Raw genomic sequence first — 288358 nt, forward strand, 5'->3', positions numbered from 1 at the left:
TTTTAGAGAAAGTGGAAGGGAGGAAAGAGAGAGAAAGAAACATCAGTTTGTTGTTCCACGTATTTATGCATTCATTGGTTGATTCTTACATGTATTCTGACTGGAGATCAAACCTGCAACCTTGGCGTATCAGGACCATTTGTTAGAGCAGGGCTCTGTATTTTTTATTTTTATTTTTTACTTTTATTTTTATTTTTTGCAAATTTATATCTAGTTTGTGTGGTCCCTATTGATTTAGTCTTTTGTGTAGACCAGTTAGCTTCTCTGCCATTGTTACAGATCAGACCAGTAAACCATCTTTCAAATTCTACCATCTTGCAAATGTAAATGTTGGTTACAAGAGCAAGGTGGTATCAAGATCAGCACAAATTAATCACAACCACTGTGAAGCATCTGCTTTATTGATGGTATTTCAGCAGCGTCACTTTTCCACATACATCAGGAACTATGACTGTATGATAAAGTCGCTCTTGTTGCTGGGGGAATTGAGTGCAAGAGTTAATAGATTGGATTAAAAGACAAGACTAATTCCTAGTCCTAGTCTTGACATTGAACTTGGAAATATCTGATGGACTCTATATTTGCCCACATAAAAACCACTACTAAAAATTTAGCTGTGAGAAAAAGAGGACAGAGGGGAATTATAGTATTATAACTATCATTTCAAAATTTTAGCCAACAGATCTTTTTGAGTAACTGTTTAAAAGTTTAGAGATTTTTAAAACCTTAATTTTACCTTTGTCTTGATTTAAGATCTCTACTCTTCCAAGATATCTGTCATTCAGACCTCCAGCACTTTGATGACTCCTTTACTCTGATATTGCTAGTTTATATTACAGTTCAAGGTAGGAGACTGAATCACCCCCTCTACCACCACCACCCATGGGTTCCATGGGTAACTTGAAGAAGCCCCACAGGAGACTGTTGGTGAATCAATCCATCCTCCACTTTGGGAACCATTGCTCTGGTACAGGATATTAAATATACATACTTAATGGATTGCATTTATTTATCTATTGCTTTAAAATATTCTTACATAAGTGACACGAAGTGTGAGAAAAAAACTTTATTGTTACAAAAGCTGAAAACTTACTGTGTTTTCAAAAATGATTTGTTTGCTAGAGAGGGTTTATAATTTGAGACTAGAATGATATTCTGGAAAGAGTATGGGCTTTGGATATGATCATCCTAGGGTCAAATCTTCTTTCTACCATTTCTTAACTGTGAACTTGATCAAAGTTATTTGGTCTCTCCGAATCTCAGTCTTCTTCATTATAAAATGGGGAATGTAATATAAATTACTGATGATAATGTATTTGGAGTACTCAAAAATGGTGACCATTATTGCTTTACAGTTTTGCTGATTTTATAGCAGTCATATTTTCATGAAGCTACCTTTATTTTTTCTCTGATATATACCAATAGTTGTCACATTTCATATTTAAAAATGAAGTTGCTGAGACCACTGTTCCTTCCATCTGTTTGAGCTAGGTATCATTTTTGTGTTCTCAGAACTTAACAAATGTGAAACAATTTACTCTGTAGTGCCACTTGGTAAATCATTTTTTCACTTCCCGGGCATTTTTCAGTCTTAGGGATGAGAGATCTTGACAATAGTCATTAAAGATATGATGGCACTTTCACAAGAACAAGGACATGTGCCTTATGTCTTTGCTGAGCTCTGGTCTAGGTGAACTACTTCTAACATTTTTCTAGATCTACACTAAGATTTCACTAGAAGTTGCTACCTGCCTAGATCGGATCTGATTATGCAAATACATCATTCTGAACTTTCGAAGACCACCTCGGTTATACTATCAGCTTAATGGGAGGATGTGATGTTGTATAGTTAAAAGACCATGGGAATGAAGTCAGCCCATTGGGGTTTGCTGCCTGGTGACAAGTGGCTGAGTCACTTGAAACTGTAAACCTCAGATCATGATAATCTAGCGGAGACATTAAAATGTCTGTTTAGTTTACTCAAATTAAACCAAACGAGAGAGAGAGAGAGAGAGAGAGAGAGAGAGAGAGAGAGAGAGAGAGAGAATTAATGAATGAATGACCATTTAAATGTTAAGTTGCCCTGAGTTCTATTCAATGGCCATGAGACACAGGGAAATGAAATAAGGGTGGTATGAAGTTAGATTTTTCACAGTTAATCTCAGTTCTTTTATGCCTTTTACAGTGTGAACATCTTGCTATAGAAAATGGGATGAGCCCTGGGCATTGTGGCTCAGTTGGTTGGAGCATCATCTCTTGCACCAAGAGGTTGTGGCTTCAATTCCTGGTCAGGGCACATACCTAGGTTGCAGGTTTGATCCTGGTTGAAGCATGTTTGGGAGGCAGCCAGAATTTGAAATTAGGCAATCTCGTTTCCACTCCTGTGCTCTTAACCACTCCCTTATACTGCCTCTTGTTAGGCTTGTAAGTAGTTAATTCATAACCCTTTTCTTTCCCATCTAAATTTGGAATTCTTTAAATCAGTTTTAAAAAAGAAAGAAAGAAAAAGAAAATGGTATGGGATCTCAGTGTTTAAACATTTCACCCTCATTTTTTGTACAACATGGTGCCTAAGTGCAAGCCAACAATTGTATTGAGAGCTCAAGCAAAGAGGCCTCGACCTGTTCCAACAATGGAGAAGAAACTGGCTATTGGATTAAGGAAGAGATCATATGTGTATTGTAAGGGCTAATTTAAGGGATTTTGTGACTAACGTTTATTGTTTGAGTTTTTTACCTGATTTCAGAGAAGAAGGGAGAGGGAGAGAGAGATTGAAGCATCCATGATGAGAATCATTGATCGACCGCCTCCTGCACGCCCCTACTAGGGATTGAGCCTATAACCCAGTCATGTGCCCTTGACTGGAATTGAACCCAGGACCCTTCATTCCCCAGGCCAACGCTCTATCCAATGAGCCAAACCAGCCAGGGCTTATATGTTACTTTAGAATCTATCGGCTGCACGAAATGCAATTTCCATTGTAATTTCTGCCTTACCAAGGTTGTTCTTGGAATGAAATAATATATGTTAAAGTGCTTTGCAAAAATTCATGGTGTTATAAAATGTAAAATGTTTCTGTCTTGTGGACAAACAAATTTAAATTGTTTCTTTCTGAGTTTTCACACCAAAAGTGAATTGTAGCTGAAAACAGAACAACAATCACATCAGTAATAATGATAGGAGCTAAGAAGATTAATTGACCACTTACCACGGGTCAGGAAAGGTGTTTAGTTCTTTAAGTGGATTATCTCTATCAGATTCTGCTTTGGGAGATGTTCTTCCTCTTAGATTTCTACCCTCCAGGCCCTCCTAGGGATATGCCAGTTTCAAATATTATATACACTTTCTGAGAAGCCTTTGCATTATTTGTGTGTGTTTATCTGTGTGTTTGTGTGTACTCATCATTTTTTCTTCTTATACAGCTGAATTTAATAGCTAAGAAGTGCTAGGTGAGAAAATACTTATTTCCTACCCAACATGTTTCCATGGGGAGAAATTTTCATTAGAGGACATGTGAGCCTTTCTCTCCTACTCCTTCCTCCCCCAAGAGAGGGAGGATGGTATATCTGGTTGGTGAGTTTATAGAGGAAACAGGGAGGGCATTTGTGCATCAGCCACTCCTGCAAGTCTTGGACCTGCCTACTTGCAGAGCGGATGCATTGATTTTCAGCCGCTGACATGCCATGGCCTTAGAATGTGCTCTGTGCTGTGGTTGACGTCGGCAACTGCTTTTTGCTGCCTGTGATTGGTAGGTAAGTCTCATTAATTCAGCAACTATTAGCAAGTCCACTTGGTTGTACATTATTTATTATAGCTTTCATTAGAAATAGAGCTAATATGTCTTATCTCTCCTTCTCAATTGGTTCTAAATTTAGAAGGGAAAGAAAAGGCTTATGAATTAAACTACTTACAAGCCTAACAAGAGGCAATAAGGTAAGGGAGTGGTTAAGAGCCCAGGAGTGGAAATGAGATAGCCTAATTTCAAGTTCTGGCTCCGTCCCTTATCAGCTTGTTACCTTGTTCAAGTTACTTAAACTCTTTGTTTTAGTTACCTAATCTGTAAAATGGGGACAATAATAGTACCTACCCTCGTAGAGCTGGTGAGAGGATTAAATTAGTTAATAAATGTAAAGTGTCTATAGTAGTTTTGGGTATAGAATAAGCATTCAGCAAATGTTAGCTTTTTGTATTATTGTATTAATACTAACCATTCAAGGATACAGTCTAAATATTTGCAAATAATTTGCAAATTCAGCTCCCAATTTCCCTCCTTAAAAATGTTGATTCACTGATTATGAGCACGGAGGCTTTCTACTTTGCTCTGAACTGAGTAATTCAGTCTTTTTTCTCCCTTTTACTCTACTTGCTATAATCTGCAGGAATGAGACTCACAGTGACATTCCTTGGGGATACTTTAAAGCTTCTTCCAGGAGGATTTTAGGCCAATCCACTGGGATCATTCTTATTTAAGAGTTCCATAGTACTTTGCCTATCCTATACAATTTAACAATTAAATGTGTGCTGTCATATGTAATGGGTGCTGAGTAGGGCAGATTAAAAAAAAAAAAAAGCAAAATCATAGAATCACCGCCACTGCACTTGCTAGCCATGAGCCCGGCTTCTGGCTGAGCAGCGCTCCTTCTGTGGGAGTGCACTGACCACCAGGGGGCAGCTCCTGTGCTAAACATCTGCCCCCTGGTGGTCAGTGCGCATCATAGCGACCGGTCGTTCCAGTCATTCTGGTCATTCTGCCATTCTGGTAGCTTAGGCTTTTATATATATAGATACCTGCTTTATCACATAATTGGTCCAGCTATCCATCCTTTGCTCTATCCATCAGTTTATTTTACTTCTCTGATGCATTTCAAAGTCTAGTGTTGAAATAATCTTTGGAAATGCCAACCTTTGATTTTTTTTTCCTTGGAATTTCCTGCAACTCCTTGATTTCCTCTCGGAGAAGTAGAAACAGTGCATGGTGAGCAGGGTCTGGAGCCTGAACACCTGGGCTTGAAACCCAGCCCTCCCACTTACTGGCTATGTGACCTGTGTAATCTTGCTGTTACTTAGTGTCCTCATTTCTAACAAGAGGATAATAATAGTACCCACCTCGTGAAGTTGTTGTGGAAATACATGTAAAGTGGTTAAAACAGTGCTTGGCCAGCAAACACCTGTACTTGTAAAGTATTAACTTGTGTTAGGCAGTTGATACCTATTAACTCATTTAATTCTCACCAAAACACCATGAGGTACCATTATTATAAAATACTAGAGGCCTGGTGCATGGATTCATGCACTGGTGAGGTCCCTCAGCCTCGCCTGTGGGGATCAGGCCAAAACCGGCTCTCTGACATCCCCCGAGGGGTCCTGGATTGCGAGAGGGCTCAGGCCAGGCTGAGGGACCCCACAGGTGCACAATTGGGGCCAGGGAGAGACTGCAGGAGGGCTCCAGGGCGTGTCCGGCCTGTCTCACCCAGTCCCAATCAGCTGGACCCCAGCAGCAAGCTAACCTACAAGTCAGAACATCTGTTCCCTGGTGGTCAGTGAATGTCATAGCGACTGGTCAAATGGTTGAATGGTCGGACACTTAGCATATTAGGCTTTTATTATATAAGATAATGAATATTAGCTATTATATTTGGTATAGCAGAAATCATAGAGAAATAAAGTCTCTGCTTAGTTTTTGAGTTTTTTAAAAGAGACATTATGAAGTTCATGGCAAAAAGATTACTTTAGGAAGGGAAGCTTTTTGAAAGAAACACTGGGCTCTTTGTCTATCAAAAAGCCTAAGTGTTGGGGGAAAAGTTGATGTCATTTACCAGTTGGTTTTGGAACAAAAGATAAAGAGTCTCACCTGCCCAAATTATGTAAAATCTCCTAGGTTCTGATAGGGGAAATGAAAAGTAACCAGGGAGAAGATGATGAGGGTATCCGGGGCCTGCCCTTAGCCAGGCTGATTCCCAGAGTTGGGATAAATGTCCCTCTGGATAGTTTTGGGGATTTGAAAGCAGAGGAGAATTGTGCTTTCTGTGAAATTTTTTGCGTTCTTCAATGCCATCTTTCTCTCTTTTTTTGTTTTGTTAATTCCACCCCTCTCTCCCATTCAACCCAGGATTTGTCATCCCACTGCCTCAAGAAAGAGAGATCATAAGAAACAAAATAAGTTGCATTGTTGGCTTTTGAGCCCCAAAACCAAAGACATGGCAAAACAGAACAAAACAAAGATCACGTTTAGATGAGTACAGTTGTTTCTGGTTCCAGAGAAGATACAAATATTCTGGACTGGGAGAAAGGGACAGTCCCGGGTAAACCGGGACAGTTGCTCAACCTTCTTGGGGTTCTTCTGTTCCTAGTTATGCTTGATGTTTACAAGAGACATTATTATTAGGGTATACTGAGGACTCTGATTCAGTATTCTACTAATAAAGGCAAGGTTTGGCAATATTTCAGTGTTCTGATTATAGATGACATAGTAGATAGCTGGAACTCCCCACATTTTTTAGGAGGGATGCTTTATTTGTGCATTACTGACTTGAATTAGCTGTAAATTTTCAATTGCTTCTATTTCTGTTTTCTTGTTTAATTTAAAATCATTGTTCTAAGCACTTTACACGAATAAGCTATATAAAAGTAATTCAGACATATTATTTCCTAATTGTTTTTGTATAACCATTGTAACTACAGAACCAGCTCAAAACGGCCCTCTCCTGTGTGACAAAGGGCTGAGTTGTTTTGCAGGGACAGCAGACCAGGACCACGAGCCCTGCAGCCAAAGCATGCGCAGAGGAGAGAGGTTCGGCCTTTGGCTGCCCAGGAATCAAAATCACACCCCTCTACCCGCCTCTGCAATGGAACCAAAGAACCAGGGCATAACTGGGACAGCACACTTTCAGAAGCCCAGGGGTCTGTTGTCCAGGAAGTTTCAGTGTTGACACGCCTTTCCCATAAGTGGCCAAGTTCCCCCAATTAAAACGTGCCCCACTAGCACTTCTGCACACCTGTTTCCCCAGCCCCTTAAAAACTCTTAACCTAGCCCAGTGAGCAAGATAGATTTGGGCCACCATTAGGTCTCCCATCTTCTCCATTGGTGCCTTCACATTTGGAATTTTGGCTGTTCAAAGTCTCAGGCACACGAACTTGAGTTTTGGTAACACTGTTTATTTACCACAGGAAATTGAAAATCACTGTAATAAGTATAAGCAGTAAGGAGTTGTAGTGAAGAGCACAGGCTCAGAAGCCAGACTATTTGGGTTTGAATCCTAGCCTTGCCCCTTACTAGCTGTGTGATATTGGACCTGTTCCACTTTTTCATCTGCAAAATGGGAATTGAAGAAGTACTCACCTAATAAAGTGGTGTTGAGGATGAAATTAGTTAATGCATGTGAAGTGCTCATAAAAGTTCCTGGCATATAGAAGACATTCAAGAATTGAAAATGAACAACATAAACTGATGAACAAAAATAGATCCAGAGACAGAGAAGCATCGATCAGACCATCAAACCTCAGAAGGAAGGTAGGGGAGGGTGGGGGTAAGGGGGAAAGACCAACCAAAGGACTTGTATGCATACATATAAGCCTAACCAATGGACACAGACAACAGGGGGGGGGGTGTGGGTGAGGGCATGAGTGGGGGGGATGGGGGGTAATGGGGGTAAGGACGCAAATGTAACACCTTAATCAATAAAGAAATTAAAAAAAAAAAAGAATTGTTAGGTGGCTCTGGCTTGGTAGCTCAGTTGGTTAGGGTGTCATCCCGATATGCTAAGTTTTCGGGTTTGATCCCCGATCAGGGCACATACAAGAAGTAATCAATGAATGCATAAATAAGTGGAACAACAAATCAACGTTTCACTCTCTTCTCTCTCTCTTGTCTTTCTCTCCCTTACTCTCTTGTTCTAAAAAATCAATAAATGAATAAAAAAACATTAGGTGATTTGCAAGCTTTTGCCTTTCTAACTTAAGAGTTTATCCATAGTTCATTTTTTTTTTTCCAGAATTAAGATTTCACTAAGGGTTGGGAAGGCAGATGAAAATGTTTTCTGAGATAACACATTATTTCCCCACCCTAACTTTTTCCCCCTACCCTATTTTTATTATTTTAGTTTTTTTGTTTTTCTCCCCCTACCCTAATTTTTAATAAGGTTGTGTTATGGACTGAATTGTGTCTCCCTAAAATTCTTTGGTTAAAGTCCTATCTCCGTCCCCTAAACTGACTACTTGGAGACAGGGTCTTTAGGAGATTAGTGAGGTCATAGGGTAGGGCACTAATCCAATAGGACCAGTGACCTTATAAGAAGAGATTGACAGTGATTCAACAGAAATTCATAACCCCCGCCTTATGCATGGAGAAAAGGTCATCTGAGGACACAGAAGGTGGCCATCTACCAGCCAGGAAGAAACTTCTCACCAGGAACAGACCCTGCTGGACCTTGATCTGGGACTTCTGGCCTCCAGTACTGTGAGGAAATACATTTCTGTTGTTTAAGCTACCCAGCCTGTGGTATCTCTATTATAAAAGCCCCGTGGTCGTGACGCTGTAACAACCAAATGCCATAAGGCACCTGCTGGACGTCATATGATTTCTTCATGGGAACAAGTAAGTGTTGCTCTGTTCAATTCTCATCTTCCAACGAAGGTCAATTTAAGTGCTCCTGAGAAGGAAAGGTTAGGGCAGGAAACTATTCTTATCTTCAACCACAACTGTCTTCAAGGTGGGCGGGGCTGCATGCGTGGCCAGGCATGGGTAGGTGGGCGGGGACTTGACGCTGGGTCCCAGGGCATGCAGAGTCTGGGTCTCTCGCGATTTCACACGGTGGGCCTCTAGTTTTGTTATAACAACCTGAGCAGACTAAGACAGATTATTAATTAATGAGTACCAAAAACTGAGGAAAGCTCTTAGAGTTGCGTTCATTTGCCAAAGAATGGGCAGGCACAGTCACCCAAGTTTTCTTATCCCATCACTCCCTACACAAAGGTACCTGATGACTAAACAGAGTGGTGAAGTAGAAAAAAGACCTGACTTCTTGGCCCAGCCCTGCTCCTCATTAACTGAGTGACTTGGGGCAAGTCTTTATACCTCTCCATGCCTCAGTTTTCTCCTCAGTATAAAATGAGGTGTAGGAGATTAATATATTTATTCTGTACTAGGGGCTCAGTGCACAAAATTTGTGCACTGGGGAGGGGTTCCCTCAGCCCAGCCTGCCCCCTCTCACATACTGGGAGCCCTCAGGGGATGTCTTACTGATGGCTTAGGCCCGCTCCCCATCACTCCGCTGCTGTAGCCACTGCCAGTCACCGCAGCCGCCAAGGTATTTTCATCAACATGGATTCCAGTCCCTTCACCATGAAAAAATGACAACTTTCTTTAGACATTTTCAAGATGTGTTTTTCATAGGATATGACATTTCTTTCTTTATTTTTCTTTTTATCCTCACCTGAGGATATGTTTCCATTGATTTTTTTCCCCTTCTCTCCGATCCCATGCTCGGCCCCTTCCTAAGCCTAAAGCCTCCACCCAATGGCCAGCTGGGAATGACCTGGGTGCAGAGGAGGTTCCTGGGACACAGGTGTGTATGCAAATTAACTGCCATCTTTGTTGGGTTAATTCAAATACTCACTCTGATTGGCTGTGTGTGTAGCAGAGGTACGATCAATTTACATGTTTCTCTATTATTAGGTAAGATAATTGAGTTACTTGTTGAATCAATGACAAGGCTGGGATGAAGGAGAAGCAGCAATATAGAGCAGAGACCAAGAGCTTAAAAGACAAAGTAGTTGGAATCAGAAGCAACTGCCATGGAAATAAGCCCCTAGGTCTTTTCAGAGACGTTGGGAAGGGCGTTGGATTTTCCACAGGAGGTGGAGTGGGAGTTTGAGTCAATTTCACTAAGTTTTAAGAAGCAGGGAGATCTTGGCTGACACCTGAATTATGAAGAGATTTTTTTTAAAAAAGTCTTTATTGTGAAAAATATTGCATATGCCCCTCTCTTTCCCCCATTGACCCTTTCTAGCCCACCCCCTCCACCCCAGGCCTTCACAATATGCATACAAGTTCTTTGGTTGATCACTTCCCACCTACGCACCCTCCCTCGCCTTCCCTCTAAATTTCTGCAGTCTGGTCTATGCGAATGAACAGGCTTTGACTACTGCTCTCTAAATTAGCTTCCAGCTCTTGGTTTCTAGAATTTAATGACTACAGGGGGTGAGGAAAGGAGCAGGATGGGCAGATCAGAATGCATTTATGCTAAACCCAAAATTAAATATATAATTGATCTCCAAATTCCCCTTAATTTCTGCAAGCTACAGGAGTTTGTCTTCTTTCACATACATATTTCTCTACCTGCCCTTGATATTCATTTTAACATAATTGGAGTATCTTGTCTGGGTCCTCAGCATTCCCTGCAATAGCCCTGGCCCTGTAGGACACTAGAGGCAATGCTGTCCCCTTTCACTTTATCTGTCATCCACATTTGCAAGGTATGCATTAGGTTATAACTAGACCTCTCAGATAAACCTTGAGTTCCAGCTCTGACACTTACTACAATGTGCCTTTGAACAAGTTGCTTAAGCAGTCTATGCTACTAGCCATTTTATTTTCTAATTTATTAGGTTAAATAAAATAAATACCTAATATGGCTGTTGAGAGGATTAAATGAGATAGTACTTGTAAACTCCCTCCAAATTTTAAGTAGCTTAGAACAAGAAACATGTCATCTTTTTTAAAAATATATATATTTTATTGATTTTTTTTCCAGAGAGGAAGGGAGAGGGATAGAGTTAGAAACATCGATGAGCTGCCTCCTGCATACTCCATACTGGTGATGTGCCCACAACCAAGGTACATGCCCTTGACAAGAATCGAACCTGGGACCCTTCAGTCCGCAGGCCGATGCTCTATCCACTGAACCAAACCAGTTAGGGCACATGTCATCTTTTTTGCTCTCATGCCTAGCAAGTCCTATGTGCTCAGTGACTGGGTTTTTTTTTTTTTTTTTTAATGAATAAAAATCGCTTAGCCTGGTGTCTGGAACATAGTAAGTGCTCAAGAAAAGGACACATGCATCACCTTCTCTAGTGGTCTCAGTTGTTTTTGCCTGCCCAGTGCCTATTTGTTCATTTTCTAGTAGCAAAACCTCAGGTTTCCTTTGTGAAAGTTCTAGTAGCAAAACCTCAGGTTTCCTTTGTGAAAGTTCTAGTAGCAAAACCTCAGGTTTCCTTTGTGAAAGTTCCCCTCCCTCATTCTCAGTTCCCATATCTGTGTTCCACAAATTGGTATGTGGCCCAGGCTTGGCCCAATTTAGGCCAATGAGAGTCAGGCCAGGTCTTTTTCTGGACCTAATGTGAGAGATACTCTCTTTCCATCTAGGTTGCCAAGTTGGTAAAAGGTAAGCATGAAGCTACCGGTGGCTTTCTTGTTCCACGTGGGAAGAATCTGCCCAGAAATAAAGCCACGAGAAAGAAAAGCAGACCTGAGGGATGGAGGGAAACTGATTCCTGATGCTGTCCCTTAGCATCTGGGTCCAGCCCAAAGTGAGTCCTACAGATAGGAAAAGGACAATATGATTGGAAGGGTCAGGCTCTCAAGGACACACCAAGGCAGTCTAGCTAACCAGAATCTTGGTAAGCAGAAGTAAGTGAGGAAAGACTTCTGGACAGGCAGGAAGAGACAGCTAAGTAGAGATGGAAATGATGAATACAAATTAGCCAGGTGAATGTGGGTGGCATAAGGGTTGGTACGTGTGAGAGAGGGTAGAAAGGAAAAAGAATGTAGGAAGGAAAAATAATGGCTCAAAGGCAAAACAATATGGTGCTTTCAGGGAATACAATACGAACAAAGCATGCAAAGCACTTTTCCAAACACAGTCTCAATCCAACATGCTAAATCATGCCCAGTGAAAGCAATGGACCAGCTAGAATGAAGACATTTCATTATCTACAGGTAGGCAGGCAACCCAGGGCTGGTACTGTGAATCTATGATGTCATTTATAATCTCGGTTTTTCCCATCCTTCTGTTTCACCATTATCAGCTTTGGGTCATTATGCATATTATTTTTGGTAGAAAAAATAAAGCACCCTCTCCCCCGCAAAGAGGTCCACATCCAAATATTCAGAACCTACGATTATATTATTTCACATAGCAAAAGGGGTTTTGTAGACATGATTTAGTTGAGGACTTGAGATGGAGAGATGACCCTGATTTATCCAGGTGACCCTGATTTATAACGTAGTCACAGAGTCCTTACATGAGGGAGGCAGGAGAGTCAGAGTCAGGGAAGGAAATGCATTGACACAGCAGAGGTCAGAGAAACAGAGAGATGTGAAGATGTTATGCTGCTGGTTTTGAAGATGGAGGAAGGGGCCATGAGCCAAGGAATGCAGGCAGCCTTTCAACGCTGGAAAAGTTCTGACCTCTAGAACTGTGATATAATAAATTTGTTTCATAAATCACTAAGTTTGTGGTGGTAGTGTGGCAATAGAAAACTAATACATTATCTATGGTTTCCAGATGGCTGTCAGAGTTCCAGGTCTCACTTTCATATCAAATGCAGGAAGAGGGGTAAGGGTTAAAAGGGCAGATCATGCTGCATCTATCCTTTGTGTCAGGAAAGCAAACTTCCCCAGGTGACCTACCAGCTGCTTTCCCCCCACATGTCATTGACCAAAGCATGATGCAATGACCACTTCTAGCTGCAAGAGAGGGTAGGAAACATATCACGTTCCAGTCTCATGTGTTTGTAGATGGGTTAACTCATAATTAATGAAGGCATTCGAGGGTTGTGCTGAAGTGTAAACGCTGGGGGTATTTGACTGAAGATGTCTTACATGTGGGAGAAAGGACCAGGGGAAAGTCTGCCTGCTGGGGGTCACTTGCCCTCAGCAGCCTGGGGTGGAGTGTTTGCGTACCTCAGAAACTGGGCTTCTCATAATTGGGGGCTGAGGGTTTTTTTGGAAAAAGTGAGATTGAATATCCTTTTCTAAAAAGAGCACTGGAGAACCTGGCCCGTGTGGCTCAGTTGGTTGAGCATTGTCCTGTGCACTGAAAGGTTCCCCGTTTGATTCCCAGTCAGGGCACATACCTGGGTTGTAGGTTTGATCCCCTGTTGGGGCACTTATGGAAGGCAACCGATCGTTGTTTCTCTCACATGGATGTTTCTCTCTCTCTCCACTGGCCGGCCCCCTTCCACTCCCTCTTAAAAAAAATAAATCAATGTAGAAATATCCTAGGGTGAGGATTACCAAAAAGTAAAAATATGATTCTATATTTTTAGAAAAAAAGTAAACCGTGCATGGATCTGGATTAGATGGTCTACCAAACAATTACAATCTAAGTTCTGGCATGCCAAATGAGCAAAACCATATAAGTAGTGCTACTAACAGAATTCTCCTTTAACAGACTTACTTCTTTTTGGGGTTGCTAACATAGCACAATAGATTATAAACTACAATGAAACAGAGATGCAGAAAAATAATTTCTGAATTTATATGAGTATAAATTTATCTCATGTTCATTTACTGACATTTTCTTTTGTGTTAAAAAAATCACCTACATAAAAAGGTAAACAGGCAGAAATTCCTTCAAAAACAGCCACAAATGCTAAAGTTGGTCTAAATTGCAATGAGAACAAATGACAAAATATCTATTCTGTTTACTAAAACATAAGCCTATAAACAACTCCTTTCAGAGCCTCGAAACCCTGAGAACAAGATAAATTGATGTGAGGATGGAGTTTTAACCAGCTATTGTTGCCCTTTTTGGTTTAAATAAGACTTGTAATCTCACTTTATGAGTGCCTATGTTATTTTTCAGCATCTGGTCACCTTGTGATATGCAGGTGCTAATGGAACACAGGGAGTATGTCATTGAATAAATACGTCTTGAGGACAACAGATATTTTTGGGACTTTTATTGAGTTACGTTTTACTAGTCCTAAAATATTTAGAGTTATGTACTTAAAAGATACAGAGCATAGGTATTACATCCACAGAAAGTATTTTAGTCAGTGAATGTTCAATGTAGCAGGTAGAGATGAACTTAGCACGTCTTGTAGACTGAACTGGGAACAGACTCTTCAGCCATAAAATGCACTTAACAGTCTATTTAATAGTGGTGAGGTCCTTGAAAATGCAATATCCATGCTAATATCGCCTTTTTCTAAATCACAGATGAAAAATAGGCCAGTTAGGTAGACCCTTCTCTTTCAATTTAAAGTGTGACATTTAATCTATTTAAACAACTACCAAAACTTTATTAATTACAGTTAAGAGAGGCACGCTGAGAAAGTAGAGAACTCTATTAAGAACACGAGGCATTTTTCAGAATTTGATGTGGATGTCCATTAGATCTCAGAACTCAAGAAAATCTCTACTTGGGGGTTGCCATTAAATTAGTAACACCAAAGAAGGACCAGGAAAAAAAACACAAAAACACAACTCACAATGTAATTCAATCTCACGCTGTGAAATGGCTTAAAGGACCTGAGTATTTTACAAAAGGCAAGAGGTAAAAATTAGAACAGGCAGCCCCCAGAGAAAGCGTTCCCTGATGCCTGTAGGGAGAATTCATTTGGGAAGAGAAGTCCTAGTATATACAGACAGAAAGCTTCCAGCAGAGAGCAAACCAAGCAATCCCACGAGGGCTTAATGTAACTAGATACCAGCTCTGGTGCATTTCACTTAAGCTACAACGTTCCATAGAATTCTTTGGAGAGGAAAATGCAGGGCACCTGATAAATTGTCCTTGCATTTCTCCAGGGCCTATTTTGGAGAATGACTGTTCACACTTTTCTTTCCCAGCGCCTTTCATTTCTGTGAATGGGATTTAGCCCTCTCTGGCCCCACCCTCCCAATCAGCCCAAAGGTATACCTAGGGTAAAACTATAGTTCCAATCTTTCCCAAGAACAGTTACAAAGAACAAGCCCTCCAGTCTTTGAAAAGTAAGCACAATGATACTCCACTATAGCTTTGGGGAGGGGTCTCGGAAAAAAAAATTGGTTGTTGTTTTTCTTCTTATTGTACATTCCCGGGTTGACGATGCGGGTGCCAGTCACTTAAGGGAGAAGATGCCTTCCTCTTCCTCACCCACTTTTCCAGGTCCTGAAAGGAGTCCCGGAGGAGAAAGCGCCCCTAGAGGTCATTCCTCCTGCTTCACTGACTACCGTGGATGCAACAGTTCAGTTCGGTTCAGTTCAGCTCTTATTCCAGAAAACTAACTCCATCAATTTAGAAAATAACTTTTTTTAAAAAAATATTTTATTGATTTTTTACAGAGAGGAAGAGAGAGGGATAGAGAGTTAGAAACATCGATGAGAGAGAAACATCGATCAGCTGCCTCCTGCACACCCCCTACTGGGGATGTGCCCGCAACCAAGGTACATGCCCTTGACCGGAATCGAACCTGGGACCCTTCAGTCCACAGGCCTACACTCTATCCACTGAGCCAAACCGGTTTCGGCTAGAAAATAACTTTTTATGGATGGGAGTTTTTTTTCCAAACCTGTCTTCACTGCATATCCAGGGAGGATTATTTTTCTTCACACCATCAAAGCACTGAGGTTCTTTCCTTCATTTTATGAGAATCATTCAGGTGATATGTAGTAGCTCCTATTATTGGGCACATGTGGTATCTCATTTAGATTTTTAAATCTATGTTCCTAGAGGAAGAATATTACTATTGACAATATCTGCCATCCCCTTTCTCATTAAAACCAATCCCCCAAACTCACTGTAAAAAAATGGTGATAAAACGTATTTTTTATTTTGTGTTCCACCCCCTCAGTACTCTTTTTTAGTTGGCAGTCTTTAAAAAAAAAAAAATTGGTGCGCAAAAGCAAAAAACAAGTAGGAAAAAAAGGCTTTGTCTCTTAGCCTGTTTCTTTGGTATGAACTTTCATTCTTTACTATAAATAAAAATTTATTTAAGAGTCTGACTTTAAATCTTGATGTATTTATTGTAAAATTTACAGCTTGGAACCTCCTACCATTTTCATTGATATGATTTTAAAATGGAGTTCTTATCATTTTCCTTGGGGAGACTTTTTGGTTTGAATAGTTCGTACTGGCAGGTTGCCTCCTTTATAGTTAGCCCAAATTTTCATTTTCAAAGACCGTTTTAGACAAGTACTATGATAGCTCTAGCCAATGGATCTGTGTGCCACATAATAGAGTGTGACAATCCACTCAGTTGTGAAAGATACTGGAGCTAAAGTAATAAAGTAGCATTTGTATTATCACATTTACAAATCTACTTAAACACTGACCCAGTAGTGTTACTCATTTATTGGAAATTATAGATGTTTGTAATTCTCCAAAATATGTTGGGCTAAGTTATATATCACACATTTAAATTTAAATTCAAAATTCTGAGCTGAGAGACATGTAGATTTGTTATACTCCTTGGAGATTTGGGGACCATGAACCAATGAATACATTACATTGGCACATTAAAGAACTCTTTTTTATCAGTAAAGATATAAACACCATCCTATATATACACTTCAATATATTTTTATTGATTTCAGAGAAGAAGGGAGATGGAGAGAGAGAGATAGAAACATCAATGATGAGAGAGAATCATTGATCAGCTGCCTCCTGCACATCCCCTACAGGGGATTGAGACCTCAACCTGGGCATGTGCCCTGACCGGGAATCAAACCATGGTGCTCAACCACTGAACCACACTGGCCAGGCCATCCTATGTTTTAATAACTTTTAAAAACAAGAGTTTTAAAATCGTATGATTTTATAAAACTTAGATTTCCATACCAAATTATATCTGTGGACTTTTATAGACATACTAGAGGCCCAGTGCACTGATTCGTGCACCGGCAGGGTCCCTCAGCCCAGCCTGCATCCTCTCATAATCCAGGACCCCTCGGGGGATGTCAGACTGCCTGAGGGATGTAGCAGTTCGGGAAGCGGCAAGCAGCCAGGGAGGAGCCTGAGCCGGGGCTGGGCGCCACTCCCACTCATCCTGGCCCCGCTGTGCCTGCAGCTGCCTGTTGTAGCACTGCTGTGGAGGCGGGAGAGGCTTGTGCCACCGCAGCTGTGCTCGCCAGCTGTGAACCTGGCTTCTGGCTGAGCGGCGTTCCCGCTGTGGGAGTGCACTGACCACCAGGGGGCAGCTCCTACATTGAGCATCTGCCCCCTGGTGGTCAATGTTCATCATAGCAACCGGTCGACCAGTCGTTAGGTCAGTCGGTCATTCAGTTGCTTAGGCTTATATATATATAGACTAGAGGCCTGGTGCATGAAATTCTGCACTGAGCGGGGGGGCGGGGGGGCCCTCAGCCTGGCCTGCACCCTCTCACAGTCTGGGACCCCTCGAGGGATGTCCACCTGCCAGCTTAGGCCCACTCCCTGTGGGTATTGGGCCTAAGCCAGAAGTTGGACATCTCTCTTGCAGTCCTGGACCCCTCATTCCTTACTGCCCACCTGCTCCTTACCACTCAGCTCGCTGCTCCTTCCTTAGCACTGCCGTGGAGACAGGAGAGGCTCCCGTCACTGCCGCTGTGCTTCCAGCCATGAGCCTGGCTTCTGGCTGAGCAGTGCTCCCCCTGTGGGAGCGCACTGACCACCAGGGGGCAGCTCCTACTTGAGCGTCTGCCCCCTGGTGGTCAGTGCGCATCATAGCGACCGGTCGTTCTGGTCGTTCCACCGTAATGGTCACTTAGGCTTTTATTATATAGATTTCCTGTCTTATTTGCATCTAGAAATAAAGATATAAAAATATGAATGTATGTTCTTAGAATTGTTTCCTAGATTCTGTTACAATAACACTGAACTATGTGGCAGGAACATGTATTATTTCTTTTATGGTCCATATCAACAAAACGATTTTTATATGTATATCATATACATATATATGTTTTAAAAATCTGTATTTGTAGAAAAATAATTCCAAGTGGCACCTGAAACTAACAGTAAAAATAACAATGATTTATATTCTCCTGGACTATATATAATATTGGTCTATAAACTCCTTAAGGGCAGGCTGTTTATTCAATAAATATTTGTTAAATAAATGAGTATACCCATAAGTAATTTGTAACTTGATTAGCTTCCTTTAATAAAGAAATTTAAATCCCTCTATTCACAACAGATAACAATGCAGTTTCGATAACAACGCAGTTGATTTCACTTTGGTCCCATTTAAATATGAGGTTACCTGCTGAAGTCCCAAAAGCAATTTGTCTCATCTATAAGGCTATTTGGTGCTTTGAAATAAGGGGGACTGCATGTGTGTGCTCATACCAGCATGTATTTGTGTTTGTGTGTGTCTGTAAAAGAGAGGGAGAGGAAAGGAAAGGGAAAGAGGAAGGGTGAGGATTGGGAAGGGTAGCTGCTCCGTAGAGAGAAACTTCCCTATATCAACTATATTTGGCTACACAGTGGAATAATTTATATAACAAAGGCAGAATAACCACTTGATTATTTTTCTTTATTTACCAGATTTCAAAATAATGAGTGATTTTTACTCCATCGGTGACCTTTTCTTTTTTTAATGTATCATTGTGAGCTCACAAAGAATTCAAGAAACAATTCAACAGGCAATTCACATTTGATGTGTTTCAATCCATTGTAGTTATTATGCTTACTGATGCTCAATGTGTCCCATCTATGGCCAGCAGAAATCTCTTTGAGTTGGCTCCTGAGTCCCCCTTTTTTTTCCCTGCTTTTTTTTTTTTTAATGTCTTTCTTTTTGAGCCTTTTTTAAAAAAATCTTCACCTGGGGATATTTTTCGCATTGATTTTTAGAGAAAGTGGAAGGGAAGGAGGAGGGGGAGAAAGAGAGAGAGAGAGAGTGGAGGGAGAGAGAGACAGAGAGAGCGAGAGAGAGAGTAAGAGAGAGAGAGAGGGAGAGAGAGATGTGAGAGAGACACATCAAATGGTTGTCTCCCCCACATGCCCTGACCAGGGTTGGGGATCAAACCTGCAACCTAGGTACATGCCCTTTACCGGGAATCAAACTTGGAACCATTTGGAGCTCGGGCTGATGCTCTAACCACTGAGCAACCGGCCAGGGCGCTCCTGGGCCTTCTTTCTTGACATTGACCCTAGTAGTCTTTAGGTTTCCTTGATATCTGGTATAACAAAATGTTACAGATTTATTTTCACATATTTCTTTTCCAAACCTGTAATTAGCTATTTCTACCAGGATGCCTGGTTTCTTTTAATAGGAATAGTATTTCAAGACCACAGTCTGTGTACGAAGGATGCTCATTGTTATTAAGTTGGTCTTTGCTTTTAGTTCTTTCAGTAAAAAGAACTAGGAAATATGTTTTCTTTCTTCTTTTTTTTTTAATATATTTTATTGATTTTTTACAGAGAGGAAGGGAGAGAGATAGAGTTAGAAACATCGATCAGCTGCCTCTTGCACACCCCCTACTGGGGATGTGCCCAGCAACCAAGGTACATGCCCTTGACCGGAATCAAACCTGGGACCTTTCAGTCCGCAGGCTGACGCTCTATCCACTGAGCCAAACCGGTTTTGGCTATGTTTTCTTTCTATTCCTTCCTTTTCTCCCTTCCTTCCTTCTACTCTCCCTCTCTCCCTCCATCCTTTCCTCTCTTCCTTTTCCTTTTCCCCTTCCCCCCTACCTCTTTCTTTCCCTCCCTCCACTTTTGTCCTCCCCACTTCTTTCCTTTCAATAATTCAATAAAATAAATCATAAGTTCATACTGACACTTAATTTATTTCTATCTTACACCTTTAACTCATTTTTTTCCATAGCAAGAATCTTGGTATCAAAAAACCAGGGATGATAAAATTTGAATGTCACATAAATCTTCATTTTCTTTATCCCACTTTACACATACAGTAGTTTTAGAACAGTACTAATCCTAATATAACAACATGATTCTAACAATTATTTTTTTCATTTTTTAACAAATCTTTTTTTTAAAACTTAAAACATTTTTTTAAATTTACTGATTGAACTATGTGGCAGGAACATATATTGAGCCTTTTTTTTTTTTAAATCTTCACCTGAGGATATTTTTCACCTCTCTCTCTCTCTCTCTCTCTCTCTCTCTTTCCCCCTCCACTCTCTCTCTCTTTCTCCCCCTCCTCCTTCCCTTCCACTTTTTTTTTTTTTGAGACAGAAACATCCATTTGTTGTTCTACTTATTTATTTATGTATTCATTGGTTAATTCTTGTATTTGCTCTGACTGGGGATCAAACCCACAACTTTGGCGTATGGGGATGATGCTCTAAGCCAGTCGGCAAACTCATTAATCAACAGAGCCAAATATCAACAGTACAACGATTGAAATTTCTTTTGAGAGCCAAATTTTTTAAACTTAAACTTCTTCTAACGCCACTTCTTCAAAATAGACTCGCCCAGGCCGTGGTATTTTATGGAAGAGCCACACTCAAGGGGCCAAAGAGCCGCATGTGGCTCGTGAGCCGCAGTTTGCCGACCACTGCTCTAAGCAATGGAGCTACTTGGCCAGGCTGACATCATTTTTTCCTATTTGGGATCTACCATCAAATTACTATTTTAAAGTCACTTAGAACAGTTATTCTTTGTGCATTGAGTCACCAACTGTATATACACTTAAGTTCTTTTGTTTCATTTTATTACTGATTTTTACAGATTTATTTTTCCATTTAATTTTTGTTTTATAATTAACTTAATTTTCAAAATTCACAGTCATACTAAGGACTGTTATGTCAGTGTTTTGTGCAATTTCTGCACTTCTGAGTTTTACATAGACATAAAAAATGAATGAAAGTAACTGTTGGGGCGGAGGGAAGTTAGACTGGTGGGGTAGACTGGACCTGGGTTCAGCAACCTGGATATTTGAGTTCTGGCTAGGAAAGAATTCAGAGCCAAGACTCATACTATAAGAGAAAATTTATTTAGAAAATCACAGAGGTAGAAGAAGTAATTCATAGAAGAAGAAAACAAGTTATAGAGGTAAAGGAAGGACCTTTGGAGCTTAGAAGTGAGGAAGGTGAAGGTGACAGGAGAGCAGGGAGAGCGTGAAGGGAAGGGGGAGAGGGAGGGAGAGGTGTGCTTCTGGGAAGGAGAGCAGGCTGGGTTCTCAATCCTAAGGGTTTTAAGGGTGGAGATTTTAGGGGAGGTTCCAGGGGAAGATCTCAATAGAATATTCAGTAGTTTTCCCAGTGTGTCCTTTCAGGGTCTGGGTCTCCACTGATTCATTATTCCACACAGCTGTGGTGTGTCACATCTGTTTTTGCTGCTTTTCTGGGCCTGGAGCTGAAATACAACTGAGGCCTACACATTATCTCTAAGTGAGGAAAGGCCACCCTGGGGATGAGGTCCCACCCTACAATTGTCTGTTGCTAGGCACCCTGGTGACCTGTAGCTGTCCTAGCATCCTTGCTCTGCTCATGTCTGTCTCACTGCCTACCACATAACTGAAATCTGTGTCTAATCATAGTTCTGACATTTATTTGCTGTATCTCTTAGGGCAGTGGTCTGCAAACCGCAGCTGGAGAACCACATGCGGCTCTTTGGCCCCTTGAGTGCGGCTCTTCCACAAAATTCCACGTGCGGGCGCTCACGTACAGTGCGATTGAAACTTCGTGGCCCATGCGCAGAAGTCGGTTTTCAGCCTGGGTGAGTCTATTTTGAAGACGTGGCGTTAGAACACTCAAGGGGCCAAAGAGCCACAGGTGGCTCGAGAGCCGCGGTTTGCTGACCACTGTCTTAGGGAAATTACACAAAGTTTCAAAGCAGCGTTTCCAACAGTGTTTCATGGACCAGTCTGTAGAACGGGAAGTGGGAGGTAAGCTTGGGATGTGGGGATAGGATTCCACGGTTTAATAAGCCTGAACATTCTATACAGTTGACTTTTAAACAACTTTGGAGGTAGGGGCACCTAACCCCCAACAGTTAAAAATCTGCACATAACTTCTGACTCCTCCAAAACTTAGTTATCCCTTGCTATACACAGGGAATTGGTTCCGGGACTCCCAACCCTGAAGGCTGGCAAAATCCCCATTTCCTTTGTCTATAGTCCCGTTCCCATCCTCTTGGCTTATGTAAGCCCAGGCTTTCCTTCAAAGCTCAGCCGACTCCTCCAGTGAGAGCATTTCCTGATAGTTTTTAGTTTACAGTGAACCGTCTTTTCTGAACTCCTATAGTGCTTAATGCATATACAATAACCTGCTAAATTTAGCATGTGCTCGCTTCTTGTTGCTTTCTATCCTTTTATGAAAATGTCTTCCCAGTAACAATTAAATATTTTGAGGGCAGGGACTTCGTCATTTTTATCCATATTTTCAGTGCTGATGGACTTTTAAATATAGAATACAATTTTAGATCAGGAAGTTTACCCAGCCCCACCCACTCATTTCACAGATGAAGAAACGAAGCTCCAGAAAGTTGTTCGGACCTGCATAGCACAGAGCCATAGCCAAAATTTTGCTGATACGTATGGATTCCACATTAGAGGGGTGGGCTCATACAGAATGGCCAGATTCAGAAGGGAGGAATGAGAGCATTCTCTGAACAGAGGAGGGAATGGAGTTGTTTTTGGCAGTTCAGGAAAAGGTGATCCAAGCTGCTTGATGGGGAACGTGTAGCGGCTACTGGGAGGCAGGGCTGTTCTTCGGCATAACGCACAAGCTCTCGAAAGTGGTTGGACGTTGAATAACGTTTCTTAGATGAAGTGCCTTCCTAGCCTTCACACATTCTTCTTGGCAGGCAGGTAGCTTGAAGAACGTGAGGCCGGGTGGCTTTTTGATTTCTTGAGGACACAGGCCCAGAGGAAGACCTACTGGCCGGAGATGAGAACCAGCCAAGGGCTCTCCACCCTGCGAAGCGAGCCAGGACGCGCCCCTGGCAGGAATGTGTGGGCTAAGCAGCAGCTCGGGCCTTGGCCAGGATCCCGGGAAAGAAGAGCAAGGGGCTTTCCACCTGCCCCCTGCGGAATCCGGGACCGGAGGCCTCTCGGGTTCCTGCCGCGCGTGCCACGACTCCTAACCCCGCCCCGCCCCTCGCGCTGGACGGGCTCGCTCCCGCGCCGGGCGCACGGGCGGGGCGAGCCGGCGGAGGCGGAAGCCGGAGGGGCACCCCGCCGCGGGGGCGAGCGCGCAGGCGCCTTCTTGGAACCCGCTGCAGGCGCGAATCTCAACGTGTGGTGGTGGGCGGCGGGGTAAGGCCGGGATCCTGGGGTTCCGCACCGTCCGGCTGGGTGGGGAGGGGCTGGGCACTCGCGCCGCGCCCCTGCACGGAGCTGCGCGCAGCTGGCGACCCGGCTCCCAGGTCCTGTTCACTGAGACGGGGGCTTCCAGGCCTCGCAGCCCAGCCTGCAGGCTCGCTTGGGCGTGGGGCGGGTGGGTGTGGACGCGGTGACAGTGGTGGGACCCCTTGGCTAGAGCGGCGTGGCCCCCCGTTCCTGTGGCCCTGAGAGTCTGGCCCGCTGGAGAAAGGCGCGGGGGACGTCCGGAGGGGTCCCTTTTGCGAGACGCGCTCACCTGCGATCGCGGCGCTCCCTGGGTGTATGTGCACCTTGGGGGAAGGACCTTTCAGACTGAAAGGAACAAATTCCTCCTTGGGAAGTGGACGGCCCGCTTTTCCTAAGTCGAGACGCGCTCTTAGTGCAAAGCAGGACGGAAAACTCAGCCGCCAGCGTGGCAGCTTCCTGGCCCAGGGGATGGTTTAGAAAGTTGCTGTATTTTGGGTTACAGATGGAAAAAGTAATAAAGGACCCTTTTTATTCTTCAAAGAGAAGAGTCTCACATAACATCTTTAACCATTCAGGGCTCAGGAAAACGAGGGACCTCCCCATTTTACACGTGAAGATCGCCATTCAGCAAATATAGGACGGCCCTAGCCGGTTTGGCTCAGTGGACAGAGCGTGGACTGAAGGGTCCCGGGTTCGGTTCCGGTCAGGGGCACATGGCCCGTTGCAGGCTCAATCCCCAGTAGGGGGCGTGCAGGAGGCAGCTGATCAATGATTCTCATCATTGATGTTTCTCTCCATTTCCCTTCCTTTCTGAAATCAACAAAAATATATTTAAAAAATATAGGACCTCCTCCTATGGGATGAGATTACATTCATTGTTGAATCCATCCTAGGTTAAGTTGAAAATATTGTAAGTTGAAAATACATTTAATAACCTAAACTACCCAACATCATAGCCTAGCCTATCTTAAACTTGCTCAAACACTTACGTTAGCCTAAAGTTGGGCAATTATCTGGGGTTTCATCTCAAGAGTCATTGTCTTCCCCTTCTCACCAGAAGCAAGAGACAAATAGGCAGTCTTGTAGACATGGTGGGATGTGAAACAAAATCCAGAAGACGCTGGCATTACCATACACGTGGGTTGTTTACCCTTGTGATGGTGGCTGATGGAGCTGCAGGCAGGCTGGCTGCCGCCGCCCAGTGTTAGAATTGTAGAGCATTATCACTAGCCCAGGAGAAGACCGAAATTCAAAATTCTAAATAGGTTTCTACTGACTTCGGATTGGTTTGTCACTGTGGTAAAGCTGAACTTCCTCTGTGGAACCACGGTGAATCAGGGTCTGTCTGTACTTAGGAGTCCCTGTTTTCTGTCAACATTTTTCTAAGTACACGGAACAAAGCAACTGAGACAAGAGGATCCTTGCTTGCATGCAGCTTATTTCTAGTCGACAAAAAAAAAAAAAAAGTAAATTTCCTTTTATACCCTTTTATTATATAACACGTACAAGATAGCACTGTACACAAAACGTAAGTTGTAACTTGTTGACTTATAAAGGAAACATCTTTTATGCACACTACTCAAATCAAGAAACAGAACATTCCTAGCATCTGCTCAGAAGAGCTCCCTGGAGACCTCTTCTAATTACACCCCCTCCATTCTCCCCAGTGGTAATCACTTTCCTGATTTCTACCACCATACATTCCTTTCTCCTATTTAAGAGGCTTTCATAAGTGAAACCAAATATGTTCTATGGTGTCTAGCTTTTCTTACAATTATGTTTGTGAGATTGTTCCTTGTTAGAAAATATAATTTCTGGTGGTGAAAAGAATTAGGAAGGAAACTAAAGAAGGTTAGGCTACAAAACTGTAAGAGCTGGAAACCTTGGTAGAGTGGTCAGGGATGGTCTTTTGAGAGGATGACTTGAGGTGCAGCCTCAAGGACAAAAGATTGGCCAGTGGGTTGTGTTAAGAACATCCCTGCAGAGGGGATAGAAATGGAAAGGAACTGAGGTGTGAAGGAACCTCCCAGGTTCTAGGAAGAGAGGGAAATACTTGTGGGAAAGTTGAAGGAGATGACATTGGAGAGGCTGGCAGCGGTATTATCTTAGAGGGTCTTATGGCCGGGGTATTTGAATTTTATTCTAAGTGTAATAGATGTTAGGAAGAGATGTTTTTGATATCCTTCAGTTTCTAACATGATCCACTTGTGGAGGATGGGAAGGCCTATCCATTTTACTCAAAGAAACTCTATCAATGTGATAATACTGGGCAACTAGTGGGAATTAGGAAAAACATTGAGATTTGAGAGACCAAATCCTTTTTTTGTATTGTCAGGATTTATATTAATTTAGACACATATTATGTCTCCAAAATCAGATTGAGAAGGCACTTTATAAATTAGTCATCTATTCTACACTCTAAAAATATTCTTGTCAAGTAGTTGCTCAGCTTCTGTTTAAAACTGTTAAAGAGGAGTTCCTTAAGAAAAAGCTCATTTCACGTTTGGACAGCTCTATTTGTTAGAAAAGATGTCCTAATAATTAATCCAAGTACCTGTTAACATTGGTTATCAGTTCTGGGTCCCTACAGAGCTGATAATTATCATCTGTTATCTGTTGCCTCCCTTTCAATTCTCATGCAGTTGGTTTTTGTTGTTTGTTTTTTTCACGTTTAAGGGCAGGACTTTTGCATTTATTTGAATGTATCTCTGTCATGATTCCTGGAGTTAGATTTGGTCCTTCATAGATGTTGTCCATGTCTCTTTGGATATGATTGTTTAGTGTATCAGGTAGCTATCTCTTCCATCATTGTGTGATTAACAAGCTTGATCAGCATGATATTAGTTAAGCATTATGTTTTTTAAGTTCATTATGAATATTAAGTGTTATTGGTAGTTCATTTTTGCTACTTAAGGTTCCTGGGGAAGTATTTAAATATGATTATCTGGCCCCTGGGTCCGGGTGAGGCTGGGTCCCGTGTCCAGGTGAGGCCGCGCCCCTGGGTCCGGAAGAGGCCACGCGCCCCTGGGTCCGGGTGAGGCTGGATCCCGGAACTGGGTGAGGCCTCGCACACCTGGGTCCGGGTGAGGCCACGCGCCCCTGGGTCCGGGTGAGGCCATGTGCCCCGGGGCCCGGTTGATGCCGGGTCCCAGGTCCCGGTGAGGCCGCGCGCCCCTGAGTCCGGGTGAAGCCACGCCCCTGGGTCCGGGCGAGACCAAACCAGAGGGAGTCAGACCTGCATTACCACCATTTGTCCACCATCCAGAGCTGAAAAGTCAGTGCTGACATGTACGCATAAGGAACTGGTGGACATTGAAATTGGGTCTCAAAAGAACTGTTGGTCCAGAAAGAAACTCACTACAGACTGATTCATTTGCCTGTCAGCATAACTATTATTGCTCATCTCACATTCGGTTCTTATAAGTATATTTCTAGTAACACATGATCTCACTCATCTAGGGGAAATGATGAACAACATAGACTGATGAACAAGAACAGACCCAGAAACAAGGAGGCATCGATCGGACTGTCGGGCCTCAGAGGGAGGATAGGGGAGGGTGGGGGGAGGGGGGAGAGATCAACCAAAGGACTTGTGTGCATGCATACGAGCCTAACCAATGGTTAAGGACAACAGGGGGGTGGGGTGGGGGATGGGAATGGGGGGATGAGGACAAATATGTGACACCTTAATCAATAAAGAAATAAAAAAAATAAATAAATAAATAAAAATATATGATTATCTGGAACTGTGGATAATTGATTTAACTTGGTCATATTATTGATTTAAATTTCCAAGCAGAATATTAATTAAGCTTTATTTTTAAAACTAGAAATCTGCACTTATAAAATCAATTTTAAACATATTGTCTAAGCAAAAAGTAGAGTGTTGGATTGCAGTTTTGAAATATATAGTGGAGAATGTTGATAAAAGGGGCTTTTTGAGTTAGACTAAAAGAATTTGAATAGTTTATAATGGCCTATAACCTTGCAAACCCAGAATCAACATCAAAAAGTGATTTAATCTGTCCTCTTACTTTGCCTCTGTAATGAAAGTTCTAGTGAACAGTAAAATGATCAAAGATGGATACAGTAGGAGGGAAGGAAGAGGGGATTTATATAACCCAAATTTGAATAATATAGTTACATAACCTTACTAAATGCTTGCTGTCATTCTTGGTGTGATTGCAATGTTAGACTTCATTAGCTCTAGGGTTGTATCTTGCTATTTTTTTAAAACAATTCTCTCATTGACTTTAGAGAGAAAGGGAGAGGGAGAGATAGAAACATCAATGATGAGAAAATCATCGATTGGCTGCCTACTGCAGGCCTCCCACTGGGGATCAAGCCCGCAATCCCCGCATGTGCCCTTGACCAGAATCAAACCTGGGACCCTTCAGTCCAAAGGCTGACTCTCTACTCACTGAGCCAAATCAGCTAGGGTGTATCTTGCTATTTTTATTTGAAGTAAGAAAATAATTGTTCAGTAGGTGGAATGTGCCAACTTTTCTCTAAAAATTTCAGTTGATTTATTTAATTGTATTTGAAAAATATTTAAAGTATATCCTCTGGTTGAATTGGCCCGCAATTTTTGTTTTTGTTTTACGATCCTAATTTATGGATTGGAAATATTCCTTTTACTAAAAATGGAATAGACAGTGTTGACTGGAGATATTCAGAATCGGGGGAGAAAGCTTTGGGAATGATCAGGGAAGGTTGAACTTAAACTGAATTTTGTAGAATGGCCAGGATTTCTAGGAATTTGTTCCAAATTTTTTTCAGAGAAGTGGGATGGGTTTTGAGAATCAGTTTGAACATAGGTGAAAATGTCTTAATGATGTAGGTGCATTGGTTTGCAATTTTCAAAGCTTTCTAATTTTAAAACCCCCATGGGAAAAGGTGAAAAAAAATTAAATATGTAAGTGGTTAATTGCATTTTAGTGTTTTTGTTTTTGTTTTTAAGAATTGGGGTATTCTTACTGATTCTTGCAAAGGTTCATAAGTGGATGTAGTTAGTGCAAGTACATTTTGGAAGAAAAGAAGTAAAAAGTCAAACTACAGAAATTACATTAATGGAAGACTTTTTCACACTAAATAGAAAGATAAAATTCCTCTTTCTCGCTGTGCCAAAGATAAGTCACCCCTTTGTTTACCCCTGTAGGTAAGCATGCTCTAGATAGAACTGAATGTTCTACTGTCAACGTGTCTCTTTTGTTTTTCTTCACTCAGAAATATTTGCTTGTAAGGGCAGATCCTTACTTTATCTTTAGATGTATTAAGTCCCATTTAACAGGGAGAGCTACCTTTTGAGGTGTATTTCCTAATTAGAGGGCTAAGGAATAAGGAACTTAAAACTACCCCCTCTCCTTCATGCTCCCACCCCCACCACCCAATTCTTCATGTTCCTATGTGGTGTAATGAGTTCATTATTACAGGTACTATGCTCAGCTAAATCTTGGTGTCCTTTTTTCCTCCCCTGCAGGCTACTTCTTCATAGACATAAAAAAATAAAAATAAAAAAATAAATATTTGTTTGGAAACGAAGCATCACCTAAAATCCTCTCCAAAGAATCGATAACATTCTCTGATCAAGAAAAGAAGCGCCTGACAGCGTGTTGAAAGTATGCTGGCCTGGTCCCGTTTTTTTCCTCCCTACCTTTTAAGAAACATGGAGAAATGGTACTTGATGACAACTGTGGTCTTAATAGGACTAACAGTACGGTGGACAGTATCCCTTAATTCTTATTCAGGTAACACATTTTTACTGTTTAAAAAATTGATAAATATTCCTTTGAAGAGTTTTCATGTGTTTATTTGATTTTTGGTGATAATTTATAGTTTTCTGAATGGGGTAGAGAAGAATTTCAGGTTTTATTGGTGTGGTCAAGAAAATACATTTAATCATGTAATTCTGATAAAAAGAATTTGTGTAAGAGCTGAATAGAGGCATGGACTTGGTGACCTGAGAAAACAAAACTGTATTCTAACTGGGAAGAGGACAAAATGAGAAACTTGGATGTACTAGACTTTGAAGAGAGAAATGAGCTGTTACTTCAAGGGGGCTTTTATCAATGGAGGTTTTCATTGTTTGTTCATTTGTTTTATTTAGGGTAGAGAAGGCATGTTATTAGATTGAAAGGAAGAGATGAGTGGAGAAGATTGGGAGTGATGTGAGAGAAAGGGAGGGGGAGTTGATGGAGTGTGGACCAGGAGATTGGAGATGGGGTTAAATTTAACCCTGTGAGTATTTATTTAGCACTTCTCATGTTCCAGGCACTTTGCTAAGTTCTAGAAATACAGGATGAATATCCAGTACTTAGAGGGCCCACATTTTTCTAGGTAAGCGGTCACAACACAACGTGATAATTATAACGTAGAAGTCTGTGTGAGGTACAAAGGTAACAGAAGGAAATGATCAGGATGCATTAGAGAAGACTTTTTAGAGATGATGTCTGAGTTCAGATTTGAAGAATGCGTTGGATTTGGGTACATTTTAGTCATGTAAATAAAGATGGATTTGAGAGGTGGGATTTGTGTGGGGGCCCAAGAACGCGTAAATCCATCTTCAGCTGGTCACAGAGTTAGGCTCCAAACTTCATACTCCAGTGCAGCTTTCTAGTGAACTAGTCTGGGCCAATTGCAGGACTCCTTTTTTCTTGGCTAGAACCAAAAAAGGCAGGTCCTTTTTGTCCTGTTTCTCTCTAAGCTCACACCTAACCTTAGATGTAGAGCAAAGCAACTGCAAGGGATGAACTAGAAAATATTTATGCCAATTCCCAGGGCAAATCTGATCTAGGTCATCCATTCTAAGCCTTTCTGATATTGAGGCAATTTCCAAGGGGGAGGGGTCCAGTGACCACATCTTTCACATTTGGTAGCATTAAATTTTTGAATTTCTGCTAGGCTGCAGTGTATGAAATGATATTTATTGTAGTTTTAATTTGAATTTCCTTCATTGTTAAATTCATTTATTTAATTTGAATTTAATTCATTTCCGAAAAATTGAGTATGTCTTTGTGTTTATTAGCCTTTTGTATTTTCTTTTCTGTGATATTTGCCATGTCATCTGTACATTTCTATTAGATTTTATTCTTGTATATTCTGTATTTTTGTTGGTTTTTTTTAATGTGTTTTTATATTCTGGAAGCTAACCTTTGTACAAGTTGCAAAAATCTTCTAGTTTATGGCTTATGTTTTCACACTTTAAGATGTCTTTTGATGAACAGAAGTTTTTAATTTTTTTTAGGTTTGCAATGATATTTCTGTTTATTTACTTTTAAATGTTCCAATTACAGTTGACTTTCAATATTATATTAGTTTCAGGTGGACAGCATAGTGGTTAGACATTTATATAACTTACAAAGTGATATTCCTGATAAGTCTAGTACCCACCTGACATCATACATAGTTGTTACAATATTATTGACTATATTACCTTTGCTGTACAGGAGTTTTTGATTTAAGGTAATGAAATTTATCAGTCTTTTTCCTTTATGATTTGTGCTTTTTTTAAAAAAAAATATTTTTTTATTGATTTCAGAGAGGAAGGGAGAATTAGAGAGAGACTGAACGATCTGTGCTTTGCTTTTTTTTTTTTTTTTGTATCTTTAAGAAATCCTTCCCTACTCCTAGGAAGATCACAAAGATATTTTCCTAAAATTTTCTTCTAAAAGTTTTAAGATTTGCCTGGCCGGTGTGGCTCAGTGGTTGGGTGTCAGCCTATGAACCAGGAGGTCACGGTTCCATTCCAGGTCACGTCACATGCCCGGGTTGTGAGCTTGATCCCCAGTGTGGGGCATGCAGGAGGCAGCCAATCAATGATTCTCTCTCACCATTGATGCTTCTCTCTCCCTCTCCCTTCCTCTCTGAAATCAATAAAAATATATTAAAAAACAAACAAACCATTTATTTTTCTTATTTAAGTTATCTCCTTAGAATTGAGTTTTGTGTATAATGTTTAAAAAATTTTTTCATATGTATAATCAGTTGTTCCAACTCATGCATTGAATAGCCTATCCTTTCCCACTAATCTGCATTACCAGCTCTATATTAGTTTTTCATATACGCATGGGGTCTGTTTCTCCATTTTGGTCCATTGGTTGTTTCAATACTGCAGTGTCTTCTTATTGTAATTTTACATTAAGTCTTGATATCCTGTCCTCCCACCTGGTAGTTCTGTTTTAGGAGGGTCTTAACTGTTCTGGGCTTTGCTCCTTCTTATTATAATAGGCAGAATTTCTAAAAATGCGCCCCTTCTCCTAAGATATCCTGCCCTAATCCCCAGAACCTGTGGACATGATGAGTTCTCACTTGGGAGTGATTATGTTTTTTACATGACATAGTAGCCTTTATGATAGGGAGACTGCATTGGATTATCTAGCCATGCACAATGTAATCACACAAGCCCTTAAAAGCCGAGAACTTTCTCCAGCTAGTGGCAGAAAGGAACTCTAGAGAGACTGAAAGCATAAGGACTAGACACTTGCTGGTTTGACAGTGGAGAGAGTAGCCCCGAGCTGGCAGCCAGCAAGGGAACTTCATACCCGTAAGTGAAAGGAATTGAAATGATGCTGAGAGCCTGAATGAGCTTGGAAGTGGATTCTTTCCCCGCCCTTCAGATAAGAGTCCAGACTGTTTAATGCATTATTTTGGTCTTGTGAGACCCTGAGCAGAGAACTGAGTTAAGTCCACACAGACATCTGACCTACAGAACTGTGAGATTATAAAATAATATTGTTTTAAGTTTGTATTAATGGTTGTACAGCAATAGAAAGCTAATATACACATATATATCTTTTTAAAAAATATATATCAGATTGTCAAATCCAGTGAAAAACCCTGTTGGGATTTTGACTGGAATTGCATTCTTCAATACTTTTGATTAACGTAGGGGGGATTTGGCAATCATTAGCATAGTGGGGCTTCTAATTCATTAAGATGGTATGTTTCTCCATTTATTTAAGTCTTCTTTAGTGCTTTTCAATAATAAAATTTTATATATTTTTATGCAAGAGTCTTATACATCCTGGCCCTGGCCGAATAGCTCAGTTTGTTGGAGCCTCGTCCCTGCATGGCAAGGTTATAGGTTCACTCTCCGGTCAGGGCACATGTAAGAAGCAACGAGTGAATGCATAAATAAGTGAAACCACAAATCAATGTATCTTCCTGTCTTTCCCCTCACCCTTTTCCTCTTTCTCTAAAAATCAAATAAATAGATAAATAAATTAATGTCTTACACACCCTTTCTTAGATGTGTTCCTAGGTATCATATATATTTTTTTCCTCGCCATTGCAGATACTATCTTTTTTTTTTTTTAATATATATTTCTTTATTGATTTCAGAGAGGAAGAGAGGAGAGAGATAGAAACATCAATGATGAGAGAATCATTGATCGGCTGCCTCCTGCATACCCCCTACTGGGGATCCAGCCTGCAACTCAGGCATGTGCCCTTGGCCAGAATCAAACCTGGGACCCTTCAGTCCGCAGATTGACGCTCTATCCACTGAGCCAAGCTGGCTAGGGCTAGATACTATCTTTTTAAAAGTTGTTTTTCTAAATGCTTGTTGCTGGAGTGTAAAATGTGGTTGACTTCTTATGTTTGGCAGCTTTCTAAACTCTTATAATTCTAATAATTTATCTGAAAGATCTTTTGGATTTTTCTATGTAAAAAAACTCAAATGATCTGGAACTAATGACAGTTTTATTTCTTACTTTCTACTACTTATATTTTTAATATCTTATTTTTTTATTGCTAAGACCTTATTACAGTATTGAATTGAGTAGTGACTCAGGCATCTTTATCTTGTTCCAAATTTTAATGGGTGCTTTCAATTCATGATTGAGTATGTTTTTGTTTTCTCTAGCATTGAACCAACCTTGCATTCCTAGAATAACCCTATTTGCACATTAGCACCTATATTCGCTATCTGAAAGAAATCTGAAGATTTTTGCTTTTACCAAAAAAGGTGTTTACCATACTAATGTTTGCTTTTACCAAAAAAGGTGTTTACCAAAAAAGGTGTTTACCATACTAAAGGTGTTTACCAAAAAAGGTCTTTTATAAAAGGGAAGTGGGGTAACATGAACTTTTGGAAAGTGGGGGATAGATACTCTCCACTTTAAGCCATTTCAGCTTATGAAAGTTTTCATAGGAATGCTCTACCTTTGGATAGTGGGGGAAATTAATATAACCTTATTTTTTTAAAAAAGGTATATTGCTAGATTTTAGCATCTATACTCTTAAATTGTTCCCACAAGAAAGTCAATAGAACAAGATTACTTTTGGATTACTATATAAGAAAAGTAGTGTTCTTACACATTAGAGTATTTGTAGGTGGTGATTCTCCCCTTTATTATAAAGAATACTAGAGGCCCGGTGCAGGAATTCGTGCATGGGTGTGGTCCCTCTGGGTGCCCTGCAGGGATTGGGCCGAAACCCGCAGTCCAACGCAGCCTGCAGCTCCTACCTGCCGTTCCTGCTCATCCTGGCCCCACTGTGCCTGCCGCGGGCTTGCGCCCAATCAGTCCCATTTAGCATTCACATGTGAAGAACTTCTATATCATGGGAGGCTGGGAGAATTAATGAATAAGTATGACATCTGTGATACTACTAAGATTCCCCCCCTCCTCTATTAAATACAATGCTTTTGGGGGGGGGTTATAATTTGTTTTTAACATGCTTATTTTAGTTTGCTTATTGTTTATCTTGTTTTCAGACTATAATTAGGAAACACAGGAATGGGGAAGCTTAGTATTAGTTTATACTTCTTTTTTGGAAATGTATGTATTGGGTAGGGAAACTCTTATATATATTGTAATTCAAGTTTTTAAAAAATGTATACCCCTTACATATTTACAATATACCCTTTATAAGTGCTGCTTATATAGTTTTTTTTAATTAATATATTTTATTGATTTTTTTACAGAGAGGAAGGGAGAGGGATAGAGAGTTAGAAACATCGATGAGAGAGAAACATCGATCAGCTGTCTCCTGCACATCCCCCACTGGGGATATGCCCGCAACCAAGGTACATGCCCTTGGCCGGAATCGAACCTGGGACCCTTGAGTCTACAGGCCGACACTCTATCCACTGAGCCAAACCGGTTAGGGCATGCTTATATAGTTTTTATAGACCTAAGCATATTGAATAAATATTGCTTGTTGCTTTTATTTATTTTATTTTATTTTTGCTTGTTGCTTTTGAACAAGTCTTGGGGAGGAGACAAATTCTGATTTTAGTATTGTTTGTAGAGTTTCACAGTTCCTCTATTCTTTGATCTAAAGTGTTACCAATGTCTTTAGAACAAATAGCAGCACTCGAACCAATTTTAATAATCTCTTTTTTCCAAAGCTCCATTGGCTGCTTAGAAAGAGAAAGTGAAAAAGAATCATTTTGTTTGCAAAGTGTTAATTATTGTTAAAGTATGTCTGTGCTCTGTTTAGTTGGTTAGTTTTTCTCAGCTTACCTCTTGCTACTTGTAATGTTTCTTTTTACTCACCAGGAACATATAAAGGGGGATTTTATTCTGGAAAATTTTAGCCAAATTTTCTTCTCTTGGAATGTTTAAAATTGCAATGTAAAGGCAAGTAGTATGTATTGTTTTCAAAGAAACTACTTGTGTGTTTTTTAATTTTAAAATTATTTTGAACGATTCAGCAGTTTATAAAATGAATATTTAAGTGGTGCTTAAGCCCATTTTCCTGAGAATGAGACAGAATTGAAGCTTTGTAATATACATTAGTGTGTTTTCTTTATGTAATTCTGAACCTCATGTAAATGAATTTGTAGAATTAATCACAGTGGAAGGAATCCTTTTTGCCCTTCCCAAGTGAAGCTCCCATAGGTACAGTTGCGTTGTCCTCCTGGGTTGCTTTAAGGGCACTTTAGCAGTTTTAAAAACTTAAGTACTAATTTCATAGCCAGTGTCAGCTGAATTTATTGAAGTAGGTCAGACTCTGGATAGAAACTTGTTTCTCAACCCTAAAGAGAGTCATTATCCATTCTTCTATTTGTTAGAGAATGGTAATAAATTCTTCCACAGTCTAGAGCAATTTCAGAAAATCTAGAAAGCCGGATTTTTTCAGGTATAAGAAATTACTTAAGATTCTCTCTGACTTTTACTATCCCAGTGGACCAAAAATAAACAAATAAAAACAAAACAAACAAAAAAATCAACTCTATTCCCTTATAGACAATGGTTGTATTTCTGAAAAATAGGAGAACACACTCACTTCTATAAAATACACATGCAAAAAATTAATTCAATGGGGAATTATTTTACCTTTTAAACAAATTGTATGTTATTCTCCCCCTCAGTTGATTAAGGCAGTTTTTAATGAAAGTATGTACTATCTGCCTACCAATATATTTCCTTTGAACTCTAGAAAATCATACAAATTAAAATTCATATTTGGGTAGCAATTAGGAAATAGTATAGTCATATGATACTGAAAATATAAGTATTGTGAGAAGTCAGTAATTAATGATCAATATGTTTTTAATTTATAAGGGAATATTTCATGGAGTATTTGGAATTTAAGATGATTTTTGAAGGTTGGATATAAATTGATGTATGAGTAGGGGGTAGGCAGCATGAACAGAGGCTTAGAATTTCAGTGTCAGACAGTAACTTAAAGATGTTTTGGGGCAAGAACCAATATATGGGCAAAGTAGCCATGGCATAATTAATTAGTCTGCCATCACAAATTGCTTAATGTTGCACATCGAGTAAGTGGAAAAATCAAGAACTCATATCTTACTTTTTAAAAATTAATCCTCACTGAGGATATTTTTCCATTGATTTTTAGAGAGAGTGGAAGGGAGGGAGAGAAACATTGATGTGATGGGTTGCCTTCCACTTGGGCCCCATCTGCAACTGAGGTTACATGCCCTTGATCGGAATCGAACCCAGGACCTTTTAGTCTGCAGGCCAATGCTCTATCCACTGAGCCAAACCAGTTAGGGCAGAAACTCAGATTTTTTGAGAATATAAAAATGGTCAAGACACAATACTTTCTGAGAGACAGAGGCGTGTGTGTGTGTGTGTTTGTGTGCGCGTGTGTGTGTACGTGTACATACATGTGTATATGTACTATGGGTCCTTGTGACAGTCACTCAGAGCATATGCTTTGGAGATGTTAATCTGCTTTTCCCATGATTATCTCATAGTGGAATCTCTCCTTGGGTAGAGATACTAGCATTTAAAGAGTATTGGTATAATATAGCCATTAGATGCAGAAAAATCTACTTAATGTAGTGTTTCAAAGCTGGACAAAATCTGGGTTGGATTTCAGTGAGCAATAATATATCATTCTCCAACAAGGCACACCTTCCCTAGGGATTAATGACTATATTTGATTTTCACTTGCTGATTAAAAACCTGTGACTAGACTATATCTCTTTGGGCCTTGTCACAATTTTATGGTCAACTGCTAGTTAAATAGAGGGTGTTTATTTACTAAGTGGAACTGTATGTCATTTTATTTTTATTTTTTTATTGATATCAGAGAGGAAGGGAGAGGGAGAGAGAGATAGAAACATCAATGATGAGAATCATTGATCGGCTGCCTCCTGCACGCCCCACACTAGGGATCGAGCCTGCAACCCGGGCATATCCAACCATGACCTCCTGGTTCATAGGTCGATGCTAAACCACTGAGCCATGCTGGCTGGGCTCTTTATGTCATTTTACATGATTTAAGGTTAATAACCTACTTAGCAGAGTAGGAGCTAAGAGCCTGGATTATGGAGACAGTCTTCCTGGGTTCAGATCCAGACTCTGCTACTGATTACCTGGGTGACCATTACCACTGTTTCATTACCGCTGTTTTTCCAGCTGTAAAGTGGGGATGATAACAATAATTAGTTCACTGTTGTATTTGGCATGTAGCAGGCACTATCAATTGTTAGTTATTAAAGATCCACTATCACTCTATTTGCAATTTTGAAATTAAAAAACAAGCTATAAAGCACCACTTTCTATATAACTCATTTGACAGCAAAGCTTGACCTAATGTCTTTGTAATCTATGTCTGTTCTTGGTTCTATACTTACCCTTAAGTTTTTTATATTTAGTTTATAAAAACCCTCTTTCAAATACAGATATTTATTATTATTATTATTATTATTATTTAATGATACTTTTTGGACAGTATGATGATAGTCTCATGAAATAAAAATAAACTTGGATATATTATAATTAGTATTATTAGCTAATTAATAACTAATTAACATTAATAGCTAATGTTAACAATATTTATTGAATGTTTACTGTGTGCTTGTACTCTGCGGTGCATTTTCTGTCTGTTGTCTTCTTTATTCCAATGGCCCTCTAGGTAGGTTGTGTTGATCCTGTATGCTGAGGCTCAGGGAGGTTAAGTAATTTGCCTGCGGTCACACAGTCACTCAGTGTGCTAGCAGTGCTAGGATTCAGACCTCATCTGGCTGACTCTTTTGGTAACTTGTGTTCTTTTCCGCCACCTACACTGCCTCTATAATTTAGAAAATTTTCATAAGGAAATAAAAATCTCCGATGCACTAAAGTATATTGTTGTTTTGCTCTTTTTACTTTTCATCTTAGGTGCTGGAAAACCCCCTATGTTTGGTGATTATGAAGCTCAGAGACACTGGCAAGAAATCACTTTCAATTTACCGATCAAACAATGGTATGGGCAATTTTAACTTGATTACATTATTTATCATAGTCAATTAAAATAGATTCTTTGAAGATATTTAAAAGGAAAATCATGCTACTATTTTATTTTTAATTTGCATCCTCATCTTCCTGTATACTGATGTCATATATATTACCTTGCTTACTGTAGGCCCATTTTGAAATCTTTCCAGTCCAACCAGTTAGAGTATATCTGTTCATCATTTTTACTGTTAATCATATATACTATTAGTATATATCTTTGTATGCTTATAGTACCTCTTTTATCTATCTCCAGTGGATCTCAAGGTTTAAAATGAAAAATAGCTTTTGACTTCTAAGAAGCTGAAAACCAAATCAAACTGTGGTTGTCAAAATGTGACTCTTAAATTCTAGATGGTTTTTCATTGCTCTGTCCATCTAATAGTTTTTTTAAATAAATAAATATATTGATTGATTGATTTCAGAGAGGAAGGGAGAGGAAGAGAGAGATTCAGTGATAAGAGAGAATCGTTGATTGGCTGCCACCTGCACACCCCCTTCTGAGGATCGAGCCCAAAATCTGGGCATGTGTTTTGACCAGGAATCGTACTGTGACCACCTGGTTCATAGGTTGATGTTCAACCACTGAGCCACATTAGCCGGGCCATCCAATAGTTTTGAGGCTAATAATCAATTAGAACTATTTTGCACTCACTTTGTGTCAGGTAGTGACTTAACAGCTTTACATGTTTAACTCAGTCCTTTGACAACTTTATGCGGTAGATATAATAAAACTTTATGTTAATATGCCCTGTAGTGACATGAATTTGGAAATAACACAATTGTGTTATTGTGCCTGTCTTCAGTTAACCCTGTTTAGAGAAGTAGGGCCTCTGGTCCTCACTGTTGGCTGGCCTAGTGTCCCAGATTTAAGCGGTCAACAGGGGCTCCCACCCTCGTGGAAATTCTTGGATTCACTGCCTTTCAGCTTCAGGTCCCAGCCCAGATATAGGATCCAGAATTATTCACGGGGATGTTGCTGCTGGAGTGGACAACCACCCCCAGACAGTACCACACTGTAGTACTCTACCCGGATCTCTTGGCTGTCGAGCACACTTCGATCATTTTATTATCCCAGGTCACTCCTTTCAAACCTACATTTTATGTGACTGACATTAAGAGAATGAACATTAACAGGCTTGGGATCATGATGAATGCTAACTTAAATTTTTTTAAATCCCAAAGTAAGAGATTGTGATGCTGAGAAATTGTCACCCATTTGAAACAGGCTTATGAATGATGGTTATTTGTGAGTTATATAGTTTGGTCTCCATAATTGTAAATTCTTATGATTGAGAAAATAAGTTGGATAGAAGAAGCTGCCTCATTATAAAGGATATAAAGGATATAACAGAAACCTGTTTTATGTAAATTTCATCTTCATTTCTTGAGTCATAGTAATTGTATAGTTTCTTCCCATTCTGGCCAATTGAAGGATCCTATTGATTTATGAATGTTAGATCTAGTTTTCTTCCTTAATTTATAGAATCTTGCAAAACATAGGCTCTGGTTACATCTTGATTTGTTTTCAAAATTTTCTATCTGTTTCATGAAGTATTTCTCTTCCCATAAACCACATCTGTATGTGTTCTTTGATATTCATTGATTACTTTTTAAGATTGTGATTTTATATTGTTTCTTTAATTTGTTAGACTCTAAGAAGCAACTTGTCTTTTTTTATTACATATTTTCTTTTATACAAGTGTTAGTTATCGATTAAGTCTACTAATAGGGAGTGATACTAAGTTTTGGTTTGTCTAGGACAGTCTTGGTTTGCATCTATTGTTCTTGCTTAATTATGAATAGCTTACTCTTTCACTTTCAAGAGTGTGTTGGTTTAGACAATAAATTACTTAGTCACGCTACTCAATAACAACTTTTAATTGTAAGTTCACAAAAATTTTTAGAAGGGCAAAAGACAAGAAAGTTTAGATAAAAGTGTTTTAACTTGTCTGACATATCTTTTCATTTTAGTTAAATTAAATGAGATAAGATGTTAAATATAATCTATGTTCTGAATATTGATTAATTGAATGATGCTTTTTCTTTTTCTTTTTTTTTTTTAGGTATTTTAACAGCAGTGATAACAATTTACTGTATTGGGGATTGGATTATCCACCTCTTACAGCTTATCATAGTCTTTTATGTGCATATGTGTAAGTTTTTCTTCCTTAATGTAACTAAATATTTATGTCCTTAGCAGATTTAGTAGAAACAGTAGAATCTAGCTTTGTTGAATAGAGGAGAGATTGTAGCTACTGTTGTGTTATGTTTGTAAAGAAAGCACTATACCTTTCTTTATAGTCGGGTTGTAAGAAAGTTAACTATCAGTTTGAACATTTCTATAATTCCTTTGGAGGACAGGCTAGAAAGAAAGGCAAAAATTAGCTTTGTTTTGAAGTGGAGTTGTTACCAATTATGCATGGACAACTGAGAAATAGGTCTAATATGGTGAGTTGTGCATGGGAAGGCTTTTTTTCTGGAATGGCCTGAAGTACATAAAAAATATGGGTCCAAATGGTATTCTGACTAATCTGTTAAGTTAGAAACTAGAACTACTGTAGCGTTTCACTTGTGATTTAAGATCAGGATTGGAATGCCTTCTTTTATAAGAAGGTTTGTTGAAGATTAGGAACTTCTGTTTAGTGGAGACCCAGTTCTATTCTGTAGTGCTATTCCATTTCACTCTTGAAGTGTGTCAGCAGAAATTTGAGGAATTTCACAGTATCTTCCAAATTCATCTTATTTGTTTTACTATTTCCCATTTTGTAAAAATTAGTGTCCTGGATTAAAAACGAGTTCCAAAACTACATGATAATCAGTTATATTTTGCAGTGTTCAGGGTAATGTAATATAATTGAAACTTAATTTATCTTTAACAATTATGTTTAGTTTTATGCAATGATTTGTGATTAATAGCTGTTTATTAGAGCTGATTGTTATGATAACTGAAAAGATTATAAATTATAAAACACTAGAGGCCCGGTGCACGAAATTCATGCACTCGGTGTGGGGCGGGGGGAGTCCCCCAGCCCAGCCTGCGCCCTCTCACAGTCCAGGAGCCCTCGGAGGATGTCCAATTGACGGGGAAGCCATCAGTCAGACATCCTTAGCACTGTCGTGGAGGCTGGAGAGGCTCCCGCCACCACTGCTGCACTCGCCAGCCATGAGCCTGGCTTCTGGCTGAGCAGCGATCCCCCTGTGGGAGCGCACTGACCACCGGGGGGCAGCTCCTGCGTTGAGCATCTGCCCCTTGGTGGTAAGTGCACATTATAGTGACCAGTCATTCCGCCATTCAGTCAATTTGCATATTAGCCTTTTATTATATAGGGTGATCCTCTGGTCAATACTAGCATATTGTTCTTTATAAAATACTAGAGGCCCGGTGCACGAAATTCGTGTGGGCGGGGGGAAGGGAGGAGTCCCTCAGCCTGGCCTGCACCCTCTCGCAATCCAGGACTGCTGGCTCCTTACCGCTCGCCTGCCTGCCTGCCTGATTGCCCCTAACCACTCTGCCTGCCTGCCTCATCGCCCCTAACCACTTGCCTCCCTGCCTCATCACCCCAACCACTTGCCTGCCTGCCTGATTGCCCCTAACCGCCTCTGCCTGCCTGCCTGATCGCCCCTAACCACGCGCCTGCCTGCCTGATTGCCCCTAACTGCCTCTGCCTGCCTGCCTGATCGCCCCTAACCACTCGCCTGCCTGCCTGATTGCCTCTAACCACTCTCCTGCCTGCCTGACCACCCCTAACCACCTCTGCCTTGGCCCCTGCTGCCATGGCTTTGTCTGGAATGACGTCCGGAATGATGTCCAGAAGGTCATTCGGCTATCCTGTCTAATTAGCATGTTACACTTTTATTATTATAGATGTGCTTAATAAGTGAAATGTCACACTTCACATTGTTTTTACACTGGAAGAATTGCCAAGGTAGGGTTCTTACCCATGTTACAAGGTTTCATTGGGAGATGAGCAAGGCAGACTCTGTTTTTTAGCTTAAGTCCATTTCACATGATTAAATAAAAAAACTCATGCATCAGCCTTGACTTAATCACTTTATAAGAGCAGTGGTCACTTCTCAAAATAGATTCATATGTCCTCAGATGTCCTTATTGTTAAAAACGATGGGGAATGAAGTATATATGCTTTGATTTGCAGGGCAAAGGTTATAAATCCAGACTGGATTGCTCTCCATACCTCACGTGGATATGAGAGTCAGGCACACAAGCTCTTCATGCGTGCAACAGGTAAAAGAACAATAGTTATTGAGTGTGAAATTTGACTTTCAAACATTTTTTGAAATGCTCAAAGTTTCTGTTATTATTCCTACTTTTAAAATTGTACAACTATACATATGCATATATATGTAGATTTCAAAATATATTTATAAACTAAAAGAGAAAAGAGTAGAAAGGAATAATTCTGGGAGCTTTACATTGATTATCCCACTTAATAATTTGAATACCCAATGAGGTGAATATTATTATCATACTTATTTTAAGGTGAAGAAACTTGAAGTCTGATAACTATAAATTGAAGTTTTAGTTGTTTGGGTTGTTGTGTTAATATCCTAATTCCAAATCCCTTTAGCCTTTTTCTTAAAGTAAACTTTATAGTCATATCTCATTCATTGTGTTGCTGTCCATTGTTGCTAAATTAATCCACTCGATAAATGTTTGTTGAGCATTTATTGTGTGATGTTCTAAAAGCTTTACACAACTTATACTTTAACTAGAGGCCCAGTACATAAAATTCGTGCATGCGGGGGGGGGGGGAAGGGTCCCTCAGCCCGGCCTGCGCCCTCTCGCAGTCCAGGAGCCCTCGGGGGATGTCCAACTGACAGCTTAGGCCCGCTCCCCAGACATCCTTAGCGATGCTGCGGAGGCAGGAGACGCTCCTGCCACCGCTGCTGCGCTCGCCAACCATGAGCCCAGCTTCTTGCTGAGCGGCGCTCCCCTAGTGGGAGCTCACTGACTACCAGGGGGCAGCTCCTGCGTTGAGGGGGATAGGGCCAAAACTGGCTCTCTGACATCCCCCGAGGGGTCCTGGATGGTGAGAGGGCGCAGGCCAGGCCGAGGAACCCCACCCGTGCACGATCAAGGCTGGGGAGGAACATGGGAGGTTGGTCAGCTGCAGAGGGACTGTGGGAGGGCTTCAGGGCGTGTCCGGCCCATCTTTCTCAGTTCTGATCGGCCGGACCCCAGCAGCAAGCTAACCTACTGGTCGGAGTGTCTGCCCCTGGTGGTCAGTGCACGTCATAGCAAGCGGTTGAGCGGCCTTAGCATATCATTAGCATATTATGCTTTGATTGGTTGAATGGGCAAATAAACGACCAGACCCTTAGCATATTAGGCTTTTATTATATAGGATGCTAGCCTGGACCTTTTCCTCAATCAGTCTAAATTTAGTAGAGTTCTCTTTACTGTTCATCCAGGCATGGAATCTCAGGCCCAAGAGATAGCTGTCTTGCCTGTCTTTTCCTTTCCCACACCATTCCCCTTTCTCCACAATGCTTTAGTCCGCTCTGAACTACATACTCACCACATGACTGTTTAGTGTCTGAACCAATACCTATGTCTGCAGGGAACTCACTCTCTTTAGAGACTATTTTGTTTTCAGAGAGCCCCAGTCATTAAAAATGCCCTTCTTCTATTGAACTTCCACTAGGTATTTTAGGTTCCATTTCCTTGGGCTACATCAAGCATGTCAAACTCACGGCCCACGGGCCACATGCCTTGTTTATTTAGCCTGTGTTAGCTTTTAAGTTTGACATGCTTGGGCGACATAGAACAAGACTGGTGCTTTATATACTTAATACCCTAAAGACATTTGAAGTCACCTTTTCCCTGAGGAGGTGCAACAGCCTCAGATCCTTTAGTTATTTCTTAGAATGACCCGTTTGCTGAATGTGATTACAGGCTTGAGGCCTCTGGTTGTGCTCCTTGGAATATGTTTCAGTCTGTCAGTGTCATCTTAAATGTGGCATCTGGAGCAGAAAATAGATTACACACATCTAACACTGACAGTTTTCTGTCATTTACCTTATTCTAGACACTGTATTTAGTGTAGTGCAAGAAAAAAAATAGGCTTTTCGGGTAGCTGTGTTGTATTGTTGAAGAACTTAATGTACACTCTTTGTTTTTCTTTGTTCTAAAAGGATTGGATATTCAGAATTATGAGTTGCTTTTATGTTAAAAACTTTTTTTAGTTTCCTTCTCACCTGGGGCTCTCAAGTTCTTTATATGCATGAATTAGTAAAGGTTTATGTATTTTTCTTTTTAATTAATCCTCACCTGAGGATATTTTTCCTTTGATTTTTAGAGAGAGTAGAAGGGAAAGGAAGAGACAGAGAGAAATATCAAAGTGACAGAGACACATCGATTGGTTGCCTCCTGCATGCACCCCGACCAGGGCCGGGGAACCTGCAACCAACGTACGTGACCTTGACTGGAATCGAACTGGGGACCCTTCAGTCTGCAGGCCGATGCTCTATCCACTGAGCCAAAGTTAATGCATTTTTAAATAATATTCTAAAAAGATTCTCCTATGCATTGATTGCCACATTTGAGGTATTCTTCACAAGAGAAAATTTGGAGTATACAGATAGTTTTAAAAAAAAAAAGTGGTCTTTCCTTGCTTTGAGTATTCTTAATTTAAAAAATATATATTTTTATTGATTTCAGAGAGGAAGGGAGAGGGAGAGGGAGAGAGAGATAGAAACATCAGTGATAAGAGGGAGACATTGATTGGCTGCCTCCTGCATGCCCCCTACTGGGGATCAAGCCCGAAACCCAGGCATGTGCCCTTGAGGGGAATTAAACCCGGGACCCTTCAGTCTGCAAGCTGACGCTCTATCCACTGAGCCAAACTGGTTAGGGCATTGAGTATTCTTAATTTTTAAGTTCAAGTCAGAGCAAAGAGAGAATTAATTTGGACACACCTAATTGATTCAATGTGTGAATTTTTTAGAGAAAATTAAGAGTGTATACCGTATCAATTGAAATTTGGCAGAGGCCCTGGTCAGTGTGGCTCAGTTGATTGGAGTGTTGTCTCATACACCAAAAGGTCTTGGTTCGATTCCTGGTCAGGGCACATACCTAAGTTGTGGGTTCAGTCCCAGTTGGGGTGTAGGAGGGGTAGCCCATTGATGTTTCTTCTCAGGTGAGGAATTAAAAAAAAAAATTGGCAGAGGTAAAGGGAATGGAAAGGGCTCACATGTAAAGGACTTGTCCAGAGTGGGTAGGATCTTTGGGTTAATAGAATTCACACTCAAGGTTGGAGGGAGGGAGACGATAAATATATCATTGTAGCTCCTGATGGTCTCACAATGAAAATAATTTGCTTGTGTGTGTTTTTTTAGTGTTAGTTGCTGATTTGCTGATTTACATACCTGCAGTGGTTTTGTACTGTTGCTGTTTAAAAGAAATGTCAACTAAGAAACAGGTAAGTTTTAAAGCAGCCTGACATTTCATCTCTGAAATATTTTATTAGCTTGACTACTGAGTATGAAGCTTAAGGAAGCCATGCTTTGGGGAATAGATACTAATAGGGAATAGTATATATCTGCCAATTAATTTTCACTTAGAAAACCTCAGCTTACCTTAATTATTTTAAAGCCCAACTGTAGTAATAAGATGCATTGAATTTTAGAAGTTACGTACTACTGAGTCATGCAGCATGTTGAATTTATTGCTTAGCTGGTAAATCTGAATTTATATCATTTACCTTATTCTGGACACTGTATTTAGTGTAGTGCAAGGAAAAAAATAGGCTTTTTGATGGCTGTGTTGTACTATTGAAGAACTTAATGTACAGTTTTTTCTTTGTTCTAAGAGGATTGGATATTCAGAATTATGAGTTGCTTTTATGTTAAAAACTTGTGAGGATGACTAAACTGAAAGGCATTTTGAAAAGTTTCTATGTAGTCTCACAATCACAGTCAACAAATACTCTTTTTGGTGATTTTATATAGATTAATCATTAGATTAACTCCTCAGACCTGTGTATCTAACGTGCTTTCTCTGACTAACACCTTTTAGTGATTTCCTTTTTACTGAGGCATCCTATCCATGAAGTATCACCTCCATGAAAACTGTAGTGTTTAAAGAGTTGTTTTATAAAAATGCAATTTTTTGATAACTGGAAGGTAAGAGGGGGAACATTTGCTACTGTGTTACGTGAAGCTACACTTTTACCCTGTTTGATGCAAGTAACAGATTACTCTCTTAATTCACAATATCTGTCTTTACAGGTTGCTAATGCATTATGCATATTGCTGTATCCCGGCCTTATTCTTATTGACTACGGACATTTTCAGTATCCTTTACTAATTTAGAAATGAAGTCAGATGCATGCATATTAGGAAATCTAGGCTCAATGTGTATAATGTTATCATTCAGTAATATCTTATTTGCTAGGGTATTTACTTATATAAACTACCAGAGGCCCAGTGCACAAACATGCACTGGTGCGGTCCGGCCAGCCCGCCCTGATGGGGCCAGGCTGGTGGGAGGGAGGGGACGCGGGAGGTTGGCCAGACGGCCCCACCCTCAATCGGGGGGGAGGGGGACCAATTGGGGGCTGGGCTGGCCAGGGGGGAGGGGCCGTGGGAGGTTGGGAATGGCTGATCAAGGCCCCGATCGGGCTGGTTGGCCGCCGCAGTGCGTGTCATAGCAACCGGTCATTCTGGTCATTCCTGTTGTTCCGTCGTTCTGGTCGTTTGGCTTTTATATATATAGGTGTTCACAATGATATACAAGAATCTCTTCACAAAGCTTTTACTTCAAAGGTAAAATAAAGATTTGTTAAAAGTAGAATTGCTTTTTCACACCCGTTTGGCTTGATAACTGATTAGCTCTTCTGAAGAGTTGGACAAAGAGTGCCAAGTGTGGTTATATTCTCTTAACATACCTTCTATCTTTTATAAATGTTACCTGACACTAACAAAGGAAAACAGTCTTATAGTTTTTTTGAGTTTTAAAACAAGATGTTTCTCTAATCGTGGTAGCCAGAAGCTTCAGAAAACTGAAACTGAATAATTAAAATTTGCTATGTGTATTTTATGTGTAATTTTGATACCTAAAATAAGGAACATTCAAATAAACCAATTTTAGAGAAAAGTTGATAAAATCTGTACATGGCTCTCCAGTTTGTCTTCTAATGTATTAGATGTTGCTAACTGTCCCAAAGGAAAACAAAAAGACACAATTCACAGCAACATGAGTGCTTAACTAATAGTTTTTCCTTCTGATGCCAATCTGTTTTAGTTGTAATAAAATTAATTTTCTTCTGTCAAAGGACTTGCAAAATATATTCATATCTGTAGTTGTTTTGATCATATTTTTAATCTGATCAGGGCTATCGGTTACAAAATTCTATATAATAAAAGTCTAATATGCTAAGTGTCCGTCCGGTTGGCTGTTCAACCAATCAAAGCGTAATATGCTAATGATATGCTAAGGCCGCTCAACCGCTCGCTATGATGTGCACTGACCACCAGGGACCAGATGCTCCAACTGGTAGGTTAGCTTGCTGCTGGGGTCCAGCCGATTGGAACTGAGCGAGATGGGCTGGACATGCCCTGGAGCCCTCCCTCGCTGGCCAACCTCTCGCGTCCCTCCTCAGCCCCCACTGTGCACCAGTGGGGTCCCTCGGCCTGGCCTGCACTCTCTCGCAATCTGGGACACCTCGGGGGATGTTGGAGAGCCGGTTTTGGCCTAATCCTGCAGGCCAGGTTGAGGGACCCCACTGGTGCATGAATTCGTGCACCGGGCCTCTAGAACTGATATAAAGAAAAGAAAAGCAAGTTGTTTACAAGATTTTAAAAGCTATATTTACTTAGAAATAACACCAATACAGAAAAGTGCACTTACTATAAACGTGCAGTTTAGTGAATTGGCAAACTCTAATCTGTGTTAAGAAATTGCACACTGCCAGTATCCAAAACTACACTTTTATGCCTCCCAAGTACTTCTTCCTCCTCCTTTCCCAGAGGTAGCTAAGTGCTAATACTGCTATCCCCTCCCCCGTTTTGAACTTCATATATGAGAGACAACATACTAGGTATTTCTTTGTGTTTGGTGTTTTGGGTTCAACATTTTGTTTGTGAGAGTTATTCTTGTAGTTGTATGTAGCTGTAATTTGTTGAATTAAATTGCTTTATAATATTCCATTGCAAGAATACACATAATCCTATTATTGATAAACATTTGGATTGCCTCCAGGGTTTGGCTGTTATGAATTTGCTGCTATGATTACTCTTGTAAATGTCTCTGTACACATGTAAATATATTTTTTATGAGTGGAATTACTAAGTTACAGGATGTGCACATGCTTAATTTTAGATATTCCCAACTGTTTTTTAAGCATGGTATACCAATTAATACTTCCATTAGCACTGTGTCAAAGTTTTAGGCACTTATCTTCACCAATTGTCATTCCTTTTTATTTTCACAATAGAGGCCTGGTGCATGAAATTCATGCACTGGGGGGGCGGGTGGGGGAATTTCCCTCAGCCCAGCCTGCACCCTCTCCAGTCTGGGACCCCTCAGGGGCAGTCAGACATCCCTCTCACAATCCAGGACTGCTGACTCCCAACCACTCGCCTGCCTGATTGCCCCTAACCGCTTCTGCCTGCCAGCCTGATCACCCCCTAACCACTCCCCTGCTGGTCTGGTCATCCCTAACTGCCCTCCCCTGCAGGCCTGGTCCCCACCAACTGCCCTCACCTGCCGGCCTGGTCACCCCCAACTGTTCTCCCCTGCTGGCCTGTTCGCCCCCAACTGCCCCCCTTGCTGGTCATCTTGTGGCAGCCATCTTGTGACCACATGGGGGTGGCCATCTTGTGACCACGTGGGCGTGGCTATCTTGTGTGAGGGTGTGATGGTCAATTTGCATATCATCTCTTTATTATATAGGATTCTGGCAAATTTGTAGTGGTATCTTTGTGATTTGAATCAAACTTGAAGCTTTTGGGATTATGTCAGTTTATAGTGACACATTTTTAACCACTATATACTTTACATTCCTGATTTGTAAAATGGGCATAAGAATAACCCTTACTTTGTAAACTTTTCGAGAATGAAGTGAATTAACATTTGTAAAGCATTTAAAGCAGTACTTGGGAAATATTAAGTATTGTATAAGATTTGTTGCTATTATTATCTGACATTATGCTGCTGCTGTTATTACTATTTTTTACTTTTGGGGTTCTGAAATTTTACAGTGATTGTTTAGGCATATGTATATTGACAATTGTTTTGGACACTCTATGAGTCATTCATTTTGAAGACTCATGTTCTTCAGTTCTGGGAAATTATCTTATATTATTTCTTTGATAATTTTCTCACTTCATTCTTGAGCTGTGTAGATGTTAGGTCTTTCATCTCCATCTTGAGCATCTCTTTGTCTTTATGGTTTGGAAGATTATCTCTAACACTTTTATTACGTTTCCTTTGTTTTGTTAAGCATATCTTAAATTTCAGTTCACTCCTTTATTTTTTTCTTACTATTTTCTTAATTATTTCCATTCTTCCAGGGTCAGTTTTTCCCCTTTTCATTTTGGTCTTAGGTTTTTCTTCAATGTCTATTTCATCCAAGAGTATTCTTATTTAAGGGTAAGACAGAAGAAAAAGCTACATGTGAGCTCTTTACCAGTATTTATTTGATCCACTATAGGTTAAGTAGGCAGGGAGCTGGCCAGTACACTGTAGGATCCTTAAATTTCAGAGTGTGGAGGGCTTTGTACTATAGTGTTAATTTCTCCACTAGCTGTCCCAGATGGTTTGTTCCATTTCTCTGGAGAAATATTCCTTCCTGTGGTGGTAAATGGTTTGGCTGCCAGATAATCTTTGCACAGGAGTGAGGTGGGATTTGATTTCTCCATCTAGGGATTTTCAGTTAATCCTCTTGTTTTCTTTTCAAAACATTGCTCAAGCCCTCTAACCTACTTGGTGTTTCCAGAGTTCTCCAGGGGCTTGCAGGGTAGACTGGCTCCTTGCTTGCCTAAGCTTCCTCTGGGCTGTGGCTTCTTTCATCCTATTTTATTTGTTACCACTTTTCTGTCCTCTTTCTGTCTTCTAGAAATGTGTTGAAATCTTGATCTACTGTAACCCAACTTCCTGTTTTCTTTATGGCTGTGAGTTTATACTTTAAAAAATTCTCTATCTTAAGGGGGTTTAGGGAAGGAGAGGAGGTAAACATGAGTGCCTAGCTCACCATTTTGGACTGAAAATTTAATTGTGATGTTGTTTTAATATAACTGCTATTTGTTTATAATTAAGCACTTATATTTATACTGATGCATATTTTTAGAGAAGTATAGTGATATCAGTAAATTTTATGTTTTTTAACTTTTGAAGCATCATTTTATAATAATTGAAATAGTCTTGCAGAAACAAAGCTATGTGTTAACTATTTAGAGTTCTTTTAAAGTTAAACAAATCAGTTGCTGTGTTTAACACTAGATTTTATATATTTGAGGCCATTATTTATAATTTCAAATGTTTATATACATTCAATACCTTCAATTTCTATTTAAAATACCTTTCATATCTCTTATTTTTAAATTGTGTAAGAAATACACTGCATGAAATGCAAGATCTACCTCTTTTAATTACTGAGATAATTTCCTTGACACAGGGACAGATATAATTCTGTGAGTCTTGGCTTTGCTCTGTGGGGTATTCTTGGAGTATCTTGTCACTGGGACCTGCTAGGATCACTGGCATTTTGTTTAGCTATAAATTATAAACAGATGGAACTTTACCACTCCTTGCCATTTTTTTGTTTTCTACTTGGCAAGTGTTTTAAAAAAGGCCTCAGAGGAAAAGGGTGAGTGGCTTCTAAAAACCAAAATTTTACAAAGGACTCCCGAGAATGCATGTGGCCTACTTACCTGGAGGAAGGTGGTCTTTCACCTGGCCTTTTGGTGATTTCTTACTAATGTGTTGACTATGGGGAGAGTAGGAAGAGAGATTGTCATGTTCTGTATTTACTTTAAATATTCCTAACTAGAAAAATGTTTTGATCAATGTACATTTCCTGCAGGTGATGTGAGTTGGTTTGTTAGAGCATTGCTGTAGGATTTCATCCATTTAAGAGCATGTTAGATTACATACTTATTAGAAATATAATCCTAATTTGACATTTGTCTTCATGGCTACATAGGAATGGCATCTAAGTTAAATGTTAATTAGGATGGTGATAGTTTTTTTTGTTAGAGAAGTGCAGATCTTTTTTTTTTTTTTTTTTTTAAAAAAAGATTTTATTGATTTCAGAGAGAGGAAGGGAGAGAAACATCAATGAGAGAGAAACATCAGTTGGCTTCCTCCTGTACTCCCCGTCCTGGGGATTGAACCTGAAACCCAGGCATGTGCCCTGACTGGGAATGGAACCTGCAACCTCTTGGTGAATGGGACAACGCTCAATCAACTGAGCCACACCTGCAGGGCGGAGACGTGCACATCGCAATGGTTTTGAATTTCTTAACCCTGATTTGAGTAGACTCCCATCTTAAACCTATGTCAGTGGCATAGATTTACCATTACTGTACATTTGCATTTATTACATTTTGCGTGGTTCAGATTTTCTCAGAAGTATTCACTTCTTGGCTCACGGGTTGCCTTTGCTTTTGTTCCAGGTTCGTGCTGTTCATTAAGCTGGCATGTACTGTTGTGGCTTCCTTCGTTCTCTGCTGGTTGCCATTTGTTACAGAAAAGGAGCAAACCCTGCAGGTTCTAAGGAGGCTCTTTCCAGTCGACCGTGGATTATTTGAGGCATGTGTACACTCTCCTCTCACTCCTTTCTGCTACCTTCCCTGTGGCCGCTGGATTTCCTGTAGAAGACCCTCAGGGAATAATAACTTCAGCTGCTCTCTTCTTGCCATCATCCCTTGCCAGTTATTTAATTCAGTGTAAACCCCTAGCTCAGCTGGCATTTTCTAGTACATTACATGCATAGCTAATATTTATGCCATCATGCGATCCATAATCCAATTACACATATTTCTAATGAAAGGGATCCAGAATGAAGACAGCATGAGAAGTTGCAACTACAGAGTCAAGAGCTCTGTAATTTTTTTGGTTTATTTTCTCTTTTTAATCTTAGGAAATTACCTATTAAATAATCATGTTTGCTTCAGAAAGATCTCATAATTCCTTGTGATATATATAAATACAACCTTCACCCACAGTAATTTTTAATGAGGATCTTCCATTTCATTTAATGCTAGCTTAATCACTCTTGTTAAACTTTAATTACATGGGTAATTTGATGATTTAGATTTAGTAATTAAACCATTTCTCTGAAACAAAAGGCCCTTTTAATAAAGTTAGACAGAGACAACATATTTATAGATAATTTGTTTTTGAATAAACATTTCTTTTAAAAAGAATTAGAAAAGCATATATATATATATATATGTATATATATATATATATTTATAAATTTCTAATATAGAGATTGGATCTGTAAGGAGATGGACCCAGCATTTTGAGACTAAGAGAATTTGGTTTTGTGAAGGAACAAGAATATGTGACTTGTATGCTGATGGAGATGCTGCTGCTGATACTAATAATTATGAACAGTCACTATTATTATCACCACTTATTAGGTGCCAGATACCTCACATGATTTTATTTGATCCCTACAATAGTTCTGAGGTATCTGTTATACCCACTTGACAGATCAGAAAACTGAGGTCATGTAGCTAGTTTGCAGCAGAGCTGTGATTTACACTTTGAAAACTATCTTCTTTATATTTTTCTAACCTGAACACTTCCTAGTACATAAAGAGAAGTTTGAGCCCTGGCTAGTGTGTTCAGTGGTTAGAGCATTGGCCCGCACATCGAAGGGTTGTGGGTTTGATTCCTGGTCAAGGGCTCATACCTGGGTTGCAAGTTTGATACCCAGCCCTGGTTGGGGCGCATGCGGGAGGCAACCAATCGATGTACATCAATTTCTCTCTCCCTCTTTCCATCCCTCCCTCCCTCCCTTCTACTCTCTGAAAAAGCAATGGGGAAAAAATATCTTGGGGTAGTATTAAAAAAAAAAAAAAAAAGAAAAGTTTGATTCTCCTTGTAAGCTGCCTGGTTATTTGCCTTGCCTTCTATTGAAGAGATGGCATTTAGCATGGTAAATATAAAAATGGATATTAATATGTTTGGTGGTGTTGCAGGTCACCTCCATTCCCTTGTTGCTCTCAGAATCTGAAGAGCATTTTTTTATTTATTTTTGATCTTACGGAGGGAAGTAGGGTGGTACAGCTGTCAGTGGTAGTTACTTTCTTGATGTTTTGCCTACACAGCTGTGAGTCAAGCAGCTGTGTAGAGGATGGGTTTCACGAACAGAGAGCTGTAGTTACCAATTTAATTTTGAAAGTGATCCTAGCACAACTGCTAATGCCTTTAAACTTCTTGATTTATTAGCAATTAACTCTTGTCATTGCTAGTAGCTCGGAAGTTATATTAGATAATTTCAGATGTGTGATAAAATGGATCACATAATATGTATTCTACACACTAGGAAAACAAAAAAATTCTAGAAACATTTCCAAAGATGAATAACTTCATTATTTAGGGATAGTGTGCTGTTCTTAGAAAAATATGAAGTATTTCTTGGGAATGTCTAGATTAGGGTTGGGTAGTGATGTAGATAAAGTTCCATTGCAAAAAAGTGAAAAATGCTTATCTGTGTGTGTACATACGCATTACTTAGAATGTTTAACCAACTTATAAAATTGTGAACAAAAGCTTTACGTCTCACAAGTTTATTTAGAAGTTATGGACTGTACTTTGTGGAGTTTGGTATTTCTTTCACTTATATCAGAATGTAAAACTAACAAATCTCTTTAAAGGATAAAGTAGCCAATATTTGGTGTAGCCTAAGTGTCTTTCTGAAGATCAAGAATATTTTGCCACATCACACCCAGGTAAAGATCAGGTAAGAGTCACAAAGTTTGTATATGGTGTTTTGTATGCTTTCCTCTAAAGTATTATGGTAATATTTCATTTATTTGGCATCATTAGGGAATGAGCTGGTCTTTGTTAGTGAATTTTCTACGTAACACTAATCTATCTCTATACAACAAAACTCTTTTATTTGTTATATTTTATGTGAAAATCTTCCTGGATTATTACCTACTTCTCTCCTCCTTAATCGGTGAGTATGCTCACCATGATTGAACATATGTCGAAGAGTTGTGATTTTCAGTGATGAATCAGTCAGGGTTCAACTAGAGAAGAATGAGGAGGGGATCAGTGTGTGTGTGTGTGTGAATTTGCTATGAGGAATTGGCTTATACAACTGTGGGAGCTGGCTAAGCAAACTGGAAGTCTGCAGGCATTCAGGGAGGAATATTTAAAGGGAAGGAAGAGCGACTCAGACCCAACTGCTGTTGAGAATCTCTGAGTTTAGGGAAGGCCTAAGCCCTTTTACTAGTAAAGAGCTTCTAACTGATTGAGTCAGGCGCACTCAAGACTATCTTCCTATAGATTAACCTTAAATCAGCTGATTAGGGACTTTGATTAGTTCTGCAAAATCTCTTTCCAGCAGCTCCAAGACTAGTGTTTGAATAACTGGGCGAAGGCGTGTGTGTGCTGCCTCCCTCTCCCATCCAGTCCTTTCACGAATATCCCTTATAGCCCATGTAACGAGGGATGGTAGTTCTTCCAAGCCAAGCTGACACACCACAAAGCCACCAAAAGTGGGCAAACCAGTTACTGTATGCGTTATGATCCCTGCGTCAGGGCTTTCGGGGCTGTGTGCCGTGGTACCACATGGCTCCAGATGGCTCTGCTTATGGAGTTCTCCCCCTGCCCATCAGCCATCACTAGAAGCTCTAGCAGCTTCTAACTTGTCTTTTTTTATTTTATTTATCATGTGCTTGGAAGTCAGATAATCAACTTTTGTGAATTGAGGGCCTGAGAGAGTCTCTTACGAGTACATTTTATCAATGTTTCTGTTACAAATAGAGCATTGTCTCTTTATACCTGGTTATGTTTTCTTATTTTGAGTATTTGATAATTGATATTTAGCTACCTTTCTCTCTATCCTACAAATGATTCTAAATAGTAAAATAACATAAACAGCACTTATTACTATAATGTTTTGTTTTGTATTATATAATCATGTATATAGTAGAGAGCACACATATTTCAAGGTATGAATTTTATTTAAATTTCATTTAGTCTTAAATTTAAAAAGTAAAAATAAACTTTAATTTGAAATCAATTTAAGTTGATAGGTAATGTGATCCTTGTATTTAAAAAAGTATTTGTTTTAGCTATAGACCTTTACAAAGATAACAAGTATTTTATTTTTATTCATTTTTTTAGTTTTTGTTTTACATTTTTGAGCCTGCTTCCTGCATGTGTAAAATTAATACTTCAGCCCTCTCCCAGAGGATTCAGATATACTCTGGTAAGTTTCCCATTACTTTATATACTTAATTCTTGCTGAAACTGATCTTTTAAAAATAGAGATAATCATTTGCTCTGAACAGGAGGCTTTATTGGGTTGGAACATTCATTTATTTGATGAACATTTATTGAGTGTCTGACATACTTAGGTAATCTGTTTGGCACTAGGTTGAGCAATCAGAAACTTTCAGTTTAATTCAACAGTTATTTAAGTTCTGCTTTGTATTAGTCAATGAGGGAATCCAAACAAGAAAACGGTGGTGATAGACATATGCTTAAATAATTATGTGATACAGCAGATGGTATTAAGTTCTATTTGGTACAGATTAGGTGCTATGACTGTGCGGGAACAGGAGCTATTACTTGGGGGCAGATGTTAGACAGCCTCTCAGAGCAAGTGGGATTGGAGACGAAGTTTGAAAGCTGGGCAGGATTTGGGATAGGAGGTTATATAGCAGAAGAGAATTCAAGACAGGAGGAAGAGCTTGACGGTATAGAGGTGAGAAACGATAGGGAATGCTCTGGGAACAGCTATTGAACATTGAAATGTGTGTGTGTGTGTGTGTGTGTGTGTGTGTGTGTGTGTGTGTGTGTGTAGAGGATATAGTGAGAGAGCAGAATCAAAAAGGATCAAATTGTATAAGAGCTTGAATGTCAGGTTGAATAAGTTGGAGTTGGATTTGTGTGCAAGTGGAGCCAGAAAACGATTCCTAAGCAGGGGAGGGGACAGATATCTGTTGTAGAAAGATGACTTGTGTCAGTTTGAAGGTGCATTGGTTCTATTTCCTACAGTTTAGGGTTTCTCTGAGTGGGTTTACAAATCCCTCCAGGTTGTATTTCTGTGGCACTTTTACAATTTTGTTCCTGTGTTCATGGGCCTATAAAATGACATTTAAAAAATATCTTTTAATATGTCCAGAAAATTTGGTTTATGAAAACAGTAAGTCAGTAGACTTTAGAAGGGCACAACATTTTAGGAATTAGGGTTTCGATTCCGGGACTGCCACGCACTTACATTGCATTCTAAAAAACAAGCCATAACATAGCATACTGCTGAAATACTTCAAAAGTGCCTATCAGTACCACAATGTAAGAAAGATAGTTTCACGTTCTTCTTCTCTTTTGATTACCTTTTTATTGACGTTTTCTGTTGTTTGATTCTGTGAATGAACTCTGAGCACACTGAGTCATCTACGGTTAATATTCTATAGGACTTTTAGAATAGAGGGATAATGCTCCAATGTCTTCAATAGGCCTAACTTGAAATATTTGCAAGCTTATATCAGATTAGGCTATTTCTCTGGGAAATAGCATGCTAAATAAAGGTATATTTCAAAGATAATGGAATGCAATTTCAGAGTTTGAGTAACTGTGGCAGCGCTAGAGATGATTACTTTCAGGGATTATAAGCCAGAAAAAACATTTTCTCTCTCTGAGTTTCCTAATTTTATTCTGTTTTAATACAAGCCACTGTGTTTAAAAAACAAGAGAAAAAGACATATTAATGACTTTGGTTATTTTATTTTTGTTGGTAAAGTTTTGAATTCTTATTGAATACTTCTAAGAGCTTTAAAAATATTTCCCATTTTAATTTCTTTAAAGTGTTTTCCTTTGCATGAAGATTGAATTATTCTCAAGTCAATTCTCCATATAAGTCTGTAATTGAGGTAATTGATGGTATGAATACTAATATATTTGTAGCAGCAAAATGACTTATATTTAATTCATTCAAGTAGTACTTATTGAGTGCTCGCTAATGTGTCCAGTCCTTTTTAAGGAACTGGCATGTGAGGGAATGACAGCGAACATCCCCGCTCTCTTAATTCTGGCAGAAGAGCTACAATAAACAAAATAAATCAGTTACCAAGAAAATATCTGGGAGTCGTGAAGACTATGAAGAAAATAGTGTTATGCGAAAAGACTGCGGATGGGCTTGGTTAGGGGGCACTACTTCAGATTGAATATGGGAAGGCTGTTCTCGAGAAGTGACATTGAACCTAGAACTGAGTGGTCGACCAGAAAGAGCCAATCACAAGAAGATCTGGGCTCTGATTTGATAAAAGCAACTGTTTCCTTATGGCAGGAACACGTTGGCACAATTGAGGCTTAAAGGTACAGGTCTGAAGTGCTAGTGTGAAGTGCGGGAGGAAGACTGCAGTAGACTGGAAGAGGAAGGCAGGACCCAGATGACGCAGAAGGGAGGCAATTGAAGGAATCCTATATAATAAAAGGCTAATTTGGTCGTTCCCAAATGGTGGGAACGACCCGTTGCATGATGCGCACTGACCACCAGGGGGCAGATGCTCAATGCAGGAGCTGCCCCCTGGTAGTCAGTGCGCTCTCACAGGGGGAGCGCCACTCAGCCAGAAGCTGGGCTTGTGGTTGGTGAGTGCGGTGGCGGGAGCCTCTGCCGCCTCCACAGCAGTCGGACATCCCCCAAGGGCTCCTGGACTGCAAGAGGGCGCAGGCCGGGCTGAGGGATTTCGTGCACTGGGCCTCTAGTTTAAATATAAGGAGGTTTATGTGAACAGGCATGGTGGCTGACTGGAGAATGGATTGGAAGGAGGCAAGAGTGTTACCAATTAGGAGGTATTGCAGTAGTCCAGGAAGTCCAGGAGGAAGATGGGGGTGGCTCAGACCACTCTTCTATCACCGTCAGCAGAGGGAAGGAGAGAAGTGGGTGGGTATTACACTTAGGAGGTGGTGTACAAAGGATTTGCTGATGGATTGGATGTGTAGCATGTGCAAGGTAGTGACCACATTTTTTTACTTGAACAACTACATTTGGATGTATACTGATGTCTGATATTCAGAATATAAACTTCTGAAAATGGGTCTATGTAATTTTTTATTTAAAACCCCAAATAGCAAATGATTACTTTATAAAACATTTATTGTTATTGAAAAGCACATTTTATTTTAAAATTAAATTGATTGTGGTGCCATTGGTTAATAACATTCTATAATTTTCAGGTGTACGTTATAATTCAACATTTGTGTACACTAACTATAGTGTGCTCACCACGCAAAATCTAGTTTCCTTCTGTTACCATGTATCTGACTCCCTTTACCCAGTTCCCCCTCCTCCCACCCCCTTTCCCACTGGTAACCACCATTCTGTTGTCTGTATCTATGTTTTTGTTTTGTTAGTTCATTTTGTCTTATATTCCACATATGAATGAAGTCATATGTATATATGAATGAAATTATTATGAAACACTTAATATATTTTATTGAAATGCATGTTTTAGAAACACTGAACTAGATTTGTTTTGCCAATTTTAGATTTTGACCTTCTTTTCCTTCATGCTTTTTAATTTAAGTTGTCAGAGATTGCAAGGGGGGATTAAGGCATGATTGTTGTATCTGAAGGGCTTAGTAGTTTTGTTTATTAATAACTGAGTCTCAATGAACTTAATATATGGTTAAGTATAATGTTGTAATAAGTTTTCTCAAAAATATGTTGATTATATATTTTAATGAAATATTATGCATATTAGTGCTATGTACATATTTTCCTTCTAGATAAAAGCCACATTAAACTTTAAGGTTTTACTTGAAATGATTTTTATCCAGATTCATAATTAAATTGCAATTATATTTTGTAAGCTGTTATACTTCATTTTCCTTCTTTTTTTTCTTAAAGGTTACCTGTGCACTATCATTCTTTTTATTTTCTTTCCAAGTACATGAAAAGTCCATTCTCTTAGTATCATTGTAAGTAAAAATGTTTCAAGTGTTTAATTAATTATTATTCTATATAATAAAAGCGTAATATGCAAATCAACCGAACAGCCGGTCACTATGACGTGCACTGACTACCAGGGGGCAGATGCTCAATGCAGGAGCTGCCCCCTGGTGGTCAGTGCACTCCCACATGGGGAGCGCCACTCAGCCAGAAGCCGGGCTCACTGCTGGCAAGCACAGAGGTAGTGGCAGGAGCTTTTGCTGCCTCGGCTGCAGGTGGACGATAAGGAGTGAGGGGTCCTGGACTGTGAGAAGGACTCACTCCCCCAGTGCATGAATCTTGTGCACCGGGCCTCTAGTGCAATTATAATATATAAATCAGTGTATTGCATGTAATTACATAAGTGTAAAATACAACTATGCAAATGTTATATAGTTGCATAAAGTTATTTCATAAAATCATACCTTTTTCAGAATGATGATCTTTTACGGTTTTATTTCTTTATATTTTAAACTGAAAATATATCATAGAATTATTACCGACAGACTTATTTCTTTCTATATATATTCTATATGCTAATAAAAAATGTCTTCCAAAAATTGGAGTCTCTTTGTCATCTTTGCCTTTTTCATTTTCATATCTATTCAAAGCCTGTTCTCTCCTTTCACCTCTTTAGGGGCTTTCTTATGTTGCCTCATTTCTATTTCTTTTGTCAAAACCTTTGATTAGACCCTATTGGCAATCTCTAACCAGACTACTTTGTTTTAGGAGCATTATTTTTTTTCCCTGATCTTCAAAGAAATTGGGTGACAATTAGGAGTTTATTATCCCAATATTAAAATAGTATTTGCCTAGAACACATTGGAATATTTGAATCCCAACCCACAAGCACTCTACCCCTCACCCTGTTCGCTAGGTTCCTGTGGAAGATATGTACGGAGTGATCAATGGCAAATGGGAAGTGGAGCTTTGCACTAAAACCTCAGTGCATAGCTTTATAGTAAGCTGGGCTGGCCTATGTGGAAAGCTTCTTTGCTTTGAACAAAACAGTCTCAAATCAGCTTGATTTCATCTTCCAAAGTCTAAACCTGAGTTACCACTATTATATGAGGCTAGTCTCACCCTACACACACATCTCAAGTGCCAAGAACTATGGAGAGGTATTTACTTTCAAATGTATATTTTCCCTAGAATTTCTACCCCATAGAAAGACAGTTCATTCAGTGACCTGTAATCTGACCATTCAGATTAGCTCTTGGGCCCCGAATACTAGATAATACTTGTAAGAGTTTTTTCAATTACTTAACAATACCAGATATTATTTCAATTACACATAAGAAAAAAAGTTAAATTAACCATTTATTCAATGACATACAGTGAGTCGGTGGCAGAGGTGAGACTGGGACTCTGGTTTTCTGATCAGCCCCCCCTTTTTTTTCAGTATGTTTTCATTGATTTCAGAGAGAGGACGGGGGAGGGGGAGAGAGAGAGAAACACTAATGATGAGAGAGAATCATTGATTAGCTGCCTCCTGCACACCCCCTACTGGGGATTGGGGCACAACCTGGCATGTGCCCTGACTGGGAATCAAACCATGAAATCCTGGTTCATAGGTTGATGCTCAACCACTGAGCCATGCCGGCCAGGTCCCTTCTTGAGCATTATTGCCACAGTTCAATCCAGAGGTAATGGGTCTAGAGGTTGGTGGTAAGGAGGTCACAGAATTTGCACTTATGACCCTAAACCACTCTTTGTTAAAGTCAGTGGCTCCATTTCTTGGCATTACACTTCCTGTTCCTATACTATTGCTCTTTTCATGTAGCCTCTTCCTATTGATCCCCCCACTCTCTTTTCTTTTATTCTACAGTCATACACTTGTTTCCCTTTATAGTTCTACTCTGCCTCTGTTGTCCTCTCTTCAGTGGCAGATGATCCTATTACAACTAGTTTTAAGCCGAGTAACATGTAAAAAGGAAGATCATAAGAAAGAAGTATGAAAACCACTATTCTGGGAATTCATATTTACCAAATATGATGAAATATATATGAAGCAGCTCTCTTTCTCTGTTTAGATTGGTTTTTCTGATTCTTTTTTTAAAACTACTTTTGTATGATAAATATCCCACCAGTGGACTGAGTTCTGGAAGCACTTTTCCAGTTATTATGAGGAGTTGACACCTTCTCTGTATTTTGACTAATTTAATTTGGGTTGATGGTTATAAAAAAGTATCAGTAGTCCATATGAAGACCTTGATGGCTGTTTTAAGTTTTTGGTTTTTTAGCTACCCTGAAAATAAGACAAAAAAATGTCTTTATATTTTTTACAAGTAAGAGTTGAAATTATATTCTATAAGATTAAATTATTTTTTTCTTTATCATTTTAGACCTGTCTGCTTAGTTTTAAGTGAAATTCCTTTTATGTCTACTTGGTTTTTACTTGTGTCGACATTTAGGTGAGTCAAACCAATTTCCATATAATATTTTCAGTATAGTTCTTATAAACTCACTTAAAATGTTTTTACAAAGTGATTATGGTTTTTATTTTCCCTTATAGTATGCTACCTCTTTTACTGAAGGATGACCTTCTAATGCCCACAATTGTGACAGTGATGGCATTTTTTATAGCTTGTGCAACGTCCTTTTCAATATTTGAAAAGACTTCAGAAGAAGAACTACAGTTGAAATCCTTTTCCATTTCTGTTAGGAAATATCTTCCATGTTTTACATTTCTTCCCAGAGTTATCCAACATTTGGTAAGTTGTTTTTTAAGGAATGGTTCTTAGCTTATGCCGGTACCACACTGTCTCATTTACTATAGCTTCGTAGTTTTAAAATTGAACACATGGGTCCTCCAACTTTGTTCTTCTTTTTCAAGATTGTTTTAGCTTTCTATGTCCCTATTCTATTTTCATATTATTCTTAGAATCAGTTCATTAATTTCTCTAAAAGCCCAGCTGAGATTTTGAGAGGGATTGCTTTGAATCTATATATTAATTTATGGAGCATTACCATCTTAAGATTTTTGCCATCCAAACCCATGGACATAGGGTGTGCTTCCATTTATTTAGATATTCTTTAATTTCCTTCAACAATGTTCTATAGTTTTCAGTGTACAAGTTTTACACATCTTTTGTTAAATTTATTTCTAAATACTTTATTCTTCATGATGCCTTGTCAATAGAATTTTCTTAATTTCATTTTCATAATGTTCATTGTTACTGTATACAAATACAATTTACTTTTTTTATAATGAACTTGTATTCTGTGCTATAAATTTTTAGTGGATTTCTTATGATTTTCTATATACAAGATCATGCCATCTGCAAATCGTGATAGTTTTACCTCTTCTTTTCCAATCTGGATGTCTTTTAATTTCCTTGCTTATAAAGTACCCTAACTAGAATTTCTGGTACAGTGTTCAATACAGTGGCAAGAGTAGACATCTCTTCTTCCTGATTTTAAGGGGAAAGCATTTAGTCTTCCTACATTAATTATGATGTTAGCTGTGGTTTTTTTTTTTTAAATAAATGGCCTTTATTTGGTTAGGAAGTTCTTGGAAGTTCTTCTATTCCTAGTTGAATGTTTTTATCATGAAAAGGTATTGATTTTGTCATCTGCTTTTCGTTTATCTAATGATATGGTCATGTGATTTCCCCCCTTTATTCTATTAATGTGATACTTTACATTAATTTTTGTATATTGAACTAGCCTTGCATTCTTGGGATAAGTCCCACTAAATCATGATGTATAACCCTTTTAAAAAAATTATTGAATTTTTAAATTTTTTTTTTTTTTGAGAAAGGGAGAGAGAGAAGAAGAGAGAGATAAAGGTTAAGAGAAACATGGATGTGAGAGAGAAACATAGATTGGTTCCCTCTTGCATGCAGGTTTGATCCCGGACTGGGGATCAAACTTGCAAACTGGGTGTGTCCTGACCAGGAATCAAACCCACCGCCTTTTGGTGTATGGGACGATGCTCCAACTTAGCCACACTGGTGAGGGCGATGTACAATCCTATTTATATGCCACTGGTTTGGGTTTACCAGTATTTTATAGAAGACTTTTGCTCCTATATTCATAAGGGATATTGATCTGTAGTTTTCTTTTCCTGCGATGTCTTTTTCTGGTTTTGCTTTTATTTTTATGTACAGTAAGCAGTGATGTCCTTTTTTCACTCCAGATTTGGGGAATTTGTACCTTTTTTAAATATAAATATATTTTTATTGATTTTAGAGAGAAGGGAGAGGGGGAGAGAGAAACATCAATGATGAGAGAGAATCATTGAATAGCTGCCTCCTGCACGTCCCCTACTGGAGATGTAGCCCACAACCCGGGTAAGTGTCCTGACAGGGAATCGAACTGTGACCTCCTGATTCATAGGTTGATGCTCTACCACTGAGCCACGTGGGCTGGACTATTTCAGTATTTTTAAATATACTAACTTTTATGTTAATTTCTGCTTAATTTTTGAAGGGCACTTTTGCTAGAAAAATTGTCTTTTTCTTTTAGCAACTTGAATGTCATCCATCCCAGTGCCTTGTGGCCTCCATGTTTTCTGATGAGAAGTCAACCATTAATCTTATTGAAGATAGCTTTTACCTGTATTTTAGTTTTAGATGCTTATTAGATATCCAAGTGGAGATAGTAAGGAGCACTTGGATATAGGCATCTGGAGTTTAGGGGAGAAGTCTGGGCTGGAGACAGTAATCTGAGTCTTGGCATATAAATAATAAAGTTATGTCACTGAATGAGGTCACCAAAGGTGTGAGTATAGATTAAAAAGACTAAGTACTGAGCCCTGGGATAGTACAATTCTTAGAAATAGGGGACATGAGAAGGAACTAGCAAAGTTGCTGAGAAGGATTAACTAGTTGGAAGAAATTAGGGGAGTGTGGTGTCATGGAAGCCAAGTGTTTCAAGGATATGGGAGTGTTGTGCTATTTCAGATGCTGCTGGGAGATCAAATAAGGCAACAAGAACAACATTGGATTTCGTACAGTGGAGGTTATCGTGGATCTTTGACCAGGGCAGTTTCATTGGAGTGACTGGGGTGAAAGCCTAACTGGTGTGGGTTCACTAATGAATGGAAGACTTGGATGCAGCAAGTTCTTTTGGGAAACGTTTCTGTAAATAGGAGCAGACAATGGGGTTAATAGATGGAGTTGGTTTAAAAAAGGGAGGAACTTTAGCATGTCTTTTAATACTGATTCAAGTTCATATTATCATGACATTTTAGTCAGTCCCATATTTCTTAAGCTTATTTATTTTTATTTTGAAAGCACGTTTATTAAACCTGGGAACAATGAAACAAAGGAGAAGCAACAGGAGAGAGCCTAGGCGGGGCTGTTGTCAGCTCACTGGAGTCAGAGAAAAGGGGCCTTGGGAGAAGGTTCAGGGGATTAGCCCAGGATGAGGGGCCATTGCCCATTGCTCCCCTGGTTGCAAGTCTTGTGGGGTCTCTTAATGTTTAGGAGATGCACGCCTGTGGGGGAAGAAGAGGGGAAGGGAAAGGCACTGTGTGCTCATGTGCTTTTAAGTTCAACTTGATGATTTCAATTCAGAAATTTTCACTCCCCGCACGACTGACTCAGGGATTTTCCCTTTGGAGGATACTTGCACCCTGTTTGTAAGTCTTTTTGGCTCCCATCCTTCCCACTCTTCCATCTGGAATGATCATTGCATTACTCTCTATTCAGGTCTTACCAATCCCATCATAATATAGCCATTAAAGCATCTCTTAGGGTTCTGTTTACATCCCACCTCCTTCATGGAAGTCAATGACTACGGTTTCTTACTGCTTGCTTTCTACATTCCCTTAAGCAGCTTCTGTGTATTTATGTACTATGCTAGGGATAAAAGAAATAAGATTTGGCTCGTCCTTGTCTTAAAGGAGTTCATAGTCTAGAGCTAAACTGTCCAGCACAGTAGCCACTAGACACATGTGGAAATTTAAACTTAGCAAAATTAAATACAATAAAGAATTTAGCTCCTCACCTGCAGCAGGCACACTTCAAATGCTCAGCAGTCACATGTGGTTAGCCCCTACTTGTTCGAAGTACGCAGACATAGCACATTTCCATCATTGCAGAAGTTCTGTTCAGTGCTCCGGTCTCAAGAAAACTGACTGCTACATAATTACAATGAATGCAGTAATTATTTTTACTCTTCATTTTTGCATTTATTAAAATGTGACCATGTGATTTTATTTAACTAGTTCATGCATTTCCCCTAATTAAATGGAAAACTCTTTGAGACCAGAGGGCATTTTCTTGCATGTGTTCCACCATGCTTACTACAGCACTAGCTCATTGAAAGTGTAGTGAACATGAAATACAATTTTCCATTTGCCATGGATAACTTTTTCCATGAATGGGTTCTTAGATTAGCTTAGAATTTTATATCCTATAAGGACTTAGGGTCGTGGAGCATGCTGTGAATTTAACCCGGATGGGCAATTATGTCCCAGGTAACTTTCTTCAGTGCCTGGGTGGTATGAAATATGACAGGGGTTCTTAGACTTTCCCTATGCATTGGAATCACTTGAAGAACTTTAAAAATAACCTCAGCTGATCCTAACTTGCAATCTAGGTTGAGATCCACCATAAAGAGATTGTACCCCCCAACCCTGCCCTTCAATTCTACTGATTTACAGCTGCAAATTAGTGTTACATTAAAATTTCTTTTACATTACTTAATTATACGTCTTTCTCCTTACAGTTTCTTATGTCAGTAATCACTATGGTCCTTCTGACATTGATGACTGTAACGCTGGATCCTCCTCAGAAATTCCCGGACTTATTTTCTGTTTTGGTGTGTTTTGTATCCTGCTTGAAATTCCTGTTCTTCTTGGTTTACTTTAACATTATAATCATGTGGGATTCCAAAAGTAGAAGAAATCAGAAGAAAACCGACTAGCTCTATCGCCAAATGTGAAAATGTTAACAGTGCTAAAAAGTTTTGTGAAGTTTTTGTTATGTATAAATAAAAGGATCATTCTGAGTATTATGGAATTATAGGAAACAGTGAAAAGTCATTTTTCTCTACACAAATGAAAGTACTTGGGGACCAAAGCCCAATGGAGGCTTTTATTTTCTATTCACTGGCCAAGACATACTGGAATTTTTTAAAAGATATATTTTATTGATTTTTTACAGAGAGGAAGGAAGAGGGATAGAGAGCTAGAAACATCAATGAGAGAGAAACATCGACCAGCTGCCTCCTGCACACCCCCTACCAGGGATGTGCCCGCAACCAATGTACATGCCCTTGACCGGAATCGAACCCAGGACCTTTCAGTCCGCAGACCGACGCTCTATCCACTGAGCCAAACCGGTTTCAGCTGGAATCTTGTTAATATTCTGTTATTTAAGTGGGAAAACAAAAAATGCCCTTCATCCCAGTATTTATTTAGAAAATGTACTCTATAATTTGTCTTGAAAAAAATCTACAAATACAGCAAGTTTAATGGAGGAATTTAGCGCTCCCCGCCCTCCCTTTTTAAAAGGAAATTCCTAATTTTGTTATTTAAATGTAATTTTCTTGCCCTGGCCGGGTAGCTCAGTTGGTTAGTGTCATCCCAGTATACCAAGGTTGTGGGTTCGATTCCCAATCAGGGCACATATAAGAATCAACTTGTGAATGCATAAATAAGTGGAACAACAAGTTGATGTTTCTCTTTTCCCCTTCACCTCTTTTTAAAATAAATAAATATTAAAAAAAGTTTTCTTTACATTTTAGAATGCAAGTAATGTGTATTTCATTCTTCACATGTGCAAATTTGAATTTTTTTTAACAAGGCAGGAAGAGTAAACTGTTATTTATTTCCAAGAATGTTCATTTACTTGAATGTAATTAAACAATGAATTTTCCTGAATTTAAGTCTAAGTGGTTTGAGTGAAGTCTTTTTATTTCTCATGAGCACTAGGTTCTAAGCTTTGAGGATCACTTTAAGTTAAATGCTCTAATGCAGAATTTTATCCTTCTGTTATTTTTTAACACTAGAGGCCTGGTGCATGAATTCGTGCATGGGTGGGGTCCCCAGGGAGGGCTGGGACACGATCAGCCCTCCAGGTGGGTGGTGGGATGCCTTTGCCGACCCGAGATCCGGATCCGTCCTGCTGACATTCGCACCAGTTGTTGGGAGCCACCTGGCAGCCGCTTTTATATCCTTTCTTCCTTGCGGAGCATCTAGGGAGGGGAAGCAGCCGCTGTGCCCAAGGCTGACTTCCAGGAGGCTGGCGCTGTCAGGATTGTGCTGGCGGCTTTGGTATGTTCATGCCTGGCCCATTCTCCAGAGATTGGACCAGCAGGACTACTGAGAGAGTGAGTGGCTGCCACTGGGCTGGTGGGCCCCAGGGATGGGTTGGTCGGCTGAGCGGCACTCCCACTCTGGGAGTGCACTGACCACCAGGGGGCAGCTCCTGCATTGAGTGTCTGCCCCCTGGTGGTCAGTGTGTGTCATAGCAACCGGTCGACTGGTCATTCAGGCTTTTATATATATATAGATGGTTCAAGGTTACCAGTGCCATGAGCATTGGCTTCTATCATGCTTCATGTTAACTTGGCCTTGTTATTACTGTATCACTTTATATTAGCAGAAGCCCATATTTACTCTAATATTCAATTGGTAAAAATAATGTATTATATCCATGTTGGAGTTTCTCATGTAAAGATGTGTCTTCTTTATCTGTGATAAAAATAAAACAATCACTATCCCATTAAAAAATATATACATACTTTAATCCTCACCCAAGGATATTTTTCCATTTCCATTGCTTTTCATAGTGAAAGGCGGGGGGGCGGGGGGGAGAGAGAGGGAGAGGGAGAGAGTTGAATTGGGTGCCTCTCACACGAGCCCTGACAGGTGCTGGGGATTGAAGCTGCAACCCAGGTACATGCTCTTGACTGGGAATTGAACGAATCCACAACCCTTTGGTCCATGGGCCAACACTTTAACCACTTAGCAACACTGGCCAGGGCCCCCCAACATACATTTTTAATGAATATATCTATTACTTAAGACAGAATGAAAGCAAATTAGCTAAGTGGTGGTGTATTTTAAAACAATGCAAGCATAAAGAAAATCTGGTTTTTGACATGGACAACCACAGGCTGTTGCAAGAAGGTATGTGTCTCTCAGTCTGATAAAGGGAGTGGGTTTAGACAAAGCGAAAATCAAGAAGTATTTCTTTCTCAAAGTAAATGTGCATAAAGACTCAAAGGGCAGGTCCGCAGAGGAAAGCAGCCTTGAATCGCTGCCGAATCAGCAGGAACATCGCTGTCCATGGGCACCATCTGTAATCAGTGTGCCCAAATGTCAGCATCTTGGCTGGCTGGTGTAGTCTTACTTTTTTATTTTTTGTAATAGTGTACTTGTGTTAGCACAGGATGTTGATTTAAGTCAATGATGAGGGAATTCTAACTTCTGAATAACTGGAACAGAGAAATGTTATTTGAAAATAAAAGTAGTATATAAACAGTAAAATAGAATGTGCCCATATTCAAGGTTATCTTGGAGGTAAATTCTGTAAATAAAATATTTTCCAGAGGATTTAATCTAATGTTACTGAATTACATTGTAGCTTTCATGGAGATTTATAACAATTACCTTAAGTCAGATGTCTCATATCTGTTAGAAACCAGTTGAAGAAGAGTCAACTTTGTACTTGGAGAGATTTAAGTTCCAAAATATCAAAAATGTCCAGTGATGAATTAAGATCACAGAAATAGGCAATTCTGTCAGCTACACCCAGGAATATAGTAATGCTTTAATACAAAACATTTAGGTTTTATAAAAATATTAAAGATTTCTCACTTTCTTCACTAATATACCTGTCAAAAATAAACCCTTCTAAGTTATTTTCAACTTCATTTTAGAAGGAAGGGCTGTTTCTGAGAAATGCAGTTTTCTCTGTTGCTTCTTAAAATGAAGAGAATAGGGTGTATGTTCATGTATCAGATATGAGGCACACGAAGTCATTTTCCCTTGAGCCCATAGGGAGGGGAGAAAAATCCCCGATGTAGCATTCTGTCCAAATGATAAACCACAACCAAGTGAGTGAAACATTCACAAAAGTCAAGGCAGCCCAAGGAGCCTCTCTGTTCAATAGAAACAGAGTAAGAGATGGATAGGATGCAACTAAATAATGGTTGGAGTAACAATGGTTTCAAATCTCAATTGGTCTTTTTTCTGTTATGTTCACTGGAAAATCAGGGCCAAGTGTATCCACCCCCCACCCCCATATAAACATTAGTTTTGTGTGTGGATCTTTCTGCTTTGTCCTTCATGTGGCCTCCAAGGGTGATAAAGCGAGAGTCATCTGATCTACAATGAAGAGAACTGAGAAATGATTCTTAGCAGACCCAGCTGTTCTGAAAGGCAAAAGCTTAGTATATCAAGAGGTCAGATATACAGTAACTGATTTAATAGCATTAAGCACATACCTACATAACTTGGATTACATATGAAACCAATCTATTTCTTAACTCTTTCCTTACTAAAGTAGGTTTCTTTATATTGTTTTGGCTTACATTCTAAGGTTTTCAATGCTAGAACGCAAAGGAATGATCCTTTTTGGTATATTTTAGGTAATGTTCTATAAGGGCCGTGTCACAAAGTGTTCTTAATATTTAGCAGACTGATTATCTCAAAAATCTTATTTAAATAGTACCAAGACATTAGAGAAGGCAATTAGGCTTAACTGGACTACTGTTTAGTATTTGTCATTTAAATTAATAGTTTTTTTTTTTTAATTATTTTCATTTTAAGAGTTGAATTTTAAATTTCTCTAAATGGTAATTATTTTCAACCTTAATTTGTTAAATTTTAAGATGTTCAAATAGTATTTTTATTTTTATGATACACCGAATTAAATGACATAATATCCTATACAAATTTTGTTAAGATTTAGGTCAGGCCAAAACCGGTTTGGCTCAGTGGATAGAGTGTCGGCCTGCGGACTGAAAGGTCCCAGGTTCGATTCCGGTTGGGGGCATGTACCTTAGTTGCAGGCACATCCCCAGTAGGGGGTGTGCAGGAGGCAGCTGGTCAGTGATTCTCTCTCATCGATGTTTCTAACTCTCTATCCCTCTCTCTTCCTCTCTGTAAAAAATCAATAAAATATATTAAAAAAAAGAAAAGATTTAGGTCAAGTTACCAAGGAGTAACATTTATCCCCTGTAGGGAAATCATGTTATCAAGTTATAACATAGTCTGTGATTCCTCTTCCCCTTTATTTTGTGACACAAACATGATGATATAAAACAACACCATAGAGAAACAGAATTAATGCTTCAAAATAATTTGGAGGGGATCACATATTGCCCCATAAGAAAATTCTCTTCTTTAAATTCAGTAATTTGTATAGTTCAGTTTAAAAACAACTTCATATTTAAATGTCTATTAAAAATATATCTGGTATTTTATAAAAAGTGTGAAAATTTTGAAAATATTTTTTTCTCTACAACAGAAATAACTATAGAGTATAATAAAAATTCACCCCTGAGATAAAAGCTACATAATAAACTTCTGGATAAATTTTTAAAGTTTTAAAAAGAATCTAATTAATACACATCTGGGTCTTTAAATGGAACAACTGGTACCTAATTCTACTCACCATTAGATTTAATGAGTTTTAAAATATACAGCTCTACCAAAGGTGCCATTTTCATAAATGCTTTATTAAATCTATCCACAAATGCTAAAAGTATACAGAAGCATACATGATATAGAATAAAAGTCAAGATACTTGCCTACATGTTGGCTTATTCATTAAACAGTCAAGAAGAAATGTATTATTTACATTGAGATTATCTACTGGTGTGTGTAGAAAGTTTAAATTAGCTGCAAGAAATTTTATCTAGACACGCACCTGCCTAGTGCTGTGATCTGGTATTTACTGGGCAGATTAATTACAAACATTTCTTCTGTTCCTTTAAATATGATCAGGCAGATGCAGAAGTTGGTGTTCAGAGTGAATACACTTCTTCTGAATGCCTACAGGATATAAAAGATGATTATTATTAAATCATCAAGAATTAGTTTCCAAATTAACATGCATCGCGTACATGAGATAAGAAATGATTTAAACACCCATTTATCATATGATTTCATACCTAGTTTAGATACTGGTAATCTCTCATTTGCTTATTTTTGAGCCTTCTAAGCAAAATTCACCTTCAGGAATAATTGTCAATATGACTACTCTGACAATATAGCACTCCTCACTTTATGTGAATATGGATTTTGACATACTTCGGAGAGTGTTCTAAAACTCCAACAGGACCTATCGAAAACATCAACATTTACATGCCTTTTGTCTATGAGCCTTAAGGGCCTTGCAGCAGGTGTTTCCTCCAACAGCTGCCCCCACCCCCAAAAGACAGTATTTACTGACATTCCTATTCACAGTGTGTCCCTCTGGGGACTCCTAGTGGTGGAAGAAGTTTTTGTCTGTTTGGCCTTAGGACCCTTGTGTGAAGGGAAGCTTTTAAAGAAAGCGGTCATTGGCAACTGATGGCATATATTCCCATAGGGCATGTGGACCATTCACTCCTGAAATACCCTGCCTTGATTACATTAGTAGTTATGAAGAAGTAACGCATGATAGGCTGCTATTCTTGAGAGTCTATATATATATTCTTCTTATCCTATAAAAATATCGGTTGCCAATCAACTTTCACCAACTCTGGTTTGAGTGTGGTCTGAACTCCTATAGAAAACTGAAGCACTCTAGCATTCCCTTAATATCCTTATATGTTATTGATACACAGTTATCAGAACTAATGGTAACACTTTAGAAGAAAGGAAGACCAATTTATTAGTTACTATGGGGGAGGCACTACTTATTTTGTACCATACCACAGGTACATGTTATCAGTCCCATTTTATAATTAAGGTTTAGCGGAAGCAAGTATCTTATTTAAGGCCACACAGCTAAGTAGGTAACAGAGCTGGTGCTGGACATTTAATCCAAACCCTGTTCTCTATGGCAATGCCAGTGCCTTTAAAGACGTTTCATCAGCTGATCATGGCTACTAAGAAAATTGTGTTGAGAAAGATTCTGAGGCCAAATTCAGGATCCAGCAAAAATACATACTTTGATCAATGTGAGGTTTGTTGTAGCACAAGAGGTATGGAGTAGCACTATGTTATCTCTACACTGCCATACTGGTTCTAGAAAGGAATATCTCAGAATACAAATAAAAAGCAACCCAGATACAGTGATGCAGTTTATGAGCAGCATTTTGACAGGATTCATTGTTCATACAGTTATTCTTTCTAAAACATTTTGGATTGCTCCTTCACCGGTCCACTTCTGCCTAATGAATAAAGTCTGAACTCAGTATCCCGGCGGTCACAACTGTCAATGATGGGGCTGGACTCTACCATTCAATTATTCTGCTTTTCTGCCTTTTTGTTCACATTTTCTCTGCCTAGTATGTTTACACAGCCTGTTAAAATTAGTCATTTTTCAAATGCCAAATTCCTAGTAAAGTGCAAAGTTTCCATTACTAGGGTCTGGCTGGCCCTCTGTCAGCCATAATGTAGAGTGGAATAACTAGAATAGACTTTAAAATCATGAACCCTTAGAAGCAACCTCATTAAACCACCCTGAGGTGATCTGTCTGTTGTGTATTCCTATACCACTGCTTATTCTTCTTCATTTGGTACTTGGAGAAGAATGTTTATACTTCTCAGTCTGAAGAGGAAGGAACTTCTGTCAGCTCTTTTGCTCTCTATACCCCATGGAAGTGACACATTTAAATGGTCCAAGTCCAGAACAGTGGCCCACATGTTACTACTAATAGGACATGCTTCTCCTCTATACAACACTCTCCCACTATTTTGTTTTCCTTTTACTGTCTAGTCTCAAGTCCAATGGGTCTTGGTGTCCTAATTTCATGTTGTAGAGACCAGCCCATTCTACCTCCTTTACTGTTGCAGAGGCACATGGACATGGAGTCTATTTCAAAGATCCAGCTTTCTTGTCAGGTTCAGGAGAGCACACAGAGTTCCAGATTTAGACTCAGTGTGGAAGAAAGGAGGTCCCACTTTTGCCTTAGGCACAATCCATATTAGTGACCCCAAGCTTCTACCAGAGAGCCTCCTATATTGGAGATTATCAATTCCTCCACTAATTAAGTTGATACTTTGATCCTCTTTGGACTCAATCCTTTTGTGAATTTGCTATTGCCCAGAACCCTAAAAAGACAAAGGGTCAGAACTTGTAGTACTATCATAGCTTGCCTTATATTATTATTTCATGTATATAACATAAATCTAATATTCTTAGCTTGATTACCAGGTTTCACAAGGTTGACATTATGCATAGTGCTATTTATACTAAGCCTCATACTGTTGTTAATGAAGTTATTTACCCACATTATTTCTAGATAAAGCATCCCAGTGTCCCCTATAATATTATCTCACTAGAGGCCTGGTGCATGAATCGTGCACCAGTGGGGTCCCTCGGCCTGGCTTGCGGGATTGGGCTGAAACCGGCTCTCCAACATCCCCTGAGGGGTACCAGATTGCCAGAGGGCAGCAGACCAGGCCGAGGGACCCCAGTGGTGCATGATCAGGGCCGGGAAGGGATACGGGAGGTTGGCCAGCCTGGGAGGGACTGTGGGAGGGCTCCAGGGCATGTCCAGCCCATCTCACTCAGTCCTGATCAGCCGGACCCCAGCAGCAAGCTAACCTACCGGTTGGAGTGTCTACCCCATGGTGGTCAGTACACATCATAGTGAGTGGTTGAGTGGCCTTAGCATATCATGCTTTGATTGGTTGAACGGACGGCCAGACACTTAGCATATCAGGCTTTTATTATATAGGATTATTTTATAAGACTTCATTTTTTAAAAATCCTCACCCGAGGATATTTTCCCATTTATTATTAGAGAGAGTGGAAGAGAGAGGGAAAGGCAGAGAGAAATATCGATGTGAGAGAAACACATTAATTGGTTGCCTCCTGCACTTGCCCCTACCCCAACCAGGGCCCAGGCCGGGGAGGAGCCTGCAACCGAGGTATGTGCCCTTGACTGGAATGGGACCTGGGACTCTTCAGTCCGCAGGCCAATGCTCTATCACTGAGCCAAACCGGTTAGGGCAAGGCTTCACTTTTTACAGGCTCTGGGAGTGAATATGTATGGGGTGGTTCCCCTGACTGAGGGCAGAAGCTGATGTGCAGACAGAGAAGTTGGCCATAGTGGCACCATGGGTATGATCACTGATAGAGGTTTCCAGGGCACAGGACAAAATCAGATAGTTTAATACCTTCCCTTAGTCATGCCAGTTGGGCAGCTATGACAAATGCACAAAAGAGCAATGAGAACACAGAAGAGAGGAATCTGAGGAAGCCTCCTGTAAGCTGAGTTATAAGCAGGTTTTGAAAGCTGGGCAAAGTTTTGCCTTAGCCGGTTTGGCTCAGTGGATAGAGCTTAGGCCTGTGGACTGAAGGGTCCCAGGTTCTGGTCAGGGCACATACCCAGGTTGCGGGCTTGATACCCAGTGGGGGTGTGTGCAGGAGGCAGACGATCAATGATTCTCTCTCATCATTGATGTTTCTATCTCTTCCAACTTCTCCCTTCCTCTCTGAAATTAATAAAAATATATTTTTAAAAAGCCACTCCTTTAAAAAAAAAAAAAGATGGGCAAAATTTTGACAATGCTGGGGGGAAAGGTATGCCAAATAGAGGAGACAAGAACAATGGTAAAGAAATGAGGAATTTGTCTGGAGAATGGCAAATAATCTGGAGTGACTACGGCACAATGACAAATTGGAAAGGCACGTTGTGGTCCAATCAGGGAGCTTTTAAATTTAGATTTTACATGAATATGGTAGAGTAATATCTTCTAAAGCATAATTTGTCCAGTAGTAGGACAGGCTATATAGGAAAGGGACCAAAGGGCAGAGAGGCAGGTTACAATGAGGATGATGATAATCTGGATGAGAAGTAATGAAGAAATAAACTAGTGTAGTGGGCATGGAAAAGAGAAGTAAACATTTTTGGAAGTGATATGACATGGCAGCAGTTTGGATGTAGGAACAAAAAGAGAGACAGAATTTTGAGGTTTTGAGCCTTAACATTAGATGAACACAAACACTAGGAAGGTAGAAGAAAGAACAGTTGAGGGGGTGATGAAATCAGCATATTTCGGGGACAATGTATAGCAGCTGAGATGTGGGTTTATATCAGGAGAAGGATCACAAATAGATTTGGAAATAATATACACTAAGGTAAGAACTATAGTCAAGGAATGGAGGAGATCATGAAGAAAGTACCCAAAGAGAAAAGAAAACACAGTCAAAGAACCCAGGGAAATACCTCAAAGGTAAGTCAAGTTTCATTTCACTGTTACTTCTCTTTGTTGCTTCCCACAGAAAGGGAAGTTGACTGGTAGGTCAACCTTAATTCTTTCAAGTTTTTTGACAGTACTACTCAAATTAAAGACTCAGAAGAACACCCCTAACATGTAATGATCTTTGCTAGATTCAATGACCACAAAGCTATTCTCAGTTCCTCTAAAGGTCACTAACGAGACTGTCACACACTAAATGTGTTTGTTCACTTGTCCAATGTGTAACTGTGAATATGTATTTATGATTACCATCTAATAGTTCTCTGTTGGATTTCCATAGATCAGAAATTTTATAAAAGATTTAACCCTATAATAACTACAAGTATGCATGTGTACACATATGATATCTTACTCTTTAATAGGATCTAAAATCTTTAACCAGTAGTGAAACCCGACATTCACAGATTACTGCAGTATAGTGGGCAAGAGTACAGACTGGCACCAAACTACACAGGTTGGTATCCTGCCTCTCTCTTAGGTAATTCTGGAACAAGGTACTTAACTTCTTTGTTTCTCAGTTTCCTTACCTATAAAGACAATAACTATATCTACTTCACATAAGTTATTGTGAAGGTTAAATAGGATATCTATGAAGAGCTTATACCAGTACCTGGTATACTGAAAGTACTCAATAAATGTTAGCTGTTATTATAAGCTAATAGAGGCCCAATGCATGAAGATTTGTGCAAGAATAGGCTTTCCTTCCCCGCCTTCACTCTGCCTGGAGCCGCCTTTCCGCCTTCCCACGCTGCCAGAGACCTGGAGCTGCTGGGGTGGTGCAGAATGCCTGCGTCGTCACCATGGCCCACCCCACCCCCGACTGCTCAGTGCCTGTGTATGCAAATTAACCCACCATCTTTGTTGGATTAATTTGCATACTCACTCCTGATTGGCTGGTAGGCGTCACGAAGGTATGGTCAATTTGCATCTTTCTCTTTTATTAGTGTAGATTATTTGTTGTGTACAACAGAACAAACAATTTAATGAATGAAAGTGACATTTACTATATAAGGTGCTTTGCAGATATTTTAAGAAGAGCTAGTTTGTCAGGAAGCTGATACTAATTATTTGAGATACCATTTCCAAAGAAACGTATTTTCAGAATAGAATTATTTCATTTTGCATTGTTTCTAAGAGATAGCAGTCAACATCTGGTTAGCTTCTAGGAAAATTAATACTGATGCCACTAAGTTTGGGATAATGGTAGTTCTTAATGTGAACCTTCAGTTACAGGTATAGTAAACACTAATATCACATCATGACTCATATTGCTTCTAGCTAGCTAAGTTATAATAAGCTATTTGTAAATATGACATATTTTACTTGTATTGCTGAATCCACAGGAACTGTTTTGAAGAAAAGGAACAACTAATTAATATGTAATTAATCAATTTAGCACATTTGCAAATTTATAGACTTGTTATATCTTGTTCAGTCAGATGTGCCCTATAACTCACCTGTCAGTATCTATTTAGATATTTCTACTAAAGGTGCTCAATTAAGGGTCCTCTTTATATTTACTTAGATATCCTCACTCTGAATTAAAGTTAGCCTGGTCAGATCAACAGTGTTTTTTAAAATCAGTCTCTAACTCACAGATTTTGTCAAATTTCCCTCCTACTGTTTATCAGAACAGATTAAATATAATCAACTAAAGCTCCAAAGCACATGGCCCTATTTTCTTTGTAGACAGACAGTACCAAATTTCATGTCAATAAAATGTTTCCATCTGAACAAAGTGAAATTTAACAAGGCTATACTTAATTAGAAAGGTGAAGCATTACCTCAATTTAAAATGGCCTTCAGGAATTCATAGCTGTCAAGATGACGTAACTCTGTATGAAAGAAAAAAGATTTATTTTTTTCAGAAAATAATTCAATGCAAGTTGTCACAGTATATGATGCAGAATAAATGGGGAATCAAAATGAAATGAAAATAAAGAACCCAAACATAAAGTTTTATTTTACATTATAATTAGCAGCGTTGGGGCTATAAATTCCCATTTCAACTGATTTGCCTGACTCTGTTGTTTCAGAATGTATATTTAAAAATTTAGGATGAAAACTGCCAAGGGGTTTATTATTATAATGTATGGTTATGGTTTATTACAATTGTCTTTTGTGCTAGCTTCTATGATTCTTCTCTTGTTCATTAGTGTATAGAAGAGTGCCTGGCTCATAGTAGGTATTCAATAAATGTTGAGTGAATGAGGCATTAAGGAGACAGCAATTTGTAAGTATTTGAAAATATTTTGGTAATTCCTTTAAAAAATTCTTAGAGTGCCCATTTGTTTTTATTCATTCACTGAACATGCACTGTGGACCTTCTATCTGGCTCTATAGTAGGCCATGGGACTACAATATAGAGATGGCTGTTATTTGTTTGCTGAGGAGGAGCCCAGAAAGAGCCCTGTAACCACACAATCACAATACACAACACTGTAACATGATACATTTATAAACATTCAGACAAGTGTTGTAGAAGCCTAAAAGATGAAGCAATTTAGCTAGGAGAGTCTCACAGAGAATGTGGCACCTAAAACTGGCCTTAAAGAATGAGCAGAAGTTTACTAGATGGAGAAGAAAGAAAGAGCAACCCAGGTAGAGAGAGAAGCAGTAGAGAGGCCTGGAGTCCCAATTTGTGAATAGCATGAATTAAAATGACTACTTTCCTCCTATGTGAGGTCTGAGCTGAAGGAAAAAAATCACCTAACACTTACTTATTACATAAGTTCTACTTTAAACTATATAATTAGCTATATAACACTATAAATATCTATTATTACATATGTATTTAAAATATATAAACCACTTAGAGAATTTAACTAACTTTTTTTTGAGGAGCTTTTCTGACTACTCTAAGTTAAAATGGGGAAAAAAAAGTTCACCTGTCAGGTGACATAAAAGCAATTTCTAATAAATGTGCCAGAATAATTTTTCTCCATCTCAAGAACAGTTAGTCTTCAGTCTGTTCATTACTGTCTTTTTATAGTATTTTTATTTAATAAAACCTATTAAGACTACCATACAAATCTCTTTACTTATGCTTTTATCTTTTAGCTGATCAATTTTTATATTGCTGACATCCCTTCTTCACCATTTGCTCATTTAAAAATTCATAGTATGTGAGATATGTCTCTGGAGAAAATGTCTATAAAATTTGTTACAGCTGGCAAATGTGTATGAGTCAGTGATAGCACATGACTAAATGCTTCACAGAAAATAAAATTTGTTTCTGTAGTAAGCAGAACTGTTTAAATGTTATTTATTTTTATGTTTCAAAGAAAATATATTGTGAAGTGCTGCATTGATTTAATACGCAACAATGTCTGTGTACACGCTGTAGAAAGAAAATTTATGAAACCTTTGCACAACTCCTTTAATTGAATTTTCCAAATCTCTCACCACACACAAATAATCAATATCTTCTGCAGAGAAAACCAGTCAGAATTATTACAGTCTTTCGTTTCAATTTTGTTGTCATCAGCACATACAGAGCACCTGGATATTTGTAATGTCTGGTAGCAGGTTATTTATACCTCTTAAACACATAATTGCTATTAAATGAATTCAAGTCTATGGTTTTTTTTTTTGTTGTTTGTTTGTTTTTTTTTTTACTGATTACTTACTTAAAAGATAAAAATTATCATACTTCTAGTATAATAAAAATAAATTTAAATTATGGGGGAAAATTCCTTAAAAGGCTGTAAAAAGTAATAAAGCAGTTTTTCCTTAAATCCTAGACAAATATCAAGTAAGCAGTTGAAACGTATCCCCCAAACAGTGCTAAATACTGTAGAAAAGGGATTATCATTATTATGAGGAAAGGTATAACCCAGGTACAGCTTACATGACAGCTGAACCCTTACAAAGAGCTGAGGACTACAGTTGTACATTAATGGATATTTGTGTGACCAAAACTAGTATCTCCATTTTTTAAAAATCTTCTGATAAACTTAGAATGTTAAAGCACAAAGGGAATTTTTGTTGTTTCTCCTAAAACTCTTAATGTCTAAACATTAAACTTCAGTGCTTTTAAAACTGAAGTATTTGTTCAAAAAAGAATATTCTTTCATTGTTAAGCTATAACAGAAAAAAAATACCCTTTTAGGAGTAAAATTATTTAGCTGATATAATGAATACTTTTTCAAGACTGAGTGGGAAAAAGAACAACATATTTTTAAGTTGAAAAATACTTCAGTGGGTGGTTAGAATGAAAAGGCAATATCAAACTATTTTATAGTCTTAGAACAGAAAAAGTTTAAAATTTGTCCTGTAGAAAAAGTTTAAAATTTGTCCTGTAATTTCTGCTTTAAAATGAGAAAACTTTAAAATCCTATAACTAAGATGAATTTTACAATGTAAGAGACAGTAAGTTAGCTAAAGACAACAGAAACATTATAGTCTGTGCTTTTCTTTTTAAGGCTAGCAATAGAAATGCTGAAATATTTTGTATTACAAACAGCTGAAACAAGCAACTTTTTTGAACAATATAAAGTTCAGATGGTTAACATTTCATTTAAAATATGCATACTACAACCTACACAATTATTCTCAAAAATGATAAAATATGTTTTGGATTGAAGTTAAGTGTCTAGATTTCATATCTTGGCAACAGCTCTATAATTTGCTTACATTCTTTTCAAAAACATTTTGTTTACTGGAAGTAGTAGACACAGACAAACAATGATAGCATTTTCTAATATCTCCAGAAAAAATGAAAATACTAAGTACTATATATAATGCCGTCTATTGACTTAGAGATATTTGTATCAAGTTGTTTTAAGTTGAGGTTGATTATGTAAAGTAAATAAATTTCATGCCTTACCATGTGATGATAATGTGACATTCCGTCTCTATCAACCCATTGAGTGGTCATGTTTTAAATGTTCAGCATAACAAATTAAAAATAATTATGAAAATTCACATCCAAATGAAATAGAAAAAGAACCTTTCATTTCATTATTTTTCTAATAGTCATAAAGCCAATATTATTAAGGAAAGTGAAGTTAGGCTTACTTCCTAAGTAACTTAAAAGAGAAAGAAGCCTTCCTTTGTTTAAGAAATTTGTAGTTAGCAAACTATAAAAAAGAGAGAGTGCATTATACACTCAATCAAGGCATCCCCTGATTTGAAAACTATAAAAATCTCAGTGTACTCTTTTCAATTTTTTTGAATAAGTTATATAAAGTTTTAAGAATCGGTGTCAGATGTCTATTTATTTAAAACATTAGAGTGTTATTTTTACAAGTATACTCCTGTGCCTATAATAAAGACTGCAACTGATGCTAAACAAGCTAGCAATGAAATTTAAAGCATATACAACTAAGGGACCAATTTGAAGAGTTCACTACAGCATTAGTCTTGGAATTCTCCTGGTATTGTCTACTTTAACTATTCTAGGAAAACTTTATAAGAATCTGAAGGACATTCCTCTTCTTTTTTTAAAATATATTTTTATTGATTTCAGAGAGGACTGTAGAGGGAGAGAGAGATAGAAACATCAAGGATGAAAGAAAATCATTGATCGGCTACCTCCTGCACATCCCCTAATGGGGATTGAGCCCACAACCCAGGCATGTTCCCTGACCAGAATAGAACCGTAACCTCCTGGTTCATGGGTCGACGCTCAACCACTTAGCAACACTGGCCAGGCTGAAGGACATTCTTTTGATAATGAAACAAGTATTTGTTTATTCTCATTTCATAATTACCTAATAAAAGAAACCTAACACATATTACAGGGCTGGTTTTTATAATATATATCTCCTAACTATATACTTTTCAAGATTATGAAGATATCCAAAACATTTTTAAATTTAGACAATTCTGGGTGCCAGCATACTAAAAGAAAAAAGTAGAAATTTCTATAAGCTGTTCAAGGCCAGGACCCCAAATAAGAAACATAAAGCAAACTAGTTTGAGATGTTGGACAAAACTAACAAAGTCCTCTTAAAATGAATGTATGAATAGAAGGAGTTTAAAGTTATTAACTTAGCAAAAAATTTACATATATATGTGCATGTGTTGCTGCACATCAACTTTAACCAAAAAAATAAAACAAAACAAAATATGCCACCAAAATAAAAATCCTATATAATAAAAGCCTAATATGCAAATTGTCCCCTTGGGTGGTCAGTATATACTGGATAACTGAAAGGCGAGAATTGTTTAACACATGGAAATAACTTTAATGTCTTAATAAATGTTTAGGGAAGGAAACAATTCTTTTGGAAAATTTTCTCCATTAATTATCAGCAGTGACAATTCACTTATTGTTCTATAATTTTCCCTACCTCATTTTCCAAAACTGTTGGCAAAAGCCAACTATGTAAAGCCTAATTTTAAATTAGTTCTAGGAAATCACAGATTTAAAAGAAAATCACACAATTGGCACAGAATATATAGAGTCAAGATTTCCTCTAATTGGGAAATAATAAATGTTCTAATTTCCTATTATAATTCTCTAAAACTTGTCAAGTTTAGAGAGAATGAAACCACTAAAACCCTGATATCAAGTTCTCCAGACAGGAGAAACGAAGTCTCAAGCCTTTTAAGAAAAGGGCTACCATCACGTTCCTAAATGCTTGGGATCACAATGAAGTTAGCTGCTCAACTGAATAGCTCAGGAAGCCAGCCCAGCTCCCTTCCCACAGGGGTTCTGGAGGAGGCTTGCCATGGCTGCTGGCCTGCTATGACTTAACTGGAACTGACCAGCAGGGAATCCTAGTGCTTTCCATTGCAAAGTCATCACCAGCTGTTAAAGATCCTAAAACACAGTCTTAACAGAATAGATTGGCTGAACCAGTTTCAGTTATGCTTCATGTCTGAATCTGAAAGCTGGGATGACTGGATGATTTGATTTGTTTTAGGAAGAGGCAATATGGAATAATGAAAAGATCATACTTTTTGAGATCAGACTGGTCTCTAGTTGGAATCCCCTGTCTGACACTTAAGTAGCAGTGTTTGGGCAAGTTACTTAACATTTTCTGTGACCTTGTTCCTTACATGTAATGGCAATAATAAGAGCTATCTTACAGAGCTGCTGTGAGGATAATAATTATAGTAATTATTGGACCTCAACAGTCATCACTGGTACTGAAAAATGATAGACTAAAACATGGCCTACCTATGCATTTCAAGGCCTACCTCTAGTTTGTAGAGATTGCTAAATGGCATTCATGTCAGTAATATTAAAATGATGCCTCTTAAAGTTGGTTAAAAGATTTTAATATTTAACAGCCCGTGATTATTTTGCTTACTGAGGTGTGGATGTGCATGTGTTATGGGAACTTAAAACCTGCTAATTTAATTACCCATACTGTTAAATGCTCAGAGGCATAAGAGTTAACAGTAGATTCAACATCAGTAACGATCTGCAAGTTTTCAGAACATTGGTTACAAAGTAACTTTATGCTTTGTGTCTCCTTCTAATTCACCATTAAAACCTGCTATATATTAATGCACTGTTGCCCCATTTGTCTGGATTCTCAAAAAAGAACTTTTAATAAAACTACAAATCTTAAACTGAAACTTATATTTCAAAAGATATTTTAAAAGTTCAGTCATCAGTGAAGTTGAGCTCATCAGAACTGGTCTTCTGCTAAATGCAATACAAAATTTTTCAAAAAAGATTCCTGGTCTTTTAAGAGTACCCTAAAAAACTCATAATGATTGGTTTTAAATGGTAAAATGAGATGAAAGGATTCTTTTTACATAATAAGTTAAAATACAACTTTTTACCTTTATTAGAAAGTTCTGAATTCTTCTTTTCAAACAGTTTTTGTTTTATTACTTTTGTCACTAGAAGAAAAAAAATATGTTAAGAATTAACATGGAACGTGAATAATTTCTCATGTTGGAATAAACAACTTCATGAAAAAAAAATTCAAAGTAATACATATGCATAGGCAGCAAGTACAAAATGCAATACCTTATCATACTATATTTAAAGAATGAGCACTACATAAAAAAAGCCCAATTACAGTTTTGAAGGTACATTCTTTCCCTTTACATTAAAGAGGAATCCCTGAAATAACATATCCTGGGGTAAAAGATATGTGGCTTTTTAATTCTTTAAATACTATTTCTATCACATGTCCAGTAGTGATATATATAAAGAAGTCTATCAATGAGTGGCTAAAAAAGCTGTGGTACATTTATACCATGGAATACTATGCATCAGTAAAAAAGAAGAATCTCTTACCCTTTGAGACAGCATGGAAGGACCTTAAGTGAAATAAGCCAGTCAGAGAAAGACAAGTATCATATGATCTCACTTATATGTGAAATCTAATTAACAAAATAAACTGATGAACAGAGTGGATCCAGAGATATGGAAGCATGGACCAGAGTGTGGAATCTCAGAGGGAAGGCAGAAGAAGATGGATGGGTGGGAGGTGATCAACCAAAGAACTTGCATGTATATATGCATCATCCATGGACACAGACAATAGGGTGGTGAAAGCCTGGGGCGGGGGCAGGCTAGAGGAGAGACACCATTGTAAATTCATAATCTTCTTACTTAGTTCTTTCGTTTTCTTCATTTCTCTTTTTAAGAAACATGGTCCATAAGAAATACCAATGAGATTTTGAAGCTTTCTATTGTCCTCCAAAGCCTAAAAGAAAGTCATTTTAAATGAGTTAAGTAAGTTCTCTTCAAATATAGCATTACTGGCAACTCTAATGAAAATATTATTTTCTTCATCTGAAAAACTTAAACTCTATGGTAGGAAATTTTCTGATAGGTCAACTATTGTGAGTCTTAAAATGCTTGCATAAAAATAATTTATTAATTAAAAAGACTAAACATAATCTATAAATTTACTTTTAAATATGAAAAAGATAGGTATTACTAAAATATTATAGTTTATTAATGTTCATAAAAGAAAAGAAATTGCCATGAAAAGTAAATTAAACATATCCTCTACAAACTCTTTCCTGAATGGGATTCTCCAATCTGAGGCTTTTCTCCTATTCTCTATTTTCAAATGGGATAGTAGAATTATGAAATATTATATGCCATATGTGCCAATATATTGGACAATCTGGACTAAATGGAAAAATTCCTAGAAACATACACTTCCAAAACTGAAACAGGAGGAATCAGAGAATCTAAATAGACAGGTTACAACTAGTAAAACTGAAGCAGTAATCACCAATCTGCATTCCCATCAAAAGTAAAAAAAAAAACAAAAAACACTACAAAGAAAGAAAATTATAGGCCAATATGCCTGATGAACATAGATGCTAAAATCCTCTACAAAACATTAGTAAACAGGGATCCAGCAATACATTAAAAAGAGCATACACCATAATCAAATGGGATTTATTTCTGGGATGCAAGGTTGGTTCAATATCTGCATATCAATAAATGTGATACATCACATAAACAAAATGAAGGATAAAAATCACATGATCATGTCATATCAGAATTAAAAAAAGCATTTGATAAAACCTAGCATCCATTTATGATAAAAACTCTCAGCAAAGTGGGAACAGAGGGAACATACCTCATCATAATAAAGGCAACATATGACAAACCCATAGCCAACATCATATTCAATGGGCAAAAACTAAAAGCATTTCCCTTAAAAAGGGGAACAAGACAGGGATGTCCTCTTTCATCACTCTATTCAACATAGTACTGGAAATCCTAGCCACAGCAGTCAGACAAGAAGAAATAAAAGAAGAAAGAAGTAAAACGGTCATTATTCACAGATGACATAATACTGTATGTGGGGAACCCTAAAGATTCCACCAAAAAACTACTGAAATGAGAAATGAATTCAGTGAAGTAACAGAATATAAAATAAATATCCAGAAATCAATTGCATTTCTATACACCAATAATGAACTATCAGAAAGGGAAACTAAGAAAACAATCCCATTTACAATTGCATAAAAAAATATATAATATGCCAAAAAAGTGCAAACCTGTGTAATACTTAAACTTTGCATTATTTCCATGATTTCCTCTGATGATTTCTCAACTTTAGATAGCAACACTATTAATCTATGAGTAAAGAAAAATATTGTATTTAGCAAGAAGATCAAGCATTTAAACAAAAGTCATTTCCAGAACTTTCTTTTTTAAAAAAGTATTTTACATTCAGTTTTCTATGCATTTTCTTTACATTTTTTCAAAGTGGTTAGAGATGTAAATGCTCCTCCTCCATTCTTTCATTCATTTACAAGACAATATATATTATCAACCATCCTGTCTTTTAGAGTTTTGCTTTTTCCAATTCCCATTGAGCAGGAGAAAAGATTGTAGACCTAAGAAATGTCCAAACTTGTAGAGAATTTTTATTAAGTGTTTATCTGAGCCACACTGGCAACATGTTGGGAAGCCTGATCTCAAATGCTCCCGGAGAATGACAGTTTTGTTGTTTCTTTTACACATTTGGAATTAAGGAGGGAATGTGAAAAAGATTACACGAAGGTGGGAGAAAAGTATAGGATAGTTAACAAGATTATGTGCTCCCTTTTGGGTGGGTAAACCTTCAAGGGGTCTGGAAAAGAGGACTGTTCGATAGTTCAAAGGTGTGTTAACCTAGATACACAAAAATAGTAGACAGGGCTGGATTAAAAATCTTTCACTAGAGAAGTTACACTCCTGGGGCATGATAACCCACTATGACCTGCCCAGTTAGGAATTGATGACCAGATCAACCTGTAAGGTTACTTTCAGTCAGATTTATTACAGGGCCCCTTTTTTGTCTACAAGATGTAGTTGGTTTACTCCATTCTCCACTATACCAGTTTGAGAACACTAATAGACCATCATCTCCTTATTTACCTAGATCTAAGCCTATGAATCAGTGTTACACAGTGATTTTTTTTTAAATAAAAAAGTTTTATGGCTTTAATATATTCCAATGTGAAAAAGATACAAAGGCACTCTCAAAGAAACAAAGAAAACTTCACTTGTAATCCTACCTCCCGAACATATCTCTAGTTAGCATTTTAACATTCTGGAAAAATTCCTTAGTTGCTGTTTTTTTTTAAAAAAAAAACATTTCTATAACTTTATATCATACTTCCTTTCTTTATATAACATTACATATATATAATTTTGGGCACATCATCCATGGCTATAATTTTGAAGGCTATAATTTGGGGTCATGTACACGTTTTTTTTTAATTGAAATATATTTGACACATGTAAATTTAAAGTATACAACATGTTAATTTGATAGATTTATATGTTTTAACTAGAGGCCCGGTGCACAGATTCGTGCACTGGTGGGGGTCCCTTGGCCTGGCCTGCGGGGATCGGCCAAAACCGGCAGTCCTACATCCCCTGAGGGATGTAGTAGTGCCAAAGCGGCAGGCAGCCAGGGAGGAGCCCGAGCCCGGGCCTGGCACCACACTGCACCGCTCCTGCTCATCCCGGCCCTGCTGTGCCTACCGCTGCCAATGCTCGGTAGGCTTGCTGCCGCTCCGCTGCAGTCTCCGCGCCCGTCCTAGGGCAATACCGGTGACCCATGACCAAGAAGCAGCTCGGGCTCACGCCCAGTCAGTCCCAATGCCGGTCATGGTCTGGATGGGGGAGGGGCGCACAGGGGGAGTCTCCACGGGAGAAGCTCGCACCGCCACAGCTATGCTTGCCAGCCATGAGCCCGGTGTCTGGCACCTGTTGGTCAGCTGAGCAGTGCTCCCACTGTGGGAGTGCAATGACCACCAGGGGGCAACTTCTGCATTGAGCGTCTGCCCCCTGGTGGTCAGTGCATGTCATAGCTACCGGACGACCGGTCGCTTAGGCTTTTATATATATATAGATAAGATTGCCATTGTAGTGATAATTAGCACCTTTATCATCCAATATAATAAAAGCCTAATATGCTAAGTGTCCAGTCGTCCAGTGGGCTGTTCAACCAATCAAAGTGTAATATGCTAATGATATGCTAAGGCTGCTCAACTGCTCACTATGACATGCACTGACCACCAGGGGGCAGACAGTTGACCAGTCGCTATGACGTGCACTGACCACCAGGGGGCAGACAGTTAACCAGTTGCTATGACATGCACTGACCACCAGACACCACTGCTGCTGGGGTCTGGCCGATCAGGACTGAGGAGATGGGCCGGACATGCTCTGGAGCCCTCCTGCAGTCCCTCCCTGGCTGGCCAACCTCCCACATCCCACCCCAGCCCCAATCGTGCACTGGTGGGGTCCCTTGGCCTGGCCTGTACCCTCTCACAATCTAGGACCCCTCAGGGGATGTCGGAGAGCCGGTTTCTGCCCGATTCCACAGGCCAGGCTGATGGACACCACTGGTGCACGAATTTGTGCACTGGGCCTCTAGTGTTACATAATTATCATCTCTTCTTAGTGGTTGAAATAATTAAGCTCTAGACTTAGCAAGTTTGAAGATTATAATAACAAATATTGTAGCCTATATTCACTATGCATTTAGGACTTATTTGTTACTTGTCTCAAGTTTCGGACCCTTAGACAACATCTGCTCTATCCCCCATGCTCCATCCCCTGGCAACCAATATTTTATTCTGTCCTTTTGAGTGATTTCTTTTTTAAGATTCTACATATAAGTAATATCATATAGTATTTGTCTTTCTCCACTTGATTTATGCCACATAGCATAATGTCTTTGATCTCTACCCATATAGTTTAATATGAATTTGAGGACAGGCTTTTCCATTTTTGGAAAAAATGATGGAATTTTGATGATTATAATAAATCTGTAGATCATATTGGGTGTAGGTAGTAACATCTTTAAAAATATATATATATTGATTTCAGAGAGGAAGGGGGAGGAAGAGGGAGAGGAGAGGGAGAGGGAGAAGGAGAGGGAGAGGGAGAGAGGGAGAGGAGAGGGAGAGAGAAACATCAATGATTAGAATCATTGATCAGCTGGCTCCTGCATGCTCCCTACTGGGGATCAAGCCTGCAACCTGGGCATGTGCCCTGACCAGGAATTGAACCATGACCTGTTGGTTCATAGTTCGACACTCAACCACCGAGCCACACTGGCCAGGCATAACATCTTAACAATATTAAATGTTCCTACTCATGAACACAAAATGTCTTTCCATTTGTTTAGATCTTCGGTAATTTCTCTCAGCAATGCTTTGTAATTTCAAGTGTATAAGTCTTTCATCTCTTTAGCTACATTTATTCTTAAGTATTTTATTCTTTTAGGTGCTATGTAAATGGAATTGCTTCTTTAATTTCCTTTTCAAACTGTTCTGCATGTATACTGAAATACAACTGATTTTTGTGTGTTGATCTTATATCCTGTAATTTTGCTGAGTTTATTATATCTAGTAGCTTCTTGTGAATTCTTTGGGATGACCTATATATAGGATCACGTCCTTTGCAAATAGAGTTTTATTTCTACCTTTCCAATTGCTACTTGAAAGCTCACTGATATAGGAGCTATTCTCCTTTTTTTTTTTAGCTTTAATATTTGAAATTTATTTCAGTTTCTGTGCAATGATACAAAATTACATCAAGTGGCATTCATAAAAGCTCAGTAAAACATTAGGTACTAAAAAATCCTTATTAGACCAAATAAGCTTTAAAAAAATTAGAGTTAAGTTACAAAAGCCAAAAATATAAAAAAATTCAAAAACAGTGGCAATCTACTAATTGGGTAAACAAAAAAGAAGGGAAACAATGTCAATAATCAATCATTTATTTAACACGGTAGATTTCTGAATTAAAGGAATATCTATCAGAGTGTGAGGAGGCTGGTTGTGTTGGAAGCTTGAAACTACTCAGCTCAGACACGACCCTTTAACAGAGGAGTTTCTAACTTGGGATATTTAGGAAATTCACATGTGGCTTGTGGAACTAGCTGAGTTGAAATTCAGTCTTGGCACTGGATATACTAGTACAGTTAAATTAAACCTGAAAATCTCTTCCCAGGATCCTCACTTAAGCAAGGCCATGCCAAACACAACCTTCCCTGCAAGAGTTGTCAGCAAATAGCTGTGCATAGGAGTGATTCTAAAAAAAATGTGAGCTGTAAGTAAATTGGTAGGTTCAGAAATAGAAAAAACAAACTAACTATAAAAAGTTAGATTAAGTGGAGCTGTTTCAGGGGGAAAGGAGCAGATAATTCTGGCTTGCTTACATGGTATCACTCTTGTCCAAAAACATTTCCTCCTTCATTGCCTCCTTTCACTTCTAAGTTTGTTATACTTCATACAATTGTATTAGTCATTTGGTTTAGCAGTTATCTACTTTCAAATACATTATATATGATTCAGAAAGTCTTAAATGCCATCTGCTTTCACTGTATGTCCTTTTGTACAAATTGAGATTAAAAAAAATATATGTGGTTTTTTAAAAATTGATTTCTAGACAGAGAAGAAGGGAGAGGGAGAGAGCGATAGAAACATTAATGAGAGAGAAATATCAACATTGAACGGCTGCCTCCTGCATGCCCCCCAACTGGGCATCAAGCCTATAACCCAGGCATGTGCCCTGACTAACCAGGAATCAAACCAGTGACCTCTTGGTGCATGGGTCAGCGCTCAACCACTGGGCCACACTGGCTGGGCCTGAGGTTGTTTTTTTTACTCTGTACGTATATTGTTTATATTTAAATATAGTAAGTTAAAAACTGCTTTTCTCATAATATAGTTGAGACAGATTTCACTGAGGAAATGGGAACTTTGATTAGGGGAAGGAAGGAGTAGTAATTTACAACAAAAATGTTTTGGGATAGGGCACATGGAAATATTTGGAGTTGGGGGGAACATGGCTAGGGAAAGAAGCTAGGAAAAGCAAATGAAGGGGTAGTGATAAATGCAGGAGATGCCAAACGAGGGGGCTTCTTTGAGAACTTCTTCCCTGCATCACTATTGTACTCTAAATGGCACTCACTTCCTATCTTTTAAAGCAGCTTAGCTACATTATGTAAAAAAATTGACTTGTGGCCCTGACCTGGGGGTATAACTACAAATTACCACACTATTTATATGAAAAATTCATTCTGAGTTCCACTAAATGATTTAAAAACATTTTGAAACATTACCCTCAACCCATTTCTAAGATGAGGAAGGTATCCTATATAATAAAGAGCTAATATGCTAATTAGACTGGACGGTGGAATGACCTTCCGGAAAGACCAGTGGGCGGGGGGTGGGGCCACGAGGCAGCTGGGGCTGCGAAGGCCTATCCTTGAACGAATTTCATGCATCAGGCCTCTAGTATTAACCCTTTGCACTCGCTTGCTTTTTTCTCGAGCTGCTACCGATGCTAACCGTGTTGAGTCACACTCGACATCCGAGTGCAAAAGGTTAACATAAGACCATAATCTCATAATGGGTAGAAACTTCATTTTTCTCATGTCTATCCATCCATCATATTGTGTGGCACCACAGAAGATACAGCTAAAAGGGTAAATGAGCTGGACATATGAACTACTTTGAAAATTTAATCCTGTTCTTAATTCAATTTTTCTAGCCTCAGTGAACAAATATTCTTTCCCGAATACATAGGCAGTAGCTTTCTGCAGATAATGACTTCATCCAAGGCACCATTGGCAGTCCAATATGAATATGGTTGGTTGCTGGCATGTTGCTTTCTAGGTTCCTCTAGATCCCTTACTCTGTTGGTTTCACTGTATTCTTAGCTCTTGAACCAGCTATTTGTTAGGCATTATGTTCCCAGACAACATAAATCTGTAAGTCTGATTTATGTAAATTTGAAAAATCAAAGTAGTTCATACGTTCAGCTCATTTACCCTTTTAGCTGTTCCTCAGTTTTACCTTAAGCTGGTCTCTTATATAGAGGCTGGGAAAACTGGGCTCAATGAGTATTAAAATTAAGGTATCATATATCACCATCATATGAACACTGTAAAAGACATCACAAATAAAGTATTTTACTTCTTTAAGAAAGAATACTTCCAACTCAGGTATGACTATCAATTTCTGCAAAGAAATAAATTTCTCTTAAATTATCACTCACAAAAATATGATCCTTTTCTTTCAAGACATGTGTATATTATTTCAAAAATAACAAACTTACTCATCATCTTTTGTCGTAGGTTTATTTCTCTGGGTTAAACTGAGATGATTCAAATTTTTTCTCTTTCCTATACATGTACAATAAAAAGAAGAATGTAAGGGGAAAATTGTCAAATTTTAAATAAAATTTTGATCACCAAATTTTAAATAAAATGGTAGACAAATGAAAGTAGGAAAAGAAAAAGTATCCTGAAATTTGCTATGATAAAAAATAAATCACTATTATGGATAACTTCCCAATAACTATTTTATGTTTTTCATTTCTTATTCTTCTATTTTTTTATTCATGATGACATTATATAGAGAAAAACAATTGTTTGAAAAAATTTCCATTGGGGCTTAGTATAGTGAAGAGAAAACTAGAAAAACTAAGTTATCCTTCACATGTGTGCAAAATTGTGTTTGATTTCATAACTCTAGTAGAACATGATGTTTACACTTATTAGAGGTCAAGTAAATGATTGTTTAATGAGCTAACCATTTAGTTGTTTGTTCTATAGTACTTTATAGTACAATATACACTACATACTTTAAAAATATTTGATGTATAACAAGTATTTGAGGATACATTAGCATAAATATTCTCAGTGTCTTACATATGTGGCCTTTGATAAATGTTTATTGAATGAATAAACAAGCAAATTAATGAACAATCTAAACTCTTTACTACTAAGGACAAATAGAAAAGTAAAATCATTTTTCTAAATGATCACACGCCCCACACATACACTACTACATATTTTTATGTAGTTCCATTTGTTCAACAATTGGCACAGGAACTATTATTTACTCATGTTCTCATTATTTTTATAAAAAATTGTTTGATACAATGTATGGTGAAAAACTATCTGACTCACCAACAGAAATATAATGTGAGTCACTTAATGTAATTTAAAATCTACTAAAATTTTTTAAAAAGGAAAAATAGGTGAAATAAATGTTAATATTCCACTTAACCCAATATACCCAAAATATAATTTTAACAACATAGAATATAAAAGGATTACAGATAATTATAATTAATATTCTTTTCTCACACTAAATCTTTGCTATGTGGTGTGTACTTTACACTTATGCACATCTCAATTCAGATGAGCTACATTCTAAATGCTCTATATCTACATGTACTGAACAGTATAGCTGTAGGCGAACACTGTTGGAGGATCCAATACTTCCCAATGAAATCAAATATACAGCTAAAGTAAAGGCAATTTCTTTAAATTTTCAAGTGTAATTTATTAACATATAATGAAATATATTGTCTGGAACAGACTTTCCAATACTGGTTTATATTTTTTCTTCATTTAATTTTTATTTCATTAATCTTACTTGCTCCTATTACTAGTGGGAAAACATAATTAAAATATATTTTCTATGCTCTGGTATTTATAATTTTAGTGAGTGAGGTCATTCAGAAACTGATTAATAATAATTTCCACATTTGTTACTTTGAATGTATGCCTTCTCTCAAAAAAGTTATATCATAAATAAGTTGTCATTTCAAAATAGACTTTAATGCCAAAAAATAAAACTTATGATTTAGAAATTTTGCTAAAGTACTAATTACCTACCTTGTTTAACTTTTCATTATCTGACTTGTCTATATCCTTAAATTCCAAACAGAATAAATTAATATGGTTAAGAGTTTATTTAATTAAGTTTAGAAGGGTAAAAAGGTAACAATAATTTTGGAGAACTTTGAGGAAATAAGTCTATTAAAATCTGTCTCTCTAAAGAAAAAATTAAGCCGGAAATGTATATTTTGTAGAAAACCACAAGTGAAAATCCATGATACATATTAAACTTTATTTAGAAAATTAATATTAACTAATTTCCTGAATTTTGTACTGTGCTGTCAACATTCAATAAAGCTCCCCAATTAAATATTAAAATTATTCTGTTCTTGCCCTGGCCGGGTAGCTCAGTCGGTTAGAGCTTTGTCCCTATATACCGAGGTTGCGGGTTCAATCCCTGATCAGGACACATATAAGAATCAGCTAATGAATGCATAAATAAGTGGAACAACAAATTGATGTTTATGTCTCTCCCTCCTCCCCCTCCTTTCCTACCTCTTTCTAAAATCAATAAATACAAATTTTAAAAAAGTCCTGGCTACTGTGACTCAGTTGGTTGAGCATCATCCCATGCACCAAATGGTCACTGGTTGGATTCCTGGTCAGGGCACATGTCCAGGTTTCAGGCTCCATCCCCAGTAAGGGTTGTGGCAGGAGGCAGCCAATGGATGTTTCTTTCTCTCATCTATGTTTCGATGTTTTTCTCTCTCTCGCCTTCCCTCTCTCACTCCCTTTCCTTTCCTCTTTCTAAAAATAAAAATAAACAACACACACACACACACAAAACCCCTCAATAAAAACATATTTAAAAAAAAAATAAAATAAAATTATTCTGTCCTTTTAACTTGTAATTAATTTTCACATTTTAGCACCAGTCAGTAATGTTATGTGAGAAATAGTAAAAGAATATATTATTTAATTTTTCACCAGTTGTTCAATACCTTTCTAAACATTTTTATTATTGTATAATGTAATCAACAGCATTAATCTTAATCTTGTCATAGAAGGGCTTATGTTTATGATATATATTTCCAATTGTTAAATAGGAGGAGTATTAATGTCACAAAGAATAACACCTGGATCAGTTATCCAAGACTTGAGTAGACTCTAATATATCATTAAGAGTCTTCTAGTTACTTAATAATTACTTTCCTTTATTTCATTCCATTCTGTTAGCAATGAACATATGCTAAAGGGCTGTGGATTCTATATGGTCTTTTTCTTGCTAGGTAATAAACAGTTGTGTACTTGATTCCCTTTAAATGTAACTTTGCAAAAACACTGGTAATAAACATGCCTTCACTAAATCTGGACTACATTCAAAATTGTATTTGGACTTTCCAGTAAGGCTCCAGGGATCCTTTTCACTAACTAATGATGATAGCTTTCAACAGATCATAACATTTAGAAGTACAACCAATGATGATGATGATAATGGCTAATATATAGTATTTTTAGGAGTAGGCACTGTTTTAAATGTTACATATGTTAAGTAACCAATCTGTACAACTCTAAGGCAGTCACTCTTATTCTCATTTTACAGATGAGGAAATAGAGGCACAGAATGGTTGCATAATTTATCCAAGTCCCTAAAGCCAGTACATGGCAGTCAGGATCTAAACCCGGCCACCTGGCTACAAAGGCTATGCTCCAAACCATGATGCTATGCTCATTTACTAATAGATTAAAGTTCAAACAAGTTTAGGCTAGTATCTTGATGCTACTAGATACACATAGGTTATAGCTGACACACAACTCAAGCATCATTTGATTCCAAATCAAAAGTTATGACTTGAGAAAAACCTGATTGACCCAGAAAGATTCAAATTATTTGTGTAAGGTGTCACATACTAGTTAGCAACTTTTTTCTAAGACAGTTTGCCAGATCAAATTGGAGTTTGCAGGCTATAAGGCAAATGGAATCCTGTTATTATTTTAATTAACCAAATTAATATTAGTAAACAAGTGTGGATAGTGAACATCCTTTTAGAGAATCAATTCATGAAAAAGTAACAATGTTAATGGCACTTTTTAAGTTCAAAATACCTTTACTGAGTCCCATAGAAGAAAATATAGTATTTTAAAAATATTACCTATATTATTGAATAGAAAGCTATCAATGAAAATATTGGAACTGCTTTTTATATGCTAAAACATTAATATTTGAGAAGCAGCAACAGAACAATAAGTTTTAAAATCTTTCATCCATATTAGATTGTGGGCCACATTAAGAAGCATTTGGCTCACATATCTCAAATTGTTTATCATATAGTTAAACTATTAGTTTATCAGCTCTTTTAAAATACAGATCATGTGTTCCTTGTTCCACTTAAAAAAAATCAGACTTGCCAGAGCCTACCATTTGATCAGTCTTTTCAAAGACCCTTCTTTTAATTTTGTTGCTTTTCTTTATTATTGCCTGTTTTCTATTTAATAATCTCTGTTCATATCTTCCATTATTTCCTTTCATCTACTTTTTCAGGTTTGTTCTATTGTTCTCTATCTTTCTGAGTTGAATGATTAGCTCCTTATTTTCAATTATTCTTCCTTTTTAAATATATGTATTGTAAGTATAAATTTTCCACTAAAAACTGTTTTGACATAATGCAATATTTAGGTATAAAATTTTCCTCTAAGTGCTGATATGTCTTCATTATCATTCAATGTCTAAATATTTTATACTTTCCATTATGATTTTTCTGATCAATGAATTATTTAGGAGTTTCTTGGTTTCCAAACACGTGTGCTAAAACTTTTAGAGGGTGGCCTTTTTTATTATCGATTCCTAATGGCATGAAATTTTGATCAGAGAATGTGATCTGTGTAACAGCAATTTTTAGTATGATGAGACTTCTTTGTGACTCCAAACTAGTTATGTTTTTGTAAAAGTTCTGTGTGCTTTATTTTTTTGTTAATCCTCAGCCAAGGATATTTTTCCCATTGATTTTTAGAGAGAGTAGAAGTGGGGGAGGGAGGGGAGGCAGGAAGAAAGAGGCAGAGAGAGAGAGAGAGAGAGAGAGAGAGAGAGAGAGAGAGAGAGAGAGAGAGGAAAGAAACATCAATGTGAGAGAGACACATCAATTGGTTGCCTCTTGCATGCACTAGACCAGGGCTGGGGATTGAACCTGCAACCCAGGTACGTGCCCTTGACAGGGAATTGAACCTGAGACCCTCTGATGTGAAGGTGACATCTAACCAAGGAGCCACACTGGCCAGGGCTATATGCTTTATTATATGTGGGTATAACCTTTGTTTGATCATTAGATCAAGATTGCTAGTTGGGTTCAAACTTTTTATCCATTCCATTAGTTTTTAAGAGAGGAAAAAAATCTCCTACTATGGTTAGGGATTTGTAAATTTCTTCTTGTAAGGCTGTCCTTTTGTCTTATTTGAGTTTTTGTTTTACGTGCAGAGATTCAGGATTTTCTGGTATTGAATCTTTCTTTCTCAAATTATGTAAAGATTCCTATTATCTTCAATAATACCTTTTTGCTTTAAAGTCTGTTTTAGTCTATATTAATGTTCTTATACCAACTATTAGCTTCTTTTAAAAGCTAATGTTTGCTTTGTTTTCTTTTTCTGCTCCATATACATTTAATTGTCCTATGTCTTAAAATCTAAATATTAATAATATTAATAAAAACAGCTAAAATATGTATTGAAGCTTACTGTATGCCAGGCACTAATATAAATTATTTTGTGTATTAAATAATTTAATTCTCACAATAATCTTGACAATTTTCCCACTTTATAAGGAAGCAAACAAAAACACAATTAAAAAGTTAATTTACAGATTTTCCACCTGCTCCCTGAAAATTACAAGGACCTTAAATCACTAACTCCTTTCTGCTCCCTCATCTATCTTCTATGCTATTATGGAATATTATTTGTTTTTAACCCTCCACACATCAAATTGTTTGTCTTTTGCTTTATAGTCAGCACATTTGTATTCATATTTTAGTCATTAAGTTTACAATTAAGATTTACCAATTTGTTTGCTAATTAATTTTTCACCAGTATGCTTTGCATTCCATTCCTTTACCTGAGGTTTGGTTTGCTTCTTTAGGAAGTACATTCTTCAGTAATCCTATCAAGGGAGTATCTGTTAATGGTAAATTCTTAGACTTTATCTGAATACTAGAGGCCCGGTGCACGAAATTCATGCACGGGGGTGTGTTGTCCCTCAGCCCAGCCTGCACCCCCTCCAATCTGGGAACGCTCGAGGGATGTCCGACTGCCCGTTTAGGCCCGATCCCAGTAGAATGGGGCCTAAACGGGCAGTCGGACATCCCTCTCACAATCCAGGACTGCTAGCTCCCAACTGCTCACCTGCCTGCCTTCCTGATTGCCCCTAACCACTTCTGCCTGCCAGCCTGATAACCCCCTAACCACTCCCCTGCCAGCCTGATTGATGACTAACTGCTCCCCTGCCAGCCTGTTTGCCCCTAACTGCCCTCCCCTACAGGCCTGGTCACCTCTAACTGCCCTCCTCTGCAGGCCTGGTCACCCCTAACTGCCCTCCCCTGCAGGCCTAGTCCCCCCCAACTACTCTCCCCTGCAGGCCTGGGTCACCCCCAACTGCCCTTCCCTGCAGGCCTGGTCGCCCCCAACATCCCTCCTCTGCTGGCCTGGTCACCCGTAACTGCCCTCCCCTGTAGGCTTGATCGCCCCCAACTGCTCTCCCTTGCAGGCCTGGTCCCTCCCAACTGCTGTTCCCTGCTGGCCTGATTGCCCACAACTGCCCTCCCTTGCAGGCTTGGTCCCTCCCAACTGCCCTCCTCTGCTGGCCATCTTGTGGAGGCCATCTTGTGTCCACACGGGGGCAGCCATCTTTGACCACATGGGGGCAGCAATCTTGTGTGTTGGAGTGATGGTCAATTTGCATATTAATCTTTTATTAGATAGGTTAGAGGCCTGGTGCATGGGTGGTGGCTGGCTGGTTTGCCCTGAAGGGTGTCCCGGATCTGGGTGGGGGTTCCCTTGGGGCGTGGGGCGGCCTGGGCGAGGGGCCTGTGGTGGTTTGCAAGCCGTCCACGCTCCTCAGCGACCCAAGTGGAGGCCCTGGGATCTGGGATTTATTTATCTTCTATAATTGAAACTTTGTAGCCTTGAGTGGAGGCCTAGGCCAGCCAGGATGTGCAGAAAGCTTGGCTTCCTCCATTACCGGGAAAACCCAAGCCTCTTGCTCTCTCCATGGCTGCAGCCATCTTGGTTGGGTTAATTTGCATATTTGCTCCTGATTGGCTGGTGGGCGTGGCTTGTGGGTATAGCTGAGGTATGGTCCATTTGCATAGTACTCTTTTATTAGATAGGATACCTTTATTTCATCTTCACTTCCTGAATAAAAAAATCAGCTGTTATTTCAGGCTGGTATTATTATTCCATTTCCTGCCGTAATGGTAAATTGATGATGATGAGAAGTCTACTATCTGTCTGTCATTCCCTTGTAGGTAATTTGTCTTTTCTCTGGTTGCTTTTAAAATTTTCTCTTTGTCTTTAATGCTCTAGAGTTCAACAGGATATGATTAAGTATGGATTTGTTTTAGTTCATCCTGCTCAGACTAAGCATACTACCCTAATCTGAAAATTTCTATTTTTCCTTAATTATGAAAAACTGATGGACACAGACAATAGTGTGGTGAAGGCCTGGTTAAAGAGCGGGAGTAGAAGGGAGGAGGGTCAAGGGCCAAATAAAAGGGACATCTGAATATTCTCAACAATAAAGATAAATAAAAAACTGAGAATTCCATAGAGCCTTTGTTTTATATGAGTTAGATCTATCAATCTTTACCATATAATGAATTAAAATAGAGAACATTAAAAAAAAATGTATAGTCCTTACATCTTACAATACCGGTTCTGCCCCATTCTCTTACTTCCTCCTTCTGGAACTCCTATTTGACACAGGTTGGAGCTTCTTCCTCTATCATATTCCTTCATTGTTTGATCATATTCTCTTTATATCTCTGTGATGTTACACTGTCACAGTATGGGTGATTTCTATAGATCTATTATGTAATTTACAAGTACTCACTTTAACTATACAAATTTATTGTTTATCCTGCTACCTTAATTATCTAAAAATAAGTCTGATGCATTCTTGGGAGTAAAGGAGAGAAAAATGTACCATTCTTCCTCTACTGTGAAAAGCAAAGCAGTTTGGAGAAATTTGCTAAGGGGGAGGAGAGGGCAGCAATATAATGACACTCACACACATATATAATACATATGTATATGTATATGTATATGTATATATGTAATGATAAATAAATGAATATGTATGTGTGTTTATGTCTTAAATGTATGAGGTGGAATCGGTCACCCCATTTTTGGCCCATGCAGAATAAGTAGAGGGATGACTTAGAATCAGATTTTCTTCTTTTCATAACTACAAATGGATTTACATTTAATATTAAGTCATCTGTTCACATACAACATAGTTCAGATGTATATAGAATGTACATATCAATACCTGGACCAAGGGTATTCCAGAATAAGAGAACTGTAAGTACAATGACCTTGTGGAAAGTGGCTCAGCATGATTAACGAATAGCAAGAAAGAATGGCTAAAGTAGTGTAAACTTAGGAAGGTTAGTAGAAAATGAGGCAGGTGATATGCTCAGGTATTAGATGATGTATGGCCTTAAAAGTCATAATAAGGTTTTGAATTATATCCCAAGTATGATAGGAAGTAAGTAGTGCCTCAAATGTCCTTGAAAATGTTAGATAAAAGTGTGTATTAAAATTGTACCTTATGTTTTGTATAATATTTTAAAAGTGAGGATTGTTGAAGTTATGACTTCATTTAGAACTTAATTTATTTCATAAGAGTCAGGCTTTCTTATTTCTAAAATATGTATAAGATGACATAATCTGATATAAGAGCCTAGACAGAATACTCCTCCTTTGAGACTTCTGTATGTGAGATACATATAACGAAGAGTATATAAAACACAGTTTTAATGAATAATTATAGAGTGAACCAGTATAACCACAATATAGACTAAGAAATAGAATATTACCAGCTCCCCAGGAAACCTTGCTATATGACTTTTAAAAAAAGAGCTTACTTAGTACTATAATCTGTGATAATTATCCACTTAAATGTCAACTGGAATCATGTGACCAGTCTTTTTATAGGCAAAAGGAATGTTCCCTTAAGTCCATATTTAATTTCAATATGGAAATTAAATACAGATCCACTTAAAATCTATTCACATTTCAGTATAGAGAAGCGCCATCTCTAAGGCACTAATTTTTATTTTTAAACCTGAGTTATATCAAGTGTATAAAAAACAACTACAGAACTTGAAGAAAATGTATACATCTTCATATATTTTTGTGAAAGCAAATCTAACAGTGATAGCTTTAAGATAAAAAGCATTTGATTAAAGTAAAATAAATGTCACTTAAAAGTTTAAGATCTCATTATGTGTTTCATTACAACAAATTAGGTAAAATGAGAAGACTTCTTTGTTTCTGTGTAGCTTCTAGTATATGCTTAGCACTCAATAAATGTGAAACAATAAAATATGAATTAGGCTAATCACAGCATATCTTAAATATATTTTATTAAATTTGAGCCTACTTAAAATTTTATATTATAGAAACTTGACATGCCACTGATTCATAACCTTTTCTAGTATTAAAAATTAAACCTATGAAATCTAGATTTCTATATCTTTTAAGTAAACATTTAGCAGTAAACTACCAGAGAAGAAAAAATATGTATGGTAAAATTTAAACTAACAATACTTTAAAATAAAAAATTTAATATTAAATTAGGTTATTCTCTTATGGAAAATTCTACAAACCTTTTGCAAATTCATTCAAAATAGTAAAAAAAAAGAGAAGGGAATTAAATATAATAAATAAAGGCAGCTATATAAAGAAACACAAAATGTGAATAAAACTAAATGGACAACATGTATAAAAATAACATTTAGAAGTATCATTCTTAAACTGTATAGTGCAGCGGTACCTGAATTATGTGCCCTTTAATTTATGCACATGATGGATAGCTTGTTAAGAGGCATATCTGTAACCATTATAATTGATAGTAGCTGAAGGCAGTCAGGCCATAATTTCTATTTAATGGATGGAATAGAAATGGAACAAAGTCTGCAGCAGCATTTTAAAATAAGTGCCTAGAAAGTTTACATTTATGTCCAAAGTAATACCTATATTCTAGCCTTTTCTATGTTGAATTCTTTAAGAAGAGAAAAATCAGCTGCAGTAATATCCATGTATTATTAAATCAAAATTTTGATTTAACCAATAACCTAAAAAATATTACAATAAGTGGGAAAGAATGTTTAACTAACCATTTGTAGGTCCATTTTTGTGCTCTTGTTCTTTAGAGCTTATGGGCGAAGCATATGGGCTCAATCGACAAGTTCCAGTTGATGGAGAATAATTTGTCGCACTTCTCTTCCTTGTGATTCTTGAAGGCTCCAATGACTGGAAATAAACATTAATTTGGGACAAAAATACTTGTTTAGTTATAGATCTTTGAAAATATCTTTGAAAATATCTTTGAAAACTCAGAAAATTTAACCCATACTCTTTTTCTTGTTCTTTCTTTTGGATTTTAGGTATACTCAATTATTACCTTCAAAGTGCACACTATTTTTCAAGTTATGTAGCTATTTTAGGTCTCCACACTAACTAGGGCATCTCGATTTGATATTTATAAAATTTTAACATTAAAGGTTTATTACCTTCTAGATACTATTTCCAAACAAGATAAAGCTAGAGGTAGCTGACTCTCCCAATTATATCCTGACTTTTGCTATCAGTTGAACCAGAAGTAATAATGGGGCCAAGCCAGGGAAACTCTCAGATTTTATAATAAATCCCACAAGGAAATCTTAGGAAGGATCAGTAATGTCCTAAACCTTCACAGTTGCTCTGTCACAGTGTCTTGTCTTATTCATAACCAAAATAATGTTCAAACAATTGAGTATGGTATTTAAGGTCTTTGAGAATTTGGCCTATCTTACACAAATCCTCTCTGCAGCTCCCTCCTCTGTGTTCTCATACTTCCTATTGGAGCTAGCAAATTTTTAAGTTTCTGTCTGCCCCACTAAAATTTGAGTTCCTGAAAACAAATATCACTTCTTCAACTTTGTACCCTAGGGCTCAAAACTTTGTGATGAATAAATGACTTAAAAGGAACAGTCCAACAATATGCAGATGGTGTATCATAGAATTGTACACTGAAACCTATATAATTTTATTAACCAATGTCACCCCAATAAATTCAATAGAAAAAAAAAAAGAAGAATAACAATTTGGCCAAGCCACTCTATACATTCATTCTTTTTTTTTTTTTTAATATTTTTATTTATTTCAGAGTTCTTCTCTGAAAGGGGAGAGGGGGAGAGAGAGAGATAGAAACATCCATGAAGAGAATCATTGATCAGCTGCCTCCTGCATGTCCCCTACTGGGGATCGAGCCCACAACCCGGGCATGTGCCCTTGACTGGAATCAAACCTGGGACTCCTCAGTCCGCAGGCCGATGCTCTATCCACTGAGCCAAACCAGCTAGGGCTACACATTCATTCTTTAGTTCATTCATCCAATATTAAATGGCACCTGTAGTCTCAGTATCTAGGTTATGTACATCTGGGCTTAGCCCTCTCATTCTTATCTTCCCTGGAACTTAGTCTTTGGTTTAGGTCCCTATTCATGATCCACTTCTTCCAAACACCTCTTATCACACTATTAATTGCTTGCTCTTCTGAATTCCCTTTGAACTTGTTTTCTATAATGCTTACTAATCACCCAGCACTTGCTAACTAATGTATACAAAGAAATAGAATAAAATGTTCTGGCCTCAGATAGTAAGGTTTTATGTGTGCTAAAGAAATTAAGCGGAGAGAGAAAATCAAAGTGGGCTGCAGTAACCTCATGGAACAATTCTTGGTGAGAGTAAAGGGTGAGGCTTGGATAAATGAAAATAAAATTATGAAAGACCTGAAGTCTAGATGTAAAACAGACATAATAGGGTAGATTTGGGGGATAAAGGAAAGGTCTGAGGTGTTGCCAACATTGTAGAATTGAACTTAGCTTGATAGCTGTCTTGAAAGTTATATAACTCTCCATTGTCAACTATTCTTTATTTTTAAGACACCATGGCAGAAATAGTGGCTGTGTCACATTTTTTCAATAATCTTGGTATTAGTTCCCAAATCTGTAGCATCAACTTTATTTTACAGTTAAGATTTTAAATGATAAATACTTTCTATTGAGGGAACAAAAACATTCCATTCTTTATTTTATGTACCCATAGTAGCCACAAATGTAACCAATATCTTTTTAAAAAATCCAACTATAATATCAAGTTATAACTCTAACACAATCTTTTTTGTAGGGTGAAAGGGTTTTAAGTCTCTTTATCAGGTGGTTATTACCTCTCCATCTTGAGTTTTCACCTGTTTATATGTATTCAGTCATAAACTATGACATTTATCCAATCCTACCCTACTTTTCCAAGAATTTATTGTCCAGAACTATTTCACTGTGTATGTACAAGAAATGAAAGTCACTACCCTAATGTACATTTATGTCAATCTGTTTTCCTATTTTCACCAAAAAATTATTTTTTCCAATTGCCAAATATCTAAACATTGTAACTGTAGATCATACCTTTCTCCTTGAAAACAATTTTCTAGCTTTCATAAAATAAGTCTTTGTGTGTGCACATGTGTGTGTATTTTTTTTCTTCCCTCACCTTAAAAATACTGAGGTGTCTCTTTTGCTTTTCTTTTTAGTCATCTGTGTTGGTTAAAAGGAAAAATATGTCTACAATTATTAAATACAGAGTAATACATACTATCCCACTAAATATTTTTCAGTAAATAAATAATTTTTATAAATCTGCCTACTGATATACATAAAGGCACAATTTTATTTCTATAAGTCTCCCCCCTCTGAAAGTTGTATCAAGATCCTCTAACTTTTAAACCTTAAAGATGCTTAAAAGTGACCCTAGAATTGATCTGAGACTTTCCATTCTGCCACCCCCCAAATGTTGAAGGACATGGCCTATTGATTAGTATCCCACAACAGGAAGAGTTAAGAATACTGGCATTTGTAAGCGGTTTCTAGTGGCTTTTCCATACAAACTACTTGTCTTGGCTCATGCTGCAAACTTTCCTAAAATCTCTCAAACAAGCAGCATCTGGCCTTGGGGAGCCTTGTACCTCTTGCTAAGAGGCCCTAGGCCCAGCCAGCACTAGGTGGCCAGCCTTGGTTCATGGCTTGGCTCTCCTGGCCACTTCCAAGTCCAGCACAACTAGCAGCTCTCTGCAGATCTCTTTGTAGCTCATGCCAGGTGGCCCCAGGCATGGCACACTCAGTGACTGACCTTGGCCTGCACCTCCCAGGAGTCCCCAGAGCCAGAGCACTCAGTGGACAGCTTCAGACCATGCCAAATAACCACCCAACTACCTCCACAAGCAACATACTCAAGGGGTGGACTCAGTGAGCACTGAGATCTTGCTCCTTGGCATGTGTCATCGGTTTGGCTCAAATAAACTCTTATAAAAATTCTCCACAGGTTTGGCATCAACATTTACTTGGTAACTGGCAGTAATCGAAGAAGCCCAACCAGGACCATCCCATGGACCTGAATATGGTGCTAGGTACAAACAAAGTCCCATTGTGCCCCACTGGCTCCTTGCTTTGTATCAGGAGATGAAGACTTTAAAGGTCATTGACTGCCACCTGGAGATACTATTTATTGGAAAGGACAGCTAATAAAAGACACACTCCAACCTAAATGTGAATGAACATCTATGCCTGTCTGTGGAGGTTAAAGACTCCTTGAGGATGAGGAGTCACTGACACAAAGGCAGACAGCTATCCCAAGTCATTGCCAAGGCCTGTATATCTACAGATTGATATTGAACTCAGAATCTTTTTGTTTGATTGTCTTTACCTGTCTGCTAATATTAGTCATAATAATAGTTATATTTGTTCTTTGGATTTTTCTATGTAGTCCAAGTGTTTATGATTACTGAGCACTTATATGATATCTGTTAATACTCTTTCATGGCTCATGCAAATGTTATACTTAATGCCAAATACAGAAAGATGAGAAGGCAAAACTTGGATCATGATAGTTCAGAACAAGAGTGTTTGTTCACAATGAAGGCCATAAGACCTGACTGCCTTCCATTTACTTGCCCTTCCTTTTTTTGGGAAATATTCTGCCTGACTCAGATCCCATAATTACAGTATTACCCCATCCCCAGTGGTGAATAAGACAATGTCAATACTGAAACTTCCTAGGAATGAGCCTTCCTACTGCTGTGAGACCACACTATCCAACCCAAAGGTTGGTCATCAATGCATCCTTCAGACTGATTTCTGACCAAAAGGGGCAACCATAGAGGAAAAAAGGGGTTCTATGAAAAGTAACCTCACAGAGTGATCTGATCATAAATTACTAACTGGGGAAGTCATGGTGGGTAGTAAAAAAACCAGACCTATAACTTCTTTACTGATAGGTTTTAGGGGGGCCCTGCCCATTATTCTTGTGCACCTAAGTCAGGGATGGGGAACGTCCACCCCGTGGGCCCTATAAGACCTAAGAAATCATTTGGTCTGGCCCTGCCAAGATTTATCTAAATTCAATAAATCTAGGAGCTTTTTTCATAGCAACATGAATTTATACTAAGTGAGTTATATTAAGCGAATTATGTTATAAATACCCAAATGGCCCTTGGCAGAAAAAAGGTTCCCTACCCCTGATCTAGGTTAACACACCTTTGAAATGCAAGTGGTGTATTAACCCTCAAGAGAACACATACTTGCCCTAGCTGGTTTGGCTCAGTGGATAGAGTGTCGGCCATCAAACTAAAGGGTCCTGGGTTCAATTCTGGTCAAGGGCACATGCCCAGGTTACATGCTTGATCCCCAGTAAGGTTGTGCAGGCGACAGCCAATCAATGAATTTCCTCTCATCATTGATGTTTCTCTCTCTCTCTCTCTCTCTTCCTCCCTCTCTCCCTTCTTCTCTGAAATAAAAAAAAAAGAACACATACTCTTGTTAACTATCATATAAACCAATTGCCACCTCACTTTCTCCAATCTTCACATTCCCTCCTTAATTTCAAATGCATAAAAGAAACTGCAAAACTGTTTTTCTCAGGAACATTTGAGATCTTATTCCATGGCTTATGTCATCAGTTTGGCTCAAATAAACTCTTACATTAAAAAAAAGGGGGCGAACACAGCGGGCACCAGAGCCACACTAAAGTGAGTCCTGCTCCATGAAGTTGGTCCCTACAAAGCAGATCCTCCATGGTGGTCATGGCCAGTACTCCTAATTGATCGGCCTGTGGGTAAATCATTCTCATTGATGTGCTCACAGCAATCAAGGCTCAACTACAACAGGAAGGTGCATACAGCCCACAGGGGATGCTGCGTACTTGGAGTGTCCAGCTGGGGTGACTAGGGAGGCTGTGCCACTGGGTCTACAGGACATCTACTACATAAGGTGACTCTATGGAGACCTGGAGACATAGCAGCTCTACCTAAAACATAGATACAAACACAGGGAGGCTGCCAAAATGAGGAGACAAAGAAACATGTCCCTAATGAAAGAACAGAACAAAACTCTAAAAAAAGAATGTACCGTATTTTCTGGTGTATAAGATGACTTTTTAACCCAGGAAAATCTTCTATATGCCCAGTCGTCTTATACGCCCGAAAATACGGTAACAAAATGGAGACAATCTAACAGATGCAGAGTTCAAAACACTGATCATAAGAATGCTCAATGAACTTAAGGGAAGAGTAGAAAAAACGAGTGAGAACATCAATAAGACCATTTTGTGCCTCTTGAGGTGATGTAATAGGAACTATATAGATTACCTATGAGACACTTCTTACCAAAAATTTGGACCAGAATCTAATCAGTCCTCTATCTCTAACTACCATTTCCATAGGAAATAGGAAATACGAATAGAGAAATCATTTAAAGGATACCACAAGATTTTGGTTGATTAACCAAACCAGAATTTGGAAGATACTTATAAAATAAATATCTGTCTTTCTCAAAACATAAGTTACAAGAAAAAGAGTAACATTTAAAAAGTTCCAAAAAGACTTAAAATATGTAAGAACCATTACAATGTATCAACCTTGTTTGGATCCTTTTTTTAATAAGCCAACTATAAAAGGACATTTTGAAGCAACCATGGAAATAGGAATATTACCTTGGTGAAAGATATTAAGGAATTACTATTAATTTTGCAAGGTGTAATGGCACTATGGTCATGAAAGAAGTAATTATCTACTAGAAATGCATATTAAAGAATATTCTGATGAAATGACATGTCTGGCACTTACAAGCCTATATAGCATGTTACTGTTCAAAACAACATGAGATTAAATCAAGTGCCAGAAAAAATGATGCAATCAAGAGACAAAGTAAACATGAGATGTATGAAGCTGTGGCTGGCGTAACATGGCATAGTGTCTTACAGCAAACTTTTTTCTTTTACCAGTAGAAAGAGAAAACTCTAAAATACAAATAAAATTAGTAAATACATAAACCAGTAACATACTTGTTTATTATTATGTATTATGTACTGTACACAGTTGTATGTGTTATTATTTTATAAGAATGGCAGCGCACTAGGTTTGTTTACACCAAAATCATCACAAGCACATGAGCAATGCACTGCACTATGATGTTATGATGGCTACATCACTAGGTGACAAAAACTTTTCAGCTCCATTACAATCTTATGGGACATTGTATATGAGACCCATTGTTGACAGAAATTTCATTATGTGGTGCATGACTGTACATACGTACATAAATATATGTATGTGTATATATATCCTATATAATAAAAGGGTAATATGAAAATTGAATGAACAGCAGAATGACTGGTCACTATGATGCGCACTGACCACCAGGGGGCAGATGCTCAACGCAGGAGCTGCCCCCTGGTGGTCAGTGTGCTCCCACAGGGGGAGCGCCCCTCAGCCACAAGCCAGACTGATGGCTGGCGAGCCTCTCCCGCCTCCGAGGCAGCGCTAAGGATGTCCGACTGCAGCTTAGGCCCACTCCCTGCGCCTAAGCCATCAGTGGGATACCCCCCCACACACCAAGGGCTCCCGGACTGCTAAAGGGCGCAGGACAGGCTGAGGGACCCCCCGCCCAATGAAGTGCACGAATCTCATGCACTGGGCCTCTAGTATATAAATAAATAAATAAATAAATAAATAAATAAATATAGCAAAATTAATAAAATTATTGAAACAACATGGGAGTTCATAAAATCATTTGTCCTACTTTTGTATATGTTTGAAAAATTTCATAATAAAAAGGTAAAAAAGCAAGGAAGAAGGGAAGGGGAAGGAGGGAGGGAGAGGTCAAGGAATAGAGCTGAGGCAGATCAGTAAGTAAATCTGTAGAATCTACACTAATAAAAGAGAAATATGCAAATTGATTGTACCTCTGCGACACCCACCAGCCAATCAGGAGTGAATATGCAAATTAATCCAACAAAGCTGGTGGGTTAATTTGCATATGCAGGTGAGGAGCAGCCAGGCAGGGTGGGACACCTGCTATGAGAGGGAGGGCGGGGGGCAGAGGGAGCTATAGGAGTGGCACTCCAGAGCAAAGACTTGCAGGCTCCCGGGCGGCTGGGAGTGAAGCCAGGGGGAAGAAAGGTCTATTCTTGCACGAATCTTCGTGCAATGCGCCTCTAGTGTAAGCTATAAAAGTTCCTAATGCTCAGAAGCCCTGTCTTAGATAAGACAAGCATAGGCCATGGAAATAAGCAGATTTAGAAGTGTCCTACCAATAGTAATGTAATAATCTATGTCCAAATCAGCAAACCTCCCCCAAACCTGAACCGCCATTCCAGATTTCTAGCAGCATGCCGACTGAGTTTGCCTTAGCAGGAAGTATGCTCCTTCCCTTCCCATCCGTAGCATCTGCTTCTTTCATTCCTTCTACGAGATGGACTGAAAGGGATTGTGTCAAGCTGGCTAGGTCTACAATCAGGTAGCCAGTTGTACGTATAACATCATCTGGACTGGTATTGGCAGCAGTTTGTAATAAATAATTAATCTTTGCTCATGAAAATTCATCAAAAAACAGTGCTTAGAGGACAAGAACTTGAGCAGCCCAAATACTGTAGGTGATGATAAATTGAAACTTTCAGGACTCCTCACTATCCCCAAATAATTTGGAAGGTTCAGTAAGTAGTGGTACTTGCAGTATACATCCTATATATTAAAGAAAGGTCACAGGGGATGATCCATACCTCTGCTTCCCCTACTAGGAGAATGATTTAAAAAATGACTTTTGCAGACTTGCCCTAACATCATGGAGCATTAATCTGTAACTCCATGGGAACACTGGAATATAAAAATTCCCAATATCTATGAGAGGAAATAGCAGATTAAGATAAACAGGCTCCACTTCAAACAAGTGGCATATAAGGGCTATCTCCTCTCCTTGACACCAAACCCTTCTTCCTTCAGCATCATATTGGTCAGGCAAAATGACCAAAAATTACTACTAGTTCCACTGTAGCTTCACAGCAATTATGTACTCTTAGAAGTCTAGCTCTATGGTTGTTTTTTTTTTGAATGTCTGTTTTCCTTTGCATGGGCTAAGACAGCCTCAATGGGATCACTGGCATGTGGGTAGATTCTTGGGAGCCTGGCTGTTTCAGGGCTGAGTTGTTTCTGGAGTAGATGGAAGGATAAATGTAGCTGCGGAGAGAAGACTAGACTTAGCAGTAGCGCAAAAGCTATCAGACCTAAAATGTGAATATAGAGTTGCTAACAAATGATTAGGTAGAGTACAAAAGCTGAAAATATCAGAAACAGATCAGAAAACAGAAGAGAAATGATGAAGGCCCAGGCGAGGATACTGAAAACTGGTATTTAGAAGGTGGTGGCCAAGCTAAGTCAATTGGTTTAAAGGTACGGAATTGGGCCAAACAAAGCAATGTATTTTTCTAATATAGGATATTAGCTGTGGCACTGGCTTCCTTGATACATCGTAATTTGGAGAGAGAGAGAGAGAGAGAGAGAGAGAGAGAGAGAGAGAGAGAGAGAGAGTAAGAAAGAAAAGGAAGGAAAGGAAAGAAAGGAAGGAAAGGAAGGAAAGGAAGGAAGGAAGGAAGGAAGGAAGGAAGGAAGGAAGGAAGGAAGGAAGGAAGGAAGGAAGGAAGGAAGGCAGGCAGGAAGGCAGGAAAGGAAGGAAAGGAAGAAAGAAAGAAAAGGACAGAAAGCCTGCCATGACGACAATTGTACTTCACAAAGAGGATAAATTCCTAAATGGCTATTCTTTTTCATTCGAATAATGTTACCATCTCCCAAAGAACAGTTTTGGGGCAGGAAAGAACAGTATTCCATTTCAAGCTGGACTACTCATCTACCCAAATACCATTTTGACCAAAGAAACAGATGCAGAATTACAGTCACAGCTGCATTCTGTACAGAGCAAGTTGGATAATGGTATCCTAAATTGCTAATTACACTGCTAATGATTTTTTTTAGTGGCACTGCAGTATTTTGCCACCTTTGTTTAAATTTTTTAAAACAGCATTTAGGAACTTTTAAAAATGGTAAACTGTTAAAATACCAGTGAGTCTTCCAAAAAAGAATTCCATATAAAACCATTTCTTGAAATGGTATTCTCCTATGGGATTTTGTAGCAGCCTATTTATTGACTAGCTATTTGTTTTAATTTACTTTCTCACCAATTTATTTGCACTTAAGATTACTGAGGCCATAAGTATCTCAGTATTAGTGTTTGTATCTAGATCCATATTGGTATGAAAAGATAATAAACTAACATATGTCATGATATGCTGGCATTGGGAACGTGCTATGACTAGATTTACAAAAAGTAATAGCAACAGTACAATTTTATTTTTATTGTGACAACCATGGTGAAATTTATTACAGTGTTAGTATTTTATTGTTTAATCATGCCAGTGTAGCTGAAAAAGGTAATTACATTTTTGATATAAAAATGCTGTTAATGTTTTTATTTCAGATATTATAGAAGATTATAGAATGCAGATTAAAACATTACCATTGTCCCATATTGTTTCTTGTGCATTTAAGTGGCAGAATATTTTTTCTACAAATAGTGAATTAATTTCTACTAAATTATTTCCATAGTATTTCTAAATAATTTGCCTCTTAAATGAAACCTCAAGCCGGCTGGGAACTTCCATACATTAGATTTACAAAAATGTGTTATATGCAGAAAATGATGTACCAATCGCAATTATGCTACAATGTTTTTTGATTACTTTTATATTTAGTAAGGTAAATTAGCTGTTAAAAAATTAAGAACACAATCTTACTATGCAATTATAAATTCATAAGTAAATACTTACATGTGCTTCGAACGGATCATCCAATTTCAGTGATCTTTTAACACTGCAAACAAAATATTTCAAGAAATCTTAGACTTGATGTGCTTTAAGTAACCAAATATTTAAGAGTAATATATATATAAAGATTCTAAGTTACTTTCTCCAAGTAAAGTAAAATACCGTAAGAAAGCAATTTTCAGAACAATGAAACTTTTTAAAATAGCATATTTCAAGATGGACTCATAATTAAATATTTAAATGAATCTTTTTATGCATATGTGGTTTTATATATGCTCTATCATATAATTCAATCATTAGTCATATTATAAAATGATCTTAGTAAAAATTACTTATTTGTGTGTTCTAAAATACTACTAATAAAAATTATACAGAAGAGCAAAATAATTTACATACCTTCAATGGAGATACTGAAAGTACATTATTTGCACAAATAATGCACTAGGTATTAAAATAAAGGTATGAGCAAAGTGAAACAAGTTTTCCACATTTTTGTAGCTTTAAACATAATTCAATGCTATCAGACTATGACTTAACTGAAGAACAGATGCTTTATGTCTTTATAAGTCCCCAATCCATATGAAACTATTTTTTGTCTCCTTCACTAAACTGATTCAGGAAGATGCCAGGCTCTCTCTGTGCAAAATCTGTTCTGCTAAACTGGATGCCCAGCTGTTGGTGACAATGCTTAGAAAGGAAAGCTGAATATTTATAATACTTTATTTCATACAGCTGTCTTCTAAAGAGCAGTCATCAACATTTTATTGAATGCAGACTAAATGCTCAAAGGAGAAAAAGGTCAATATAAATTAAAAGTAGTTTTCCCAGTGACAAATACAGAGTTATAAATACTTTCTTGATCCCTGAGAAACAGAGATTGTTATTTAAAATATTAGAGAATTTGTGCATTAGGAAAAAAAGATTGTATTATAGCTAAAGGTTGCAGTATAGAAAACAAAAACGTATATTTTAGCAATGACTATTCATAAATGACTGACTACTGACTTTCAAGTAAGTGACAGGAGTGAGAAAAATAAAAGGGATGGACAATTTACAGAAATTACTGTTCATTAAATATTAAATATAAAAATTTTATCTAGAAAAAGGTTCACTTAAATTTGCTATTACTTCTATATTAGCCTATTACATAACATTATTTCTTGAAATTAATTAAACTGGTTTAAAGAATTAATTATATCTTTTCAAAGTCTATTTGAAATCAATATAATATAAATTCTCAATGAAGCAATAATAGAGGTAAGAACAAGTAAAAATGTCAGATAACCCCAAAAGAGTATTTTTATTTAGTTTTGGAATATACAGGTTGTCCCACTTTGAATAATTATTCATTCCAATGGGTTAAATCCGAAAAGAAAGAAGCACCAATTGAGCTATAAGAAAAAAGTGTGTATACATTTTTTGGGGGACTCCCTATATGTTACCCTACTCATTAGTTACTTACAGGTGTGTAAGATGTTCTGGCATTTAATGAAACTTCAAAAGTAGAAATAAAAAACTAAAAGTATGCAGTCAGCATTTTTTTATCCTTTATTTTGAAATGCTGTTAAGATGCAATACTGCCCTAGCCAGTTTTGCTCAGTGGATAGAGCATTGGCCTGCGGACTGAAGGGTCCCAGGTTCGATTCTGGCCAAGGGCACATGCCCAGGTTGTGGGCTCGATACCCAGTAGGGGGCGTGCAGGAGGCAGCTGAACAATGATTCTCCGTCTCATCATTGATGTTTCTTTCTCTCTCCTTCTTCCTTCCTCTCTGAAATCAATAAAGAAATATATATATTTTTAAAAGATGCAATACTACCTTTCAGAAGGAAACAAAACCCCACCCTGTTATTAACTATTTAAAATATTTTTGCTTTATTATTGCTGGTTAATTCCTAGAGAATGAAACTAAATGTTTGGATTTAAAGGCTTCTAGTTTAAGTCCTAGGCTGATCTAAGTAGTGCAAGGAAATACGTGAAAGTGAGAATTAGATTGCTGTCTCCCAGTTTAACAGTTTAGTGAGAATCTAAACCATATTTTATTGTGGGAAATGTAATTTTCAGATAATTCAGGTATCCAATAATCAAAAGCTGAAAATATTTATAAGAATCATAAAAAAAATTAACAGAGAAGATTGGAGAAATCAAAGAAATCACTTAGCTAATTCAGTAAGGACAAGTTGACCACTTGTCCTTACCACTGTGTGAACAGCTCGAGTGAAAGAACTCAGATCTAGGTCCTATGCATCATAAATCTTTGTTAAATTGAAGGGGAAGGACTAAAGAAAAGGTAAGGAAGAGCAAACTTACTAGAGGAATTTATGACCATCTATTCTTATTTACCATCTATTAGAACTGAGCTCACTGTCAAGATATCAATTATTAAATTAAGCACCTCCTATATGCTTTTACATGTTTTGTTTTGTTTTGAACCCATTCTTTTATCCAGATACAACTGTAATACAAGCATGAGATGATGTCAAGCAGATTAGGATAATGTTAATAGGAACAGAGAAGAAGAGATGAATAAAACATATTATAAAGGAAGTACAGACAAAACTTAATTTGATATGTGGGCTATTTTCCTAAAGTATATACTCACCTGCTACCAGTAATAGTTAGCAATTAAAAGTGATACATCTCTGATAGTTCTGTAAAGTTATAAGCAGCTCTTGTGGTTACTACCTTGGTTTAAAAAAAAATGGAGCACTCAAAAATAGGCAAAGAACTCAAATAGGCATCTCTCCAAAAATACACAAATGGCCAATAAACACATGAAAAGATGCCCAACATCACTAATATTAAGATCAGCACTAATATTAAGGAAATGCAAATCAGAACCACAATGAGATATCACTTTACAACTATTAGGATGGCTACTACAAAAACCACAACAGATATAAGTGTTGGTCAGGATGCAGAGAAAGTAGAACTCTTACTCGCACTGCTAGTGGTACTATAGAATCATATAGTTGCTATGGAAAACACTTGGGCAATTCCTCAAAAAATTAAACATAGAATTATCATCTAACTCAGCAATTCCACTTCTGGTATATACCCCAAAGAACTGAAAGCAGGGACATGAACAGATATTTGTACACCCCTGTTCACAGCAGTATTGTTCACAATAGCCAAAAAATACAAGTAATGCAAATGTCCATCAACAGATGAATGAATAAACAAAATGGTACACACATACACATATACATACACACAATGGAATATTATTCAACCTTAAAAAGGAAGGAAATTCTGCCCTTGCTGGGTGGCTCAATTGGTTGAAGTGTTATCCCATACACCAAAAGGTTGGGGGTTCAATTCTGGTCAGGGCACATATCTAGGTTGTAATTTGATCTCTGGTCAGTGTATGTACGGGAGGCAACTGATTGATGTTTCTCTCTCTCTCTAAAATCAATAAAAACATATCCTTGGGTAAGGATAAGGGGAAAAAAAAAAAGGAAATTCTGACACATACTACAATATGGATGAACCTTGAAAACATTATGCTCAGTAAAACAAGCCAATTACAAAAGGACAAATATTATATGATTCCACTCAAATGAGGTGTATTTTAATACAAAAGAAATTATTCTAAAAAATGTTAACTATCATTTGATTCCTAATTAAGAACTAAGAATGATGTCATTTGAGGTTCTCTTACAGGACTTTTAATTCTTTTTTTCTTAATATTTTTATTGAATTCAGGGAGGAAGAGAATGGGAGAGATAGAAACATCAATGATGAGAGAGAATCATTTATCGGCTGCCTCCCATATGCCCCCTACTGGGGATCGAGCCTGCAACCCGACATTTTACAGGACTTTTAAAACATTAATTACGTATAATTTTGAATAGCTGAGCTGAGGGTAAGAATGTGTGGGGGAGAGGAGGTAGGAAGATAAAATAAGTAAAGCAGACAAGACTCAGGGAGCCTTGATGCTCTGCCAAATTCTTCCCCTAAGGTTAGGCAAATCACATAAATTCACTGAGCTTCATAAACTTAATACTGGCCTGTGAACTAGCAGGACATTTCTGAATGGAAAATAAAAATATGATTTGGTATGTCAGTGTTTCCATTTACTCCTCACTATAATAAGGATGATAATATTGCCAACTACTTCACAGGAGTATGCTTATAAGATAACTTAGAAATCTTTTAATGAAAAGAAATGGCCAAATTCACATCCCATGTGACTCTTTAGGTGTAAATTGAGATATCTAAAATGATTTTTTCCCCATTCTATGTATAGGAATGAACAACAAAGGGAGAAGAATCTTCTATATCCTCTTTGCATTCTCCCTTTCATTCAAGCCTATGCTCTTTTGTGTTCAACATTTATGATTACACGCTAATTCACTATGACAGCATGGGTGAGCAGGAACATCACTCCACTACATGTATAAATATGGTCACATATGAAAGCCTCTAAATAACAATGAAGCCTCTGTTCTTTGTGACAAAACTGGTCAATACTGCAACCAGTTATTGGACAACATGTTTATAGTGTCAAAAGTTTCTTTATTAAAGATTAATTAAAAAAGAGTGGCTAATGTATTCTTACAGAAGCAAAAGAGATATATTTGGGAATAATGACCCCAGAGGATAAACAGGCAAATATGAGATCTTTTTGGGGTTGAATAAAATGAGAAATGCCATAAAATTATTTCATTCCTAAATGGGTACTCTCAAAAATGAACATTAATAAAATATTCATTACTATTACCTTATGCAAGAAACGTATAAATATGTGTATCATCACACCTACATATATACATAAAGTCCTTTAAAAGAGTCTATTGAAAGGGGCCAAATAGGCATATCAGAATTAAATATGGTAGAGGGATATTTTATATAATTTCTTGTATATATTATATTTTACAACATAAAAAATTAATAATAATAAACTAACATTGATGCTACCCTTCCCTTTAGATTCTGACACAATCATTTCTTTTTTAAAAATTTATTTAAAAAAAATTTTTTTTGAAATTTTGTTTAAAAAGATGGACAGGTAGAAACATCAATGAGAGAGGAACATCATCTAATGGCTGCCTCCAGCAACACACCCCACTGGTGACCAAACCCAAAACCTGGGTATGTGCCCTGACCGGGACACATACTGGTGACCTCTTGGTTCCTGAGTTGACACTCAACCACTGAGCAACACCAGCTGGCCCGGCACAATCATTTCTAAGTTTTCCCTGAAGATACCCAGTTTGCACTAAGGACTCTTCCACTCTGTAACTAAAGCACTTGTACATGCCTCTCTCACTAAACTTATTTATGTTGAAATAATCTATTTATTTAGTTTGTCTTCCCTCCTTAACTAAGATATTTATATCATTAGCACCTTGTCTGTTAACTGGTAGGTTATGAGTTCTAAAAATGCCTGCTAAAATATCTCTCCTACTAAAGTTAAAACTCCTAGAAAGGTACAGTATCTATTCACATTCAAATCCCCAAGGCCTGTCAGTGATTGGCACAAAGTTGTTAAATTAATGATTTATTTAATTACTTTTATTTTAAAACCTGTCTCAATTCCAAAGATATATTTAATTCTTTTAATTTTTATGATTCTCCAAATTCTATTTAAGGTAGTTTAAATGCAGGTTCCTAAAGGATGTCATCGTAACAGTCTTATGGATAGTCTCTTACGCCCTGGCCGGTGTGTTCTGTGGTTAGAATCAAGGGCAAACCAAAATATTTTAAATTTCTCTATCCAACAGTGAAAACCTAACTCCCATGATCTTCAATGCATTCATTTGCTCAAGCCTAGAAGACACAGAAACTATTTTCATAAGTCCTAGCCCATACCTCTGTGAAACAAACCTACTCACCAAGATTTCATATTCAACTCCGGCCCAGGAGGCTAAGTTGGTTGGAGCATCACCCCATACACCAAAAGGTTGAGGGTTTGATTCCTGGCCAAGGCACATTACCTAGGTTGCAGGTTCCATGTATTGGAGATATCTGATTGATGTTTCTCTCTCACATTGATGTTTCTCTTTCTCTCCTTCTTTATAATAAAAAAAAAAAAAGCATATCCTTGGGTGAGGATAAAAAAGAATTAAAAAAAAAAAGATTCAATATTGGCCAAGTATTCTTAAAATGTAAAATGTATATACAATATTCTACTGGATGTTCAACATAGTTTTAATTTTCATTTCCCTGATGTCTAACAAAATGCTTATTTGCCATTCATAAACCTTTTTATTAGGTATTGGTTCAAGTCTTTGAGCCTTTATTTCAATAAGGTTTTTGTCTTTTTACTGTTGAGTTGTAAGAATTCTTTATACATATATATTCTAAAAATAAATTTGTGTCAGATATATGTCCTATGATGTCAACCTCAACTTTAAGGTTATGTATTTATTGTGAGAATATCTGTACCACAGACACTTCTAATATAACATGTACCTGTTAGTATGTTAGGAAAACAATTACCCAAAAGTTCCACTTTTAATAGTTTTTTGGTTCCCCACTACCTATACAGAATGGGATCATAGGTATCACCACTTATTAAGCAAATGCACACCAGTTTCCATTGTATTCCTATTTTGCTACATTATCCTTGAAGGTTCACAAAAGTGCTAACTGGATTTTTTTATAGTGCAGCAGAAGGAAGGCAAGTCTTCTTGCTTAAACCTGGGGAAAGCAAAACCTTTTCAATAATCCTAACTTTTAAGGATATAATTGGCCCGGCAGGCATGGCTCAGTGGTTGAGCATAGACCTATGAACCAGGAGGTCACCTCGAGCTGTAGCCCCAGTGTGGGGGTGCAGGAGGCAGCCAATCAATGATTCTCTCTCATCATTGTTTCTCTCTCTCTCTCCCTCTCCCTTCCTCTTAGAAATCAATAAAAATGTATTTTTCAAAAAAGGATATAAGTGAAACACATTTATTGATATTTGTGTGTAGGACACCATATTAAGTGCTGAGTTTTCTTATCTGGAAAGTATAGATAATAGTAGCCTCTACCTCCTAAAGTCCTTTTTTTAGGATTCAATGAGAATATGTAGGTAGATTGTTAAAACTGTACCAGATCATAAGGATTCAAAAGGTTATTTTTCTTTCTTTCTTTTAATCCTCACCCGAGGATATTTTTCCATTGGTTTTTAGAGAGATTGGAAGAGAGAGATAAACATCCATGTGAGATTGGTTCCTTCCTGGGGGCACTAAATGGGGGGGGGGGGGGGGGGGGGGGGAGCCTACAACCGAGGTATGTGCCCTTGACCGGAATCGATCGAACCCTTAGGTCGGCAGTGGAATAAGTTACTTTAGAAATGCACAGGAGGGGGTACCTCTAAGTCAACCTGGGGACAAGGACAGGCAGAAATTTCCACGTGTTAGATATTAATCCCTCCACCCTAAAGAAAAACTTATTTTCTGAACTTTTTAAAAGTTTCTATATAGCAGCAATAAGGAAACTGACGCCAGAATTGGCTACCCTTCCTCCTTTCATAGCTGGAATCCAGGTCTCTTGAGACCCAGTTCTCTTTTTTTTTATATATACCAAAGGTGGAAATTTATTTAAGAACAAGTACAGACTCCCCCGTGGGGAAGGGGAAAGAATCTCCCAGCACAGATTCCCAGGTGAGGAGGCGGAAAGAGTCCCCGAGACCCAGTTCTTGAGTTGTCCTATAAGCTTATAGGAACTCACCCCACTAATGGGCATTATCAAATGATCTGGCGTGTTCCAATCGACTCTATCCCATTCTTGGTATGCTAACCATATCTGAACTTCAAGCACGAACATACATCACAGACTACAGCCCGCAGCCTATCAAGCCAGTCAAAAGCCTCGGAGAGTCAGGATTAACGTGGACCATGTCTACCGCGTAACTGCGGCTGGAAGGTGAGCGGAGGTGGGTTGAGGGTATCAAGTAGGTAAGCACCAGGAACTGTCGGCAGAGGAGACAAGTTTATACTCAGAAAAGTAGAGAGAAAAGAAAGGTTACTTTTCTCTCCTGATACCTACGGCATTTCCACACCGAGGGAAGGACCCCTGCCGCTGGATCCAACTAACCCGAGCAACCTCTTCCGAAGAGAGAGCCTCCCGAAGGCAACCCTGAGCCTGAAAAGCGCGGGCGAGCCTCCGCTCGACGAGGTGTCACACTCAATGTAGCCCGCCGGAAACACCGTCCCCGCGACAACGCCTCCGAGTTCCCGCGGGGAAAGGAGGAGGGGTTGTCGGTCAAAGACCGCATCCAGCCCCTTGCAGTGCAGCCCAGGGCCCTCGCTCACAAATTCTGGCCAGACCAGCCCGGGATAGAGGAGCGACAGGACCGTCTCTGGTCCCTGTGGATTAACGATCCCGAAGATTCCTAGCCGGACCTTTTGGGGAGGTGCTCTGCATCTGATTTCCGGTGGCAGAGAGGTGCCGTTGCCATGGTAACTAGAGAAAGGCCGAGGAGCGGTCCGGCTTCGGTGAGCGGATTGTGGAATCCGTGCAGAGACCTGGCTGCGCCCCTCCGTCGGTAAACCGGAACTAGGTAGCGGTCCGCTCGCGGTCTCTCTGTGCGCGCCGTGTCCCTTACTGCCCGGCTTCCCTCCCGCCCGCTGCTCTCACTTCTCTGTGATACTAACACTTGGTCCAGGGAGGCACCTGAAATGCACCTAGAAACGCAGTCTTCTGCGCTGAGACACACAAAAAGACGGGGATGTTGCCTGAGATCCGCTGTGGACAGATGTCTCCGCGTAGGGACGGGGCGGCTGGCTCTCTGTTTCCGCTTGGCCCTCTAAAAGCCCGAGGCGCCTGTGAGTTTATTTTTCTCGCTGTTGTGTGGCTGGTTATTGATGGAGCCGTTTGCTGCAATGTACTCTCTAGGCCCCCGGTCTGACTCTCGGGCTGGAGTTTTAAATGGAGGAGGTTTCCAAGCCGGAGGGGGTACCATTATATATTTATTTAAGCTTAGTTGAGGCTCTCCTCGCAGAAAGGGGAAGAATAGAGTTCTGGAACATTTCTGCCGTGGGATTTCCACGTGAGGGAGTCGCCTCATTTGGAAAGAGTATTCGAAGACAATCTCCCCCCCCCCCCCCAAAAAAATAAAAAATAAAAATAAAACCCTTACACTTTAAAATTGCTTGCTGCAAAATGAATGCTCTCTCTTCCTCGTTGGAACGGTTTTCCTTCCCATTTTTTTTTTTTTTTTTGAGGAGATGCGTGCACGCATATGTGTTTAAAACTCTGATGCTTAATTATAGGGATACCAATTTGCAGTAACCAGACTGTGACACCACATCCCTATGGGGTCCTTCTAAATCTGGTGTAATATGAAAGTGTCAGGCAGGCGGACGGTGTATTACAAATAGGGTACTTCATCCATGATAAGCGATTATTATCTTTCTTTCCCAAGTGTAAAAGACCTATATAATTCAAGAAGGTGCAAGTGATTTAGGCCTCTTGAGTAAGAATCCAATGAGTCCTGAAGGGGACCCTACCTGTGTCGTCTTATTGTTGAACTTGAAATATTCAATTTATTAGGCTGGAATGTATTTTGTAAAGTCAAAGCTGGGTAAAATAATGTTGGAAGCTGTTAGACCGCCCAGCACAATTTAGTGCCTCGTAGTAACTACTGTACAAGAAGCCTTCATTCACATGAATAAAGAAGAAACTGTTACTGAAATTTACTGACCTTTGCTACCTACTATTAAATTGGCGACTCTGTGCCCCTCAATGTTCTCACCTGTAAAATGGACTAAAGATGCCCGACCACTGTAGTAGGGATACATCGTGATGTATGGCAGTTCTTTAAGCTCTTATGAGCAGAGGTGTTATTTAAACCCAAAACATCATTATTAGTAATGGAACACAGTAAAATCTCATGATAACACTATAAATGGGATTTTTAAAATCCAGTCATGTAAAATGTGGGGCTGCATTATGGAAAGGTTAGTGAAATGACCTGCTTGATCCTGCTGTGGAGATGGATGCCAACTGCCAATCACATTACATCCACGTTCTTGTTACTGTGGAGTTTCGCTCTATCTACACCTTCTTTAGCACTTAACTTGTGCCAGGCACTGTTCTGTATGCTTCACATATATTAACTGGTTTAATCCTCATGACAATCCTATGAAGAGTCTTAACTGATTGTCCTGTTTTTTTGTTTTGTTTTTTGAGAAAATAGATGTAGGTTTTTCCTTTCCTATGCTTCTTCTTTGTATTTGTTACATCTTTGTTTTGGTTTTGTTCTTTGGTATATACATATAAATAAAGAAGAAACTTTTCTAGTTTAACAGATAATACAACCTTATGCATATTTTAATGTTCATCTTTTTTCCCCCTACAACTGAAAACTTTAATGTCTTGATTCCCCCACTCCCATTTGAAAGGCAAGATGACATTTGCTCTTTAGGGGATTAACATTTACTGAACCAGTTTTTAAAATTATTTTCTAGTAGAATGGCCATCAGTCCAGGAAGTGATGCAGCCTTCTCCAGTCAGAAATCATCGCTTTCCGAGAGTCCTCGAACAAAGAAATATCCACTAACTGAAGAGGAGATGTTTTATATGAACTGTAGAGCTGCCTATTTAACTGTTTTCAAAAGCAGCTTAGAAAACATTATTTCTAAAGATCAACTTTACTTAGGTAAAAAAAAAAATAAGTATTTTGCCTTATTTGTTGAAAGTTAATTAGATCAGAAAGACTGTAATTAGAATTATGTTGTCAAATCATCCCCAATTTTAGTTGTTTGAGCAATGGAAGTACTACATTATGCTATTGTGCTATTTTATATAGTTACATATTGTAGCATCTTCAAAATAAAACTTTCAATGTTTATGCAGGGTAGAATCGTATTTTTAAACCTATCAATTACTTGCTTTCAATTTTTTTTTCAATTCTCATTTTGGAACAGGAAGATTTACAATAGAATTAAAACACTTTTGGCATCTGAATAACTACTCTGAATTTGACCTATATTAAGGAAAATGTGAAAGATATATAAAAATGGGGTGCATGGCTATAAAAGAGAAGTATTAGGAAACTAGAGGCCCGGTGCACAAATTCATGCACAGGTGGGGGTCCCTCGGCCTGGCCAGCGGTTGGGGCAGATGGGGTCCAGCCGGCGGGGGGGAGGGACCGCGGGAGGTTGGCCAGCCGTGGGAGGTTGGCTGTGGGAGCGCACTGACCACCAGAAGGCAGCTCCTGCATTGAGCGTGGTCAGTGCGCATCATAGCTACCGGCCGGTCGTCCGGTTCTAACAGTCACTTAGGCTTTTATATATATAGATAACTGAAATTTTAAGAGAATTAAGAGTTCTGGGTTTGGGTTTGGGTTGGCTTGGTTTTGTGTGTGGGTGGAAGATTGGTCTTTTTTTGCTTCTCTCCATTGTGTTTTGAATTCCTCTGGTTGCAAATATCCCCTCAAACAAGGAATTTGGTTCTTACCAGCTGAATTGAATAATTTGGAGGTCTTTAGACTTAAGAGAGTGGTATACACTGAATACACATGTTATTTTCATTAAGGCTAATAACTTTCTGAGTAGAGAAGCTGAGTTATTTTGACAATGTTAGAAGCAGTTTCATTTGATAAAAAATATGACATATTTTTGCAATGTCTTGGGTTTGTATGCAGTAAGATCTCTATTTGAGGAAATCCATTTTGTGGAATATAACATAGTTTATGTTTTACTGTAAATTATAGTTTTAGTTTTTTTTTCTCTTTATTCTTTTGAAAATAGGCTGAGATCACAAAAGTTTAACATGCCTTCTGGTACATGGCATTTAGTTTGTGAATCATTGAATAGGTATTACTAAGGTGCTATCAGTCTTATAGAATTACCTGGGAGGATAATAATGCAGTTTTTGTCACTTAGGTATTATACACACTTTTGGTTTTATGGTGGAATACTCATTGTAATGACTGATTTCACATAATCTAGATTTTAAAAAAGTGGTAGTGTGAACCAGTGATGTCTCTTTCTTACTACTATGTCTTTCATTATATCCTTCGGCCATTGCTGCACATAACATGTGTTTTGACATTCCATTTCAAGGTTAGATAGAGTAGTACCAGTATCAGGACTTTAGAATTCCTTTCTCCCACCCCCATCTTATAAATAATACAGATATTATAGACTTGTGTCAAAGATTAAAGTAAACCCTGGCAGAAGATCAGTATCTTTGTGTAAACCTTTAAACATCTATCCTATATAATAAAAGCTTAATATGCTAAGTGTCCCATTGTCTGGTCATCCATTCAACCAATCAAAGTGTAATATGCTAATGATATGCTAAGGCCACTCAACTGCTTGCTATGGCATGCATTGACCACCAGGGGGCAGACGCTCCAACTGGTAGGTTAGCTTGCTGCTGGGGTCTGGCTGATTGGGATTGAGCAAAATGGACCAGACATGCCCTGGAGCCCTCCTGTGGTTCCTCCCAGGCTGGCAAACCTCCCGTGTCCCTCTCAGGCCCCGATCATTCCTCCCAGGCCCCGATTGTGCACCGGTGGGGTCCCTTAGCCTGGCCTGCGTCCTCTCAAAATCCGGGACCCCTCAGGGGATATCAGAAAGCCAGTTTAGGCCCGATCCTGCAGGCCAGGCCGAGGGACCCCACTGTTGCACGAATTCATGCACTGGGCCTCTAGTAGTTACATAATACGTTTAATGTTAACAGACTTATAATGGGCTCCAACTGATTAAAATTAGGTTAGAAGTTACTAAATTATACCTATTTCTTAACTTACTGAGTACATACATGTTTTGGGCATAATGAGTTTTATTCTGAGAAAGATTGTTCTGTAAGTTAACAGTATCTTTTAAAATATTTTGTTATCGCCGAAACCGGTTTGGCTCAGTGGATAGAGCGTCGGTCTGCTGACTGAAAGGTCCCAGGTTCGATTCCGGTCAAGGGCATGTACATTGGTTGCGGGCACATCCCCGGTGGGGAGTGTGCAGGAGGCGGCTGGTCGATGTTTCTCTCTCATCGATGTTTCTAGCTCTCTATCCCACTCCCTTCCTCTCTGTAAAAAATCAATAAAATATATTTAAAAAAATAAAATAAAATAAAATAAAATATTTTGTTATTGAAGATAGCAACAAGCATATGCTTGTGGGAAAGAGGTTTCAAAACTGGACGAAATGCCATTTTCTTTACATGGGCTTTTGACTTCAAATAACTTCACTGGGGTCCTATTTGTATTCCCAGCATTTATTTATGCAAATATTTTTTTATTGATTTCAGAGATAAAGGGAGAGGGAGAGAGAGAGATAGAAACATCAGTGATAAGAGAGAATCATTGATAGACTTCCTCCTGCAGGCTTCCTACTAAGGATCGAACCCACAACCCAGGCATATGCCCTTGACTGGAATCAAACCTGGGGCCCTTCAGTCCGCAGGCTGAAGCTCTATCCACTGGGTCAAACCGGCTAGGGTGTATTCCCAGCTTTTAAAGCAAGCATATCAAACTCAAAGGCTAACATGGGCCAAGTAAACAAGGTTTATGTTTATGTGGGCCGCAAAAAAACAAAAGCTTCAATTTTCGTAGAAACGTAGGTTTATTTTGATAGAGTCATGCTGAATACAAAGGGCTGAAATAAATGAGTAATCGTTAACATAAAATAATAGAACATTTTAATAAAAATTAATATTTTTTCTTGAACATTACCTTACCAGACACTGAATAACTGCACAAATTAATAAGCGCAATGCAAATAAACCTATTTTTCTTATTCTCTGAAAGCAAAATATTCCCTGTTGCACACACCAAACAAAACTAATGACGTGGCAGTCGGCTGCTAAAATATTCGCTGCTAGTATTAGTGGAGAGAAATGATGCGCCTGTGTGTAAGGTGCATGAGGGAAATGAATGCAACAAGATTATAATAATCAGTCATTAGCGAACTTTGTCGAGTGTTATTAATAATTATGTATAACAGGAGATTGTAAAAATTGTTACAAAATTTTTTTTTTAAGTCACATTTTTTTTATTGAGGTATTATATGTGTACATATCTTACCATTACCCCCCCACCCCACACCCATACATGCCCTCACCCCCCAGAGTTTTGCGTCCATTGTTTATGCTTATATACATGCATACAAGTCCTTCGTTTGATTTCATAACTCCCCCAACTCTCCCTAACTTTCCCCCTGTAATTTGAAAGTCTGTTTGATGCTTTACTGTCTCTGTATCTATCTTTTTGTTCATCACTTTATAATGTTCTTTACTATCCCTAAATGAGTGAGATCATGTGGTATTTTTCTTTCATTGACTGGCTTATTTCACTTAGCATAATGTTCTCCAATTCCATCCAGGTTGCTGCAAATGATGAGAATTTTTTCTTTTTTATGGCAGCATAGTATTCCATTGTGTAGATGTACCACAGTTTTCCGATCCAGTCATCTGCTGATGGGCACCTAGGCTGTTTCCAAATCTTAGCTATTGTAAATTGTGCTGCTATGAACATAGTGGTGCTTATATCCTTTCTGATTGGTGTTTCTAGTTTCTTCGGTTATATTCCCAGGAGTGGGATTACTGGGTCAAATGGGAGTTCCATTTTCAGTTTTTTGAGGAAACTCCATACTGTTCTCCACAGTGGCTGCACCAGTCTGCATTCCCACCAGCAGTGCACGAGGGTTCCTTTTTCTCCGCATCCTCGCCAACACTTGTTGTTTGTTGATTTGTTGATGATAGCCATTCTGACAGGTGTGAGATGGTACCTCATTGTTGTTTTGATTTGCATCTCTCGGATAATAAGTGACTTTGAACATGTTTTCATGTGTCTCTTGGCCTTCCTTCTGTCTTCTTTTGAAAATATTCTGTTTAGGTCTGTTGCCCATTTTTTTATTGGATCATTTATCTTCCTCTTATTAAGTTGCATAAGCTGCCTGTAGATGTTGGAGATTAAACCTTTATCAGTGATAGCATTTGCAAATATGTTCTCCCATGCAGTGGGCTTTCTTGTTGTTTTGTTGATTGTTTCTTTTGCTGTAAAAAAGCTTTTTATTTTGATGTAGTCCCATTTGTTAATTTTCTCTTTAGCTTCCATTGCCCTAGGGGCAGTGTCAGTGAAGAAGTTCTTTTGGCATATGTCTGAGATTTTGTTGCCTGTGGAGTCCTCTAGTATTTTTATGGTTTCCCGTCTTATGTTTAAGTCCTGTATCCATTTTGAGTTTATTTTTGTGTATGGTGTACGAAATTTTTATTATAACGTTTCTTACATATCATTATGTTGGCTGGGCCGCAAAAATATTCATTGTGGGCCACATGTGGCCCGCGGGCCACGACTTTGACATGCTTGTTTTAAAGGGTAAAGGTTGGCCGGGGATGGACTGCTAAAACGTTTATCTTTATTCTCTTGATAGATGAATTAAGGAATTGTCCATTTGTAAACTAGGCAAAATACTGCTCTTTATTCCTAAGTCAGCATGGTAATCAGGATTTTTGTCTACATCCAAGAATAGACCTGTGGAAATTTAAAAAAATTATATTATCTCCACTGTTACAAATTTCCACAAAGGCTTTCTAGGTGAACGGAAGATGTCAGTTACTACAACTACACCTTTTGTAGCCCTGAAAGGCACCTCTAGATGATGAGCTTGTTTCTGTTTTTGTGCCAGTTTTGTCTAGAAATGATGCACTAGTATAATCTGGAGGATGGGAACATTTCTCTTGGTTTATGGACTTCTAATATGTTATTAACTATAAATCATGACCACAGGTAGCAATTTTACACTTCAGGTGTGCACTTTCTATTGAAATTATAAAACTTAGGAGCCAAGAAGCTTGTATCACTGTGTTATGCCTGTGCACAGTGAAAGTTCAATATAATGGACTCACAGATGTCTCTATTACCTTGAGATATATATCTTCAAGGAAAAATATATATGCCCCTTCCTGGGATTAAGACTGCAACCCAGGCATGTACCCTGACTGGGAATCAAACTAGTGACCTCTGGGTGCATGGGTCAACACTCAAGCACTGAGCCACATGGCCTGGCTACAGGATTATTTTCAAATGTTCTGGATAAAAATAAAAAGTGGTCTGACCGTTGTAGCTCTACAATTGTCTTCTCTTAAGTTTGTTGGCATTCTTGATTTTTAGTAGGACTATAGCTGTAACTAGATATTTTTTGTGCCTATATTTGACATTTGGGACATGATGTTCTTGAAATTATAATATCTAGCAATGATGAACATTTTGGATATCATGCCTTGGTGATAGTACTATTGTCAAACTAATTATTTCTTCATTACATTAAGAGATTTGTTGAACCAGAAAAAGTAATAATTTATGATTTTTATGGTTATTCTTATGTCCTCAAAACAATTAAGTAGATGGTTGTTTTTTAATCTTTTCTTTTCTCCAAGCACTCTTATGAAGTAAGTCAGGTAATTAAACTATGTAGGTTGAGAAAAAACTGTCAGAATAGGAAAAATCTATTTAATTCTGGTATTAATAAATCAATAATCTTTAGTTGGATATATACATACTTATACATATATATATATATACATATATATATATATATGTTGGAGCAAAAGTAGGTTATTTGTATAGAAAATAATATAGTAATTAATAAATAATAATACAAGAATAAACTACATACTCACAACTGTAAACCTATATATATTAGCAAAATCAAAGGTAATATATTTGTATTTGTGTACTTTTGTATAATATTGTAATCCTATATAATAAAGAACTAATATGCTAATTAGACTGGATGGCGGAACAACCTTCTGGAATGACCTTCCTGAACGACCAGTGGGCGGGGCCTGGGCCGTGAGGCAGTCGGTGCTGTGAAGGCCTACCCTTGTACGAATTTCGTGCATCGGGCCTCTAGTATATAATGATTTAAAGAAAAAATATACTTAAATACCAATTCCAAATGTTACTTTAAAAATAATACTTGTTTTATTGGGCAGCTCTTCAGAATGCAGGAAGAAATCCATCCCAAAAGACTATTGATAAGTATTGGACTCCTCAAACTGCCAAACTGAATTTTGATGATTTTTGTATAATTTTAAGAAAGGAAAAACCTACTTCAAAAGCAGAACTGCTAAAATCATTTAAACAATTAGATATAAATGATGATGGCTCTATTTTACACACTGACCTTTATAAACTTCTAACAAAGGTAAGATCTGTGAAACAGTTTTGTAATAGGTGTATTTTGCAAAAACTTGGAATCTACTTTTGGCAACCAAAGTCCACATTAAAAATAATGATTTCATTGGCAGGTGAAATGAATCATATATATGTTGTTTATAAAGTACTTAAGGATCCTTCTGGATGAAAGGTGCTTTGTAAATAAAAGACAAAGTGTAAAATTGAGCCCACTTTGCAATCCCCTTGTGTTTCCATGCAATTCTTTTCCTGCTCAGAACTCTATAAACCAGTGATTCATATGTGATAAATAAAAGAGAAACAAAGTATTCATGGGATTCAGAATTGATTCTCTTTCTTGGTACAATGTGAGAAAGTATCATTATTGTAATGTTAATAGTTATTACTGGATCTATGTTACACATTGTTCAAATTTAGTATATTGAAATTCAGCACACATTTACAAAAGTTAATAAAATTGTGAAATTTTATATAAATTTTATTCTTACTTAACTTAGTACTCATTCTGAGATTTATAATGAAACTTATAGTCAAACTTATAGAAAAGATTAAAATGAATTTCCACTCTCCCCATGCATCGCAAAGTAATAGTCATGTTGCTTTGAAATAAATATTGTTTTTTCAGAGAGGTGAGAAGATGACTCGAGAAGAAGTAAATGCTGTAATAAATTTGGCCGATGTAAATGCTGATGGCAAATTTGACTACATCAAGGTACATAAGTTCACATTGATGTAAATTTGCTTACTATATAGAAGTGTTTTTAAAAAAGCACATTTTTAAAATGTTGGTAATAACATATTTGTATATTGTGTACTTATTGTACTTGAAATTTAACCTCTCCAGTCCCACAGTTGTAATCCGATGACTACATTAAAATAATATAACCAAGTTAAAATACATGCACATTCACACAACATACCCACGCAAAAACATAGAGACTCTCCTCAGGTATATGCCTTTCTGGCATGGAAAAATCATAAAATTACTTAGAACAAATGCAAGTCTACATATGTTGTAAAAAAATAATAAACCACCTCTCTTTGTGTAACATTTTATTTTCACTCAGAGTATGACTTCCTCAATGAATCATGGTTGCATTTCACTAGGTCACTTGAGGGTGGTCAGTCTGACTCAAGAAAATAAAATGAGTACCCTAGTTCAATAGGAAACATATTCCATCTATCAGTCTATTCCTTGCCTACTAATGTGCATTTGCTTTCTCCTCCCAAATGTATGATTGAATGTTTTAGTGACTGGACTACTTTTTTATTTCCTGTAGTTTTGTAAATTATATATGACAACCAATGAGCAGTGTCTCAAAACTACTCTAGAAAAACTGGAGGTTGACAGCAAACTGAGGCGTCAACAGTTTGGAAGCCACATTGAAGGGTTCCCTGAAAAGGACCCATCACCAGTACCAAAACCATCGCCTAGAATCATAAGGAAAACTGATCAGGAAACATTCTCAAATAAAGGTATTTACTTTTTAAAAAAACTTTATTTTTATTGTTGACACTGTTACAGATGTCCCCATTTCCTCTCCCCTTTACCTACACCCTGGCTCCCCGTCTCTCTAGCCATCACCTCACTGCTGTCTCTGTCTATAGGTTATGCATATATGTTCTTTGGCTAATCTCTTCACCTTCTTTCATCCAGTTCCCCTCTCTGACAGCTGTCAATCTGTTCCATGTATCCATGCCTCTGGTTCTATTTTGTTGGCTAGTATATTTTGTTCATTACATTCCATATATAAGTGAGATCATATGGTATTTGTCTTTCTTTGACTGGCTTATTTCACTTAGCATAATACTATCCAGGTCCTTCATGCTGTCGCAAAAGGTAGGAGTTCATTCTTTTTATGGCTGTGTAGTATTCCATGGTATAAATGTACCACAGCTTTTTATCCACTCATCTATTGATGGGCACTTGGGCTGTTTTCAAATCTTGGCTATTGTAAATAATGCTGCTACAAACTAAGAATTTCTTCATCAAGAATGTAGGGTTATATTCAGATAAATTTTCCTTCCATTTTCACTTATTAGTGATAAAACAAATGAGAATCCAACTTTTGTCAGCTATCATTTTTAGACTCTCCTAGCTGTAAAAATCTATTGAAGTAAAATTTTGTAATGGAACTTGATTTGACTATGCTCATTATATTTTATTAAAACTAAAATTCAAGCTAAAAGGTGACATACTGAAATAAAGAATCTTGTTAGTAGCCCATAAATTAGGGACCTTTAAAGTCTGATAAATATAAAACTTCTGACTTTATCTCAATAGGAAGAACAAAGAGAACAAAATTAATACACAGACTGCTTATGCTACTTTGTATTTAACAACAAAATTTCTTTTGACAGCTTTTAATAATGGGAGACCAAATAACTATTACTTGTTGCAGGTGACTCCAGGAGTTCTTTACTGGCAACAAGCAGAAAGCTCAAAACATCTGTTTCTTTCACAATTACCATGGAGGCTAATAGTAACCGAAACTCAAAGCTAACTGAGCCAAACTCAATAAAGGTATAGTATTTTAAATTAAGGTAAGACTTTTTCTAAAAAAAATTGACATAAAGTTTATTAATAACTATTTGGTGTCTACAGGGAACCAGTAAAGTTTGTGATGTAAATTTTTGAGGCTTTTCTGTAGATTCCAGCATTTCTACCTATTAAACCAGCTGTAATATTTTAAAGTGAAAATGATGAATAAGAATATTATTAAAAGGTCTTCAGTTTGAAAATGTTCACTCTTCAATTTTTGAACTTGATGAACAGATTATCTAATTACTTTACCAAGCAATTTTTTTGTTTTAACAAATACTTTTCATAGGTGTTTCTTATAAATAAATCATTCATTTAATATCAATTCCTATGAGAGAAAGACAACAAAGTCACTTTGCTAAGTCAATATTTGTAGAGTGTTAATATTGATCTTCTTCCTTTGTTTTCCCTTTCTAGATTCAACCTTTACCAGTTTTCTTTCAACAGAAAATAATAGCTACAAAAATATAAAACATTAACTGGAAACTGCTAGGATACATTAAAAATGTGTACCTAGAGACCTCTATAAAAGGGGGGAAAAATGGTTATGACCACATACTATAACTGCTGTTAGAAAACTGAACTGATTGTTCTCAAGAGCTACATTTTTGTTTCAAATAACAACTCTGTATTTGTAATTGAACTCTGAAGTCCCTTATATCTTTAAATTGCTAGACAGTGACATTTGTTCTATATTAAAATTTTAAAACATTATCTCCAAGGAATTTTGTTCAGACTGTTTAGGAATCTATACACCCTAAGCAATTTGGTGTGTATGTCCAACATGTTCACATACAATATTTTGTGTACCAGCAATATTATTTTCCACTAATAGAAGCTTTTTGTATTTTGAAACTAAATTAAATGTTAATAAAATTAACTTAAATAATTGTTGTTTACCTGATTCAAGGTATAAGTAAATATGTTTAGCTAGTGTAAAGAGAAAGATAAATAAATATTAATATGGATTATATTAAGGCCATAGTAAAACTTTTTCTCTGTATCATGCGCTTATTAATTGGGCCCATACCAATTCCTTTAATTTAATTTTATTCAACACTTACTTACTAAAAAGGTAGTGAATGCCAGCTCTTTTGTTTAGTTATAAAATATGGGTCTTGAATTTTAAAATATGAAAATTTTCATTTGATTATTAATATACCAATGTAATATAGCATAGTATTTCACTTATTCATTAATTTATTTAACAAATATTTATTGAGTGACCATTCTGTGCCAAGCACTATTGTAAGTGCTGCTTGAATCTTAGCTTTCTCAATTAATAACTGTGTGACCTTTGGCAAATTAGTCAGCAATCTTTCTGAGTCTCAGTTTCCTTATCTATAAATTGGGAATAATTATATTTAGTGTCCTTTTTGAAATATTAAATCATCTAACATATATAAAGCATTTAGCACAGTGCCAGGGACATAGTATTCACTTTAATAAATAATACTATTGTTAATATTATTACAGAGCTAAGAAACATCTGTAGGTCTTTATAAAGGAGTAACATAATAAAAGTGTAATTTAAGAAAAGTTACTCTATTGTATACTGTGTACAGAGACCTCAACTTGGGGAGACTATCTGAAAGGCTGATAGAGTTATCCAGATATAAAGTAATGATAGTTAGGAGACTTGACTTGGGGTGGTGAACATACAATACAATATACAGTTGCTATATTATAGAATTTACACCTGAGACCTATATCATTTTATTAACCAATGTCACCCCAATAAGTTCAATTAAAAAAGAAGTGAAAGAGAAAAAAAGTAAAACTAAGTAATGATTGTTAGACCTATCATGATAGTTAGGGAAGTACCTGAACATATTAAGGGAAGGACAGAGCTAATAGACAATGCCAAGATTAGTATGTAAGCCACAGTAACTGTAGAACAAAAGACTACTTAAGTTTTGCATCTAAGACATTAAGAGCAAGGAATGGTGCTGATGATAATTGGGAATTAGGTAAAAGATACTAGGAGAATTTAATGAATAAAAGAAGATGGCATATTGTCAACGTTTAAACCACTGTTGTTTACTCTCTCATATTTCTTAGATGAGCTAAAAATAATTTTTAAAAAATCCATGATTCTTTTGTTATTCAGCAGGATTCAGTTCTTTGTTTGCATTTTACTTCGAAGTTACTTTATAAATCTTGTAAATCGTATATATTTCTTGAGATTCATAACAACTCTGAGAAGTACTTGGTTATGAGTATAGTTATGTATACTTTGTTTTAATTGAGATTGATAGAATAAGTTGCTAAAAGAATTGTTAAATCATATTTACTCAAATACTTTAAATCTATTTTAAACAAGTTTGGGTACCTTAATTTCATGTGGAGTGGAGAAGTATGGAATTGGGAGAAGAAGGGTCTTTTCCGAAATTAGAAAATTGTTGTAATGGGGTACATATAAACCAAATTTTAAACCATTAATCCATACAATTGATAAGGGACCTGAATTATAGGAAGAAAATAAGACCCTTATAGGGACTATGTATGTATTAGTTTCTATAGGCCAAACATAGGTACTGTATCACTATTATTTTTTTAATCCTGTAGTGTATCCACTTGCTTAGGATTTATAATGTGCAAGGAGTGTCAGGAATATTTCTCTGAGAGAGGAATAGCTTTAATTGCCTGTCATGACTAGAATTAGAGAAAACCCCAAACGATGAGTGGTAAGCTCCAGAGATGCAAAACTTCCTATATCCAGACTCCTAATTAAGATTATACCTACATATATATTTTACATATATGTATGGATGTATGTGTGCATATGTGTTGTGTAAAATATGTTACATATTTATCTATCTATATAAAACAATGCAAATACAAACATTTTAGACTTTAAATGGCTGTCTAATTTTTTGTGAAGGTTCCCAGTAATAATTTTGTTAACAAAAGTTTCTCATATTTTTAAAATGCTGGTCAATTCTACTTGTCAGTTAGGTGGTAATCCATATCAAGTGTTCCCTTTATAAATCATCTAAAAATACCTTTGTTTTCAAGTATATACAGCTTACAATTCTTTAATAACAAAAAGTTCAGTAACTACCTACTCATCTTAATGAAAAGAAATAGCTTCCTAAATAAGTATGTGACTTAGATGTATCTTTATAAAAAACAACAGTAATGATGATAATGTGATGGCATAATAATTCTACCTCACCTTAAGTTTTAATAATAATACAGAATTTTATGTCAAAACAAATTATGTTCCTAAGGTGTTCTAAGAAAACTGTAACTTTACTAATATTTATTTTTTGATAGCTAGAATTTTCAACTTTACTATTTTCAATTTGTGCTTTTCAGCATTTTCTTATACACTGTGAATGAAAATAAGTAAAATTTGTATATGACAAATGAATTAACAGTTCTTTTTTCTTTTATGTGAATTTACCTGAATTAGTAGAATGTAGCACCACCTTATGCCCTGTATAAGAATTACAAGCTATTTTTTATGTTGTCAAAAATTACATTATACATGGAATTTCTTACTCTATCATTCTAAATTTTAAAAATACTAAACCTTTTCCGTTTTCCTCACACTCTCACTTTTAACTTAATCTATAACTCTTTCCAATTGATTTATTTGAATGAGCCAGCAAATTTGTCAGTACTTTTTTTCTTTCAATTCATCACATTTTAGTCTAGGCCCTAGAGAAAAAGCTTTGTCTGATTGAAAGTCTATTTGTTTTAAAGGAAGTTTTGCTAGAAGAAAACTCTAACAGATCTTAAGAACTTGAATGCTTCCTTTTAAACAGGAGAGCTACAAATTCTCCTAGTTATGCTATTTAGTATTCAAAATAATCTGATTATTACTTGAAGTTTGGGTGATATAAATAATGTGGCATTTGTCTTACTTCTATTTTATAATAGCTGTTGTCCTAAAAATTTCCAGCCTTAGTAACCATGGATTGTAGTATGCAGGGTGGCTGTCTTTTCAAAGAAACTTATAAATTTCTTTCTACCTGTACTGTTTCTAGAACTGGAAGTTAGGAAAGACCTCTACTAAAAATGTTTAACTCACTTCCCAGCTAAATTTTATAAAGGTTACACCTGTCAGCTCATGCCACTGCCCCCAGAAGTACCATAGGAAAAATTTTTCCATCTTTGAGTTTCCCAGATGCCACAAATTATGTTCACTACCAAGGTACCTGGCAAGGTGCATTCTTCTTTAGTTTTATTTAAACATTTTTTTAAAAAATGGGATGGGAGGTTGCTATATCCATGGTTACAATACAAATTTAAGAAAAAATTTTCAGCTATTAAAATCTATATTTTTAAATAAGAAAAATAAATAATTTATGTTCACCTTAATGCTTTTATATATGGACAATTCTAATGATAATGCCTTATACTTTATTATAATAATTCATAAACATGAAGTTTCTTTAAATTCTAGCTTTTAACAAAATCATGGAAAATATTTAAGTGTGAAAAAGAACAGAATTTTGAGTATAGCTTGTAGTTTGGGGAGAAGTAAGGAGACTTGGGTTCCAGCTCTGATTTTGCAGTTAATGAGAATTATAACTCAAGCATATCACTTTATTTTTCAGATTTTCATCAAACAAAAGAGAAGTCGGCATTGGATTGCTTTTTAGTCTTCTTTTACTTTTAATATTCTGTAATTCTAAATTAGTACCCCTTACCATTCCAGATGGGTAATAGTAAAAGCATTGATCCAAAAGTCTTAGACTCTAGACCTGATATTTCTACAAACTCCTTATAAAAGTCTGAACCAATAAACCTCTGGCTATCTCAATTTCTCTGTTTATTAAAATGACTAATTTATACCTACCCCATATTGCCCAATAAGGATGTTGTTGAAATATCATATATGAAGATTTGTTTCTGTCATGAGCAGTATACTTATGAAGATGAATCCCAGTAACTTAAGGTCACATTTTAATTTCTCAGAATTAAAAGTACACATACCTTTTATACCCCAAAGGTATGACAGTGCATGTGATTAATTATTGACTGAAACCTTGAGTAATAGTTCAGCAATAATGGTAATTTCTTAAAATTCAGTTTAAGAAGAAATCTCTAAAGAAAATATGAAAATGTAAAACTTACATAAGTTGAAAAATAAACAAAACTAAAATAAAAGGAAATAGAGAAAATGCATGCATTAAAGCTTACAATGGGAGGTTAAGATCTAAAATAGCCAAATAAAAAAATAAAATAGCCAAAAGAATTTATTAAAATATGTAAGAAAAATACCAAGTCTACAGTAGAGCTATGAGAACAGGGGATGAATAGGCAGTTCACACAAGGGAGACACAAATAATAAACACATGGGGAAATGTTTATCCTTGCTAGTAATCAGAGAAATTCAAATTAATGCAAAAATTATTACAATACAATTTTATTATCATTTTGTTGCATTAATATAAATTAATGAAAAAATCATTGTAATACATGTAAATATACAGAATACTATAATGAATATTTTATGTACCCACACTTTACTTAAGAAATCATCCCCCACTACCACCCAACCTTTTTAAAAAATAATTATTTATATTTGAAAGTATTACATATGTCCCTTTTTCCCCCATTTGCCCCCTCCAAATTACCCCTATCCCTGCCTTCACCATCCTACTGTCTGCATCCATGGGTTATGCATATCCTATATAATAAAAGGCTAATATGCAAATTGACCGAACTGCGGAACACCCTGTTGCTGTGATGTGCACTGACCACCAGGGGGCAGACACTCAATGCAGGAGCTGCCCCCTGGTGGTCAATGTGCTCCCACAGGGGGAGCGCCACTCAGCCAGAAGCCGGGCTCACAGCTGGCGAATGCAGCGGTGGTGGCAAGAGCCTCTCCCGCCTCCACTGCAGTCAGACATCCCCCGAGGGCTTCCAGACTGCGAGAGGGTGCAGGTCGGGCTGAGGGACATCCCTCTCCCCGCCCCCCGAGTGCATGTATTTTGTGCACCGGGCCTCTAGTATGCATACAAGGTCTTTGGTTGATTACCTCCCACCCTCCACCCACCCCTGTCTTACCTCTGAGATTCCACACTCTGTTCCATGCTTCCATGTCTCTGGATCCCCTCGGTTCATCAGTTTATTTTGTTACTTATATACCACACTAGTAGCCCGTTTGCACGAAGATTCATGCAATAGACCTTCATTCACCTGGCTGCCTGCACCAGTTTTCTGCCGGCACCGGGGACCCAGGCCTTGGCTGTGGCCACCGCCTTCTGCTTTCTTTCAGGGTCGGGGCTTGGCCCCGGGCGGTGGCCTTGGGCTTGGCCACACCCAGCGTCCCTGCTACCGATTGCAGGAGCCGACCCCCAGTGGTTTCCTGCAATCGGCGCAGGCTCCCCGCTGGTGCCCAAGGCTGGGAAAGCCTCGGGCGGCTTTCCCGGCCTTGGGCTCCGCCGCACCCCAACGTCCCTGCAATGGTTTCCTGGTGGGCGTGGTTGGTGGGCGTGGGTTGGATGGTGGGCGTGGCTTGGGCGTAGCGAAGGTGCGGTCAATTTGCATATTTGTCTATTATAAGGTAAGATATGAGGGAGATCATGTGATACTTGTCTTTCTCTGACTGGCTTATTTTGCTTAGCATAATATTCTTCAGGTCCCTCCATGCTGTCTGAAAGGGTAAGAGATTCTTCCTTTTTTACTGATGAATTATTGGTATAAATGTACTACAGCTTTTGTATCCGCTCATCTAATGATGGGCACTTGGGCTGTTTCCAGATCTTAGCTATTGTAAATTGTGCTGCTATGAACATAAGGGTGCATATATTCTTTTTTTTAAAAAATATATTTTATTGATTTTTTACAGAGAGGAAGGGAGAGGGATAGAGAGTTAGAAACATCGATGAGAGAGAAGCATTGATCAGATGCCTCCTGCACACCCCCTGCTGGGGATGTGCCCGCAACCAAGGTACATGCCCTTGACCAGGAATCGAACCCGGGACCCTTCAGTCCGCAGGCCGATGCTCTATCCACTGAGTTAAACCGGCCAGGGCGGGGTGCATATATTCTTTCTGATTGATATTTCAAGTTTCTTAGGATATATTTCTAGAAGTGGGATCACTGGGTCAAATGGGAGTTCCATTTTTAATTTTTTGAGGAAACTCCATACTGTTTTCCATAATAGCTGCAACAGTCTGCATTCCTACCAGCAGTGTACTAGGGTTTCCTTTTCTCCGCATACTCGCCAGCACTTGTCATTTGTTGATTTGTTGATGGTAGCCATTCTGACAGGTGTGAGGTGATACCTGGTTGTCATTTTTATTTGCACCTCTCTGATGATCAGTGACTTCGAGCATTTTTGTCTTTCAGTTTGTTTATGTGATGTATCACGTTTATTGATTTACAAATATTGTACCAGCCTTGCATCCCTGGAATAAATCCCACTTGGTCATGGTGTATGATCTTTTTAGTATATTGCTGGACGCGATTTGCTAATATTTTGTTGAAGATTTTAGCATCTATTTTCATCAGGGATATTGGCCTGTAATTCTCTTTCTTTGTAGTGTCTTTATCTGGTTTTGGAATTAGGGTAACGCTAGCCTCATACAAAGAGCTTGAAAGTGTTCCTTCCTCTTCAATATTTTTGAGTAGTTTGAGGAGTATAGGTGTTAGTTCTTCTTTGAATGTTTGGTAAAACTCCCCTGTGAATCCTTTTGTACCTGGGCTTTTGTTTCCTGAGAGTTTTTGATTACTGCTTCTATTTTATCAGTTGTTATTGGCTTACTCAGGTTCTCTGAGTCTTCCTGATTCAATTTTAGGAGATTGTATTTTTCTAGGAATTTGTCCATTTCATCCAGCTTGTTGGCATATAGTTGTTCATAGTATTTTCTTACAATCCTTTGTATTTCTGTGGTATTAGTGGTTACTTCTCTGCTTTCATTTCTGATTTTATTTATTTGGGTCCTCTCTCTTTGTTTCTTGATGAGTCTGGCAATGGTTCATCAATCTTGTTTTTCCTTTCAAAGAACCAGCTCTTGGTTTCATTGATTTTTTTGTATTGTTTTTTTTTAAGTCTCTATGTCATTTATTTTTATTATAATCTTTATTATTTCCTCCCTTCTACTTCAGGCTTTTCTTGTGGTTTTTTTGTGTGGTTTTTTTTTTGTTTTTTCTTTTTTCTCTTTCTAGTTCTTTAACTGGTAGGGTTGAATAGTTTATTGTTGATTTTTCTTGTTTTTTAAAAAATATATATTTTATTGATGTTTTTTCCCAGAGAGGAAGGGAGAGGGATAGAAATTTAGAAACATCAATGAGAGAGAAACGTCAATCAGCTGCCTCCTGCACACCCTTTATTGGGGATGTGCCCACAACCAAGGTACATGCCCTTGACCGGAATCGAACGTGGGATCCTTCAGTCCGCAGACCAATGCTCTATCCACTGAGCCAAACTGGTGAGGACTTTCTTGTTTTTTTGAAGTAGGCCTGTAGTGCTATGAACTTCACTTCCCTCTCAGGACTGCTTTTGCTGTGTCCCAGAGATTTTGGGTTGTTGTGTATTCATTTTCATTTGTTTCCAGGAAGTTTTTTTATTTCTTTCTTGATTTCATTGGTAACCCACTCATGCTATTTAGCCTCCAAGTGTTTGAATAATTTGGGTGTTTTTACTGTAGTTGATTTCTAATTTCATTCCACTGTGATCTGAGAAGATGCTTGATATGATTTCAATCTTCTTGAACCTATAGTGACTTGTTTTGTGTCCTAATATGTGGTCTGTCCTTGTGAATGATCCATGTGTACTTGAGAAGAATGTATATTCTGCAGCTTTGGGGGTGAAATGTTCTATAAATGTCTATTAAACCCATCTGATCCAGTGTGTCCGTTAGAGTCACTGTTTCCTTGTTAATTTTTTGTCTGGAAGATCTATCCAGTGAAGTCAGAGGGGTGTTAAAGTCCCTACTATGACTGTGTTGTCAATCTCTCCTTTATAGTCTTCCAGAAGTTTTTTTTAATATATTTAGGTGTTCCTATGTTGGGTCCATATATGTTTACCAGGGTTATATCCTCTTGTTGGATTGATCCCTTTAGTGTTATGTAGTGACCTTTGTTGTCTCTTGTGATGGCCTTCATTTTAAAGTCTATTTTGTCAGCTATGAATATTGCTACTCCAGCTTTTTTTCTTTCTTTTCCATTTGCATGGAAAAATTTTTTCCATCCCTTCAATCTCATCTGTGTGTATCTTTTGTTCTGAGGCAGGTCTCTTATAGACAGTATATAGCTGGGTCATGTTCTTGTATCCATTCAGCTACCCTATGTCTTTTGATTGGAACATTTAGTCCATTAACATTTAAGGTTATTATTGATAGGTACTTATTTATTGCCATTTTAATTCTGTATGCCTAGGTTTCTCTCTCTATTTCTTCTCATTACAGCAGTCCCTTTAGCATTTCTTGGTGATGATGTACTCCTTTAGCCTTTTTTTTTTTTTTTTTGATCTGAGAAGCTCTCTATTTGACTGTCTATGTTGAATGATAGTCTTTCTGGATACAGTAATCTTGGTTTCAGATCCTTGCTTTCCATTACCTTGAGCACTTCATGCCATTCCCTTCTGACCTGTAGAGTTTCTGATGAATAATCAGGTGTCAGCCTTATGGGAGCTCCTTTGTAGGTAACAGTTTGCTTTTGTCTTGCTGCCTTTAAGATTCTCTCTTAGTCTTTAATTTTTGGCATTTAATTATGATGTGTCGGGGTGTGGGCCTGTTTGGGTTCTTCTTACTTGGGGTTCTCTGTGCCTCCTGAACTTGTGTGACTTTTTCCTTTTCCAGGTTAGGGAAGTTTTCTGTCATTATTTCTTCAAACACATTATCTATCTCTTTCTCCCTTTCTGCCTCTTCTAGCATACCTGCTATTTGAATATTGTTATGTTTCATGTTGTCCCACAGCTCTCTTAAGCTGTCTTCCTGTTTTTTTTTCTTTCTGGTTCTCCGAATGAGTGATTTTTTTCACCCTGATTTGATCCTCAGCTTCCCCTAATCTGCTGTGTATTCCTTCCAATGTGTTCTTTATTTGTGCTATGTCATTCTTTATTTCTGTTTTCTTTCTTTTTTTTTCTTTTCAGGAAAAACCCTTTATTTTCAGATGTACTAGTACAGTGACTCAGGGGAATCTGTTTCCAAATCCTGAGTCTGTTTTTTATTTCATAGTTACTATGTCTTTTCTCATGTTTTTGATCATCTTTACCATCATTATTCTGAACTCTATATCAGGTAAATTTCTTATCTCCATTTCATTTATCTCTTCTTCTGAAGAATTCTCTTGTTCTTTCATTTGAGGGTTATTTCTTTGTCTCCTCATTTTGGCTGCCTGTTTGGGTTTGTGACTATGTATTAGGTTGATCTGCTGTGCCTCTCAATCTCTAGTGCAGGACAATGTCAAACACTGTTTTTATCTAATTAGGTCAGGCAAAGACTCAAAGCCTCGAGAGAATGCCTCTGCCTACAGACTGATAGGATTTCATCTTGATTTGTCCACAGGCAATTGTCCACAGGTGTGGCAAGAGTTTTTATTTGTTTTTTTAACAGGGTGGGGAAATTTCTTCTGCCTGGAGGCTAATTGTTATTCTCAGCCTCTTATTAGGCCTCAGAAACTCCGTACCGTGGGGCAAGGTGTTTTCCAATAGGGTGGATCAACTGTCTTCCCCCCCAGGCAAGCCGCCTATATAGCAAATGTCTGTGTGAGAAATGTGATCTCTACAGTATGAGGGAATGACTCAGCACAGGAAGCCTTCTGAGCTCTAACCCCAAAGCCCCCGGTCCTGGCTTCTGCTCACACAGCTCCAGTCCACTCTGCCAGAGCACAAGGTGAGAGGCTCCATAGGGAATTTTGTGCGATGGCTCTTTAAGAGGGTGCCTGGATTTCCAGCTGTCTCTCCTTGGCAGACAGCAACCCTATTACTTTTCATAGCCAGATGTTGTGTGGGTACCCTTCTCAGTTCTGATGCTCTCTGCTGGGGAGCACAGCTTGGGAATTAGACCCCAGAGTTCTCAGGGGCAACCCCCCACAGCTGAGATATCTCTCAGGAACTGCAGTTGCTGTCTGTGGGAGCCTGGCCAGCCCTTTCATGCCTCTGTCCCTCCTACCAGTCTCTATGCCATCTCCACTTTTGGTTCTCGGTTATCAGGGTTCTCTCCAGTGAGTCTTCTGTTGGTTATTCAGGAAGTTTTTCTGTATTTTAGTTATAATTCCAGTTTGGTCCTGGGAGCATGTCCATGCAGCATCCACTTACTCTGCCGCCATTTTTAATCCTACCACCCAACTTTTTAAATAATAACACTACTGATCACATTATGGTAATGGCAAAATTATTACATTATACACGATTAGTGGCATAAAATTAGCATCACTCTGACAAAGCAATATGGGAACACATCACTAGCCTTAAAAAATATACATACTTTTGTCTAGAAGTTCTTCTGAAGGATATTATTTATTAGAAGAAAAAATTTAGATAAAATAATATTTATTTTAGCATTGTCTGTGCTGATGAGAAATTCAAAATGACCTACGTGTCCAACATTTTAAAAATAGTTAATTAAGTAATGGTATACCAACTCAATGGGTAACTATAAAACCAGTTAAATTGAAATTTTGAATATTGCTTAGCAAAAAAATATTTTTAAAGAGACAAGGTTAGCATTATTTAGTTATTTATTTATTTATTGTCCTCACCTGAAGATATGTGTGTGTGTTTTTTTTTATTGATTTTTAGAGAGAGATCAATATAAAAGAGAAACATCGATTGATTGCCTCCTGTACGCCCTAACCTGGATTGAACCTGCAACCTAGGTCTGTGCCCTGACCAAGAATCAAACCCGCAACCTTTTGGTGTATGGGACAATGCTCCAACCAACCGAGCCACCCAGCCAGGGCTGTGTCTTTTAAGTGCCATATAAGTTTTCCTATAATGGGTTAATAATATTTTTATATTGTTGTTACACAGCAAATACACACCTTTTTAGTAGTTATCTTAATATTATTAAAGCCTTGAGTTTATTATTTAAATATCCTTAAAGATAATTTTTCAGAATCATTCTTTGTAAAGTAACTTCAAAATCTCATTAATATTTTTGGAAGTCATTAGGAGTAGAATAGATATATGTGCTACATTATAGCTAAGCAAGTCTACTAATGATAAAGTGAAAAGCAATTTTGCACAGATCTATGGCAATGGCACAATTTCTTATACCTTGAATAGAGAATCCTTTACTTTCTACATAAGGAGCCATCTTCAAGCTGTGTATAATTCTAGTTATGAGATCCCATATATACATATTCATTTGGATTAGGAAAAGGGATTTGGCTAAACCAGTGGTCGGCAAACCGCGGCTCACGAGCCACATGCGGCTCTTTGGCCCCTTGAGTGTGGCTCTTCCACAAAATACCACATTCGGGCGCGCACGTACAGTGCGATTGAAACTTCGTGGCCCATGCGCAGAAGTCGGTTTTCGGCCTGGGCGAGTCTATTTTGAAGAAGTGGTTCTAACGCCGAGCCACACTCAAGGGGCCAAAGAGCCGCATGTGGCTCACGAGCTGCGGTTTGCCGACCACTGGGCTAACCCAAGAGATGGTAGAGCCAATTTTATAGAATGTTCTTTCTCAAAACTGAAACTTATCAGTATTTTGCTATAGCTCTGAAACTAAGTGAGTTTTCTTTTAGTATGTAAACTTGAAACAATTATTTTCATTGTCACATACTTTATCTTTTAAATACAAAGTCCTTTCACTTTTTCTTTCAACAGATCAGTTTTAGCAGTCCTTACTTCTTCATTCCTACTATAATCCTTATTATTGCTGCATGTTTATTTATTACTAGAGGCCCGGTTCATGAAATTTGTGCACTTTGGGGCGGGGGGGGGGGGGGGGGGGGACCTCAGCCCAGCCTGCGCCCTCTTACAGTCCAGGAGCCCTTGGGGGATGTCTGACTGCCGGTTTAGCGCTGCTGTGGAGGCAGGAGAGGCTCCTGCCACCGACACTGTGCTCGCCAGCTGTGAGCCCTACTTCTGGCTGAGCAGCACTCCCCCAGTGGGAGTGCACTGACCACCAGGGGACAGCTCCTGCGTTGAGCATCTGCCCCCTGGTGGTCAGTGCGCATCATAGTGACCAGTCGTTTCACCATTTGGTTGATTTGCATATTAGCCTTTTATTATATAGGATTTTGTTTCAATACTTCTCTCATGCTCATGAACTTTATTTTTTTTTTTTTACTTCTTCTCTTCATTGTGTTTTTTTCCTAACTTGTCATTATCCAAGTTCAGCTGACCCTTCAAGATACAGTTCATGGATTGCTCTCTCATTTTATATTGATGAACTCTTCCCCTCCTCCCCCTCACTGCATGCACACACACACACACACACACACACACACACACACACATCAGACAAACATTGAGCACCTACAATGTGTCAGGCACTATTTTAGGAACTGCAATTATAATACTACTAGAGGCCCAGTGCACGAAATTCGTGCACGGAGGGGGGTTGTCCCTCAGCCCAGCCTGTACCCTCTCCAATCTGGGATCCCTCTCACAATCCAGGACTGCTAGCTCCCAACTGCTTCTGCCTGCCAGCCTGATCACCCCCTAACCATTCTGCTGCCAGCCTGTTTGCCCCCAACTTCCCTCCTCTGCCGGCCTGGTTACCCATAACTGCCCTCTCCTGCAGGGTAGATCACCTCCAACTGCCCTCCCTTGCAGGCCTGGTCCTTCTCAACTGCCCTCCCTTGCAGGCTGGGTGCCTCCCAACTGCCCTCCCCTGCTGGCCATCTTGTGGTGGCGATCCTGTGTCCACATGGGGGCAGGATCTTTGACCACATGGGGGCAGCTATATTGTGTGTTGCAGTGATGATCAATTTGCATAGTACTCTTTTATTAGATAGGATAGAGGCCTGGAACATGGGTGGGGGCCAGCTAGTTTTCCCTGAAGGGTGTCCCTGATCAGGATGGGGTTCCCTTGGGGCATGGGGCGGCCTGAGTGAGGGGCCTGTGGTGGTTTGCAGGTGGGCCATGCCCCCTGGCAATGCAAGCGGAGGCCCTGGTATCTGGAATTTATTTTCCTTCTACAATTGAAACTTTGTAGCCTGGAGTGGAGCCAAGCCTGGGGCTCCCTCTGAGGCCGGCCGGCAGCCATTTGTGTTGGGGTTATAATTGAAACTGTGTTGCCTTAAGCGGGTGGGCCCGGCCAGGGTGTGTGGAAAGCTTTGCTTCCCCTGTTGCCGGCGGCAACCCTGGCCTGCTCTCTCAAGCTCCATTCTGCCACCATTTGTTTGAATTTGTTTACCTTCTATAATTGAAACTTTGTAGCTTGAGTGGAGGCTTAGGCCTGCAACTGCTGGCAGAAAGCTTGGCTTCCTCTGTTACCTAGGAAACCTTGCTCTCTGTGGCTGTAGCCATCTTGGTTTGGGTTAATTTGCATACTCGCTCTGATTGGATGGTGGGCGTGGCTTGTGGGCGTGGCTTGTGGGTGTGTCGGAGGTATGGTCAATTTGCATATTTGTCTATTATTAGATAGGATTTTGCATATATAATTCTTTTTTTTGTTCTAATCATATACTACTATCAATTATAATTGAATTGTGTCATGTCTGTTTTTTACCTCTTTTTTTTAAAATATATTTTATTGATTTTTTATAGAGAGGAAGAGAGAGGGGTAGAGAGCCAGAAACATCGATGAGAGAGAAACATCGATCAGCTGCCTCTTGCACACCCCCCACTGGGGATGCACCTGCAACCAAGGTACATGCCCTTGACCGGAATCGAACCTGGGACCCTCGAGTCCGCAGGCCGACGCTCTATCCACTGAGCCAAACCGGTTTCGGCTGTTTTTTACCTCTTAATGACAGTTGCAAATTCCTGGAAGTCAATGCTCTATTTACAGTTCTTTTATATCCTCCTTAGATTTCTTCTTCTTGCTATGCATACTGGCAACATTTAGTAAATATAAGTTAAAAAAAATTTTTTTTTCTTTATTTCAGGAGTGGCAATGTATACAATCAAAAGGTTGCTTTTTCTTAGAAGAAAATGGTGAAATCATTAGTCACCAATACAGGATGCAAATAGCTCAGAGGTCCATGGTTTATTTAACAATTAAACCATTAAATCTGAGCCAAGTTGAAGGCAAGTTTAAAATTTTTATATATTTTAACCCTCTTTGAAAATACTTAATTAAGTATGTAATAGTCTTATTTGGTCAAGAAGATAATCTGCCAAAGAAATATGTGGTTACATACATTTAAAGAAAGAGTTACTTTATACATTGACTGTTACCATATTTTGCAAAGCAAGTAAGTTGCTTTTTGTATATGTTTAAAGTATGTTTTATTTTAAAATCTTATGACATAGAATTAATTTTTCATTTGCTAATTAATCCTTAGCTTTGTCACTTACCAAATTTTAGAATTATTATGTTGAGAAGATCTATAGAAATGTAATTTAAGACAATATGAACTGCAAGTATTTTTTAATAACGCCAAAGCTATATGTCATATGACTTAGACAATTCTTATTAATAATTATTTCATTCATGGTAATATTCTTTTTTTGTACACAAATGCTAGGTAAAAATTAGTAATTTCCAAGTGTCTAAAATGGTTATTATGTAATTTAATAATTCCCTAGAAACCCTTTTAATGTTTATCGTTCTAAATATCAATATTTTCTTTAATTATGTTTACATATAAACATTTTCTAACTAGAGGGTTCTTCCCCATTCCCATTCTTTTTTCCTCCTAAGGTAGATTCACTGTATATCTTGTAGGATACTTATAACATTTGGTAGTTGATGCTTTTAAATAGTAATTACAATAGTCATTTTTTAAATAAAGGTGTCAAGTTAGGCCTGCAAATTCAATGTAGTTGTTAATTCTCCATATTCTTATAAAAAAGATTTCCTTATTCATTTATTTCTCAAATATTTATTGAGGATCCATATACTTAGTAGCATTTTAGGTGCTTAGGATACATCAGAATACAAAAAAGACAAAAATGCCTGCCCTTATGAACTTATATTCTAGTGGGGGAAATAATAAATAATAAACATAATAAATAGTAAATGACATGTATGTTAGAAGGTGGTAAGTGCTATGAGAAAAACATAGGGGAAAGCGGGCATTGTGAATGCTGAGGGAATATGGGTTGCCACTGAAATGGAGTGGTTAGTGTATGCTTCATTAAGAAGCTGATATTTGAGCAAAGACTTTGAAAGAAGTATATCAATTGTCAACTGCTACATAACAAACTATCCCCAAACTCAATAGTTAAAATAATTCAACATTTGTTTGCTCATGAGCTTGTCTCCTGGATAGTTCTTTTGGTCTGAGTTAGGCTTGGCTTTTCTCTGCAGGGCTCACACATGCACCTGTTGTCTGCTGCTGGTTAGCTGCTGTCTGGCGTTACTGATCTTGGCTGGGCTCTCTACTCTGTATGGGGTCTATGGGCTCTCAATTGGTACAGTTTGACTCTGCCTCATTTAATTTTTTTTTTTTTTACTTTTAAGATTTTTTTTTTTTTTTTTAGAGAGAGGCGGGGCGAAGGGGAGAAAGAAACATTGATGCGAAAGCGAAACATAGATTGGCCACCTCCCAAACTCCCCTTACCAGCAACCTGGGGATGTGCCCTGACTAGGAATTGAACCAGCAGCCTTTTGGTACATGGAACAAAGCCCAACCAACTGAGCCACACCGGCCAGGGCCTCATATAATCTCTTATCATCTAGTTAACTAGCCTGAACTTGTTCTCATGGTGTAACAGGGATCTTGGAGAGAAAGCAGAAGCACCACAGGGCCTCCTGATGCCTGGGCTCAGAAATGGCATGTTTCTTCTTGTTGCCCACAGCAAGTCATAAGACAACTCCAGATTTACAAAGTGAAGAAATAGACTTGACCTCTTGATGAAGGAGCTGCAGAGTCACATTGCAAAGGGCTGTAGATACAGATAGGAAAAGCCATTTTTGCTGTCTTCCACCGAAGACAAGGGGGTGTGCTTTGTGGGTGTAGGGTGTTGGGAAGGATGAGTGAAGGAGGAGGTTAGTGTGTGCATGGTTTAGAAGAAGAACAAGTGTCTAGAATTAGTTAAGGAAACTATAAGGAACAAGGACAAAATCAGGTAAAGGGTTTTTACCATAGTGAGGACGTGGTCTTTATTCTGAGGGAAATGAAGAACCTTTAGGAGGATTTTTTTCCCATGACTGTCATCAAGATTTTCTTTTTCTTTTATTTTCAACAGTTTGAATATGTGCTTGGTAGTTTTGCTTTTCTTGTTGATACTGTTTGCTTTGGGTTTTTGTTTCTTTGTCTGTTTATTTTTGTATTTATCCTGCTTAGGGCTCTCTGGGTATCTTGGATTTATGGCTTGTTGTCTTTTATAATTTTTAGAAAAATTTCTACCTTTATTTCTTCAAATATTGCTCTGCCCTCTGTCTTCTTTATCCACTTGTACAGTGCCTGACATCTTGTCCTCCTGTTGTTGTTTTTTTTTAATCACAAATAAGCCAGTGCTTGCATGTCCTCTCGCCTTTGAAAGGTCTGTCTTTCCTTGGATTTCAAGCTATTTGGTGGCCCTGTGACCTCAGCTCTGAATGGGTTCAAGAAAATTTATGATTTTGTAGTTCATGCATTTTTCCTTATTGTTTGGGTGGGAGCAACATTTTTCCCACTCCCAACTCCATGAGAAGATTATGAGTAGAGGCAGGACATAATCTGACTTGTATTTTATCAAGATCAGTCAGATTGCCATATTGAAAATAGACTGAAGGCTGCCCAGGAGAAAGCAAGGAGACCAGCTATGGTGCTATTGTAGAATTCTAGGAGTAAAGTGATTATGCTTTGAACTGGGATGTACAAAGGATCAGAAGTAAAAATTCTGGAGATATTTTGAAGGTTGAGCCATAGGGTTTCCTGAGGATTGGTTGCGATATATGAGAAAAGAAAAAAGTTAAAGATGACTCCAAGATTTCTGGCTTGAGCAACTGAAAGGAATGAATTACTATTAACTGAGATTGAGAAGAGTATAGCTGGACAGTTTTTTAAAAGGGGTTGGGGAAGGTCAGTTTTAGATAGAGAAATCCAAGTGGAAATGTTATATAGGCTGTTGTTTATATGGGTCTAAAGTTGAGAGGTAAGGTTCTAGCTGGAGATACAAATTTTGGAGTTAACACATAGATGGTGTCTGACATCTCTTTTTCCAACTATGTTTTCCCGCAGGTAACCAGTGCTCGCATCCCTTCTCTCCCTAAAGGGGTTTGTTTTTCTTTGGATTTCAGGCTTCCTGGTTGCCTTGCAACCTCAGCTCTTTGCTGAAATTCAAGAAAAATTATGATTTTTAGAAAGTGTGTATGTGGAGAATGTTTGTAACAAGCTCACTGTATTAAGTATGTGCCTTATTGCAAATGCGATTATGTTTTCATTATTTCTAATAAAGAAATCCAATGGGAAAATAAACCACTAACTTCTTCTTTAAATGGGAAAGAGTAAGTAGTGATTGCTTATTTTAACATTTTGGGTTTTTTATTGTAGGAAAACCATCACCTTGGTTATCAGTTGATACTGCCTTGTATATTCTGAAGGAAAATGAGAATCAAGCAAACCTACAGCTCATGTGTTTTACTGAACTACGAAATAGAGAAGTATACATATTTATTTTCTAATATTTAATTTAAAATATAGTATGAATTCAAGTTTGGGGACAATAGTAGCTTTTCTATATTTTATTTTTTTAACGTTTGTATATTTTCTTCCAATTAAGGCATATACAGTACTTAAACACTATGAATATTACATATGTTTTATTGTGAAGGACTATTTCTTGTTCGCTGAAATTTAAAAATTGAGGCTTGATTGGCAGTCTTAGCTTCATAACTTAACAATTGTATGACATTGTACTTCACTTTCCTCTTCTCTAAATACCCGATTCCACACATGAGAACATTTTTTGTTAGACTCAAAAAAAAAAAAAAAAAAGGATTGATACCAGTGGACATTTTCCCCTAAATGCAAGTAATTCAAGACTTGGGAAAAGTTGCTTTAGATGTTTATTTTACTTATATACTACTGCAAAAAAGAAAAATGTCAAGATTACTATCCTCAGGCTTGACTCATATTATAGGGTTCAAAAATAGATTGATCTGAAGAAATGCTTTTAAATGATTTTATATGTTGCTCATAGGGTTGCTCTGATCTTTTCTAATTATATATTTACTCAGAAGCCAAAAATGTGAGGCAGATACATAAATGTGGCTATTTATTTTATGAGGACTACAAAATACATCTGCTACACAACAGTAATAATACTATTCAAGGGCTTACTGCAATATCATATTTAATCTTTATATAGGTCCAACGACAGACAAACATTTCCCTGATGGAATGTTATATAAAAGTCTTTATTGTAGGCTTCCTAACAGACAAGAATAGTTATAGGCAAGAAACAAATAAAATGACAGAAGTTAATGTTTGACTAAACTCCTCTTCAGAACTGACTACAAAGTTAAGTTCAAGATAAAGCATTGTCTAAAACAATAGCTTTTCCCATTTTTGCTTTGGATAAAATTACTTTCTTATGAGATTGCATGTGTAAAAATGTTAGTACATAGCAAACCTGTAATAAAGTTTGAATGAGTTTCTATTTACCCCTTCACTATATGGGCTTCTGGTTATCTGTAATATGTCATATTTACAAAGGACTTTTCATTTTTAGTTTTAGTTTCACAAATTTTCTTTAAAAAGAATTTTGTGCCCATGAAAGACTTTCCATTTGCCATCCACAGTGGCAATTCAGGGTTATATGCGGAGGTTCATGGGATAACATATATTAGGAAGCAGGAAGAACTGTTTTTTCACTCCTGGTTATCAGTCTACATCTGGCCAGTCTAAAAGATTATGGCTTCCAAAGGATGACTTTGGTCAATCTTTAGTCTTCATAATGACTCTCAGTTTTATTAGGTTGCTTCTTGCATTAAAATAGGACATGGTCACTTTAAGATGATTATGGTTACCCTGATTTGTGAGGGCAGAAATAGGGCTGATCCTAGAATACAGATGAGCAATTTTATTTGGGATATGCGTACACAGGATGACCTAAAATATACCTGGGTTTTGAACATAATACCCGACAGATGCATCTAGAAATCCCTAGAGCTATTCTGTACTGAAGGGCAAATAGCTGACAGAACATTCTTAGAATTAATATATTTGACAGAGACAACCCCTAGGTTTTATAGGAAGCCATTGGACTTCAGAAAGTACCTAGAAGGTCCAAAGAGAGATACCATTTTGCTTTATTTTATAGAACAAGAGAATAAAATATTTCCCTCTACAAATATCCTGGCACTCATTATAAATATCCTGTGATGGAAAATAATTGTATATAAGGTAGATTTACATAGGATTCTGCCATCTTGTTTTATAGTCCATCTATATTAATAAAAGGCCTGTGGCCATAACGCCGTGACGCCCTCACGAACAAACGAGCAGCGGCTCTCGCGGCAGGTGGGGCAGGGTGCGAGCTACTAGTGGCAGAGAGCTATGAGTGGTGGAGGGCGGGACGGCAAGCGGAAGCGAGCTACTCGCACACGATTTTGTGTGCTCTGGGCCTCTAATATTACATAATAGAAAAATTCCAGTGCGTTTGTCTATAGAATTGGATTCTTATGAATATGGCTAATTTGTATAAATAGTTAACTCTTTTAAATATATTAAATTTTTATTTTGTGTCATTGAAATCTGAGTTACAAATTATATATTTATATTTGAATCATATTAGGGAACTGTACCCTGGAAAAATTATTCTAAGATCTCTGTCTTTGCTTTCTGTTGAAGATATTTGCTTCATAATCATTTTTGAATATGATTGTAAAAGATTTAAAAATTATATAATTTTTTACCTGTTATAGTTTTAAGCATTAAAAAAGATAGAACTACATAGAATTATATCTAATAGTCTTATACTAGAGTTATCATTGAAAAAAGATTTTGAAGCCTGTAAGAGATTGATGAAACTAAAATAGAATTGGTGAATATTGATTTAAAAATTTATTTCTAATGCTTCTTTTTCAGAAGGAAGATGAAAAGTCATTAAGATTTATGGTGGTTTTTAAAATTATTATTCTTTTCAAAACAGGTTTTTGGATGGACTGGTGAACTAGGACCTGGAATTTATTGGTTAATTCCTTCCACAACTGGCTGTAGGCTGAAGAAAGAAATAAAACCAATAACAGAAGAAGCCCAGCTTGTGTGTAGAGATGAAACAGGGGAATTGTTTCTTACAAAGGAATTTAGGTAAGTCTTGTTTCTGAAGGTTAGAACTTAACATTTAGACTGGATACATATATATTAATAGTCTGTCTTCCACCCTTTCCTTTGGGCAGCTGCCACTCCCACCCCATGATTCTAATTCAATAATTCAACTCTTACTAGGCTTCTGGAAGTGACCTTCCATTCACAGGTCTGGATTGCCATTCATTTCTGGGTTCCATACATTTAGCAAGTCAGCGTTAGTCATACATCCCAATTTCTCCTCCAGTAGGCACTGCCTTAAAACTAGATCCTGCTAGTTGCACTGTTGACTTAGATAACTGTCAAACATGAAATCCAAGCACTTAGGTGGTTTTCCCATGCCCTAGATACACACATCATCTGGTAGAAAGAAAGAAGAAAGATTGGAGAAAGGAGAAAAGAAGGGAACTACTATTGAGGTCCTACTATGTGTTAAGATACAATGATTGCTTTAGAAGCTTCTTTATCTCATAAAATACTACACTGAGTAAAAATATATATTTGGATACATTAGCTTTGTAGTTCACAAAAACTGTTCAATGCTTTGATATTACTTCCTTTACAAAGTTATCTTTATAGAAAGCTTCAGTCAAGTTGCCTTGAAGACAAGAAATAATTTGCTATTTTTATAATTTTAGGTCAACTTTATCAGATATATTTGAAATAATTGACTTAGATGGAAATGGTCTTCTTAGTCTTGAAGAATATAATTTTTTTGAATTGAGAACAAGTGGTGAGAAATGTGATGAAGATGCTTGGGCTGTCTGCAGAGGTAAGCACTTTTCTTTTTCTTTAAACAATATGTTTTTATTGATTTTTTAGAGAGAGAGGAAGGAAAAGGGACAGATAGAAACATTGATGAGAGAAAGACATCAATCAACTGCCTCCTGCAACCTGGGTATGTGCCCTGATCGGGAATCGAATCAGTGACCTGTTAGTTCATGGGTTGATGTTCAACCACTGAGCCACACCAGCTGAGCAGAACTTTTCCTTTTCTTAATGGATTATGTAAAGAAATATATAGGTCCCCTTTCATTCTTAAGAAGTAAAATGTCAGACTTCTCCATGGAATATTATTATTGCAACTAGTGGCCCAGTGCACGAAATGCGTGCACGGGAGAGGGGGGGTTCCCTCAGCCCAGCCTACACCCTCTCCAACTGGGGACCCCTTGTGGGATGTCCGACTGCCAGTTTAGGCCCGCTGTGGGATTGGGCCTAAACCGGCAGTCAGACATCCCTCTCGCAATCTGGGACCGCTGGCTCCTAACTGCTCACCTGCTTGCCTGCCTGATCACCCCTAACTGCCTCTGCCTGCCTGCCTGATCGCCCCTAACTGCCCTCCCCTGCCGACCTGATCTCGCCCCCAATGGCCCTCCCCTGCTGGCCTGATCTCGCCCTAAACTGCCCTCTCTTGCAGGCCTGATCTCGTCCCCAACTGCCTTAAAACCCCTCCTCAGACCCCACCTTAGGTTCTGCCTCCGCAGTTCACCCAGATTTGGTTCTGATTGGTTGGTTTCTATGCCAGTCAGTGTCAAAATCTCCGCCTCCTAGGCAGCCATTGGCTCCTCTCAGTTCACCCAGATTTGGTTCTGATTGGTCGCTTTCTATGCCAGTCAGCATCAAAAGCTCCACCTCCTAGGCAGCCATTGGCTCCTCTCAGTTCACCCAGATTTGGTTCTGATTGGTTGGTTTATATGCCAGTCAGCGTCTCCAGGCCTATCTCTGGGCCTGATCAGAGAGGTGGGGCTGATCAGCAGCCCCCGTGGAGGCCTGGAGAGAAAGAGAGGTGCGCTGCTGGCCAGGCCCGGAGAGAAAGAGAGAGGCAAGGGCTGATCAACAGCTGCCACAGAGGCTGCAGATCAGATCCTGCCTCTCTCTTTGGGCCTCTCTCCGGGCCTGATCCGCAGCCCCCTCAGCAGTCAGTGACTGCAGGACTGACTTTCGGTGTTCGGTCGAGCCTTCGGTCGTGCCTTCGGTTGTTACGGTCACTGCCTTTTTATATATATAGATTGTTTTTAGATCATAAAAATGTAAACATTTATTTTACTTAAACTGATAGTTGGTATAGTACTCAAAGAAAATATGAATTATAGTACGTAATTGTAATTTTGTATTCAACCTGTGCTCTTTGGCACTTAGAATGTAAAAAACTTTCCCTTAGCCCTAGCCAGTTTTGCTCAGTGGATTGCGCGTTGGCCTGCGGACTGAAGGGTCCTGGGTTCAATTCCAGTCAAGGGCACATGCCCGGTTGCCAGCTCCATCCCTAGTAAGGGGTGTGCAGGAGGCAGCCAATCAATTATTCTCTCATCATTGATGTTTCTATCTCTCTTTCCTCCCTTCCTCTCTGAAATCAATAAAAATGCATTAAAAATTTTAAAGAAACAAACAAACAAAAACCACTTTGCTCTTGGTATCAATGGGACTGCAGTGGTCAAGAGCCCCAAACTGTGCCCAGGAGAGGGCAGCAAAGATCTAATAAACTAGAGTTTTACTAAAAATTAAGTTTCCAGGAAGTTGTTTATACCTATTGAGAATTCTTTGGGTTTTTTGTATTCAAGTTAAATTATAAAATTGCATCCATGGAACTATGGAAGCCAAAAATGCCAAAGAAATATACTAAGAATGAGGCAAAAGCAATTGTCACTTAGGAGTGTGAGAATTGGGTGGGGCTTTATATTTAAGACAAGGACTGAAAGGTCAAAAGGGGAAACCAAAAAGCCATAGCCAGAACAAGAAGTTTGAGGAGGAAAAAATACCAGATTAACTCACATATATCTATCACTGGGGCAGTACTGTGTCCTACTCTTCTGGTTCTTAAAATGATCTAAGCTTGGCAAAATCAGTGAGCCAGATGGGAGTCTGAAAAATATTTATCTAAACAGCAAGTAAGGTAGAAATATTAATATAAAGGTTTTTAAAAATGTATCTCTTTTAAACTGAAAGTTTATATAGTATAATCAATAATAAGAAATGTATATTGATTTATAATATTAAATTTTGGTTAACAATATTGATAATACACTTAAGTGTATTATTTTTAGAATGATGCTATTATCTTGTAACTTTAATGATATAATCTTTTAATTCTCTATTGTTTACACTAGAGCATAGTCCATAAGAGTGATTCATAATTAGGATTTTCTTACTATAAAGTTGTTGATAAATATAATTTGTTTAATAATTTAATTAAATTGGTAGAGTTGATAGTTAACATTTTTTGAGAACTTATCATATACTAGGTGGAAGCCCTTCTACATATCAACTCTCTGAGATATGTGCTATTATTCTCATTTACAAATAAGGAATCAGAATAAAAGAGGATAAGCCACTTGAGCATGGTTAGACAGCAAAAAATTTCACAGCTGAGTTTCAAACCTAGGCAGTCAGATTCCAGACCCTTAAGCACCATGCTATAAAAAATACCCAAGAATGGTTGACTTAAAAAGTGATTTGGGGGGAATGTCTCCTTTACCAACATTAATAATACTACAAAGAAACAGGCTGTTTAGATTCTGAAATGTTTATATTTTTAGTCATATATAATATTTTATCCTTTTCCTTGATAATAAGAAAACATTATTTATCTGTAAGATCATTTTAGTAAACTCTTGTTAGAATTAAATGTGCCTTTATTTTATTTTTAGAGAAGTTTTAGGTTTATAGTAAAAATAAAATAGATAATCCCATGTATCCTTTCTCCCCCCTCTATCAGTTCTCTCTATTATAAACATGTTGTATTAATTAGTATGGTACATTTGTTAAAATTGATGAATCAATACTGGTACGTCATTATTAACTAAAATCCATAGTTTAGATTAGGATTATACTGTGTTGTACAGTTCTTTGGATTTTGACAAATATATAATTTCATGAATCTGGCATTACAGAATCATACAGAATCATTTCATTGCCCTAAAAATCCTTTATGCTGCATCTATTTATCTATTTAGTGGCTTGGTGCACGAAATTTGTGCACATTAAAAGGGGATTAATTAGAGGAAATAATTTAATATTGCTATTTGCCCTTTATAATAGAAGTGACAGAGATGAAAGAAAATTAGTAAAATGTATATGAAAACCTTCCTCCTGTCAGAGTCTGGGGCTCACCACGGGATCCAGAGTCAAGTCCCCGCCCACCCACATGCACCTCAAAATCGCGTGAGACCCAGACCCATCCGGCCCCCACCCCCATTGGGCTAGATCCAGACCTGGCCAGTCCCATCCTTATCAAGCCCCACCAGGCAGAGAATGTAGCCTCAGGTCCCCTGGCATGGCACCAGGATGGGGGGCATGGCCTGAGGTCCCCCAGCCCAGACCGGGGCGGGGGGCATGCCTTGGGGTCCCCTAGCCCAGCACCAGGACAGGAAGCGCACCTTGAGGTCCTCCATAAAGCCTTGCCACATGGGGGGGGGTGCAGCCTCAGGTCCCCCGGCCTGGCACCGGGAGGGGGGCACAGCCTCAGGTCCCCCGTCAAGCCCCACTGGGCAGGGGGCGCGGCCTGAGTTCCCCAGACCCAGCACTGGGGGTGCACCTTGAGGTCCTCTGTCAAGTCCCGCTGGGTGGGGAGCATGGCCTGTGGTCCCCTGTCAAGCCCCGCCAGGCAGGGGGGCACAGCCTCAGGTCCCCTGGCCCAGTGCTGGGGCGGGGGGGTACGGCCTGAAGTCCCCTGTCAAGCCCCACCTAGTGGGGGGCGTGGCCTGAGGTTTCCCAGCCTGGCGCTGGGGCAGGGGTAGCAGCCTGAGGTCCCCTAGTCCAGCACCAGGACGGGAAGCACACCTTGAGGTCCCCCATCAAGCCCCACCGGGCGGGGGGTGTGGCCTCAGGTCTCCTGGCCTGGCGCCGGGGTGGGGGGCATGGCCTGAGGTCCTCCGGCCTGGTGCCATGGCGGGAGGTGCGGCCTGAGGTCCCCTGTCAAGCCCAGCCAGGCAGGGGGGTGCAGCCTCAGATCCCCCGGCCTGGTGCTGGGGTAGGAGGCGCAGCCTGAGTTCCTCTGACCCAGCATTGGGGGTGCACCTTGAGCTCCCCTGTCAAGCCCTGCTGGGTGGGGGACACGGCCTGAGGTCCCCTGTCAAGCCCAGCCAGGCAGAGGAGTGCAGCCTCAGGTCCCCTGGCCCAGAGCTGGGGTTGGGGAGCGCAGCCTGAGGTCTCCCGTCAAGCTCCGCCAGGCGGGGGGTACGGTCTGAGGTCCCCTGTCAAGCCCAGCCAGGCAGAGGGGCACAGCCTCAGGTCCCCTGGCCCGGTACTGGGGCGGGGGTGCGGCCTGAGTTCCCTCGGCCTGGTGCCAGGATGGGGGGCATGGTCTGAGGTCCCCCAGCCTGGCGCTGGGTCAGGGGGAGCAGCCTGAGGTCCCCTAGCCCAGCACCAGGACAGGAAGCACACCTTGAGGTCCCCCGTCAAGCCCCGCTGGGCGGGGGGCATGGCCTCAGGTCCCCTGGCCTGGCACCGGGACGGGGGTGTGTGGCCTGAGGTCCCCCAGCCTGATGCCAGGGCAGGCAGTGCAGCCTGAAGTCCTCTGTCATGCCCTACGGTGGCAGGGGAGGGCGTAGCCTCAGGTCCCTGCTGATTGCTCGTTAAGGCTCCTTATGGGAACTTGGCTTCAGCTGTGGGTACAGCCATCTTTGTGACAGAGTGGTGGTCAATTAGCATATTCCCTCTTTATTAGATAGGATTTCCTCCCTCCAAACTTTTGGCAACCACTGATTTTTTTCTGTCTCTATAGTTTTGCCTCTTCCAGAATATTGTCTTGTTAGAATATCATATAATACATAGCCTTTTCAGACTGTCCTCTTTCACTTCGCAATATGCATTTAGTTTCCTTTATGTCTTTTCAAGGCTTGATAGTTCATTTCTTTTTAGCGCTGAATTATATTTTGTTGTTTGAAAGTACCACAGTTTATTTATTCACCTATTAAAGGACATCTTGATTACTTCCAATTTTTGGCAATAATGAATTAGTTGTTATAAATAATCAATGCGCAGATTTTTGTGTGTACATAATTTTCAACTCATTTCAATCGTTAGAGTTAATGAATGGTATAGCAATGAAATGGTATTGCTGTATGGCATAGTAAACCAGTGTTTAACTTTGAAAGAAGTGTCAAATTGTCTTCCAAAGTGATTGTACCATTTGCATTCACACCAGCAATAAATCCTGTTGCACCATACAACATTTGGTATTGTCAGTTTTTTGGATTTAGCCATTCTAATATGTGTGTAGTGGTATTTCATTATTGTTTTATTTTGCAGTTACTTAATGAAATATAACATCGAGTATCTTTTCATATACTTCTTTGCCATCTGCATATTTTCTTTGGTGAGGTGTCTGTTCAGATCTTTTGTCCATTTTTTAATTAAGATATTTGTTTCCTTATTGTTGAGTTCTTAGTATATATTGGATACAAGTCTTTATCGAATATATGTTTTACAAGTATTTTCTCCAATCTGTGGCTTGTATTTTCATTTTCTTAATAGTGTCCTTCACAGGGCAGAAGTTTTTAATTTTAGTGAAGTTCCATTTATCATTTTTTTCCCCATGGATCATGCATTTGGTGTTGTAGCTAAAAACTCATAGATATACACAAGTTCACTCAGATTTTCTTCTGTTATCTTGAAGTTTTATAGACTTGTGTTTTGAGACTATGACCCTTTTGGGTCTATGGTCCATTTTAATTCATTTTTTGTGAAAGATGTAAGATCCTTGTCTAGAATTATTTTTTTTTCATATAGATGTCCAGTTGTTTCAGCACCACTTTTTGAGAAGACTATCCTTACTCCATTGAACTGATTTTGCTCCTTTGTCAAACATTGCATATATTTGTATGGGTCTATTTCTGAGATCTCTATTCAAGTCCACTGATCATTTTATTTAATTTTTTGCCATTATCACACTGTCTTGATTATTGTAGCTTTAAAGTAAGTCTTGAAGTTGGGTATGTTAATACATTCTTTAAAATTTAATGGAGGATTGAAAATTTTAAGTTTTAAAAGTAGATTAGTTATTAATAGTCTTTATAGTACAGTATCTGGATACATTTTTTTAAATTACTTTATTGACTAAGGTATCACATATTTGTCATCAACCCCCCCCATTCCCTTCCCAAACCCCCCCACACGCATGCCCCCCTCCCCCTGTTGTCTGTGATCACTGGTTAGGCTCATATGCAAGCACACAAGTCCTTTGGTTGATCTATCTCCCTTGTCCCCACCCTCCCCTACCTTCCCTCTGAGGTCTTATCAATGCTGTTCTTGTTCTTCAGTCTATGTTGTTCATCTTTTCCCCTAGATGAGTGAGCTCATGTGATACTAGGAATACACTTATAGGAACCGAAAATGAGACAAGCAATAATAGTTATGCTGAGAGGCAAATGAATCAGTCTATAGTGAGTTTCTTTCTGGGCCAACAGTTCTTTTGAGTCCCAGTTTCTATGTCCAACAGTTGTTTATGTGTTCATAACAGCAATGATATTTCAGTTCTGGATGGTGGACAAATGGTGGTAATGCAGGTCCGACCCTCTCTGGTTTGGTCCTGGGCAATCTGCAGTGACGCACATCTGCTGACTGCTAGTATGGCAAGGCATGGTCAGCGTCTTCCATCTCTGGACTGTTTCTCTTCTGACTTCATGGCTGGAGCACTCCTGTCAATTCCTCTCTGTTGCTGGAATCCACATGGTCTCGGAGTTGTTTTCTGAAAATATACAAACATATTCTCGACCAAAAGTTAATAAAGGAATATTTTCTATAAATTTGACTTGCGATCCTTTTTCATTTTTTTGCCCAAACGATTTTCCTTTGGCTTGTTTTGACACCATGTATGTTTTACCTGGGTGTCTTGCTGTTAGCATTACAAATGAAAGTTAATTTTCTAAAGTAAAAATTTTCTAGATGTAATTTATTTACAGGATATTTTTCCTTACATGATATTCTTCTACTGTCCCCCCTTTTTTGGTTTAAATATTGGGAGGCTTTTGGAAATTTTATGCTGTAATCTTGATAGCTTTTAAATTTTACTTTATTGCACTAAAATGTGACTGCTTTAGGTTCATTATATGTTACGCAATTTTACCATGAGATGAACTATCAATAAAAATTTTAGTTAACACTTTAGGAACAGCTTTTTTGTCCAGTACAATTGATTTTTCTAGAGTATTTGCTTATTTTGATTGGCCAATTTAAATTAGTCTGAAAACTTGACTACTATTTTACTGTCAAATTTAATACTCTAACAACCATCTTGTTTTACCCTGTAATTATTAGTGGAGAGGATTATTTGCCTTCTTGAGTAGGCCCTGAGCATTCCTGGTGCTAGGCTGGATTTAGATATCATAGACCCCAGTTCCCCGGATCATGGGTGCAAGACATCTCCATCAAGTCTTGTTGCAGTGAGAGGGCATCTGCTGTCGGCCAAGTCTCTGTTACCTGGGTCCCAATTTGAGCTGGGCATGTGAAGCTGAGCAGCCATGGGGGCAGGAGATCTCCTTCAGCAGGGGTGAAGGTTCAGGCCCCTGCAAACTTGGGGGGGTAAAGGTCTGTGCCCCACCTCTGTTGACTCCCAAGTTCTCTCCTGATGGCCCCTATGCGACTGTGCCTGTCTTAGGTTGTTCCTTCCCTGAGGAATCTTACCCATCTCTGGCTAACCAGCCATCCTCCGGGGCCAAGCAGGGTGATGTGAGGTTTAATTCTGTCTCCTTGGTCGCCTATGCCCCCATGGCCTCCACGCCCAGCACCTGCCTTGGGATCCCCTCGCCTGCTGGCAGGGTCCCAGCACTGATCACATACCTTGTGGAACCCAGGTTTCTTCTCCAAGGAGGCCCAGCTCACCCCACTGGGCGAGAGACAGATCCATGGTACCAGCCATCACGAGGTTTCAACCTTGGCATGAACAGAAGCTCAGGCAACAGCTGTGGACAATTGGATTGTGAGAAGCGGGTCCCTCTTGGCCAAAAGGGCAAGAGGGGCCAATTTAGAATGCTCAGGTGCCTTCCCAGGGGCCCTCTACACAGTGGAAGGGATTAAACCCTTTCATGTCCTTTTTAAATTTCTGCCAGACATTCAAAGAATTAGTTTGTAAGTTTGTTTAGGGTAATTGTATAATATGCTGTTGTAATTCTAAAATATCTAGAGATGTGTTACGTTTGTCTCCAAACACCAAACATATTATTTTTTTTTTTATCCCCACGGGTGTGAGGAACTATTATAAGTAATGGGGGTGATCCAAATCTGGGAAAAAATTTAATGACAGTGTAGAATAATATCACGTAAGGATATTCTTTGTTCTAGTCCATGGCAATTCCCTTTCAAACTGGCTGTTCATTTCTTTTTTATAGACAAGGTCTTAGTTACATTTTCTGCACCTCTACCGGGGGCAAGTAGTGATAGTAGTGACACCCTTTCTTTGGTGTCCACACAAGCCAGAAACCTCTCTTTAATTGTACACACAAAGGGGCATTGTTTTGATTTTGTGTCATACAAAACGGAAGCTGGGTGGAGACCCCTGTGTATTTATACTTTCTTGCCCCACCCATGGACCTCCTGGATGACCAAGGTATTTGGTATTATTGGTAACTACATTAGTCAGGGGATCAGCCCATGTAAGGGGTCTTACCCATGAAGGGTCAGGAGCATAAGACCAAAATACTTACCCTCTTATCCCAGGTAAAATTACCGTACATCTGATGATTGCTAGCGTGGCTAGAAAGGTGTTCTCAGGCATTCTTGGGTTTCTAGTTACCTCACAATTTCTTCCCTGAGGTTTGACGTTCTGATTGATGTTTCTCTGTTTCTGGATCTATTTTTTCCACATCAGTTTATGTTGTTCATTATATTCCACAAATGAGTGAGATCATGTGATATTTATCTTTCTCTGCCTGGCTGGATACATTTTTGAAAGTAATAATTTCTTTGGATTATATATCAAATATTAATATTTTTCATTTTGCTTTACTGTATAAGTAGCTCCAACCTCCATTTTAGTGGCTACCATTTCTATGATCAAATTTAATCTTCATTTATTTTTTTTCTTGTAAAAGTTATGAGTCATTTTCCAAACTCTAAATATTTTAAACTATTATTCAGTCATCTACTTTTAAAGAGTCATGTATCTGCTGCTTTTCTTACTATAATGCATACAAAAGGGATATCTCAAATAAGAATACTCATTTGCCTTGGGTATATTACAGATAGGAGTTGGAAAATGGAATCTTTCTTGTTGCTAGGGCAGTTAACAGAATATCCTATATAATGAGGTAATATGCAAATTGACCCTCATGCCCTCACATCACAAGATGGGCACCCCCATGTCATCACAAGATGGCCACCACAAGATGGCCACTCCCACATCATCACAAGATGGCTGCCCCACGTTGTCCCAAGATGGCCACCCACATGTTGTCACAAGATGGCCACCACAAGATGGCCACCCCCACATTGTCACAGATGGCCAGCAGGGGAGGGCAGTTGGGGGCAACCAGGCCTGCAGGAGAGGGCAGTTGCGGGTGATTAGGCCATCAGGGGAGCAGTTAGGTGTCAATCAGGCCAGCAGGGGAGTGGTTAGGGGGCTATCAGGTTGGCAGGCAGAGTGGTTAGGGGCAATCAGGCAGTCAGGCAGACGAGTGGTTAGGAGCCAGCAGTCCCGGATTGTGAGGGATCAGGCCTAAACTGGCAGTCGGACATCCTCTGTGGCTTCCCAGATTGGAGAGGGTGCAGGCTGGGCTGAGGGACATCCCCCCAGTGCACAAATTTCATGCACTGATCCTCTAGTAATCCATAATGAGTAGCTGTTTATTATCTATATTATAGATAAATTCAGGAGTTACACATATTTAGATACTTCTGGGTGGATTTAGTTTTGCTTGCAAATAATATTTAAATGGGCATACTTATATTTGTCTGGGACATTCATGAACTCCAAAGTGTTTCCTATTATCTAACAGTTTTTTAAGGGGACAATTCGGTTAAAATAAGAGTAATTAGGCATATAGCAGTCTCCTTAAATCTGGCACATCCTCATCTCCCTTTTTGAAACACCAGTAGTTTGGGGGTTATTACATCAAATCCATCCAAGTTCTGCTTGTTTTAAGTGGCAAATATATATGAAGCATTTTAATTTTTTTGAAATATATAATAGTATCTGCTCTACATAAGCAGGCAGGTTAGAATTTACCCAATATTACAATTTCCTTTAATTTTGGAATATATTTGCATTATTTATAACTTCAGATTTTGTTTAAAAACTAAAGCATGCATTGTGATGGTTATTATGCTGAGTTGTGGGAAATTAGACTCAAGCATGTTTTTTTTTAAACAGTTGTCTTCTTTCTTTCTCTCTCCTTCCTTACCTCCTCCCTTCCTCCCTTTCTTCCTTCCTTCCTTTCTTTCTTCTTTTCTTTCGAGAGGAAGGGAGAGAAAGAGAAACATCAATTTGTTGTTTCACTTATGTATGCATTCATTAGTTGATTCTTGTATGTGTCCTGATCAGAGATCGAACCCACAACCTTGACATATTGGGACAATGCTCACCAACTGAGTTATCCAGCATGTTTTGAGTCATTCCACTTTCACATGGCTCACGGATTCATAAGGTCTCCTTTAAAATAAACATTTATGAATAACAAAAGATAGACTTTTTATTAAATGTATGAAATTTATATTATATAAGGAGGAACTTTTGGTTGTTTTGACAGAGAATTTTGATACAAAGAAGAATGAACTAACAAGACAGGGCTTTATGGATCTGAATCTAATGGAAGCTAATGATCGTGAAGGAGATCCTCGTGACCTCTGGGTAACTCTACTCTCAATGGGCTACAATAAAGCTCTGGAATTAACAGAGGTAAAGCAATCTAAAATTTTTATTGTGGGTTTAATGTACATAATATTTTACCCCATGAACATTTTCCCAATACATGACTTTTAAATTGGGCACTGAAATTCTTGAACTTTAGCATGTGAATGAATCCTGGGTGCAACAGCACATTTTTGCTAGTTTATGAAAATTCCTATTTTGAGCTACAAAATTCCTATTTTGAGCTATTTTGTTAGTCACTACAAACATTCAGGAACAAAGGAGTTTGAACATATGATATGCAGAAAAAAATTGTAATCTAAAAAATTATATTTCTTAATTGGTGATGGCTATTTGAGTTGCTAAAGTCTCATTTCTATGGGGAAACTCTTTGACCCAACAGAATAAAGGCTCAGAATAAGGGGAATGTGTCTATATGAAAACTGGAATTCTAATTTTTTGACAAAGGATGCTTCTTGTGGCAGTGCTTTACTTATTTAAAGCACTGTGTATGTGTTAGCTATCATTATTATTCATTAACATGATAGGTACAGAAGTTGAATAAGACTTGTAATAATCCAAAGGAATAATAAAAATTAGGCCCTACTTCTTTTATTTTATTAATGTATTTTTTTATTGATTTCAGAGAGGAAGAGAGAGGGAGAAAGAGATAGAAACATCAGTGATGAGAGAGAATCACTGATAGACTGCCTCCTGCATGCCCCCTACTGGGAATTGAGCCCGCAATCTGGGCATATGCCGTTGGCTGGAATCAAACCTGGGACCCTTCAGTTTGCAGGGGAACACTCTATCCACTGAGCCAAACCAGCTAGGGCTAAGTCCTACTTCTTAAATTCTATATTTTTGTGTTAGGTTTAAAATAAAAAATTTAAGAGTTTCAGGCCACAAATTAGATAACTAGTTTTGTTTATATTCTTAAAATTAAAAATAGTTTATGTTCTTTCTATATATAAATCATCTTAGGGTAACATTAGCACCAACAAATTTTGAGTTTTGAGTGTATTGAGACTGTGGTTTAATTCTTAGTTTTGATATTATTCAAAATCCCTTAAAAACCTGTTTTTTTAAAAGTTTTCTATACTTTTTTGTTATCCTATCTAATAATAGACAAATATGCAAATTGACCATACCTCCGACACACCCACAAGCCACACCCACCATCCAATCAGAGCGAGTATGCAAATTAACCCAAACCAAGATGGCTACAGCCACAGAGAGCAAGGTTTCCTAGGTAACAGAGGAAGCCAAGCTTTCTGCCTGCCCTTGCCAGGCCTAAGCCTCCACTCAAGCTACAAAGTTTCAATTATAGAAGGTAAACAAATTCAAACAAATGGCGGCAGAATGGAGCTTGAGAGAGCAGGCCAGGGTTGCCGCCGGCAACAGGGGAAGCAAAGCTTTTCACACACCCTGGCCAGGCCCACCTGCTTAAGGCAACAAAGTTTCAATTATAACCCCAACACAAATGGCTGCCGGCCTTGGAGGGAGCCCCAGGCTTGGCTCCGCTCCAGGCTACAAAGTTTCAATTGTAGAAGGAAAATAAATTCCAGACACCAGGGCCTCTGCTTGGGTTACCAGGGGGCGTGGCCAGCCTGCAAACCACCACAGGCCCCTCGCTCAGGCTACCCCACACCCCAAGGGAACCCCCACCTGATCTAGGACGCCCTTCAGGGCAAACTAGCTGGCCCCCACCCCTGTACCAGGCCTCTATCCTATCTAATAAAAGAGTAATATGCAGATTGATCATCACTGCAACACACAATATAGCTGCTCCCATGTGGTCAAAGATCCTGCCCCCATGTGGACACAAGATGGCCACCAGAAGATGGCCAGCAGGAGAGGGCAGTTGGGAGGCACCCTGCCTGCAAGGGAGGGCAGTTGAGAAGGACCAGGCCTGCAAGGGAGGGCAGTTGAGAGGGACCAGGCCTGCAAGGGAGGGCAGTTGAGAGGGACCAGGCCTACAAGGGAGGGCAGTTGGAGGTGATCAACCCTGTAGGAGAGGGCAGTTAAGGGTGATCAGGCCGGCAGAGGAGGGAAGTTGGGGGCAAACAGGCTGGCAGTGGAGTGGTTAGGGGGTGATCAGGCTGGCAGGCAGAAGCGGTTAGGGGCAATCAGGAAGGCAGGCAGGCAAGCAGTTGGGAGCCAGCAGTCCTGGATTGTGAGAGGGATGTCCGACTGCCCGTTTAGTCAGACGTCCCTCGAGGGGTCTCAGATTGGAGAGGGTACAGGCTGGGCTGAGGGACAACCCCCCTCTGTGCACAAATTTCGTGCACCGGGCCGCTAGTTATTAATAAGGATGTCTGGTCTAATTATCATATTGTGCTTTTATTATTATAGATAGGAGGTAAATAGTTACAATCACTTTTATATCCGACTTTAACCTAACATTCACTGAACCCCACATTTTAACCATGGTACAAAATCAGAATCTAATCTATGAATAATATTGCATCTGTTGTACATGCTTTCACTTAATAGAAAAATTAGTTAAGAGTAATTTAAAACATTTTATAGCATTTACTGGTGTCATTGATCTTTGAAATCATAGGCAAAAAGGATTTTCAAGATAAAAACTTTTTAAATTTAAAGTTTATTCATTTATTTACTATATAATATATTCACATCATTGGAAACTCAAAAGGTAAAAAAATATATACAGTGGAAATTCAAAGGATGATGAGACCCCAATAAATATATTATTGGTAAAGGTTGGAATCATTAAGATATATTTTTTAAATTTTAGTAAAAATGTGTATCAATGCTCAACTAACTTCAGGCTTTTATCTTTTGTTCCCCAAATAAAAAGATGACTATCAGTATGTATGAATTTACTTACTTATTCAGTAATTATATTTTGGATGCCTATATGTGATGAACCTCTAATAAATAGGCACTGAGAATACAATGATGAATATAATAGTCAAAATTTCTGTCCTCAAGGAGAATAATTAATTAAATACAAAAAAAATCATTTCAAAAGTGTTTTGAAAAAAATAAGCTAGAGGTCAAAGTAGAGAACAGGAGGGGAATGAAGGAGATTGGGAAATAAGAGCAGCTCTCTCTCTGCAGAGATAACTCTTAAACTTTAACCTGAAGGAGGAGCAGAGGTAACCATGTAAAAAGATGAAAAGAATCTTCCAAGCAGAGAGAACATTACATATAGGGAAGGGAGGGAGCAAAAGTAGGTTTACAGTTGTTCATATGGAAAATAATACAATAATCTATACTAATGAAATGGTAATATGCTAATTAGACCAGGTCTACAGGACATCTTCCGGACGTCCGATGTCCTTCCAGACAAAGCCACGGTGGCGGGGCCGAGGCAGAGGTGGTTAGGGGTGATCAGGCTGGCAGGGGAGAGCAGTTGGGGCGATCAGGCTGGCGCGGGGGAGCAAGCAGTTATGGGCAAGATCAGGCTGGTGCAGGGGAGCAAGCAGTTAGGAGCAAGATCAACCAGCAGTCGGACACCCCCCAAGAGTTCCCAGATTGGAGAGGGTGCAGGCTGGGATGAGGGACACCCCCCATGCATGAATTTCGTGCACCGGGCCTCTAGTTAATAAATAATAATACAAGGATAAACTCTTGTTTCATGTGCTCACAACTGTAAACCTACTTTGTCCCACCCTGTATTAAGGCTGTAACATAAGAATGAGCTTCAGTTGTTATAGAGCCTGAAAGATCGGAGTAGCTGGAATATAGGGAGGCAGAAGACTGGGTTGGATGGAGAGGCAAAGGCAACTTGTCTTCGGCTGTGGTAAAGACCGAAAGGTAGACATTAGAAAAATCCATTTCCAAAAGCACAAAACATTTTTAGGCCTCGGATTTTAAAGGTGCTTTTATACTAACTTTGAACTGTTCGTTTGTTTTTATACATTTAGTTCTTTTCAGTACTCTTTATCCACCCATTAAGTTTCATTTGTAAACATAATTCTTTTAGAGCCCTTTGATGAGTTATTTCTATGCCCTTAAAGTTAGAAAAGTGTATTAAATTAGTAATATGACATGAGTTAGCTTTAAAACAAATGGAAGAGTGGTAGAATGGTTTAAGGAAGAGTTACTGATTTGCTAGAGGTTATAGTTTTCTTTCCTTTTCTGTGAATATTATCCATTAATATGCTAAGCAAAAATCAGAATTTTATGCTTTTTTATCACTAAATTTATAGTACTAAAATTTTCTTCTAAAAGTGCATCAGAAGGACAAGCTGGGAATTGTAGTGTATCTTCTTAAATCATATGGTAAACATCCTATCTAATAAAAGAGTAATATGCAAATTGACCATACCTCTGCTACACCCACAAGCCATGCCCACCGGCCAATCAGGATCAAATATGCAAATAAACCCAACCAAGATGGCTACAGCCACAGAGAGCAGGAGGGAGGCTTGGGTCTCCCAGGCAGTGGCGGAAGCCAAGCTTTCTGCCTGCCCTTGCCAGGCCTAGGCCTCCACTCAAAGCTACAAAGTTTCAATTATAGAAGGTAAACAAATCCAAACAGAAATGGCGGCAGCCATGGAGCTGGAAAGAGCGGGAGGCTAGGGTTGCCCCCGGCAATGGAGGAAGCCAAGCTTTCTGCACACCCTGGCTGGCTTAGGCCTCCGCTTAAGGCTACAAAGTTTCAATTATAAATTCCAACAGAAATGGCTGCTGCCACGGAGCAAGCAGAAGGCTTAGCTCCGCTCCAGGCTACAAAGTTTCAATTGTAGAAGATACATAAACCCCAGATACCAGGGCCTCCACTTGTGTTGCCAGGGGGCGTGGCTGGCCTGCAAACAACTACAGGCCCCTCGCCCAGGCCGCCCCATGCCCCAAGGGAACCCCCACCCTGATCCGGGACATCCTTCAGGGCAAACCAGCCAGCCCCCACTCGTGCACCAGGCCTCTATCCTATCTAATAAAAGAATAATATGCAGATTGACCATCACTCCAACACACAAGATTGATGCCCCCATGTGGTCAAAGATCCGCCCCCATGTGGACACAAGATGGCCACTACAAGATGGCCAGCAGGGGAGGGCAGTTGGGAGGGACCAGGCTGGCAGAGGAGGGAAGTTGGGGGTGACCGGGCATGCAGGGAAGGGCAGATGGGGGGGGGGACCCAGGCCTGCAGTGGAGAGCAGTTGGGAGGAACCAGGCCTGCAAGGGAGGGCAATTGGGGGCGATCAACCCTGCAGGGGAGGGCAGTGAGGAGTGACCAGGCCGGCAGAGGAGGGAAGTTGGGGGCAAACAGGCTGGCAGGGGAGTGCTTAGGGGGTGATCAGACTGGCAGGCATAAGCGGTTAGGGGCAATCAGGAGGGCAGGCAGACGAGCAGTTGGGAGCCAGCAGTCCTGGATTGTGAGAGGGATGTCCGACTGCCCATTTAGACCCGATCCCATTGGGTCTAAATGGGCAGTCAGACATCTCTTGAGGGGTCCCAGATTGGAGAGGGTGCAGGTTGGGCTGAGGGCTCCCCTGCCCCTGTGCACGAATTTCGTGCACCGGGCCTCTAGTCTACTAATAAAAGGGTAATATGCTAATTAGACCAGATCAACCGGACGTCTTTTGGACGTCCGATGTCCTTCCAGACAAAGCCACGATGGTGGGGGTCAAAGCAGAGGTGGTTAGGGGCGATCAGGCCAGCAGGGGAGAGCAGGTAGGGGTGATCAGGTCGTTAGGGGAGCAAACAGTTATGGGCGATCAGGCCAGCGGGGGAGCAAGCAGTTAGGAGCGAGATCAGGCCGGCATTGGGGAGCAAGCAGTTAGGGGCAAGATCGGGCCAGCTCAGGGGAGCAAGCAGTTAGAGGTGAGATCAGGCCAGTAGGGGAGCAGTTAGGGGCGATTAGGCTGGCAGAGGAGCAGTTTGGGGTGATCAGGGGAGCAGTTAGGGGCATCAGGCCAGTAGGCAGAGGCAGTTAGGGGTGATCAGGCAGGCAGGCAGGCAGAGTGGTTTGGGGCGACCTGGCAGGCAGGCAGGCAGGCAAGTGGTTAAGAGGGATGTCCGACTGCTGGTTTAGGCCCGATCCCTGAGGGGTCCGGATTGGAGAGGGTGCAGGCTGGGCTGAGGGACCCCCGCCCCCTGCATGAATTTCATGCACCAGGCCTCTAGTATTAATAATAAATTTATTTAAATTCTGTCAGAAGGCTAAAATAAGGTTTGCTTTTTGTTTTATATCAGGCATGCCCATTTGTCATCGATATCTATGCAGACAAATGCAAGCCAAGAATGAAAGCTGTCCATATGGAGCCATGCAGTGGGCAACTTGAGAAGGCCATTTGCAAATCTGTTCTTAACAAAGGCGATGCTAAAGTAATGGATGGCTATGAAAATATTATTGTATATACTCATAAGCGTGACACCTGGATAACTTCTGTTATTGAAAACAAGGTATCAGTTATGAAATGGTTCTCATGACTGCAATGTTTACTAATATTTTCCATCTTCTTTCTTACTCTATTTTTGCACAGTAATTAAATGTTCTATTACATTAATAATATTTATAACTAGAGGCCCGGTGCACGAAATTCGTGCATGGGTAGGGTCCCTAGGCCTGGCTGGTGATCAGGGCCAATCAGGGCCTTCCGGCTGCTGGCTGGGGCCTTCCTTCATTCTGCACCTCCCCCTGGTGGTCAGCGCACGTCATAGTGAGCAATCAAACTCCTGGTCTCTGGGTCGAACTCCCGCAGGGACAGTTTGCATATTAGGCTTTTATTTATAAACTAGTGGCCTGGTGCATGAAATTTGTACACATTAAAAGGGAATTAATTAGAGGAAATATTTTAATATTGCTTTTTGCCCTTTCTGTATAATAGAAGTGTCAGAGATGAAAGAAAATTAGTAAAATGTATATGAAAATCTCCCTCCTATCAGAGTCTGGGGCATGCTGTGAGACCCAGAGTCAAGTCCCCATCCACCCGGATGTGCCTCGAAATCGTGCTAGACTGAGACCCAGCCGGCCCCACCCCATTGGGTGAGACCCAGACCCAGCTGGGCAGGGGGTGCAGCCTCAGGTCCCCTGGCCCAGCACCAGGTGGGGGCCTCAGGTCCCCTGTCAAGCCCCACCAGGCAGGAATGCAGCGTCAGTTAGCATCAGTCACGTCCCTGGCCAGCGCCAGGCAGGGATGCAGCCTCCTGCTGATTGGTCGTTATGCGTGAGGGTGTGATGACCATTTTCTTATTAGCCTTTTATTATTATAGATTATCATGCCTACTTTGAGTTAGAAATCTAAGAAGAAGAATTGCCTATCTATATACACTGAGTGGCCAGATTATTATGATCTCTGAACGCATAATAATCTAGCCAGTCAGTGTATATCCTATATAATAAAAGGCTAATATGCAAATTGTCTCCTCGACCAGGAGTTCGACCAGCAGGCAGGCCAGCCAACCGCCCATGTCCCCTCCCCCTTGCTAGGCTGGCCAGACCCCACCCATGCACGAATTCATGCACCGGGCCTCTAATATATATATATTGAGTGGCCAGATTATTATGCGTTCAGAGATCATAATAATCTGTCCACTCAGTGTATATAAAAGCCTAATATGCAATTTGTCCCCACGTGAGTTCGACCAGGAGACTAATCGCTTGCTATGACATGTGCTGACCACCAGGAGGTGGCACAGAATGAAGGGAGGCCCCAATTGGCCCTGATCACTGGCCAGGCCTAGGAACCCTACTTGTGCATGAGTTTTGTGCACCAGGTCTCTAGTATTTAAATAAAAGCTCTCTTTTATTAAGGCATCACACAGACTACAAAATGAGAAAACTGATGGACAGAGATTAGAGGATCTCTCTGAATTTTAAAAGGAAAATTAAGCATGGGGGTTTGCCCATCTATCACAGCAAAAATGTTATTTTAGCAAAGTAATGGAGACAGTGACCTTGTTTCTGTACAAAACCCAGAGTAAATGACTTCGTACATTCAGTCAGCTCCACTAACAGCAACAACTACAAAAAGTTGGAAAATATATTCAGCAAGCTTCTTGAAGTTGGATGATCTATCTTATACATAAACAGTGTATTTGGTTTGGAAGTATTACCTGTATTATGGATGCAAGGACAAAGCAGAAGCAGTTTTCTTTTCAATTAATCTTGATGTCAACCTTTTCAATTGACATTTTCTGTATGTTATGTATGTTTTACAATATCAATAATAGATTAGAATAATAGTATGTGTGTATAAATTAAAATACATGTACATTTTAGATATATACTCAAAATTTTGTTATTAATATTTTTAACTTTAAATAATTTTGAGCATTTTGTTATTAAGTATATACTTTTTACTTTAAGTAATTTTTTATTTTTCAATTACAGTTGACATACACTACTACATTAATTCCAGGTGTACAACCCAATAACTAGTCACCATATCACTTACTAAGTTTTCACCTTGATAAATCTGGTACCCATCTGATACCATAAATAGTTATTGCAATATTATTGACTATATTTCCTATGCTGTACTTTACATCCTCATGACTATTCTGTAACTATCTATTTGTACTTCTTAATTCCTTCACCTTTTTCATCTATTCCCCCAACCCCTGCTCCAATCTTAAAGAAGACCTTTTAACATTTCTTGTAATACTGGTTTAGTGATGCTGAACTCCTTTAGCTTTTTCTTGTCTGGGAAGCTCTTTATCTGTCCTTCCATTCTGAATGATAGCTTTGCTGGGTAGGGTAATTATGGTTGTAGGTCCTTGCTTTTCATCACTGAATATTTCTTACCAATCCCTTTGGGCCTGCAAAGTTTGTGATGAGAAATCAGCTGACAGTCTTATAGGAGCTCCCTTGTGGATAACTAACTGCTTTTCTCTTGCTGCTTTTAAGATTCTCTCTTTGTCTTTTAACTTTGTGCATTTTAATTTATGTGTATTGGTGTTGGCCTCTTTGGGTTCTTCTTCTTTGAGACTCTCTGTGTTTCCTGGACTTATATGTCTATTTCCTTCACCAGGTAAGGGATGTTTTTTGTCATTATTTTTTCACATAGGTTTTCAATTCCTTGCTCTCTCTCTGTTCTCCTTCTGGTACCCCCATGATGTGAATGTTGGTACGCTTAAAGTTGTCCCAGAGGCTCTTTATACTATCCTCATTATTTTTGGATTCTTTTTTTTTTTTTTCTGTTCTGGTTGGGTGTTTTCTGCTTTCTTATCTTCCAAATCTCTGATTTGATCCTCTGCTTTATGTACTCTACTGTTGATCCCCTGTAATGTATTCTTCATTTCAGTTAATGTATTCTTCATTTCTGGCCTTATTTAATGGGAAATCTGGTTCTTTTTTTATGTTATCTTGTTCCGTTTTTATGTTTCCTATCTCTTTGTTGATGTTCTCACTATTTCATCTACTCTTCCCCTAAGTTCATTGAGCATCCTTATAACCAGTGTTTTGAATTCTGCAGTTGGTAGATTGCTTGTCTCCATTTTGTTTAGGTCTTTTTCTAGAGTTTTGTTCTGTTCTTTTATTTGGGACATGTGTCTTTGTCTCCTCATTTTAGCAGCATCCCTATGTTGGCTTCTACATATTAGATAGAGCTGGTACATCTCTCAGGCTTGGTAAAAATGACTTTATGTAGTAGGTATTCAGTAGAATCTAGTGGCACAGCTTCCCTCCCTGATCACCAGAGCTGGGCACTCCAAGTGTGCCCCCTGTGTACACCCTCCTGTTGTAGCTGAGCTTTGATTGCTTATTGGCCCATCAATTGGAGGGATTTACCCTCAACTGGCTGCAAGGACTGGTTGGAACCAGAGTGAAGGATCAGCTCTGCAGGGGCCCAACCCACAGAACAGGACTTACTTCCACAGGGTTCTGAGTTTTCCTCTTGAGTATGTCACTTGTGGAGGTGGTTCTGGGGCCTCCTGGGAAGTGCAGGCCACAGTCTACTGCCACCTGTGTGCTGCCTGGGGCCATAAGGCATGAACTACAAAGCAGTCTGAAGATGATTGCTACTTGTGCTGAGTTTGGAGGTGGTCATGAAAGGTCAAGCTGCCAACCAAGGCTGGTTGCTACAAGTGCCAGACCTGGGGCCACTTAGCAAGAGGTTTGTGGCACCCCAAGGCCAGATGCTGCTTCTTTGAGAGGTTTTTGGAGAGTTTAAAGCATGAGTCAAGAAAGGCTGTTTGCATGTAAAGGCCACTGGAAACAGTTTGGGTGGGCCCACAAGTTAGGTGGGGCTGGGTCTCATGGAATTCCCTGGGCTGGGTGAACAGTGTGGGCCAGGTTAAACTATAAAATATTGGGGGGGAAAGGGCTGGGAAACAGCATACAAAGAGAGGAGAATCCTGGCATCTTCTGAGGATGTGGAAAAGAACATTCTATTGGAGTGGAGGTTCTTAGAAAATAGTGTAAATGCTTGAGATAATTGTTTTTCTCTTAAAATATTATTAAAGCAAATGTATACAGATAGAGCATTATTTGGGTACAAAATAATTTATTTAGTTTGTTAATAAAAGTCTTCACTCAAACACAACTATTTTAAATAATAGATATCATGTTTTGAAGCAATACAAAGAATTTAGCTTAACTCTTTACACAAACTTTGCAATATCAGAAATCCTATAGACTATCATTTTACCTAATTAAGTATGTTCCACTGTCCAGACCTATTTTTATTACACCAGTTATTTCTACCTTTGGCCATCTTCCCTGCACTATTGATATTGCAGGTCAAGAGAAAATATGCATAAATTCTTAAAGTCAAAGACAGCAGTTTTCTAGAAATTATAAATTTTCATAAATCCTTGCTCAATATGGCTGTTTTGTTTGTTTGTTTGTTTTTTTAAGAACTGTTGGTTTATTTCTTTTAGTTCCTGGGTGATATTTTCATTATTTTTATGTCTGCCATAAATTTCTTAAAGGGTTTAAGAAATTGGCTGAGTTTTGAGTCAATGTGAGTAGTATACATTATGTAACCAGCTCTCCTAATAAAATAAGGACCACTAGAAAGTGTAAAATGGTCTCAACTTTCAAGGATTTAATGGCCTAATTGAAAAGACAAAATTAATATTCTTAAAAGAGAGCTGAGAATAATTAAGTGTTAAGTAATGCTGTACTAATGCTATGTGCAATAGTCTACTATTTTTGTATCTCTTATAATTGATATTTGTTTGGACTATAGAAGTTGGGAAGGATTTGTGATAATGAGAAGGGGACTGTGATGTGGGATTTGAGCATGTGGTGTGGGATTTAAAGGACAATTAGGATTTAGATTTGCAGAGAGGCAGTCTTTAGAAGGAGGGGAAACAGTGTAAGGAGAAATGTGAGAAAGGGTTAATGTGAAGTGTTGAGGAAAGAGTGAGACTATTTGCTTTGCAGAAACAGAGAACTTTATTTGGAAGAGTATTAGGAAGATAAATACTAGTACACAGGTAGAATGGGTCCAGATTATACAGGGTAGGATGAAGGTAGGTTACAGTTGTGAGTATGCAAAACACAGTTTATTTTTTTATATTATTATTTACTAGAGGCCCGGTGCACGAAATTCGTGCACTGGGGAGGGTGTCCCTCAGCCCAGCTTGCACCCTCTCTAATATGGGACCCCTCGGGGGATGTCCAACTGCAGGTTGTCCTAATCCTGAAGTTGGACATCCCTCTCACAATCCGGGACTGCTGGCTCCTAACCGCTCACCTACCTGCCTGATTGCCTCCTAACTGCTTCCTTGCTGGCCTGATTGCCCCCAAATACCCTCTGCTGCTGGCCTGATCACCCCCAAGGCTTTTATTAGTATAGATTAGCTAGAGGCCCGATGCACAAAATTCATGCACTGAGGGGGCGGGGTATCCCTCAGCCCAGCCTGCACCCTGTCCAATCTGGGACCCCCTCGGGGATGTGCTACTGCCGGCTGTGGGATCGAGCCTAAACCGGCAGTAGGACATCCCTCTCACAGTCTGGGACTGCTGGCTCCCAACCGCTTGCCTGCCTGCCAGCCTGATCACCCCCTAACCACTCCCCTGCCAGCCCATTCACCCCCAACTGCCCTCCCCTGCCGGCCCATTCACCCCAACTGCCCTCCCCTGCCAGCCTGGTCACCCCTAACTGCCCTCCCTTGCCAGCCTGTTCACCCCTAACTGCCCTCCCCTGCGGGCCTGATCCCCTCCCAACTGCCCTCCCTCCCCTGCAGGCCCGGTCGCCCCCAACTGCCCTCCCCTACTGGCCTGGTCACTCCCAACTGCCCTCCCCTGCCCAGCAGTCTTGTGGCGGCCATCTTTGACCACATGGGAGCAGCCATCTTGTGTGAGGGCATGAGGGTCAATTTGCATATTACCTCATTATTGTATAGGATTATTGTATTATTTTCCATACAAATAACGGTAACCCTACTTTTGCCCCACTCTATATGTTACCTTGAAAAAGAGGTAAATGAATTTGGATTTGATGAAATAAGCTAGGGTCCCCAGCTAGTAAATTGCAATCTTCAAATGGATCATAAAGCCTTGTAAGGTGATTCTGAAAATCCATCATGTTTTTCTTTCTGCCCTCTATGTTTTATTGGGATTACAGGGGTAGAAGGGAGTCACTACCTTACCCCACTTCCTCTGCTCTGCTATAACTTATCATTTCTCAACCCTCTACATCCTTTTCCCTCAAGGAAAATTAAACTTCCTTCACTAAAATGAAGTCATAATAGTTTAGAGTTTACAGTGTATGAGGCACTTAATATATATTAACACAGTTACTTTTCACAACAACTCAATGGGATAAATACTATCCCCATTTTACACACAAGGAAACTGAAGCACAGGGATGTTAATTTGCAAAAGGCCACACAGGTAAGTAGCAGAGGGACTGAGAAATGAATCTGGGTTGTCTGGTGTTACACTATCCCTCTGTAGCCATTAGGGAGTGATTGCAGTTCTAAAGCAGGGGAATACTTTGACTTGCATTTCTCTCACTTCTCAGCTCCATTCTGCTGTTTCTTGCTCCCTACCCATCCTAGAGGCCATCATCTATTATCTCAAGTATCACTTCTTCCAGAAGGTCTTCCTTGATACCCCAGTCTCAGCTAATGTTTCTGTATTTCTATAATGTCTTTCGTGTTTCTATGGAACCCTATGAATACTTCTATCACAAGACTTACAAAATGCCTTATAATTACCATTTTATTTATCTGCTTTATTAAAGACAGAGCTAACAACTTATCAAATCTTTTTTATAGTCAGATAATAAAGTGATTATTCACATCAACAATGAGCAAAGTAAAAACTGCATAAACAACAGAGGACTCAACATATTTGCAGTAGAAGTGGCACCCAAATCTACAATGGTAATGCATTGTTTTCTAATTAAACCTTTCTGTTCTGTCAACTGGGGGAAAAATTTTTGCCATAATGCTATGAATAAATGTATATATAAAATAAAGTGGAGAGTTATTTTAAGTCTGGTATTTGTATTAGTATCATCCTATACTAGGAGATAGGAGACTTGGTTCTAATCACTTACCCCTTCTGTTCCAGTCTATTTAAGTGTAAAATTAATATATCACCAGCTCCAGGTACTTCACAAAGTTAACGTAAAGATAAAATGATGTACATGAAAGCACTTTTGAACATCATATACAAATACAAAGTAGTATTAATAGTAATAGGAATTTTGTTAATCCACAATACTTTTATGTATATTATTTAGATTTTCCAAGGTAACCTGAAAGAGAAAATGCCTCTGAGTTTTAGGTAATCAGCTAAGTCAAGTCAGGAACAGCTGTGGTTCCAGTGGTAGCAGAACTCTGGGTTTCTGACTTAGCCAGGAGTTCAAAGGCAGGGACAGATCAGTAGATGCTGAAACTAGTCTAAAGAAGGGAGACAGGGAAAAGCTTTCTATTCTCACCCTTTCTTTCTCCATACTCTCTGTGAAATCCTAGAACATTCTAGAACAGGATAAAGAAAGGAGATCTTTTATAAAATCCCAGTGAGGATTTTATAAAATGTTGTAGGTAATGAGGAAAGGATATTTACTCCTCTTTCCACCATCCCTCTTTATCTACCTTCACAAACACTAATTCTATTAAAGTAGAATTTAGGCTGTCTTATCCTGTTAGACATCAGATCATAGACTGCAGGTCCCTGCTAAGGATAAATATTATAGAACTTTACAAGTACAGGGATATTTTTTACATAGGGTCTAGAAATGTCCTATTGAAAAATTAGCGCAAAATAACAATATGTAAAAGGAAAGTAAAAGCTCTCTATTTTTATACGCAGGTTTGTCAACATGTAATGCCACTGAATGAACGACAAGAATGGATATATAATTGTGTATATTCTCTTATATCTTAAATACCATTTCTAGAAAATAATTCTACATGAGACTATCAGACTAAGAAGAATTATTTCAGGTTTAGTATGGTATCTATTGATCAACTAAATGCTTTTCAATTTAACTAATATACATAAATAATCTATTTAGTTTGTATGCATTTACATTTCCTCCTATATTATATACTTTATTATTAAAATATAAATAATTTTAAAATGTGTGGCCTTATTTAATGGGAAATCTGGGCACATTTTATATATAATATATAGTAAATAAAAATAAAATTATACATAAGCTTTTAAAAAGTAATATTAGCCCAGCCAGCATGACTCAGTGGTTGAGCATCAACTAATGACCCAGGCGGTCACTGTTTAATTCCAGGTCAGGGCATGTGCCCAGGTTGTGGGCTTGATCCCCAATGTGGAGCGTGGAGGAGGCAGCTGAATGATGATTCTCTCTCATCATTGATGTTTCTATCTCTCTCTCTCCCCCTTCCTCTCTGAAATCAACAAAATATATTTTTTTAAAAGTAATACTCAATGAATTCTACAAAATCCTAAAAGAAAATGTAGATGGGCCAGCTGCAGCAAGTGCCCTGTGTGATCTCTTTGGCTTTTCCATGCCATGTCCATGGAACGCTCGGGTCCGGAACTCCTGTCTGCGCCTGTGTGGTCGCTGGCATGTGGAAGGACCAGGGGACCTTTTGGGTTCCTTCTTCTTCCTGCTGCTGCTGCTGTTGCTGCAATGCCTGCCTCTTCACTGGTAGCCCCTATGTCCTGCTCTGTATCTTTAGCTTTGAACCTGTGCCTCCCCCTGGGCCCTGCAGGTGCTCAGCCTGGGACCACATTCCACCATTTCCAAAAAAATATCTAGATGTTCCAAACCTCTCCTGTGTCCTAGGTCCCATCCCTACCTGTCTCCTTAGTGTTTGCATTAAAGCTCCCTATGAGTGAGTCTTACCTACAAACGCTCCCTCTATGTTGGCTTTTTCCTGTTGTATTTACACATTATAGACTTCTTATCTGTAAGAAACCTCTCATTCCCTTTCTCCTTCTGCCCTTATTTCTCTTGTCCACATTTGCCATGCCCACTTTCTTGTCCATCATTCTTTCCATTCTCTCCAGTTAATTCGACTACTGCTATTCCCCCATAGACCCCGATAACTTCCTTGTCATCAAATCCAGTGGGTATCTTAAAGCCCTCTCTCCAATGTTAGACATTGCTATCTTTCTATACTTCAGATTTTCTTCCCACCTGTGACCTTTCCTTTTCAGACTTCTTTCCAACCATACTTCTGTACCTTCTCCCAATTTCCACATCCTCTCTCATCTCAGGCCCTTCGGATGGAATGTTTCCTTCCTGCCTATAGAATAATTCTTCCCTCTTCTTGCTTCAGGTCCCAGAAAATATGTCACCTTTCCCAAGAATTCTTTCCCTATTACTGTGCCCACCAAGACAACTTTGATGGCCCTAATACTTTGTGCTTACTCTTTGTTGTCACACTCACCATACTATCCTGTAGTTACTATTTATCTGTACTCTTCACTAGGCTGAAAGCAGGGACAGTTATAATTCCAGCATATGCCATAGAAACCATAATGGATATACAATAAGTATTTGTTGGACAGTTGAATAAAGTGGGAAGAAATTTAAAATAAACTTACATGCGGCATAAATTTTTCCTAATTCTTAGGGCTATTTGTAAACTTAAAAAAATAGAAACATTAAAAAAGTCTCATTACTATTTAATCCCATTTATGCAGACTTTTTTTATGTCATTAATTAACAAGTTAAAATAACTAAAACAAAATGAAATAAAAATTAAATTTTTAAGCTAATTATCTAACATGCAGTTTTCAATGGGAGAGGAATAGACTACATGATAAGTAATTCCTTCCTACTTTAAAATTCTACAGTTCTACTATTTTAAAACTGAATTAGTGTTAAGTATCAAATGCTATCACACGCAATTCTTAAATTACTATATTTAATGATTTTGTTCCTTTACCATATTTCTGTACCTTTAGATACTGTAGTAGACCTGCTTTGCTTTGTTTTTAAGCCAATGGCCTTCTTTTAGATCTATTTTTGGTGTAGGTTAAATATGAAGCAGAAACTTAATACACCACACTAATCCTATTTTGAATATAATCCAGGAAAATGGAAATGTATTTCTGATTTTGGCCACCAGAGGGTGAGCATATTATTTTATTATTCATTAGGGAGGGAGGGAGGGAGGAGAGGGAAAGACTGATAATATTTCTCAGCACTGCATTAAGTCTTTTATGACTTTTAAGATGGCTTTGTTGAAATATATTGTCTACTATGGATACATCCATGCACAGGTATGTACACACATTCTTATTAGAGAATATATAAAAATTATTTCTAGCTTGTAAGTGGATGCTAAGTCTTCTTTTTCCCAACTGACCCCCACCCCCCACCCCTTAGCCATTCCCACCCCGGCAAGCCCCCACCGCCCCAGTGTCTGTGTCCATTGGTTATGCTAATATACATGCATACAAGTCCTTTGGTTGATCTCTACCTCCCCCCTTCCTTGCCATTTGTCTCTGGATCTATTCTTGTTCATCAAATTATGTTGATCATTATATCCCACATATGAGTGAGATCATATGATATTTATGACTTTCACTTTGTTAAAATTAAAAAACAGAGACTAGGTTTGAAAATTCCCTGAGCAGACAAAACCAGTTTAGTCATACAAATAAACCTTAATTTAGCTTATTTGTAAGACTACCTTGACTTGGGTCATTTCTTGCTTATGCCTCTGCAAGTCATAAACAAAACTTCAACTGTTTCCCAAGGTTGATAGGAAGTAGCCACTGAAAATTCTAATATAACTAACCACTATGAAGAATAAACAGTCCCTGCTTTCTCACTACAGTATATAAACTGCTTTATAACAATATGCCCCTGAGCCTGGCTCCATGTTTTGGTTTGAGTGCAAAGTGCTTTTTTTGGTGAGTGAACAATAAATTTTTACTAATTGCTACTTCAGTGATTCGTTGTTTTTACTTCTGTTATATCTGAATCTTTGATAACTCCATCATGAAATTACAAGCATAAGAGCATATTGAAATGTAACCAAGGGGTCCGGGCTGCCTGTCACTAACAGAAACAGAATCATATATGAGCATTTACTAATATTCCAATAATGCCAGCAGTATGGGAGAGCAGAAGATCATCCACAAAGATATTCTCTGCCTCTCCCCATAAACCAGCTGCTTATATTGGGTAGAAAGACAAATATTACATGGGAAAGTAAGAATTACAGGCATAGGAAAGCAGGCAAGATATAATGATTGATTACAGGGTACAAGTAATGCGGCCTGGTGGGGCTGCAGAAGGAGGTGCCCCCAGGCGCTCCAGGACCAGATTACAGTCAACAGAGGGTGGGTGCCTCTAGGCACCTCTGGAACCAGATTACCTGCAATAAGGGCTGTGGGTTGCAAAGGGCGGGTGACTCTGGGACTAGATTGTTCAGCAACCAGGTTGTAAATCTTTCTATAATGACAGGCAGTTCTCGGGAAAGGAGGATGGCTGCATTCTGATATTAGCTTCCAGGTCCCAGGGCATACAACTCTCAGCCAGGTTAGAATGTACTTTCTCTAATCAGAAAAGAACCATCACGGTTAACAGAGCATGATGAATATTTCTTATAATTATAGCTAGTCCCTAATATTCTATTTCTGCCCCTAATAGAAATAGCCCTGCTAGCTTTACAGAGGATTATAAAGCTCACCTTTCTACTCAGCCTAGCTTCATTTCTAGGGGAAAAAGAACTATGTAATTATTTGAGGGGAAATAAGGCAAATAGTAGAACTGATTTATGGAAAGTAGGTGAGATTCATGTGAAGTGACAATTTAGGGGCCAGGAACTAGGAATTGCTGCTAAAAATAGGTACTCTAGCCTTGGCCAGGTGGCTCAGTTGGTTAGAGCGTCCTCTGGTACACCATGGGGTTGTGGGTTCGATTCCCAGTCAGAGCACATACCTAGGTAGCAGGTTCCAATACGGGAGTCAACATCGGTGTTTCTTTCTCACATCAATGTTTTTTTCTCTTTCTCTCTGAAAAAATCAATAAAAACGTATCTTTGGGTGAGGATTAAAATAAAAATAAGTTTTTTTAAAAAACAGGTAATCTACTTTTTGCATACTACATTATTAAAGATATATATGAATGTTCCAGTCCTCCCAAATTAATATATATATTTAATTTCTTTTAGACAGGATAAATACCTAACATTTTATACACATTCCTTTTAAAAAATTGATTTTAGAGAGAGTAAGGGAGAGGGAAAGAGAAAAACACCAATGTGAGAGAGAAACATCCATCAGTTGCCTCCTGCACACAGCCGGGAAAGAACTGCAACCTGGGTATGTGCCCTGACCAGGAATTGAACCTGCCACCTTTTGTTGTACGGGCGGACTCTCCAACCAACTGAACCACACTGGCCAGGGCTTGTACACATTCTTAATTTTGTTCCTTACAATTTAATAGAAAGGTCAACCAACTTAAATTCAAGTCCGGCTTAAGCTCAATCATATAAAGGAGACTAATGTCAACATCCTATATAATGAAAGCCTAATATGCAAATTGTCCCCTTGACCTGGAGTTCAGCCACTCGCTATTACGTGTGCTGATCACCAGGGGACAGCACAGAACATGGCAGGCATCGGCGACATGGCACTGGCAGCGGGTGGCAGTGGAGGCGCTGCTGGACCCGATGGGCCCCAACAAGAGTGGGACCACGACGGGTTGGTGGAGCAGGTGAGCGGGCAGTGCCAGGCCAAGGCGTGTGCGAGTGGGGCCTGATCATCCCACCGATCACCCAGCAGACGGTGACCAGCGTCCATTACAGAGAAAGGGCAAATGGCAATATTAAAATATTTCTCCTAATTATTTTCCTTTCAGTGTGCATGAATCTGTGCACTGGGCCACTAGTATAATATAAATGCAACAGTGCCATTTACAGAATACTAACATTGTAAGCTTTCTGGCAATTTCAGATATGAATATGCAAAAATTACTAAAAAGTACATTTCTCTGTGCCTTTTCTAAACATTTGTTGCAAAAATTTCTGGATTTAGAAATTTCAATTTCTTTGAAAGAATTTTCTTAGCAGAGCAGTAACAATTTTAGGAGACAAGTCGGCTGGTGAATGGTCAATAGGGACATATAGTGAACAAGTTCCTGTTACATATTGCATCAGTTATAACAGAGAAGTAGTAGACATATCTCTGTCCTCAGGAAAAGAAAGGGTGGAGGAAAAGAGTTACATATCAGCCTATCCTATCTAATAAAAGCCTAATATGCTAAGTGTCTGGTTGTCTGGTCGGCCATTCAACCAATCAAAGCATAATATACTAATGATGTGCTAAGGCCACTCAACTGCTCACTATGATGTGTACTGACCACCAGGGGGACATGCTCCAACCGGTAAGTTAGTTTGCTGCTGGGGTCCGGCAGATCGGGACTGAGCGAGATAGGCCGGACACGCCCTGGAACCCTCCCATAGTCCCTCCCCGGCCCTGATTGTGCACCCATGGGGTCCCTCAGCCTGGCCTGCACCCTCTCGCAATCTGGGACCCCTCGGAGGGTGTCGGAGAGCCGGTTTCAGCCTAATCCCGCAGGCCAGGCCGAGGGACTCCACTGGTGCATGAATTCTTGCACCAGGCCTCCAGTTAAGAAATAATATGAAGTCTTAAGTTAATAAACACTGTTCATTAAGCATAAAAGAGTGATGAGGGTGTGGGAACAGAGTAGAAGGAAAGGCCAGCCCAATTTGGGGAAAGGTAGGAAGATTAGATTCTCTTAGAAGCATCAAGGAATGAATGAGGTGTAGTTATTTGTTTTTAGTCATGCAATATGATGTATTTAAAATATAAAAGAGGCACCTTTTGGTAACTATTAAAGGAGATGATTCATAGGGTTTAAAATACTATTAAGTACTATACGTAAGCTTGATAGGACAAGTTTAAACAAGTTGGAAAAATTAGTATGGGCTGGAAGAATCAGGGGATAAACTACAACTTTAACTAATCTTAAAGGGATAAGAGGGATTTTTAAAGGGGGAAAGAAAAATGTAAGGCATTTTCTCATGTTTTTTACTTTTCTAGGATTTGCTATATTGTATCTCTGCCTATTAATATCATAGACAATAGGGCAATTAATCATATACTTACTGAGTATATCATATCTAATAAAAGAGCAATATGCAAATTGACAGTCACTCCAAGACACAAGATGGCTGCACCCATGTGGACACAAGATGGCCACCACAAGATGGCCTGCAGAGGAGGGCAGTTGTGGGCAGTTAGGGGTGACCAGGCCAGCAAGGGAGGGCAGTTGAGAGGGACCCAGGCCTGCAGGGGAGGGCAGTTGGGGGCAACCAGGCCTGCAGGGGAGGGAAGTTGGGGGGGGGGACTAGGCCTGCAGTGAAGGACAGTTGGGGGGACCAGGTCTGCAGGGAGGGCAGTTGCGGGGGGGGTGGGGACCAAGCCTGCAGTGGGGAGAAGTTGGGGGGACTAGACTTGCAGGAGAGGGCAGTTAGGGGGGACCAGGCCAGCAGGGGAGGGCAGTTGGGGGGGACCAGGCCAGCAGGGAGGGCAGTTAGGGGTGACTGGGCTGGCAGAGGAGGGCAGTTGGGGGAGACCAGGTCTGCAGGGGAGGGCAGTTGTGGGCGATCAGGCCAGCAGGGAGGGCGGTTAGGGGTGACCGGGCCAGCAGAGGAGGGCAGTTGGGGGAGACCAGCCCAGCAGGGGAGGGAAGTTGGGGGGGACCAGGCCTGTAGGGGAGGTCAGTTGGGGGGGCCAGGCCTGCAAGGGAGGGCAGTTGGGGGCGACCAGGATGGCAGGGGAGGGCAGTTAGGGGCAATTGGGCCAGCCGGGGAGCAGTTAGGCATCGATCAGGCTGGCAAGGGAGTAGTTAGGGGGTGATCAGGTTGGCAGGCAGAAGCGGTTAGGGGCAATCAGGCTGAGGCAGGCGAGAGGTTGGGAGTCAGCAGTCCTGGATTGTGAGAGGGATCCCAGATTGGAGATGTTGCAGGCTGGGCTGAGGGACTGCCCCCCCGCCCCATGCACGAATTTTGTGCACCAGGCCTCTAATATATATATATATATATATGTATGTGTAGATGTAGATGTAGATGTAGATGTAGATGTAGATGTAGATGTATACATATGTATAGAGCACTACTGCACTTACTGCTATACAGAGATGAACAAACTAGACATTGTTCCTGCTCTCATTATAGATAGTCTATCAGAAAAGATAGATTGTGAACAAGTATTTCACATGGTACCTGTAACATACATTTTTTAAATGCCTCATTCTTCATGAAGCCTTTAATCTTTTCCCCAATCCAGAAAAAACTATTTCACTTCTTGAGCTCTATTTTAAAATGAATACTTTCTTTTGTCATGTTTTTATTTCATATTAAAAATTATAACAATAAATTTGACCTCATTTTGGGAGGGGGTATGGTTGTATTAACACATGTATAGATCCATTTAAACACCACTGCAGTCAGGAAATAGAACGTTCCATCACCAAAAACTTCGTTATACTATCTCTTACAGTCACATCCTTGTCCTCTTGCATCTGTGCCTCTCCCTCCCTCGCCACACACACACACTTTAGCCTCTGTTTTCCATAGCTATGGTTTTCTCTTTTGAGAATGTCATAGAAATGGTATGGTACAATATATATCCTTTTGAGATTGATTTTTTTCAGTCACTATAGTGCCTTTGAGAATCCTCCAAGTTGTATGTATCAATAATTTGTTCATTTTATTGCTTAGCAGTATTTCATTATATGGTGGTATCAGAATATGTTTATTCCTTCATCTGTTAGGTTGTTTTCAGTTTTTGGCAGTATTAATAGAGCTGCTCTAAACATATATATATATAAAAGCCTAAGCAACCAGCCAACTGGCCAACCAGCTGGTAGCTATAATGCGCACTGACCACAAGGGGGCAGACGCTCAACGCAGGAGTGAAAACTACAGGCATGGAAACATGGAACAGACTGATGAATCTCAGAGGGAAGGGGAGAGGGCAGGAAGAGATTAACCAAAGATCTTATATGCATACTAGAGGCCTGGTGCATGGATTTTTGCACTGGTGGGGCTCCTTGGCCTGGTCTGTGGGGATCAAGCTGAAACCGGCTCTCCAACATCCCCCACACGGGGTCCCAGATTGCAAGAGGTCACAGGCCAGGGCGAGGGACCCCACCAGTCCATGAATCTGTGCACTGGGCCTCTAGTATGGTATAAAAGTGTATATTTGATGAAACTGCCAAAGTGTTTTTTTAGTGGCTATACCATTGTGCATTTCCTCCAACATGAATGAGAGTTCCAGTTGGTATTATCAGCACTTGGTATATCAGAACTTTGAATTTTAGCCAGTCTAATAGATGTGCAATGATATCTCATAGTCGTTTTAATTTGCATTTCCCTGAGGGCTAATGATGGACAACTTTCCAGAGGCTTCTTTACTCTCTGTAGATATCCTCATCAGTGAGGTATCTCTTCAACATTTTAAATTGGGTTGTTTGCTTTCTTACTGTTGAGTTTTGAGGATTCTTTATAAATTCTGGATGTATCTTTTGTTAGATATTTGATTTGCAAATACTTTTTACTACTCGGTAGCCTGTAGCTTGCCTTTTTATTCTCTGAACTGTATTATATGGAGAGGACAAGTGTTTAATTTTGGTGACATCCAATTTATTAATTTTTCCTTTAATGGATCCTGTGTTTGGTGTCAAGTCTCAGAATTTTGCCTAACCTCAGGTCACAAAAATTTCTTTTAAAATTTTTATAGTCATTTTACTTTAGATCTTTATATCCAAATTACATTAACATTTATGAGTTAATTTTCATATGAGTTATAAAGTTTAGGTTGAGCATTTTCCCCCAATATGTATGTCAATTATCCCAGCACCATTTGCTGAAAAGTTGGTCCTACATTAAATTGCTCTTGTACCTTTGTTGAAAGTCAACTGACCATGTAGTCCCATATATTTCTGGACTGCCTGACCATTCTGTTCCATTGATCTACATGTCTTTCCCTTAACAAATACTATATTGTCTTGATTACTGTAGCTTTATATATAGTAAGTCTTGTAATCAGGTAATGTGCTTCCTCCAATTTTTTTTTTTCTCCAAAATCGTCCTAGCTGTTCTATTCTCTTTCCCTTTCTATGTAAATTTTAGAACTAGCTTGTTTATATCCACAAAAACTCTTGCTAGAATTTTGATTCATAAACATATTTGGATGCATTTGATATGTTTATTGCTTGATGCTTCCAATCCATGAATATGGTATTTCTCTCCATTTATTTATGCTTTATTTTATCAGCATTTTATAGTTTTAGCCAATAAATTATGTATACCCTTCATTAGATTTGTATCTAAATATTTTATGAGCTATTAAAAATTGCATTGTTTTTAAATTTCTGTTTCCAGTTGTACATTGTTAGTATATAAAAATATGATTGATTTTTGTGTGTTGGTCTTATATTCTGAGATTCTTGTTAAACTCATTTATTAGTCCTAGGAGTTTTTCATTTGTAGAGTCCATGGGATTTTCTACATAGAAAAACATGTCATTTGCAAATAGGGACAATTTCATTTCTTTCTTTCCAATCTGTATGCTTTTTCTTTTTTCTTGCCTTATTGCACTGGCTAAGATGTCCATAATTATGTTGCATAAACATGGCAAAAGTAGATATCCTTACCTTTTTTTTTAGTCTTAGGGAGGAAAGCATTCAATCCTTCACCATTAATATGTTAGCTGAAGGTGTTTTTTTATATATATATAGTTTCCTTCTATTCCTAGTTTGCTGAGAGTTTTTATCAGGAATGGATGCTGAATTCTGTTAAATATTTTTTCTGCATCATCATATGGTTTTTCTTTTTTAGACAGTTAATATGGTGGATTACATTGATTGATTTTCAAGTATTGAACCAGCCTTTTATTCCCAGGATAAAACCCACTTGGTTGTAATATGTTATTTTTAATTATTGTGGATTCAATTGACTAGTACATTGTTGAGCATTTTTGTGACTGTGTATATGTAGGATATTGGTCTGTAGTTTCCTTGGTTTGTAATGCTTTTGTCTGGTTTATGAAACCAATGCTGGTTTCATAAAATAAGTCAGAAATGTTTCCTCTTCTTGTTTTCCAGAAGAGATTGTGGGAAATTGGGGTTATTTCTTCTTTAGGCAATTGAATTTGCCATTAAAAACCATCTGGGTGTGGAAGTTTTTTTGTTTTGTTTTTGTTTTTAATATATTTTATTGATTTTTTACAGAGAGGAAGGGAGAGGGATAGAGAGTTAGAAACATCGATCAGCTGCCTCCTGCAACACCTCCTACTGGGGATGTGCCCGCAACCAAGGTACATGGCCTTGACTGGAATCGAACCTGGGACCCTTCAGTCTGCAGGCCAACACTCTATCCACTGAGCCAAACCGGTTAGGGTTGGGTGTGGAAGTTTTTAAGTACTAATTCAATTTCCTTAAAAGTAATGGGGACCATTCAGTTTATTTTATCCTGGGTGAGGGGTGGTTTGTGGTTTTTGAGGAATTGGCCCATTTTATCTAAATTATCAAGTTTATGTGCATAGACTTTTTAAAAAAATGTTTTTGGGATCTCTTGTGATATCCCCTCATCCCTTTTTATTCCTGATGTTAGTAAAATGTATATATTTTTCTCTTTCAGTCTTGTTAGTGGTTTATCAATTTTATTGCTCTTTTTCAAAGAACCAACTTTTAGTGTTGTTAATTTTTAAATTTTTGTTTTCAGTTTTATTGATTTATGCTTTTATCTTTATTACTTCCTTTTTTTCTGCTTGTCTTCAGTTTATTCGCTCTTTTTCCAGTTTGGTAAGTAAAAACTTAGATTACTGATTTCAGACCTTTTTATTCTAATAATAGCTTTAAAAATAAATACTTTTTCCCCTAGCCGGTTTGGCTCAGTGGATAGAGCATCGGCCTGCAGACTGAAGGGTCCCAGGTTCGATTCAAGTCAAGGGCACATACCTCAGTTGTGGGCTCCTCCCTGGCCCAGGCCCTGGTCAGGGCACATGCAAGCGGCAACCAGTCGATGTGTTTCTCTCACATTGATGTTTCTTTCTGTCTTTCCCTCTCTCTTCCACTCTCTCTAAAAATCAGTGGAAAAATATCCTTGGGTGAGGATTAAAAAACAATACTTTTGTGGCCAATATTTCATTTCTTACATCTTATTAATTTGTATACATATTGTATACTCCTATTTTAAATTCCTTAGGTTCAGGGAGTACTTAGGTAAGTACTCTGAGCCTCCCTAAGTATCTCGTACTATGTACTTGGTGAGAATTTTATAGATAGTTTGAATGGAAGAATGGATGGATGAAAGGAAAGTAAGTGAAACCAATGAATATAAATATTTCAAAGATATCTTCAAAATAAATAAAAATATGTAATAGAAGTTTCAAGAGTCAATAATGTCAAGAGAAAGAAACAGACAGTTCACTTATGAAGAAAATTGCTAACACCAGTCTAAGCTACTTCTGATAGGGAGTATTCAGAAGCTCAGAGTAATACACAGAACACTCACAGTATGTTGTGTCTAGTTCTACATAGGGAATGAAACAAAGAACTCTGTTTCCTAGATAACTCAAAGAAAAAATTAATTTAACTTATTCAAATAAGGTAAGCAAAATAATAATTTGGAAATATTTACCTCCATGATTTTCTTGATTCCATTTTTTACTGCAAGGCCTGATATACTTTCCTCTGTTTTTTCATTGGTAAAAACCTTAGGATAGCCTTCTTTATCTTACTCTGTCTCTTGCTGACCAGCTGAAGTCACACTTTAGATCTCTAGAAAATCAGGCTATGAGTTGACTGGCTCATATCCCTTCATAAAATTAAAGCATCTGTATTAGTTTCCTAATTAGTTGCCACAAACAAAAAATTCCACAAATGTGGTGACTTAAAACCACTTGGTGGTTTAAATATATTTTTCCTACAGTTCTGGAGGCCAGGAGTCCAAAATCAGTATCACTGATACTCTTTTCAATAGATTCCAAAAATGAATTTAAAGGTGTTGTCAGGTTGTGCTCTCTCCAGAGATCCTAGAGGAAAATGCATTTCTCACCTCTTCCAGCTCTGGGTGGCTGCTGGCACTCCTTGGTTTGTGGCTGTATCACTCCAATCCCTGCCTCTGGTTATACTGTCTTTTCCTTTTCGGTAGTCAAATCTCCCTCTGCCTCCCTCTTACAAGGACACTTGTGAATAATCCAGGATACTCTCCCTTCTCAAGATCCTTAATTATATCTGCAAAGTCCCCTTTTGCCATATAAAATACCATTCACAGGTTCCAGGGTTGAGGACATGGATATCTTTTGGGGAGCTAGCACCATAGTATCTTGATCCCTTAATCAAGAACATTGATGAAATAACATAACAGAAGACATTCATCGTCTCTTTAAAGATGTCCTTCATAATCTGTATTTTTAAAAACCTTATCTTTTTGCCATCTAAAATATTAATATTTGCATATCAAATATACATTAATTTAGACTGATATCTTTTATAGTAGGTTCCAAAAATGAATTCTAAGAAGAAAAAAAACCCAACTTATCATATTTCAATCTTTTTAAAATATAGCTTCATGAATAATCATTTGACACTGAAACATGAGTTCAGAAACTATTATTATTTTGGCACAGGAACAAACTTAATTTCAGAATGACAGACTCCAGATATCCATTAACTTTTACTAAAATAAAAGTTTTAAGCTCCTGGATAACTTAGGAACACAAATAGAATAGATGTTATATGGTTTCATATTGCTTCCATATGTAGGAACTGGTCATTTCAACAAATTACAAATAGATAAAAAAATTTTCACATAATGACCTAAATCTTCAGCCACAAAGAACCTATGATTTAGGTTTAACAAATGAACTAAGATGACATTTGCAATTTTGTTCAGAATTAATGTGCATGGGTTCATATGGAATCATCAGTCAGTTATTTGCCAGCTATAAGCAATTGAGAATTCTTGTAGGAGATTATCTACAACTTCCCCATTCCTTCAGAATTCTCTACACTGAGAGATGTCTTTCAGGCCAAGTAGAACCCTTGGGTGGGAGAAAGATTGGGGCGACCATTCTAGGTCTACACTGAATATGATCTTAATATTTTTCAATATGTTTTCTTCCACCATCATTTATACCACCAGATAGGAAGTTGAGTGTACACAAATAGAGTTGTGTGGTGTTTGTTGTTGTTGTTGTTGTTAATCCTCACCTGAGGATATTTTTCCATTGATTTTTAGAGAGAGTGGAAGGGAGAGAGAGACACAGAGAGAGAAACATTGATGTGAGAAAGACACATGGATTGGTTGCCTTCGCACAGGCCCAACCAGGGCCAGGGACTGAGCCTGCAATTGAGGTGCATGCCCTTGACTGGAATCGAACCCTGGACCCTTCAATCCACAGGCCAACACTCTTTTCACTGAGCCAAACCAGCTGGGTTAGAGTTGTGTTTTTAACAGTAATGTGACACATACTTTTATTATATGGCATACTAGAGGCCTGGTGCATGAAAATTCATGCACTGGAGGGGGGGCTCCCTCAGCCTGGCCTGCCCCCTCTCACAGTCCGGGAGCCCTCAGGGCAGGAGGTGACCTGGCGATCAGGGGAAGGCGACGCCCCCATCACACCTCTGCTGCTGCCACTGCTGGCAGCGCAAGCCTTGGCCGGCCAGGGTTACCTGAGCCTCAGGTGGCCCTGGGTAGCTGGCAGTCGACATCCGAGGCTTGCCTCTGCCTCGGGCGTTGGCTGGGCAGCCACCATCTGAGGCTTGCCCGTACCTTGGGCTGGTCCTGGGTGGCTGGGGGGCTGAGGGCGGGTCCAGCCGCACCGTGCACCTGCCGACCCCCTGGCTGGGCTGAAAGGACTGTGGGACTCTGGTGGCAGGCGCAAGGAGTGGCCAGACCCACCTGAGGGTGGGTCCGGCCGCACTGCGTGCCTGCCACCCCCTTGGAGGGGCTGAAAGGACTGGGGGACTCCAACGGGGCTGAGGGGCGTGGGTGCCGCCATCTTGTGGCTATGGGCGCCTCCACCTTTGTGATGGCGTGATGGTCAATTTGTATATTCCCTCTTTATTAGATAGGATCAGGGCTTTCTAAGGCTTTGTCTGCATGTTGTTAATAAATTACTTTTCAGTATTTTTTATTTTGATAATCAGTTTCTTTATGAGCCATGTAATTGCTGTTAGCAGCTCATGCCACTAGATCATCCACTTCACTATCCAGTGTTTCCAGGATAAATTCCGTACATGTTTTTTTCATTACAAATTTCGCATGGCCTACCATTTGTTATTTGTTGCAGTCATCAAAGTTTGATATCCTATGGTAAACACATTTCTTGAAATCATTACAGTTGGAATGCAAAAGATGATTTGTGAAGGGTGAAGGTAGAGTTGTCTTTAATGAACACTATGTTTGGAAATGGCATTTGATCAACTATTGTACATTGATCTGGCCAGGATTTTATCTTCCTCCCAGTCATACACACTGGTATATGTAGGCAGAAAAATCAAAATCATTCAGGACTTTCACAGAATTGCCAACTGCTTGTTCCTTGACCTAGATAAAATTCTGGATAAATTTGCTTGAAGGAAGACTCATAAATGGCATATTAATAACCTGCTTAAGAAGTAAAATTCCTTTGCCTTTGAATTTAACCTAATAGATATAAAGTCTGGTTTATGAAAAGCTGGATGACACATCTAAATCTTCTTCATGCTGGATTAATGTTTCTAAACAAATTATCTTTCAAAGGTAGAAAATCATAACTTTCCACACTCTAGTTCCTGGACTTTATTTTTATTATTATCATTAAAAAAATACTTTTTTATTGATTTCAGAGAGGAAGGGAGAGGGAGAGAGAGGGATAGAAACATCAATGATGAGAATCATTGATCAGTTGCCTCCTGCACACCTCCCACTGGGAATTGAGCCAGTAACCTGGGCATGTGCCCTTGACCAGAATTGAACCCAGGACCCTTCAGTCTGCAGGCCAACACTGAGCCAAACCAGCTAGGGCTAGTTCCTGGACTTTAAATGTTGGAGTTTCTCAGAACTTGGTGTTGACCGTTGTTGTAAAATGGTTGAAGTGTAATTTTTAAAAAATACATTTTTATTGATTTCAGAGAGAAAGGAAGAGGGAGGGAGAGATAGAAACATCAATGATGAGAATCATTAACTGGCTGCTTCTTGCACGCCCCCTGCTGGGGATGGAGCCCACAACCTGGGCATGTGCTCTTGACTGGAATTGAACCTGGGACCCTTCAGTCTGCAGGCCAACACTCTATCCACTGAGCCAAACCAGCTAGGGCTAATATATTTTCCCCTGTACTCTATATTCTCCTGTTAGGTGATCTCATTCACTCTCATGTTTTCAAATGCTATCTACATGCCATTGGATTATAAATTCATCTCATGCCCAGGTCTCTTTTCTAAGCTCTAGACATCTATATCTAACACCTTATTCTGTACTCCCTCTTGGATGTATGCCAGACACCTCAAACTTTACATGTCTAAAACAAAATTCATGGATCACAGCGTACTACCCTCCACCCCCACACTTCTTACGATAGTCACAGTCCCAGGTTGCTAGGAAACACAACACCTTTTCTATATATATATATATATATGTGTGATGATATATATATATATATATATATATATATATATATATATGTATGTATATATATATATACATATATATGTGTATATATATACATACATATATATATATATATATATATATATATATATATATAATCTATCAGCAAGTCTTGTTGACTCTACTTTCCGAAAATATCTCGAGTCTGTTCACTTCTACCCATCTCCATTGACCTCAACTTAGTACAATATACCCAGTTTCCACCTGCCTATCTGGCTCACTTCATCCACTTTTCCCCTTTCATTCAGTCACACAGCAGCCAGAGTGACCTCTTAAAAATGCTATTATGATCACAGGATTCCTCTGCTTAACACCCTTTTGTCATGCTACAACAGGTATGAAACTTGAAGACATTATGCTAAGTGAAATAAGCCAGACACAAAAGGACAAATATATGATTCCATGTATATGAGAATAGAATAGTCAAATTCATAGACAGAAAGTAGAATGGTAGTCATTAAAGGCTGAGGGAGGGAGAAATGGAGGGTTAGTGTTTCATGGGTACAGAGTTTCAGTTTGGGATGATGAAAAAGTTCTGAAGATGAATAGTGGTAATGGTGCACCACAATGTGAATGTCCTTAATGCCATTGAATACGTTTAAAATGGTTGAAGTGTAATTTTTATATATTTTTTACTTCAATAAAAAACACACAGCCTTTTGGTTGTCCATTGCTGTTATGATCAAGATCAAAATGCTTTACACTGTCTAGAAAGTCTGACGTGATCAGGCCTTCCACTCTACCCCTCAGTTTCCATGCTTCAGTTACACTGGCTGCCTTTTAAATCTTTGATGACACTACATTTCCTTCTTATTTTAAACCTTCCCTCTTAATGTTCCCTCACCTGGCCAATTACTACTCATCCTTCTAGTCTTCAGTTTAGGCATCACTTCCCCCACAATATTTTTCCTGACTCCCCCCAGTGATAGACCCTCCTATTTACATCCCTATAGCGCCTATACTTCTTTGCAGCATTATCACAATTATATTATTCAGTATCCATTTCCTCCAACCTATAGCAAGCTCTGTGAGACCAAAGACCATTTTGACTTGTTCACCTAATACCCTTTAAAGAGCTGGTGCTCTGTAGAAGTTCAAAACCTAATTGTAGAGTGATTGTGAATGAATCAATACATGAATGAATATAATCTATATTATATAGGATAAAGAATAACTCAATGAAATTAGAATGACCAATTACAAGAAGTACTAAAAAAATGTGTTTTTATTTTATAGAACAATACAAATACCCTATAGAAAACATGGAAAATCTGGGTAAAGCATAAAGAAGGAAATAAAAATTACCCCATTTCACAAACCAGAGGTGATCGTTGTTATATATGTTGATATATTTCCTTTTAGTCCTTAGCATGTGTGTGTGTGTTTCATAAAGAAATAAAATACTCAAGTAGGATAATACTATATATACAATTTTTTTTATTCATGTTATACTATTTAGTTAAGCCCATGTTGTAAGTAATTCTAAGTTAGAGTATCTTCTGATAACTCTTTGACTGCATCTTGGATTTTTATTAGAATTAATGAAAGTAGATACACTGTATGAACATGAAAAAATATGAATCAGATAACAAAAGAAAGGGTTATATATCTCACCATAATCTAACTGTTCACGAAAGACAATTTACTTTTTTTTTTTTAATAACAACTTAATGTTTTCCAAACTCCCTTCTGCTCTGGTGGTAGAGACTTAGAGATTTCTATGAGCGGATATACATCTCAGACCACAGTTAGGTGTTTGGGAAATAACATTTATTTTTCTAGAATTCATCTTTTTTTTTTAAAGTTTTTTTTAAAATATATTTTATTGATTTTTTACAGAGAGGAAGGGAGAGGGACAGAGAGCCAGAAACATCGATCAGCTGCCTCCTGCACACCCCCTACTGGGGATGCGCACGCAACCAAGGTACATGCCCTTGACCGGAATCAAACCCGGGACCTTTCAGTCCACAGGCTGACGCTCTATCCACTGAGCCAAACTGGTTTTGGCTTAAAAAAGTTTTTATTGATTTTTAGAGAGAGAGGAAGGGAGAGGGAGAAACATCCATGAGGGAAACATCAATCGGCTGCCTTCTGCATGCCTCCTACTGGGGATTGAGCCGGCAACCCAGGCATGTACCCTGACCTGGAATCAAACTGGTGATCTCTTGGTGCATGGGTTACACTCACCTACTGAGCAACACAAGCAGGGCTGGAATTCATCTTGATTTCTATTTCATTTGGCTGAGATAGCCCATCTGTGACTATTACTAGGTACAGTTAGTTCATCTAGTGCCAAAGCATTAGAGAAAAAGAATACCTGGCCCTTTGGTACCAAATGTCTCTGGAGCACAGAGTTATCCTGTCTTATTGTTGGTCTACACTGTCAAGAATTCCCATTTCTTTCTATGGACTCTTCAGGTCCAATGGCTTCTTTTCCTACGTTAGAGTCATCCACGAGAAAACTGGAATCATTCTGCTGCTTTTCTCAACACTACAACTTGGAAATCTCCGAAATCAGCTTTGAGTACAGGAAGATCTCACTCCCAAAATCATTACATTACATGGCAAAGGGAGATTTCCAGGTATGTCTAATCAAATTACATACGAGTTTTCTCTGGCTGATGGCAGGAGAGGGAGTCAGAGATTGCAGTCATAAGAAGGACTTGATGCAGGTGGCTTCTAGGAGCAGAGAGTGGACTCTGGTTGACAACCAGCAAGGAAACAAGGACAACTGCACGGAAATGGATCCTGCCAACAAGCTGGATGAGCTTGGGAGCAGATGCTTCCCAGAGCCCACCCTAGCTGACACCTTGATTCCTGAGCATTCAATCCAGCCAAACACACCCAGACTTCCGACCTACAGAACTGTGATAATGAGAGGGTGTTATTTTAAGCCACTGAGTCTGTGGTAATTTGTTACACAGCAAGGAAAGTAATACAAGGAAAATGCATAAAGGCATGGTTACCAAGAGACAAGGATCATGAGGACCACTTGCCACAGGAGCCCAGCCAAGATCAACAGTCTTGCCCAAATCAGACCACCCAGTTAACTTTTAAAATCATGAGCAATAATAGTACATGGTGATTGTATTAAGCCACTAAATTTAAGAGTGGTGGGATTCCCAGGAGTGGGATTATATCCGAAGAAACTAGAAACACCAATGGGAATATATCCGAAGAAACTAGAAACACTCCTGGGAATATATCCGAAGAAACTAGAAACACCAATCAGAAAGGATATATGCACCCCTATGTTCATAGCAGCACAATTCACCATAGCTAAGATTTGGAAACAGCCTAGGTGCCCGTCAGCAGATGACTGGATCAGAAAACTGTGGTACATCTACACAATGGAATACTATGCTGCCATAAAAAAGGAATTCTCATCATTTGCAGCAACCTGGATGGAATTGGAGAACATTATGTTAAGTGAAATAAGCCAGTCAATGAAAAAAAAATACCACATGATCTCACTCATTTATGGGTAATAAAGAACATTATAAACTTGAACAAAAAGATAGATACAGAGACAGTAAAGCATCAAACAGACTGTCAAATTACAGGGGGAAAGTTAGGGAGAAGTGGGGGAGATAAGAGATCAATCAAAGGACTTGTATGCATGCATATAAGCATAACCAACGGATGCAAAACTCGGGGGGGTGAGGGCATATATGGGAGTGGGGTGGGGGGTGGCAATGGTAAGATATGTACACATATAATACCTTAATAAAAAAAATTGAAAAAAAAAATAAATTTAAGAGTGGTTTGTTATGTAGTTAAAACTAATTGTTACAACTTCTGAGGTGAGAGAAGTATGGAATAATTCCTCTTAAATGAAAAGCCCCATCCTGCCGGGGCTGACCAGCAGTCCCTGAACGATGGATGAACAGATTAGTCCTACACAGTTTCACTGTGAAAGAGAGGCTAAGGGACCATCTGACCGAAGTGACCAGGCTGCCTCGATTGCCTGCCTCATTAGGCTTTTATTGGAATTTTTATATTTAGGTACAACCAGTAGGGTGAGTAATCTTGGGAGGATACATGTGTTTACATTGTCCTCTAGGCAAGGGCATCCGGGATTAAGCATAAGGATTCCAGTAAACACCCAGGGGTCTGCATATACACAGGCTTGTTTGGAAAGGACAAGGAATAATTAGGGGCGCCACCTTCGACACTCCCCTAAGTCTCCCCTAAGTCGGAATTCTGATAAACAGGGCAGGCGGCCTTCCACACACTTCCCTTTTCTCAGAATGTCCTCCTTACAACTTTCCAACCAAGTCTCATGTGCTCCCCAACACCATCCTAGTTCTGAAGACAATGAAGAATGTAGAAAGAGCATGGGATCTGACTTTGAGCCCACCATTCTATAATAATGAATTACCGTTTATTGAGTACTTACTATCACTGTGTTAGGAGCTCTGTGTTCAGTAGCTGATTTAATCCATACAACTCTGTAAAGTATGTATTTCGAAGACTCAGGGATTCTATGCTATATTTTCACTTTGTCAAGTTAGATACCTTTAATTACATTAACCATTTTATCAATTCTCTAGCCTATAAAATGGGTTGATTATAGAGCTTAATTCACAAGATGATACTACTCTATAAGCTTTGTGAATTTCTGTGTAAATATTGGAAATCCTTACCAGCAGTCCAGGGATTAGTTTTCACGTTATTTGCCCTGAAAGTCATCTACGGTGATGATATTAAAACCTTTTTATATTGACAAAACAGCTATTGAACATGTATATCAGCACTTGATTTCTGAGAGTCAGCATTCATGTGTCTGTCAGCCTCTGCTTGATCAAGAGATACCAGTTAACCATTACAAGGGCATAAATATAACCAAATTCACAGATTATAATTCACAAGTTCTGGTTTTGGAGCTGGGGTTGGGGAGCTAATATTTTTTGAGGGCCTCTATGTGTCAGGTACCATTCCAGGTGATTTACTTACATCAGCTGATAATGATTGAATCTGTCTGGATTGGAGCTGAAGCATGGATAGTTTATAAAGTGTATTGGGTGATTCTACTGTGTCTCCACGATCGAAAACTACTGACATACAAAATCCCAATGATTCTTGCAGTAATTCTCTAAGATAGGTTTTATATCCATTTATGGTAAAGAAATGGATGCCCACAGATATTAACTAACTTTCCCAGGTCACACCTGTAATTCGCAGGATAAAGTCAGTTTTTTCCCACTTCACCAAGCAGAGGAGACAATCACTCTCACCAAATCAAAGGGGGATGCTGAACTCAAGATCCCTACTCAATAATCCAGTCTCTTTCCCTGACTCTCTATCTCCCATGAATCCTTTCTGACCACCTCAATCCTCCTTGATCTCTTCACCAAATTTCTATTACATGAATAACGGGCATGTTTTGATGGTACTATATTCAGCCTTACCTTACATTTGTACCCACACTTATCAAGGCCTCCCAGTACATTTATGTCCTGGTTGTCAAACCTGGAGAGACAGGCAGGCAAATCATGGTTAAGAGCCCTGGTTTTGGAGCCACGCCCACGTGAGTTGGCTTCCTCCATGCGCTTATCTCTATGGCCTTGACAAGCCATTTGTTTTTTGAATCTCAGTTTTGTAACATAAAACTGACCCCTGCACTTTAGCAAGGATTAGAAACATTATATTCAGTAAAACCTTACTTATTAGTATACCCACCCTAACCAATGGAAGTAAAGTGATACGGAGAGTAGTAAGAATAATTAGACCTTTGAGAGTTATTTTTCTAACACGAATACCCTAATATTTGGAGAGAGAATGAAAGAACGAGGAGTCAACACTTAGTTAAGGCTGTACTTTTATCCCTCAGAACAGGTTTCCAGAAAATTATTTACTGGAAAATTTATGATACTCTAGCCGAACTACAGGAAATCGTTATGCTCTGTATTTTTCTCACCCTGCCTCAAGTTCTTGTCCTCTGACCTGGCCCCTTCCCCAAGCTTCGCCCTCCATTTATGGGAGGAGTTGAGGATTCCATTCCCCGGTGGTTTGGTTGGGGTGGGGTGGGGAGTGGGGTAAATCTGAGAGGCTCCACCCCATCTCTCAAGAGGCCGGGAGGTGTGCGCACCCCATTCCCCTCCCACTGAGATCTGCCCGGAGGTGGGCTGGCGGCGGAGGGAGGGCCCTGTCCGCTGTCCCTTTAAGGAGAAGGGCCGAGCGCGGCCGGAGAGCCGGCGTTGCCCCTACCCCGCCCGCGCCCTCCCCCAGAACAGCTGCAGCCTCCGCCCCGGCCGCCCCTCGGTCAGCAGAGTCCGCTCCGGCTCCAGGCAGCCAGCCGCCAACATGGTGAAGATCGTGACAGTGAAGACCCAGGCGTACCCGGACCAGAAGCCGGGCACGAGCGGGCTGCGGAAGCGGGTGAAGGTGTTCCAGAGCAACGCCAACTACGCGGAGAATTTCATCCAGAGTATCATCTCCACGGTGGAGCCGGCGCAGCGGCAGGAGGCCACCCTGGTGGTGGGCGGGGACGGCCGGTTCTACATGAAGGAGGCCATCCAGCTCATCGTCCGCATCGCCGCCGCCAACGGGGTAAGGGACGCGCCGGCCCCAGGCCGCCAGCGCCCGGGCGCGGGGCCGTGCGCTACGTGCGCCTGGTGTCGCCCGCCCGCCCGCCGGGTCCCGGCCACTTCCGTGCGCGGCCGCCCCAGTCTCCACCCCCAGCTCCGCTGCGCTCGCTCCCGCCGGCCTGGAGGCCCCGCGGAGGTCGCCGCGTGCGGGCAAGTGGCCACTGCGCCGCGGAGCTGCTCTCGCGACTCCCTGGGGGACAGGAAGGCGCGGGAGGGGGAGCAGGGCTTGACCTTGGGGAGCCCGCCTCCGCCCCCTGCCCCTCCCATCTCTCCTCCCCCTTCCCGGGGCCTCTGACATTTACGTGAACGTTTCCTGCGCCTGAAGATACAGTTACCGGGCGGAGTGCAGTGCCTTAGCCGAGAAAGGTTAGAGGCCGCCGCCTGGCTCAGAACCCCGCCGCTTCCAGCCCTGGTTGCCTTCTGTGCTGGTCTGGGACTGGCGCTCCCCGCGGGCTCCGAGCCCGACGCTGCGGCTGGAGTGGCCCGGGCGCCCGCACAGCGGAGCGGATGGTTGTCTCATTCTCCACCCGGCAGTTTGCTTGGGACAGAGCGCCTGCTCTTGCGCGGCCTGGTTGCTGGGACCCAAGGGTTTTCAAAGGCTAGTCTTTGCCCAGTGGCGCCTCTGGGTCTTTGCCCAGTGGTGCCTCTGGATCTGTTCCACGGAGGGGCCTGGAGCTGAATTTTCACGGGAACGGAAACTACATACCCAACGGCGCTCTTGTGCAAGCAGTTCAGGAAATTAGTGCAACACCGTGTCCCTTCTCTGCCCCTCCTCCCCGCCCCCCACCCCTCCCCAGGAACGTTAACTGATTTAATTGGGCAGGTTCACTCGGACAGGTGAAACTTTGAGATAGACTTTGCAGTAAACCTGATATACGGGAAAAAACGCATTTACAAAATAGGTAAAGCAGGGCTGATGGTTCACCCACTTTTATAAAACGTCTTCCAACGAGTTTTTTTTAAAGACCAAATTTCCTTTCTATATTTAAAGTAAGATTTGACCTTTACCCCCAACTCTTATGAAACTCATTCCCTTTACTAATATTTTAATTCATTTTAGTAGTACTTTATCTCATTAACATAGAGTGCCAGTTTGCCAAGCACCATGAGAAGCCCTACACACACAGCAGCTCATTTAACCTGCTGCAGCCCTGTGAGGTCGATGCTACTATGGCAGGGGTCCTCAAACTTTTTAAACAGGGGGCCAGTTCACTGTCCCTCAGACCGTGGGAGGGCCGGACTATAGTTTAAAAAAAACTATGAACAAATTCCTATGCACACTGCACATATCTTATTTTGAAGTAAAATAACAAAACGGCAAAAACACCCGCATGTGGCCCGCGGGCCGTAGTTTGAGGACGCCTGTACTGTGGGCATCCTCAGGTTGCCAAGGAGAAAACGGGGGCTTCAGCAGGTTAATCATTTGAAGGCACTGAGACTGCAGCACGGAATTTGCACAGCTTCCGGGAATCAAGGGACCCTTACATCTGAAGATCTGTTTTCTAGTAGTCTCCTAACCCAAACTGGACCTAACATACATCTGCCTCCTTGGACCAAACCTTATCTGGATTTTTCTTCATGCTCAAGTTTTCAGACAACCTCAAATTCTCTTGAAAGAACAAACTAGCTATATCCCAGGATAACCCTTCATTTCCTTATCATCTGTGTTGAATTTGCCTTCCATTCATTCATTCAACAACACTGAGCCATGAACAGAGAATTGTGTGGGTAAAAAGACAATTCAGACACAAGACTTCTCATTAAGGAGCTTATAGAATAGTAAGAATTATAGGGGCCCAAATGAAAATGATCTATTTGGCAGTAGTGTGGGGTGGGAAGGAAAGAATTAGTTAAGACTAAAAAATTATGTTCTTAAAACCTTTTCACCTTTTAGCGACTGCCCTATTGTTCTCCCCCGTTATGCCAATCTTTGTAAAACGTGTTTGCGTCACCATCATTGATTTCTCACCTCCCATGCACTCCCTACCCCACTACATTCTGGCTTCTGCTTTCTCTATCACTCCACTGAAATTTCTCTCACCAAGGTTACTACTGACTTTCTGGCTGCTAAATCCATTGAACATTTTTTAGGCCAAACCCGCCAGTGTGAGGATCACAGACACTGCAGGGAACTCACGCGGAATCTGTGAGCTAAACTGCACTGACTCCTGGGATAATGCAAGAAGGAGAAAAGCCCAGTCAGTCCTCACCCACTTGGGACTTAGAGTCAAGAAGGTTTGTGTTGGAGGCCAGATGGGTTACAGACAGCAAACCAACAACTGCTACAAGGTGCAGTGAGAGCTATTATGGAGGTGAGCAAGGCAGGCTATGCGAGCAGAAAAGAGGTGCACCTGATTCAGGCACAGAGGCAGGGAAGTGACAACTACCCCCAGACTTGGAGGTGAAGAGGAGAAAAGAATATTCGAGGCGAAATCAAATGTGAGAGAGCATAGCATGTTGAAGAGGTAGGTTGGAGGCTCCCCCACCTTCCAACCCTGTATTTTTGTTTCATTTTCTATAAGAATTAACTGCACTAAAAACACACCTCACGTTGTATCTTTTATAAGACACTTTCACGGGCATTGCTTTATTTCCTCCCTAAAGTGCAAAGATTTCAGGTATCACAGGTCACAGAGTCAGGAACAGAGACTAGGAACGGCTCCCTCTGTTCCTAGGAAGGAGGGATGTGACAGAACAGACACCCCAGGACTGAGCTCCAAATACCAGGTTCCCACTGGGAGTGGCCGAGGACACTGCCAGTCTGGGAGAAGTTTTAAGTAAATGAGCATTTGGAGAGGAGAAGTGTGCTGACCTTGCTGCTTGGGGTGAAGCCACTTGCTCGCTATTAGATTGAATTGAAACCAGTTAATGGAATCACATGAGGCACAAGAGGCAAAATCCACATCAAGACATGACTGTTTTTCTTCCTTTGATGACTCACATAAGCAATGAAAACTGAGCCAGTAGAATATAATCCTAGGACCAGCTGGCCTCCCTGGAGTCAATGGGGGCAAATCATCCAATAAATACTGGGAAGTCACATTTTACCCTGGGATGATGGAGTCTCAAATTAGAGTGGAAGGTGAGGCTTTAGTAGAGTCAAAGTTATCCTTAAAAAATCTTAGAAAAGTACCACATTGGAAAACAAAATATGTGGTGCAATACTATGTCTTTAAATCCCAGAGGCAACTAGAAATTTTTGCCACGGACCACTCTTTGGCCATGCAGATAATCATGCCCATTCTCCTTTCCACCCATAAAACACATCACACTTTCCCAGGGGAGGTGCCCTAAATTCCTTCCAATAAATATATGGAGTTATAAGTGGAGCATTCACCAGCCATAATGTTCGCAATCCACAAAGAAAACCCTTTAGCAGAGCCACGACCTCCTTACCTGCCTGCAGACTGGCTCGTCTTTGCCCGAGCTCCTTTCTGTATTGTGGCAAGAAGCAGCCACCTAACACTCCACTCGGGAATTCTCCCAACCATTTGCCTGGAGCTACAGGTTTGGTTGGCTAGTGGTCTGCCTCCCAGGGTGGCAGTGGTAATGCTTTTGCCATGGTCTAAAAAAGTATGCTGATGCCACACACTTTAGATTCTGTTTTGGTACAGAATACTAAGTTTTATTATTAGTGAAAATGTAGATTTGGCTGCTATCACCGTTTCAAAACAAGTTACTTAACAAAAACAAAAGTTCATAGTAACAGAGGTCTTTCTAGGAGACTTTCCAGGACCAATATGGTGGCTTCATTGTGTAAGGGGACCCATGTTTCTTTCCTGTTGTAGCTCAGCCTTGCATAGTGTGTTGCTTTTATCTGCAAGATCCAAGATGGCTGTGTACCCCCATAGGGTGGGTCTGGCCAATAGGGAGGGGAGAGAGAGGACGAAAGGCACTCCTTTTTCCGAGACTACATAATTTCACTTGTGTCCTGTTGGTCAAAACTTAGTCTAAGGCCTCTTCTAGCTGCAAGGGAAGCTGGGAAATATCAGTGTTATTCTAGGTGCCATATGTCAGGCCAAACATGGGGTTGTCAAGCTAAATGGAAGGGAGCATCAATGTTGAGGGACACCCGCCAGTCCTCACTGTCTTAAATATACTTTCCAAATTTGGTGATATCACTTTCAAGTGATATAGTTTACAGAGATGACAGAAACTTAATTTTCTATACAAAAGTAGATTTTTGGAAGAGACCTTGACTATTATTTATTCTAACCTCCATCTTAGAAAGCAACCAAGGCACAAATATTCCCATTGTGGAGGACTTTTAAAGTAAACTACTTTATTGAGATATAATTCACATACCACACAATTCATGCATTTAAAGTGAACAATTAAAAAAAAAACAAAAAAATAAAATAAATAAATAAAATAAAGTGAACAATTCAATATTTTAGTGTGTTACAGATTTGTGCAACCATGACCATGATCTAATTTTAGAATATTTCTATGACCCTAAAAGAAGCCCCATGTATTAGCAGTGAATCCCTCTTGCTCCCCTATGCTTTCGGACCTAACTAAGCAACCAGCAGTCTACCCTAGGTCTCTATAAATTCACGCGAATGGATTTTGCATGTGTTCAGTTTTGGTTGCCATGAAGAAGAAGTTCATTTAGCAAGCACAGCCAATGGGAGCATGAGAAGCAGAGGCAGAGGGTTTGTGTTCAGAACAGAATTAGTGTCCCAGGCTTCTGTCTACACTGCCTTGCGCATGGAGACACAGAGTTGAATCTGATCCCATCCTCAAGGAGACTGGTTGAATGGGAGAAGATGGACATACACATAGAAAGGCAATCACCACTATCTAGTGTAGGAACTAATATTTAAAGGAAAAGAGATGGCTGTGGGAACTCAGGGCAGGAGCACTTGCCCCAGCCTGAGGTGGGTCTCTGTGTCGAGGGGGTAGTGTGGCCAACGAAGGCTTTCTGAATATGAGTCTGTTTTTCTCAGCAGACTCCCTGTCCAAAGCAGACAGGCTGTCAAAAAAGGAGGAGAAATTTCTCCAGGAGAATAGCTTCTTTATTTTCATGAGTGTAAGCAATCAGATTTCCTTTTTTTACAAACATATTTGAACTTATATATCCACATTAGTATTGTACCCTGCCAAATCACCACTCTGGGAACCGTACACTTATCCCAGCGATGCGTCTAGTGCGCCTAGCATTTTGAAACTCCTCTCTGGGAATTATTGCGCAGCCAGTCGGTTTATGGGTCACCTAGGAAAACCAGTCACATTATTTTAGAGTCATGCCTCATTTTTCACCTAAAACGATGGAACAAGATTTGATCACCCACTTTATTCATTAGACACGGCTCCAACCAATTTTTGTCTCTTTCCAAAGTTCAAATCTATTCTCCAAGGATGACATTTGTTATGACTGAAGACTTTCAAAGAAAGTGCCACAGACTGTAAAGACATTTGCCCAAAAAAAGAGTTCCAGAAATGTTAGTGCGATGTCAGCATTGTTTGAACAACTATGTTGTTTCCCAAGGTGATTGTGTTGAAGGAGGTAACATTAATTTAGATGAAAATACTCTGGCATATCTTTAAAACGAGTTACTGTGTTTTATGCTGTTCAAGCACACTCCCCGTCGATAGGGTCTTAGAAGACAGTTCATGCTGAGATGTTTTGGCCTCCACTTTCCTTCTGCGGTCTACCGTGGTGGCCTGGGGGCACAGTTCTCTTCCATTCTGGTAAACAGCTAAACATGCTTGGGTTAGGCATTTAGAAATTGTGCACAATGGGGAGGTTTCCTAAAACAAAATGGCCCTGACTCAGGATGAAAGTCCTGTCAACTCTAAGCCACAGAAACCTGGATGGTAAGCCTGTGCCCACCTGACTCTGAGAAATTGGCCCATGGTGGCAGAGTCCCGAAAATGGAGCTGGGATGGCATCACTGGGTGGAGATGGGAAAGATCTTTTGTTTTAGTAGGAAAACTATCTTGTTACACCACCTCCATGGGAAATGCATTCTGTGGAGCAAGTTGAAATCCATTTAAAAAAAGAAACAGAAGGGAAATACGTAGGAAATTCAGGTGGAATTGGGAGTAAGGTTTGTGCCTGTCACGAAAGACAAACTGTCTCTCTGAGCAGGCTGCCTGGGTGGCACCACGCCCTCTGCAGTCAAATCCATGAGAAAAACACCACACCATTTAGCCAGTTCCCCGTATGTAGATTTGGTATAAAAAGATTAATAATAATATCTGCCTTGAAAGATTCATGTAAGGATGGAGTAAAATTTGTGAAGCACTTAGCACAGAGCCTGACGCTGTGTTTAGTAAACAGCAGATTCTGATGCGTCTAGCAATTATTATGATTATTCCAAATGCTGAGGCCATTGGAGGGCAGAGGGAGGGTCTTCTGTGTCTGCCACAATCCCCGCCACCTAGATGTCCTGTCCTGTCTTGGTCCACACAGTATCCCTTGAATTTGACCTGCGAGGCAGAGGTCCACAGTTGCTGTAAGTCTCAGTTACAGGCCCATTGATGTCAGACCTTCACCTCGTTGGAGTCATGAGCTAGTGGGTAGCTGAAGATGGATAACTTATGAGGATGGGCCCAGGCTGATGTCATGTTCCAGACTGGAAGCCACAAGAAATGTCTGCTGGCATTGATGCAGACCTCCTGGGCTGCATGGGTTTGTTCCGTCCATAGCATTATTGAGCATCTTTGAGCACTCTTTATGCTCCAGGCACTGTGTGAGATGGTTGGGGGTAAAAGATATATAAGACAGAGTCTTAGGATGCTCATGCTAGAGAGGAGCATCCATAGGTGGTTACAAAAATATGGTGTGAATACTAGAGTATTAGTTTCCTCTGGCTGCTGACAAATGACTACAAACTGGGTGACTTAAAATTACAGAAATATATTTTCTCACAGTCATGGAGACCAGAAGTCTGAAATCAAGGCGCTGGCCGCTAAAGGCTCTCGGGGGGGATGCTTCCTTGCCTCTTTCAGCTTGTGGTGACTCCAGGTGTTCTTGGCTTTGTGGCTGCCTAACTCCAGTTCCACCTGCACCTTCACGGGGCCTTCTCTGTGCGTCTTCTCCTCTTCTATCTCTTTTAAGGACATTTGTTATTGGATTTAGGGCCAACTTGGGTATTCCAGGATGGTCTCCTCACAAGATCCTTAACTTAATTACATCTGCAAAGACCCTTTTATCCAATAAGATCACACGATCAAGTTCTGAGTGGAATATATCTTTGGTAGGTGGGTGGGGATGGCTACCATTCAACCCACTGCAACTAAATGAGAGGAGCTGTTCAGGAAACCATGGGAACACAGAGGAGAGGCACCCAGCTCCACTTTGAGGGGGAAAAGAAGAACAAGGATGTTCTCTCTTCTCAGATGAGATGATTTTTTTAGGCAAACGATAATGATAAGGAGGAACCAGAGAAAACTTGATGAAGAGAGAAGTGAGAGTGGAGGCAAGGCCCAGTCACTAGTTTAATGCATATAGCTAATACCTTTGTTGTCCTACTTAAAAGTACACCAACGGTAATAATTGACAAGAAGATTTCAGAACTCCATGATCCACAATGCTTCTGTAGACTCTTGTCATAATGCCAAATGGAAGACATGCCACTTGGGGGCTCCCTGAATCTTACCAAATAACTTGAGTTCACAGTGAGGGGTTGGAATGGAAAGGCTCAAATCTCAGTTGTACAATTTACTGTGCAGTATTATGATGTATTTTGCTTAACTGATCTAAAACCCAGTTTGCTCACTTGTAAAATGGGATTAATTCTAATTAATATCTGCCCTACTAGAGTGTTTTATGGAAATTAAATAATGGTCATGCAAAGGTTTGGGGAACTCTAAGGTACAACCCAAAGGTGAGTTGTCACGTTTATTTTGAAATTGCTCCAGAAAAGTCACCCCATTGGACTGATGTCAGCCTCCTGCCAAAACACATCTCAACATGCAGTTTTTATCTGGCATCTCTCAAAGTCCAAAGCTGAAGATGGCTAAAGAATAACCAAAAAGTAAAGCCATCACGCCATTTTGAGGTTAGCGGGACATCAAAATCACTTCTTTTATATTAGAATTTCATTGCAGTATAACTTTGGTGTCAGACAGACTTGAGTTTGATTCCTGGATGTGCTGTTGTTTATTAGCTAATTAATCTTAGGCAAACTGCCTGAACAGTTTTTGTTTTGTTTTTCTTTACTCACTGGTAAAATTAAAATACTATGTCATAGAGGTGTGTTTAGGAAATAATAAGACAATGCATAGGAAGTTACCTAGCCTAATGCCTCACAGTATTTAATATTACAATAGTCATATTAAGTGGGCTGCTCCACTGGGCAGTGGGGATTTTGATGGGAAATACAGACCCTTGAAACTTCGCTTTGCTGATAGCCCCCCCAGCCACCTGCACCTTCTCAGTTTCACTTTTCTTCTTCTCAGCTGTGTCATGACCTATCAAGATGCTCCACACCTGTTAGCCTATAAGATTCCACACAGAAGTGTCTTTTGTTTAGAGAGTGTTTCATGCACAGGGCCTGGGGTGGGGGTCGGGGACCTGTTCTACATAACCTTAGGTTTTCAGTAGTATGTTATCTGCCTGATACTTAGTTGTCTCATCTCAAAAGGACACCGTGACCAGCCTCCAAATAAGCAGAATTGTCCCTGAGTACTAGCTTAAGTGCTAGTCAGAGTGCCTGGTGTTTGCATCCCAAGTCTACCCACAAGGGTCTTAGGGTAGCGGTTTTAGTAAATAGTTGCTTGAATCTACTTGCTCCAGCAACTTCTCCTGAACAATATTTGAAGGCGTGCTTTCCATCCCTCAGACATAACTGAGCATTTTCTCATTGCTCTCTATTGTGCTGTGCATTTGGGGCATACACTGCGTGTGCAATCTCCCGCTCCCTGTGGAGCTGGTCACCCAGTGGGCTCTACAATAGTGTGACAGGTGCCTCAAGGGCCATTGAGAGCCCTTGGGTGGGACACATGGAGAGGTGGTCAGAGGAAGTCTCCAGGGGAGATGCACTCGAGCCAAGCCCTGAAGGATAACAAAGAGGAAGCCAGGAAAAAGTGGAGACATTCTAGCAGAGGGAACAGCACAGGCAAAACAAAGAGGCCATTGTGGGAAGTAAGGGCTTGCTTAGACTTTAAAACAGTACTGTCTGAGCTCCTGCATTGCAGGGAGAGAGGAAGTGGCTGCAGCATGATGAGTTATTACCACATGGGTCCTTAACCCTGAGCTCGCTTTACACAGGCCAGCCTAAGATACAGCCTCAGAATTATCTTATGACCCCCAAATGGGAAGGGAGAATCTTGGAGACTTAGCTTAGCAAATCTATTTATAAGGAGGGCTGGGTCACAGCACTTATCCGGTAACACACTAACGCTCTAGCAGTGTGCTGAGACAGTCTTTAAAAAAAAATATTTATTTGGAGTATCATTGGTTAATAACATATGAATTTCAGGTGTACAGCTTTGTAATGTGACATCTGTATACTCTATTGTGTGCTCACCACCTGAAGTCTAGTCTCCTTCTGTCACATATATTTGACCATCTCTACCCTCTTTGTCCTCCCCAATCCCTTCCCCTCTGGTAACCACCTTCTGTTGTCTGTATCTATGAGTTTTTTTGATAGAGGGCCAACCACTGTCTGCCACAAAACTCCAGGGAGCATGATTCTCATTGTATTCCATGTGAACGGGCTCCCTCGCGTGGTGCAATGTGACTGGAACCAGTTCGTGCGCCCCCTTGTGAGGCTGTGGGAATGTTTGCTTGTTTTTTCCATTTTCTACCACAAGAGGGAAACATATAACCATGAATGATTTAAAAATAAAGGAATTTTTAGGATAGACCTGATTTTACTAAGGGATTTTAATATGTACATAGTTCTTGGTAATAGTCAGAAGAAGGAAAATATTCTGTTAGCTCCAAATGAATATTCCTAAAGGATTTAAATGAAAATTGTATTGAGGATGTTCGAAAAAGAAAATAAGATATATATATATATGAATATGAATGTTATATGAACCATATAAATTGCTATTTCTATAGGTCAAGATTGTTGAATATTGGTAATATATACATATATATATATATATATATATATATATATATATATATATGGCTAATATGCAAAGTGTCCCCTCCGGAGTTCGACTGGGAGACCAGGAGTTTAATTGCTGCTGTGACATGCACTGACCACCAGGGGGAAGCACAGAATGAAGGAAGGCCCTGGCCGGCAGCCAGCAGCCAGGGAAGGAAGGCCCCACCCGGCAAGCCGGAAGGCCCTGATCGGCCCTGATTACCAGACAGGCCTAGGGACCCTAACTGTGCATGAATTTCGTGTACCGGGCCTCTAGTTTCTAATAAAATAGGAGTCCTCCTCACATGGGATTACTAAGCCCTAATAGAATGAAATATGTGACTTATACCTCAATTTTTAAAATTTAAATTCTTTATTGTTTAAAGTATTACATAAGTCTCCTTTTTTCCCCATTGACCTCTCCCCAGCTGCTCCCATCCCCCAGCACATACCCTCACCTCCCTACTGTCTGTGTCCATTGGTTATGCTCCTATGCATGCATACAAGTCCTTTGGTTGATCTCTGACCTCCCTCTTCCCCCTGCCTTCCCTCTTAGGTTGGATAGCATGTTCGATGCATCTATGACTTTGGCTCCATTTTTGTTCATCAGTTTATGTTGTTCATTTTATTCCACAAATGAGTGAGATCATGTGATATTTATCTTTCTCCGACTTGCTTATTTCGCTTAGCATAATGCTCTCCAGCTCCATCCATGCTGTTGCAAATGGTAAGAGTTCCTTCTTTTTTACAGCAGCGTAGTATTCCATTGTGTAGATGTACCATAGTTTTTTTAATCCATTTAGCTACTGATGGGCACTTAGGCTGTTTCTAAATCTTAGCTATTATAAATTGTGCTGTATGAATGTAGGGGTGCATATATCCTGTCTGATTGATGTTTCTGATTTCTTGGGATATAGTACTAGAAGTGGGATTACTGGGTCAAGTGGGAGTTCCATTTTTAATTTTTTGAGGAAATATACCTCAATTTTTTACAAAATGCATCTCTTACCCAGCCTATGTGGCTAAGTGGTTGAGCATCGACCTATGAACCAGTAGGTCACCGTTCGATTCCTGGTCAGGGCACATGCCCGGGTTGTGGGCTTGATCCTCAGTGTGGGTTATGCAGGAGACAGCCAATCAATGGTTCTCTCTCATCATTGATGTTTCTGTATCTTCTCTCCCTCTCGGAAATATATATATATATACACACACACACCAGAGGCCCATTGCATGAAGATTTGTGCAATAGGCCTTCCTTCCCCTGGCTGTCGGCACCAGTTTTCCTCCAGCACCCGGGACCCAGGCCTTCACTCTGGCCACCGCCTTCCATCTTCACTCCGGCTGGAGCCTTCAGTCTTCGCCCCAGCTGAAGTGCCGCTCCTGTACCTCCCTCCGCCCCCTGCCCTCCCCCTCATAGCAGGCGTCCCGCTCCACCCGGCTGCTCTGTGCCTGCATGCATGCTGCCCAGAGGCCCGGAGTGGCTGGGGGGCAGGGCCACCACCATCTTTGTCAGGTTAATTTGCATACGCACTCCTGATTGGCTGGTCAGCATCATGAAGTGATGGCCAATTTGCATGTTGCTCTTTTATTAGTGTAGATATAATGCACATCTTAAAGAAAGTTAAAAAAAAGAAAATAGTACCTACTCCTTAGATTCATTGTGTACCAACAAATTAGCAAGATTGTTTTTAGTTTTAACCACACAAATCCAGACTGACATTGTAGAGAAGGGGAATACCTTCCATAATTTCTCTCTCCTCTGAGCACTCATAGGTCCCTTGCAAGCTTACAGGTTAGCACTTTTTACTCAATTTTTAAATGATTTGTTGGCTTACCTATATCTGTTTTAGACCAAAAGTTTCTTGAGAACTTGAGCCTGTCATCCTCCTAAGGTGCCCGGTGCCTGGTGAAATGACTGCAGTAAGTCCATGTATGCAGTATCTGTCGAGTACATGGATGGACACACAGATGGACAGCAGACTGATGGATGCTAAAGGATGTACATGTTCTGAGGCAGCTGTTTTGTTTTTAATTTCAAAATATGCTCCAGGAGTCTTTTTGAACCCGAGTTTCTATACAGCTCTAAGCTATCTGTCCCTTGTAATTCTTCTGGCCTTGTACCTTCTTTATGGTTGACTGTAATTTCTCCTTTTCTTTAAAGAACATTTCCTAACTCTGTTAAAATGCATATACCCACACATAGGTATGAAGCACAACTACATTTCTCAGGTTGATTCAGGACAGTAATAAAAGCTAACACTTATGTAGGGCTCATAAGGCCCTAGAACCAGCTGGTGCGAAGCTCCTGGCATTTATTAACTCATCGTATCTTTACATAACACACCAATGCAATAGGTACTATTTTTTTTTTTAAACTGTCTTTAAGAGATTTGTTGTTATTTTTTTTTAAAAAAGTGTAATTCATATATATCATTCTATTAGTTTTAGGTGTGCAATACAATGATTCAATATTTGTATGTGCTGCGAAATGGTCTCCACAATGAGTCTACCAGTAAGTAGGTACTATTTTCAATCCCTATTTTAAAGATAATAAAATGGGGGCACCAAGAGGTTAAGTGCCTTGCCCAAGGTCACCCACCTAGTAAGAGGCACTCTTGCTTTGTCTCCTTGCTGTTGATGGGGGTTGCTCAGAGAAGAAGGGGCGGGGTCTCTTCTTGTCCTCTTCTTGCCTGGGTGGGACAGCAGCAGGTGGAGCCTGACTCGGAGCTGGCAGATGGGAGCCAGCCCTACAGGGCCCCGCTCAACACAGTGGCAGTGACAGAAATGCAGTGACCCACCAAGAGGACTGTATCATAAGCCCAGAGGGGTGTCTCTTGAAAGCCAAGGGTGGGGTGTGCAGTTGGGCCTCACCAGAGCCTGAGATGGGAGGAACCCAGGCTGCTACTGTGCTTCATTTTCCTCTCTCTGCTGATGCACTTGGTAATATAAGTTGGTGGTTGTGTGTGTGTGTGTGTGTGTGTGTGTGTGAGAAAGAGAGAGAGAGAGAATATCTTGGTTATAAATTAATTTCTTCAAACTTCTATGAATGTTTTGAGCTTATATATGCAATGTGTTTATTTATTTCTTAAGTTCTTCGTCTAACAAACAAAAATTTTAAAAGTATTGAAGTTTTTTTATGTAATCTAGCAATTATAACAGCAGATACTTGTGCAGGGCATCCTATACCAGCGTGATTTTAGAACTTTCTGTATCTTACCTCATTCAATCATGACTGCAACAAGTGAGGTTAAGGGGAACTGTTATTCTCCATTCTTATAGATGAAGCAATAGAAGCACAGAGAGGTTAAGTAACTTGTCTGAGGTCACACAGCTAGTGACTGGCAGAGCTGGACTTCCAAACCTGTCACTCTGGCCTTAGAGTCCATTCCCTGAAATATTATAGCAAACCGTCTACATTTGATGATTTAAACTTATAAATATGGTATAAAGTTTTCTTGAGTGTTCCAATAATGTTTCTAATTTTGATGAAATTCTCTTACCCCCTTAAACTTAAAATCATAAGTAAAAATAAGTTACTCAACTACACATCACAAATTAGATTTACAAGGCTAATCTGTTAAACTAATATCTCAGATGTGCTAATGTACTTAAAGTACCAAATATTCTTAGATTTTCTTCCAAACTTGTTACAAACATAAGAATACTGTAAGTTTGATTTATTTTTTCTGTATACTATGAATTGGATTTACTTCATCTGGTCTATACTTAATTCTAAATCTTTCTATATTTAAAAATGCCCACTTCAAAACATTCTCTCACCCAAGCAATTAGTAGTTACCTTCCCATTGAATTGGGGGTGGCATTGTCAGCTGGCTGGAACCACCTCAGTCCAGAACAGCAGTGCCAGTTGGGAGTCCTTAAGGGGCTGTGTTCACCCACATTCCCTGATTCTCATGTCTCAAGAATCTGAAAACCCTACCCTCTTGAGAAAATTAACCTAACCTACTTTCTGCTTGAATCTATTCTGAATTCTTTCCCAGTTCTTCCCGTACATCAGGCCCAAAACTCTTAGAGATGACTAAATGATCCAGATCCTCCACATGTATCCTCATGTACTGTCCAGCTATCAGTCACAATTCTATGAAGAGTCTCATGACACGACTGAATCTGACTAGTACCCTTTTGTGTCCTGGTTCTAGATTGCTAGGAAAGAAAGTATGGCTGCTCTAGCTTTGGTCAGGTGTTCACCCCTGGAGATCATGTTCTGACTTCAGAGTCCTGTAGTAGCAACATGGCCCAGGAACCTAGTCCTGTGGGATAGGGTGGGGGTCGGGGGCAGTTTTCAGAGAAGAGAGGGAATGAGTGGAGAAGGGGTCAGAGGAAAGAGAGACGTTTGGGTAGTATCTTCATGTTAGAGCAAAAGAAAACCCAACTGGGCTCAACTGGCTCAAGGACTCAGAGTTAAAGTCAGGCATAGGAGCCAGTAGAGGAGCAGCTCTGGGTGGGATCACACTGACCAGGTGAGGAAGGGATCCTTCAGAGCCACCACAGCTGAGGAAGGAGTTCTTTTTTGCAATCCTTGGTTAGTCCTTCTCCATTCTCTACTACTCTAAGCTATTCAATGCACCTCCAGAGCCACTCAACTTTCCAAAAAATGTGTGAGTTTACACTCCTCCTGCTTAAAAATTTCCATAGCTTCCGGTGCCTACAAAATAAACTTCATTGTGGTTCATGAGACTCTATAATCCTTACCCCAACTATTTCTCCAGTCTCACCTCTTGAGAGCCATAGACCTGGACACGCACCTCTGGGGCCCAGCCGACGCCACCGTGCTGGTCCGATCTTCTAGGAACAAAGGTCCGTCCACCTTTTTTACTATCCCCACCCCTGCCCAGAATGTGAAAAACATTTTTCATATTTTACATCGTTTTGTAGTTCACAGAGGCTCCCATGGACATTCAGTGAGGTCATTTTCATTGTTATCCCACGTTAGGGGTGAAGAAACTGAGAGTCGGTAGGGTGAGGGGACACATTTACTGAAAATTTGCTATGTGCCAGACATGGTACTGAGTGTTTTCACGAATGTTTCCTGATTCAATTTTCGGAACAACCTTGAGAGCTATCCCCATTTTACAGGCTCAGTTCAGTTGAGTAACATGCTCAAGATTGTACCTCTCATACATTTTAGAGTCAAAGGGTTGAGTCCTGCATGTGTCTGGCTCCTAAACCTATGAGTCTTCCCATTGTCCTGCAGTGCCTACCCTGGGGCTGGCATTTAGCACATGCTTGCTTATTGGGGAAATGAATGACTGTTTCCCAGCTTGTGTGTCCTGTCACTGGGCTCACCCACCCCAAGCAGTCAGGGGCAGGCACCTGCAGCCAGTCACAAGCTCAGGGCCTCTGATCTGATGATTCCTACTCCCTTTAGCCCAATTAGTAGCTTTCTTTCCAGTGCTTGTGCCCAGCTACAGGGTTAGCAGTTCTATCCTCGATGCCTACTCCTGGGGCATTTGCTAAAGAAAAACTCTTGGTATGAAGAGGTGAATCTATTTAGGCCCTGGGTTCAGCCTTCACACCAGCCCTGCGACATGATAGGTAGCTACCCAATAAATATTTATCGACGGAAAGAAACAAAGAAAGATAGAATGAATAAAGGCTTGGCAAGCCTACAGTGTCTGCCGTGTTCTACTTGGAAGGCATCCTTGCTGATCAGAATGGGGGCTGGAGTCTTTGCGAGGCCGGGAGCGAAGGGGTTCATAACTCTGCCATCGTGAAATTGATTGGACCCAAGACCAGTATGGAAGTTCCTTGTCTGAAGGGAGTCATCCTTAAGTCCCCCATATGGTTTAAATGTAATTTGTGTCATTGTGAAGGAGTACTGGCAATGCAGGCGGATTCATTAGGCCAAATTGGGTTTGCTATGCTCGACAGTAACATTCCCGAAGATGGAGTTCAACCTTTGCTGGAGAACTCCAGCAAATGAGCTTCTTAATAGCTGCCCCACTTAGTCCGAGCGCCTGCGGGAGCTTAATGTTTTTAATGCCTCTCCTTTTTTACCACACTTCACAGTCCATCTAACATTGCTGCTTCTGGTAATATTTTTATATGGGGTTGAGTACTTTAGTGGCCATAAAATTATGACTCAGGCCCATTCTTAGAATAGAAGCTTTTTTAGGGCAAGGCTTATGTCTTTTTTGGTCCGGGCTTGCATATTGACAAACACCAGGACAGACATAAGTAGTTGCTGAAAATGTTGCTCTCTGTTTTGGGCACAGACCTCTTTCCTTGGAGCCTTAGATTTGGGGTGCACTTAAATGGCTGGGTGTTTATCAACGTGTGAGAGCCACGAGAGATGGGAATCTTCCCAGTCCGTGCCAGGCTGTACAGCTGGCTCACATGCAGGGAAGTGAAAATGTAACTGTGCCCACACAGATATTCCACCCAAGAGGGGGACCCTGGGTTTACCTAGTGTGCCAGACTTCCCATAGACATGTATGACCTCTCAATGCTCACACACTGCTCTCTCTTCCCACTTGTGTTAAGGAATTATTTCAATATGAAGATGACCAGCTGGGGTGGTACATTTAACAATCTCGAAATGAAGAGGCAAACAAATAATGAACTCCAAGGTGGCATATCAAGTATTTGGAAAGTTAAGAAATGGAATCGTGCCAGCATTATTAAGTTTGCAATAACTGCTTTAGAAACATTATTTTAACCTTTAAAAATCAGAATATTTACATTTGGAAGACTTTCTGTGCCAGTTTTCAGATTGTTAGAAACTGGCACGAGGCCCAAGAGTAGGCTTAATTCTAGAAACAACAGTTACAATGTGAAAAAATATTTTTAGAAACAAGTTTTGGGGCACGTGAACACACACCAATAAATGGAGGTGTCCTAGTATCCGATGTGGACATGGTCTTCAAGGAAGCAAAGCAAGCGTTCGCCATCCTTTGAAACAAGATCTGCTGTTGGAGCTCATGCTGCAAATGAACCCGCTCTTCTGTGTATATTTTTTGTGTTGAATATCTATTTTGAATTTGTATACTTATGCCTTGATTCTTCATAATTTCTCATTTTATGGAATCAATTAACCACAAGCTATAAATGAAATAAGTAACTGTGTGGAGGAAAAACCCAACAAAACGTGATTCTTTGAGTTCTAACTTCGGCAAGAGCGTCACGGGGATGGTGGCAGACCACCAGCAGAGAGCATGCTGGAGTGTGTGGGCAGGGGGCACCCTTGTGTCCGAGTATCCCTGGACCTACCCTGGGATTTTGAGACCTCATTCAGAAAACTACCAATTATGTGGCTGGTTGTTCTGTTATCCCCAATGAAAAGATTATTGGGTTGATATTTCATGAATCTGCATCTATTATTAAATATGTCAAGACCCATATGCTGGCTTAACTTGCAAGCCTTTCTAAAACCAGAGGAAACTGGGCACTGAACTTAAAAAATATGAATTTAAAAAAATGCATTGTAGTAAGTTGAAAAACAGTGGGTGTGTAAACTGTTACTAAAGCAAGCTTACTTTGTAAATTAACTTCTAAAGAATTTTAGTTTTAAAAACTATCATAAGCAAAAATAAGCTATAAAAAGTCATTGTCTTTTGGCCAACTGGTCTTCAACTGGAGAACTGTGTCTTGTGACTTGTTTAAATGTTATGTCTCAAGGTCTTCCCTGCACATGGACCAGCCCCATGTGTCATTGGAAGGAAAACAGGCTCTCTTGCCGGTAGCTGCTTTCTGCTCATGGGGCTGTTGGTTTTGCTGGTCCTGCTCAGAGCAGACCCGGGACACGGGCATTTGTGACTCAGAGGGGGCAGCCTGCTGCTCTCAGCAGTAGCTCGCTTTCGGACCCTGCTGAAAATCTGGGAAATACTCAGATTTTGTTTGTCAACAGGTTATTCACATTTTCTCTTGAAAACTTTGACTCCTCAGTGCATGTCAAATTCTTCAAACATGTGGTGTAACTAGTCCTGGTTTACTTTTTAAGCATCCTTAACAAGTCCGCCAAAACCTTGACTGTGTAGCTTAATTAACAACTTCTGCTGAACCAGATAAAGAACACACATGCATGCATTTAAGTAGATTATTAATACAATCTCAGGGGTCAGATGGGGTTGGATATCAAATTTATTCAGGCAGTATGTTTCAAAACATTTTAGGTTCTTCAAAGGCAAAGGACTTAAACTGTTTCACTAAAAATGTTTTCTTAAAAGTCAAGACTATTTGAAACTGAGAAAATTAAAACACAAAATTTATGTTTATAGTATTTTTCTAAATAATAACTTGATCAAACCTCGTACACTCAAAACACATACTTCCCCCCTTCTCCTCTGCTTACGTTTTCAAGGGTTCGGAGCATCTTCATTCCCACTTTTCAAGGAAACGACCAAGCTGTCAGTCATTCACGGCATATTTGTAGGTGTCTGTTCTTCTAGAACTGAAGACTATTTTGTTAAATCCTTTGTGGTCAGTGAATAAATGTGTTCCGTTAAATGATCCCCCCCCCACCCCCTTTTACCTGAAATTGCATGTGGGAAGTAAAAAATCACTTGGGTATCAAAGTGACAGTGATGTAAGAAGTCCAGGAGGTCACTGATTCCTCACTTCCATTTTAAGATTGACCTTTAACTTGCTAGATGGCATGGGACAACTTTAGCTTCAGATGGCCTTCTCGGTGATGACTGCCCAGAGAGGCTCTGGTTTAAGGGGTGTCAGGAGCAGCGGGAGCCACACCGGGGTGTCTTATTCACAACCTGCTTCCTGGGTCTGCACTGGCTGTCTCTGCCTGGGCTCGGAGAGTGGAGTCTGGCAGCCATCTGGTGTTTGCAACTGAAGCCTGCTGCCCGCAGCACCCTTCGGAGCTGTCTCCACCCGAACGGGATACGAGGCAAAAATAATTGAAGGGTATTTGGCTTGGTTGTGTGGGCAGAAGTGTCCTCACCAAAACAACTTTGAAGATTGCTTTGTGTGTGGATGTGGGTGGGTGGTGGCCCTGAACTCGTTCACAAGGGGCGGCCACAACAAGGGATCAAGCCAGCTTCCTCCCTGAAGCCATTGTCCAGACAGGGCCGCTATTTTAGTTATTCAGAGGACACTGTTGCAGCGTCAGTTTGTACGGGACTATTTGGGGAGCTCTTCACTGCTTTCTGGATCCCCGCGCTGAGCCAAGTGGTGGAAATGAAAGATGAGTGATTTTGATGAATGGATTTTTGGGAAATACAGGAAAATGGAAGAAGGTCCTCTCCCTCTGTTGACTTTTGCTACAACTCCCTACCATGACCAGAAACCAGGAATTAGTGGATTACGGAAGAAAACCTATTGTTTCGAGGCAAAGCCAGGCTACCTGGAAAATTTTATCCAGAGCATATTCTTTTCTGTAGACCTAAAAGATCGCCAGGGATCCTCACTGGTGGTTGGTGGAGATGGGCGGTATTTTAATAAGTCGGCAGTAGAAACAATAGTGCAGATGGCGGCCGCCAATGGGGTTGGTATACCATGTGTTGTTGCGTTTCTGGCTCTCCACATAACCTCTTAATTGTGCAGAAATATACAAAAGTACAAGGATTTGTTTGGGGTATGCACCTCAGTTCTACTAACATCCAGTCAGGTTTCATTGTGACTTCAGAGATAGACTGCTGTGAAAATGCTGCTGAAATTACATGCCACATTGCGACATAGGGACGTAAGTTCAACTTTTTGTGTGCTGTGCTCTGTACCTATTGCTTGGACAAGTACCTGTTGCTTATTAGACATTTAAAGCGCACCCCCAGCCGTAAACTCTCCTGTGTACATTCTAACTAGTTTTGAGGGCACTCTGTCCTTTCTAAGAAGGCTCTAATGAGTAGTGGAGAGAGGAGGATTTTGTTTTCTTTCAATGGCTTCCTTGTTGAAGTTCAGTCACTTGTCAAACAGGAAAACAAAAGCCAGGGCATGCTGTTGTTGATGAATCCTGGTAGTCATGCAGAAATACGAGGAGGGGATTGGAAAATGTAAGGTGTGAGTCTTCCAAGAGGACCTGTTACAGGGGAACCTGCTCATCATGACCTTGGACACAAAGAAGCCCTGTGTGCGGTGAATTTGTGCAGCAGAGTAGAGATAATAACTCCTGTGAGACTTTACTATAAGGAGGCTCTGCTAACGCTTCGCATTGGGGAAAAAACCTTGTTGGCTGAATTAACCAAATCAGAAGGAATCTTGTGCCCAAAAGCACTGATCTTGATAATCTAACAGTTTGCACAGCCCCACTGATTTATAGGAAGGTGGGCAGCAGCACATCACTGTCTTTGCTCTGCAAATCCCTCTGTGAGACCAGAAATATATATTTTTAGTGTTTTAGATTATACTTAGCAATAATTTGGAGAACAAAGTCTTTTAGTACTTATAAATTTATAAAATCTTTTCTACTTCCTCTCTGGAAGCAATTCTGTTACTGGGATCATAATTTAGCATTGCCATCAAATGTGTTGGGCATTCATTTTCTGTCTATTTTAATGATATGCCAAGCAGGTGTGATTGCAAAAGCCAAATTAAACAACAACAAAAATACTACCAAATTAAAATTTTAAATGTTTGTAAATCCTATTGCTTATAATGCAACGTTTCCTTTCTACCTAGTTTCAGAATCTGAATGCCTTTCATGTAAAAATTGCTGATAAAGCACTCACATATGAAATTATTATGACACATACACATTTTTAAGATAAAATGTGACATGCTATAAATTTCACCTTTGAGGAGAGCTGCAAAGGGAATGGTATTAAGATGCTTTTAATCTTTTGAGAGAGAATGAATGGAACATTATTTCTCCGCATATATCTGGGCTGTTGAGTGCATCTGGTACACTGTCCCCTTTGCTGTGATGTATTTGGCTTCATTTCATTTTTGTGTGGAGCTGAAGGATGTGGAAGAGGTGGTAGGAATGTGTAATTCAGGCAGACTCTAGAGACTTTCTCAGTTTTACAATCTGAAGGTTTGCTCAATTATACATTTAAGTGCTAATCATTGACTAAATATGATAACTGCCTATGGCGTGGCAGCCAGCGCAAGCAATATTTTCATGACTTTGCAAGGGCATTCTTTATTCAAAATAGCGTTGCCTTTAGAGCAGTCCTGCTACCCAAATGGATTACTTAACACATTTAGTGGGCCAATACAGCACTTTAATCTGGTAAAGCTTCTAAAATCCTATACAGTGTGATTTCTTCTTTGTCTAACATATCATAAATTCTGACTATTTTAGCATCCCTTTGATTGTGGGCAGAACTCTAGGGAGGAAATCTAAAGGAGAGATAATCTTCTACTTCTACTACAGAGTTGGGTAGAAGTCAATGTTCCTTCCTTGCCTTTGTCAATACCCACTCCATTCATGAGCCAGTTCTTGGGAGGACTTTTCAGCCTAGCGAGCTAAATGGAGATCATTCTTTTTTTTTTTCTTTTTTTTCCCCTCTTTAGTACACTTTTATCTGGTGCATTTAAGGATTATGGAATATAATTTGCCTTTGTTAGTTTCTCTTTGTTTTTGTTTGCATAAAGCTATATGGAGTTATAGGAAATTGTAATGTACAAAATAAAATATTGGTGGTGCCCCGTTTCTAATACTGATATCTCAGATGGTCCCCAGAGCTTTGAACTTAGAGGTATGTTTAGAAATGAGACTTGAACCCGTGTATATGACTAGCAGGGCGAAGAAAATGGATCTTGTCTTTTGTGAAACATAAGACACGAGGCCCTATTTTCAATTAAAAGGAAAATGTAAGTTTTCTTCCTGTCATGTCTGACTATAAAATATTGGGGAACAGTGAGGTACCCATTGGTGGTGTGATATGAGAGAGGCAGACAGGAGTAGCAGGAGAGGAGAAGGGCAGGGAACGCTGGTGGGAGAGGGACTCTCAGTGCCAGGCTGAGGGGGTTCCCTCTGAGTCGGTAGACATTGAGGAATCAGAGAAAGATGCATCTTTTCTTCTTTATTTTTTTTATGGCGAATCATACATAACAAAACTTTGCATTTTAACCATTTTTAAGTGCACGCTTCAGTGGTATTGATTACATTCAATATGCTCCCTTCCCCCCAGCCCCTGGCGACCTCTGTTCTACTTTCTGCCTATGAATTTGACCATTTTAGGTACCTCATATAAGTGGAATCAGACAATATCTGTTCTTTTGTTTCTGGTTTAGTTTATGTTTTCAAGGTTCATCCCTGTTGTAGCATGTATCAGAGTTTCATTCCTTTGTAAGGCTGAGTATTATTCCATTGTCTGTATACACTGCATATTGTTTATCCAATAATCTGTTGATGGATGTTTGGGTTGTTCTCACCTTTGGCTGTTGTGTGTAATGCTGTTATGAACATGGGTGTGTAAGTTATTTGTTTGAGTCTCTGCTTTCTTTTGTGTGTATATCTAGAGGTGTAATTTCTGGATCAAATAGTACAGGGAGGATTTTTGAGTTGAGGAGGGACACAGGACTATAGAAAGGTGAACTAGGTGGGCCTGAGGAGGTAGGCTCAATTCGGCCAGGGTAGAGCAGCAGAGGTACAGGTGGGAGAGAAGCAGGGGAGACTACAGTCAGGAGCTGTTATAAGTCTTCCGACTTCCTTAACGGAAGGACGGTAACAGAGTAATATTTTCCCAGCATCAACTTTACAGTTAATTTTCCTGAGGGTGATTCATGGGAAAGAGTCTGCTTTGGAAGGGGATGTTTTGGCCAGCGGTACCTCTTCTTGGGCCCACGAGAAAGAAACTACTAAGGGCTTCCCTGGCTTCTCTCTCTCAGCTTTCCTTTTTACTATTTCCCCCTGGCTTAGTCCCCTCAGTCTTGGGCCATCACTGACTGCAGACATCGCCATAAGGAATGGTAGAATTAAGGAGTGATTTGGGTGGCATAGATTCATATTTATTTTTACCAGTCTCTCCTTCCACACCATATGCATACAAAGTCTAAGTAAAAGTCAGTATGCTTCAGGTGCAAATACAATTTCCAGATAACTCCACCAGCCACGCTGGCTGATGAAGTTGCCATTTCTAAGCCATGCCTAGAAATGGAACTCCTCAACCATAGTCTTTTATTCTCATCAGAACCACACCGGGAAACTGCTGGACGTGTGAGATGTTTCCATTCCCACTGTATAGAGTCAGGAAGTTTCAATTTCCCAGCTATTGCCACTGGATGCCGTGTGACCTTGTCATGTCATCGATCCCAATGTCTACCATAGCACCTTCCCATACTTGCTTGTTGTTCTTGCTGTTAGGTGGATGTAAGAATGAGCAAATGGGCAGGAATGTGACAACTTGGACCTCAGCTGCTTCATCTACACAATGGGAGGAGCCCTTGTGAGGATGAATGGGAAGTGCCATGGGCTGTAGAAAGCTCTCAGAAGCTCAGGATAATCATAATATTGATTTCACACCATCTTCAGGTTTCTCTAGTTTATTTTATTTATTTATTTTTTAAATATATTTTATTGATTTTTTACAGAGAGGAAGAGAGAGGGATAGAGAGTTAGAAACATCGATGAGAGAGAAACATCGATCAGCTGCCTCTTGCACAATCCCTACTGGGGATGTGCCCGCAACCAAGTTACATGCCCTTGACCGGAATCGAACCTGGGACCCTTGAGTCCGCAGGCCGACACTCTGTCCACTGAGCCAAACCGGTTTCGGCAGGTTTCTCTAGTTTATAAAGAAGCCTATTTACAGCCCCTACCCTAGTTGTTACCACTTCCTGAGGGAGGCAGGATATAACAAAAATATTAGTATAACAGAAATTGTTCGGAGATAGACATATGAGCCGAGAGGTGACTGAAATTGAACCAGCTGCTTCCTGGGAGGTGGGTGGTGGTGGAAGGGTGGAATTATAAGGCAGTGACCGATGGGAGGGTGACCTCTGGGAGGATGGCAAAGGTAACAGTCACAGAGAAACTTTGAGAACACATCTACTCTCAAGTTGTTTCTTCGACCATATTTATATCTGATGGGCCCAAAGGAAACAACAAATGGAAAATTTCAAAGCATTCCCATCCCTTTCTTGTCTCAGAAGAAAGAATGGAGGGAGGGCACAAACTCCTTACTTATAAATCTTTTTATGTGGCAGTCACATCTTCTCCAAGTATGTCAGTCTTCTCCATGTGTGTCCAATGTGGGTCATGCTGAGACATATAAATGACTATCATGTTAGTGAAGGAAGAGCTAGGAGCTGTGCTGATACCATTTTGAGAGATAATGGGAAGGTGAGTTAACACAACAAAACTACTACCTGTAGCCCTTTCATGTGGGTAGTTCTGACTGGTTTACCCAGTACTAACTCCCAGCATTTCAGGCCTTGGCCCAGAGGTGACTCATACAGTACCTGGCATGCTATTGTGTTAACATCTAAGCTTGACTGGAAATGTAAATTCTGAGATACATTTTGTAATAGATTTCATATAAAGTTTGCCTTTTTTACTTTTCTAAACATTTTAATTTATAGAAGTCTTCTCATTGGATTAGAATTTCTTTTAAGCTGAACTTATATTCTTTTCCCAACGTGGATGGAAAGTATGATTGAATTGGATAAAAATGTGGGTTTCCTCACACTCTTTCAGTGTATCCAAATTATGAACCTGGTCTGGAAAGACTCTGTTTTGCATATTCTTACGTTTTCTTGCCAGAGTCTTACAGTACAGATCATACACTAAAACTTCACAGTCCCCCAAAACTATTTGAAGGAATGGCTTTGTTCAACAATAATGATTTTACTTCAATAAGAGTATTATTTGTCAACAACAATAATATTCCACTTCAAAATAACAGTAACCACCCAAACTGTAAAGATTCAATAAAGAACACCTTTCCTGGTCCAGTAGGATAGTTCTTGGTTCATCTGCCTGTGGTACTGGGGTTTCTGTGCAGGAGCTCTGGACTCACTGATGCGAAAGTGTGTGTTCTGGATTTCTTCTCCTAGATTGGCCGCTTGGTTATTGGACAGAATGGAATCCTCTCCACCCCTGCTGTTTCCTGCATCATTAGAAAGATCAAAGCCCTTGGTGGGATCATCCTGACAGCCAGCCACAACCCTGGAGGGCCCAACGGAGATTTTGGAATCAAATTCAATATTTCCAATGGAGGTGAGTGTGCTGTCATTTTGAGGATGGTCAATTTTATGTTCAGGAGGATAAGCCAATAATCAATGCCGTGGGAGGCCAGGGTTCTGGTTCTGGTCCTTAGTAAAGGGGGCCTCTTTGTTTCCTTTTGGTGGAAAAGAAATGCTTCTCACTCTGCTGTACCTGAATGTGAGGAGCCAGGCACCGATGGTCATTAACATGGTATTTTCTTTTAGAAAACCCTGATATTTTGCTGCCTGGATGATGAGATGAATGGCAGATGTGCGAGTGAAGAGGAATTGATGAGTTTCGCGTTTTTTTTTTTTTTGTGTGTTTCCATGTCAGCTGTACAAAACGACCCACTGTTCGCTATTTGGTTTCCAGGTCCTGCTCCCGAAGCAGTAACTGATAAGATTTTCCAAATCAGCAAGACAATAGAAGAATATGCAATTTGCCCTGACCTGAAAGTAGACCTCGGAGTTCTGGGAAAGCAGCAGTTTGACCTGGAAAACAAGTTCAAACCCTTCACAGGCATGTTCACCTCCCTCTTTCCCTCCTGCCCACCCCTAGTTCCAACTTGAGCGATTTGCCTTTCCAGGTTTTAATAATATGGGCGTTCAGCTTCAGAAAGATTGTGGTCACTGAGCTTTGCATGCATTAATTAGCACATCTGGAATTGGGTCCGGGACTCTAGAGGCCTGGGTTCTCTGGGCACTGCCAGTGCTCAGCAGTGTGACCCTGGGTAAGTCATTTCCAAATCTCAAGGCCTCAGCTTCCATATCTATATCACGAATTTGGCTAGAAGACTGGTAAGATTATAATCATAACTAACTTTTATTGAGCTTTTTTTATGTGCCAAGCTCTTACCATTTATTATCCTGCTTTATTCTTGCAGTAGCCCTGTGAGGGCAGCACTGTCGGTATTCACTTTTTCCAGGTGAGGAAACAAAGGCTGAGAGAGCTTGAGTAACAGGCTCAGCTCACGCAGGGAGTGAGTGGTAAGCCGGGATTCAAACCCAGGTGTGAATGATTCCAAAGCTTGGGTTTTGATTTTTTTTTTCCCCCTGCCCTAATATTCAGTAAAATCAAACGACACCATTTTGGGGGCTAAATTGAAACTCCCTGTGTAGGCAGTCGTAGTAAACATTTTGTTGTTAAATATCAAGGTGTTACAATGATTGATGGAGTAAATGTTTGTGAAATTACTCATATTTGATTAATAAGGGTGAGATGGTTGGCAACGTGACTTGCATTCTGACTTTGCTCTAACATGTGTTCTTCCCCCTGGACTGCATTTTTTGTTTGCACCCCCCCATGGAGAGCGGACAGTTGCAGCCTAACGAAGAGAAGGTGGTGCTTTGCCACATCCTGAAGACCTGCTTAGGGTTTAGAAAACATCAGTAGAGAATTTCCTAAATTCTTAATGTCTTGAAAATGTTCAGACCCCTGAAAATCCAGCAATACTAAGTTCTTATATTTATTTTATTCCTTTAGTGGTGCATGTGAAAATGATTCATTAAAAAATACTTTTTCCTGCTTTTTACCATTAAGTTTTGATGGCAATGGGCCTGGAAAAAGGAAAGGAAAGTAGGTGTCACATTTTCTGTTATTTATGACACCAAAATACACTTCTCATGAAGATGGATAGGGAATCAATGTGGCAGAAAAGCTGAGTTTACCGCCAGGCAAACCTCCTTCAAAAATCCCCTGAGTGCCCCATCCCAGCTGTATGGACAAGTGGTTTAACCTTACAGACCTTGCGTTTCCTTGTCTACAAAATAGGACCCTATCATTTACCTCCCAGGAACATTGTTAGTATTGAATACGGGATCCTGTACCAGGCCTGGCATCGTGGGGCTGGTCGGTAATTGGCTTTTTAACATAGCCATGGCATGTTTACAGCCACGCAATCATTGCAGAGGAGAATATTTCTAAATGTGCTTGGTTCCTCCATCTTTCAATATTGCCTCTTCCCACAGTGGAAATTGTGGATTCGGTGGAAGCTTACGCTGCGATGCTGAGAAACATCTTTGATTTCAGTGCCCTGAAAGAACTGCTTTCTGGTCCAAACCGACTGAAGATCCGCATCGATGCCATGCACGGAGGTACGGGGCCACTTCTCTGCCACGCCCTTCTCTCAGATGTGAAGCTGCTCTCTGCTCTGTGCATCATGATGCTTTAACAAGCCTTTTCTTAAGACTTTCTCTGGCTCTTCTCCCCTCATTTTTTATTTAAATTTATTGGGGGGTAACTTTAGTTAATCACATTATATAAGTTTCAGGCATGCAACCTTATAATACATCATCTGTCTATTGCATTGTGTATCCACCACCTAAAGTCTCATCTCCTTCCGTCACCATATATTTGACCCCCTGTACCCTCTTCATCCACCCTCCACGCCTTTCCCCTCTGGTAATCACCATACTGTGGTCTGCGTCTATGAGTTTGTTTGTTGCTTTTTGTTTTGTAGCCCACATAGGCGTGAAATCATATGGTTCTTGTATTTTTCCATCTCTGATATTTTTTAAACAATTATTTTGTAACCATTTCAACTAAATGGTTTTATTTCAACTAGAAATAAAAATCTAACTATATGCAGCAGGCAGTAGAGACATTCCCCACAGCGAGGTGGAGTGGAGGGCAGTGTTTCCACATTAAGCATCAGGTTTGTGTCATGTGCAGCTGCGTTTGTGGACTCTTCCTGCCTCTCCGAAGATACCTTACATTCTATTCTAAATACCCCACTATTTCCAAGGGGGCGTTTTGTCATTTACTAGATGGGGTGAACACTCTCCTGAGCCCCACAGCCCCTCTCGTCTGCCCCCGCATGCTCCTTTTCTTAGAAGCAGGCAGAGCAAGCCCAGGATTAAATTCAGAAACAACAGGATGTGTGTCTCTCCCTCTTCTTCCTCTGGGGGGTGTGTGGCCAGGTCAGTAGAGACAGCAGCTGTCATTATGAAGTGAACCATGAGGTTTTCTTGCGTGTAGGAATATGGGAATTCCTGAGCATTTAGGTTGTTCATTTGTTTTGTAATAATTTAGAATTTTGGAAGCTTTGAGCAGCAGGAGTTTCCTTGGTGTTGGAATCCAGCTGCTTGTCTGGCTGAGAAAGACTTTCTTCTGTGCTGAACCCTTTTGACAATGCTGTTGAGAGCCTCCTGTTAACACTGCATAACCAGGGTTAGAAAGCCTTCTCCTGGAGGCTGAATCTCCCATCCTGGAACTCCTCCCATTGGGCCCTAACTTGGCTCTGGAGTCCCATGGATGGGTCTACTTTTTTGTTAAACCTCACCCAAGGCCATGCTTAGAGAGATTAAGGGAGATAGAGAGAGAGATAGAGATAGAGACAGAGATAGAGATAGAGAGAGATAGAGAGAGAGAAGAGAGAGAGAGAGAGAGAGAGAGAGAGAGAGAGAGAGAGAGAGAGAGAGAGAAACATCAATGTGAGAAACACTGATTGGTTGCCTTCAGCACAGGTCCTGACTGGGGATCAAACCCGTAACCCAGGCATGTGCCCTGACCGGAAATTGAAGCAACAACCTTTTGGTGCACAGGACAATGCTTAACCATCTGAGCCTCTCCAGCTGGGCTGGGTGTACTTTATTCAGACAAAAGCTATTCTGTTTTTTCAAACCATGAGACAGACATGTATTGAGTACCTACTACATGTATGCTTGGTGGGTAGGCCTGGACTCAAAGAGCTTGCAGTGCCTGGGGTGATGAGATGGGTAAAAAACTAACATCACCAGGCCCTAGCTGGTTTGGCTCAGTGGATAGAGTGTCGGCCTGCAGACTGAAGGGTCCTGGGTTTGATTCCATTCAAGGGCATATGCCCGGGTTGTGGGCTTGATCCCCAGTGGGGGATGTGCAGGAGGCAGCCAGTCAATGATTCTCTCTCGTCATTGATGTTTCTATCTCTCTCTCCCTCTCTCTTCCTCTTTGAAATCAATATAAATATATTTAAAAAAGAAAGAAAAAAAAAAAAAACAACACAAAAAACTAACATCACCAGGCCAACAAAATGAGGATTAGATAGAATTTCAAGTATTCTCTTTGGGGTGTGGAAGAAGGTATAGTTTGATAAGTATTAAGCAAGGTTTCTTGGAAGAAGTGGCAACCAATTTAGCTTTTATGTAAGACAGATCGAGGGTGGTGGAAACTCAAGTGATGGTCATTCCCAGTGAGGCAGTGGCTGTCGCAAATGCACGAAGTTTTATGTTTGTAAGATGCCACAGTAGAGGAGTGAGGGAAAGCCTAGGTTGGCTCAGGAATGGGGCTTATAATGGAGCATTTGCTGAGAGGAGCTGGTCATGAAGTAGACTTCTTTCTCCAGGCCTTTCCATTGTTCCTCTAATGCCTCAGTTTCTATATCCCTTACAGCCCCTGGCTGCCTGGATCTCATTCTGTGTTGTGTCAACAGCTTCCTTAACATGTGGCTCCTAATGGGAGATGCACATTCTATCCTGTGCTGATCTCCGCAACATAGTATATTGGTGTCAGTACCTTCTTTGAGGAAAACACGTTCTCAGTATTTTAGAGATGAATGTTCTTGGTAGTTATGCTGGATGTCACCATAAAGTACGGGACTAGTTTTTCCTGATGTTCATTGTTGTAGTTACTGTCTTTGTCTGTACTCTTTTAATCAGTTTGTCAGATAACTGATGGAGTAGAAAGATTAGGGTTCTGAATCCCAGCTCCCACTCCTACTGGGTAAGTTTGGGCAAACAGCTTCATATCAGAACCTCAGTTTTCTTTTCTATAAATTGAAGGTGATAATCATAATGCAAACATTTATACCATGTGCCAGTACTGTTTTCAGTCTTTCATATTAACTCACTTCACCCTGCTAGATAGCTACTACAATTATCCTCATTATGCAGATAGAGGAGACAAAGGCACAAAGAGACTAAATAACTTTCCCAGAATTATACAGCTGGAGATTGGCAGAGCTGGGATTTGAACCTAGGCACTCCGATCCCAGAGTCCATGCTCTTACACACTGAGCTGTGCCAACCCTGTGGGCCTTTTCAAGGACTGAGTGAGCAAACGGTCGGGAAGTGTCTGGCACAGGTGTGTTGTAGGGCCTTCATGATGGTCAGCTCCTTCCCTTCTTCCCACTCTTTCCTTCATCAACTGTTCCCACCCTTTCCGACCTAATCTCTCAGTACTCCTCTTCGTAGAACCTCCTACTCCACCGGGCTATGTTTCCGCTAGCTCCTGCATACAGTTTGCACATTCTCATTGTCGTGCATGCCATTTTCTACCTCGTCCCCCAACCCTCACGGACTTTCATAAGCGTTATTTTCTGAGTCTTCATTTCATGCTGGACACAGTGGTGGGGCCGTATGTAAAGAAGATCCTCTGCGAAGAACTCGGCGCCCCTGCCAACTCGGCAGTCAACTGCATTCCTCTGGAGGACTTCGGAGGCCACCACCCTGACCCCAACCTCACCTACGCCGCTGACCTGGTGGAGACCATGAAGACAGGAGAGCATGACTTTGGGGCTGCCTTTGATGGAGATGGGGTGGGTATAGGTCCCTTTAAGTGAACTCTGACGCAGGCTAGGCCTGATCCTACAGAGCGGGATAAGTGGGCTGCACCTGCCTGACCCTGTGGGCCTAGTGAGTGAGAGTCAAGATCTTTCATTGCACCTGGGGTCAGGGCTAAATAATTAAAAGACCTTCTTAAACAGAAATAAGAGTCCTTGAAATTAACACATATTTTCTTTTTTTTAAATATATTTTTATGGATCTCAGAGAGAGCAAAGGAGAAGGAGAGAGAGATAGAAACATCAATGATGAAAGAGAATCATTGACCGACTGCCTCCTGCACACTCCCTCCTGGGGATGGAGTCTGCAACCTGGACTGGGAATCAAACCGTGACCTCCTGGTTTACAGGTCAACACTCAACCACTGAGCCACACAGGCTGGGCAACCCATATTTTTAATTTCATACATTTATGTTTGCTAAGAGTGGCAGGATATTTAGGGCCTTGTTATGATCTAATGACTACTGATTCATGAGCTGGCTGGGTTCTAGATACCTATCCTAAGATAGGTTTCTATTCTCAACTAGCAGCTAGCTACTTATTCAATCTCTGGAAAGGATTTTGGAAATATAATATCCCCATTCATTCATTTACAATAGCTGAATGATGGAACTATAATGAAAGCATTAACCTTTTATTCCCTCTCTATAATTAAGATTTTTAATACCCACTCTTTTATTTACATTGGTGAACATACGTATACCAGACAAGGAGGAAATGTGTTTTAGGTTTGTATTCTTGATATCTCAGAGATAATAGGCACTACACATGTCTACTTCATTGAAAATTTGTATATTCTTTATTGTTGCTTGTTGTTCTTTGACATTAGCTAGATTTGTTATTTTCCTGAAATATAAGTTTTCCCATATCAAAATTTGGGGAAATTGAAGGGGTCTGGAGCAGATACTATTTTGCAATGCATCTTTCTGAGGCAGTGCATGATGGGAGTTTCTCTTCCCCGTGTTCTAGAACTTCCTGCATATCAGGCACCGAGGAAGCAGGGATGGTGGCAGCATGCCTTGTTGGTTCTGCACCAAATGGACGGGCCATGATTTAGAAGCCCTTCCTAGAAGAAATCTCCTTTGTTCCTCAAAGGATGCCAGACAAGCCTACTAAACTGTATAAACAGCCAACATTTCCATTCTTATTTCTATCTCTCCTGTCCTCTGGGAGAGAGGTGATTGGTTCCAGGGTTTGGGAAAGGTCTGGGAGGTTAAAGTCAGCCGGCCTCTGGAGGGAGAACAGGGTATTCGGTTGAGAAGGAGTTGGCTTGCACTTTCATTGAAAACAGTTTTAGCTCTTTGGCCCAGTGGTACTGTACAGATCCATTCGAAACAAAATCCGGTGTTTAGAACCCACACTGAATAAATGTATCAGTTTTAGGTTTTATAATTCAAAGTTCCATTCCCCTCCCCCAGCCCCCACCATGTGGGATAGTTTGATTTCTTCCACAGTTTGACTAAAAGCTCTTCCTTTGAAACCCCTCTCTCTCAAAGGATCGAAACATGATTCTGGGCAAGCACGGCTTCTTTGTGAACCCTTCAGACTCCGTGGCTGTCATTGCTGCCAACATCTTCAGCATTCCATACTTCCAGCAAACCGGGGTCCGCGGCTTAGCACGCAGCATGCCCACCAGCGGGGCCCTGGACAGGTAGGTCTCTCCGTTCCCTTAGCCCTCAGCAGGCCCTTTTCTGTGCTTGGAACACTCTTCCCCCCCTTCCAGCCAGGGCATCTGATGCTAAATAAGTGCTTATGTTAGGAAGAAATGGGTGAAGTTTTTTCTGGGTGAGATGTCCCGTCTCTGTGATCCCTTAGCACCCTGCACTTCTTTCACCGCAGCATGTACCACGCTGTGTTCTGGTAGCCTGTGGACTTGACTAGCTGCCCTCCTGGACTATAAACTTCTACAGAGAAAAGACTGACTAATTCACCATCCTAAACTCCACCTGACCATAGTGTGCCTCGTACGTAGATAATAGGGGATACACACACACACACGCACGCACACAGTTTAGAAAATGAATGATTGAATGTTAATGAATAAATGAATGGATGGCCCTCCCACTGTAGCCAAAACATTATTCTAAAGAGCCACTTCCTTTAGCCGTGTGCAGAGTGCGGGGAAAGAGCAGTTTGAAGTAAGATCAGTGTTTCAAAGAAGCATTCCTCGTCACTCCCTCATTGGATACCCATGCACATACAAACACAGCAAATGTTCACTTATCAAAAATTGAAATAAACTGAAAGCTCAAATAGTTTAAAAAATTACATTCAGTTTTTATGAGAAAGGACCCAGTGACAATAAACAGTGGATATCTGTGATTTGCTTATTTATTTATTATATATAACCTCATTTATAAAGGCTTTAAGGTGGATTATAAGATCACATCTAAAATTATTGAAAAATATCAGTAATAAATAACAAATGAGGGCCAACCAGGGAGAATGTTAACTAGAATGTTAGGTGCCCAGTAAATGCTGAATGAGTGAATAAAGAACAACTGAATGACTAAAAGGCCAGAGCAGGTAGGAAAGCAGAACGCATATATCTAGGCTCTTATAATAATAACTAATATTAATTGAGAATTACCTAGACACTGAGTACTTGATATGTTATGTCATTAATTCTCAGACCAACCTCATGGGGTAAATGCTATATAAACACCACTTTACAAGTGGGAAAACAAGAGGGACAAAGAAGTTAAGTCACATGCCCAAGGTCACCCAGCTAGTAAAAGGCTAAGTCAGGATTTAAACCCAGAATCTTTTTTCTTAACCACTGGGCCATGTAGCAGTTTTCTATTGTGGGTTTTGTGTGTATGTGTGTTACAGAATAGTGCTGACGTCAGCTAACAAGAGAATAATGATTAATATTCATATAGTGGTTTGTGGTTTACACAGTGCTTTTTGACATTCACCATCTCAATTTATCCTCACAGCAATCTTTATTTTTTTCTTGTTAATCCTCACCCGAGGATATTTTTCCATTGATTTTTAGAGAGAGTGGAAGGGAGTGGGAGAGACACACAGAGAGAAACATCGAGGTGAAAGAGACACATTGATTGGTAGCCTCCTGCACGAGCCCCGACCAGAGCCAGGGACTGAGCCTGCAACCTAAGTACATGCCCTTGAGCCTAATCGAACCCGGGCCTCTTCAGTCTGCAGGGCCAGTACTCTCCACTGAGCCAAACAAGCTAGGGCATTGCAGTCCTTATTTTTAAGAAGAAGAAACCAAAAAAGAAGCTAGCTGTCTTGTCTACGACCCCACAGCTAAATAAGAGCTTGGATCAGAACCCAGGGCTTCTGCCTCTGCATCCTCCACCTAAAGTCGTGAGCTGGTGTGTGGCCACATCACTGTACATTAGACCTCTCAGGTCCTGAAATACTTTCTGCATCATCCAGGAACAGTTTAATTCCAACTTCTGGAAAAATTGATAATCCATACATAGAATCACAATGGAAACACCTCATTACCCGGTTAAAAGTTCATTGTATTTCACAGTTTTCAAAATCTTATCATTTTCCTCAAATGTTAGAATTGAAACTCGACACTGTTTTGTTAGCAGCAGGCACGCGTTCTGGAAAGCAAACCTCACTAAAACAGTGAATGAAATGTGGTAACTTCCTGTTCAAAGGGCAAGGCATCTAAAAAGAAGTCACTTAAAGAAAGTTTTAAATAATCTAAAGAAGTATAGGGAGAAGTAAAAGATGTGTTGGAGGGGGCAGGGGACCATGGGTCAGTGTGGATGAAGCTGGTGCAAATGGGAGAGCCTGCTGGGCACTGTCTTTGCGGGGCCTTCTGTTGAAATGAAAGGAACATTCGACTGGCAGCTGAATAGCAGGCCCTGGGCATCCTGGCTGTGTGACCTTGGGCTGATCACACAACATTCTGCGCCCTCTTTCCTTCTCTGTAAAATACTGACCTCCTAGACCCCATATTCTATTATTTTGTCATTATAAGTACATCAAAACACCATTCTTTTGTTCTTTATAGAATAGTTATAGATGTTGACTGTCTCCAAAACACGTGCAGTTAAATAGCCCCCAAAACAAGCTTTCACATTTTGCTCCTGTTGCTTCTTCTAAGGTATTAAAGTCAGTGAGCTGAACTAATTCTTTCTTCTTCCTCTTCTACCCCCTCCTCCGAGTCCACATAGAATAGCCCATTGTGCACAAGTTTTCTCTGACGATTTTCCACCAATCCTAGAATTGTGTCTACCTCTGAGCAGTGCTAAATGGGACCCTTGATTACAATAATGGTTGCTATTTTCCCTCCCTCACATGGCTATGCTAACAGTCCTGCTGTGATGTAACTCTGATTTCATGCCTTTGAAGGGTGGCTAATGCTACAAAGATCGCTTTGTATGAGACCCCCACCGGTTGGAAGTTTTTTGGGAATTTGATGGATGCCGGCAAACTGTCCCTTTGTGGCGAGGAGAGCTTCGGGACTGGTAAGTACGCAGCCCTGCGCTACCCCTTTCTTTTCCTGTCAACACGACCTGCAGTGAAAGCTTAGACTGCTAGGGCCGCGCTGAAATAGCAACGGTAGCCGATGTGTCCTAAATCAGGATGCAACTTATTTATAACAACCCCGGTGAAGTGTACACATTTGAAAAGCGGCAAGCACGTTCAGCCCAGGAGGGCTAATTTTAATTTCAGGAGGATCACATCTACCGAGACAGGAAGCTTGGGGGCCTCCTTGGCAGCCTGGTCATTGAGTCTGTGGGGACTTAACAGAGTGATAAACATATTTTTCTTCCCTCAGTGGTCAAGGAAACCTTTATAAATGTTTTCATTTCTAGGGAGAAATATGGTAGAGCGAGTCAGTTTTTCATTTTTATTTAAGGGAAGGTTTCAGCACAGCATTAAATCATTCTCTTTAATAGGCCCAGGTTTTCTATAGCAACGAGTTGTGATTTATTGAGGTTAAATGAAGGGAGACCATTAGGGTGGAACTAAGTTGCTAGGTGATCAAGAAATTAAAACTACTTTCTTGACCATGAGGATGTATGTGTAAATTGTGGTACAATGGAAGAGTGGGATGTGGTATGCTTAGGGGATGTCCCAACACCCTTAAACCCCACTTTCTGTGCTCTCCCTCTTCTTTGCCTATCTGATGTTTACCTGAAGTTCCACCTCTGTGACCTTCCCCACTACCCTATCCTACTACATCGATCTCCCTTCCTTTCCAAGCATCCATTTCAGTGTGTGGCCCTTTCCTATGTGTTAGTCTCCAGCTAGGTTGCAAGGTACTTCAGTGGCCATATTTCTTCTCCTCCTATTCCCTCTACCCCATATTTTGAAGTAAAAGGACCAATCTTCTATGTCCTTCAGTACTCTACTTCCATTCTTTAGCAAAGAAAAGAAGACCAAAATCTAGTGTTATATGAGTCTTGCCATTGAGTTGCAGTTCATTTGAGGTTAAACAGAATAGAATGCTGATTTCATTTATTATCCCACAAGTACTGGGGTAGGGTGGGAATTTTGAGACACCTATTTATAAAGTTGCTAGAGGCCCGGTGCACGAAATTCATGCACGGGTGTGGTTGGGGGTGGGTGGGTGGGGGCGGTTTCCTCAGCCCAGCCTGCACCCTATCCAATCTAGGACATCCCTCACACAATTCAGGACTGCTGGCTCCCAACCGCTTGCCTGCCTGCCTGCCTGATTGCCCCTAACTGCTTTTGCCTGCCAGCCTGATCACCCCCTAAACACTCCCCTGACAGCCTGTTCGATGCCTAACTGCTCTCCTGCCAACCTGATTGCCCCTAACTGCCCTCCCTGCTGGCCTGATTGCCCCTAACTGCCCTCCCCTACAGGCCTGGTTGCCCCTAACTGCCCTGCCCTGCTGGCCTGGTCACCCTTAACTGCCTTCCCCTGCCGGCCTGGTCACCCCTAATGGCCCTCCCCTGCTGGCCCAGTTACCCCTAACTTCCCTCCCTTGCCAGCCTGGGTGCCCCTAACGGCCCTCCCCTGCCAGCCCGATTACCCCTAACTGCCCTCCCCTGAAGGCCTGGTCACCCCTAACTGCCCTTCCCTGCTGGGCTGGTCACCCCTAACTGCCCTCCCCTGCTGGCCTGGTCACCCCTAACTGCCCTCCCCTGCTGGCCTGGTCACCCTTAATTGCCCTCCCCTGCAGGCCTGGTTGCCCCCAACTCCCCTCCCTTGCCAGCCTGGTCGCCCCCAACCTCCCTGCCCTGCAGCTGGTCCCTCCCAACTGCCCTCCCCTGTAGGCCTGGTCTCCCCCAACTGCCCTCTCTTTCAGGCCTGGTCCCCCCCAACTGCCCTCCCCTGCAGGCCTGGTCACCCCCAACTGCCCTCTCTTTCAGGCCTGGTCCCTCCCAACTATCCTCCCCTGCTGGCCATCTTGTGTCCACATGGGGTGGCCATCTTTGACCACGTGGGGGTGGCCATCTTGTGTGTTGGAGTGATGGTCAATTTGCATATTACCTCTTTATTATATAAGATAAGCAATTTAATATCCTTGAGGGAGTGGCAATACTTCTTGGTAATGAATTGGCTTGATAGAATTGGAGGGTATTAAGGAAGATGAATGAGTTGTAGCATTGAACAAAGTGTCCACAAAGAAGGCTGGATGATTTCCCAAGGTTCTAGGTCCACTTAGGGTACCGCTTAGTCCTTTCCTACCTCATAAAATATGGGTGATGCTACATTACTCCACAGGACACTAAATGAATATGCAGTGAACCTGTGAGGTGGTCTCCTCCCATGAAATTCGCCCTAGTGTTACCCAGAGCAAGCTTGGTACCAGTCACTCTTCTTTATGGATGAAGCTGTCTTTGAAGGCAAACACCATGTCTAAATCTTTGGTGTTCTAACTCCATGTGCCTGTTTCTAATGAAAGAGAAAAGTCTAGAACAAGGTTTCCCAGGGTGTTTGGAAGTCTAGAACAAAGTTTCCCATGAGAGGGTTCTGAGTTCAGTGATGATTGGGAAAATTGGATGCACCTCTCTGTCTTGGCGATTCACATTATTAGCAGAGGAAGATTCCAAAACATTCTACTGTAAGAAATCCTGTCTGTATAGTTTTAGCTAAACATAGTTAAGTGCCTTCCTCTTTTTGTGTGTGTGATATATCTAGTAACTTCTTGCTCCACAGGCCCATGTGGGAATCACTGGTCAAGGTAAGTCAGAGCCCTGGAGCCAACTAGGCATCCCTGGTACTGAGTGGCTGGGGATGGGCCTGAAGACGGGACAGCACAAGCTGCTCCTCTCTCATGTGACAGGCCTGCAAGGACTGGAAGGCCGTCCTCAGGTTCTCTCTTCTCCAGGTCACCCTCATGCCACATTACTTATATACCCAGCTCCAACTTCTGGGTGCTCCCAAGTTCACCAGTGCTCCTCGTAGGAAATCAGGTGCACACTGAGCCTCCAGGGTTGACTGGCAGGTAAGGAATAGAGTGGGATGATTATTTCCAGGGAACTGGGCTCTGAACTGTGCTTGATAGGACCTTCACTTATAGGACATTTTATAATACTATTTGGCCCACATAATGTTATAGATAATTAAACCCCTTTAAGTTTTTACTCAAGAGCATTTGGCAAGAAAAGTTTCCCATGTGACATTTGTGGAATTGATTTCTTTGAACCCAAGTATTTGACTTTAAAAAATATATATGTTTTTTTATTGATTTCAGAGAGGACGGGAGAGGGAGAGAGAGAAACATCAAGGATGACAGAGAATCATTGATTGGCTGCCTCCTGCATGCCCCCTACTTGGGCTCAAGCCTCCAATCCGGGTCTGTGCCCCGACTGGGAGTGGAACCATGACCTCCTGGTTCATAGGTCAATGTTCAATCATGGAGCCACACCGGCTGGGTCCAAATATTTGACTTTAAATTTCCTGTTAGCCTTTGTTCTTGTTTATTCATTTGTCAATCCACTAAACAAATACTAAGTGCCAACCATGGTTCTGTCTTCCCTTAGATATCTTTTTTTATTCAAACAGAATGCATCATGAGAAGAATCCGCAAGCTCTTTCTCTCACTCTTCGAAAAAAAGAAAATTGTTCTGTAATATTTCTGAGATAAACATTTTAGAAATCAGACTGGATAGCCATGGGTCTCCACTGCTGTGAATGAATGTAGCTGAACTTATTTAACTTCTCTTCTCCTAACTTATGAGGAGTTAATTTCTACCTACTACATCCCTTGATGGCAAATGTTTCTAATAATTCCTTTATAGAGTTTCTCAGGGTTGATATTAGTGATTCTAAAAGGTTTGAAATATTTGAATTCTGTAGCTTAATTGGGTATAGGATCATTTATGTCTGCATTTTCCAGGCCAGATCAGAGGCAGTTTCTTAGGAGAACCTCCCTAACCTTCCAGAGTGGGTCAGATCCCCATGGCACCACACACTTCTTATTTGTTGCACGTATTGCAGCTGTAATTTTTACATTTATCTATGATTACTTGATTAATGTCTTCTCGCTCCACTAGACTCTAATTTCCACGAGAACAGGAGCCACATGTGTCTTATTCTCCACCATATCCCCAGAGCCTCCTATAAAGCCCAACACATAATAGGTGCTTAGCAAACAGTTGTTGAATGACTGAGAGAATGCACTATTCATTTGGCACCCTCTTTTCCAAACAGAATCCTGGTGTTAGAAAGGAAAGAACTTTAAAAGTCACCCGATACAATTTTTTATGTGTTGCTGGAATCATAAGTGACCAGTCAGTGCTCTTCTGCTTAAACACCCGCCTCAGTGGAGAATCCCCTCCTCACCCCTTGCAGCAGTCTGCCACTCTTCTGGGGACTCCCAGCCGCTCACATTCCACAGTCCAGAGTTGGGGACCCAAGGTCTTTGTGAGAAGAGATGAGCTTTTATAAAAGAAAAAGGAAAGTTTACTTGCGAAGAGGTACAAAGGAGTCAGACTTCAGAAGAACTGGCTTACCAAATAAAACAAACCACTAGCATTTAAAAGCCCAAGCCCTGATATTACTACGGTTACCAACTATACATTAGTCTGTTTATGTTGGAGAAACGGCAACTATCTCACTGGATTATTATAGCCAAAGAGGCTGGGACACTCCCTCTGACATCAGCATTACAAACACTAGGGATAAAGGTGTGTTTTTGTTACGGACTCAGACATGGGCACTAGAACTAGACAGCATGAACCTGTTATTTTTGGTTGATCTCAGGGTGCAAAGTTATTCCCCCCCCCCAACTGTGGATGATGATGTACGTGTTTATACGCAATGGCAAAGGGCAAAGTGGTCAGTTCTGTTCCACCTTGAACTTATTGGGAAATTGGGAAGGTCATAGAAAGTGAAGCCACTGAATAGAATAGAATGTCACTGCTTTTGAAACTCTTCCTCAGGAAAATGGGGCGTTGGAAAAAGGGATAGGGAGCCAGGTTGAATATCAACTTGATATGCCATGGAACTATGCCAATAGATTATGATCTGGCCAGGTGTAGAGGTTAGCATCATTTTCCCCCTCTCCCATCTTTAAAAGGTCCTCGTGCCGATGCATCAGATAGCAGTGATAACTTGAAGAGGTGCACCATTCGTGCTTTGCAAATTTCTTTTAATTTACCTCCATGAAAAGACCTTCATATTTGTACTTCTTTTCATCAGTTCATTCCTCAAATATTTATGGAGTTTCAACTGTACCCCAGATGCTAGGTGATGCTCTGGGGACACAGTGTGGTCCTGGTGGAGGGCTCTGTGGAGTCCATATTTGGGGAAGGAAGTCAGATCCTGGCCAGGTAATAACAGGTGTGCAGAATGATAGAAGGCAAATACAGGGCGCACTGGGAACTTTATCTCAAGCACCTCACTTGTTTCTGTTGTGTAGAGGATCAGATTTTCTATCTAGTTCTCTGCCTGTTCTAATCTGCAATCTCTTGAGCACATTTCCCTGTAGGTAAAAACCCCTCAGGAAGGTTAGCGCATCCCATCTCTGAAGTTCCCAGAGAGAATACCCCAATAGAATGAGGCTAATATCCTAATTATAAGAAACTCAGTTCATTTGTTACCTGCACACCTGTCTCCCTCACCTGTATGTCTGTGCTCATCTGTGAGGGCAGGGTCTTACTCACCTTGATATTGTCTCATGTACTTGGAGCATGAAGGCACTGATTCCTATTTCTCGAGTATAAAATGGAGTTTGGGTTAAGACACAGTTCCTGCTCGTCAGATGCCTACTACGTTTCTCCATAGGAAACGAAGTTCCAGGGGCAGTCCCCAGCCAGTGCCAGATTGATTACTAAGTGGAAAGTTTGGGGAGTCCCTCTGGGGCTGGTGTGATCTGGAAAATGCTTTCTGAGGAGCTTACCTGGCCTTTCAGAGTGAAGTCCTCTGTGCAATGAAAGCCAAAGAGGACAGGGCTCCTGAACCTCCCAGCCAGTCAACTGGGGTCTGACCATTGTTTGGGTAAAACCTTATTGAGAGCTGACTGTATGCCAGGCACCAGCCGGGGGCCACTCATGGTCTAGGGTGGGGTAAGCAGAGACAGTTTGGGATGGAATACTGGTAAGCACCAAGGGCGAGAAGGAAGGCATGCTGATTGAGTAAAGTTTAAAGTAATTGTAGAAGTTGCTAGCCAGATACATGTGGAGTAGCAATTTCCAGGCAGAGAGAACAGCATATTTAGGAGACTGCAGGAGAGCTAGAGATGGGCAGAGAAAGTGAGAGACAGAGAGAAAGACAGAAAGACAGACCCTAGAGCTTTCACAGAACTCCGTGTAGCTCTATTTTAGCTGCCACGTCCCCATCCGCCAGGCCTGTCACCGGGAGGGGACAAGAGCCAGGTCCCTCCTGAGATGCCTAGACTAGTCAATGGAACCTAATCCCTAAACCGTTAGCTTTTGGCTCCCTCTGCAAGGGTTGACATTTTTCTTGGCTGAGACTCAGAATGTGCCCTGACTGAGCCGAGTTTATACTTATCACAAGGTGCTGATTAGGCTGAAGTCAAGTGACAGGTGGTTGAAGATGCTGAAAGAGCAGAATTCCCATGTGCTCCGTCGGTCCCTGAGCTAGACCACGTAGGAGGAGACCTATGTGAAACCTGCGGCCACTTTGTGTCACCGGGGCCAGTGGTGCTTGCTGACAGTGCTCTCCTTCTCGCAGCGAAGTGAGCTCGGCTTCGCTTAGTTTATTTTAAATTAAAAAGAAATCATGTCAGTAATTCACATTTATAATAGGAAAATTAGATAAGGAAGAAGAGAAAAACATTGCAATCCCACTGCCAGAGCAAAGAGCATATTGAATTGTATTCTTTCATTTTCTTCTCCAAATGTACATTTAAAAACATCACTTTTGAAAACTTAATAAGGTAGTGGAAAACTATAATTTCCCCTAAACTTTTTTTTATTGGTACCCTTATTCATAATGGTATCCTATATTTATGTAAGTACTTAGCAGTTTATAAAATATTTCCACTCTATCACAGTAATGCCTTAAAATTATGTGAGAAAGGGGGCTTTATCCCCATTTTATAGTTGAAGAAACTGAGGTTCAGAAAAGTTAAGTGACTTGTCCAAATGTCAATAGCTTCTAGATAACAGTCTCAAATTTAGGTTTTCTGATTCTTACATACAAAGCATCTTCCATTGAACCACAACTGCCACAATTGCAAAAACAATAGCTTTAGGAACACCTTTTTTTCAGTAGTAACTTGTCATCATTCATGAGAACCTCAGGAAAATGAAATTTACCCAGACTTCCTGAGTATTAGAGTTTTGATACATCCAAAGTGATCAGTGTGATTAATCAGAATTTCCAAAGAGACTGTGGATCACACAAATAGAATAGAATATTTGTTTATGTTATCCAAGGCAGATATTTTGTGTATAACATTAGGTGTGTGATTTAGTTATCTTCAAGTACTTGATCAGAGTTGGGCAAGATTTTTAGATTTTCTTTTCATTTTCACATAAAAGAAAGCTAAATTCTTTATTTAGAGCAGGAAAAGCACAAAGGAACATTGCCTCCTATTCTTTCAGTGTAGCCTAAAACAAAATAAACAAAATAAAAGAAAGGGGGGAAAAAAAGAAGGAAGGCAGAAAAAAAATCTGAAGAGTGCACAGACAAGTAATTCCAACCTATATGCTTCTGTGATGAATTCTCAGTATGTATAATGGGAAGTTTCCAGGATCTTGCTTCCCAGCATGAACCATTATAAAACACTAGAGGCCTGGTGCACAAATTCATGCACCAGTGGGGTCCCTTAGCCTGGCCTGCGGGATCAGGCCGAAACCAGCTTTCCGACATCCCCCGAGGGGTCCTGGGTTACGAGAGGGTGCAGGCCAGACCGAGGGACCTCACTGATGCACAATCAGGACCAGGGAGAGATGTGGGAGGTTGGCCAGCGGGGAGGGACTGCGGGAGGGCACCAGGGTGTATCCAGCCCGTCTCACCCAGTCCCGATCGCCCGGACCCCAGCAGCAAGCTAACCTACCAGTCGGAGCATCTGCCTCCTGGTGGTCAGTGCACGTCATAGTGAGCAGTTGAGTGGCCTTAGCATATCATTAGCATATTACACTTTGATTGGTTGAATGGCCGACCAGTCGACCAGACACTTAGCATATTAGGCTTTTATTATATAGGATATCATTATTTGCAAAAGCTCTAAGAGGCAGAGAGCTAACTTTTTATTCCTTGAAATAGCCGTAAAGGCAAATAAAAGTCCATAGATAATAAAATTAGGTAAACATTTCCAAAATATGTTATACAATGCACTAAAAGTCTTGCTTAATACCTCTAGTTTTGTCAGCATCCAGGTTTTAAGAACTGTTATTTCTAAAAGTAGTAACTTATTGAAGAGAAAATCTTTTGAAAGAAAAAGTTGTGTGTTTTTTTGAGCTGAAAGAGAGAGAAAATGTTGGAGTAGATTAATTAATTGACTAATTTATTCATGCACTTCTTCACAATTAGCTATTTATACAATGTTTCATGTGCTATGTTAATTAGCAGACTGAGTTACAAGGATAAATAAGAGATGCCTCCAAGAAATACATGGTTGGTGGGCTGAAAGATTCATAAGTAGATGATTGAGGCTCAAGGAAGATGGGGCTGTACCAGATGTTTTGAGCAGGTCACTATCAGAGAAGAGAGAGAAAGTAGCTCATAACTGCCTATGGAAGCTGGGAGCTCGTCTCAGAGATGAGAGGATACTTGAGCTGGGTCTAAAAGGATGAAGAGGGAAGGGAAACAAACCTACCACATGCCTACTACCTAGCTAGCATTGTGCTAGATACTCTGACAATTCTAAGAGGAATAAGACCCAGTGGGGGGTCAAAAAAGGCAGATAAGCCCATATAATTCAAGGCATGATAATATGCAAAGTACTATTAGAGAGGGATCTTATGGAGTCCTATTCAAAATCAGAAAGTAGAGCTCAACATTGTTTTTTTGTTTTGTTTTTTAAGAATAAGGACATTTATGACAAAAAAATGAGAGTTCTGTTCCACATGGGCTCTTGGTAAAGGATCTCCATGCATATAAGCACATCCAAAGTATTCAATTTGTTATTCTGGGTAAAGATTTTAGCGGGAGACAGATGTACCATAGCTTATTTAACCAAATTCTTATTGATTAAAGAAAGATGTCTTAAAATTGGAGTAGCTGGATCCCCAAGTAGGTGCATTTTTAAGCCTTTGATATTTTTTGCCAAATTGCTCTCCAGAGGACTGTACCCCTCACAGAAACCCCATGTTGGAATCCCATTCCCCTCACCCCTCTCCCAATACTTGGTGTTCTCATTTTGAAATCTGTGGCCATTTGTTAAGCAAGTGGCAGTTTCTTATTGTGGTTTTAACTTTATTTTCTCAAAAACAGTGCTAGCTTTTTATTATATTAATTGGGAACCTGTAACTTTTCTTTAGTGAGTTGTGTATTTATATCCTTGGCCTGTTTTTCTATTGAGGTTTTGCTTTTTTCTTGTTAAATATAAGAATTTTTCTACTCTGAGTATATTAAACATCTACTTTATATTGCAAATGTGTTTTAAAAAATATTTTTATTGATTTCATAGAGGAAGGGAAAAATATTTCTATTGATTTCATAGAAACATCAATGATGAGAGAGAATCATTGATTGGCTGCCTCCTGCATGCCCCCTACTGGGGATCGAGCCTGCAACCCAGGCATGTGCCCTGACCAGGAATCGAACTGTGACCTTGTGGTTCATAGATAGATGCTCAACTACTGAGCCACGCTGGCCGGGCTGCAAATGTGTGTTTCTTTTTAAAGTTTACAAATGACCTTTTAATTTTATCTATAGTAGCTTTGCTAATAGAAATGCTAATCTTTATTTAGACTAATACATTGATTTTTTTTCTTTATGAATTCTGAATTTACATGTATTTATTACCTCCAAGATTTAAAAAAAGCATTAATATATTTTATAGTATTTAAAGGTTTCCAATTTTTACATTTGAATATGCTATCCATCTTTTTTTTTTTCTTTTTTTTTTTTTTTTGGTATGGTGTTTTATTGGGGGAAAAACTTGAATTTTTTTAAAAAACTATTTAGCTACTTATCCAAATACTATTTAAAAAGTAATCCATTTTTTTCCTACAGCCCTGAAGAGGTACCTTTCTGATATATTCAAGTCTCATACAGATTTAGGCCTCTTCCTAGGTGCTTCATTTTGTTCCATTAAGCTATCAAATTATTTTAATTATGGAAAAATTTTTATGGTCTTATTCTCTGCTGTTTTTTTATATAAGATTTATTTTTTCACCACTCACATTAACACTTTATCATTACTATATCAAATTTCACCAGATTATTCCACTGACATATTTATTGACATTTGCCTTAAAATTTTAAAATTACTTTGGGAGGCATCAACTTCTTTTCAATATTATGTTGCTTCATTTAATATGTGATTCCTTCCGTGTACCCAAGTTTTTCAGTAAAGTTTTAATTCCTCTTTGGCTGGATCTACATGTTTACTGTTGAGTTTATTCCCAAGTGTTTTAGAGAAATCACGTTTCTCACAGCTGTTTGCTCTCCCCCTACCAGGTTCTGACCACATTCGTGAGAAAGACGGACTCTGGGCTGTCCTTGCCTGGCTCTCCATTCTAGCCACCCGCAAACAGAGTGTGGAGGACATTCTCAAAGATCACTGGCAGAAGTATGGCCGGAATTTCTTCACCAGGTAAGCCACAGCCTGGCTGAGGTAAGGTGGGGAAGTAGGCAGAGAGAATTCTCATGCATACAAATTCTTTCCTGTCTTAACCGATAATAAAACTCTAGTTCATCCAGCCTCTACCAATTGGGGATTTTAAAAATAATTCAGTCAGGTCAAGATGAAGTCAGCCTTTATGTTATCCATAAAGAATGAGGCTTACAAAATTTAGTTAACATTATTCAAAAGAATAAATGTTTTTAAAGCCTTTTAAATGTACCTCTCAAGTGGACATGATAACAGCGTTGGATTTAGATTCAGAAAAAAAAAATGGATTCAAATTTTATTTCTGCCCCTTAATAGATTGGGAAGTCATTTAACCTCTCTCTGTACTCAGTTTTCTCATTCGTAGGAATGGAAATAACAGTCCAGCTATTGAGTGAATTAAATGAAATATGAATCTGAAAGTGTTTTATAAACTCTGGGACACTAAAAGTACGGAAACTTTTTTCTGGAATTATGGAAATGACTATGCTTAGTCCAAATTAACTTTTCTGACTCATTAAAATAGGTCCCCAAAGGCTGTGTACTTGTCAATACTTCATTCATTGATTCAACAAATATTGATTGTGTACCTACTTTCCACCAGGCCACTAGGGATTCAGCAGTGAACAAAATATTTAAAATACTTAGCAATTCTTCTGTAACGAGCATACTTCTATTTTTAAAAACATTCACTTATTATTATTATTTTTACCAGCAGTGCTTTTCATTAATTTCAATTTGCCTTTCCCTAATATGTGTGAAGATTGAACAAAATTTCTCCTGGACCTCTAAGGAAAGGAAATATGAGAAAAAAAAGATATTAGGTAAATTATTTATCTGTGAAAAACAGTTGTAATTTCTCTGGACCTGTTTGCCTTTTCTATAAAATGGGAGAGTTAAACTAGAGAATTGAAAAAGTATATCACAGATATGAGAGTTTGGAATCTCTGGATAGTAAAAAAAAAAAGAATTCAACCTTTAGCAACTTGGCCTCCTTCATCAGAATTCTTTCATCAACTTTGGACAAGTTCAATGTTCTCTTCCTCCTCCAAGTTACTCTTTTGTGGGAGGTATAAGTAATGACTGCCATACGGTAGCCCGGGAACCAAGGCAAGGATCTCCATTCTCTAAGGACCAGAAAAACCTGGTAATTCAGAACAGTCGTCATGAACTCTTTAGAGCATAGAGTATCACGAAAGCAAGACCATGTCTGTTGTCATGCTCCATGGTATCATCAAACACCTAGCTCATAGTTGACACTGTAAATATGCTTTGAATAGACAAAAGAATGAGTTAAGCGAATAGTAGCCAAGGTGGAATAATGTTAGGAAGGCTTGTTTAGAGAAAGAGTCCCTCTTGACTGAGTTAAAGTCTCCATCTAAAAACTATTTTAACATATTTTTATTAATGTCAAATAACTGCTAACCAAGTATTGATATTTTTCCATTGATTTTTAGGGAGAGGGGAAGATAGAGGGAAAGACAGAGAGAACTATCGATATGAGAGAAACACATCAATTGGTTGCCTCCTGCAGGAGCCCCGACCAGGGCCTGGGCCAGTGAGGAGCCTGTAAACAAGGTACATGCCCTTGACGGGAATCAAACCCGGGACCCTTTGGTCCTCAGGCCGACGCTCTATCCACTGAGCCAAACCAGCTAGGGCCATTGTAGTCCACTTTTGTAGAACAAAACTGCTAGGCACGTTTGCACACATTGCTTCATGTCAGCCACAGAACAGTTATTAATAAGGCAGCTGAGATTCTGAGAGATGAAGCAACTTGCCCATAGCCCCACAGTTAGTAACCAACAGAGGCTGGATTCATAGTTTGTTCTGTCTGATTCCGAAGCCCACATTCTTTCCATTATACCACTCTGTGCCTAGGATTTATAGAACATTTCCCCTGAACACCCAAAGGTCACAGATGTAAAGCACAAACACCTGGTTGTAATTTCTGGCTGTTTATCATTTTAACTGGGGGAAAGAGCTGACTCCAAGATGAAGGTGACTGCTGTCCTTGATTCATAGAATCCTGGAGCCAGAATAGGTTGTCCTCCATTCCCTGGTATTTCTCATGTCTCAGAGGTGTCACCTTGCGCATATCCTATTTGTTTCACTATTGCAAATAAATATAGACTCTGCTATCTTGAGCCTCTACAAAATAACTTGCTCAAGAGGGTGTGTGCCACTAGATCAAGAAAAGCATCCTCCTGAGAAAGAAGTCAGAATAGTTCTCAGAGGAAAAATAGTAGTCATAGAATTTCATTCCTGATGCACTTTCTTTTTCTTGGTTCTTTTTTAAAAATTGTAATTTAATTTTTAAAATTTATTTCTTAATCCTCACATAAGAACATGCCTACTAATGAGAGAGAGAGAGAGAGAGAGAGAGAGAGAGAGAGAGAGTCGATGTGAGAGAGAAACATCAATTGGCTGCCTTCCCATATGCACCCAGACTGGGGATGGAACCCACAACCTCGGTATGTGCCCCAACTGGGAATTGAACCCTCAGCCTTTCAGTGCATGGGGCAGCGCTCCAACCAACTGAGCCACCCAGCCAGGACTTTCTTGGTCCTTTCGCATCCACGCCAGGTAACCTCTGTCAGGGTGAACCCAAAGCAGTTTGGATTAAAATCACCTCTCACTGAAAGGACGGAGGTGTTTCAGATGTAAAGCGTTGGGGTTTGGCTCCTTCATCTGGTCAGTGAAAACTTGGCCCTGCTTTAGGAAGCTCCTGTGGAGACTGGAACTCTCCTTCGCCAAAATCTCAGCAGCCTCGGGCCGGTCCCAGCCTGGGAGCGGTGCCAGCACTGATCCCACAGAAGCTCTGGGCGTCTGGAAGAGAAGCTGCCTGAGTCACGTGCTCCTTTGTGCAGAGTTCCCGAGAGATAACAGGGCTTTTAATTCTACCTCCTCAGGATGTGATGGTTAAACGTTAGATAGTATCTCTCAAAAGCCTTTGAAGCTCCTTCGAGCTTTCTTCTGTGGAAAAGCTCCTAACCCTTCCCTGAAACCCTCCGATCCCTGCCTTTCATCCCTGGCCTGCTCCATCCCCGGGGACTGACAGGCTCATCTTTTTGCCAGCTTCTTCTGAAGTTAGGTGGTTTGGGAGAGGGCCAAACAGATGATGAAGAAAGTGCCGATATACGTTGGTGGGATCTGGAGGCAGCCCGCGGGTCTCAACTTCGTGACTTCTTCCAGGTACGATTACGAGGAGGTGGAGGCCGAGGGCGCCAACAAAATGATGAAAGACCTGGAGGCCCTGATATCTGATCGCTCCTTTGTGGGGAAGCAGTTCCCAGTGGGTGACAAAGTTTACACCGTGGAGAAGGTCGACAACTTTGAATACAGCGATCCAGTGGACGGAAGCATTTCGAGAAATCAGGTAGGAACAGACTTGTGTGGATGTGGGAGAGAAGCCTTAGAACACCATCTCTGAAATCCCAAGGGTAAAAGAGAAAAAGGCCCTGTGGTCATTTCTCTCCTGCTGCCCTGTTTTTCTAGGGTAGCTCTTCTCAACTGGTTTTTGGCCGCATCACACACGATGTGCACATGTTCTCGTAGGGGAAGTGGTTTCGCCCAGGTTGTTTGCACTCCCCTAGGCCCTCATCCTGCGGTGCTTAGCCTACACTCCAGGGGGGTTTGTACCTCTGGAATCACATGCAAGATGTTGTGTTGAGTGAGTGTGCAGAGAGGAGCTCCAGGATCTAAAAAAAAAAAAGAAAAAACAAGACCTGCAGCCTTAGGATTCAACCCTCCTCATTTCCTTCAAGGGGTTGTAGCAGAGAGCCGGCGTGAGAGTCATTATTATACACTGATACATTCCAATTTCTAAGAAAGAAGAGAAAGAGGTAAGCCATTCACAGAAACATTCACTGTTATTATCTGCAGCACGTGACTCTCAGCCAATCCTAACATAACACCTGCGACCTGGTCCATGTCTGGATGGAGACAGCGCTGTTAGGGTTTCCTGCTTTGGGTGCCAGGGACCAAGGCTGCAGGCTGGGTCAGCCCCTCTCCAGGCTTCTCACAAACACTCGGCGCCCACGGGCCTCTCTCTTCCGGTTCCTCTGCCAAAACAGAATGAACGCATCTCTCATAATTTAGAAACAGATAAGAAAGTGCCCGGGGTCTCCCTTTCTCAAAATTCGAACCCAGCAGCTTTTCTTCCATATGCCTTTTCACCATCTGTGAGAACTTTGGGTCTAGTACAGGCGATTGTAAATTATGTCTGAGATAATTAGAAAAAGAGAGGCCTGGAGTGGAGGAAGGGGGTGGTTACAAAAGGGGAGGGTGGGGCCCAGGGATGGAAGGGTAGAAGAGAACAGACGTTTTTGTAGCAGAGCCTTGAGAGAGAGAAAAACAACCCCCCAACCCTGCACGGCATCCAGCAACTGCTAGGAGGGAGGAGGGGAGCGGAAGCGGGCAGGAGGGGTGTGCCATGAACCCGGGCCCTGCTCTCTGCTCTGAGGAGGAAGTCAGCAGCTCCACATTCTCTAAGAAAATCTGAGTATTTAGATGGAAGACCAGGTAGGAGGGAAAATCTGAAGTAGATGTAACATCTGCAACCAAGTGCAAAGAATTTAGAAACTTCACGCTGAAGCTGTGGAAGAAGAAGACCGATCCTGGTGTGTTTCTAGAAAGTAAGCCCTGGTGAATGGGAATGAACTACGCCTTGCCACGATGACCAACCTGGGACTGTCCGCTGTGCATCTCATCTGCTGTCTCCACTGCTGAATGGCAAACACTGGATGGGGTTTGGTGACGACTGGCCGGTGTGGAGTGGTGTCTTGCCTTCTGGCCAGACTCTGGCTTTATACAAACCTCTTCTGTTTATGGAAGAATTCATAAAGACTGAAGCATCTTCAGATAACTGTCTTGCCCAGTCTTCTTACCTCAGGCTGTGCCATATCTACGCAGGAGTCCCCACCCTTTTCCTCCAAAGCAAGAAGATTATTGAGGATGAGAGATGCATCTAGGGAGGGAAAGGCGAGGGCAGCAGCGAGAGGGGGCTGGGCTTGGCATCGCACCCACATGAACCGCTTTTAGTCCTCAGACATCGGTGGGAGACTGGCGGCTGGATCCTGCTTGTTGGGCGGGGGGTAGCCTGTCTCTGCCACGTGGGGCCTGTGGCCTCCTGTTCTCTTTTGGAGGCTCCCCACCAGTGTTTGGCAAAGAGTTCTTCCTCTGGTCTGCCTGAAACATCTGCTCAGGTTTCAGTCCATTCTGTCCATGTTTCCTCCCTGGTCCGGGGGTTGAATTTTCGCACTTGGTGGCTTATTTATTTGCTTTATTAAGCTTCAAACTGGAATGGTTAGTCCATAAATCACAGTGGAGCAGGGAGGGAAGGATGGGCCTGGCGTCACCCAGCCTCCCTGGCATCAGGTCTCCTGCCCGGCCTTGCAAATGCTTCTCCCCCATGAGCCCAGCCCCCATTGCTTGGATGCAATGACAGGTTGACTGAGGGCTCAGCTGCTGCCATTTATTAAGGATCTAATCCTCTGATTGATCAAGTACCAATGAGATTAGACCTCCAAATGCACGCCTTGTAATTTGCTAGCCTTCAATCTCCCTTCCAGCGTACGGGGTGGAAAATCGGTGCTTATCTTTTCCAGGGCTTGCGGCTCATTTTTACAGATGGTTCTCGCGTCATCTTTCGACTGAGTGGCACCGGGAGCGCAGGGGCCACCATTCGACTGTATATCGACAGCTATGAGAAGGACATCGCCAAGATCCACCAGGACCCCCAGGTAATGCCCAGGACCTGGACCCTGACTAGTTCTCTCTGTTGGGAGGAATGATAGTGGCTCCATTGTCAAATAGGTGCTCTCACTTTCCTGCATGTCTCCTTCAGTTTGTCATCATAACAGTGACAGCTGACAATTATCTGAGCATTTGCTATTTGCCAAGCTCTGTTCTAAACCCATTACACGGGCATACTCATTTCATTCTCAAATGAGGTAGACTCTGTTATTTTCCCTACTGCAGATAAGGAAACTGAGGCACGGGAAGGTGAAGCAACAATTAATAGGTTCACACGCCTGGAAAGTGGCTGATCTGGGAGAGCTAATCTTTGAATTGGCCCCTCAGCTGGTCATTTGCCGCTTTTTCTGGTCCGATTGCCTGCCCTGCAGTACATACACTGGTTCTAGATTTGGTGGTGAGCGAGAGAGTTTCATGACCCAGCAAGAAATGTCTTTATGAAAAAGTCTGTGGACTTAGAGCCTGGTTGCTTCGGTTCCCAATCCCACCCAAAGAGTCTCCAGAGCCCAGCCAGCGTGGCTCAGTGGTTGAGCCAACGCTGACCTATGAACCAGGAGGTCAGAGTTCAATTTCCGGTCAGGGCACATGCCTGTGTTGTGGGCTTGGTTCCCAGTAGGGGGCATGCTGGAGGTAGCTGATCAATGAGTCTCATCATTGATGTTTCTATCGCTCTTTCTCTCTCCCTTCCTCTCTGAAATAAATAAAAATGTATTTAAAAAAAAACAACAACAAACAAAAAAAACAAGGAGTCTCCAGAAGTATGTCAGAGTGTCGAGGGACCCTGGGAGCCAGGGACGGGACAGAGACCTTGGAGGGCAGATGCCCGGTGGGGGAGCCTAGGGGAAGCAGTGACACAGGGTACAGTGTTCCCAGGTGCATTCCTTGTCTTGGCGGATGCTCCCCAACCAGAGCTCCAGAGCTGAAAATGTTTAGGACGTTGGCGCCTTCTTGGCAATTCACAACACACTGCATTGAAAGGCTCTGAGAAGAGACACCTGTTTAAATAGCATTCACCGTGCTTATTTTTCCACAAAGCTTATTTTTCTTCTAACACCTAATTAAAATTCTGTGAAACTCACTTGAAAATCCCTGGCACCGTGGTCTTGAGCATACGCTTCGGAGTTAGAGAGATGGTGCTTTTCATTCAGGGTCTGCCCCTTAGCTGCCTGTCCCTGGGTAAGTCGTGTCAGTGTTCTGAGCCTTGGTTTCCTTGTCTGTGAAATGCCAGAATACTGCCTATTTCATAGAGTTCTTATAGGAGTTTAACGAAACAATGGGTGCAAAATTCTAAACACTGAGCCTGGCACACAGGGTTAGCTTTTGAGTGGCCCCTATAGTTGTTTTTATTACAAAAAGAGGGCGGTGGGAGGATACTTCTCTCTGCACTTTTCCCAGGCTCCAGCCCAGTCATCGCCAGATCTCTGTTGTGTTGAAAGCATCCCTAAAACTTAAACGAGAGGCATTGCTCTCTGCATTGTAGACCCACAGAATAATAGAGAAAGAGAAAAAGAGGAAGGAATTGTGTTTCTTTGTCCTAATGCCTGACAGAGAATGAGTGAAAGATAGATTTCTTCTGGACCGTAGCCCCGAGGAGATGGGGGCACTGAAGGTGCAGGGCGCCCACAGTGCCCGGTGTACCACCATTCCGGCTGGGGAGATGCCTCCCCTCACTCTGGAGCTGCTGGGCCTCAGCCCCAGTACTCTGTTGGGACTGTGGGAGCCCCGAGGGGAAGTGGCAAGTGGTGTGGTCAGCATGTGGAGTCGCTTCTCTAGTTCTCACCGAGGTAGAAGGAGCTGGTGGAGTCAATGAGGAAAAGCACCAGTGGGCAGTGGAAAATGTGCTTCTCTTGGCTCTGCCCTGGAGTGAGCTGGTCAGATCACCCCTTTGAATATCTGTTTCCTCATCCGTAAAATGGGCTGTTCAACTAGATAAGTAGTTTTTATTTATTTTATTTTTAAAATATATTTTATTGATTTTTACAGAGAGGAAGGGAGAGGGATAGAGAGTTAGAAACATCGATGAGAGAGAAACATCGATCAGCTGCCTCCTGCACACCCCCTACTGGGGATGTGCCCACAACCAAGGTACATGCCCTTGACCGGAATCGAACCTGGGACCCTTCAGTCCACATGCCGATGTTCTATCCACTGAGCCAAACCAGTTAGGGCCTACTTTTTATTTTTTATATTAAATATTTATTTACTTAAGCAACAGGAGAATTTTTTCAAGTGAGAGGAGGATGAGAGGGGGTGTAGTTGCATTTTGAAAAGACCTCTTTGGGTTCAGTGTGGGAAACAAATTGGAGGATGCAGAAGTGGATCTGGAAGCACCATTGTCCCAGGTAAGAGAGAGAACATTGATTTAGCAAGAGTTTGGCACTGGGATGGAGAGAAATGGGTGCTGTTGAGAGATGTTTAGAAGGAAAAACCCCCACAAACTTACGCTTACTGATAGATTGGAAAAAGGTTTGCAGGAGAAGAAAGGTCAAGAATGACTCTTAGTTGTCCCTTTGCTTTATGTGATAGATAGTAGTGTCAATTCACTGCAGCAGAGAATGCTGGTGGGGGAAGAACGGGTCTGTTTTTAGACTGGTAGAGTTCGAGGAGCCTTTGGGACATAGGTGGGCAGGGAGCTCAAAGGCAAAGTTAAGGCTGGAGCTAGGGTTCTGTGACTAGAGAAAGTGATGGAAAAGGCTTTTCTTTTTGTGTCTCCCTCAGGTCATGTTGGGCCCCCTGGTTTCCATTGCTCTGAAGGTCTCCCAGCTCCAGGAAAGGACGGGGCGCACCGCACCTACTGTCATCACCTAAGAAGACAGGCCGGTTGCAGTACGTCTCTCCATCCCCGGGCCCTCCAAGGCATCTGATTGAAGAGCATGGATAGAAATAATGCGTGTTCACCCAGGCTTTTTAGGATTTGGTTTTTCCACTAACCAGTTTCTGATGAATGGTACGTTTGCAAAGAACTGCCAATCGAGGTGCCTGTAGGAGCCATGTGGGAAAGGGGCAGAAAGGACCCAGGGGCTTATGTTAATGTCAGTCCTTTTTTCTTTTTTCCTTTGATATTTTTATTGATTTCGGAGAGGAAGGGAGAGGGAGAGAGAGATAGAAACATCAATGATGAGAGAAATTATTAATGGGCTGCCTCCTGCATGCCCCACACTGGGGATTGAGCCCGCAACCCGGGCATGTGCCCTTGGCTGGAATCGAACTGGGGACCCTTCAGTCCGAAGGCCGACGCTCTACCCACTGAGCCAAATCAGCTAGGGCAATGTCAGTCCTTTTCATGCCCCTTCCCACTGCTGCTGTGTGGGTATTTGCCTCCTTAGCACCATTGTTTACACTACAATGCGAGGTGGAGGTTGAGCATTAGCTAATGAGGCCACTTTTCATCCTTAGGATGTGCCAGTGAAATGACAGTGCAACTTTCTTCTCCTTGGTGAACCTTTCCCCCCGTTTGTTGTTTACATGGAGTCCAGCAAAACGCAATTTCTGGTGCCTTCTCTCCAATCAGTTCTTCCCTCAGAGAGAGACGTACTTGTCGACAGATTTCTGCCTTGTTTTGCAACATAGTTCTATTCATGCAAATATTTTGGGATATTAAAGCAAAATAAGCTGCTATTTCTTGATGTCTTTTATTTCTTAGTTATAAAATTCTTGTTTTGTTTCAGAAAGAAAACAGATTTGTTTTTGAGAGGGAGGAGGGTATTTTATTTTGTTTAGATGTCTTAATTAGAAAATAAGTTATCTGTGCTAGGTTTAAAATCCTTACACTCAAAACTGATCTTAGCAGGTTTGATGTAGGCTGGATCCTTCCGAGGTGAATAAAGCAAGCTTGGTGTGGTTAACTTGGAGTGAGAGAGAGGAAGGTGATTCTCAGGAGGTCTTCAATAGCAAAGCACTGCCACGTGCCTGGTGGTGCTGAGATGTCAGGATATCTGTTGAGGGGATGGAAGCAGAACTCTCAGAATCCAAGAGCAAGATTATTGGTGTTTGCCTGGATGTCTTAAACCCATTGGCATCTTATTCATCTTAGAACATTCAATCCACAGGTGTATTATAGTGGTTAAAAGCATAGGCTTGAGAGCCAACAGACCTGCGTTGGAATCCCATTTAGGACCTTGAATCACCTTTGAATATCTTTCTCCTCGTCTTTAAAATGGGGATGAAAATAGCTCCAACTCTATAGCGTCATTGAGACCCTTAAGTGAGTGGACCTGTGAGAAGCAGTGGGCACAGTATCTGATTCATGGTCGGTTGTTAAATAAGTGGGAACTGGGACTATGCTTATTACACTATTGTTTCTAGATTTTTAAGCATTGGAAAAACAAAAACTATAACTCTAACGTTTGCACTGCATTTTATGGTTTCCAGATGGGCTATTCCAGAAACACAGTTCAGCTCTGTACCCCTCTGCCACCCAGAGTGGAATCCTGTTCCAGGTGGCAGGGTGTTTGTCTGGGGTGAGATGTCCAGTGTTGCCATTTAACATGGGTCCAGCCCAGCAAACCCAGCTGAGCTTTGGCAATGATGAGATGAAGATGAGTACTTACGGAACAGTAAATGCCAGGCTTTGTTCCAAGTATCTGGCTTCCCATATACTCTTTAAGTGCTCCCAATACCGCTGTGAGGTAGGTACTTTGAATAGTTCCATTTGACAGATGAAGTCCGGTTTCTTGCCCAAGGTCACACCACTGGAGAGTGGCGGCGTGCCCCCAGGCCGTGCAGCTCAGCCCCACACGGTTTACCAATAGTTTGTATTGCCTCTTCCACGGACTGGCTGCTTCCACGGGTGGAAGAAAGGTGTGCAAATACCCCTGTGTTTTACTTATTAAGGGGTGATAACTGTGTGCCTTGGGTGCCAGAGACTCTGTTAGTTTTAGCATTATTGTCTCTACCCTCCCCCAGATCTCAATATCTGGCTGTATCAGTCAGCCAGGAAACAAGTACCAACCCACATTAAGTGTGTGATGCCATGGGAACAAGAGAATGTATAACGCAGTTACTGCCCTCCAGCCGCCTGTAAGACTAGCCGGGCGAATGAAGTCCACGGCCAATAGACTGTATAGGATGAGTGCCTTATGAGTTGTGTGAGCAATACCTGCAGTTAAAATCCAAATTTCCCAGACACCTATTCTGTTTCAGGTGTTGGGCTAGACGCTTTCGAGCAACTCTCGAAGCGAGGCGTTATTATTCTCTCTTTGGAGTCGAGGCAACTGAAGCTCAACAGAATTAAGTAATTTGCTCCAGGTTCCCAGCTACCATGTGGTGGAAGTGGAATTTTGACCTGAATCTCACTCTCTTTCCATGACCCTTCCCTGCCTCCCCATCTGTTGAATCAGCTGCAGACACTCCCAGGTCTGTGGCCCTTGGAATGGCTTCACAGATTTCCTCCTTGTCCCTGGTCATAATTCAGCTGCTTCCCCTCACCCCACTTGGCTACAGGTTTGGGAGCTAAAAGCTCAAGGGAGGAAGAGGGAGGTGGCTGGGGCCCTGGAGCAGTGGGGGTGGGCATGGGTCAGAGCCATCTTCCCTTCCTTTGTGGCTTCCAGAGAGACACCCAACACACGTGTCCCCAGGACTCGCAGGAGATGGAGCCCTGAGAGGCTGGCCAGCAGCAGCAGCCACGCTCTCCTGCCTCTCAGCATTGCTGTGGTCTGTGAGTCAAGCCTGTTTTCTGTGGGGTGTGGTGAGCACTGCAGTGAGATAATTGGGTTGCAATTGTTTGGGGCCCAACTCTGAAATTTCACTTTTCTCCCCGCTCTTGATGCTCAGCTCTCACTTAGGAGAAGCCGATTTCTGTTCAGGAATGTTCCCCGGGCCCAGAACATGGCCAGGCTTCTCGGGGATGGGCCATGCCTCAGAGAACGAAAGCAAAGGCTGAGCTGGCTGCAGAGAGGAGGCAGTCGTTGGGGCTGTGTCCCTCTGCCTCCTCCACCCCGAGTTCATCCAGGCTGCTTTCTGCTGCATTTCTTGTTGACGCATTAGACAGGAACTGGCCTTATCCTCTGTGTCAGAGACGCTCCCCTTGTGTTTTTCACATTTCCAAAACCCAAGCAGAAGAGGTGGGACAGGAGTAGTAGCGGCCATCATGCATCTCACCTGAGTTACAGCAGAGGCCTCCTCAGGGCCTCTGGCCTTCGTTCTGCACCCCTATTCCATTTTCCACATCATCAGCTACGTGCCCTTGGAAATGCTGAAGTCCAGATGTCTTTGTCATGCAACCTGCCTGACACCTACCCCAGCAACTCCTCTCCCTCTCTTTCTGCCTTTGGTCCATGTTCAGCCACATGACCCATCTGCAGTTCTCTGGAAATCCTGTGCTCTCTTGACTCCAGGCCCTCGTACCTGCTCTTCCACCTGCCTGTATCACCCTCCCCCTGCACCCCTCCCTCTATCAACTTCCCTCTACCAAGTTCCCAACTCCTACTCATTCCTCAGGTCTCAATTTAAACATCATCTCCTCCTAGAAGCTTTTTCTGAGCCTCCAATGTCTGGTTCGGGAACTTTTTCAGGTATCCCTATAGCACCCTATTTATGGCCCCTCCCACACTCTATGTTCATGGCCTGTTTATTTTCCATTCCCCCTACAGCGCTGGGAATTCCTAGAAGGCAGGGATTGCCCTTTTCATCAGCCTTTATCCAGGATCTAGCCCTGTGACTTGCACATCGTAAGTTTAATAAACAATTAGGAAAAAGTGAATGAAATCTAGTTGCAGAGTGTTTTCTAACGCTGTGAACTCCCCGATCCAATGAAGTACGATTGTCTTCATGTTGCAGGTGGTAAGGGAGCTGGGCAGCTTTCACAGCTAGTGAATGCCTAACTGTGACCCCTCACAGCTTTAGAGGTGGAAGGTGGGAAATCACCCAGGAGAGAGAGTCAGCGTGGATACTAGCAGCAAATGGGAGGTCACTTCGCATAAAACTTGATTTAAATGTTAAGACGTATTTTATCTCCCGTTGCTACAAAAGTTCATTGGGTGTGTAGCTGGGGAAGGGTTCACCAGATTAGCCTGAATACAGAAAGAAGTTATTTTTCAGGGAATAGAGTCAACAAACCTCTAAGCCCTGAAGCCTCCCTCCCATTCCCCGCATTGAGCAGACTCACAGAAGGGAAGCCACGAGGGGACCCCGGGCCTGGGCCTCACATGGGCAGGGCACACAGCATGCACTTCCGGAAGGCTCAGAGCTCTTCTAGGTGCCCATTGGCAGAGCTAGGAGCATCCCCGCACCTTGGCTTGTCCTTATACCGAAGAAGTGAGGTCACTGCCAGCAAGAGCATGTCTCCGGTCTGTCTGCTCGTCCTCTGGGAACCTCTGAGCGCTTTGGCTTGGTTTTCACCAAGTGTGAAAGCTCTGCCTAGGGGCTGTGGGTGCGGGCTAATGACTGTTTTCCTCAAAGCATGTCATCTGTGCTTCGGAGTGCTGCTGCTCTCCAGCTGCTCTGCCGAGGCAAAGCAGAGGCCGCTTTGTGTAGAAAGTCGTCACATTTCTTTCTTGTCTTAAAGCAATTTAAATCTAGCTCTGACTCCCATTCCACTAGGCTGTCAGGATTTTTGTTTTAATTGGATACTTGACTCATTTAATACAACCAGAGAGACAGTTTGATTTTATTCCCATTTTCTAGATGAAGAAGCAGAGGGTCAGGGTGGGAATGAGTGACAGGTCTCGGATAAAATGTAGGAAGTCCAGTCCTCACTTTTCATCATTACTGCTCAGATTTCATCTTGGTCATTGTGATGTACCAATGAATGATGAAGAAGATGCTCTTCTGACCTGTAACTCCCTTCCACCATCGGTCCCTCCCCTTCTCATGTTTCTAAAGCACTTGTTTCATTCATATTTAATTTATCCACACCTTTGCCAGAGAATTTCCTGCAGTGTGATAATTCGAGGTAACAATGAGGACTTTCCTTGTACTGGGTACTGTTCCAGGGAATGTGGAGAAAAAAATTGATTAAATACGGTTGAAAATTACATATTTTGAAATATTAATTCAAGTTGCTGTTGGTTCAAGAATGGATTTATTTTTGAAGTCCAGATGCTTTCCTCCTTTTGAAAAATTACACTTTGAATATATTTTTATTGATTTTAGAGAGAGAAAGATCGATAAGAGAGAAACATCATCGATCAGCTGCCTCTTGTACACCCCCCACCACCACCCCACTGGGGATCGAGCCTGCAACTGGGCATGTGCCCTGACCAGGAATTGAACCGGTGACCTCTTGGTTCCCGGATTGACCTCAACCACACTGAGCCACACTTGCTGGGCTAAAAAAATTACACTTTGTAGGAAAATTTTCCAGATTGTCAAGTCCAGCCCTTACATGCTTTCCTTTGAGAGTCAGAGCTTAAGTCGCGAAGTGGTATAGGTTCCAATAATCAGGATATTTTCTGTAGGTCATGTGAAGTGTGACATGACAAAACCTAAACAGTGTGTTTATGAAGGTCTTTTTAAATGGATCTTACTCTTAACAGACTCTGCTTGGTAATTTAAAATTATGTTGTGATGCTGCACATTAAAATCACACTGGTCAAGTCTGCATGGTGAGTGAGCAAGCCATTTCCCACAGTGCTCCAGGAGATGATTGTTATCATCCCCATTTTATTAATGCAGAAACTGAGGCCCTGAGAAGATGTCACCGACCCATGGTCCTAGAGCTATAAGTGATAGGCAGTTAGACTCTAGAGTCTTTTTAAAAATTTAACTATAATTCAACATACCAAAAAATTCACCCGTTTAAAGTGTACAAAACCTTTAAAAAACCTGGTACCCATTAGCAGTCACTCCCCATTCCCCTTGCCTCCAGCCCCTGGCAACCATAGATCTACTTTCTGTCTCTGTGAATTTGCCTGATCTGGACATTTCATACGAACGGAATTGTAAGATGTGTGACCGTTTGTGTCTCTGGGGCTCTTATTTTAACACAAAGCAAATGCCCCTGGGTTGTGAGCCCCTCCAGCATGAAGACTGTTCTGTTCATCTTTGTCTCCACAGGGCTCTCAACCCACGGTGCTTATTAAATGAATGACTGAACACACACACATGAATTACGAAGCTAACACACACACAGACGCTAAATAAACTCAGAGTCTGATGTTTGCTGAGCGTCCACTCTGGGCCTGGCACGGTGCTCAGAGCTTTGCAAAGGGGACCGCACTCCACCCTCCCAACACCCTTCATGAGATGAGCACTGTCACGTGCCCGCTGCATGGATGGGAAGGGTAGTGAGGTCAAGTAACCTGCTGCAAGCCTGGATAGCAGCGGAGGAGCCAGACTTGAGCTCCTGTCCCTGGTCTCTGGTCTGCATGTCTCAGCTGTAGGCACAGGAGAGCCCTTTGGAAATAGGCTCTCCTCTCTTCTGCCTGCAGCAAGAAAACGGAGTCTGTAATGCACTCGCAGCTACTTACCGAGCTCGCTCGCATGTCAGCCACTGCACGATGGTGGAGGTCTCGCTCTAGTCAAGAACAGAGGTAACTCAGCCACCAGTGGCAATGCCTGGGACAGGCCCTAGGGTGGAGGCTCGTGTGCCTCCAAAGCTGCGGGAATGGTGGCTCCAAGGCCACTTGCCCAGGGCGCACAGCCAAGGGCCTGAGCCAGCCTTCCTCAGCTCTGCTGTTAGCAAAACACATCTCCCTGAGTGAGCTCATGGGGCTCCTTGTCACGGCCTCAACACGCCCAGGGCTGCCTGGGAAGGGTGCCTCCACTGGGTGGTTTTCCTGGCCTGTCTGGGCGCAGGTAGGGAACCATGCCCTGGCGCTGGCTGTCTAGGCCCTGCCTCTGTGTCTCAGGAAAGCAGGCAGCGGGCTGGTCTCTCCCCTGCTGCGGGCCAGGGTGGAGCTGCCAACCGACTCCCTTCGTGCTCCTGGCCTGCTAGTGGCTTCTCCTCACAGACTGCTATTTGGATGTGTTTTGCTAAGTCAGACAGTTCACTGATTTTCACCTCGGAACCTGGGGCCAGCATTCCATGTTGCCAGCCGCACCGCACAGGCCGTGAGGGAAGAAGGAATGTGGGTTCCTGGAACCGGGTCAGAAACTGCGCTCCTCCATTGGGGGGATGGAGTCAGGAGAGGCTTCCCACGCCCAGTGTCTAACCGGTGCCACACTTGGAGCTGGTCAGCAAGAGGCAAAAGGGCTCTGGTGTCAGGAGGAGCCAGGCTCTAATGGGCCAAGCCCCCACCACACCATACCACACATTGGCACGAAGACAAACCCAGTACTTGCCCCAATCCCCTCCTTCCTTTTCCCTGTTCCCCTGTCTCGGTCTGGCATTCAGGGTGAGGGCAAACTGTGTGTGGGGTCTAGCCATGATGTAGAATCCCAAGGCCAGGCTGGGCCTAAGAGGTGGAGAGAAGTTGTCACTGGGGGCAGCCAGGGTCCTCATAACTAAAGGAAACCCCAAACTAAGTGGAGAGGGAGGCACAAGTTCCAAGCCAGAGGAAGGATGCAGATATCAGAGCTGTAGCTGGCTCAGTTCTAGCCACAGGCCGAAGGAGGGATTGTGAGGACAGAAACCAGGGAGGTCAGAGACAAGTTTGGAGGGTCAGGAATGCCCCGGTGGCCAGTGGTCAGCTAAAGGCCTACGTGGTCATCATAGGGGAGAAGAGATGGCTGCAACCCTCCGCTTGGACTGTGAGCGTTGCTCAGTGGATCTTTCTCCGGGTGCATCCTAGATTGAGGGTCTCCAGAAAAGTTCTGTGTTTGTTTCTCCCAGGTCCACCCAGGGTGTGACTAGCCTGGAACCCTTTGCACAGTTGAAGATTTCAGGACCATACAAGAGGAATTTCACCACCAAATCCAGGAGAAGACTCATGTTTATATTGTTTCAAAGGAGAGGATTTCCCCACCCAGAGCCCAGGTTTAGACACAAATGCTTCTTATCTCTCCATGAAGACGGGCACATAATTTTTTGGGGTCCATTATTTCCTCATTTATTGAAGTGCCCAGCTGTATGTGTGGTATGGGCTCGGGGGAAAGGTTCTCAGATCTAATACTCATTTTCATTTAAGCCAAAGACCTTCTCTCTTTCACACAGCTGTTAAAATATAAGTCTCAGCCCTGGCCAGTGTTGCTCAGTGATTAAGAGTGTTGGCCCATGCACAGAAGGGTCTCAGGTTCAATTCCCAGTCAAGGGCACTGTGCCTGGGTTGCAGGTTCAATCCCCACCCTGGTTGGGGCACGTGCAGGAGGCAACAAATCAATGTGTTTCTCTCACATCAAGTTTTCCTCTCTCCCTTCTCTCCTTCCCTCCCTTCCACCCTCCCTCCTCCTCTCAGTCCCTTCCACTCTCTCCAAAAACATCAATGGAAAAAATATCCTTGAGTGAGGATTTTCTAACTAACTAAATAAAGTAAGTAAGCCTCTTGGTTACCTATAATTGGAAGAACTTTCTAAGGGACCTGCAGTTTCACCTACTCATATGATTTTCAGTGTCCTACTTGTCTTTGCCGAATGAGGATTTCTCACACTTTCTTGCAAGTTCTCCTGTGCATCTAAAAAGATCTTTGCTATGGTTCATTGAGCATTTCTAGACACTTTTTAGGTAGTTGTGAGGTGTTTCAGTTTGCCTAGAATATGAAGTCCTTTCTGCTTCTATTCGTTTCCATTCCATTTCTGTCTTACAAGAGCCATTGTGATCTTTTAAAAAAAATAAACTTTGTCTTGTTTTCACTTGCATACAACCCTTCAGTGGTTTCTCATAGCTCTCTGCTAAGTGTGATATTGTTTTGTCAATGTTTTTGTATATCCCACAGTCTTTCCCATTCTCTTTTATAATCAGCATCACTTCCCTTTAGGGGAAACTTCTTCCATTCCATATTGTCCTGGGGCTGTCGGTCATGGTGCCTCCCCTTCTCCTTTCTTCACCCTTCACCCTCATTCTAGCTGCAGCAGTAGGAACATGGCCTGGGTTAGGCTGATCCTTGTACCACATCCTGGTAGACATAGTGACTGGTTCAATATCTAGGCATGTGACCCAGGTTGGGTCAATCAGAGTATTTCCCTGATTTTTTTTTCTTCTAAATGGAGATGGAGGGGTAACTTTCTCTTCCTTTCAGATTGTAGTTGGAAAGCGATAGGTCTGGTAAAAATCAGTCACTGTTTTCTTGCCAGATTGACAGAATCTGTCAGTGCAGGAGAACATTAGGCCAACTATTAAGAAATGCAGAAACAAGAAGAGACAATTAATTAGTTGAAAAGAAAGTCTTGATGATACTATTTGAGCTCCTGGATCCAGCCATACCTGAAGCTTTAACTCCAGACCTCCCAACTATATAAACCAAAAATTTGCTTTTTTGCTTAAACTAGTTTGCATTTGGTCTTTGCCATATGAAACAAACAAACAAAAAAGACTTGACCAAATACGGGGCTAAATCCTTAACATGGCATTGGAAGGCCCTGTGTGATCTGGTTGCTGCCTATCTCTTAACCCTTACCTCACACCACGCTTTTTCTCTTTTGATGATCTCATCAGTACATAAGTTCGCTTCTTCACATGTGCCAGACTCCTTCCTGTCTCAGGGTCTTCACACATGTTGCTCTCTTAAATCACTTTGCTTGGCTAATTCCGACACATCCTCCAGGTGTCTGCATGTATATTATGTGCTTAAAGAAGACTTTCCTGACTGACTGACTAGGCCAGAGTCCTCCTCTCCCCTCTGCATTATGTACTCCTACAGCACCCTGCGCTTTTCCTTGTAGACCCTTACCTCTCTCCCTTCTCTCCCTCCCTCCCTCCCACCCTCCCTTCTCCTTTCAGTCCCTTCCACTCTCTCCAAAAACATCAATGGAAAAAATATCCTTGGGTGAGGATTTTCTAACTAACTAAATAAAGTAAGTAAGCCTCTTGGTTACCTATAATTGGAAGAACTTTCTAAGGGACCTGCTTGTAAATAATGGACACATTCTTGTGTACAATTCCTTGTTGATAGTCCATCTGCACAATAAGCCTCATGAAGTTAGGAACCATTTGTCTGGATCACCATTGTGCATTCAGTGCCTCGCCCAGTGCTTGGCACAAAATAGGTGCTCAGTAAGTATTTGTCAAGTGAAGAAAAAAAAAGTTTCAGTGTTTGACTTGGAAGCCCATGCTTTCAATCTCCGTGGGCTTTGTTAAACAATAAAGAAACACTGGCAGTCCTGATTCCTTCTGTGGCTACCGAAGGCTCCCTGGGGGGGCATGGAGAGCCTGACGTGCCATTGGGTCAGGTATTCTGAGCTGGATGTCTGCCTGGCCTGCCTGAGTGGTCCTTGCTCCCAGGAGATGGCAGTGTTGTGCAGTCTCTGACTCTCCAAGGCTCCCAAGTAATTTCACTTTCCTGAGGCCCTGGAACTACCAGACTGGACCTTGACCCCTCCTGGCCTGGCAGCCCAAATCCATGGCCCTTTGAAAGAGCTGTGTGTACAAAGCAACTCAGAAGCAGAGCCTTTGTTCCAGAGACTGGCAGTCCCTCCAGCCAAGATAAACAAGCCCTGGATTGATTGATTCATCTGGTTTGGTCCCTGTACACGTGGCCCCATGTCTTTAAGAATTCCATCTTTCTCAGGGTGGCTCCCAGGCTGCCTGCCAGCCTTTATGCTCTGCAGTCTCACAGGAGAGAAGACACAGGCCAGAGTCGGTACCTCCTGGGACTGTGCAAGGTTCTTCCTACTCATAATTTCTCTCAAATCCAGAGGCTGCTACTGAAGGTGCAAAATAGCACAATTCCTAACGCGGATCCACAGGTAAGCAGTTCAAATCCTGGCTCTAGCACTTACTGGGTGACTATTGGATAAACACCTCACTTTCTTACAATAAAAGGATAGTAATATCTACTTTTCAGGCTTGTGCTGAGTGATAGAGCCAACATCGTGGAGACCACCTGATTTCCTGCCTAGAGCATAGTAGGTGCTTAATAAACATCAATTCCCTTCCTTCTCCCTCTCCCCCTGCCATCTCCAGCCCCTTGGGGCCACGTGTACAGGGAGAAAACACGAGAAAGCCTGCTCAGTAGGTTTTTACTGGCAAATCCCTAAAAACAACAACCTTTTTCACATCCCCCAAGCACCTTCCTATCCCCATTGTGACTCTAAAGCCAGATTAAAAAGTGCCCCTGGTCATTGGAACACACGCCAGTCAGATAATCCACATCACGGTCCCATCCAGTGCTCCGCTGGGGGGAACCAGGTGCTCCTGGGAATCCTGAAATCTCCCCGGGCCCAGAGGCCTTGGCTCCTTTTCAGTTCATTTCTTTCTTTTGTGGTGGAGCATCTGGGCCGTGGAGCTGGAAGTGTTTTGGCCCTGGTGCGGGGGCCCTTATCTCCGGGCTGTGTGAGCCCCATTCCTGCCATGTCAGAACCCATTAGAGGCCACTCCGCTGAGGCTTTTGAAGGAGTAATCGGTTTGTAGAGGGAAGGGGCCGTGCCAAGCCAGGCCAGATGGAGTAAGTAATGAAGGCCCCAGATTAATCTCACTTGTCTCTTTTTTCCAATATGAAGGCTCAACCCAAGGGCTTGGCAGTCTCAAGACAAATTATACTTGTCAGCTTCAAAGCACAAGCTCCCTTCCAAGTCAGCATGTTTGTGCTTTCTCTTTCTCTCTCCCCGTCTCCTTCTCCCTCTCGCTTGAAATAAAAAACTGGAGTAAAAAATGGGGTGCATATGAAATGTTGTGACATTTTTGCATCATCGTAATAATAAGAGCTTCCATCAGGCATTTACTAGGCAACATACTGAGTCCTCTACCTGCGTTCAAATCATTCATTGCTCACCGTAACCCTACAACACAGGAATATACTGGTGTCCCCCTCTTACAGATTAGGAAACCGAGGCTCAGAGAAGATGACTAACTCAAGGTCATACAGCTAGTAAACGGTGCAGCAAGGGTTCAAACCTAGGTTTGTGTTACTTCAACCCGCACACTGTACAACGCGTTCTTTAGTTTTCGGAGCTGTTGATCTCCCTGATTTAAGTCTTTGCCTGAAGGGAGAATCCAGCTCCCAAGCCAAGCATGCATTTCCTACTCCTTCCCATGGTTAAAAATGCCCCCTGGAGTCTTGGGCTGACAGCAAGGAAGGGGTAAGGATTGGGTTCCCAGAGAGGCACTTCCCGAGGTGTACTTAATAAAATGCTAGTCTTGGAGATGTATGGGAACAAAGGCCCTGTGGCTACATAAATTCGGGGAGTACATGCTATAAATAATGGATCCCTCTAGAGTCATAAGGCATGTGAGCAAGCAAGAAGTCCTGAAGGTTAAAAAAAAAAACCCAAACCTGATGAGCTTTGTTTTACCCACGGTTCCCCCAAATTATTTGACCCTGTTATGTTTTTCAAGGCACACCTAGGAACATCCACGGAACTGAGTCCTGCTCCAGAGCCCTGCTGCTTAAAGCGTTGTGCTCAGACCAACACAGCAGTGTCACCCGTGTGCTCGCTAGAAATGCAGAATCTCAGGTCATGCCCCAGAACCCTCCCCCCCGCCCCCCAGGTGATGTGAAGGCCCTAACATCTGGGAAGCTCTGCTCTGGGTCAGAGTAGACACACCGAGGTCAGTAGACTGGGTAGCTCACCAGGTAGATAGGTCTCATCCAGCCACCCAATGATGTCAACACAGGTGTTGTACATTTGTTTTGTTTTGTGTTGCCCATTTGTAAAACTAGATTAGAAAGAGCTAGTTCCTACCTCGTCCAAAGAGCCCCAGCCCCACAACTGAACATGAGGTGGCATGGAGAAAGAATGCCATATTTACCTGGGCCTGCCAGTAAGTTTCTGGAAATTCCTCCTTAAGAAGAGTTAGCTCTATGAAAGGTGGTTTCCTCCTTTATTTCATACATGCTGCTTCAGCACTGAGTTCTTATCATTTTGGATAAAAATCCAGATGTCATCCTGGCTGGTGTGGCTCAGTTGGTTGGACGTCCTTCGGTGCATGGAAAGATTGCTGGTTCGATTCCCACTCAGGGCACATGCCCCTGGTTGTGGGCTCAGTCCTCAGTCCTGCAGGAGGCAGCGGATTGATGATCTACTCTCACATAAATGTTTCTCTCTCCCTCTCCCTTTCTCTCTCTCTGAAAAATCAATTTTCAAAAATCTTTTAAAAAATCCAGTTGTGTGAGCTGAGCCAGATCTGGCAACCCCACCATCTGCCACGCTCACAGCCCTGCCCAAGTGAAAGTGCTCTGCCCATAACCCCTGAGGGAGAGACAGTCCTATGTGCCACAGCAACCCGCTGTGCATTCCTCCCAAGTTTCAGTCGGGCCAGGGGCAATTGGGCCACAGATGGGCACTTGACTAGTGCAGCTAGCCTATTTGCTGACTATCAAATGGATGGGCCCTGGGGCAAAATGCAAACTATTAAAAGCAGTGGCTGCCTAAGCTAAAAGGCTCTAATACAGAGAAGCTGGACAGGACATGGGCAGGCCAAGTGTAAGCCAGCATTACGATAGAGCAGAAACTGCGAAGGAGCAGAGGCTGTGAGGTGGAGAAAAGATACAGCAGAGGAGGAGAAGGGTGAAAGAACAGAGCAGATGTGTGCATGGCTGGGCATGCTTGACGGCAGCAGTGGGCCATGACTCCTACCTGGTATTGGTTTCCTGTGGCTGCTGTAACAAATGACCACTAACTCGGTGGCTTAAAACAACAGAAATTCATTCTCTCATAGTCCTGGAGCGCAGAGATCTGAAATCATGGTGTCTTTAGGCCACGCCCCCTTTAGAGGCTCTAGGGAAGCATCCTTTCTTGCCTCTCCCATCTTCTGGTGGCTGCCGGCTCTCCTTGGCTTGTGGCAGTGTTCCCTGAAAGGAAACTTGGCCCTGAGCGGGTCTGCCTCGGATTCTTGACTTCGAGCAGGAAAGATTTCACGGCATGAGTCCAGGTGATTTTGAGAGCACATTTATTAAAGCTGGGGACAGTGAAACAAGGAAGGGTGTAGCATAGAAGAAGCAACAGGAGCGCCGAGGCGGGGCTGCCCTGGCTCACTGAGAAGTTAGAGAAAAGGGGGTCTTGGAGACAGGTTCAGGGGGTTAGCCCGGGACCAGCTGCCACTTCCCTGGTTGCAAGTCTCCTGGAGACCCTTAGATTTTAGGAGATGCAGGCATGTGGGGGAACACCAGGGGGAAGAAAAAGGCATGGGCGTGCTCCTAGGAGGGAGAGCCTGTGCTGGGACCTTCGTTTTTTGAGGGTTTTTAAAGGCTGGGAGTTTAGGGGAGGTCTGAGGGGAGCTCTCAGTAAATGTTCACCAGCTTTTCCAGGTGTGCCCTTTCAGGGTTGTGGTCTCTACTGATTGGTCAGCGTCAGAGCAGGGAGTCATTAGTCACTGCAGCTGGTCCTAGCATCACCCACTGCTTTTCTGGGCCTGGAGCTGAAATGCAACCCAGGCCTAGATGTTATCTCTAAGGAGGAAAGGTCAGGGGGTCTAACCTGCATGGCCAGGGATATGCCAGGGGAGGAAAGGCCACCCTGGGGGTGAGGTCCAGTACCAGTTTTGCCCCTTACTAGACACCGGGGGCTTTCCACCCTGGTGAAGCTTCCGTGTCTGGCTGTAAATTGCTCAGCCAGTTTGTTCAGCTATCTGTCTCGGTTTCCCCATTCCACTTGCCAGGGAATTCTCCTGGCTTCTTACTGTCCTGCCTCAGTGGCATCACTCCGACCGCGGCCTCCTTGGTCACATTGCCTTCTCCTCTGTGTCAAATAACCTTCTCTCTCTCCTAAAAGATACTTGCAATTGCATTTAGGGCCCACTAGGATAGTCCAGTATAATCTCCCCATCTGAAGATCCTTAATTTAGTCACATATGCAAAGTCCTTTGTCCAATTAAGTAACAGCTATGAACTGATTTTTGTATTCCTCCCCGGCCCATCTCCCCCATTCTCATGTTGAATACCTAATGCTCAATGTAACTATATTTGGAAATAGCTTTTAGGAGGCAATTAAGGTTAAAGGAAGACATATGGGTGAGGTCCTAATCGGATGGGATTGGTGGCCTTAGAAAAAGAAGAGAGAGTGCTCTCACTGAAAAAAGCCCCTGGCAGGCGGGAGAGAGACGTGGCATCTGTCTGCCAGCAGGAAGAGCGCCCTCCAGGGACCAAGCCCACCAGCACCTTGATCGTGGACTCCCAGCCTCCAGAACTGTGAGAAGTAACTTTCTGTCGTTGAAACCACCCAGTGTGCGGTGTTTTGTTACGGCAGCCTGAGCGGGCAGTGGTTCCAGGTGCCATTAGGATGTGATATCTTTGGGGGTCATTATCCAGCCCCCTGCTCACGTCAAGCCCAGGATCCTTGCCCTGGGGGAACAGTGGCTTTCCAGTGTCTGTTCACGCTCAAGTCTGGGGTCAGCGCTTCTTGCTTGCTTTTTGTGTTCTGTTTGGAGACTTGGAGCAAGTCTCTGTTCTTTGTGATCCAAAGTCCAGGTGACCCAAAGACATATACAAATTTATACAATGTGTTATAGGAGACCAGTTGTCCTAAATCTCACCTCTCCTCTAAAGCAAATTCCAGTATTTCATTCCTCCATGACACACATTGCCCTCAGCCTATATTTTTCTTTTAAAATGAGAATACCCCTGGGAAAGATAACAGATTAAACCCATGTCAGTCAGAGTCCAGTCAGGAAATAGAACTCAGTAGAGAGGATTTAATTCAGATAATTTGTTACGGAGGTGTCTAAAGGGCAGAAAGTGCAACCAGAGGAAGGCAAGGGGACCCAGAAATGAATGAACTTACGAGGAGATGGTAGCACCGGAGTCCCTGGCGGGAGCTGGGTCCTTGGAGGAGGGGCTGTGTGAAGGGCCACAGGCCCAGGCCGTCAGGGAGGAGCCCACAGCAGAGAAGGGTGCTCCATAGGAAGTGGACCCCAGAGGAGATGCAGCTATGGTTGGAGGTGCTGCCTGGAGCTGAGAAAAGGAGTGAAACACCCTGGTGTCTCCCCCTCATTTTCCACTAGCGCCTCTCCTTTTCTGAACTCGGCCAGAATCTGGTGGACAAAGGAGCCTAAGAAACATTTGCAGGGATGGCCATGAGATTCAGGACAGAGCAGGAGACGGGTGGGAGTAGATCAGAGAGCTAGTATAAGTCTCCCTAACATTTAGCAGAGTGACTGGCACAGAGCAGGTGCATGAGAAATAATGTTGAATTGAAATAATCATTTGCAGCCCTAGCTGGTTTGGCTCAGTGGATAGAGCATTGGCCCAAGGACTGAAGGGTCTTGGGTTCGATTCCGGTCAAGGGGACATACCTCAGATTAGGCTGGATCCCTGGCCCTGGTCGGGGCTTGTGTGAGAGGCAACCATTTGATATGTCTCTCTCACATCAATGTTTCTCTCTCTCTGTCTCTCCCCCTCCCTTCTACTTTCTCTAAAAATCAGTGGGAAAATATCCTCAAATGAAGATTCACAACAACAACAACAAAAGAAATAATCATTTGCATTCCTCCGATGTCGGTTAACTCATTACCTCTCTCTATCCAAGCATTATTGGAGTTTACTTTCAATGTCATGAGCATGTGAAACTAAAATTGAAAAAATCATGCTAAAAACTTAGGCTGGGGACAGATTTATTTTATTTTATTTAAAAAATAATTTAATTGTGTTTTTTTTCTAGAGAGAGGAAGAGAAAAACATCTATTTGTTGTTCCACTTATTTATAAATTTATTGGGGTAAATAAATGGAACATATGTTTCTTATATGTTCCCTGACAGAGAATTGAACCTTGGGGTACTGGGACAACACTCCAACCAACTGAGCTAACCAGCCAGGGCTCAGTTTTATTAATCTTCCCTTGTGCCAGGCACTGTGGTAAGCACTTTCTATGGATAATTTCACTTAATCCTTAGAACAAGTATTAGATTGAACCATATGGAATTGCTATTTCTATAGGTCAAACTGGTTAACAGTAAAATTTTCATATGCGTCTGTCCTATGCATGGGTTAGCTCTTATTATTGTTGTTCTCATTATATGGAGGAAAAATCTGAGATTGAGAAGGTAACCTAACCATGGACTCAGAGACCTGTGCTTCTCAAACTGTGTGCGGAGGAATCACTGGGGACCTTGTTAAAGTGCAGATTCTGACTCAGTGTGGGGGGAGGGGCTGAGGCTCTGCATTTCTGCAAGTTCCCAGGTGGTTCCTGCTGGTCTGTGGACCACACACTCTGAGTAGCAAGGAACCCCAGAGGAGATGCAACTATGATTAATTGATAGATGCAAAGAATAATTAATAGCTGATCGGAGCTTACCTGACTCTTAGACCTGAAATGGGGATCAGGCAGAAAGACTACCAAGCAAGTTTGTACTATATTAATTTCTTAGAATGGGACTTTTCTTTCATTCCGCTTTATTGAGTGCCTACTATGCATTGAGCATATGCTAGGCAACCATTTGCCAACCGGAAGACTCCTCTCCCCTTCCTCCTTCCCTCTCTCCCTCTCCTTCCCTCTCCCTCCCTCCCTCCCTTCCTTCCTTCCTTCCTTCCTTCCTTCCTTCCTTCCTTTTCCTTCCTTCCTTCCTTCTGTTTTTGCTTTCATCTATCTCTCCCCACCCCCTTACTTCTCTTTTGTGAGAGGCAACCATTTGATATGTCTCTCTCACATCAATGTTTCTCTCTCTGTCTCTCCCCCTCCCTTCTACTTTCTCTAAAAATCAGTGGGAAAATATCCTCTTTTCCCTTTGGTTGCTATTGTGTTAATTAATTTTTTTTCAGATGCAAGTAACAGAAACTGACTGTTTTTTGTTTGTTTGTTTGTTTTTTGTTTGTTTTTTGAGTCAGAAGAGAAATTGGTTGGAAGATTATGCAGGCTCACAGAATTTCCAGAAAGTTTAGAGCCGTGGTCGGCAAACTGTGGCTCGCAAGCCACATGTGGCTCTTTGGCCCCTTGAGTGTGGCTCTTCCACAAAATACCACGGCCTGGGCGAGTCTATTTTGAAGAAGTGGTGTTAGACGAAGTTTAAGTTTAAAAAATTTGGCTCTCAAAAGAAATTTCAATCGTTGTACTGTTGATATTTGGCTCTGTTGACTAATGAGTTTGCCGACCACTGGTCTAGAGGACCACACTTGAACAACAGATGTTAGAACCAAGACAACTCAGAAGGCCAAGAAGCCAGAGCTAGAGGGAGCTGTGCCGAGACACTGCCTCCTAGTGCAGACATGGCCACTTCACCAAAGATGTCCCTCTCTCCCCACAATAGCTGCTGGTATAAAACCATTGTAATGACTGTTCACTTTCCCAACATCCCATGAGGAGTCTAAGTCCAGGGCGAGAGTGTTCAATTGGCTGTTCTTGGGTTATATGCCAGACCATGATGCCAGGGGACCAGGAGGGGATGGGTCACTGCCAGGGGACCAGAAGGGGATGGGGCACTGCCAAGGGCCGGCCACCACAGTGGCCACCCTAATGAAAGGGGATTTACGCTGGACAACCTGACCACGCATGTCCACCGCAGCTATGCACGGCTGGTCTCCTTTAGTGTGCCTTTTAGAAAAGAGAAAATATCTCAGCTGCCCTACAATGACTGAGAACCTCAAGGAAAAAGGTGGAAAGTACAGCCTGTGCAGCAGAGAGGCTAATGACCACAGTTTAAACAACACCGGGATTTTTTATCTGCTCAGCTGCAGGAGAAAGGGAGGAAGGAAAAACAGTTTTTACCCTGATTTAGAACCTATTGATGGAAGTTCCCAAGCACTTGCTGATGACTAAATGGTTCTGTAAACCAAGTGGTTCTCTGTCGTTCACCATGAGCAGAGGGGCTTGTAGGAAATGTCTTTTTCCTTTCTCCCCCCTCCTCTCTGTCCCCCTCCCTTTTTTATGCTTTCATTAATTTATGCATGTATGTATTTAACAAACTTTTCTTGAGTACTTACTATGTCCCAAGACCTGTGCTAGGTGCAGAGGAAATGAAGATGAACAAAATAGAATTCCTTAGGGGGATCTCTGAGAGCATGAGATTGTAGGATATGATCATGATAAAGTGAAACTATTGTCCAGTTAGTGCTGGATGATTCCGGGAATCGGGGGAAATGTTTTATTTAGGTGAATAAAACATGTCTACCTCCTGTTGGCAGTTTTACTATTGAAAACAAAATGTTCTTAGCCGCAAAGGCGTTGGGAGGTTTTCCAGGCAAGCAGCTCCCAGCCTTCACCTTACAGAGCCAGTCGCTCACCATTTGTCACCAGTAGGGGGCGACAACACAATAGATTAACACGGGTCCACGGAGAAGAAAACCTACAGGAAGCATTTAACCTCCTCAAGTAAAAGCCGGCAGTAAAAAATAATTATATCTTTTCTTGTAGAAAGCTGTTTCAAAACTTTACAGTCTGTTCTCAGGGAGTAGGTCCTTATGTTATTGAGGAAGGAAATTCACATAAAATAATCAGGTCCAGAATAAAATCAATGGGATATAGCCTATAATTACAAGAGCCTCGGGGACCAAAAACCTAACAAAAATATTCCTCGGTGTTAAAATATAATGTGTCTTTATGGACCAATTGATTAGCAGTATTTATAGAACAACTACTTGGTGGTGTTCTAGGGACTGGTGTGGCATTCAAAGAAGGCAATCTACCTTCAAAAGAAATATAAATTTTAACTTTTTTTTTTAACTGAGCACATGACAATGAGATTAGCGTTTTTGGTCTCAGGTTTACTTTATATGGTATTGAAAGCAAAGGAGTCTTCAAAGTTGGTTTTCTTGCTTCCACAAAGCTCTCCGTACTCAAGAAAATGTAAAATTATTTCCATTGTTGAGTTGTCTCATTAATCAATCAATTAGTCAGTAGTGCACAAAGCACCCATGTGCTGGAAAACAGGGAGATCCTGAGATCTCAAAGACATGTTTCTGTCCAGAAGTCACTTACAATCCAGCTAGAAAGGGTAAACATGGGGACAAACATGCTGTTTAATCAGGAGGGAAAGAGCCAGATGGGTGGTTTGGATGGACAGTCAGGGTGATGGGAGACTGCCTACTATGGGGATGAAGAGTGGACTTCCCGGTGAGCCGGCACCCTGACTTTACCTGTGGTGGTGGTAGGGGTGTGGGGGCTGGGCAAGTCTTCACCCTCACCAGGAAGTCCATGGGGCTCCAGAGACAGAATACTGGGTTTGATTCTGGAACAAGACCCTTATCCCTGTGGGAACTTGGGCAAGTTCACCTCTCTGAGCCTCAATTTTCTTGTCAGTCAGGTGGAAAAGATAGTAAGAGTGCCAACTTAGTGGACTGGTTGTGTGGCTAATCTAGATAACCCATGAAAAGTATTTAGTCCATTGTCTGGTGCATTATGAGATTGTATTATATTTATGGTATGCCTCAGTTTCTTTTTCAGTGGCCCACATTTCATAGGGCTATTGCAAGGCTTACGTGTAATGAAGGATGCAAATTAGTGAGCACAGTTCTTGGCACATAATAAATATTCAAGAACTCCTGTGAGTGAAAGAGATCACTTCATGCCAGTGGAGTCAGGGGAGGTTTCTGGAAAAAGAGTCTTGAAGGATGGAAGGAGGTATTGTAGGCAGGGACACACACACATAGGCAAGGCATGGAGATGGAAAGATGAAAGACATGCTCAATAGAGGGTAAGGTCTCTGAATGGAGCACTTGATCAAATCAGAATCTTAGAAAGGCCATCAGATCCAAGGATTAGATTCAGTTTTGGCAACAGCCACACTTGTTGCTAGGTCATGAGACAAATCACTTCCACAAGCCACTCCTCTCTCTGGGTCTGAGCTTCTGGGCTGGAAGGGCTAGACAGGAATGATTCCTCATCAGGGACTCTTCCAGGGCTAACATTCTCTTCCTATATCCAAGATTGGTCCACAGAGGATTAAAATACATATGTGAGCATACATGTTTATACAACTCCAGAGGACTTTGAAATTCACGTGCGAATATCTCAGGGCTTACACTAGGAAGCAAAGTTTCCTTGATGTTGTTCATTCATTTTTTTTTTTTTAAATTCCTCCAACCTTGTATTCCTCCAGCAAGTGTTTACTGAGCACTTACTATGGGAAAACACTGCTCTAGATGCCAGGGATTTTTTTTCCCTAAAACCAAGATCTGACATGTTACAGCCCTGCTTAGGTGCTTTCGATGACTTCCCACTGCCAAGTGCAAACTCCAGGTCACACGCACCAGGGACTTGCTCATCTGCATGCTTTTGTTTATGCAGTTTTCCTTCTCTGGATGGTCCCTTCTAGTGACCCAGATGCTTTTGAAATGTCCTTCCTCTCTGAAGTTGTCAGCAAACCTGTCGAGGTTCCCATCCCTGCCCCTCACTGGCATATTCTCTGTTCTCTGCGCTTATACAGCACGTTGTGTCATCTCTGTTACTGCCCTTGTCACTTTTTGTTTTAGTTCATTGTTTGTGTAGGTTTTTCTCTTACTAGATTTTGATTTTTGTGTAGGTTTTTCTCTTACTAGATTTTGATTTCAGGAACAGTATTTTATTCACTTCTGAAACCTCAGCACCTGGCATCCTGCTTGGCACATGAGAGATAATTAAATATTTGATGAATTCACTGGTTGAAACTTTGGAAGTGGATGAGAATGGTAATATGAATAATGACAACAATAGTAACCACTTTATAGCACATATTTCTTATATGCTGAACTCTTGAGCCCGTAGCTTTATTTATATCCATGATCTGTTTAGTTTTCAACCCCGTGATGTCCTGGGAGGTAGGGGCACAGAGGACTGGTGAGGTGCACGGTGTCTCTGGAGTCAGAGCCAGGGTTTGAATTCAGCTCCATAAGTACGCTGTGTACTTCTGCTCTTTGTGCCCTTCCTAAGAGGGTTTACCTAAGAGGGCAAGTGGAGTTAAATGCTCTCTCTGCTTGCAAAGCCAACGAGCTGCATCTGCCTACGGGAGAGAGTACCTTTTCCATCTGTAGAAAAAAGCACCCTGTGGGCAGTGCTGGCCTCATCTGGCCCCACACCTTGCCAGCTTGGCCTTGCACAAGTTTCTTAACTCTGCTTTTTGCCTTGACTTCCTCATCTGTACAATGGGGTTATAGCACCACCATCCTCAGAGGGTTCTTGTTAGGGTGAGGTGGGATAACATGTGTGATATGCTTGAACCTATCTAACATATGCATTCAATAACTACTAGCTATTGAGAATATCAAGAGAAGAGAGTTGGCAGAGAACAGAACATGGGGCATTTCTCCATTCAGGAGCATCAGCAGGAACCAGGAGAGAAAAGGGCTGAAGACGAGCAAGAGTGAGTTTGAGGAAAAGGTGGTTAGGTGTTCAGTGCTTCTGAGAGATTAAGCTGGAAGAGGCTGAGAAAAATCCCCTGAATTTGACTGTGAGAGGTCATCAATGACCTCTGAATGAAAAAGTATCAGAATAGCAGAGGAGAGGAAACCAGATTGCTGTGTGTTAGGGAATCAATGAGCGATAGGGTGGCAATAGTAACTCTGGCCTATTCATCAGAAATCAGGTGGTGAACGTTCAGAGGCAAATAGATCTGTTGCTCTCGCAGAATGCAGGATGGACAAACAGCCCACTCCCACATACTTTACGTAAGGAGATAGGCATTGCCTTCACAGGGCCAGATCAATGGAGCTCTCGGGGAACGTAGACACCCCTGGCCCCACCTGAACCCTAAATGTGTTTAGAGAAATCAGGCAATCGCTCCAGACTCCTGGAATGACAAGGAGAATGCCTTGCCCCAACTACCCAGCTTCTAGATGGCACCGTCTTTAATGTAAAGAGAGAGGAGAGCTGAATGTTTTTGTTTTGTTTTGCTTTTTTGTTCTTTAAGTAGAGGACAGTCCACAGAATGCAAGTACAAAATAGGGGGATGGGATCAAGGATCCAGGTGAGTTGATTCATCCTAAACAGGGAGGGAGGATATGGAAAACACAAGGGTGAAGACACATAGACGGCAAGGATATAGCAGAAGGAAGCTGAAGGACTGTGGAGGTGGTCTGTTTCCTTAGAACAGAAAGAGGCAAGTTCTGCTGAGAATGCGATGAGTGAAAGGCGAAGGCCTTTGCATGAAAATGCTGTCTTGTCTGCATCTTCAGCAGTCAGGATATGTACATGCTGGGACAGACAACCCCTGAGTTTTAGTGGCTTAATGCAATTTAAGTTTATTTCCCCTCACATCAAGTCAGGCCAGTGTGGGTTCAGAGAGGCCTTGGTTCTGTGCAGTTATCAGCGACCCAGACTCCCTTCATTTTATGGCTCCTGTGGGGTCTCAGAGTCCTGTTCTGGACCGTCTGCATCTGCTGGCAAATACAGGAACAGAGGAGCCTGCAGAGGAGTGTGTGGGAGACTTCGTAGGTCACTCCTGGGCGTGCTGTACATCACGTTTGCTCATGTCCCACTGGCCAACCCTAACCGCGAGGGAGGCTGGGAAATATCAAACTAAGCACAATATTGTCTTGTCTCCATCCTCGGTGCCTAGCACAGTGTCTGCAGTAGAGTGGGTGCTCAGTAAGCATCATTGAATAATGCATGGGTGCACATTATCTCATTTGTTCCTCCCCACAGTTCTCTCCCTGTGCTCTCTTTGAGGTTCAAAAACCACACAGACCTCATGTCCCGGGTATGAGCGAACGGCTGGGCTTGTGCTTGGAGCTGTTCCTGCTGAGGTGCCGATGTGCTGCAGGGCTCCATTCACACTCGCTGCACCTGTATGGTTGCCACTGGGGTTGGCCTGAAGTCTGTGCTAGTAAAGCTGGTAGAGTGAAGCTGGCTTGCTCTCAGGGAGATAAAGATCGGGGTCTTTTTTCCAAAGCCCAGTACTATAACAAGTTGAACTAATCAGTCAGGAAAGTACATTAACCGATACCTGACCTACAGTTTCCAATCCAAATATGAGCTAACCAGCCTGTAATTTTGTTAACCAGATCCCACCTGAACTATCCAGCCCTTTGCTGAACTAGCCAGTCCCAAGATGAATAAAGAAGTCACTGATTGAGCTAACCTCTCAGTTAAGCTAACTAGTTCAGAAATAAAACTATTGGCCACAAGTTACCACAAACTCATCTGTGTTCTACAGAGAATGATTACAACCCCGGACTGGGATTAATCTTCTCCATAACCTTTATAATGGCTCTTTTTATGGATAACATAAGCTCTGGAAAGGGAAGGAAAGCTGGTGATATGACTCACAACTTCCCTAAAGGGCAAATAAAGGGCTCCTTATCGGGCTGGCAAAGCTCGCTGGCAAGCAGAGCCTGATGCAGAACCGTGTCGGGCAGGGAATGCCAGGGATATTTTTATAAACAACTCCAGAGATATCAACAATGTGGGGCTGGTGCAGAGATTCCCATATTTGCAGATGAAATTTCATGAACAAGGGTGCCCGTGAATGAACGCGCGTGCCAACAAGCCCAAGAAGGAAGAAGGAAGCAGAGGCCGACGGTTATAAAACAAGTCACTGTTTCAGACCTGGGGAGACACAGAGGCGCGGGCCCACGTCTCTGACTCAGCCAGCCCGGTGCGGGGCAGCAGAGGCGGGCCTGGGCAGTTGGGCGCTGGGTGACTGTGAAAGGGGACAGCAGCCCTGCCCAGATGGAAGGGGCCATGGGATGAGGGCCCCGATGGTGAGGAGATGGACAGATCAGGGGAGCCCTGATGGAGGATGATCCCCCTCCCCCTTCTGAACCTGAAATCTGTCAGGAGAATTTGGCCATCTCTCCAGACTCCTGAGATAGCCAAGAGGATGACTTGCCTCAACTCCCCAACGCCAGTCAGGACTGTGTTGAGCTGCTCACGACAGAGCAATCATTTCAAAGCAGTCATTGTCCTTGTCCTTGTGCTGTCATGGGAAGCGGCCAGGCTTTGTTTCGTGAGTTCTAATCCCTCCAGTTACCTCTCAGAGCTAGTGGCCTCAGGCAATTGAGTCAGCCTCTTTGGGCCTCAGTTTCTTCTTCTTTAGAATAGTAATTCCATTTTGCAGGTTAGGGAGGACTCAATGAGATTGTGCATGTAAAGAGTCTAACCTTCTGTCTAGAAAGCCGTAGGTGCTTATTATAAACTAGATACCCGGTGCATGAAAATTCATGCACTGGAGGGGGGGGTCCCTCAGCCCAGCCTGCCACCCTCTCACAGTCCGGGAGAACCTCAGGGGTGAGAGGCGACCTGGAAATCAGGGGAAGGCAATGCCCTATCACACCTCTGCTGCTGCCACTGCTGGCAGTGCAAGCTTTGGGCTTGCCCTGGTTACCTGAGCCTCAGGCGGCTCTGGGTGGCTGGGCAGCTGCCATCTGAGGCTTGCCTGTGCCTCGTGCCGGCCCTGGATGGCTGGGGGGGGGGGGGGGCTGAGGGAACTGGGGGGCTCCGGAAGCAGGCGTGCAGAGTGTCTGGACCTGCCTGGGGGCAGACCCGGCTGTGCCGCATGCCTGCCGCCCCGGCGGGGCTGAAGGGACTGGGCGCTGCCATCTTGTGGCTGTGGGCGCTGCCATCTTTGATGGCATGGCAGTCAATTAGCATATTCCCTCCTTATTGGCTGTGGGCACCACCATCTTTGTGAGAGTGTGATGGTCAATTAGCATATTCCCTCTTTATTAGATAGAATGTTCCTTCCCGCCCCTACAAGCCCTACTCAATGCTCTCCTGGCCAGGCTTAAGCCTTCGCTCATCACAGTGGACCGGTCTCTGGCATCGTTCCTGCAGAGACAGCCCTGACTGGCCTGCCCTGGCCCGTGTGGGCCTGTGATGGCTCCAGCCTGCCTGGCGTAACTTCCAGCTACTCCCAGGCTGTGATCAAGACCCAGGCCCAACGTACTTATTCTTCTCTGATTCTGGGAAAGTGCAGGCAGGCAAGGCTGGCATGTAAGGAGTCAGGGATGGAAGCTGGGAACCTGCACCAGATTTCACATGGGCCACCACAGCCGGCCTCGCAAAAAAGGCAGTGGTAGCTGGAGGCTCACTCCTTTGTGTCTGTATCTAATAGCATTCTGTTCTGCAGAAGGAATATTCTGAAATTCTTGACCTAAAGAAGGGCTAAAATCCAGGCGCATTTATGAGCTGAGCAGGTATGAATGAGAGCTTGTTCATGGGCAACCAGGGAGCATTCTGCGTTCTGGAGTCAGGCTGGGATGGTGTTGATTGTGGTCCAGGGAACCTTTAGCACATGCAAAAGTCCAAGCTAGTGTTTATTGGGGGGTAGGGGGGAATCTCTGGGTTTCCTTTCCCGCCACCTCCAAGTTAGATTTGGGGAACCCCAACCTTTCTCCTTGACCCCATCTCCTGTACTCCACTTTCTCACTCTGCTCCAGCCACCCTGTTCTTCCTACTTGAACTCTCCAAGCATTAGCACCTGGAGTCTTATTCCCACTCTTCCTCCTGCCTGGGGCTCTTCCCTCACCTCCTCAGGACTCCCCTTATCAGAGAGCCTCTGACTGATTACCCTTTATAAAATGGCAGTCCATTGCTAGCATCCTCTATTTCCTTAACATGATGTTTTTTTCTTCTTAGAATGTAGCATCAGGCCTATTTGTTTACCACCTGTCTGCCCCCACTGGAATGCAAGCTCACAAGGGCAGGTTCTCCTTTTGTTCACTGCTGTCCTCTCAGTTTCTAGAACAGCCAGATTCGTAGTAGGCCTTTCATAAATACTTGATGGATAGATATTGAAATGGACCTTCAATTTGGTCTGTTGTCAATATAGTGAATTAGATAGAAAGTTGTCCTTAGTTACATTATACAAATGAGAAAATTGAAGTTCAGAGAGGTTAAGTAACTGCTCAGGGTCATCAACTAGGTAGAGACAAGGTCAGAATCAGAACCCAAATATCTCGAGTCTCAATCTGATGCAGGTGCTACTAGCCACTTGTGTCTCCTTAATTTTTTAGCCTTTTTTCCCCAAAAGAGAGCCTGTTGCATTGCCTTAAAGACCACCCTTCAATGGAGCGCTGACTCCGTTTTAGCTTGATTGATTTTGCTCATGGACTTGTCAGAAAACAGAATCTAGACGTAATAGGCAGACCAGGGTTTTTTAGTAAAAATCACTTTTCAGTTCACCCAGCCTCTGCTCTGAACTGTGTTTATTTCAGGTCTCATGTAGAAAATATACGCACTAAAAAACAAATTTAAAATAAACGATAAGTGAGTTAGAAACTGCCCAGGGCTGTCACGAACTTATGCTCCATGCTATGTGGGTTTTGAGTAAATATTTGCTTTGCAAGCCAAGAAGCAAAATGTATTTACTGAGGCAATCTCCGGCTGAAGGGCACATATGCTACTTCTGGGATTTGGCACAATTTCTCCAGAGAAGTGTGTCTAAGCACTATGGAGTTCAGAAAAGGGGAGGCAACTTGGCATCATGAGACCTGGGTTCCCACTTGTGCTCTGCTCTTCTCTTGTTGGGTAAATTGGGGCAACTTATTGCCCTCTCTGGACCTTTAGCAGAATCCTATGACTTTAAGAGAGAATGTCAATAGTTTTCTTTTTAAAAATTAATTTATTTTTATATGAGAAACATATAAAAGAGAGAGAGTGAAACATCAATTCAAGAGGGAAACATTGAGCAGTTGCCTTTGGCACTCCGACTAGGGACCAAGCCTGCAACCTGGGCATGTGCCCTGACTGGGAGTTGAACCAGCAACCTTTCGGTGCACAGGATGACATACACACAGAATGATGCTCAACCAACTGAGCCACACAGGCCGGTGTGAATGTCAATAGTTTTCTACTCAGCATGTGATTCAAATGATAGAGAGAAAGCTGTAATTTAGCTATCTGTTTCTTCTGTCTTTTCCACTACGTTGACTCTTTTTCTTTCTTCTTTTTTCCCAACTCAAGCATCTCTTTTTCCAAGAGTGTGTAACCTATGCTAGAACATGCTGAGAGTTTTTACTCTCTTCTTCAACAAGAGCTAGTACCTGTGTCCAGGGCCCTCTGGGCTCGTGGAGTGGTTGGCTATGTGGCTTCTCTGTCTGAAAACATCCCTCATCGAATCCCACAATGGTAAAGACTCAGTGAACACAGTCATTCAGCAACGTATTGACCTTCTGTCACAGGGACACGCTAGGGAACAAAGCTCAGTCCCCACCCTCATGAAGCGTGAGGTCTGGTGATGGAGAGATAGTTAAGTATTAGTTGCATTTCGTTCCCCCATGACACAACTGTAGGCAGCTATATCCATAGGAGGCCCAACCAACTTGTTCCTCCATCTTCAAGGGCAAGGTTCTGGCAAAACCTTTCCTAATTAAATGAGAGGTAAACCAAGACGTGAAATGGGGAGAATAGGACGTATTCAGGCAAAGGGTGCAGAGAGAAAGTGTTCGAGGCTGAGGGTGTAAGTGTGGGTAAATGCAGGGGCCAGGGTGTGTGTGTGTGTGTGCGCGCGCGTGCGTGTGTGTGTGTGTGTGTGTGTGTATGTATGTATGTTATGGTAGGGGGGGGTGTGGGAGGTTGTAATCAAACAAGGCAGAAAGCCCAGTGGCTGTGGTCTGGAGTGTGAGGGGGAGGGCAGGGGATGGGGACTGAGAGGAAGTTGGGTGCCTAGGTCTTGCCTCCAGCCTCTTGAGCCACTTGAAAGAGCTTGGATTTTGTGCCCCTGGCAGTGAGGAGTTTCTGGAACCGTGGAGTGTCACAGTCAGATTTTTATTTTAGAAAGGTCACGGTGACTGCAGTGTGGCACCCTCCTTGGAGAGAGTCAAGGTTGGAGGACCAGAGACTGGGTGGCTGGGTAAGAGCTATAATTGTGCAGAAGAATCTTTGCCCTCTGAGAACAGGTCCAGGGTTTGGAACTTCTAGAACAAGTTCCTGTCCTTTCTTAGACCCCCATTGTTCCTTTTCTCCATGAAACACAGCATTCTTCAAGTTTATTTCAATGCGTTCTGGGGCTTGTGTCACATTAGAACATAGGCTCCAAGCCCTTTGAGCATGAGGACCCTTTGTGGGAGTAAAAGACTTCACCCCCACATCACAGTCATTGTGCTCTCAGTATCTGTTACTTTAGAAAGTACCTAAAGCACAAAGCCCCTGGTAAATGTAAGCACACTTGGAAAGCATGCCTATGTATATGTGGGAGCCAGTATTTAGCCAGTCTATTGACATGGCTATTGTAACATATGGATCCCCAGAGCCATCTGAAAGAGTCTGCATCCCCCAAGGGGTTGGGAACCACTGTGCCGGAACACGTGTGTTAAGAAGCCACATAGACATCTGTCCCCAAAGAGTAGTGCATGGCTGCCTTCTCCATAAACGGTGGGGTGCATAAACTCAGCTGGTTCTAATTGCATGGGGCATGCCATATTGTTGCCCGATGTAATGTCAATTTTTATTTATTTGTGTTGTGAAAAGCAGGCCTGATTAGACCACTTAAAACTACACAGGCTAGTTAGAGCCAGTCTGGCGTTAGTGATTTCAGCTGCCCTCCCTAAAGTCATCAGCGCTCCCCGCTCTCGGCCTCCCTCTGAGAATGTAAACTTGGGGCCTGGTGCTATCATGATTTCTATTTCATCCTGACTCTTATAAACTACCATATAAAAAACAGCCGCTGAAGGTTTTTTTTTTTTTCAATTTCATTTTGAGGCTTGGAAAATCACAAAATAAAAATAGCCCTGAGAGTGGAAAGTTTGGGGGAGTTTGTTTAGCTTTCTTTGAAATACACTTTGTGAAGGAATAAGTCAGTCATAAGATCCCTCTTTGTGGAGTGCTTTACAGTTTATGTAATTTTCACATCCCTTTTCTCTTGTTTGATCCTCACGAAGACCCTGTGAGGTGTGGATTATTACTATCCTCATTTTACAAATGAGTCAGAAGCTCCGGAAATGGCAAGATTGGCCTAGGCTAAGATCACATGACCAGGTAGATCTCTTTTTCTAAATCCCGGCCGTCCCCAGCATTCCTCAGTCTCTTCTAGAGCCCTCACCCAGGCCAACTCTTGCCTTCTGCCCTCCTCGGGGCCATCCTCATGAAGGCAGGTATCCAGGCCGTGTCTGGACAAGCGCAGGCTCCATGGTAGTCACCCAGTGTCTCCCTCCATATTAAGGGACCTACTGCTCAGTATAACACTTACTTACAAGCCTGTCCGAGTCTCCTCACAAGCTGCTACCTCCTGGAGGGGAGGGCCTTTTAGCTTGTCATCTCTGTGTCCTTAGGGCGCAGATCAGGGTTTAGTACATAGTAGACGCTCCGTACATGTTTTCCAAACTGAAACATCATTGAAGAAGAAAGTTGATTTTTAAAAAATCATTCTTCTGTTTCATTCAGTTTCTGTCCTCACGTATGAGTTGGCCGTGGGAAGACCGATGAGAGTCTTGAAGTTATTACTTGACTCATCATTTCCCACACTGTGTTTTGAGGAGTGTTCTGAGACGCGTCCATAGATGTTCCAGAAAAATGAACAGTTCCATAGTCGTATAAGCTTGGGGAAGACTGATTCAATAAGTTCAACAGATTTTTTTAAATTGCAATTTCTCTCAAAGCATAGATTCTCTTTCAGGTCTGTTTCCCTTCAAGCTCTCCTCATCTGTGTGAGTTTCAGGCATAGCTCTCCATCCTCATGATTGTTTAATGAGTCACTTTTTAAACACACACATCTGCACTCATGCACAGGCCCAGAGTTTTCAGGGCTGTTTCTCTCACAGTGTTGGCAGTTTTCAGCAAAGGGAGGGGAGTGCATGATCTTCTCCATTTTATTTTAATGTTTTATTTTATTTTACTTTATTTTATTTTTGCTAATCCTCACCTGAGGATATTATTCTGTTGATGTTTAGAGAAAGTGGAAGGTAGGGGGAGAGACAGTGAGAAGGAAACATCAATGTGAGAGAGACACATCAATTGGTTGCCTCCCACACGCACCCCGACTGGGGCCTGGGATTGAGCATGCAACCAAGGTACATGTCCTTGACTGGAATCAAACCCAGGACCCTTTAGTCCATGGGCTGATGCTCTATCCACTGAGCCAAATTGGCTAGGGTGATCCTCTCCCTTTTAACGTTCTGAGCATTCTACCCATTTTCGGCCATAGACCTCCACATAGCTGAAAAACTCCCTTTCCTCCACTTCCATCCCATTAACCTAAAAAGTGCTCATGTCTCTTTTTTAAATATATTATTATTGATTTCAGAGAGGAAGGGAGAGGGATACAGAAACACCAATGATGAGAGAGAACCATTGATCAGCTGCCTTCTGCATGCCCCTACTACGGATCAAGCCCGCAACCCCAGGCATGTGCCCTCGACTAGAATCAAACTGGGACCCTTCAGTCCACAGGCCAGTGCTCTATCCACTGAGACAAATTGGCTAGGGCTCATGTCTCTCATTTAAAGAAATCTTTCCTTGACCATACCATATCCTCATGTGGTTCCATTTCTCTTCTCTTTGACTTGAAACTTTGTGAACAGTCACTCAGCCAAGGTCACACCCCCTTCCTGAGGACAGTCTGCACCAAGTGAGTAATGAGTGCATGGGAATCAAGTCAGCCTCCTTGCCTTAATTCAGTATTACTCTGTAGGTCCATCCAAGTTCCAGAGATCCACCCAGAATTAGCTGAAAACTTTGTACTGTGAGTGCTTCAATACCCCAACTCCTTCCTTTGTTCAATTCTTTTTCTTCAATGTCCTTCAAAATGTTTATTCTGAGACTATTCCCCAATAAGTTTCCCATATGCTTATGTCTACCCCAGAATCTGCTTCCCAGGAAACCTGACCTGCAGCAGTTGGTTCCTGGAGTATCCCGAAATGCGTATGTTAATATGAAAATTTTGAGCTGGACACTGGTGACAAGAATGCCATCACTAGTGGTAGATGGAACACAGATGGCTCCTGGCACAATTTAAACATTGCAATTGTTAAAAACTTTCCCACAGTGAACTGGAAAGGTATAGAAGTATATTTCTATTAGTGGTGTTTCAGGAGTTTGGGTAATACTGTATAGAGGGAACAAGCTACAAAGAGAATGGAATTGGATGGGTATGACTTGGAATAATTGATGCTTTGGAGAAAGATAATGAAATTCTGAGTGTAAATATTCAGTAGCAAATACAGAGACTCTTATTTCCTGAAGTCTGGAAAGGAAAGAACTGAGGATCAGGGCCAGGATTTAGTTATAAGAGTAACAGAGATTCTAAACCCAGACAAGATCACTCCATCAATGTCAAACCCTGATTAGTAAGGAATGGGACCCTGAGATATAGCAGGAGAATATCTGAGTGGATGCAGTTGACAATCTCCAGATTTTCCTGAATCTTCCAAGTCTGTGGAAGTAGCCTTCCACTCCCATCAAAGGTTAGTGCTTCCCCTGTGCTTGAGGACGATGCAGAGGACTTTGCCTTGCAAGAGAAAACATGACACCCCTATCGGCCACAGGACCAAAAAAAAAAAAAAAAATTAAATCACAATATAACCCAGTTAGGGGAAGTGACCAGCCTGGTAAAAGAAGAAAAGAGCTCTCTCCCAGGGAGCAGCAGAACCAAGCCAACATGTACCAGCAGAAGTTGGGAAAGTGCACGGAACTAGATTCGGAGGGTGCTCGATCAAGGAATGTTCAGACCATAAAACTGGATAAGGGAAAGTCTATAGGTACGGTAGGACCCTGGGAAAAGGTGCTAACACACTTCAGGATAACTCTTAAAAAGTTGAAGAAGACTATATTACCCACAGAATGTAAAGTTGAAATAAAATAGTTTCTATGAAAGATGTTGGAAGGAAAGATCAAATGGACCATAGAAGTATGCAAACTAGAATGAATGAACTGTGTAAGGCTGGGAAATCCATCAAAAGACTGTGTTGCACAGGTTGGCCCGGAAACACTCCACTTGCCAAAGCAATGGGGAATGCACTGGCAAGAGTAAGACCAGTTTCACTGGGAACTGCAGTGATGCTGATCTCTGTAGGCCAGAGCTGATGCTGGGAGAATTGGGTTCCTAATAACAATAAAGATTATGTGATCCCAAAAATGGGGGCCAGATTTCATAATTTAACTACCAGAATCAAGGAAGTTACAATTACCATGAGTGGTAGTACTGAAGGGCCAGATTTGCAGAAAGTTATGGAGATGATGCGGTGTCCGTAATAGGTTGAATAAGCGAATCTGGAAACCAAGGGTTTTGTGCATGCGTAACCTCCTTACCATCTCTCTCAGTTACTTCGGGGAATTTGTGCTTCATTCCCACAACTCTGAACACTACGGGCTTAGAGGTCTTAGCTTACAAAGGGGGAAATGCTTCCACCAGGGGATACAGCAAGAATCCCATTAAATTTTCAGCTACATCTTGTTCTCTAATCCCTTCAGGCTCCTGGCAGGGGTAATTGATCTCAATTATCAGGAAGAGATAAAACTGATGTTACACAACGCGGGCAGGGAAGAACATGTTTGGCACCCAGGTGATTCATATGAGTG

The 288358-nt window shown here is 40.7% G+C and overlaps 4 protein-coding genes across 8 annotated transcripts; 3 read left to right on the forward strand and 1 right to left on the reverse strand.

Moving 5' to 3' along the window:
• The first annotated feature begins 28644 nt into the window (after window positions 1-28644).
• On the forward strand, window positions 28645-66920 carry ALG6 (ALG6 alpha-1,3-glucosyltransferase). The gene is made up of 14 exons (XM_054720764.1): window positions 28645-28904; window positions 37737-37821; window positions 39917-40006; window positions 42008-42096; window positions 45210-45292; window positions 46101-46165; window positions 50495-50680; window positions 51489-51624; window positions 53703-53788; window positions 55183-55267; window positions 58913-58983; window positions 61339-61407; window positions 61509-61707; window positions 65672-66920. Exons 1-14 carry the CDS (start codon window positions 28778-28780, stop codon window positions 65867-65869), a joined length of 1569 nt encoding a protein of 522 aa, XP_054576739.1. The 5' UTR covers window positions 28645-28777; the 3' UTR covers window positions 65870-66920.
• Window positions 66921-70619: 3699 nt separating this feature from the next.
• ITGB3BP (integrin subunit beta 3 binding protein) lies at window positions 70620-119536 on the reverse strand. Its single transcript, XM_054720868.1, has 9 exons — window positions 119258-119536; window positions 111286-111328; window positions 101218-101353; window positions 91321-91387; window positions 85251-85329; window positions 83839-83932; window positions 83058-83117; window positions 77099-77149; window positions 70620-70949 (listed from the first exon to the last, which is right to left on the reverse strand). Exons 1-8 carry the CDS (start codon window positions 119260-119262, stop codon window positions 77100-77102), a joined length of 534 nt encoding a protein of 177 aa, XP_054576843.1. The 5' UTR covers window positions 119263-119536; the 3' UTR covers window positions 70620-70949; window position 77099.
• Window positions 119537-119628: 92 nt separating this feature from the next.
• EFCAB7 (EF-hand calcium binding domain 7) lies at window positions 119629-178369 on the forward strand. Of its 4 annotated transcripts, none has more exons than XM_028142354.2 (14): window positions 119629-119771; window positions 121681-121871; window positions 128156-128367; window positions 128983-129069; window positions 129638-129833; window positions 130760-130881; window positions 145868-146009; window positions 149405-149514; window positions 152007-152164; window positions 152800-152933; window positions 163840-163988; window positions 170112-170321; window positions 177090-177197; window positions 178132-178369. In XM_028142354.2, exons 2-14 carry the CDS (start codon window positions 121685-121687, stop codon window positions 178204-178206), a joined length of 1890 nt encoding a protein of 629 aa, XP_027998155.1. In that variant the 5' UTR covers window positions 119629-119771; window positions 121681-121684; the 3' UTR covers window positions 178207-178369. The 4 variants fall into 4 exon arrangements, with proteins under 4 accessions (XP_027998155.1, XP_008137612.1, XP_054577383.1 ...); XM_008139390.3 differs by having other exon boundaries at window positions 121684-121871; XM_054721408.1 differs by lacking the exon at window positions 119629-119771 and adding an exon at window positions 119882-120036.
• A 21607-nt stretch (window positions 178370-199976) lies between these two features.
• PGM1 (phosphoglucomutase 1) lies at window positions 199977-255711 on the forward strand. 2 transcript variants are annotated; one of them, XR_003616765.2, is made up of 12 exons: window positions 199977-200502; window positions 225500-225662; window positions 226023-226169; window positions 227618-227743; window positions 230972-231162; window positions 232684-232838; window positions 235523-235638; window positions 246186-246321; window positions 249532-249715; window positions 251946-252080; window positions 254812-255040; window positions 255490-255711. XR_003616765.2 is itself a non-coding variant. In XM_008139392.3 (11 exons), the coding sequence occupies exons 1-11, from the start codon at window positions 200257-200259 to the stop codon at window positions 254899-254901; spliced, it is 1689 nt and encodes a 562-aa protein (XP_008137614.2). In that variant the 5' UTR covers window positions 199977-200256; the 3' UTR covers window positions 254902-255711. The 2 variants fall into 2 exon arrangements, 1 of the variants encoding a protein (XP_008137614.2); XM_008139392.3 differs by having other exon boundaries at window positions 254812-255711.
• The last annotated feature ends 32647 nt before the right edge of the window (window positions 255712-288358 follow it).

This window comes from Eptesicus fuscus, chromosome 9, assembly GCF_027574615.1.
Source record: "Eptesicus fuscus isolate TK198812 chromosome 9, DD_ASM_mEF_20220401, whole genome shotgun sequence".
NCBI lineage: Eukaryota > Metazoa > Chordata > Mammalia > Chiroptera > Vespertilionidae > Eptesicus > Eptesicus fuscus.

Bases quoted from the DNA above. Each gene is read 5' to 3' on its own strand.
- ALG6 (XM_054720764.1), top strand. From the start codon at position 28,778: ATGCTGGCCTGGTCCCGTTTTTTTCCTCCCTACCTTTTAAGAAACATG. The intron at 37,822-39,916 runs GTATGGGCAATT...TTTTTTTTTTAG, and splicing joins AATTTACCGATCAAACAATG to GTATTTTAACAGCAGTGATA. The intron at 61,708-65,671 runs GTAAGTTGTTTT...TTCTCCTTACAG, and splicing joins CCAGAGTTATCCAACATTTG to TTTCTTATGTCAGTAATCAC.
- ITGB3BP (XM_054720868.1), bottom strand. The intron at 91,388-101,217 runs GTTAGTTAAACA...GTACATGTATAG, and splicing joins CAAAAATGGACCTACAAATG to GAAAGAGAAAAAATTTGAAT. The intron at 83,118-83,838 runs GTAAGAAGATTA...TTTTTCTTCTAG, and splicing joins GAAGAAAACGAAAGAACTAA to TGACAAAAGTAATAAAACAA.
- EFCAB7 (XM_028142354.2), top strand. From the start codon at position 121,685: ATGGCCATCAGTCCAGGAAGTGATGCAGCCTTCTCCAGTCAGAAATCA. The intron at 163,989-170,111 runs GTAAAGCAATCT...GTTTTATATCAG, and splicing joins AAGCTCTGGAATTAACAGAG to GCATGCCCATTTGTCATCGA. The intron at 177,198-178,131 runs GTAATGCATTGT...TTTTATACGCAG, and splicing joins TGGCACCCAAATCTACAATG to GTTTGTCAACATGTAATGCC.
- PGM1 (XM_008139392.3), top strand. From the start codon at position 200,257: ATGGTGAAGATCGTGACAGTGAAGACCCAGGCGTACCCGGACCAGAAG. The intron at 200,503-225,499 runs GTAAGGGACGCG...TTCTTCTCCTAG, and splicing joins GCATCGCCGCCGCCAACGGG to ATTGGCCGCTTGGTTATTGG. The intron at 246,322-249,531 runs GTAAGCCACAGC...GACTTCTTCCAG, and splicing joins GGCCGGAATTTCTTCACCAG to GTACGATTACGAGGAGGTGG.